General features: G+C 41.2%; 2 protein-coding genes and 1 long non-coding RNA gene across 6 annotated transcripts; 2 read left to right on the top strand and 1 right to left on the bottom strand.

Moving 5' to 3' along the window:
- Positions 1-118,463: 118,463 nt before the first annotated feature.
- LOC132386449 (exocyst complex component 3-like) lies at positions 118,464-197,077 on the top strand. Of its 3 annotated transcripts, XM_059958730.1 has the most exons (16): positions 118,467-119,220; positions 121,480-121,916; positions 129,489-129,890; positions 137,478-137,879; positions 145,516-145,914; positions 148,504-148,905; positions 152,922-153,564; positions 160,462-160,579; positions 161,950-162,078; positions 172,080-172,180; positions 174,297-174,386; positions 184,062-184,185; positions 184,260-184,382; positions 184,483-184,632; positions 194,838-194,956; positions 196,361-197,077. In XM_059958730.1, exons 2-16 carry the CDS (start codon positions 121,538-121,540, stop codon positions 196,545-196,547), a joined length of 3,768 nt encoding a protein of 1,255 aa, XP_059814713.1. In that variant the 5' UTR covers positions 118,467-119,220; positions 121,480-121,537; the 3' UTR covers positions 196,548-197,077. The 3 variants fall into 3 exon arrangements, with proteins under 3 accessions (XP_059814723.1, XP_059814713.1, XP_059814730.1); XM_059958740.1 differs by lacking the exon at positions 184,483-184,632 and having other exon boundaries at positions 118,464-119,220; XM_059958747.1 differs by lacking the exon at positions 121,480-121,916 and having other exon boundaries at positions 118,471-119,220.
- Positions 197,078-219,401: 22,324 nt separating this feature from the next.
- On the bottom strand, positions 219,402-237,824 carry LOC132386434 (uncharacterized). Of its 2 annotated transcripts, none has more exons than XR_009509537.1 (3): positions 236,978-237,823; positions 225,837-225,995; positions 219,402-221,677 (listed from the first exon to the last, which is right to left on the bottom strand). It is a non-coding gene; the product is annotated as an uncharacterized LOC132386434 (long non-coding RNA). The 2 variants fall into 2 exon arrangements; XR_009509535.1 differs by lacking the exon at positions 219,402-221,677 and adding an exon at positions 222,020-224,816 and having other exon boundaries at positions 236,978-237,824.
- Positions 226,626-269,994, top strand: LOC132386384 (tumor necrosis factor alpha-induced protein 2-like). Its single transcript, XM_059958636.1, has 13 exons — positions 226,626-227,161; positions 236,512-236,618; positions 239,621-239,812; positions 243,619-244,264; positions 246,492-246,603; positions 246,787-246,909; positions 252,266-252,366; positions 254,889-254,987; positions 255,888-256,014; positions 256,379-256,501; positions 259,579-259,734; positions 264,522-264,643; positions 266,376-269,994. The coding sequence occupies exons 2-13, from the start codon at positions 236,516-236,518 to the stop codon at positions 266,530-266,532; spliced, it is 2,061 nt and encodes a 686-aa protein (XP_059814619.1). The 5' UTR covers positions 226,626-227,161; positions 236,512-236,515; the 3' UTR covers positions 266,533-269,994.
- Positions 269,995-288,358: the final 18,364 nt, after the last annotated feature.

Raw genomic sequence — 288,358 nt, 5'->3', positions numbered from 1 at the left:
TGATGTCTGTAGCTCATTTTCCGTTATTCAAAACTGGAATTAGTCATACCTGGATTCCAATTAACCACATGTGGCTAGTGGCTAATTCAGCAACCTGACCTGCCAATATTCTTTCCTCATGCCTCTCAGAATATCTTTTAATGGTACTTTCTACCTGAGGCCTGTGTGCTGACAGATGAGTAAGACTGGAATAGCTCTCAAAAGAGCACTAGAAACCCGGTTAAAATAAATTGAAACCAATCAACCAATATTGATTTGCACTGATCTCAGTGCCTTTGGTGTATGTTTCAGTGAGAGCATGTAGGAAAGGTAAAAGCTTGCAGCTATAAAACATTCACCCATAAATAAAAGGGAGGGTAAATGGCAAATGGGAAAAGTTAAATTTGATGTGCTACACAGAGACCAGCTGAAATGCTGAAACAACTGAAGAGGGCAGATTGTGGGGAATACCAACTCCATGGTAACAGCTGAAGAAATACTTTCATCGAGAGTCTGAGCAGCTGCTGAAGACATCATAGCCTTAGAGGTGCAGAGAGAATGAAAGTGTTGTTAATAGTGTCAGCATTAATTCCATACTTCTGAAGAGAAAAACATGTTTTTCATGTTTTATTTAACTATTTCAGGGCGAAGTTTTAGAATGAATTACAGTAAAATCACAGCTTCTGTGCAGCTGACAAGCAATCTGGTGCTTGTGAGAGGGTTTGATGTGGGCTGGAGCCAAAGTCCTCTCACAACAAAGGAATGAGATCTTGAGTGGGACTGGACAGAATACCCTCACTGACCTTAATCCTGATAAACATCTCAGGCATATGTGCTATCCACTCAGAATCAGAATTGATGGTATAGTTAAAAATAGCAGCTACAAAAAGGCTTTGATCTGAAATGCTAGCTTGGTTTTTCCTCCACAGATGTGGCTTAACCAGCAATGTTTTTCCAGTGCTCTGTGTTTTAATTTAAATTGCCAGAATTTGCAGTATATGCTCAAGAAGCAGAATTGAGCATGGGTTTTTGACCTGAAATGTTAACTGTTCTTCTCTCTCTACAGACAGTGCTAGGCTACTGAAGCAACCAAAGCATTTCAGTTTGTAAATCTGGCATTGATAGCTATCACCTTCACCCTGAGCTCCGTTTAACTCTGTGTCAAAAGTTTACTCAGATATTTCTGGGGGCATTTCATCCTAATGCCAATCTTATTATCAAAGTACGTTAAGTAATGGTTAGTAGTCACCGAGCAAAAATATTTCCTAAACACCACGCTGAAAGGACCTCCATACATGGTACATACTTTTAGCTCCACTTAAAATTTGCAACCAGGCATTGCCAGCCACGCTCACCCTGCCTGGACACAATCCCCATCCTCTCCTACATTGACCTCATCCCTACACAAGCTCATTCCGCCTCCTACATACCCCTCTCACCCCACACCAGCCGGCAGCTTAAGTACTCATCACCCGGCTGCAGCCTCGGATCAGGTTGATCCCAACACCCTCACACTGACCTAGATGTTGACATTCCTGGGCCTCCAGTCATTCCAGGAATGTGGCAATCAAGCGGGTAGTGCATTTTTAAGTGTGTGGAACCCAGCCTAAGCCTCCCAACAGGGCCACAGTGAGTCCAGGTTCGCTGAAGTGCTCTTAATGACATTCACCAAGGTCAAGATCAATGCCCTTTGACCCCTCAAATGATCAAGACTTGGACTGTCTGCCCAAACTCACACTTAAAACCCATCACTCGAATGCACCATACTTATTTATAGGGAATTGATATGTGATTAGGCACACTATGAAACCTTTCTGAGAAAAATGCACTATGAGCATTAGTGATAAAGAAAATTGGATGTTATTTTCTTTAAAAAAAATGTTCATTGTAATAGATGGAATACTGTAGAGAGAGTGTTAGTATTGTATCTGGGATAATAGGATTGGTCCCGAACGGGCCAAATTACAGCCCTGTCTACCAATGATTGGTGTCAACTACATGATGGGAAAATCACCAGCACAGTCTTTTGTTCCTATCATGAACTCTGCTCCCTAGATACCAGCTCCTTCTCTCTCCCTAGCAACTGCTTGAAATGGAACCAATCTATGCATAATCTTCCTGTCATATCAGATTTTCATTTAAATTTTAAGACCACAAGACCATAAGATATAGGAGCAGAATTAGGCTATTTAGCCCATCAAATAGTGTCTCAGCAACAACCTTGCACTTAACATCGGTAAGACTAAAGAGCTGATCATGGAGTTCAGGAAGAGTAAGGTGAGGAAACACAAATAAGTCATCACAAAGGGATCATCTCTGAGGATCTAACCTGCTCCAAACATATCGATGCAGCTACAAAGAAGGCAAGACAGTGGATATATTCCATTAGGAGTCTGAGGTGATTTGGTTTGTCTCCAAAAACACTCAAAGACGTCTGCAGATGTACCGTGGAGAGCACTCGGATGGGCTGCATTACTGTCAGGTATGGGAGCTGGTGGGGGCTACTGCACAGGATCAAAAGAAGCTACAGAAAGTTGTAAAATTAATCGCCTTCATCATCGGTACTAGCCTCCATAACATCCAAGACATCTTCAAGGAGCAGTGCCTCATAAAGATGGTGTCGATTATTAAGGAACACCCCCCCCCCCATTACCCAGGACATGCCTTCTTCTTATTGTACCATCATCAAGGAGGTACAGAAGCCTAAAGGAACAGGCTCAGCAATTCAGGAACAGTTGCTTCCCCTCTGCCATCCGTTAGAGTGATCTTTGGGTTTAGCACATTTATCAAATAACTTCAGTCACCAGTCTTTAAATAAGACCGTAAGATCTCGGAGAAGATGTAGGCCATTCAGCCCATCAGGTCTGCTCCACCATTCCATCATGGCCGATCTCGGATCCCACTGACCTCATACACCTGCCTTCTTGTCATATCCCTTGATGCCCTGACCAATCAGGAAACTATCAACTTCTGCCTTAAATATACCCATGGACATGGTCTCCACCACAGTCTGTGGTAGAGTATTCCACAGATTCACCACTCTCTGGCTAAAATAATTCCTCCTTACCTCTGCCTGAAGAGTCATCCCTCAATTTTGAGTCTGTGTCCTCTAGTTCTGGATATCCCCACGACCGGAAACTTCCTCTCCACATCCACCCTATCCAGTCCTTTCAACATTCAGTAGGTGTCAATGAAATCCTTTCCCCAAAGCTGCCCAACACTCCTCATATGTTAACCCCTTCATTCCCAGAATCATCCTTGGGAACCTCCTCTGGACTCTCTCCAATGACAACGCACCCTTTCTGAGATATGGGGCCCAAAACTGTTGACAATACTCCAAGTGCGGTCTAACTAGTGTCTTATAAAGCCTCAGCATTATCTCTTTGCTTTTATATTCTATTTCTCTTGAAATAAATGCCAATATTGTATTTGCCTTCTTTACCACAGACTCAGCCTGAAAATTAACCTTCTGGGAGTCTTGCACAAGGACTCCTAAGACCCTCTGCACCTCTGATGTTTGAACCTTCTCCCCATTTAAATAATAGTCCACACTATTGTTCCTTTTGCCAAAATGCATTATTATACATTTCCCAACATTGTATTCCATCTGCCACTTTTTTGCCTATTCTTCCAATTTGTCTTAAGTCCTGCTGTCGTCCATGATTGGAGTACTGCACAGTACTCCAAACAAAAATCTGAATATAGATTGTAGAGTTAAACTAAAATGCAGCTCTGAACATTAGGTTCCTAATAGCCTGAATCACAGACCAGGCAGATCAGGAAACAGGCACTTAAGTCATTTATAATTTACTATCAAAACATGTGTCCATATACGACTTGAAATTTGGATTCTCCAGATAGTCATGAAAACAAAAAAGAATATGAGTCATTCAGAGAGAAACATTAAACCCACCCCGCCCCCTTACAAAAATGAATGGCATCCCAATCATCAACTCTCCCCCCACACGAAATGGAAAAGGAACATCAACCCCCCAAAACAACCCCTCCCCGCACAAAAAACTAACAGAACACAACAGAGTATTAACCGCCAAGAACCCTCCTACTGCACAACAAAATGGAAAAGGAGCTGATAATAAAAAACACAAAAAATAAGAACCCTAAATCTGAAGAAGTCCATGGTCCATGAATGCGTACCGTCCTCTGATATCACCGACATTCATCGAAAGAACGGAACACCACACGAGGCAGCGAGGCACGCGGTGATAGGCCGCCGACAGACTCCTTCTCTAACAGCGATCAAAAGGCAGCAGGCCACTCTAAAGCACTCGCTTGCTGCCGCATTCACCTCAACACTTTAATTGGTGATTAATGGACACTTTAAATGTCGAAATGGAGTCGAACATCGGCTTTCTTTACATCCGAGTACATGCTCGCTTTCCGGAATCTTCTCCAGACAGCAAAGCGCAGGATCACTCAAACGATCTCCAATCTGTAGATGGCAGGCTCTAACAGTCCCAGAAACACATTTAAGGTGAAAAACAGACATGAAAGAAGAAAAATGGATATATTCGTGAGCTATCTGGAAGCTGTCGACCGAGGGAGCATTTTACACTAGCGACATCTTGACCAGACTACATATTCATAGATCCAATCAACATGCCTTTGCATGGTTATGACATATTTTGGGTGTGATGGTGGGAAGATCCAAACATTTTAAACTGTTGCATGTTCAGTTCAAGAGGACATTATAAACATGGATTTGTTTGAATTGGGCTGAATTTTCTTTGATCTTTAGCATATAACATGTGTGTAGGGCTGGGCACAGGGAGACCTTCTCCCCACCCTCGAAAGAGTCTGCAATTGATGCCTGTATCTTGTTTTGTTGAATAAAGAGGCTGCATCATATCCACCAGTACTTCTCTCTGGTGACTTCATTCATGCAATAACACCATCTGATTTCAAAGTGGAAGCTAAACCATGAACACTACCTCACTTTTTTATTATTTCTGTTTTTGCTCTACCATTTTAAAATTTAACTATTTAATATACATATATATACTTACTGTAATTCATTTATTTATTTGTCCTCTATTTATCAAGTACTGCATTGTACTGCTACTGCTAAGTTATCACATTTCACAACATCTGCTGGTGATATTAAACATAATTCTGATTCTAAGTTTGTTCCGCCTGTCCACCATGGCTGATTCATTATCCCTCTTAAACCCATTCTCCTGCCTTCTCTCGCAACCTTTGATGCCCTGCCTAATCAAGAACCTGTCAACAGTCACTTTAATTGTACCCAATGACTTGGCCTCCACAGCTATCGATGGCAATGAATTCCACAGATTCACCACTCTCTGGCTGAGGACGTCTTTCCTCACCTTTGCTCTAAATGGACCATAGGAAACATCCTCTCCATGTCCACTCCATCTAGACCAGAGGTCGGCAACCTGCGGCTCCAGAGCCACATGCGGCTCTTTGATCTCTGTGATGCGGCTCCCCGTGGTTTGTTAGCTTTTGAAATGTAATTCGAAATTTGAAGATTATGGTGATCTTGTACAATATGAAAACTTTGCTGAGACACCGTTTCCTGGCACATCCGAACCGGCTTACAATTAGCCACCGTTCCGACTAAGGGAGATAGCCTACGGGGGTTTGTGAGTACGTGTCTTTTGGAGCATCCGCGCCCACGGGGACGGGTTGAGGGAGGCTTTAAAGCAAGGCTGTTTAGTTCGAATAAAGTTACCTTTGGCTGCAGTCTTTATTTTAGCGCTGCGTGTAGCGCTACACCGCTACAATGTGTTTTTTATCGCTATTAATATACATCACAACTGCCAATGCCTGACACCCGCCAGTGCGCGCTTTCTTTTAATTCTTCGATCCAAGGTAGGCTACCTATGTAGTAACCTTCAACCCAACGTCTTTTTTTCGGAGTTCAAAATGTTTTTGTTGCATGCAGAAATGTAATTTCGTTTTCTCTGCAGGAGTTCATCAATTTCAAAAATGCAACACATTATAGTTTGTTTATACATAGCATAAAGGCAAAAAAAACCCGTTGTATGCAGTGTTATTTCATTTTGTGGCTCCCAGTGTTTTCTTTTCTGTGGGAAATGGGTCCATATTGGCTCTTTTAGTGGTAAACGTTGCCGACCCCTGATCTAGACCTTTCAATATTCAATAGGTTTCAAATAGATCCCCTCTCATCCTTCTAAACTGCAATGAGTACAGACCCACAGCCATCGAACTCACCTCGTACATTAACCCTTTCATTTCCAGAATCATTCTCGTGAAGTTCTTCTGGACCCTCTCCCATGTCAGGACATCTTTTCTTAGATAAGGGTTCAAAAAACTGCTTACAATACTCCAAGTGTAGTCTTACTAACGCCTTATAAAGCCTCAACATTACATCCTAGCTTTTATATTCTAATCCTCTCGAAATGAATGCTAACATTGCATTTGCCTTCCACTGACTCAACCTGCAAGTTAATCTTTAAGGAATCCTGCACAAGGATTCCAAAGTCCCTTTACACCACTGATTTTTGAAGTTTCTCCCCATTTAGAAAATAGTCTAGGCCTTTATTCCTTCTACATTACCATACACTTCCTGACACAGTATTCAAGGATGTGAATTAGTCTGTATGGATTGGGGTTGGGGGTGGGGGGTAGTATGGAGTGCTATAGTCTAGATGTGGGTTGGTGGGACTAAGCAAAGTAGCTGGCATGGAATCGACGTGCCAAAGAGCCTTTTTCTATACAGCCATGCTCCATGACTCTGTGACTCTATGGGATCCGAGGAATCATAAGGACCTCCTGGGATCTTCATACATACACATAGGCATTGGAACATAGCTATTGGGGACAACAGCAAAATGACATTAAAACCTATCGTGCAATCTGGTCTGCTGTTCCTCCTCCAGGAATCCTTCTTCTTGAATGCCTTGGGAATACCCAAAGGAGCTCCTTGCTCAGTGGCAGTAAATCAGCAGCTGGTGCCAAGACCGTTATGGGAAAAACAACATTAATGCTAGTGTGAAAACTGCAGATATAAATTTTAAAAACACAAAAAAAAATTCAATGCATATTATTAAGAATTAAATTCTCAAACATCAGAGCAGGTATTCCCAACAGGGCCTCTTTTATATGGAAAATAATAAAAAAAAATCACAGGTGAAGTGTAAGAAAATTACCATTTTGGGCTTAAGGAGCTACATTTGGAATCCTGGTCAAACTGTCAAATGACATCAGTGCTGATTTTTGTCAATTACATTATTCTTTAATTTTAATACAAATGTTATACTTTTACACAACAGTAATATATTGATATGGATCAGCAAAGAGGTGTATGTGGCACAACCAATTAATAAAAGCTGCATAGGCTGGTCACCCTAATGTGTGAGGGTGCATATGGCAAACAGGCTGAAGATTCTCTCAGTTCATTAAATATTATGAGGACAAAATAGTGGATTTGTGTTAATAGGTTTTATTACAAATTCAAACTACTTATAAAGCCATAAGACCATAAGATTTAGGAGCATATTTAAGACAATTGGCCCATTGAATCTGCTCTGCCATTTTATCATGTTTGATCCAATTTTACTCTTATCCCCAGTCTCCTGCCTTCTCCCCAGATCCCTTTGTTCTCTGATAAATCAAGAATCTATCAACCTCTGCCTTAAATATACCTAAAGACTTGGCCTCCACAGCTGCCCGTGGCAACATATTCCACAGGGTCATCACTCTTTGGCTAAAGAAGTTCCTCAGAGTCTCTGTTCTAAAAGGATGCCCCTCTATTCTGAGTCTGTGTCCTCTGGTCTTAGACTCTCCCACTTTAGGAAACATCCTCTCCACAGCTACTCTATCAAGGCCTATCACCATTTGATAGGTTTCAATGAGGTCACCCCTCATTCTTCTGAATTCTACTGAACGCAGGCCCTGAGCCATCAAATGCTCTTCGTATGGCAAGCCATTCAACCCTGGAATTATTTTTGTGAAGCTCCTTGCTCTCCAGTTTCAGTACATCCTTTCTAAGATACGGGGCCCAAACCTGCAATCAATAATAGAGGAAATATTTAGTAATCTTCCTGGATGCCACAACTTTAGCATCAGAAGTCTTCAAGATAAATACAGCTGTATCTACCTCAAATAACTTTAATCTTAAACGCACAGTTTCCTCAATTCCCAACATGCAATGTTTCTGCTCTTTCAATATTTATACAGTTGAGCAGTTAATAATGGTAAACTGAGAATTTCACACCTTGTTATGCTTGGAATTGTCGACAAATCACTGCAATGATGGATCAGTAACAATGGGTGAATAAACATTCATTTTAATTAATCCATTGACATACTGAATAGCAGGCACTCTTATGTAATGAGGAATGAAATTATCTTTCCTTATTCAGCAGTAATATAGTTCCATATAATTATTGTAACACTTCAAGAGAGTATGTTTGCACTCAGCCCGAGAGAGCAGAGAAGTAAAGATGGCTTCTCTTTATTGGACCTGGACATTGTTTACAAATGCAGCATTTAATGAGTATTCCTAGTTGACCCCAAAAAGGCCAAGACGAACCACTTTCTTGAATCGTTGCAGTTTCTATGGTGAAGCTAGTGTTGTTATGTAGGGAGTCCCGGGACTCAGTAAAGAAAACAGGTAAAGAAATAATGGTATATTCCCCAACTGGCATGATGTGGAGTTTGGAGAAGAACTTTTCCTGAGTGAATTTCCTATGAATCTATAGTTTTTACTTCTGTAAGTGCTGCGGATGAAAGCTTGGTGAATTATTTTGTATTTTGTAGGTTGTATAAACATTCACTTTGCACCAATGGCAAAAGAAGTTAATGTTCAGGATGGTAGTTGGGGTTTCAGACAACAAGCCCACTTTGTCCTGGGTGATGTTAAGCACCAAGTAGTGACAGATCTGCTCTTTCTGAGCAGTCCATCACAAATAAATCAATACACGTGAGGGAGTACAGAGGAAAATTTCTAGGATGTTTCTGGGACTTGAGGACCTGAGTTTTAGGGAACTGGTTAGGATTTTAATTTCTGGAGTGCAGGAGAATGAGGTGAGGTGTACAAAATTATGAAAGGTATAGATAGGGTGAATGCATGCAGGCATTCTCCCTCAGGTTTAGTTAGACTAGAACTGGAAGTCATAGAGTTAGAAATATTCATGTGGTCCAGGGGAAGGTAGATGGGACCAGACAGATCAGGTCAACATGGACTAGATGATCAGAGTTTCTTGTAGATGGTGAAAACACTTTGAAAATCTTACCTCTGACCTCACAATGATTGTGGGCTGGTCCAGGCTAGATTTTTTTTGTCAGTGTTGAATTTCGTGATATTGATGGAGAGAATTATATTTTTTGTACTTACTTCAGGTCTTATTTAGACTTCTAAAGTTTAAAAACTAAAATCTGTGTCTTATATCATGCTTGTTCTCAGACTGTGTGCTTCTGTAGGATACAATATATGTTTTGTGTACAGAATATTAAAAAAATATAAGAAATGACAGGAGTAATAGGCTATTCAGCCCCTCATACCAGCTCTATCATCCAATATGATCAAGCTGATCTTTTAAATTGGTGCTACCATGTTCCTTAGTTCCCAAATGTTCAAGATCTACCTATTTTTGTCATAAATCTCTATGATTCTGCCTCCACAGCCCTTCTGGGTAGAGAATGCTGATGATTCACAACCCCTGGGTGAAGAAGTTTATTCTCATTCAGTTCTGAAAGAGATGACAGATTAAGATTTATCTCAGCATAGACTCTGTGGGCAAAGTTATCTCCTTCTGCATCGGGTTTCTGTAACTGGATCGTGTACATGCACAGCTCGCCTCTCATCATTTTTAAGTAATAATTTCAGACTCATTTACTCATCACATGTATATCAAAGCATACAGTGAAATGTGTCATTTGCATTAATAACCAAGGATGAGCCGGGGACAGCCTACAAGTGTTGCCTCACATTCTGGCAGCAACGTAACATGCCCACATACCCACAATGACTTCCTTCTATTTACTGTATGCACCAGCCACTTACTGTTTTCATTCACAATGCATTGGACCAAGGAGTTTGTAGTGTAAAGGCATCTTGTGCTTTCTGTTTCTAGGTAACTTGGCTGGATATTTCATGTATTTCTTAAGAGGTATAGTCCACAGTGAAATGTTTGGGTCTTCCTTGGTCTGTTTCATTAGGTAAGGATCCTTTTGACTGTCTGGGCATGTCTCTCGATGAAACCATATCCTCACTAATAGCATGGGGATGAGGTTACAGCAGAGAACCCATATCACCTAGCAACTTCACCAAGACATGTAGAGACAGACGAGAAGCAGCAAAATGTAAATGTTGCAAATCTAAAACCCAAACAGAAATTGCTGGAAGTAGTTAGTGGAGCAGTATTTGAAAGATTAACAATCTAAACTTTAACTCTACTTTCTCAGCAGATTCTGACTGAACAGCTGTCTATTTCCAATGGTTTTTATTTTCTTTAGAGGTGAATTGGGTTCTACATCAGAAAATGTTTCCTCAGGAACACCTTGTTGGACCTGAGAAGTTTTGTGGCCTTTTGATGGATAGGAATGGAGTAGAAGTCCACATCTCTGGTCAAATTTGTATTTCCAGTGCATTTAGCACATCGAGACCACGCTCTCCATATCTTTGTAGATATCAGTCCAGTACATAGCTGAATTGGTTTTCAGCTTGCAACAATCCATGCACACATGGCTTCGTGCATCTTCTGGAGTAAGTTCCCTTGCATTTTTTTGGGTATGATGATGATTCTAGACGTCGCTGTTAGAATGCTATCTTCCTGTCAAATGTCATCTCTGATTGATCAATAACGTCTTATTAATGGTTGTGTTGGTTTCATTTTTTCAGGCATCTCCTGAATCTTTAACTGAAAAAACCATCTATAACTCCTTGCTTTTTTCACAATGTTCTCAGATTAGTTGGTGTCACATTCACACTTCCTCTCTCATCTTGTGTTTCTCCTATGGCGACAGACAAGATAGTGCATCAGCAAGAACCATTTCTTACCCTGGCTTGGTTTTACATTGTGAAATTATGATCTGAACCCTTAAGAGTAATCCTTGCGGTCTTTGTAGAATTTCTGCAATTGATTCAGGTCGGCCACAAGTTGAAGGAAACACTAACAATTGAAAGTAACATGCAAATTAAATCAGTAAGTGCTACTAGTATATATGACAAATAATTCCCTTTTAATTGCTTTCTAACACTTTGGGTACAAATGCCATCAACTTGCCACCTTGCAATGGAGGCATTCAATAGAGGCATCAACCTATAAACTAAACGTTTTTATCAGGCTTACTTTGAACAACATCTTGTTTCACTGGATAGTGTGCACTGGTACTGAGCATCAACTTCTATTAGTTCTTCCTGGTTCATTTCCATTTCTCACACGTGAGAAGTTAGAACCAGAAACTTATTCAGTTCTTTTATATCTTTTGACTATTCCAATTCAGTAACTTTTTCTGGACTTGAGTTCTCTCCACCTGATGTGGTTCAATTTCAAAGAGCTGGCATTCTTTCCTCTTCTACAATCCATTTTTCAGCACATAGCTTCAGCCTAGCTCTGCTGGTTTTGGTCTTTTAGCTCATGTGCTTGGTTACCCACTTCCACAGATCTGGACAGTCTCTGCTCTGTTTATTACAGCTCCATAGGATGTCTTCTGTTCAAAGACATTATGATTTACCAAGATGCCAGGGATGAAGCTAAGTAGTGGACTCTTTTGATCCCTGAATTTTTGGCTGGGGCACAATCCTGCCTATCTATTCGGTTCACCAGGTCAATCAGGTTAGTGATTGGTTTGGTTACTATTCCTGCCTCCTTCGTTTCTTTGGGTTCTTTTTCAATCTTCCTCTTCAATTCATATCATACCTTATGTGGGGGTATGTACTGCTGCTTATGTTTGTGATACTAAAAGTATTGAAATCATCCGGCCATTTCATCAAACCTTTCTGGATAGATTTGGGTTAGGAGGCTTTTCAATCAGTGTTACTTTCAGTTCCAGTGTTCTCTCCAACTCGTGGTCTACTGAGATCAGCTGAGTGGAATAATGTTTGCAGTTTATTATGCACTGTTCTTTGGGTATGCTGTTATATGCTCTTCATCATTAGGCATACTTCTGTGCATACCTGGGTCCACTGAGCCCTAAATGAGATGGCCCAGGAACTTTCATCCATACCCTTGATATGGATACCCTTGATACCAAAACTTTTAAGCTTTGCGCAATTGACACAACAGTGGTTGGCCTCATCAACAATGGTAATAAGTCGGAGTACAGAGAGGAAGTGGAGTGGTTGATGGGCTGGTATGAGAACAACAACTGAAGTCTGAACATGGAGAAGACCAAGGAAGTGATTGTGGACTTCAGGAAGATGCAGATGAACCATCCCCCTTTGCACATACAGGGCTCCTCCGTAGAGAGAGTTAAGTTCCTGAGAGTTCACATCACGGAGGATCTCACCTAGCCCCTCAAAATCATCTCCCTGTGTCAGGACCTTTATTATTTGTCATAGAGTCATAGTCATAGAACACACAGCACAGAGACAGGCCCTTTGACCCATCTAGTCCACACTGAACTATTTATCTGGCTAGTCCCATTAACCTGCACCTTGGCCATTGCTCTCCTTACTCTTCCCATCCATGTACCTATCTAGATTGAAATTGAAGACACATCCGTCACTTCCACTGGAAGCTCGTTGCACACTTTCCTGAGTGAAGAAGTTCATGCTCATGGTCACCTTAAACATTTCACCTTTCACCATTAACCCATGACCTCTAGCTCTAGTCTTACCCAAACTCAGTGGAAAAAGCCCATTTGCAATTACTGTACCGATACCCCTTATAATTTTGTATATCTCTATCAAATCTCCTCTCATACAAGTTCAAGTTTAATTGTTACCCAACCATACATATGAACACAGCCGAACAAAACAACATTCCTCCTGGGCCAAGGTGCAAAACATATTACCAACAGCACACAGCACAAATAGCAGCTATAGTTACAAAGGAGAAAAACGTAATGTCACACAAAATTATATAGCCCAGGTCCCTGAGTGGTCTGGCCTGTAGACTGATGATGTATGGGGATGTCCTGGTCAAGCTTGTTCTCCACCAGGCAAACACTGGAGGGCAGCACCGAGAGGAGTGACCAGCCCCAACCCCGTACATATTCCAGTGTGCCCACAGAAACCTCTGCTCTCTCCCACACAGCATCCGGCGTCTTCTCTCCTGGGCAGCTGCAACAGGCAACACAGCGGTATGAGGGCCTGGTCCGCACATCAACAGAGGCAACACAGCTCCCCTGCTATTGGTCTCGCCAATGAGCCAGTGAACCGGATTTGCAGTATTCTACATTATGAAAGTCCCGCAGGGTCTTTCAATCACAATAACTGCATCCACGACAATCATTTGCACCATTTTTTGGACTGTGCACCAATGGAATGCAACAATTCTGGGAGTCAACACAATACGCAAAAGTTCATCTCCGTTGCCATCGCTGATGGGGTAGACCTTCTGTACTTGATGTTCTAAACATCCAGCAGTGTCTTGTGATCAAAAGAAAGATGAGAAGGTCAAATAATGACACCTTTGATTGAACCCAGAGAGGCTGCTGCGACCGTGTGCACTGCCATCTTACCCCAAGAAGTGGCAACTTCATTCTCCTAATTTAGTGAATAAAGCCCTAACCTATTTAAACTTTCCCCATAACTCAGGTCCTCAAGTGCTGGCAACATCCTCATAAATTTTCTCTGCACTCTTTTAATCTCATTGACATGTTTCCTGTGACCAAAACTGCAGACAATACCCCAAATCATGCGTCACCAACATCTTATACAGCTTCAACATAACACTCCAACTCCTGTGTTCAATACTTTGATTTATGAAGGCCAATGTGCCAATAGCGTTCTTTATGACCTAATCTACCTTGACGACACTCTCAAGGAATTCTTGGTGTCATCCACAAATTTGCTGAACAGGTTTATCATAATATCATCCAGATTGTTGATATAGATGACAAACAACCACCAACCCAGCACTGATCCCTGAGGCACACCACTAGTCACAGGCCTCCAGCCAGAGAGGCAACCATCTACTACAACTCTCTGGCTTCTCCCACAAAGCCAATGTTGAGTCCAATTTACTATGTCATCCGAACTGAAGACTGTTGAACAACCTCCCTTGTGAGACCTTGTCAAAGGCCTTGCTAAAAATAATGTAGACAACATCCCATGTATTGCTTTCATTATCTTCTTTGAAAAACTCTATAAGATTCATTAGATGTTACCTAACATGCATTAAGCTAGGTTGACTATCCCTAATCAGTCCAGGTCTATCCAAATACTTACATATCTGGTCCTTTAGAACACCTTCCAGTAACTTCCTCCCTCCTAATGTCAGGCTCACTGGCCTATAATTTCCTGGTATATTCTTAGAGCCTTTTGTAAACAATGGAATAAAATTAGCTATCCTCCATGGCTAGGAATGTTTTAAATACCTCTGCTCGGGCCCTGTAATTTTTGCACTAGCCTCCCAACAAATTTCATGACATATACCAGAGATATTAAATCTGATCCTGATTCACAGGGTCCGAGGGAAAACTTTGTTAGGTCCTGGGGGTTTATCCACTCTAATTTGGTCAATACAGCAAAAATCTCCTCCTCTGTAATTTGTCCCTGGCTTTGCCTCAGCTCTGTAGACTCTGCATCTGTCTCCCAAGTAAATACAGATGCAAAACAAACATTTAAGACCACCCCCATTTCTTTTGGCTCCATGCGTAGATCTTCCAGATGACCAGTTTTGTTCCTTTCTATCCTTTTTCTCCTAACATATCCGTAATCACAGGGCATTGCAGAGAGTAGTGCAGACAGCCCAGCGAATCCGTGGATGTGAACATTCCTCTGTTCAGGATGTTTACAGCAGCCGGTGCCCAGAGGATCATCAGCGGCTCCAGCCATCCCAGACACAAACTGTTTCAGCTGCTTCCATCTGGCAAACGGTACCACAGCATTGAGGGCAGGACCAACAGGCTACAGGACAGCTTCTTACACCAGGCCATCAGGCTGACCAATACACATTGATCTGATTGCATTTCTGACTGTGCATACACGTACACAAAACAATTATATTTACAATCTTAGAGTTTGGGTAATATCCTCCCACATTTCCCTCCTTAATACTTACAAATTATTTTGGAGATCTAACATAAGGAGTTTTACTCCCTCATGTTATGAGATGGATGTAAGAAATAAAATAAATTCTAAATTCTAATTCGAATATTAAGAATGGATATATATGTTTTGTTCAGTTCTTTCAGAAACATTGACATGATTCAAACCTTCGTCTCCTCAATACAAATGATGCGGCTGACCGTCTTTTCAGCACTTGTCCCTTTCAGAGTGCATTATGAGTCTACATTTTAGCTCAATTTTCTGAACATTTCAGAACATCATCAGCTTTTTGATTCATTGTGGTCGACCATTATTGCAACTATTTTTCATACGCATGATACGTACCAGCAACACAGATTAATGCGACTATTTTTATTTTAAAAATCCACTTTAACATTAACATTGTTCTCAAAGTATGAGATTTTACTAGTTAGGTGGCTGCCATCTTCCATCTTGCTATCCAGAGAATATTGCTGCTTAACTACACCACGGTGTGCATGTCGATTGTTGAGTCCTGATGAAGGTTCTTGACCTGAAATGCCAACTGTTTACTCTTTTCCACAGATGCTGCCCGGCCTGCTGAGTTCCTCTAGCATTTTGTGTGTCACTTGGATTTCCAGCACCTGCCGATTTTCTTGTGTGTGCCGATTATTTACTTCCAACACTTACAAAGTATATTTTCTTTTCTAAAGACAGTGCACTTGTGACTGATTTGGTATAAGAGCAAATTGTATACCTGCATGCATAACAATATAGATCACTGTAAGATCCCTGTACATTCTCGCAATAATGTTAACAGTGGGTGATTAAGCATTTGTTCAGTTCACTGTCAAGGACAGATGGTGATATTGCTTTCACTTTGTTAACACCAGGAGGAGTAGTGTGAAATAGTGGATTGGGTAAACATAGTAAAACAGTACGTATTAAAGAGTTTAGCATCTTTGAAAGTGATTAGGTTGCCAGTTCTGGATGAAAAATAGCCTCGGCTGTTAAAAAGTTAAAGGGCGCACATGGCAGAAGATTAGACCTCAAGTTTTTGATCGCAGGAATGATGACAAAGAACTGGTGGACCAACAGCATTCCACCATTGTGTGAAAAAGAAGGAAGGAGTAGAGAAAATAATCAGAGGCCAGGTACTTCAATCAGGCCCAGCAGCAGGAAGCAAAGGGTAATGGTTAACAATTGTTTTGGTGAATAGAAGGATGTTTTTGATCTGGTTCCAAAAGGCTCATTGTTAGTCCATTGATTTCTGTATTAGGTATGTAATCTTAAATGTAGGGTGCATAAAAAAAACAAGTATTCAGATAATTGAAAAACATGGCTGGGTGGTTAACAGTGAAGAGGTCAGTTGGGCAGGAAGTGGCAAATGGAGCTTAATCCCGAAAAGTGAGATTACAAAACAGCAAGATTTATAAAATCAATGGCAGGTTATTTAATAGTGTGGAAGAGCTAAGAGCCTTTGGAGTATACATCCACAGATCTTTAAAGGGAAGGGTTCAAACTGGATTTATTAAGAATAGATACTCATATCTCAATATTCAGAGATTATTGAACATTATTCATTCCTCTCCATCTAAAGAGTCTGAATGTATTGTTTCCCTTGATGCAGAGAAAGCCTTTGATAGGGTAGAATGGCCCTATTTATTTGAGGTTTTAGAAAGATTTAATTTTGGTCCAGGTTTTATTTCCTGGATTAACCTGATTTATCAAGCCCCTATGGCAGCAGTTACAACTAATAATCAAAAATCTTCTTGTTTTTAGGTTATACAGAGGTACCCAGCAGGGTTGTCCTCTTAGTCCATTGTTATTCAAACTGGCTCTAGAACCTTTTGCTACTGTTCTTCAGGACTCCAATAAGGTTCAAGGTATTAAGAGAGGAGATAAAATGCATAAGGTTGTATGCAGATGACTTGTTAGTTTACATTTCAGATCCTAAGAAATCTATTCTTGCTATGTTACCTATATTCTCTGAATTTTGTAGTTTTTCTGGATATAAATTTAATTTGCACAAAAGTGAATTATTTCCTATTAACATCTATTTGGATCAATATGACCAAATTCTTATTAGTATTGCTAAAAGTAACTTCACTTATCTTGGTATTAAAATTACCAAAAATTTTAAGGATCTGTATAAATATAACTTCCTTCCATTAATTGAGTACAAGCAACAAGTACTTTCTAAATGGTCTCCTATGACATTATCATTAATTGGTCGAATTAATGCTATTAAAATGATAGTGCTACCGAAGTTTCTATATGTATTCCAAGCAATCCTTTATTTTCTTCCTAAACTGTTTTTTGATAGAATAGACTCTAAAATTCTATCTTACATTTGGAATAATAAAAATCCTAGATTGAGTAAACCTTTACTACGGAAATTAAAAAAGTATGGTGGTATGGCTTTGCCAAATTTTAGAATGTAATACTGGGCAATTAATATTCGATATATTTCTTTTTGGATTCATTTCTCAGACATACACGACTGTCCTTTATGGGTGGATTTAGAGCAAAACCTCAGTGAAGGGATATTCTTTGGCCTCTTTACTGGGAGCTCCTCTTCCTTTTTTGCTTTCTAAGATTGATAGTCGAGACTTAATCCTATTATTAACCATACATTAAGAATTTGGTTTCAGTTTCGTAGATTCTTTGATTTTAATAATTTTGTTCTTTCTAGTAAAATCCACCTCAATTATTTTTTTAAACCATCAATTTCCGATCAGACCTTTTCGATTTGAAAAACCAAAGGAATAGTAACTTTTTTAGATTTGTTTATGGGGAATTGTTTAATGTCTTTCACTCAGTTAGTGGATAAATATGACCTATCTAATGTACACTTTTTTAGATATTTACAAATTAGGAATTTTCTACGTAGTTTACTTCCAAACTTTCACTCGGTTTATTCACCCAATATAATAGATACTCTTTTTCAGGTTAAACCATTTCAAAAAGGACTGATAGCTATAATTTATAAATGGTTATTGAAGTTGCGTTGTGTTATCTTATGATAAAACTAAAGCTGCGTGGGAATTGGAATTCCAAGAGTTACTTTCAGATAATCAATGTTATAAAACTTTCCATTTGGTAAATACTTCATCTATTTGTACCCATCATTCCTTGATACAGTTCAAGGTAGTGCATCAGGTGCATATATCAAAGGACAAATTAGCTCGTATCTTTTCCAATATTAATCCTGTTTGCGATAGATGTAATATTGAGGTGGCTACTTTAACACATACATTTTGGTCTTGTATCAAGATAGATAATTTTTGGAAAGAAGTCTTTAAAACTTTATCAAAAGTCTTGAATTTGGATTTGCAACTGAATTTATTTACAGCAATTTTTGGGATCATTCCATCGGAAGCAGGAGATATTCCTGTTTCCGCTCAATGGATGACAACTTTTACAACTTTCCGGGCTAGGAGAGCCATTTTGCTTAAATGGAAGGATTCTATTCCACCTACTGCTCTTCATTGGCTTACTTCCATTATGTCCTGTTTAAGTTTAGAAAAAATACGAAGGACATTTGATACATCCTTTAAATTTGAGGAAATTCGGTGACTTTTTATTCAATATTTTCACATGCTTTGATTTATGGCTCTTCCAGTTACCTTCTTGAAAAGTTGGATTTGATCAGAAAGTTTTTCTTTTTTCTTGCTCTCACTCTCAGTTTGAGCTGCCCAGTTCCCTATTTTGTTGTTTTTTTGTTTAGTGGTTCTTTTTAATGTATATTAAAATTATAAAAGTTTCTTTATCTTTTTTCTTATTTTCATGGATGAGGGGAATCAATTATCTTTTTTTAATTACATACTATTAGGTTAATACTATGTATGATCCTGATCATGTTTATTTTACCTTTTATATGAATTGTTATTGATATAGATATTTGAGATTATTCTCCTCTTGTTTATATATATATATATATATACATACTCTTTTTATTTAATAAATAAAAGGATTGATAAAGAACGAAGAAAGGGAAGGATACAGGTCAATAATAGGATCCACTGCTTTACTACCAGATGTTAGAACATAAGACCAGCAAAGTTATGTGGAACTGTATACAATATCAGCTAGACCACAGCTTGTGTACTGCATATTATTGGATCATAATAGGGAAAGATGTCATCACCCTAGGGGATGGCAACTGGATATTTGTAGCTATGAGAAATGTAACAACCTATCCAGAAAGAAGCTTTATAGAACCCCTTCACACAGAGAGTAGGGGTACCTAGAGTACAGAAGGATTTAGGCATTCTTCTGCATGAGACATAAAAAGTTAGCATGCAAGTGCAACAAGCAGCTAGGAGGGCAAATGGCCCATTGACCTTTATTGTAAGAGATTGGAGTTTGGAAACAGGGATGTTTGTTACAATTCTACCAGATATTGAGATCAAAACGGAGAGTTTTATATAGTTTTGTTTCCCTTACCCTGGTAAAATAATGCCAGCATCAGAAGCAGTCCAAAGGAGATTCAGCAGGCTCATTCCCAGGATGGGAGAGTTATCCTTTTGTGAATGGCTGGAAAAGGTTTCTTCTTGCAAAAGGTGATGAATCCAGAATTGTCTATCCCAGAGGATTGTGGTAGATCATTGTAGACATTAAATAATAGATAATCATTTCAAATATCGGAAAATTAATGTGTGTAATTAGACCATAAGACCATATGATATAGTAGCAGAATTAGACCATTTGCCTATCGAATCTGTTCTGCCATTTCTGGTCCAATTTTCCTCTCTGCCCCAATCTCCTGCCTTTCCCCGGTATCTCTTCATTACCTGACCAATCAAGAATCTATCAACCTCTGCCTTAAATATACATAAGGACTTGGCCTCCATAGCTCCCTTTAGCAAAGAATTTCACATATTTTCCACTCTCTGGCTAAAAGAAATTTCTCCTCATCTCCATTCTAAAAGGACACCTCTCTATTCTGAATGTGTGTCCCCTGGTCTTAACCACTCCCACCATAGGAAACATCCTCTCCACATCCACTCTATCAAGGCCTTTCACCATTTGATAGGCTTCAATGAGGTTATTGTTCTGAAATCCAGTGAATACAAACCCAGAGCCATCAAACACTCTTCATATGACAAGCCATTCAATCCTGTAATTGACACAGAAGAATAGTTGAGGCCTGCGGTGGATCAGCCACTGTCACCTTGAATGGTTGGATGGGCCTTGAGAGGCCAGGAGGCCTATCCCTGCAACTATCTTCTTGCATTCTTGTGCTATTGACCTGCAAGGAGACACAGCCATGGCTTTGGTTAATGTTGAATTGAATTTCGAAGATTTTGTTGTTATGGCATTAATGGCATTTTCTCAATTCTTTGTGGAACCTGCAATAAGTAGTCCAGGTCACAAAAAAACATCCAAGATAAGAAACAAGGAAGATAGGGAAAAGTACAGGGCAACATTGCAGCTCTGCTCTAATTAACTTCCAGTCAGAGTAGAGCAATTCTTCAGCAACAGTGGTTAACTGGCCATTTCAGAACCAAAGTCACCAGAACTTCACTTGTCAAACCATATTTACAGACAACACTTGCACTTGATCAACTCAAAGGCACATTTCTTGCCTCATTTCTCTGAATTATATAAGTTGATGGGCTTTATTCTCCATGTCCAAAAAAGGCTAAGATCTTATTTCAATCTGCACCTATTCTTTCATGCAACATGCTTCATTGCTAGTGTTGTTCTGAGTACATGAATAAAAAAGTCTTGCCCAAAATGTACTGAAGCCATTAAAACCCAACCTTCATACTTTAAAAAGAATTAACTTGTGACAGAAGAGTATGCAGTAAAGATTTGTCAGATGAGGTCAAATGAAACAGGCAAGGTCTGCCTTTTCTTAAGAGTGAGAAGTGGTTCCATTGAAATGCATGAAATCCTTACAATTCCAACTAGTTAACACTTCTTCAATGTGTGCTAGACATGCTTTGATACAATCTAAGGTGGTTCATAGGGCCCATATGTCCAAGGATAAGTTAGCTTGCTTTTATTGCCATATAAATCCTGTCTGTGACAGATGTAAGTTGAGGTAGCTTCCTTGACAGATAAGTTCTAGTCTTGCCCTCTTTTGGAAAAATATTGGAAAGATATTTTTGATATTAATTCAGCAGTTTTGCATATTGATTTACAACCTCATCCTATTACTGCAATTTTTGGATTACCAGTGGACTCTAGTCAATTGTCCCCTTCAGCTTGCCGTTTGATTGCATTTGTTACATTAATAGCCAGAAGATTCATTTTATTTAAATGGAAAGATTATAATCCCCCTACTACATTTCAATGGTTTTCCCAAACTATAACATATTTAAATTTGGAAAAAATTAGGAGTGGCACTAACGACCCTTCGGTTAAATTTGAAGAAACTTGGAGACCATTTATTCAACATTTTTATATTATATAAACTGACCTTTTCCAAATCCTTCTGAATAACTTTGTGTTTGTGTATAGAGGAGTGGAGTTAATGACAAGTAATGAATTTAACCAATGAAACAAGGGAGCCCAGCTTTTGTTTTGTTTTGTTTTTATTTTGGTTCCTTTGTTAGTTTAGGGGGATTTTTTTGCTCGTAAAAATCTTTTTTCTTTGGATCTTTCTCATGTTTAGTTACTAAGAGATTGGGAGGCTTATATTACACATGTTACTCAGAGTCTGTTTCTGTATACGTTAACCGTTATTAATGTAATCGCAATCTCTTTGTATCACTATCATTGTTACGTTCATCTATTTGAAACTCAATAAAAAAGACTGATAAAAAAAATCCTTATGAGCCTGTAGAATGTGTAGAATTGATGTTTCCTCTTCACTGGGAGATCTAGAATCAAGGACACAGTCAGAATGTGAAAGTTTTTTTTTCATTTAGGGCAGAGAGGATTTCTTCATTAAAAGAATCAGGAAATATAATGATAGAATTTTAGTTGTTAAAGGAATCAGGGAATCAAAGATAGAGCAATAAATGACACTGAGGTAAAAGATTAGTCATAATTTTACTGAATGGTGAAGCAGGTACAAAGGGCTGAATGGCCTACTACTACTTCTGTTTCCCATGTTCTCATGCAACCTCCGATGCAGCTATCCTACCAGGAGGAGAGGCCGTGCCGAGTGAAAGTGACTGAGGAGTTTTCACCACTGACAGAAATGTACAAAATTGTGCAAATATTTCAAGTTTAAGTGTAACCGATTGATGGCAAAGTTCTCTCAATGTGTACACAGGTTCCCACATGTTTGTGATGAATGCTTTGCAGAGTTGACAAATCAGCCAGCCCATTTTGCCTGGTATAACTATACTGTCAAGGTCGCCAATGAGATAAATATTCCTATTATATTCATATTAGGTTTTGAATGGTAGATTGATAGAATTGAATGTTTTGCCCAGCCCCAAGACTCTAAGTCTAGAGTCACATGTTGGCTGGACGAGATGAGGACAGCAGATTTCTCTCCCCAAATGATATAGGTGAAGCAGATGTATTTCCATGGTTGATATTACTGATGCCAGTCTTTTATTCCAGACAATTTAGTTTTAATTCCCCAGCTGCAGTGAAAGGATTTGGGCTCAAGTTTCTACATCATCAGGCCAGGTTTCTGCATTACCGGCCCAGTAACATAACCACTACATAACGATCCTCAAACCTCTACAGGAAGAAAATAAATTAAACAACTGTAATCTGATTAGGCACAAAGCCAAGTCATTGTTTCTCACATCGTAATCTCTTATGGAAGATTATTCCTGCTGAAGAAAATTAATTTTGAATCCACTGAGAGTAGAGTCTGGATAATCAATTAATTTTTCCAGAGTAAAGGCAGAGCCAATTGCCAACATTTTCACTTTGTTCCCTTAAACTTTAACTCTTCCCGGTTTAACTTTAATATGATTGTATTTCATTAGGAGTTTGCAGAGGTTTGATATGTCACCAAAGACACTTGCAAATTTCTACAGAAAGAGCATTCTAACTGGTTGTATCACAGTCTGGTATGGAGAGAGGGGAAACTACCGCACAGGGTTGAAATAAGCTGCAGAGAGTTGTCAGCTCCTTCATGGGCACTAGCCTCCATTGCATCCAGGGTATCTTCAAGGAGTAGTGCCTCAAGAATGTGGCATCCATCAGTAAGGACCCCCATCACCCAGGACATGCCCTCTTCTCATTGCTGTCATCAGGAGGGAGGTCCAGAAGCCCAAAGGCACACACTCAGCAATTCAGGAACCGCTTCTTCCCCTCAGCCGTTCAGTTTCCAAATGGACATTGAACACTACCTCATGACTTACAAATGTTTATTTTTGCACTACTTATTTAATTTAGCTATTTTATACATATGTATGTATATGTATATACACACACTTACAGTAGTTCTCAGGCTTTTCTTTCAAATAATATGTATTGCGTTGTACTGCTGCTGCAAATACAACAAATTTCATGACCCATGCTGGAGATCTTAAACCTGATTCTGACTCTGATGTTGCAGCAAAATTGGTTCCAGCCAAGGTCTGACAAGTATGAGCTGAAACCATGGGGGGAAAATATTATATTATATATACCTTCTCTCCCCGGTAATTGGTAACTGGCTGCCTTTACCCTTGCCAAAGTGTTAAATCTTGTGTGATGCCTTATTGGAGTATGAGACAGAGTCCCTGAAGATTATAAGCAATATTTATCATTTAAAACAGTTTAAGCTTCAATCAAGTGGAACAGAAGTAGGTGGCAGGGCAGCGTAGTGGTTAGCACAATGCTTTACAGTACCAGTTCTATTCCTGCCGCTTCCAGTAACAAACGTGTACGTTCTCCCTGTGACTTCATCCGGGTACGTGGGTTTCATCCCACAGTTCAAAGGCAGCTTGGTAGGTTAACCGGTCATTGTAAGTTGGCCTGTGCTTAGAATAGGGTTAAATCAGGACTTGCTGGGCGGCACAGCTTGAAGGGCTGGGGGGACCTATTCCACACTGCAAATAAATAAATAAATAGAATTACAACTTGGGTGAGTTTTGATGGATAAAATTATTGTTTATTTGTTTTCAAAAAATAATCTCTTTGTTAAAACAGAGTCCTTTGGAATTTGGAAACTTAGGGCGAACTAAATTGAGATGTTGAATTGACATGTGGCTTAAATATTTAGAAGGAGGTACTTGAACACTTCTTTCTGAAAACAGAAATAGTTTCATAGAAAGGTGACTGTGGAAGGTTTTGCTCTGTTGTACATGAATCCGCTGAGTAACATCACTAGTTCAGAGAGTAGCTCTGGTTGAGATGCTCATTGCATATATGCTGCCATGGTGGACTTTGTAAAACTGCCAAAGGCTACGTTTGCAAAGTCAGCATGTCAAAGTTAATACAGCTTTATACATGCCTTGCGCTGCTGCACATAATTGTGGGAATACTAATTAGATCTTTTAGAATTATCATTAAATTTAAAAGTTCAGTTTAATAATTTGAACATTAGAACCCTATTGGGACATAGTCTTGATGCTGTCACATGCCTAGTGAGGCCAGTTGTAAGGCTAGGAAATTGGTCCACTGGTATAATTACTGTAATACTGATTCTACAAGGATCATTTGATGCTCCAAGAGCTGACTGGATGTAGAGAAGTATAATGTTCAGCTGGAACTCTAGGCACTCACACTAAGCCTTTAAAACAAGTGCAGTGCCACACAATTTCTTTTCACAGACTGATTTCCAATATGGCTTGCACGTTTTTATATTAATAATACTGCAGAAAATCACCTCTTAACTTCATCTACTCTGGAATGTTCAAGAGGTAAAATGTAATCATGCCATCGAGGACATTTCCAGTCTTTATCTCTACTTGATTACTTTTCACAGCTTAATCGGAAGACCTACATTTATTGCGGCCAGCAAAGCATTTGAACACAGGTTGACAATCCAACACAGCGTTAAGAAAATACTTCTTCGCAAGAGGCGTGATCGTTTAGGTGAGAAGTTCAGTGATTTGGGCGGATGATAAATGATGTTGTGCCACTATTAGCTATGCATCAGATTGACAACTTAGGTCCTTAGTTCCCAAAGGGACAAATTGTGAACCAAATTCTAATATTTTAATTAGCATTGGAAAATTATTATAAGAAGTTCTAGTCAGTTGTTTAAAAAAAAGATTGAAGGCATGGTATCTGTCTTTTCAACCTAATCTGGCCCACGATTGAAATCTGATTCAGTGATGTAGGAACAAATACTACAGCAAGGTCATTGACTTGAAAGTTTTTTTTTCAAATTCTCTACAAATGTTGCCTGATCTGCTAAAAGTTCCCAGCATTAAAGCTTTTAATTTAATAATAAATGCTACCTGACTTGTGTTGCCACATCCCAAGATAAAGAAAGCCTGTCATTTATCCCTCAAGTAACAACATTACATAAAAGATTAATTTGTAATTGATCTCATTGCTATATGCAGTATCTTGTGTGGAAAAAGACTTGTGCTTATATTTTCAGGACCTAAGTCATTTCAATTACTTGCAAAGTGCCAAGTATTTCAGGGAGCTATGATAAGACAATATACTACCATTCTTCCTACCTCATCATAATTAAAGGATTGAAAATCCAACTAAGTGTGCATTGTTCATTAAAAAACAATCAACAACTCAAGGATTACCTCTCCCCAAATAAGCAGCATGATAAACTACGGCTATCCATTTCAGAACAGACATGCTGAAAGCTCCTTTCCACGCAAGAGGCTTGCTGCAATAACATTTCAAACCTTTGGAACACGAGAGATTCTTCCATTACCTTAACCTCATTTAAAATTGATTGTGAAACTGCCTGATTTCCATTGGCACTACAGATAAGATCTTTGTCCTTGCATACACCTTACAGCCTGCTTCTAAGTTTATTAGTAATTCACAAATATTACACTTTTGTTATAACTTGTGTTGCCAGAAAATAATGACATTTCTATGGTAATACAAACCTGACACATGATTTGTATTGGTATTGGTTTATTATTGTCACATGTACCAAGATACAGCTTGTCTTGCATACTGTTCATACAGATCAAATCATTACACAGTGCATTGAGTTAAAATAAGGTAAAACAATAACAACACAGAACAATGTGTAAAAGAAAAAAAAGAGTAGTGCATGTAAATGACAAAGTGCAAGGTCATAATAGATTACAAGATCAAGAGTACATCTTTTCATACAAGAGGTCCATTTATGAGTCTGTTGACAGTGGAATAGAGGCTGTTCATGAGTCTGGAGGTATGTACTTCCAGGCTTTTGTACCTTCTGCTCGATGGGAGGGGGAGAAGAGAGATGTCTGGGGTGTGTAGGGTCATTGGTTATTCTGGCTGCTTTACTGAGACAACAAACAGTATTGACAGAGTCAATAAATGGGAAGTTGGTTCCTATGATGTGCTGAGCTGTGTACACAACTCTCCGCAGTTTCTTGCAGTCACACACAGAGCAGTTGCCATCCAAAACCATGCTGCATCCAGACAGAATGCTTTCTATGATGTATCAATAAAAATTGGTTAGGGTTGATGGGGACGTGGCAATGGCAAATTTCTTTAGCCTTGTGAGGAAATTGAGGTCTTGTTGGATTTCTTTTTCTTGACCATGACATCACTGTGACTGGATGAGATCAGGCTATAGATGATGTTTACACTTGATCAGATGCTGTCTAGCCTACTGAGTATTTCTCACATTTTCTATTTTTTACCTCAGCACCAGTCCTGTTTTTCCTTCAGAATGCAACTATGAATTTTATCTTGCCTTTCACAATGATTTAGAGGATCAATCAGTTTTAATCTTCTACTCTATACAACAATTAATTATTAGGCGTTCATTAATTACAAACATGGTTAAATGCTTGAGTCGCAAAATTTCTCAGCATAAAGGGTTCTTTAACTACCAGGACAAAGTTCAAATGATCAGATAAGTATAGGTCCAAAATAATATGCCAAGATATAAATTACCTGACTCTAACAAGATTCTCCCCTTTCATTGATGAACTCTTAGTAAAGACATTAAATTTATTCACTCTTAATCAGAGAAATGTATATTCTACTTATTTATATAATAGTGCACATTATGATAAAGCTTTGTAGCATTGCAAAGTAAATTATCTTTCCACTTGACATTAATAATTATGCTAAACTCAAACTCAGTCTGTAACTCATCCTAACAGATCATGAAAATCATTCATCAGTAGATTGCTCCCAACCTTCCCCCTCTGAGGTGGAATGTTCTGTTCTCAGTGAGGTCCTTACCATTGCCCCTTTTGCCTGCACGTCAGTGAGTTCCATGCCTGCCACGACACTGAGCTCTTCTTCCATCGGAGCTATCTCGGAGCCCACTTTTCCAGCAAAAGTTCCCCATTCCACCCCAATGACCCCTTCTTTAATCCTCCTCCTCTTCTTGGACAGCCCGCTCTGGTTCTCTGCCTGACTTGGATTTTTTCATCACTAATTGCCAATGAGACATCAACTGGCTCAATTTCAGCACTCCTTACTCCTCCTCATACCTTACTCCCTCTGAATGTACTGCCCTCCATTCTCCCAGCACCAATCCCAACCTGACTATTGAAACCCCGCTGGTTTCCTTGGCAACGTAAGTCTCGGGAAGACACATTCCAGTCCGCCAATCCCGTGAGATTGATTCAGCTCTCCCGCCCCAAACACCGGTCTGTGTGGATGCTGTGTCATTTGTTACAACTCAGTGCCAGAAAACATCAGACAGCACATTGCACACAATTAAAGGAATTATATTTATGAATCTTAATTAAACGCTTAGTAAAGAAAATAAAGAAAAAGCAAAAAGGGCCCATTATAATTAAACAGTCAAATGTGCACTAGTTGGAGCTCAATTCACCGATCCGCAGTCGATCTCACCATCAGGCTCCATCGAATCAGGATCTCCCCATTGGATCGTATCCTCCGACCGGTTCTCTTCAGCATCTTCCATCCTCATCTCACGCTGAACAAAAGGCCCAGCTGACATTCCGAAGTATCCATTACCTCTAACCATAACCCAAAAACCTCCTGCACAGAAAGACCATTACATTAACAGTGAAACCTTTCCCAGGGTGTTTCACCAGAAAACCTGCAGACAAAGTGGGTACTGTTGTAGTGTGGTGGACTGAGGCAAAGTGGCAGCTCCCAGACTCCTCCTCCTACTGACCCCCTGAAGAGAACCCCACTCTGAACCACCAGAAATGTCTCTGACTCCATCACTGACCTCATCATCCCTGAGAACCCCCCACCCATTACCACTAAACTCATTTGTTCCCATACTCCACACAGCTCGTGTCTACCTCCCACCCAAGTTCCATAAACCTGTCTGTCTGGGTAGGCCCATTGTCTCCTGCCCCACTGAACCCATGTCTTCATACCTTGACTCCATTCTATCCTCCCTGGTTCAGTCCCTTCCCACCTACATCCACAACACTTCTCATGCTCTCAATCTCCTCACTAACTTTCAATTCCCTGGCTTTGACCGCCTCAGTTTTCACCATGGATGTCCAGTCCCTATACACTGCTATCCCACTTCAAGAAAGCCTTAAAGTTCTCCTTTTCTTTCTCAATTAAAGAACCAACCAATCCCCCTCTACCACCACCCTCCTTCATCTGGCAGGTCCTCACCCTCAACAACTTCTCCTTTGGCTCCTCCCACTTTCTCCAGACTTGAGGGGAAGCCATGTGACCCAGCTAAGTCTGCCTTTTCATTGGCTGTGGAGAACAGTCCATGTCCTAAGCTTTCCTCGGTAATGCTCCCTAAGTCTTTCTGTGCTACATCGATGACTGCATTGGTGCTGTTTCATGCACCTATGCTGAGCTCATTAATTTCATCAACTTTGCCTCCATCTTCCGCCCTGCCCTTAAATTCATTAAGTCCATTTCTGACACCTTCCCTACATTTCTCGATCTGTCTGTCTCCATCTCTGGAGACAAACTCTCAATCGACATTTTTTACAAGCCTACTGATTCCTGTGGTTATCTTAATTATACATCTTCCGACCTTGTCTCCTGTAAAAATCTTATTCCCTTTTTTCAGTCCCTTTGTCTCTGCCACATCTGTACCCAGGATGAGGTTTTCCTTTCCAGGACATCAGAATTATCCTCCTTCCTCAACGAACGGAGTTTCCCTTCCTCCAACACTGATGCTGCCCTCACCTGCATCTCCTCCATTTCCTGGACATCTCTGATCACCCCAGCTTCCTGCTGTTCTAACAGTGATAGAGTTCCTCACGTCCTTACCAACCACCCCATGAGCCTCTGCAACCAGCACATCACCTTCCATGACTTACGCCATCCCCAAAGGGATCCAAAAACCAAACACATATTTATCTCCCCCCTCCCTCACTCACCACTTTCCATGATTTCCTTGTCCATTCATCCTTCCCAACTAATCTCCCTCCCAGCACTTATTCCTGCAGATGGCTGAAGTGTGACACCTGCCGATTCACCTCCTCCCTCACTTCTATTTAGGGCCACAAACACTCCGCCTGTGAATCTGCTGGGGTCACCTTTTGCTCCCAATGCAGCCTCCTCTACACTGGTGAGACCCATCATAAATTGGGAGACTGCTTCGTAGAGCACCTCTACCAAAAGTGAAACTTGCCGGTGGCCAAACACTTTAATTCCAATTCCCATTGCCATTCTGACTTGTCGGTCCATGGTCTCCTCTTGTACCATGATGCGGTCACCCTCAGGGTGGAGGAGTATCACCTTATATTCCATCTGATTAGCCTCTAAACCAAAGGCATGAATATCGGTTTCTTCTCCAGGTTAAAAAAAATTCCCTCCTCTTCCCCTCTTCTTCTATCCCCCACTCTGGCCGGTTACCTCTTCTCACCAGCCTATCACTTCCCCCAGTGCCCCTCCTTCCTTCCCTTTTTCCTATGGGCCACTCTCCTCTCCTATCAGATTCCTTCATCGCCAGCCTTTCCCATGAGCCTGGCTTCACCTATTATCTCTAACTATCCTCCTTCCCCTCCCCTCCCCTTCTTATTCTGGCATATCTCTCTTCCTTTCCAGTCCTGAAGAAGGGTCTCGGACCGAAACATCGACTCTTGTTCATTTCCACGGATGCTGCCTGGTCTTCTGAGTTCCTGCAGCATTTTGTATGTGTTGCCTTGGGTTTCTGGCATCTGCAGTATAATCAGTGAAGCCCAGTTGTGTCAGTGGAATTGTATTTCTTGCAATTATTGGAAATTACAGCACAGAAACAAGCCATTTGGCACGTTAAGTATCTACTAATGTTTCTTTATCTGCTCCTACTCCTCCCAGCCATACTCTGGGATTCATCTCCTTCAAACCACTACTTAAATTCCATCATAAAAAATTTATGGATTCTGTTTCCATGCCAGTTTGAGTCAGAGAACGTTCCAATGGCATCAACTTTGTAATATTTTTGTCTTTTCATTTCATTTATTTATGACCTCTTAATCTTAATTTGTTAATGTCCAACAGAAACAATTTCTGCCATCATAATTATTCACCTTCATAATTCTCCATTCATAAGTACATCCCAGTCAATTTACATTAGCTTGTATGTTTTTCCTGTAATAATTTAAGTTTCAAACAATTTCAACAAGGTTTTGTTTTTGTACAGTTTATGAATAGAAACAAAGCTTTTAATAAACTTAGCTCATAGTTAGAAACCAAGCTATTTATACCTGTAAATTTCAATTTTGCTTCAAATACAGTAACTTAAGCTGCATTTCATTCACAGTGTAACTTATAGCTGAATTGTTGTTTCAATATTCTCCTATGAAAAACTAGTATGGTTCACCACATTAATGGCACTTAATTAATACATGGAATAGGATATTGCCCAAAGCTTTTTATTTTGAGTAGTATTGAGGAACTCTTTATAGAAGATGGAACTTCAATTGACATTGTCACTTTCATCATTGTTGAACTGCAAATTCAAGACTTAAAAGCTGCTACTTTTTCTCAAAATAGTTGGATGTTGAGAGGCAAAAGTGTTTTACAAAGAACTGGAGCAAGTACAAAATTTGTTACATGTTACTGGCTACGTACTAATATTAGAATTTGTGGACATCATCCTTCAGAGAGACTACCATAAAGTTCCTAAGGCAGGTGTCAAAACAAAGAAAGGTTTGATACAAAAGTTCATTAAGCTCTAGAAATTAAAGTGCTTAGATGGAGTTTCTCAGGTAAGGCTGGCTTGTCAGAGTTTGAGAGCAAAGGGAGAAATTTTCACAGTGATGTGTTCAGTTCAAAACTTCTGCATGTGGACAAGACCAGAGGCAGTAAGCTTACAGATTGCTGACAAGCCTGTTAACTGGCAAGTGTTTCTGTGAGGTTTGGCTCCATAATGGTTTTCTGTCTTACGCATAGGTTCTATGGCAGCTCTAACAAAGTGCTTACTGAGTCAAAGGATTGTAGTATGTGGGGCCTGGAAGCCAGTAGATTCCTCAAGAATTTCTCATACTATCGTTTCAAACATAAGAAGGCTATTCAGCCCATCAAGTCTAACCCAACTCTCATTGCTTTTGCATGCTCCACTTGTTTCCCTGTAATCTCTTCTCTTTTCACATATTGCAAGAGGAAACCCACATGGTCATAGGGAGGGTGTTGAAATGTCACCATCAGCAGCAGAAACAGGATTGAACCTGGGTCACTGGAACTGAAAGACAGGAGCACAACATTCTATGTCAGTCTGATGCCTTCTTTTATATTCCTTCTTTTAACAGGAGGTCTCACTTGATCCATGCCTGATACTCGCAGAGCAATCCCTTTGGTCATCTTCTCCCTCCTTCTGTCCCTACATTCCTACCACTTGCCATCTAGAACACCAACGGAAGCAGATACCTTTGCCATTGATCTGTCCACAGGCTCTATGATCCTCCTTCTATTAAGGCTAGATCTGCATTTCCACTTTCTCCGAGAGAGAAATATCAGTGAACTCTTGTGATGCTTTTGGGTGATATGGAGATCAGGATTGAATAGGTGCAAGTTGATAGTGTGTGTGTGTGTGTGTGTGTGTGTGTGTGTGTGTGTGTGTGTGTGTGTGTGTGTGTGTGTGTGTGTGTGTGTGTGTGTGTGTGTGTGTGTGTGTGTGTGTGTGTGTGTGTGTGTGTGTAAGGTTAGCCTTAAGGTAAGCTCAGGAGTTACAACTGAGGAGACACCATCTAATAATTAAATTCATTCACTCTGAAATCTTGTCAGATTCTTGGATTTTATCTGCGTTGCTTCCATGTTCTTGGAGCCAGCCTCTCCATGCCTCCACCTCTCAGTTTCTCCATGGCTTGTACCCAGGCCAGCAGTGAGATAGCAGAAAATTTCATTGCAATTATTCCTGCCATGTTCAGCTGTTCTTCAGTATCTTGCAGCACAGTTTCTGATCACAAATGAGCTAGATTCCTTCTTGTTGAAATACACTTCCCTTTTGGACTCTGCAGGCTAACCCTAGATAGCATGAACTGTCGTGGTACGGGCTCATTGTGCAGGTGCCCACGACAACCATTTAAAACAGCGTCCTACCTGAATTGAATGAGCGGACAGCACTGCAATGAAGGGGGATTAGTTTAGTGCATCATAACCCCAAACTCATCTCTGCACATTTTCAAATTTAATCTCTGCTACATTTAGCTGCATATATTTTCTATAAAAATGACTGGGCAAAGCATCAAAAATTACAATTTATTTTGCACATTTCTCTTTCAAATAACACAGGACAAGCTTCTATTTTTTTAAAAAATATTGGCATGGGAGTCATCTGCACTGATCTCTACACAGTACAGACAGGCACATTTATTTAGAAAGCACTCTCAAATACATGAGTGCTCAGAATAACTTTTCTTTAAACATGCTGTCTATTAGTATTGCCATCTGCCAAGAAGCCCATTTATAAACCCTTAAGCAATTCTTGCAAAACATTTCTAGTCTAATGTTTGTTTCCCAAATTAGATAAAAAGGACTCCATCAACTGGTGCTTTTTTACTTTTGATTTCCAATTTCTTTGCAAAGGCAAAAAATAACCAAGCCCACTGGCAACGGATGGAATGAAGTTTCTGATGAGATCTGTTTCCACATCAGTGACCACTATAGAAAATTATAATGTGAATCAGCAGCATCCACACAGTGGTAACCTTACCAGCAACATTATTTATGGCATCTTCCTCCTTTGATCAGACAGAATTATGAGTCAATTATTTCTAAAGTGTTCTAAAAATGGCATTGCAAAGAATATGCCACGCTTCCAGCTGATAATCATAACATTTCAGACCATTCTGAAGTTTAGCTACAATTGTTCTTGTTCTAAACGGTTGGATGGTGCATATCCTTTACATATTTGGCCATCTGAAAATGTTAACGTTTCTGGTCAACAATTGTAGACCCTAAAAACTTGTATGCTTGGAATTTAGTGAAAGCGTCAGATTTAAATTTGAAAATAATTTATTTATACAGAAATGGTTATTACTGACAATAATGAAAAATAGGCCAATTTGATATGGCCCTTGTGGCTAAAGGGATCAGGGGGTATGGAGAGAAAGCAGGTACAGGGTTCTGAGTTGGATGATCAGCCATGATCATACTGAATGGCGGTGCAGGCTCAAAGGGCCGAATGGCCTACTCCTGCACCTATTTTCTACGTTTCTATGTTTCTGGAAAACAAACTTGACACACTTAAAACAATGTCGAGCAATATTTTCCTCAAGGCACAAACTAGAGCAAATTATAGACCACATTTACAAATTTATTACACCCAGTGCCAAGATTAAAGCATCTTCCATTTGTCCTAAACTTAACCAACCTCTTTGGAAAATGTAGAATTCTAAATCTAGCAAATCAATGCTTCTAAAATTTGACAAAGCCATACGAAATTATTTATGTATAAAATTCTTTGAGTTATCTCAGTTCATCTGAATGTGTGCAAAGAACTTTAATTAGTTATGTAGTATAATTGGCATATAGGACTTTATGAATAGGGGCATAAAATACAAACAACTAAATAAAGCAGTCATGTGCCCCATTTCTGGCCCCCACATTTTAAGAAAGACATGAATGCTTAGAAAAGGGTACAAAGAAATTAGGGAGAATTGAACCAGAGTTAAAGGGCTATAATTGCTTGGTCAGAATCCAGTAACTGGAATTTATCACCTTTAGAGCAGAGCAAAGAAGGGTGAAAGATTTAACCAATGTCCTAACATAATCTCAAGAAGCATTTTCCATTCAGCTCCTTTGCAGCCTTCAGAGCTCATAAAATTCAACAATTTAAGATTACTCAGTTTTTCTGTTTACATTGGAACCGGCCAGTCCTGCTGCAAGGTATAATTAACCCTGTTTTTCCACCCTCTCATAGACGCTACCTAATTGGCCGAGCACTGTCTATATTCTCCATTTGGTTTCAGGTTTCAGCGACAACTCTGACCTGTATTTCATTTTTAACAAATCCTTTTTATTGTTCTTGTCCCCTCACTCTCCCCACAAAACTTCCCTCATGAATCTAGCGACCAGGTATTTCCAGAAGCACCAGAACCACATTGTCACCTTATCAGAGATATGCTTTTTCCTGTCTACTCCAGCTAAGGGCCTGCTTTTCACCGCTATACTTCTTTGAAAGGCATTACTTAAGCATTTTCCAAGCAATTTATGCATTATGCTGTAAATAAAAAGCTGGAGGAGTCGGCACAGCAGACAGCACCTACAAACAATCGATGTTTTGGGATAAGAATTGAAAGGGGGGCAGAAACCAGAATAAGAAGGCAGGAGGTGGGGTGGGTGATGGGGGGAGTAGGAGCAGAGGAAAGTAGATGGCTGCGAGAGGGGGATGAAGTAAAAAGCTGGGAGGGGTTAGGTGCAAAAGGTGAAGGGCTGAAAATTAATGAATCTAATAAAGAGGGCAGTAGACCATGGAAGAAAGGGAATTGTATAGGAAATAACATATGCATGGACTTTTGTTTTGCATAATTTAAAATAAAATGAATTCCTTCTCAATGCAGTTAGTAATGAATATACAGAAATACCCTCAACAAAATCCATCTTGGAAGACCACATTGTGTACAATTTTGGTGACCTTCTTTAGAAAGGTATATATAGTATTTACTGTGCAGTGAATGAAGCAAAGATTCAGATGCGGATTCTTAAAATGTCAGATTGATCATGAGAAGAGTGATTAGTCAGATTAAGAATTTAGATTTTAGAAGAATGAGAGGTTTCTTCATTGAAATGCCTCAAATTTTTGGCTGGTTCAGTGAAGTCGGTGTTTCCCCAGTCAAAAAGTCTAGTACTAAAGGGTACAGTGCCAAAGTAAGGAACAGACATGTTTAGATTTAAATGGGCAACATAGAACAGTACAGCACAGTACAGGACCTTTGGCCCACAATGTTGGGCTGACGTTATAATCTACACCATGATTAATCTAATCCTTTCCTCCCTGACAGCCCTACATTATTCTTCCATTCACATGTCTATCTAAGGGTCTCTTATGTCCCTAATATACCTGGATCTACCACCACTCTTGATAGAGCATTCAACTTCTGTGTAAAAAAAACTACCTCCAATAAACACCGCCCCCATACTTTCCTCCCGTCACCTTAAAATGATGCCCTCTTGTATTAGTCATTACTACCCTGGGAAAAAAAAGCAATGGCTATCAATTCTATCTTGTATCTTATCACCTTGTACACATCTATCAGGTCACCTGTCACTCCCCCTTCATTCCAAAGAGAAAAGCCATAGCTTGCTCAACCTTACCTCACTAAGACATGCTCTATAATCCAGGCAAAATCCTGATAAATGTCCTCTGAACACAATTCTCCAAGTGTTGTCTAACCAGAGTTTTGTAGAGCAGCAACATTACACTGCAGCTCTTGAATTCAATGCGCTGACCATATGCCTTCTTAAAAACACTATGAATTTGCATGGTAATTTTGAATCAGGTCGAATCCAGTGACATGGGAATAGTTAAGGAAAATAGTGCTGAGCTGATGATTGGCCATGATCTTGCTGAATAGCAGAAAAGGCACAAGGGCCCGAATAGCCTACTTTTCTTATTTATTCCTATATTGTTCAAATGTGTTAAAAATGCACAAAGATCTGGAAGGTCAGGCAGATTCTGCAGAGAGAGAAACAAGGTCACTGACTTTAAACAAATCATGAGGAAGGCAACAAATTTAATCTTGACGTGTTCCACAACCACAGGGGTTTCATTCCCTGAATGTACAGCTGGCCTGAAACTCCACCCAGATGATCATGATGGTCACTTCCAATATCTGGGTAGCAGTCAGGACAGTTTTGTTTTGTGATAATGTGCTTTTCTCTCAATACTTTGCCACGTTTTGATCTGCCATGATGGCTCAAGGCTGCCTTTTCACACCAGAGTCTGAAACACTCACCAAGTGTGCCTGCAACAAGAGCCACACTGCCTTCTGCAAACTCAATGAGCAGTCATGATTCTCAAGCAATTGTTCTACAGCTCAGGCTGCTCAGATAGAACGTGTATGACACGGTACAGCAAATCCCCAGCTTCATGGACGATCAGTCATGTGTGCATCCTGACCCTAGAAATAATGTGAGCCCAAACCTCATCTCTGCTGGGGAGTCAGTGGCAAAGTTGGGAGCTCCTTCACAGTTGTGATTCCAACTTCTGTAATCCCTCATCCTGGATGGTGAGCCAATGGCCCTTTGATAGTTCATGAGATCGCCTTTTTGCTGGAGATGGAGACAGAGCCTGTGTGGTCGATCGCTGTGCCCAAAGTCTGTCTCTTTCAATAATGCGGAGGAATGTTACCGAGGTTTCTACATATGGATTTTGGACTATGGACTTTTTTCAGTCTATAGTTTTTATATTCTGTGTTTCCTCCGATATTATTCTTTGCTTTTGTGCGGAAGGAGAAGGTTTGGGGGTTGATGTTCTTGTTGTGATTTGTGCGGGTGTGGTGTGGTGATGATGGTGTTGGTGGGTTTGCTGTTTCTCTCTGAACTGACTTCCATGGATTTTCTTTGTTTCGTGGTTATCTGGAAAAGAAGAATCTCAGAGTTTGTATACTACATACATACTTTGATAATAAATGGACCTTTGAACCTTTGAATCTTCTCTCTGTTCAGATTATCGCAGTACCTGTTTGATCATAATTATCAAATAAAAGACAAAACGAAAACATTATTGTAGAATGTATTTATAAATACTCCTATCAATAAATCAGACAAACAGGATTCCAACTTCTTTGAGTGTGCAACACAACAAAATGCTGGAGGAACTCAGCAGTCAGGCAGCATCTGTGGAAAAAGTATAGCCGATATTTTGGGCCAAAGTCGACTGTACTTTTTTCCATAGTTGCTGCCTGGCCTGCTGAGTTCCTCCAGCATTTTGTGTGTTGCTCAGATTTCCAGCATCTGCAGATTTTCTCTTGTTTGTTCTTTGTGTCTGTCATCAGTGCATTTCATCCATATGCTTTTCTTCCCACAAGTTGTCCCAGTGGCTATAGCACTGATGGCAAAAGAATGTCCAATAGGGTCCAGAACAGGCTCGCCCGCTGTACCATGGCTGGGCTAACTGGCCAAGTGGCATGATGAAGGGGACTTTAGTATCACAGAATCACTCCCCTGGGTCAGAACTTCTGCTGCCCTTGCAAGTCATTGAAAAACAGACTGGAAGAATGCATTCTCGAAAGTTCCTGGAACTTTACTCTGCACCACAGCTCTTGGACATTGGGCACTGTTGCTCATGTTGCATTGGAATCTGAGACTGTTCAGAAGGAATATCTTGTGCTTGGATCTCCAAATGTTGAAATGATGCTGGCCACAATTTCTACACCGCAAAGGATGGGCTCTAGGACCTGCTCTTTAAGACTGAGGTCCTTCTCAATGAATTTGCATGAATTCTTTCTGGCAAGCAAGTCAACATTGATGTCATCATGCACATGAATTTCCTCAGGATGACCCATACTACTGCAGAGCTCACGGGTAACTACAACCTCTAAGGAGCTGGCACAATCTACACTTTCCCCTCACCTTGACTGAAGTCCTATAACTTCCCACGTCTAGATTCAATCTCTAACCCAGCATCCAGGCTCACAAAGGATTAGTCTTGAAGTGAAAGTGGCAGATTGATCATAAGACATAGGAGCAGAATTAGGCTGTTCAGCCCATCGAGTCTGCACCATCATTCCCACTCAACCCCATACACCAATCTTCTTGTCATATCCTTTGATGCCCTGACCTATCAGGAAACAATCACCTTCTGCCTTAAATATACGCTTAACTTGGCCTCTACCACAATCTGCGGCAGAGCATTCCACAGATTCACTACTCTCTGGCTAAAAAAATTCCTCCTTACCTCTGTTCTAAAAGGTTGCTCCTCAATTTTGAGGCTGTGCTCTCTAGTTCTGGAAATCCCTACCTTATGAAACATCCTTTCCACATCTACACTATCTAATCCTTTCAACATTCAGTAGGTTTCAATGAATTCCGCCCCACAACCCCCACCCCCTGCATTCTTCTAGATTCCTGTGAGAACAGGCCCAAAACTGTCAAACACTCCTCATATGTTAACCTGTTTATTCTCGGAATCATCCTCATGAACCTCCTCTGGATTCTCTCCAATGACAACACATCCTTTCTGAGATATGGAGCCCAGAACTGTTGGCAATATTTCAATTGTGGCCTGACTAGTGTCTTTTAAAAGCTCAGCATTATCTCCTTGCTTTTATATTCTATTCCCTTTGAAATAAATTCCAATATTGCATTTGCCTTCTTTACCTCAGATTCAACCTGTAAATTAACCTTCTGGGAGTCTTGCATGAGGATTCTTAAGTCCCTCTGCACCTCTGATGTTTGAATTTTCTCCCCTTTTAGTTAATAGTCTGCACTTTGGTTACCTCCACCAAAATGCATTATCATACATTTCCCAACACCGTATTCCATTTACCACTTTTTTGCCTATTCTTCCAATTTGTCTAAGTCCTGCTGCAATTGCATTGCTTCTTCAGCACTACCTACCCCTCCACCATATACAGAACCATCAATTCCATTATCCAAATCATTGACAAACAATGGGAAAAGTAGTATTCCCAATACTGACCCCTGAGGAACACCACTAGTCACTGGCAGCCAACCAGAAAAGGCCCCCTTTATTCCCACTCACCGTCTCCTGCCTGTCAGTCATTCCTCTATCCATGTCACTATCTCTCCTGTAACACCATGGGATTTTATCTTGATGAGCAGACCAACAGGTTGATTTCATCATGACTCTGTTGCATCGTTGACAGAGCCTGATCAGAGAAAATTCTTGACTACCTGAAAGAGTAAAACTCATGGAGGAGTGGGTTGAAGGAAGAAGTGCATTCTTATACTTTCTGATGTCTGTAATCAACAGAGATTGTGTGATAAAATTCAAGCAAATGTAGAAGGTTAACCTTGAGATTCATCTCTCTGAACTGCTGCTGTCCATGGGCTCTGTGAAGGCCATTTCCACTAATAGCAATGTCGTCTCCCAGTTGTCAGCAGTTATGTATAATTATTTCCAATACGGGAAGGAAGTGTGTCAGAAAGCATTGTACAACCAGTTTTGGTTCCATGGTTGATCAGTTGACAGTGTCTACAAACTCTGGAATGTGAGGCTTTGAGCGGCAATAAATTTGAGAGTGTGCAGTCAGAGTCACATTTAGTACCTCTGAATTAAATGACATGAAATGTGTTGTCCTTTGGCAACAGTTCAGTACAAAACACATAGCATTGCTATAAATGATTAAAAAATAAACAAAATGCAAAAATGAATATCAAGGTGTTGATGATTAGAATTTGGTGATAGTTGGATGCAGAACAGTAATTAGTAATACAGTTGGTGGAAGATGATATTTGAAGATATTCACAGTCCTTGACCACATGACATCTTTGAATTTTTTTCTGCACTGTACCCATGTCACAGGGACTTGGCTCCTGCATTGACTTGTGTGGCTATCTCCTCTCCGTGCCATTCCAGCCTGTCTGGAGGGACACCCTCATGCTCAGAAGGGTGAAAGAACCTCTTTCTCATCTCCTGTGCTGTTGATTAATCCATGCAAATATCTTTCATTAATGATTAGTAACAGCTTCCATGAATGATCGTTGCTAGTAGCTCCAGCCATAAAGCACTATTGCTTTGAAGACAGCAAACTAGTTTTAGTAAGAACTATTTGAAGCCAGTTTCAAACAAAATTGATAAATGGTTTATGGGAACATTTATTTTGCTACTGTTTAAAATGAAAAATTTAATTAAGAGTGCTTGAGGATATTAATAGCAGTATTATTCAACTGCCAGAAAAATTAAAGACCCAGAGGATGGCAGATTATATGATTCCTGGAGCATTTTAAGGTTAGGCAAATAGTTTCAGAAACAGGAAGATCAATTTTTGAATTAACATTGCAATGCCCCGTTGTTACTCCCAGGGTTGTCACATGAATAGGAAGGATGTGGTTGCTCCAGAGAAGGTGCAGAGGAGGTTCACCAGGAAGTTGGCTAGTATGGAGCCTTTCAGCCAGGAGGAAAGAATAGACAGTAGCCCTGAAAAAGGGGCTCAGTCCGAAACGTCGACTGTACTCTTTTCCATAGATGCTGCCTGGCCTGCAAGTTTCTCCAGCATTTTGTGTGTGTTGCTATGGAAAGGCTGGATAGGTTAGGCTTCTATATCTAGCAGCATTCAACTTCCCATTGTTACGTATCCCGTAACTGGATAACTCACCAGCAAAGATAGAGAGGTCTGTTGAAGTCTGTTGTCACTATTTTCAAACGTTTTTATTTATAAAGGGACACAAAAGTAGGGTTAATACATACATTCAGATAGTGCATATCGTCAACACTCAATCTAAAGCGTGGGTATAGTAATACTCATCATTAAGAAGTGAGCTCTGCTGGTGTCTAGGGGTTAATAGATTGTCCGTTGGAAATATAAAAGTCACTCTGAAAGTCTGCAGGCCTCAGCCCTTTTGAAAATCGCTGGGTTTTGCGTGGGGCGACCGAGAGAGAGAGATTGGGGGGAGAAGAGAAAGAACTTGCCAAGTCTTGATGAATCTTCCGTGAAATCGGGGGAGCGTTGGTTCCCTCTCCCCGATGTTAGTTAAAAGCGGTTTTCTGTGATTCCAGCCACAAATTCCAACCCCGGAATCTAACGCACGTGGCTTCCTTCAGAATGGCTTCCCGCTGCTGCGGGATCACTCTCTCGTGTCTTCTGGGTGCGTCTCAGGGGCTGTCCCACTGAGACTCTCCTTTATACTTCCTCACGGGGTCGCAGGTGTCAATCAGGTTGGGATGATGCAATCTCTCTCTCAACCAGCCCACCTTGCCCAAGGGCTTTTCACGTGGTCTCCATGAGACAATAGTCGCTGTTGTCTTTATTCTGTATCCCTGGTGGTACCTGCAATTTGACACGTCTCTCTCGCTCTCTCCGACTGGGTCTACTGACCCCCCCCCCCCACTTTCGACGGGTGCTCTTGCGATTCTCACAAAGGAGGGGGCTGGGATCATAACACCTCCCCTCTTAAAAAACGTTTTTACCAGCGGTTAAAACGGAGTGGTCCATAGTCTTACAGGAGTTTTGAATCTAACACAATACACAAGTTCTTCTTTTCACAAAATACTACCGTTATACATTCAAGTCAGTATCTAAATAGTTAACGATTACAGTGTCCCTTTCTTTAATATCTTAACATTGTGAACTGTACATCAGACTTCAATTCAATAACCACCTATTTATTTTTTTTCTAAACTAAGGAGGTGTGACCTTAGCTTAGGTGCATTTACAAAAGTTTACACGAATACTAATCATTTCAGTCATTTAACTTAACCGGCAGGTCTCCAAAGGGCTGTCTTTATTATTCACAGGCTTTGGCGCAAACCCGTTCAACCTGCCTGGCTGTCGAACAATGGCAAATCCATTAACCGTCGCCTCTTTTCCAGCGAGCCCCCCCGTGGGGAACTTGAGTCGTTTTTCGTGGTGAACTCCCGCCAGCCTCATTCATCGGGGTTATTTTTGCAACACCATGCCCCAAACTTAGACCCTTTTCACCCAATTCTTCGATTTTACCCAGATGGCTGGCCCTTTTATCAGTCCCCTTCAGGCTATTGGTGTTTGATTCGAACTCTTTGCTCAAGTAGCCTGTCGAAGGCAGCCTTTTCACACCCCATCCTGGCATAACAATAGAGTGGGGGGCCCCGCTATACCCCGGCTCACTCTGTGAGCGATCTGCCAGGTTTAAGATTTCTTCCTTCGATTTGGAAACTACAGGCTTTTCGTTTCCTTCGCCAACAATCCTCACCACCCCATTCTTAAATTCTGCATTAACTTTGAACCCACCTTCGAGTACAGGCGCCGGGGAACTCACACTTTCCCCGGTTACCAAGGTTAACCCTTTTCCCACTGAACTGAGTCCATCTGACCCACAAGGACGGCCGCCCCGTTCCACTGGGTCAGATACCTCAGACTTCTTCTGAGCTCCGTTACTAGGTTCAGCACCTCGGGCATCCCCATCTCGGACACACTCAAACGGGACATTGGCCTCTTCCAGGCTTTCAACACCCGTACCTTTTTCAAATTCTAACTTCCCCCGATCCTCCCAGTTACTCTCTGGGCAGCTCCCACCCGGGGAAGGCGCAACCCTGCGAGCTGAAACAACCTCCTCGGTCTTTTCAGCAGACTCCTTCGAGGCAAGGGTATCCTTTCCATCTAGGACTGCCCTCCTCTCATTATCGGGAACACCTTTAGAACTCTCAAGTTCTTCAAACAATTCTGCCAAACCAGACAGATCATCCATGTCCAACTCTGGACCTTTCAACAGCTCTATCTGTTTCTCATCTTTATCTCCTACCTTTAGGACCTTTCTCTTCGCTAAAGGCAGATCTATCTCCTCTCCCTTACCCCCTTTCACTTTACTACTCTTCGTCTTACCACCCTCGAAACCCTCATGGCACAGGGTCGGCAAAGACGTCTCGGCCAAATCAAAACTGGCCAGATTTAAACTGCTCTCGTTCACAGCTCTCTCTCTCGACAGGCTGCGAGTGACCGCGCTGGCGAGATGGTCCTTGGGCGCTAGGGACGGAGCCACCACACTCGCCGGTCGCCAGGTCGGCAGCATGGCTGACCAAACCTTACCCCCTGCTAAGTCGTTTCCCAGCAGCATGTCCACGTCAGCTCTCGGGAACTCTGAGGGCACCCCCACTTCAACTGATCCATACACCAGCTCACAATCCAGAATGACCTTATATAAGGGCACCATTTCTATCCGTTTATTTATTCCTTCCACCTTTACCATGCCCGTTTCCCGACCAAATTCTAGCACCTTACGGCTAACCAGGGATAATTCAGAGCCCGTATCCCTCCAGATTCGTACGGAAACTGGGGTGTCTCCCTCCGTCACAGACACGGTTCAGTGTGACAGACAACTCCCAGAGCCCTCTCGTACTCTGTCTACCCTCGGCTCTCTGGTCGATTTGCTGATTACCACGGCACACCCGATAGGGACAGTGGTTTTCCCTCTTCCTATCTCCTTCCTCGGAGCAAAGCATCAAGATGCAATGTGCCCCTCCTTTCCACAATTAAAACAGGTCAAACCCGGAGCCCTCTGGCCATCTTGCCTTTCCCCCTCAACCTTACCACTAGCTCCCGGTGGGACCTCTGCCTCACTCGTCGGACTTTCTCGATCGTTCCCATGGTCTCTCTGGGGACCTTTATTCGAGGGAGTCTTTGTCTTGTGGGTTAGGGCATATTTGTCCGCCAACCTGGCAAATTCTGAAATGGACTTATCCGGCTTCTCATTCAAATACATCCGGATCTCCTCCGGAACACAACTTTTAAATTCCTCAATCAAAAATAACTCCCTGAGACGCCCATAATCCTCGCCCACTCTTTCCGCGGTGCACCAACGGTCCAAGAGCACCCCCTTCTCATGGGCTAGCTCGGTATACGTTTGATTCCACCCTTTCCTTAAATTTCTAAACTTTTGTCTATAGGCCTCAGGTACCAATTCGTAAGTCCGGAGAATTATTTTTTTTACCTCATCATAATTCTCCACTCCTCCCTCCTCCAGGGACAAGGCCGCATATGCTCGTTGGGCCTTCCCCTTTAACACACTTTGTAACAACGCCACCCACTGCTCTTTTGGCCACTTCTGATTTACTGCCACCTTTTCAAAAAGCAGGAAATAACTATCGACATCTGTCTCCTCGAACGGGGGCACCAATCTCAACTCCCTACGAACATTAAACCGCTCTGCTTGGTCTAACCCTTGATCTCTTCGCTCGTTCTTCATCTTCTCAATTTTCCAGTCATGTTGCCTCTGTTTCTCTTTCTCAGCCTGTTCCCTCTCTTTCTCGACCCGTTCCTTCTCTTTCTCGGCCTGTTCCTTCTCTTTCTCTTCTGCTTCTAGCTTCTTTAGGTGAATTTCATGCTGTCTTTGCCTTTCCCTCTCTCTCTCTCTTGCCTTTCCCTCTCTCTCTCTCTCTCTCTCAGCCACTTCCAGCTCTTTTAACTTAAGTTCACGTTCCAACTTTAATTCCTCCACCTCTAACTGAACCGTTCCACTTGATGGTACTTTGTCAGGGATATCTTCCAATACCTCATCTTCAAACACATTCTTCCCAACGTAATACTGAGTTATGACACTTCGTACCTCCCACTTTTTCATGGACGACCTCACTTCTGTGAGGTTCAACCCTTTCGCCAAATTTAACAAGTCTGATTTGGTGGTCACCTCTAGCGCCCCCACCGTCAGGTTTTCCATAAATTCCCCCACGTCCATCTTTGCTGGTTTCCTGTCTGGCTACCCGCGTAACCAGATTCAAGTTTTTTGATTTACAAGCCCGATTCACTGGCCTCCCAATTTGGTGTCAAATCCCGGACAAGAAACCCAATTGTTACGTATCCCGTAACTGGATAACTTACCAGCAAAGATAGAGAGGTCTGTTGAAGTCTGTTGTCACTATTTTCAAACGTTTTTATTTATAAGGGGACACAAAAGTAGGGTTAATACATACATTCAGATAGTGCACATCGTCAACATTCAATCTAAAGCGTGGGTATAGTAATAATCATCATTAAGAAGTGAGCTCTGCTGGTGTCTAGGGGTTAATAGATTGTCCGTTGGAAATATACAAGTCACTCTGAAGGTCTGCAGGCTTCAGCCCTTTTGAAAATCGCTGGGTTTTGCATGGGGCGACCGAGAGAGAGAGAGATTGGGGGGAGAAGAGAAAGAACTTGCTGAGTCTTGATGAATCTTCCGTGAAATTGGGGGAGCGTTGGTTCCCTCTCCCCGATGTTAGTTAAAAGCGGTTTTCTGTGATTCCAGCCACAAGTTCCAATCCCGGAATCTAACGCACGTGGCTTCCTTCAGAATGGCATCCCGCTACTGCGGGATCACTCTCTCGTGTCTTCTGGGTGCGTCTGAGGGGGCTGTCCCCCTGAGACTCTCCTTTATACTTCCTCACGGGGCGCAGGTGTCAATCAGGTTGGGATGATGCAATCTCTCTCTCAACCAGCCCACCTTGCCCAAGGGCTTTTCACGTGGTCTCCATGAGACAATAGTCTTTGTTGTCTTTATTCTGTATCCCTGGTGGTACCTGCAATTTGGCACATCTCTCTCTCTCTCTCTCTCTCTTCGACTGGGTCTACTGACCCCCCCCCCCCACTTTCGACGGGTGCTCTTGCGATTCTCACAAAGGAGGGGGCTGGGATCATAACACCATCAATACTGATCAGATTTCCAATCCCTGCTGCTGGAAAGCATCCCCATAGCATGATGCTACCTCAACCATATTTTACAGTTGGGATAGTGTTACCTGGCAAATGCACTATTTTCGATTTATGCCATGTCCTTGCCCATAAAGACTTTGCAAAGCGTCACTGAGAAGATACTGTAAAGTGTGGAAGAATGTCTTGTGGTTGGTTGAGACCAAAGTGGAACTTTTTGGTCTGAACACCAAGCTTAAATCTAATACTGCGCACAAGCCAAGTAATACCGTCCCTTCTGTAAAGTATACTAGAGTTAACATCTTGCTATGAGGATGCTTTTCAGCAGCAGGAACTGGAAATCTGATCAAGACTGTTGGGAAGATGAATGCTGCTAAATACAGAGAGATCCTGGATAAAACCCTGCTAGCCTCTGCCAGAAAGCTTAAATTAGAGAGGAAGTTCGTCTTTCAGCAGGACAATAACCCAAATCTCACTGCCAGAGCAACCATGAAGTAGCTTCAAATGAAGAAAACTGATGTCCTTGAGTGGCCCAGTCAGAGTCCTAAAAATCCAATCGAATGTCTCCGGCAAGACCTCAAGATTCCTGTCCACCACTGCTCACCAGCTAATCAAACAATTTTTGCAAGGAAGAATGAATAAATCTTGCTCCATCACATTGTGCAAAGCTAATAGAGACTTATCCAAAAAGACTACTGGCTGTAATAGCTGCGAAAGGGTGTTCAACTATAAACTGGGCAAAGGGGGATGAATACTCCTGAACCGATGATATTACAGTGTCTGAACTTTTAACTTCCCATGTTTTACAATTTTCCATTTTCTGAAGGGTCTCGGCCCAAAACATGAACTGTATTTTTTTCCATAGATGTTGCCTGGCCTGATGAATTCCTCCAACATTTTGTGCGTGTTGCTTATGTGAGCAAAGGGTTGGGGGCTGAATACTTTTTCAAGACACTGTAATGATGGAGATGATACAAAGTGGACTAGCAGCCAAAAACCACCTCTTCTTGTGTGTAAAAATAGTAAATGCTACAGGAGCTTGGATTATAGTACTGTGCAAAAGTCTTAGGCACACATACACTGTATATAGCTAGGGTGCCTAAGACTTTTGCACAGAACTGTATGTCTGTTTAAATATTAAGTTAATGAATAGGTTTTACTTATTTATTTTTTCTGAAGCAGAATCACCTGCAATAAACATTTATCAGTAAGAAGATAATAAAACTAATTGGGCACATAATCACAGACAAGAATCTCCAGGCAAATACCCTCAACATTCACTTAATTAGAACAACAGATCTGCTACGTCAGAATCAATAGGGATCCCAAAGCAGCAGGGCTAGGAGCTTTGATGGCAGGGGAGGTTGGAGAATCATGTCAAGCAGGAACAAAACCAGCAGGGAATCTGGGGAGAATCTGATGTCTAGAGGCATTAAGGAGGCTGTTTACCTTCTTTGGACTGTCACTCATTATTCTAAGAAAGTTCTAGTGCATAAATTACTTTCTGCTTTAATACTCTTGTCCTCTGGTGTCTAAAACACAATAAATGAATCAGGGAAGCAAAATGAAAATTATTTTAAACTCAGCTCATTGAAAAAGATGGCTCCAGATGTGTTTTTGAATTAGTAGTGACTCCAACACAAAAAATTAATTGAAAGAAAAACATGGAGCCGAGAGAAGAGCACTTATGACATGGTAGCATAACAAGACCATAAGACCATAAGATACAGGAGAAGAATTAGGCCATTTGGCCCATCGAGTCTGCTCCACCATTCCATCATGGATGATCGAATTTTCATTTCATCCTTATCGCCTGCCTTCTCCCCATATTCTTTCATGCCCTGGCCAATCAGGAATCTATCAACTTCTGCCTTAAGTATACATAAAGACTTGGGCTCCACAGCTGCATGTGGCAACAAATTCTACAGATTCACCACACTCTGGCTAAAGAAGTTCCTCCGAATCTCCGTTAGAAAAAGATGCCCCTCTATTTTGAGGCTGTGTTCTTCGGTCTTAGACACTCCCATCATAAGAAATATCAGAATCAGAATCAGGTTTATTATCACCAGCATGTGACATGAGATTTGTTAACTTAGCAGCAGCAGTTCAATGCAATACATAATCTAGCAGAGAAAATATAATAATAAATAAAACAAAACATAATAAACAAGTAAATCAATTACATATATTGAATAGATTATTTAAAAATGTGCAAAAACAGAAATACTGTATATTAAAAAAGTGAGGTATTGTTCAAAGCTTCAAAGTCCATTTAGGAATCAGTTGGCAGAGGGGAAGAGACTGTTCCTGAAATGCTGAGTGTGTGCCTTCAGACTTCTGTGTCTCCTAACTGATGGTAACAGTGAGAAAAGGGCATGCCCTGGGTGCTGGAGGTCTGCTTCCTAAAGATGTCCTGGGTACTTTGTAGATTAGCACCCAGGATGGAGATGACTAGATTTACAACCTTCTGCAGCTTCTTTCAGCCTTATGCAGTAGTTCCTCCATACCAGATGGTGATGCAGCCTGTCAGAATGCTCTCCACATCTCCTCTATCAAGGCCTTTCACCATTTGATAGGTTTCAATTAGGTCACCCCTCATTCTTCTAAATTCTAGTGAATATAGGCCCAGAGCCATCAAATGCTCTTCATATAACAATCCCATTTCATGAACCTCCTTTGAACCCTCTCCAGTTTCAGCACATCCTTCCCAAGTTATGGGTCCCAAAATTGCTCACAATACTCTATGTGAGACTATAAGACATAGGAGCAGAATTAGGCCATCTGGCCCATCGAGTCTGCTCTGCCATTCAATCATGGCTGATCCTTTTGTTTCTCCTCCTCAACCCCAGTTCCCAGCCTTCTCCCCGTAACCTTTGATGCCATGTTCAATCGAGAACCTATCAATCTGTGTCTTAAATACACCCATCAACCTAGCCTCCACAGCAACAAATTCCGCAAATTCACCACCCTTTGGCTAAAGAAATTTCTCTGTAACTCTATTTTGAAAGAACACCCTTCTATCCTGAGGCTGTCCAAGACTCTCCCACCATGGGAAATGTCCTTTCCACATCTACTCTGTCTAGGTCTTTCAACGTTCAAAAGGTTTCAATGAGATCCCTCCTCATCCTTCTGAATTCCAGCGAGAACAGACCCAGAGCCATCAAATATTCCTCATATGGTAACCCTTTCAATCATGGAATCAGCCTTGTGACCCTTCTCCAATGCCAGTACATCTTTTCTAAGATGGGGGGCCAAAACTGTTCACAATACTCAAGGTGAGGCCTCACCAGTGCCTTATAAAGCCTCAGCATCACATCTTTGCTCTTGTAATCTAGACCCCTTGAAATGAATGCAAACATGGCATTTGCCTTTCTCACCCCTGAATCAACCTGCAAGTTAACATTTAGGGTGCTCTGTACAAGGATTTCCAAGTCACTTTGCATCTCAAATTTTTGGGTTTTCTCCACGTTTAGAAAATAGACCGCACATTTATTTCTACTACCAACGTGTATGACCTTGAATTTTCCAATATTGTATTTCATTTGCCACTTTCTTGAGCATTCTAGGTTCTTCTGCATCCTACCTGTTTCCTCAACACTACCTGCCCCTCCACCAATCCTCATATCATATGCAAACTTGACAATAAAGCCATCTATTCCATCATCTAAATTACTTATATACAGCATATAAATAAGTGGTCTCAACACCGACCCCTGTGGAACACCACTAGTCACTGGCAGCTGACCAGAAAAGGATCCTTTTATTCCCACTTGCTGCCTCTTCCCAATCAGCCAATGGTAGAACCATGTTAGTAACTTTCCTGTAAAGCTATGGGCTCTTAACTTGGTAAGCAGCCTCATGTTTGGCACCTTGTCAAAGGCCTTCTGAAACTCCAAATATACAACATCCACTACATCCCCTTTATCTATCCTACTTGTAATCTCCTCAAAGAATTCCAACAGGTTCGTCAGGCAGGACTTTCCCTGAAGGAAACCATACTGACTTTGTACTATCTTGTCCTACGTCACCAAGTACTCCATCACCTCATCCTTAACAATTGACTCTAACACCTTCCCAACCACTGAGGTCAGGCTAATTGGTCTATGTTTTCCTTTCTGCCGCCTTCCTCCCTTCTTAAAGAGTGGAGTAACATTTGCAACTTTACAGTCCTCTGACACTATGCCAGAGTCCAATGATTTTTGAAAGATCATTTCTAATGTCACCACAATATCTAAAGCTACCTCTTTCAGACCCCTAGGGTGCAGTTCCTCTGGTCCAGGTGACTTATTTACCTTTAGGTCTTTCAGCTTTTTGAGCACCTTCTCTCTTGTAACAATAACTGCACCCACTTCTCTTCCTTCACACACTACAACATCAGGCATACTGTTAGTGTCTTCCACAGTGATGACTGACGCTAAATATTCATTTAGCTCATCAGACATCTCCTTGAACCCATTATTATTTCTCCTGCCTCATTTTTTAGTGGTCCTATATTCACTCTCATTTCTCTTTTATTTTTAACATACTTGAAAAAACTTTTACTATCCACTTTGATATTATTTGCTAGCTTGCTTTCATATTTCATCTTTTCCCTTCTAATGATTTTTTTAGTTGCTATCTGTAGTTTTTAAAAACTTCCCAATCCTCTATCTCCCCACTAATTTTTGCTTTGTTGCATGCCTTTTCTTTTGCTTTTATAATAGCTTTGACATCCCATGTCAGCCAAGGCCTCACCAGTCCTTTATAAAGTCTTAGCATTACATCCTATCTTTTATATTCTAGTGCACTTGAAATGAGTGCTAACATTTCATCTCCCTTCCTCACCGCAGACGTAACTTGCAAGGTAACTTTTAGGGAACCCTGCACAAAGACTCCCAAGTCCCTCTGTGCCTCAGTTTTTCTGTATTTTCTTTCCATTTAGAAATAGTCAATCCTTTCATTTCTTCTACCAAAGTGCATGACCATACACTTCCAGACATGGTATTTCATCTACCATTTCTTTGCCAATTTGCCTAATCAGCCCAAGTCCTTCTGTAGCCTCTCTATTTCCTCAAAATTACTTGCCCCTCCACCTACCTTCATATCATCTGGCTCTTTGACTTTTATGTCGACTTTGACTTCCTTTGTTAGCCACGGTTGAGTCATCTTTCCTTTAGAATATTTCTTCCTATTTGGGATGTATATATCCTATGCCTTGTGAATTGCTTCCAGAAACTCCAGCTATTGCTCCTCTGCTGTCATCCCTGCCAGTGTTCTTTTCCAGTCAATTCTGGCCAACTCTTCTCTCATGCCTCTGTACAGGTGGCCCTGCGTTTTTCGAACGTTCGCTTTATGACAGCTCGCTGTTACGAAAGACCCGCATTAGTATCTGTTTTCACTAACCAAAGAGGATTTTCGTTTTTACGAAAAAAAGACGCCCGCTTTATACGTGTGTTTACCCCAAGAAAGATTACCATGACCGTGAAGCCTTGTGCAGGCAGTTGTGTGTGCATGTGTGACATGCGCTGTCTTCCCAATTTTGATAAGTGAAACTACACTGTACGTACAATATTTTTACTTTATATAGGCTGTATATTTATCATATCATTCCTGCTTTTACTAAATGTTTGTGTTATTTTATATTTTATTTGTTATTTGGTATGATTTGGTAGTTATCTTTTGGGTCTGGGATTGCTCAAAAATTTTTCCCGTATAAATTAGTGGTAATTGCTTCTTCACTTTACGACGTTTCAGTTTACAAACAGTTTCATAGGAATGCTCTATCTTCGAATAGCAGGGGAAACCTGTAATTCCACTTTGCTCCACTGAAATACTGATACATCGAACTTTCGCCTCTGCTTCTCAAATATCAGGGAGAATTCAATCATATTACGGTCACTTGCCGTGCACAGCCCCCAGTCCAGAATAGTTGATCCCCTCATGTGTTCAACCATGACCTGCTCTAAGAAGCCATCTTTAGTAGGCACACAAGAAATTCCCCCTCCTGGAATCCAGCACCAAACTGATTTTCCCAATCTATCTACACATTGAACTCCCCTATAACTATTGTAACATTGCCCCTTTGGCAAGCATTTTATATCTCCCATTTTAGTATGTAGACCAGACCCTTACTGCAGTTTGGGGGTCTGTATACAACTCCCATCAGCATCCTTTGACCCCTGCAGTCCCTTAGTTCCATCCGCAATGATTCAACACCTTCTGTCCCTATTGCGCATCTTTCTAATGATCTGATTTCACATTTTACCAACAAAGCAGTGCTGCCCCCTCTGTCCTTTTGATACAATGTGTATCCTTGGACATTCAGCTCCCAGCTATAATCTTCTTCAGTCATGATTCAGTGATACCTACAACATCATACTCGCCTATCTGCAACCGTGCTGTAATCATGTACACCATTCACGTACGTATAACCTGTAATGAACTACGAAAACAATAAAGAATGCTTAATCTAACAATATGTTTACAATATTACTCAAATATTAAGGGTGAAGTGAGGGCCTCCATTAGACAGAGTTGACCATTGATATTGCGTCCTAGCTGTCTAGATACACAAGTCTGGGCAGTACGATATGGAGAGCAAGCTCCCCTCTCCACGCATCTGATGAACCCAAAGGAATGGCAGAAGCCAATGCAGTTTGGTACCAGCAGCATCACAGGAGTTACCAGTCAGCATTGGACTCAATGTGGGACTGCCTTAGGAACTCCAGCACCAGATTTTCCTTCAGGGTTTACTCCCAAAGCCTTCCCCGTGAGTGGGTATAGCTGCAAGGCAGTGGTGGTTTCAGATCAGAGTTCTCCTGATGAGCTGGCAACCATGACTGACAAGCCCCATCTGCCTGAAGCAACTGTTCTTAAGATGTCAGTAAGCCACTTTTGCCCCTTCTCCTGTCAGTTTAACACGTTGTAAGATTTCACAGCTAATGCAATGGTTTCTCTGTAGCAGCAATGTCTGGGTTATGACTAGAAATAACGGGGCTTTGGAATGTGGGTCTATCCAATGAGAGGGATGTTGTTCTTTCTTGTGGGTCTGGGAGCAGGGATTTCACAGTCTTTTGCCAGGGAAAATAAGGAGAGAAGATGTGAATGGAAAGGGTTGGTAGAGCACCGGAAGGAGTGGACTTGGAGTGAGGGTCCAAAGGTCAGCGATGCTCAGAAGAGGTTGATGGTGGAAGAACGGCCTTATCAATGAGCTCCAATGTTGCACATTAGACCATTTCATGAGAATGGGCCCTTTTCTTTTTTTTCGCTTCTTTACTAACCATATAGTCAAATTAAGAATTATAAAACACAATCATTTCATCACATATTGTGTACTGTTTGTTATTTTGTGGTACTGATTTGTAACAGGGGACACATTGTGTAGAATCCATCCAAACGAGATTTCTTAAGTTTGGCCGGGCCAATGGCTGTCTTCCCCTAGATTAAGCGGATAGCCGAACCGAGAGTTACAGTAGAAATGGTTCTGCAGGGCTGAGTAGCTATGCCACATGTGAAGGCCAGTAGCTGGACTTGGTTGTCAAAGGCCATTTGATGCTCATGCCATTGCGGGCATTTAACAGTTAGTGGGAGCTTGTCCCCATTATCACTTCCTGGGCTATACACGATACTCCTATCTCAAACAAGAGAAAATCTGCAGATGCTGGAAATAGCATTCCTCCCGCATTTTGTGTACATTACATAACACTTCTCCCTGCTTAGCTATAAGCTCCAACTCAATATAGAATGCATCTCAACTCATATAGATATATACACTGTACGTACACAGTATACTATATAATGCGAGTGCTGTACCAACATCCACAGCATAGTAAATTTTTAATTGTCCCTTTGAGGCCTAAAGGTCCAATCACTGTGGAGGATTCCTTACTCTTGTGGGATAACATCCTTTCTGACAGGGAGGGGGATAGGGGGGTCACTCTGCTTGAGGCTGTGACGCAATCTGAGGTTCTGGGGCCTCCTCTGTGGTGGTTGTAGGAGTTGACTCTGAGACTTCATGAAGTGGTTCTGACAGCCCTGGACACCTCTAACAACTGACTCTGCTCTCCTCAACTCAGCAAAGTGTTGTCTGAAGTTTTAGAATCTGGCCAAACCTTACCACCAAGCCGTTTGCAACTGGGTGGTACGGTGCAGATGTAATAAGCCTTATTCAATTCATCTGCAAGAGGGGACCAAACGTAATGTATCTAAGTTTGCTGATGATACAAAATTGAATGGAAAAGCAAATAAATATGGAGAAGATACAGAGAGTCTGCAGAGAAATATAGATAGGTTAAGTGAGTGGGCAAGGGTCTGGCAGATGGAGTACAATGTTGATAAAGGTGAGGTCATCCACTTTGGAAGGAAAAATGAAAGAGCAGATTATTATTTAAATGGTAAAAAAATTGCAGCATGCTGCTATACAGAGGGATTTGGGAGTGCTTGTGCATAAATCACAAAAGGTTGGTTTGCAGGTGCAGCAGGCTATCAAAAAGGCATATGTTGGCCTTCATTACTAGAGGGATTGAATTTAAGAGCAGGGAGGTTATGCTGCAACTGTACAGGGTACTAGTGAGGCTGCACCTGGAGTACCGCATGCTGTTCTGGTCTCCTAACTTGAAGAACTATATACTGACTTTGGAGGCAGTGCAGAGGAGGTTCACTAGGTTGATTCCAGAGATGAGGAGTTAGACTATGAGGAGGGATTGAGTCGCCTGGGACTGTACTCACTGGAATTCAGAAGAATGATCTTATAGGAGATCTTATAGAAACATATAAAATTATGAAAGGGATAGATAAAGTAGAGGCAGAAAAGTTGTTTCCACTTGTAGGTGAGACTAGAACCAAGGGACATAGCCTCAAAATTCAGGGGAATAGATTTAGGACAGAGATGAAGAGGAACTGCTTTTCCATAGAGTGGTGAATGTGTGGAATTCTCTGCCTAATGACAAGGTTGGATAGATTTTTGCATAGTAGGGGAGTTATGGGTTATGGGGAAAAGGTAGGTAGGTTGAGATGAGTTTGTGGCCAGATCAGCCATGATCTTATTGAATGGTGGAGCAGGCTCAGTTGGGCCAGATGCCTACTCCTGCTCCTATTTCTTATGTTCTTATGTAGACCTGAGACAGTGTGGGGTCTTTTCTAGTTTCCTTTGGATCATCTCTGGCATAATTGGGAGACTTCCAATTTGCATTAGGGAGATCACGTCAAGAGGAGTGTTCTCTTTTGTAAAGTTTTAAAGTTTTTCCTTTTCCATGTATAAATGGAACAATCCATCAGCATTCCTATAATTAGTTGTCCTCTTGAATTTGATCTCGTAATTGTGTCCTCCCAGAAACAGAGCCCATCTCTGTATTCATGTCGCTGCTGTTAGTGGAACACCCGTCTGTGGATTGACAATGGACACTATTGGTTGATGAGCAGTAACGAGGGTAAAATCTCTTCCATGCAAGTACTGGTTGAAATGTTTTACACCCCAAACCAGGCTCAAGGTCTCACTGTCAATCTGTGCATAATTTTTTCTCTGCAGCAGTCAGGAACATGATTCAATGTCTATGTGCCGTTCACTTTCATCACTCATAACATGTGACGTGACTTGCACCTAAAGTGAGGTGTTACAGGCAAAGTTCACTGAACGACGTGGACCATAATGCGTGAGGACAGTATCTGACATCACCTTTTCCTTTAGTTTTTTTGAAAGTCACCTTAGAGTGCTTTGTCCATTACCATTTCTTCCAGATCTGTAGTAATGAGTTCAAGGGGTAAAGCACAGTAGCCAGGTTTGGCAGGAACCGATTGTAGTAACTGACAAATCCTAAAAAGGACTGCAACTGTGACACGTCTTTACGCCACCACTGCTTGAATTTTCTCAGCACACTTGTGTAACACTTGTGAGTCAGTGGTGTGACCAAAGTAAGTGATACTTGCTTTAAAGAATTCACACTTACTGTGTCATGCTCTGCACCCATATTATTTTAACACAGATTTCAGAGCTGTTCCTTGTCATCCATTACAGTACAAATTACCAGTAACAATTAAGCAAAGAAGCCCTTTGTGAGTGTTTATGGTGAGAAATACTTTGGACTCTTCTTCCATCTCCATCTGTAGGCAGGTCCACTTCGTAGGTCTCAGCTGAGTCCACTTTGCTGAAGTGTTTTCCTCCAGAAAGGTTTGCAAAGCTATCCTCCATCCTGAGCAGAGACTATTGATCTACTTTCAGCTCTGGGTTGATGGACACCTTAAAATCACCACAGGTCCTGACAGGCCCATCATTCCTGGCTACTGGGACCACTGGCATTATCCATGAGCTCCACTCAAACTTCAAAAGAATTCATTCAGCCTCCATGCGACCTAGCTCACTGGCTATTTTATCACAGATAGCCAGACTTTGTAAACAAATATTGTGGCACTTTCATCTAATGCTCAAGCATACCTTTGATATGGTTGAGTTTTCCAATGCCATCCTTGAACACTGCTGTGACATCATCCAGTATCTTTCTTAACCTTTTTTCTGACTACTGCAGGGATAGATCTCAGACAATCAAGACCCGACAATGGTAGTCCTCCAATTTTTACCCAACGTGGCTTGTTGGTTGTTATATTTCACTGTTACAGATATCATTCCTGTCGGAATTATCTTTTAACCAGTATGTTTTTAGTTGGATATCTCAAAGGTTCAAATGATTCAAACCACATTTATTATCAAAGGATGTATAAATTATACTTTAACATTTGACTGTTCAACAAGCAGCCACAAAGCAAAAGACCCGAATAACCCAGTAAAAAAAGATCAAAAACCACTGCGCAAAGAAAGAAAGGGAAAAAACGCACACATCATGCAAACGACAGAACCAAGCCAACAGCATCCCGAACCAGCTGAGTCCCAGATCTGCTCCTGGAGTGTCTGGAGTGGGCCCAAAGCCTCGGTCCCCAGCTCATCACAGCAGGAACTCAGCACCGGATCAGTTCACGGCCTCGGCAGCACGGAGAAAGGAATAAACATTCGCAGGAGAGCAAGCAAAGTCAGCACGACTCGAGGGCTTCCAGACTACCCGGACTAATGCCTATACTGTCCAAGCACTGAGTAGTGCCACGTTCTAGGACATGGATCCCGGTGCCCTGAAACACTTGGGACACCCAGCCTGAAGCCATTCACCATCTCACCCAATCAGCTGGGAGCTTGCAGCAATCCAGCGGCACACCTGGTTTGGCGGATCAGCATTGAAACTCTTGCTGCCATCAACTCCTCTCCAAATCGATAACTCCATCTCCCACAGTGATGTGACCCCAACAGTGGAACTTTGAACAAAATACATACTTTTACATACAACACATAATTAATATATCTATACAACAAAGAATGCTTGATCAAACAATATATGTACAATATTTTCAAATACTACTGAACTATTAAACACACCATTTAGTGCTGCTCATCATTTTCAGGAGAGGGGTAAATGAGATGAAGAACTCAAATAGCTAAATATTGCCATCAGATGTGCACCACTTCTATTTTCCTAGAAGACACAAAATAAACTCTTGCAAACTCCTCTAGGAATATGCTTTTTTCCTGTCTCTGTGATGAGTTCAACTGATATCACGGGTCATGGATAACCTGTGCTCCTCTGTCTTCGGATTGCAATTCACTCATTAACTGCATTGGTCCACCACTGGTGCCCATGGGTTCAGTTGTCAAGGCCTCAAGAAAGTGAATTCCTTCTCTAGAGTTCTCCATTTTTATTTTTCTTCCCTTCATACTCAATTTAAAACTTCTCTAATTGCTCCATTCCCAGAGTTTGTACTATGGCAGTCCTGTGAAGTCCCCAGAGATGTTTTTTCTACGTTAGAAGATACACGAAAATAATGTGTTGTGATGGAGCAATTAATAGTGTAGCACAAGCATTCAAGTTCATGACAGCCAAGGGGAAAAGTATGTAAAACTCAAGCACTGTAGGTAAAACATAGAAAACCTACAGCACAATACATGCCCTTCAGCCCACAAAGTTGTGCTGAACATGTTCTTACCTTAGAAATTACCTAGCGTTACCCACAGCCCTCTATTTTTCTAAGCTCTATGTGCCTGTCCAGGAGTCCCTTAAAGGACCCTATCGTTTCCGCCACACCACCGTCGCTGGCAGCCCATTCCACGCACTCACCACACTCTGTGTAAAAAACTTACCCCTGACATCTCCTGTGTACCTAAGGTACTAAACAAATAATTGTTTAATTGTACATACAATCTGTCATTCTTCAGAAAAGAAATGGCTGTTCAAAAGGCAAATAAGTTAGTTAATTTTCTGATATAAGTGAAACTTGAACTGCTTGCCACTTCCCCATGTTGGTAGGTAGTTGAGCGACTGTGCAACCTTTCGGCAAACTTACAGATCAAACAGTTACCAACATGTTGGGAGAGTTGGTTCTGACCAGAAATTGGAATAGAGGGTAAAACTGGATTCTATATACCTTCCCTAGAAGAACATAACCTTGTATTATGCCTCGTTCCTCAAAACCTCTGTACCATTTTTTGGAGAAACATTCAAATGTAATGGAATTTTTACTACTTGACTGAATGGCAGCAACAACACTCATTCAGTGTCGAACATTTTGGATGAATTATAGCAAGAAACAGGTTTTTGAAAATATTTCTAACCTACTGACTTTGGGTCCAAACAGAGATTTCAAACAACTTCTCTCTCATTTTGGGGAGTGGCTAAGATCTCTTCTCTCTACATTACTCATTTCCATTGTTGATACACTGTCAGACTCTGGTTTCCTGCAGAAACTGCAGTGATGTTCCAAAACATTCTCAAGTATCAAATAATATTTAGTTTTTGGGTGAGTTACCACAAAGATCTCCTTTCTTGCACCAATTTACCACAACACATTACAAAATGTTTTGCAGGAAAAGAGCAAAAATGCTCAAGACTATGAAGGGATATGTAGGATATAATTCTAGCCAATTATCACTTAACATACCAGATTATTAACTACAGGAGAAAACTGACAGGAACTGAGTTGAGGTCAATCTGACAGATAAATATCCTGATGATGTGAAGGTGAGGTTGATATTCTTGAGGAATGAAAATAGCGATCTCAAGGGTCTTCTTCATCTGGCTCTTGTGTCTTGTCATGTTAGTATGCATTACTATGATGTAACACTTTTGATTCGTCAGTTCTTTCTAATGTAGTTTCTGGGATTTTAATACTGCGTTGAGAAATGACTATTTTGCTCACATTTTGCACAACCTTGCCACTAAGTAGAAAGACAGTCTTTTAATTATCAAAAGCAAAAATTCATGTTCAGTTCATTTTAAAGTGCCATAAGAACCTGCGGTAACAACGAATTAAAAAGGAAGACCATAAACTTTTCTAGTTCCCAGACTCAAGTACCAACAAATCAGGAAATTTCAAAAGGCAATTATAGCAAGATCAGTCAATGTTTATTTTTTTTAATCTACATGAGCAGTATATTTGAAACACATGCTTTTTGGAATTTTTTTGACATTAAGACCAGCTTGAGCAATTATTTTATCTAACTGACGCCACCATTAAACTGCTAGGAAGAAGAATTTCATGAGTATGAAACATGCATTAACAGATTCCACACATCACTGACAAAAAGCAGTCCATTGTGTACTTGTAATCTTCCAGAAAAGTGCAATACAAATCGATCTGCTGTGTCTGTAGATCTTTGAGTCTGCTTTAACCATTCGTTCAAACATTATTAGTATTGGTAATGGTTTAGTATTGTCACATGTAGCAAGATACAGTGAAAAGCTTGCCTTGCATAATGATCATTCAGATCAAATCAATCTGAATTGAGATCTGAATGATCGCATCGAGATATAATATAAAGGCTACAAAGTGCTATACAGATAATTAATAAAGTATATCATAATGAGGAAGATTGCGAGATCAAGAATCAGTCATTGTAAGAGATCAAATCAAGAGCGTGATAACAATGAGACAGAAGCTGTCCTTCAGCCTGATGGTACGTGTTTTCAGGCTTTTGTATCTTCTGCCCAATGAGAGAGGGAAGAGAGAGCATCTAAGGTGTTTGATTACGCTGGCTGCTTTACTGAGGCAGCAAGAAATACCGATAGAATCCACAGAGAGGTGGCTAGATTCTGTGATGCGCTGAACTGTGTTCACAACTCTCTGCAGTTTCTTGCAGTCACGTGCCAAGCCATTATGTACGCATCCAGACAGAATGCTTCCTCGATAATAAGATCTAATACATCTTTCAAAAAGTCTCATTAACCCTATCAGACAAAGTCAGAAGCAGAACACAACAAGAGAAAGTAAATTTAATTAATTCTTTCTAATATCTGATTAAGAATTTTAAACTTCTATTCCTACAGGTTTGCAAGATTCACGTAGATACATTAAAGATAAATTATAATTATTTGATTAAAAGTTTAATTTTACGCATTATTGTTGACTAAATAATTAGAGCCGATACTAAAAGGTCACTAAAATATTTGTAAGATTAAAAAACATTTGCTGAAAAATATTTTAGTCAGCCTTGCATAAGGAATAAACATAACTACTAGTGACTCATCATCAAATCTCTGTGATGTTGCCATGGAAGCAAACATTGGGATAACAATGCCGATTACACTGATGTTTGTACTGTGCCTGAAGATTGCATGGTCATTAGTAATAAACCATGGATTTCATGCCAGGGTCACTGGAAGTGGGTGTGAGTGGGGAGAGGGGGGAAGAACCTCAATGCTTAGGACCTGCTTGATGCAATTTTCAGGTTATTTGTTAAGTGAGTGTGTAGCTGCCCACCTGAAACAGGAACAGTCTACATTGCATGCAAATTGAATTTTACCCCGATTTAGGTAAAATTGGTACAGTGATCAATTTGAGGGATTCACTTAGACTCACAATGCCACACTGTTCACCAAATCAGAAGATTGCTATAGTTTTCATACCAAAAACCAGAAGCTGTCAGGATTACATAAAGCCCTTTATGAATTATCCAGACCCACACACCATGGATATGGAGCAAGTCAAGCCCTTCTACATGGAATTAATATAGATAGGAATTTTAGGGTCAGCATGGGCATGATGGCTGAAAGGCCTGTTGCTGTGCCGTAGGACAAAGACGCTTCTATGATCTCCACTTAACAATTAATCTTCTCGCTGGTTTGCTGTACTTTAGCCTGTGACTACTCAGACTTCCAGTCCTACCCGAGCACCAGCTGCTGATTCAGTCCTTTCTAGGCAGACAGTTTGAGGCTGGCTGGTAGCTGAGGCCTAAGGATCACAATACAACCCCTTTCCTAGAAAAGCCTAAAGATGTTATGCACTGTCTCCCAAAGATCAAAGTGAAACTTATTATCAGAGTACGTATTGTACCTGTCACTTTGTACAACCCTGAGATTCTTTTTCTGTGGGCATGCTCAGCAAATCTATAGAACAGTAACTGAAAACAGGATCAATGAAAGAGCAAGAGCATAGAAGATTACGAACTGTGCAAATGCAAATGATAAATAAATTGCAATAAATATCGAGAACACGAAATAACAAGATAAAGAGTCCTTAAAGTGTGATCATTGGTTGTGGGGGTAGTTAGGTAAATGTGTGTAGTTATCCTCTACAAGAGCCTGTTGGCTCAGGGATAGTAATGGTTCTTGAACTTGGTGGTGCAAGTCCTGAGTTCTGAGGCATTTGTACCTTCTACCTGATGGCAGCATTGAGAAAACAGCATGGCCTGGGTGGTGAGCATCTTTGATTATAGATGCTCCCTTCTATGACAGTGTTTCATGTAGATGTGCTGAATGGTTGGGAGGGCTTTACCTGTAAGATGCTAGGCCATGTCCACTACCTTTTGTAGGATTTTCCACTCAAAGGCATTGGTGGAAATGCATTACCAGGCTGTATTGCAGCCAGTCAACATACTTCCCACCACATATCTATAGAAGTTTATCAAGGTTTTTGAGATCACACCGAATCTCCACAGACTCTTAAGAAGGCAGAGGCACCGTCATGCTTACTTTCCAATTATATTTATATAATGGATTCAGGACAGGTCCTCTGGACTTGTGACCCCCAGGAATTTAAAGTTACTGATCCTCTCCACCTCTAATCCTCTAATGAGTACTGGCTCATGGACCTCTCCTGAAGTCTACAATCAGCTACAAATAGCTCAGAGGGATTACAAATTTACACCTGCTCCCTGCCTCTGCTCTTCTGACAAATGCCTGATTCCATTCATAATCCTGCCCCAATTCCATCCTCCTTGTACCTTCTAAAAATCCATATCTATCCATCTAAAAGATCCCAAATATCTATTTCATTTCTTCCAGCCACTCAATCTATCAGTTCGTCTATCAAGATTGATAAGCCACGGCTTCCTTTGTAAAGAAATTGAGGTTGGTTTTAATTACTTTTGCTTCATCCGGATGCTTGGGAGATTGCAATCACTTAAATACACTCAGATCTAATGATGCTGCTAATACAATTCAAAGTATTCACCCAGTACCTGGAGTTCCTCCAAAATCCTGCATGTGTAAAGGCTTTTGATGCTTGGAAATAGGACATCATGGTTTGTATAAAATTAACTTCACACTTTCAAATCTGATAAATTTTCCTTTGCTCCTTTGTTATCCTCCTCATTAACACACAGCAATGTTGTTTTCATTATAATTGTTCCATATGAACTATTATTCCACGCCCATTTATACAACAATGCACAACTCCCATATAGGCATGGGATAAATCATGAATACTTCCATTAGAGAATTAAAACATAATATTGTATGATACTGTTTTATAAGATCAATGTGGGATAGCTGCTGCATCAGAACATTGGAAACACACAACTTTGACAACAATGTTGAAAACTGCTTAATGTTCTGATATGCAGGTGTGAAAACTGAATGTCTAAAATTGGATTCTCTTTTTTGTTGCTGTACTAACACATAGAATGAGCGCTATTGCCGAAATAGTTCTCCCAAAAAGACTGTGAAATTAGTTGCAAACAAGTGGGCAAAAGTGTAGGCATGCTCTGTCCAAGATACGTCAAATCATGGCATGTGAGGAGCGCTCTCAACTTAAAGCAGCTATTACCCTTTGCATTGCAATGTTAAAAGGTAATTTAGCCGTAAATATGCATTCCCTGTGGAGCCATACAACGGCAACATACATCTAGTTGCGATGAAGGTTAGTAAAAATGATAGGCTATGCAGAGACCACCAAGGTTCACCGAGAGGGAAGCCAGACTGCAGGTGAATGAGATCTATCCCAAGAGGAATGGCTGAAAATAATATCACACCCTCACGAGGTACATCAAGGTGATTTAAATTGTGTTGTTTATGCTGATAACCGCTCAAATACACCATCGCCCCACCACACAACACCCACACAAACACAGATCAAGCTAATAAATATAGAATAGAAAGATTTCCACTGAGGCAAAAGCTACCAAGAAGAGGAAAGTGTAGAGTTTCAACTGGCTGAAGAGAGATCTCCTATTCGTGGCCCGAGGCAATGAGGCAGATCATTTTAATTTTGTTCCTGTTATGAAAAGATTATGTAATACAGAACATTAAAGTTCAAGTGAACTTTTCAAAATAATTCATGTTTATTCATTGGTGATGTAATTCTAATCCTAAAACAATTAATTCATGTGGTTTTAAACCATAGATTTCAACCCGAACTTATGCTCAAGTCAGGAGACACATAAACTCAGGACAAATACATTCTGTTAGTTTAAACATTCTTGGTACAGGTTGGGAAATGTGTGAGCAGTCTGTCATGATTTTTGAATCTGCTCCATTAAGTACCTCATGGTGCCCCCTTAAAATGGCATTAAATATTGGGTTATTCTTTTCTATGCATGACTGCCAAACAATAGACATTTAATACACCTAGAGCTCCAATTTATACACAGAGAACTTCAAACAAACCAGATGTTGCATACTGATCTCATGATGTGTGCATCAAAAGCTGGGAAACCTTGGACTTAACACAAATCTCAATCAGAGGCTCCGATCCAATTTCACCCTGAAGGGGTTTTTGACTCCTGTTGTTCTATGTGATCTTAGATCACATAGCTCCAGAACAGATGTATGCTGCACGATCCAGTTTCTAGGCAACTGGCTCTTTGATGCATCGGGATTGGTAAGCATATATAAAAAAAGATAAATTCGGGAGGTCAGAAAATGAATGAAATCGAGTTACCCTTTCTTTCTGCTTGGTGAACTTTCAGAGCTGAAACATGTTTGAAATGATACATAGTGAGGCGTGGAAAGTAAGGAGAGAAGGAAAGACGAAAGAGCAAGGTCAGTGATGGGCGGAAAGCCGGAGTGGTTAGATGACAAGTAGGATGGATGCAATGGAAACAGAGATGGTAACAGGACAACAAATAAAAGATGAGAGTGGAAGCACAAATGAGAATAGAATATTTATAAATTCCTATCCTTGTTTATATCTCATCTAGACTTACGACTTGCTTCTTTACATTTTCTTTCAGTTGTATTGAAAATATATTTGCCACCAGCTGGCCCAGGCATAAGCATTATCTCAGCATTCTTGATAAATTCTTGATTATATACACACCATGTGTATAATAATTGCCCATCAAGACAACTTTTAGTTTGCCATGTTCTTCATTTGTTCTCTTAATTGATCTGTTTTCCAACACCCTACGTCCTTTTTATTTTCTGTTTCAGCTTGCCTTCCACTGCCCTCAATTTCTTCTGCAGCTACAACAGCCATTCTGAACAGCTAAGATAGAAACCTGTGCCACGAGAAGTTCAAAAGATTGGATGCAAGCACCTTGACAAATCAATAAGAGGAATAGCCTTATTCTGGTCACTTTTTTCATTTATTACAATTGTCATGAAATTTTAAAGACATTGTTTGCTTCATTCACTCCAATGTTTAAACAAACACTTACGCTCTTGCTAGATCTGCAAACATTTTGATCTTTTTCACTTTTACTTTGTTGCCTCAGTCATGGGAAATAGATTAGAAGTCATTCCATTATTATCTTTATTCTTCAAAAATCCTTTAACGAAATAAGCTCTACAGCTTACCAGCAACATAAGACCATGTAAACAATTCTTACAAATTGATGACTAAAATTCAAATAAAGCAGCCATATAATACAGTGACCGAGAGCAGAAATTTTATTGTCCATTACAGAAGAGGTGAGCCCCTCAATGCATAATGGAATCTTGTTAATAACAGAAAATTGCTTAATTACATCAAACCTTTTGAGAAAAAAGTTTTCTGAATTTATCTTGTGTAGGTTGTGATGTTGATTAATATCAGGCTCGTGTTAGAGCATGCTGCACTGAGGTGACGTTTTGTGCATGGTTTTACAAGTGATGGTAGAAAATTGGGAAGGTTGAAAACAAGAATGAGGATGATGAAGGCTCCATTTTAACCAGCAAAAATAATAAACTGCTATCAAATATTTTGGCACGCAAATACAAATATTTTCTTTTGGAAGAAGTTATTGTAACCTACAATAAAATATTTTTAAAATATCAACATAAATTTTGCAAGCAGCAAGCTTTTAACTCAGTTCTCTTTGACTACTTCATTTTCCAAGAGGTTTTCGGTCTGCTGTATTAATTGTATAAATGACTGAATAAATCAAATGCAGACCTATATGAACAAAATAAATAAACCGTAGGTGACATCATCTCAATTTTAATACATTTTCTGTTTCATTTAGTTTCTGCGAACATCTGCTGTATATGAACCTTCCTTGTTAGAAATTTAAATCTCTTTTTTTTTGGTTTAACAAAAGCTTTGGCAGAGGCAGGGAAAAAAATTTAAAGTCACAAGAAACACATGCAGAACTGAGCTTAATGCACAGGCTCAGATTTTTAAAAATAGAAAGACAATCTTTACATTTAAGGTAAATTTAAGTAGTGAGGTGTGGTGTGATATAATGCAAATGTGGATGTTTCATGGATTTTACTCTTGCTTCAGGGTTTTGGACGTAAGGAAAAATATCAAGAGATCAGCTGCAAGAGGTCCGCAGGCCATGTAGGGTTTTATGGAAAATCTTGCAGAGTCTATTGACTTCTGTACCCTAATGCCACAAATGTACTTCAAGCACACAAACACTGTGCCAGGAATGCAAATTCAAACATGGAGGAGCGTTTCCAGCAGTTTTTGCTTTTATTACAGTTGTTGGCAATAGCAGCAACCAGAGCCAAAGTATTTCCACACAAATATACCGCTCACACATATGGAGACTGTAGCTTGAATAGAGCACAGCAGTCTAACAACAAACATTCTTAAAAATCACAGAGATTTAACCGACAGAGTATTAACTGCTTTAGCTGAAAACCTATTACAGAAATACAGTAGTTTACTGAAAGGGATGATTAAATCTCTTGTCTTGCTTGTGGCTGCTTTTGACTATATTGCTATTTTGCTTCTACTGGAAACCAAAGAGAGCTAAATGTTAGAAAATTCCAAGTGTAAAGGAGCAGTGGATATTAATTTATAATATTTAATCTTGTGGCTTTCTAATTGTTACTCAAATGTTTTTGTAGTCACTAGCTTTCTCAACCTCGAAGATGACCACAAACTTGTCGTAAGGTTTGGAGGCTTGCGTGCCTCGATGAGCCGGATAACTATGCTGGCTGGAGTCAGGGCTTTATGCTTTGGCTCTTGGTCGGGTCGCCCATGCCAAACAGGTCAAAGGGTAGAGGCCAGATTAATAGTGGTCCACTGGTCCTCCAGGTTCAGGAGGTCAGCTCAGGGCTAACAACTGGTAAAAAACTGGTAAAACAAGATTGTTATGGAAACAGCAATGAAGACTCCTTCTACATCTGAGTGTGATGGTACTCCTGAGGCTCCACCCGAGACTTGCTTGACTGACAGTAGTGAAAACTGAGAGGAAGCTTCTGACATGATGAGGGAACTCCTGAACACCACCAAAGATAGAGGACTTTCATTGCTGCCCTAAATGCCAGTGGCATAACGGGCAGTAAATTGGTAGCTTTCTCAGATTATTTGGAGATGTGCATGTGTCTCCAGCAAGTTTTTATAGTTAATTAACTTGTGGAGTAAAAATTCTATAGCATTAAATATGCACCATACGAAGTTGCTAGCAATCAGAATTAAAAATGCTTAGCAGGGCAGACAGCGTTTACAGAGGGAGAAATGGATCTTCTTCTGCATCCATGGATGCTTCTTCTGATCAGAGATTAGTCTAATGTTTTATCTAAATGCTGTCTACCCCATTAATGTTTCTAGAATTAGTTCTGATGAATCATCACTGGTACATTAACCCTGTTTCTCTCTCCACAGATGCAGGGAGATCTCTTGAGCATTTCCAGCAATTATGCATTTATTTTTGAAATTATAGCTTTCGCTTTCTTCCCTTTCAATGGGTGACACTACCAGTGGAGACTATTACTCTGCCTTTTAGTATGCTTATACAGATTGCAAGCGCCATCGTGGGAAATTATATCACAAGATCAAATCAATTGAAAATTCAAAACAAAGTTCGGGTAATGGACATCGGAAGTAAAAACAAGTCCCAACGAAGGATGAATTGCAAATATAGCATTCTAAACTGAACACTGGATCACATCAAGGAGATTTAGTAGAAATTATCTTCATAGCACTGCAAAACGTTATCAGACAGATGCTAGCAATCAAATTACACATGTATTGACCATAAAAAACAACTTGGACTCGATTCTATTGCAAAGAATAAATAATAACTCCAATTCTGAAATCAGCCTCTTGATTTATATGAGGGCTGTAGCATGAAATAGAACTGTGACCCTACACACAGTGTTTTTCCTTCTCAGGAACCAGCATCTACTTGAAGACATTGTGAGATCATTTTTACAAAAACTTTATGAGCCCTTTTAAATTTAGAATTACAATCCATTTACATTCTATAACGAGCTCTTATGCTACTGATTTTGCTTTCCCTTTATTCTGAGGAAAATTACGCTCAAAGTCAAGGCATCGCTCTGCTGCTCTGGGGGTGGGTGTAGCAGGGCAGGCTCTCTGCCTGTCTATTTGTCCTTTGCCTCAGTTCTAAACTGAGGAGAGACAGAGCCAGGACCCTGCTGGATTACACGCCAGCCACTGGATCATCGAGGCAGCCGATCACCTTATCACTGAGAACAGGAAGGCCATATCTGACACTATGTCTGTAAATCATGCAAATTATTTGACTGTGAGTACACAGCAGATACCTCTCAATGTGATACCAGCACAGCGCTGAAAACTATTCAACTGCCTCCCTTTCCTATTCCTGCTCCCACCTCCGGTCTCCAACACATAATTTTTACTACGACTCTTCGTACATAACATGTTGCCTGGACAGCTAAATTGTTAAGTAAGCACAACAGTAATCATGGGGAAGGTGACATAGCAGTTATCATGCTATACTGTAGTAAGTGGCTTTCTACGCTGAATGCAATTCCAAGTAATATGGTTCAACTAAAGTTTCATGCCTTTGTCACTGTCTCAAATGAACCTAAAACTATTTAGTTTAGGCCAGATCTCAAACACCATACTCATCACACTATCATGGAAATGCCTTTTGTGCTTAACCAGAGCATCCCATTACAATTTATTTCTAACACCAGTCCCTTAGCTTCCAAAAATCAATCAGACTCCTAGAAAATAATGAGCGCCAGACTCTCCAGAGCCCTTGAGTATTCCTAAGATTATCATCTGGGTAAGGAAATTTCTTCTCATCTCAGTCCCGAATGGCTAACCTGCTACCTGGTGATAGTCCCAGATACCCCAGCCAGGTAGAGTATCATCCCTGCACTTGTATTGCAAAGCCACGTAAGAATTCTGTATTTTTCAACGGAAATCACCTGCCTTTCATCTAAATTTGCTTAATGTCTATTCATACTGCAAATCTGCCATTCCAGCAAACCGCAGGCAAACTTTCAATAAAGTCGTATCATAAGCATCATCTTTCTTAGGGAAATGAACCTGTCCATGGGTGTCTGTATCACTCAAGTAATCACATAATGACTTCATACAACTGCAGTAAGATACACCTTTATCAAAAAAATGATTTCTTCTTTAAATTAGTTAAACAAGCCCTGACAATATTAAAGCACGATTGGGAATAACTATTAAAGAAGAACCTAAAAATTATGAAAATGAATAGGAAATAAAACAGTATATATTGTACTTGGAATTGCAAGGAAACATATTATTCAAAGAGAGATCAAAAGATCATAAGGAGAACATCAAGCTCTTATTCCTCAGCCGAAATAAACGAGGCGCTGAATTTTAGTAGTCAGGTTGAACTGTGTCTTGGAGTTTTAATGTAACTGCCCTAGCATTTTAATGACATCCAACAATATATCATTGGAAATCAACTGCCAAATAAAGCAATAGCTTGCATTTCTTCCTGACTCCTGACACAATCTGTGTAACAACATTAAAGATGGAAAAGGAAGAAGGAAGTGAGAGAGGAGAAAAGAATGAAAGCTCAGAGAAAGGAGGAAACTTTTAAGGAGATTACTAAAGTACTGGGATAAAAGAGGGAGGGAAGGAGCTTCCAAACCCTGATAAAAAAAAACCATGGGAACCAGCGAAACATGTCTACTTTGTTTAAATCGTAAATTCTCCCATTCAGGTCTGAAGATTTAATCGCCAGGGAGGATTTCTTACTCTTGTGGGATAACGTCTTTCCTGATGGAGTCACTCTGCTTGAAAGGTGAGACTCAGACTTATGGTTGTGAAACGATCTCAGGTTCTGGAGCCTTCTCCATGGTGGCTGTAGGAGTTGACTCTGGGACTGTAGGAAGTGGTTCTGACAGCTCTGGCCACCTCATCGCTAAAAATTAACTCTGCTGTCCTCAAATGTGTCATCTCCAGATGACATCAGATACAATTTCCGCTGCATAGCCGAGCAATCCAGTTCTGTTCATAATCTTTCCGAGGACCTAGTTTTGATAATCTCTTTCGACCCTCGCCAGGGCTGCTGGTCCAAGAGTGAAACATTGAGCCTCCTTGTTTGAGGAGCGCCCTGTTTGTCCTGCACCCTCCTTCTGAGATTGCATTTAAGGAGATCCAAGCGTGAGGGCCAGGGATAACCCAGGGGCACCATAGCTGGTGAGTTGTTAGTTGTGGAGTGTGCTGCATTGTAATCTGCAAGGAGGAAATTGGACAGCTTCTGATCCAGTGTTAGTGCAGTGTGTTCTGCTGACAGTGTATTCTTCAGACTCTCAGCAAACCTTTCATCAAGGTGGGTTGTGGGTGGGCGGTACAGTGCAGATGACATATTCTTATTGCATCCATTTTCAGGGATGATTGAAACTGCTTTGCAATAAATTTTGGTCCACTGTCAGTGACTAGGCGTTCTGGAACCCCAGTCCTTGAGAAGCTTCTCAACATATCAACCATGCATGAAACTGTAGTGGAGGCTATTGGGAACACTTCCAGCCACTTTGTAGCTGCGTCCACAACCATCAAGATATTTGTGCCCATGAATTGTTCAGAAAATTCCACATGAATTCCCTGTCAGGGCAATGCAGGCCATTCCCAGTGATGGAGAGATGCTGCTCCTGGTATCTTCTGGATATGTTGGCATCCCGAACAGTGCATGGAAAGCTGCTCGATCCACTAATTTATTCTAAGCCATCAGACAAAGCTTCAACGCTTTCACTTTGACCACATCTGGATGACCGACATGTAGCTCCTCCAACATTTTAGCTCTCAACTTGGATGGTACAACATCTCTCAATCTTCACATAAGGCAATTCCTGTCAAGGACAAATTCACCCTGGTGATGGTAAAATGGGGAACTGGAATTTCTGCTGCACATTCCAGCCATTTTGGGTGGCCAGGTAGACCTGAGACACTGTGAGATCCTTCCAGGTTTCCCTTTGGAACATCTAAAAGTTCAAAGATTCAAAGGTTCCTTTTATTATCAAAGTATGTACTTAGAGTACAACTCTGAGATCCATCTTCTCTAAATAGCCATGAAACACAGAAACAACAATGAAAGTCATCGCAAAAAAGACATCCCGTATGAAAAAGCAAATGAAGCAAAACTCACCAACCCCAAACCCCTTCTCTCACACAAAAACCAACAAATTGCCCACCCAGACACAGTGGCTAAAACATCAAACCCCTGAATCTCAAACCCCCTCCCCCGCACAAAAACTAACAAATTGCCCACCCAGAAACGTATACTGTAATAGGGAGATTTTTGATTTGTTTTAGGGAGAATATGTCGGTCGGGGGGGTGGTTCCGCTTCGGTAAATTTTTCACGTATTTCCTTTTCCAAGGGTAAACAGGACAATCCATGATTCGTTGTTCTCTGGAAATCGATCCTCTAACTGTGTCTCCAAGAAACAGAGCCCATCTCTGATTAATGCTGTTGATGTTAGTGGAACATCCTTCTGTGGACGGAAAATGGGCACTCCCGTACAAATACCAGTTGATACATTGTACACCCCAAACCAGACTCAAGGCCTCTCTGTCAACTTGTGTGTAATTTTTCTCTGTAGCAGTAAGGGAACGTGATTGAAATGCAATGGGGTGTTCACTTCCATCAATTACAACATGTGACAAGACTGCACTTACACCGTAAGAAAAGGCATCACAGGCAAGCTTCACTGAATGATGTGGATCATAATGTGCGTGTTGTTACCATTTCCTTTCCCGTTTGGAAAGCCACCTCACACTACTTTGTCCATTGTCATTTCTTGCAATCTGTAGTGATGAGTTCAACGAATGGAGCACAATAGCCTAGTTTGGCAGGAACCTGTTACAGTAATTGACAAAAAGAACAGCAACACATCCTTTGGCCTTGGAGAATCCACCACTGCTTGAATTTTCCCAGCACACTTGTGTAAATGATGTGCATCAATGGTGTGACCACAGTAAGTGGTGCTTGGCTTAAGGAAGGCACAGTTGTTGCATTGTGCTCTAAGCCCATAATCTTCTAATCTTTTTAACACTGTCTTGAGCTTTTGGAGATGTCCCTCACTGGTAACAATGACATCCTCCATGTCTCACTGTGACTGGCCAGCTTTGCTGCTGCTGATCGATAGCTTCTTGCAGAGTGCAGATGCTGATGCTACTTAAAAAAAACACTATTATAGTGATAAAACAGTTTTTGAGGGTTAATGGTGAGAATTACTTCAGACTCTTCTTCCATCTCTATCTGTAGGTAGGCCTCAGCTAAGTCAACTTTGCTGAAGTGTTTTCCTCCAGAAAGGTTTGCAAAGATATCCTCTATCCTGGGCAGAGAGCATTGATCTGCTTTTAGTACTGGATTGATGGTGACCTTAAAATCACCTCAAATCCCCTCAGGCCTATCCTTCTTGACTACTGCAACCACTGGTGTTATCTATGGGCTCCATGCAACCTTGGATTGAATTCCTTCAACCTCCGTGCGATTTTGCTCACAGATAGTACAAGGAACCAGACAGGCTTTGTAAAACTTGGTCATGGCATTTTCATTTAACTCTATTTGACTCTTGATATGTTTGAGTTTTCCAATTACATCCTTGAACTCTGCTGTGGGGCCATCCTTAGTTCACTCTCAGCTGACTCTTGCAGGGGATGCGGCATGCAAATGGTGGCTGGATCTCAAATCATGCTGTAGTTGACTCAGTTAATCATGGCCCCCCAATACCAACCCTCCTGTTTTAAACACATACTGTCCAAATCCATTCTGGCTTGTTGGTTGTTGTATTTCACTGTTATAATTGTCATTCCCACAGGAGTGATCTGTTCTCCAGTATAGGTTCTTAGGTGGATATCTGCAGGTTTCAGTTCAGTATCCTTGAAATGACATTCAAACTATAATAGCTCAGTCAGCCTCCAATTCTACTTTAATTAATTTGCTGCTTACTTATGGCAGAAGCCATATTGCTTGTCCATTGTTAGTTTTCATATGGTAATCCTCAAGGCTTCTCAGTCCTGTTTCGCTCTCCTTATTATCAGATTTTTCATCAACAACATGCAACTCAGTGCTCTTTTTGAAACTGCAACTTGACTTCTTTTAAAATATTTTTCTCTTCCCTGTGCAGTCCACTTATTTTGTCTGCCCAACATGCTCTTTGTCTGTGTTCTACTTTGTTGCATTTTCTGCAAGTTTCACATTTAACCCCACATTAGTATGGAATATGTGAGACCCTGCCTCAACAGTAACACAAATTGTTTGGCCAGGCAGGTTTCTGTTTAGGCATTGCAATGTTGTTCACGCTCACCTTCATTGCTGACTGCAACTCAGTTGCATCCCCGGCTGCTGGTTCTATTGATACAGCAATTTCAACTGCTCTTTTAAATGTGAGTTGTGATTCATTTAGGAGCTGTTTCTGAACACTTTCTTGCAAGGTTCCACAAACTAACTAATCTCTCAGTGTATCAGTAAACCCATCATTGAACTGACAATGTTTGGACAATCTCTTCAGTTCAGCCACATTTACTGAAATCAACTTCCCTTCCACTTGATTCCACTTATGAAACCTAAAGTGTTCGGCACAGACTAGAAGGGCCGAGATGGCCTGTTTCCGTGCTGTAATTGTTATATAGTTATATGTTCCACAATTAACAATAGTCTTGGTACTGAATGTTCCTGCATTACTTTCACAATATCTGCAAAACTCAAGTCAGGCGGTTTTGTTGGAGCTGTTAAACTTCTAAGCAAACAATATGCTCTCTCACCTATTGCACTCAGCAAAACTGGCACTTTTCTCTTTGGTTATTCCACTTTCTTACAAATACATTCAGTATACACAACTCAGTTATCCGTTGCACAATTGAACACATCTATTTTTCCATTTCTCTTCTTTTTTTAATTTATGATTATTATCACCTCGTACTCATTGTTTATGAACCAGTGAATATTGCTTGTTTTCTGCCTTTTCTTTTAACTCAACCATCCGTCTGGCCTTCTGAAGAAAAATATCTGTTGCACTTTATTTTAACTCAAACGTCTCTCTCTCTCCCCTTCCAGTGAAAGAATGTGCTGTGCTTGAACAAGTCAGTAGTTGTCTTGGGTTCATTTTAAAACTGCCTCATCACCACTGTTATGTTTTGTAACTCCAGAAATTAGTTGAACAAAAAACATAGGAACTGGGAAAAGGTATCCATTTCATTTTACAGTAGTGAGGTATGTACTTATGACAGGGTGGTGTAATGCTGTATGCAATTCACACACTACTTATATATAACCTGTAATGAATTCTGTAAACAATCAAAGAATGCTTAATTCAACAATATACTTACAGTATTACTACCAGTAAATAATATTATTAGTTATATTACTGAAATTATTACTAGTCAATTATTACTGAAGTTACGAATGATAAACCTGTAACCCTGATTCTATGTGAGTTGCAAAGATACCATGACAGCTATGACCATATCCATGTCAAGAAAAGCTGAGTGGCATGGATTCAAGCTCTTTTACTCTGGACATCCTCGTTTCCTGGAGGTCAAAGTTCAAAAGTTCATCCATACAAGGGACAAGACGATGGCTGTGGAAAGAGAAGCATTTCAGCTTTAGAACTCTTTAGCTGAATGGTTTTGATGAGAGACCCTAGACCCAAAATGCTAGAAATTTATTTTCTCACAGAAGCTACCTGACCTGTTGAGTTACTTTCTACTAGGGAATGATATTATCCTTGTAAATTTTACACTTTAATGCCAACATCTCATTTGAGTGGAATTCACAGAGTGAAAGGAACAGTCGATGTTTCAAGACAAAATATCAGTGGCTCATTTCCACCATAGATGCTGCCTGACCTGCAGAGCACCTCCAGCATTTTGGGTGTGTTGCTTCAAAATTCCAACATCTGCAGCCTCTCTTGCCTCAATTTAGTGGAAGCTACCTTCTGTAGCTGGTTACCTTTTAGAAACAAAATTGATATATTATCACATAGAAAGTTTCTTCACAATTGTTGTATTCACAATTGTCAGGTATGTTTTGCAGCAATTTTCAACTGCCTATCTTAGGGAAAAAAATCCCATAAACAGCAATTAAGAGAGTCTAAAATGTATCTTTTTGTGGTTGAATGAGGATTGCTAACAGTGACAGGAGTTGACCCTGCTCCTTTTTCAGCAGTTTTATATTGCCTTGATGTTGGACTGATGGGATCTTGACTCAGTTGTAGATTCAGGTTACCTGACTATTTAATTGTCCTTATGGTAGACACCCAGGAAATGTAGAACAGTCAACATAAGGATTTTTTAAGGATTATGTGGGTCGGCACAACATTGAGGGCTGTAGGGCCTGTACTGTGCTGTAGTGTTCTATGGTTCTATGGTTTATAAAACAATGAAAATGAACATTTACAAAGTAAAGGGATATCACAATTGTTTCCCATGAGTGAACTTTTAGTGTTGATTCTTTCAGTGACCGTAGAATCTTACTGGCATTGCAACTTCCCTCATGCAATATTACATAAACTTGGGGTAGTAGTGTCCCTATTCTGAGCATGACAGCCCAATATGTTCCTAGTCCATACAGAATGGCTTAAGATTTTGCAAGCAGTTCATTGGCCAGTCACAGAAATAATATATATAAATATTTTAATTTTCTTTGGACAAACTTTAACTTCAGTATTATGTTGTTTTAATGGAAGCACCAATCTATGTATAACATAATTTCATTTACCATCCCTCTCCAAAGCCCCTGTGACCAGCAGCAGTTTTTATTAAATTTAGTTTTATTTTGTTTAGAGGTACAGTACAGTAACAGGCCCATCCAGCCCACCAAGCCTGGGCTGCCCAATTATACCCATGTGACCAATTAAGCTACTAATCCGTAAGCGTTTCGAATGTGGAGCAAACTGGAGCACCTGAAGTAAACCTATACCGGGGGTCGGCAACCCGCGGCTCCGGGGCCACATGTGGCTCTTTTACGTCTGTGCTGCGGCTCCCTGTTGCTTTGGGAAATAATTGGTCAGTATTTAATTAAAATGTATTTTATGCTAGTTTGTTAGTTTTTGAAATGTAAATCTAAATTTGAAGATTATGGTGATCTTGTACAATCTAAATAAGACGTTGTGGTGACCCATTTTCTGACACATCCGAACCAGCTCACAATTAGCCACCGTTCCGGCTAAGGGAGATAGCCTACGGGGGGTTTGTGAGTACGTGTCTTTTGCAGCATCTGCGCCCATGGGGGGCGGGTTGAGGGAGGCTTAAAAGCAAGGCTGTTTAGTTCGAATAAAGCTATCTTTGACTGCAGTTTACTGACTGCGTGTAGCACACCGCTACAACGTGTTTTTATCGCTGGCTGTCCAAAGGGGAGGTGCTGAAACGCTTTGTCGCGTGTCTGGAAGAAATGAAAACTTTCCTGGGCAGCAAAGGGCTCACCTTTCCTGAGCTGGAACAGCCAGAGTGGCTGGAAAAGCTACACTTCATGGTGGACATGACAGCGCACCTGAACACGCTGAACACAGCTCTTCAACGGGGTAAGGACGCACAGGCCTGCACATGTTGGAGGATGTTTTGGCATTCGAGTGCAAGTTGACAGTGCTTGCCAGAGATTTACAGAAAGGCACATTGTCTCACTTCCCCAATTTGAGAGAGTTCAAACAAGGTCACGACATGATAAATTCGGAGTATTTACATTCTGCAATCATCGCAATGCAAACATCGTTTGGGAAACGCTTCTGTGAGTTCAGAGAGGAAAAAAACACATTATCCTTCCCGGTCACTCCCGTAAGCATCGATCCATCCCTACTGAATACGACTGCATTGTCAGGTGTGAGTCAACCTGAACAAGTATGATAAATATTTTAATTGCCTATTATTTTACGTATATTCATATGTTTTCATTGTTCAGTGAAATAGTCCTTTTATTTTTCAGGTTGACAGCTGGCTGACGTTATTTTTGGTTTGCTGCTGGCGGCAAATTTAAGTTTGGCGTTTTTCATAAATACAAGAAGGACTCAAATAGACGTTGAGTATTTTACTTAAAAGTAACCTTCAACCCAACGTCTTTTTTTTGGAGTTCAAAATGTTTTTGTTGCATGCAGAAATGTAATCTCGTTTTCTCTGCAGGAGTTCATCAATTTCATAAATGCAACACATTATAGTTTGTTTATACATAGCATAAAGGCAAAACAAAATGTTGTATGTAGTGTTATTTCATTTTAAATGTCAAACGGGTTTTGCGGCTCCCAGTGTTTTCTTTTCTGTGGGAAACGGATCCAAGTGGCTCTTTCAGTGGTAAAGGTTGCTGACCCCTGGCCTATACCAATGTGATCACAAGGTGGATGTACAAATTCCTCACAGATAGCGGAGGGAATTGAATACAGTCTGTGAAATGTTACTTGTATTGCTACACTAGCGTGCCAAGCCACCATAATCTTGGTCACTATTTTCTTTTTTTACGTCAAAAAATCAAATGGCCAATCTTTCTCGAAATTATTGTTTTCAATTTGTAATTATTTTAGCTGTTATGCTCTCAGATCCACTCATAAAATCTAATCTAATAAAGTGATTCAGAGAAGCCATTGATCTTCTTTCACTAGTTTTCATTCTCTGTATGAAAGAATAATAATCAAACTACAACATTTATTTTTAAAGCAAAAGTAGCCTCGAGCTCAGTCATAACAATTTTAGGAGGTGCAAAACTTTTGAGCTATTGAACCTAATGAATTTTAACACAGTGTGGTGATATATTGCTTCGAGCTGCTGTATTGCCAGCCAAGATTAGAAAGCAACCAATAACATTGTTTGAGCTAAAAGCACAACCTTCAACACAGACACTTTCACCAAATGACTAATTTTGCAGCATACTTTGTATTATGCATCTGTCAAAACTGCAGCAAAAACTGTAGCCTAACTTGAAAAAGGCAACTCTGAAAATCATTAAGTAATTGCATTATCAATGTGTTAATAGTGCAAGGTTAACACTATTTTATTTTACCATGTACAAAGTCAAAACCAATCATTACACAAATGAAAGTTACATTTGGTCATATTTAATTCCCAGTTGCAGTGTATTGTATTTGTCTTTGTGGTTTGTTGTTCAAATTAATACTATTAAGGTGAATTGCAGGTTAAGTTTTCGATTAAAACAATTGCCTCAGATAGAGGCTATTTTTTGCTTTCAAATCAGAAACATGATTGAAACAGAATAATAGCTTTTCATAACACTGAAAGGTTTTAACCAGGTTATGTCAGCTAATAATCAATACAGATAAAATGAATATAAATAAAGAAACCTCGATGTAAAGATTTCACAAGACACACAAAACAATCCTGAGCTTCAATTAATATAGAATTAAAACAGTTCCCGAGATTATGCAACATGATCTTCGTCTTGCTTTAAAGTAACTGGCTGGGTGTGCAGCCTCTTTATAAACCGACAAGTGCGCCACCCTGTGGCCTATTCTAAAGGTACACTTGATAAAACCATTGTGTCGTGCTACAGTTTCGGTATATCATGTGACTTTACAAAAAATGTAGTGAAAAGAAAATAGCGTGCAAGATTCAGGTTCTACAAGTTGCATAGTTTTTCCTTCAGTTCCACCTGATGGGTGATCCTTTAAATCAACAGTGGTGTCTTACGTGTCAATGATTGTGGATGTTTCTCAGCATATTCTTGCTACATACCACTCAGGCTTAACTGAGCCTCTGAGGCCCACCTCTGTCATAACTTATAGCTGACCTGCATGAGCACGTTTCAGCCAGGTTAGGATGTCTTCCTTCCACCTCCCCACCACTCCTGATCTCATCAACCTTCTGTCCCCAACCCAAGCAGCTAAGTCAGACTTTCCCCGCCCCATTTTTGCCCACTCCCTGATAACTGTAAGCCCCTCCAGACCCAATTCCCACCATTGGAAGGTCCAAACTCTTCCCATCCTGGGGTCTCTGTTCATCATCCCCAACTTCTCACTGTGCCCATTCTCCTTATGATTAAGATACAGGCATAACTTGACTTCTTCACATTAATATACTTAGTACTAACTTTAACAATTTCAGGTACCCATAGTTCTCCCCTGACAAATATGAAGCTATTCATTTTGTTTCAATTTGCTCGTTTTTCTGCATTCAGCAGGTTGATTTTTAAGGTGACTGTTATCTTGCCAACTTTACTTCTGCACCCTCATGTATAGTTGCCAAGCTTTCACTATCCCTCCTGTCTGCAAACCCAGAACACGCTCATCTTCTCACTTTCCACTTCCTTACCTTGGCCCGAAACATCAGATGATTCCCTTCCAATGAGGCTGCCTGACCCGCTGAATGGTGCCAGTTTTGTTTCTAATTTCCAGCATCTGCAACTTTTGTTTCAATTATTTGTTCATACTTCCATAAGATGACAACAAAGCAAATCAAAGACTTTTACAAAATATAACCCCCTTCACTGATGCACAATGACTTTAGCCTCATCTACTATTAAAGTTCAGCAGCAGTTATGGAGTCACAGAGACTTAAAATATTATAGCACAGAAAGAGGCTCTTTAGCCCATTTAGTCCATGCTGAACTATTAATCTGCCTAATCCTATCAACCTGCACTTAGACCATAGCCTCCATGCCTCTCCCATCCACATATCTATCCACATCTCTCTTAAATGTCGAAATCAAACCCACGTCCACCACTTTCTCTGTCAATTCATTCCACAATCTCACCACTCTCTGAGTGAAGGTATGCACCCTCATGCCCCCCTTATCTCTTTCACCATTCACCCTTAACCCAAGACCTCTAATTCCAGTCTCACACAACGTCAATGGAAAAGCCTGCTTGCATCTACCCTATCTCTAACCCTCATAATTTTGTATACCTCTATCAAATCTCCTCTCATTCTTCGACACACAAGGTGCTAAAGTCTAGGGAATAATCCCCATTGCCCAGGGCAAGCCCTGTCCTCATTGCTACCGTCAGGGAGGAGGCACACACTCAACGATTCAGGACCAGCTTCTTCCCCTCTACCATCCTATTTCCGAATGGACAATGACCCATGAGCACTACCTCACTACTTCTGTAAATGTTATTTTATTTTAGCACTATTTATTTAATTTAACTATATACATAGATATATTACTGTAATTCACATTTTTATTGTGTCACAGTGTACTACTGCTACAAAGAAAACAAATTTCACAACATTCACTGGTGATATTCAACCTGATTCTGATGTAGTCCTAACCTATTCAACCTTTCCCTATTATCTCAAGACCTACCAACATCCTTGTAATGTTTTTCTGCACTCTTTCATTCTTATTGACTTCTTTCCTTTAGGTAGGTGACCAAAACTGTACACAATACTCCAAATTAGGCCTCACCAGCATATTATACAACTTCAACATAACATACCAACACCTGTACTCAATACTTTGATTTATGAAGGCCAATGTGCCAAAAGCTTCCTTTACGACCCTATCTGCCTATGCCACCATTTTCAATGAATTATGGACCTGTATTCTCAGATCCCTCTGCTCTACCGCTCTCCTTCAGTGCCCTTATGATCACCTGGTCTGTCATCCCTTGAACAACCTTTGATTGGCTCAGTATCCATGACACCAATACGAGATTCAAGATTGTTTAATGTCACTTCCAGTACACAAATGTAAAGGAGAACTAAATTATTGTTACTCCGGATCCAATGCAGCACCAAAAAAACACAATAAGATAAAGAACACAATAATTTAAAAAATACAATAAATACTGTATAAGGACACAAGATAATTTATGTACATTACCTTTATGTACGTAAAGTGATGCTAGGCATAAGAGTATCTGTAGATAAGTTGACTGGCAGGAAATTATAAATTAGTGGTGGGGGGGTATTGTAGGGTGGATTAGTGGGTGCAGGTGCTGATTAGCCTTACTGTTGTGGAAAGTATCCGTTTTTGAGTTTGATGGTCGTGACATGGATGATACATAGCCTCCTTCCTGAGGAGAAGGGGACGGAAGCAGGAATGGGTGGGATCCTTCATAATCTTGCTGGCCTTTCTCTGGCCCTTATATGCATATATTGTGGTGTGTTTAATATTTCAGCAATATTTGAGTAATATAGTAAATATATTGTTTGATTAAGCATTCTGTTGTTTATAATAATTCATTGCGGGTTAAATGTAAAAGTATGTGAATGGCATACGTCGTTACACCACAATGTCATAAGTCTGTGCCTCACTAAAGTAAGATGAAGTAGACATGTTTTACCAGGCTCCTATTTTTTTTCTTTTGATTAATTTCTGGAGATCCACAACTTAACAGTGGCAACAAGTAAGTTTTAAAACGAACCTGACATGACCTCGACAAAGGTGCAGCACCTTTATTTTTCTTCACAAGAGGAGAGAGGGAGCCATTTGAGTCTTTTTTTAAAGAGCAGAACGTGTTTCTTCTGGAAGTCGTCAGAGCTGGTCAAGTTAAAAAAAGCAGTCAGAAAATAAACAAAATTCACAGGTTCATAAACGGTGATTACCAGATGATAATATTAAATAAATAAATAGAAATGGCTGGTTACATCAGACAGATGGACACATTCAATTGCATCACAGATAACTGGCTGATGTATATTGAACAAACTGAACTGTGTTCTGAAGCAAATGAGGTAGCCAAAGCCATTATGATCGCAGAATAGTTTAGGAATCAAAAGCAAGGGGATTCCATTTCAGCATACAATGCTGAATTGAAGAAATAGTCTGAGCATCATGATGAACATAATGATGCAGTGAGAAATCATTTAGTTTGTGGAATCTTACAAGACAGTATTCAAACAACTAACTGAAGCACAACTTCCTTGACTTCCGGGGTGCCTTTAAAGCAATCTAGTGCCGCACAGCTCAATGGTTATGATTAAATATTCCTAATTCAGCCGAGAATCACAATTGCTTCCACGGTCTGTACAGTTAATAAAAATGTCTGATTGCAAGTGAGTAATCCATCACTGCTTAAAACTGATAGAAACAACGCCAATTATGGTCGTACTTCTTGCCAGACTCCTCATACGAAACATGGCTGCAGGTCGGGGACACAAGTGCGTTTAAGAAAACAGGGTTTTCGACTCCCAATACCAACTATCCTGCTGGCAAAAGTAGTCTCTAGTAAGCAAAATCGAAGATCTCAGATCTAGGGTGATGTATTGCATGGGTCTTTTCTTTCACAGTACCCTGGTTAACCCCTTCTGTACCAGACACATCAACTCAAATTGACGGATTCATTATGCACCATCAGGGTAGGTCTGTCGAGTCTCTCAAATGCAGGAGTGGAGATGTTTGCCTCATGATCAACTCTTGGTGCACAAGTCAGTGTTATCCCAATTCTGCTCACCAGACCTGGAATATCTCACAATGAAGTGCTGTCCATTTTTCTTGCCGTGAGAAATTTGTGCGATCATTTTGGTAACAGTGTACATTCCACCTCAGGCCCATATCAAACAGGCTCTAGATGATCTGAGCAATGGGATCAACATGCTTTGAAACAGCTGTAATGTGCTGTAAGGTTTCACTGCTATTGTAGTGGCTTCTCTGTTATGTTTCATTGCTAAGGTAATGGTTTCCCTGTAGCAGCAATGTTTGGGTTAGAACTAGAGATAACAGAGGCTGTGGAATATATGCTAACAAATGAGTGGGATGTTGTTCGTTCTTGTGGGTCTGGGAGTAGGGATTTTCATGGTCTTTTGCCGGGGAGAGATGAGGAGAGATGAGTGAATGGAGAGAGTTGGTAGACCACCGGACAGAGTGCACTTGGAGCAAGAGTCCAAGGGTCGGCTATGCTCGGAGGTCAACGGGGAACAGAACTGTGAGCTCCAACAGTTTCATGAGAATGGGCCTTTTCTTTTTTTTTGTTTCTTTACTAACCATATAGTCAAATTAAGAATTATGAAGCTCAATCATTTAATTGCATATTGTGTCCTGTTTATTATTTTGTGTTTCTGATTTGTAACAGGGGACACATCGCGCAGCATCCATCCAAACAAGATATCTGAAGTTTGGCCTTCCCTTAGATTAAACTGCTCGCCAAACTGTGAGTTACACAGCACACCATCACTATGGGGGATTTCAACCAGGCCAAATAATTACCATCAACAAATCACCTGAATACAAGTGTAAACAACACACTGGATCACTGCTACACCACCATCAAGAATGCGTACCGTGCTATTTCACGCTCTCACTCTGGGAAGTCTGATCACCTGACTGTATTTCTACTCCCTGAGTCTAGGCAGAGACTGAAGACTGCCACACCCGTAGTGAGGACCAAGCGAAGCACAGGAACACTTATAAGACTGCTTTGAATTAGTGGACTGGACTGTATTCAGGGATTCATCTTCGAATCTGGATGAGTATGCTGCAGTTGTTACCAACTTCATTAAAACCTGTGTGGATGAGTGTGTGCCTACGAAAGCTTGCTGCACATTCCCAAACCAAAAGTCATGGATGAACCAGGAGGTCCATTGTCCGCTGAAGACTAGACCTGTGGTATTTAAGTCTTGTGAACCAGGTCTGTACAGGAAAACCCAGTATGACTTGCAGAGGGCTATTTCAAGAGTGAAGAGATGATTCCGAGCAAGGTTGGAGGCGACGTTGTATGCATTTTAACTGTAGTAGGGTTTCCAAGATATTACTTCCTATAAAGCGAAACCCAATAGCATGAATGGCAGCGATGCTTCACTACCAGATAAGCTCAATGTCTTCTGTGCCCACTTTGAAAAGGAGAACATAACTACAGCTGTGAAGATCCCTGCTGCACCTGATGACCCTGTGATCTCCGTCTCAGAGGCCGATGTTAGGCTGTCTTTAAAGAGGGTGAACCCTCACAAAGCAGAAAGCCCTGATGGAGTACCTGGTCAGGCTCTGAAAACTTGTGCCTACCAACTGGCAGAAGTATTCAACCTGACGTTCTCAACCTCACACTTCTATGGTCGGAAGTTCCCATCTGCTTCAAAAAGCCAACAATTATACCAATGCCTACGATCATAAGATATAGGAGCAGAATTAGGCCATCTGGCCTATTGAGTCTGCTCCACCATTCAATCATGGCTGTTCCTCTTTTCCCCCTCCTCAACCTCATCCCGTGGCCTTCTTCCCCGTTACCTTTGATGCCATGTCCAATCAAGAACCTATCAATCTCTGCCTTAAGTACACCCGACAACCTATGCTCCACAGCCGCACGTGGTAACATATTCCGCAAATTCACTAACCTCTGGCTAAAGAAATTTCTCTGTATCTCTGTTTTAAATGGACACCCCTCTATCTTGAGGCTGTGCCCTCTTGTCTTAGACTCCCCAACCATGGGGAACACCCTGTCCAATCTATTCTGTCTAAGCCTTTCAACATTTGAAAGGTTTCAATGAGATCCCTCCTCATCCTTCTGTATTCCAGCGAGAATCAGATGCCATCAGATGTTCCTCACATGATAACTCTTTCATTCCCAGAATCATCCTTGTGAACTGCCTCTGGACCCTCTCCAATGCCAGCGCATCTTTTCTCGGATGAGGAGCCCAAAACTGTTCACAATACTCGAGGTGAGGCCTCACCAGTGCCTTATAAACCCTCAGCATCACATCCCTGCTCTTGTATTCTAGACCTCTTGAAATGAATGCTGACATGGTATGTGCCTTCCTCAGCACCAACTCAACACACAAGTTAACCTTTAGGATGTTCTGCACAAGGACTCCCAAGTCCCTTTGCATCTCAGATTTCTGATTTTCTCCTAGTTTATAAAATAGTCTGCACATTTATTTCTTCTACCAAAGTGCACGACCATGCATTTTCCAACATTGTATTTCATTTGCCACTTCCTTGCCCATTCTTCCAATCTAAATCTTTCTGCTGCCTTTCAACACTACCCGTTCCTCCACCAATCTTTGTATCATTTGCAAACTTAACAAATGCATCTATTCCATTATCTAAATCATTAATGTACAGCATAAAAAGAAACGATCCCAACACAGACCTCTGCAGAACAAAACTAGTCACTGGCAGCCAACCAGACAAGGATCCTTTTATTCCCACTCACTGCCTCCTACCAATCAGCCAATGCTCTAACTATGCCAGTAACTTTCCTTTAATACCATAGGCTCTTAACTTGGACATTTCATAGCTTGTCACACCAGACAGTCAGCCATTCTTGTCTGGCGTGTAGTGTCAGTATTAGTCTCCTTTTGGGTTAACCGGGTCACAGTATGAACATTCCAGAGTCAACCCTTATTTTTTACGAGGCCAAGTGGCTAGCTTGACACTCAACCTGGCATGGATGGAAAGTGTGCCCGGGGGTGGGCGTGACCAACTGGGTTCAAACTTGGGAGCCTTCGCTTCCAAAGTCCAGCGTTGATGCCACTATGCCACCAGATGGCTTCTTAACATGATAAGCAGCCTCATGTGTGGTACCTTGTCAAAGGCCTTCTGAAAGTCCAAATATACAACATCCACTACAGCCCCTTTATCTATCCTACTTGAAATCTCCTCAAAGAATTCCAACAGGTTTGTTAGGAAACATCTTCCCTTAAGGAAACCATATTGACTTCATCCTATCTTGTCCTGTGTCACCAAGTACTCCATAACTTCATCCCTAACAATTGACTCCAACATCTTCCCAGCCACTGAGGTCAGGCTAACTGGTCTATAATTTCCTTTCTGCTCCTTCCTAAGGACCCCCATCACCCAGGGCATGCCCTCTTCTCATTGTTACCATCAGGTAGGAGGTACAGAAGCCTGAAGGCACACACTCAGTGATTCAGGAACGGCTTCTTCCCCTCTGCCATCAGATTCCTAAATGGACATTGAACTCATAAACATTACCCTTTTTTTAATATATAGTATTTCTATTTTTGCACTATTTTAATCTACTTAATAAACATATATATACTTACTGTAATTGATTTACTTATCTATTTTTTCTCCCTATATTATCATGTATTGCATTGTACTGCTGCTACTAAGCTCACAAATTTCATGACACATGCCGGTGAAAATAAACCTGATTCTGACTCACGTTTAAAGAGCAGTTGAAATTGCTGTATCATTAGAAACAACAGCCAGAGGCACAATTAAATTGCAGTCATTCCACAAATGCACTTGCATGGCATTTCAAAGGTACTGAGTCTAAAACTGAGAACTCGTGTGGGATTGGCATTTGTAACAGTGAAATACAAAATCCAACAAGCCACATTGGGCTTCTATATGCGAGAAACAAGGCGGCCAGCATTGTGGAGCTGTGATTGGCTAGACAACTGCAACTTGATTGAAGATCCATCCACCATTTACATGTCACGTCCCTGGCAATAAAGTCAAAAGAAAGCAAATTAAGAAAGGTACTGGATGATGCCACAGCAGTGTTCAAGGATGGCATTGGACAACTCAAACATATCAAGGGTAAAATTGTTTTAAATGAAACTCCCACACTCAAGTCTTGCAAAGCCCATCCTGTTCCTTATATCACCTAAGATCAAGTAGCCAGTGAGCTAGATCACATGCAGGCTGAAGGAATTCAGCCCATGGTCCTAGTACCCAAAAAGAATGGGCCTGTTAGGATCTGTGGTGATTTTAAAGTCACTATCAACCCAGTACTGAAAGTAGATCAACACACTCTGCCCAGGATAGAGAATATCTTTGCAAACATTTCGAGAGAGAAACTTAGCTGAGGCCAAAGTGGTTCTCACCACAAACTCTCACAGAGGACTTTATCACTGTAACAGGCTTATTTTTGGAGCAGCAACAGCACCTGCACTCTGGCAGAAAGCCATAGACCCGGTGCCACAGGGGTGCCCAGGCATTCAGTGTTACCTGGATGACATCATTGTTACCAGTGAGGATGACAAGGAGCATCTCCGAAGTCTCAAAACACTGTTAAAAAGATTAGAAGATTGTAACCTCAGATCACGATGCAACAGGTGTGAAAATTTTAAACCATTACATACCCCATAACTGGGTGTCTTAACAGCAAAGATAGAAGTATCCGTTGGAGTCTGGTACTATTTTCAAAACAGTGTTTATTAGTAAAATATGCAAATCAATATCAACAATGCAAATATACAGATAATACACGTTAGCAATACTAAACCTAAAAGTGTGGGTATAATAATAATCAATAATAAACAAGCTCTATCGATGTCTAGGGGATAATGAATTGTCATATCTGAATATAAAGTTCAGTTCAGTTCATATGTGCTGAGGTAGATGTTGGTTCTTGTGTTTTGATCGTTGGAGAGAGAGAGAGAGGGCGAGCAAACAGTGGCAGCTACAGTCAGCCAAACCTTCCTTTATGTTCTTGATCCGTCGTTTTGTTGTGGCCATTCAGGTATGACCCCTCTGTCCTTCAGCTAGACCAGGGGTCGGCAACGTTTACCACTGAAAGAGCCAATATGGACCCATTTCCCACAGAAAAGAAAACACTGGGAGCCACAAAATGAAATAACACTGCATACAACGGGTTTTTTTTTTGCCTTTATGCTATGTATAAACAAACTATAATGTGTTGCATTTATGAAATTGATGAACTCCTGCAGAGAAAACGAAATTACATTTCTGCATGCAACAAAAACATTTTGAACTCCGAAAAAAAAGACGTTGGGTTGAAGGTTACTCCATAGTTAGCCTACCTTGGATCGAAGAATTAAAAGAATGCGCGCACTGGCGGGTGTCAGGCATTGGCAGTTGTGATGTATATTAATAGCGGTAAAAAAACACGTTGTAGCGGTGTGCTACACGCAGCGCTAAAATAAAGACTGCAGTCAAAGGTAACTTTATTCGAACTAAACAGCCTTGCTTTAAAGCCTCCCTCAACCCACCCCCCGTGGGCGCGGATGCTCCAAAAGACACGTACTCACAAACCCCCGTAGGCTATCTCCCTTAGCCTGAACGCTGGCTAATTGTGAGCCGGTTCGGATGTGCCAGGAAACGGTGTCTCCGCAAAGTTTTCAGATTGTACAAGATCACCATAATCTTCAAATTTCGAATTACATTTCAAAAGCTAACAAACCACGGGGAGCCGCATCACAGAGATCAAAGAGCCGCATGTGGCTCTGGAGCCGCAGGTTGCCGACCTCTGAGCTAGACCGTTCTTCTGTGGTGGACTCGTCACCCAGGCAGGGGTGAACACACACACAAACCCCCACCGGCCCTGCTATAAACACTGCGTTAAACTGACCGATCCTTTGTTCGGTCTCCGATGCCCCACACCTTCACATGGGTTCCAACACTTAAGCAGTGCTCACTAGTGTTGCTCCCGGTGTGTCTGAGGGGTGTCTCCCCAGACCTCACTTTTATCCCTACTCACGGGGTCTCAGGTGTCAATCAGTTTTGAATGGCTTAGTCCATCAAACCAGCCCACTCCGGCTGTCCACTGAGGAATTTTAATGAACAGAATGGTACCAAGTAAACAGCCCTCTCCGGAGCCATAAGTCTTACAGGAGTCATAATACGGTGGAACAACAAGTCTCTCTTTCCCGGTGTTATCTCTCCCTTATCTGAAACAAATGTTCCAGTCCCAGTATGTTTTTGTTCCATCTCTTTCTCTCTCATTAGCAGCCTGGCAACAGTAACGGTTTGTGATTCTCCCAGGGGAGGGGAACATGGGCAACCCTGCACCCTTCTGCCCATCAGAGCTGTTCATCCTTCGTAACAAAACCAAGCATCACTTACAGCGTGTCATAACCACGGACTGGGCTGTATAGTGGATTCAGCAATTGCGCTCGTGAGTATGCACTTGTCAGCTAATTATTATTTCATTAAGGTGGTGTTTAACTCCCTTCTTTTCGTCGTAGCACTGGTCAAGACTGGAACAAAGCACAGCAGCGTTACGCTGCCTGTTTGAGAAAGTGGAGTCTGCTGACATTGAAAACTAGTGGTGTTCATTTACATTTAGATATCACTTTCAGCCGCAATGTTGGCATCCAGTTTTTCATTTGGGAGTTTTAGTTAACAGCCTTGTTTGGCCTAGTGTTTATTGTTTCTTTCCCCTTAAAATGCTGTTCACATTGAAGTCTGTGAACTCGCAATCCACTTCATTGTCTCTCTCTCTGCAATTGGGCCATGTCTGAATGTACTGACAGAAAGTACGTTCCAGATATGAGGGGCTTAGACTATGCGGAGAGATTGAGTTGCCTGGGACTGTACTCAGAATGAGAATGAGAGGAGATCTTATAGAAACATATAAAATTATAAAAGGGATAGATAAGATAGATACAAGAAAGTTGCTTCCACTGGTAGATGAGACAAGAACCAGGGGACACAGCCTCAACATTCAGGAAAGCAGATTCAGGACGGAGATGAGGAGGAACTGCTTTTCCCAGAGGGTGGTGAATCTGTGGAATTCTCTGCCCAATGAAGCAGTGCAGGCTACCTCAGTAAATATATTTAATACAAGGTTGGATAGATTTTTGCATAGTAGGGGAATTAAGGGTGATGGGGAAAAGACAGGTAGGTGGAGATGAGTCCATGTCCAGATCAGCCTTGATCATATTGACTGTTGGAGCAGGCTCGACAGGTCAGATGGCCGACTCCTGCTCCTATTTCTTACATTCTAAGTTCTTATGTAAGTCTCAAGCACACAAAGATGGACCCAGCAGAGAGAGAGAGAGAGCAGCTGACCTTGGTCCTTGCGTTCATTGGACAGGGAATGAACAAACCACAGGCAATTGAATCTTTTCAACAGGTACATTTACTGTCAGAGAAGTGTATACAATATACATCCTGAATCTTTTCTGGGTGAAGTTACTGAAGCATTGAGGCAGATAATCTTGAGCCAACAAGCCCTGTCTCATCGAGAGGAACAGGTACCATCCCTCCCAACAACTGTTCAGCAGACAATTGGAGTCAGGTGTCTGCAATTTCTGCTCCGATGGCTGCCATCCGTGAATTCACTGTGGACAGCCAGCGTCAGCAGACAGCAATTAACGTTCTTGCCAACACAATTCAGCAGCCTCTCAGTCTCACTCCCAGCATCTCGCAGGTGCTCCTTTTTTGCTGCTCTGACAACCTCTGCTACTACTGCTCCCACTCCTATGCGCGGTCCAGAACTGCCTCCCGCTTTTGGACTCTCACGTCTGTATAAGAACTGAGAATTCCACAACCGGGCAGATACTCTGGCGATCCCAATGACTCAGAAATTTTATTACCCAATGGCAGCTGACATTCCAAGCCCAGCCTGGTCATTTGGTGATAATGCGTGAAAACTGGCATACGTGGTCAATCTCCAGGGTGGACCTCCACTCAACTTGTTCAATGCCTTATGGGAGCAAGGATACCCCGCTGCCCAGCCGTTCCAGCATTTCATTGCAGAGTTAAGGAATGTTTTTGACCTGCCAGTATGGGGTAAGGAGGCTGCCAACTGACTCTTGGACCTGCGCCAAGGCTGAGGGGCAGTGAGGGCCGTCAAATTTCACACACTTACAGTAGAGACAGGATGGAATGAGAGATCTCTCATCACTGCCTACAAGCATCGACTGAACACATGGGTCTAGCACAAGATCGCTGTCCATGTATGTGCATGTTGTGTGCGTGTGCATGTTGTCCATGTATACGCAGGCTGTGCATGTATGATCTGGTTAATCTGGGTATTTGAGCTGACATCGTGGTAACTGAGTGACACGGGGATAGAACGCCTCAAGCTCCCTACCTACTGTCTAACCACCGTCTTCCTTTGCCTTGCCCCTTTCCTCATCACCCAGCACACGGCCCATGAAGGAGTCAGTGGAAGTGGGGCACGTGCGCCTGTCTCAGGAGGAACGAGAACATATTCCTGCCTCTATTGCGGTGATCCAGGACATTTCCAGGCGGCACGTCCCAAGTGTCTGGTTAAAGGATACCCATCAGCAGGGAGGTGGGTCCTGACAGGTCAGTTCTCTCTGCGGTCAGCTTCCCCTAAGTGTGTTATCTTCGCAGCTTCCTTGTCGTGGGGTCTCGAACTCATAAACATAAAGCATTTATCAACTCTGGTGCAGTCGGGATCTCATGGACATCTCACTAGCTCAAAGGTGGGTCATTCCAGCTCAGGAATTGGGAGGAAGGATCAACAGCAAAGCCCTGGATGGTCGACCTCTGAGCACCGGCCAAATCCAACTTTCCATTTCATTTTCATTTTTAGAATCTTTTTATTGGTACATAATCTCCAACAGCTATAAAATGCCACTTCAACAGATTAATATGTATACAATTAATAAAGCTGAAGAAAAAAAACTGATCTAAAATATAAAAATGGAAAAAAATTATATATATAGGAAAAAGAAGGAAAAAAAAGAACCCCATCTAACTAGGAGAAAAAACCCCACTAACTACAAAAAAACCCCCGTTAGGAATCAACCCCCCCCCCCCCCGGAGCAATACATTTGATCATCATCTAAATATATTTTAAAAAGTGTCATCAACCGCCATTTCATATTTATAAAAAAAATTGGAAGGAAACCATATAACTTAATTCAAATTAAATGATAATATTTGGCAAAAGAATCCCATCTTCTCTCAAAATCAAATCAAGGATCAAAAGTTCTACTTCTAATTTTTTCCAGATTAAGACATAACATCATTTGAGAAAACTATTCAATTAATGTAGGGGAAGAAATATCTTTCCATTTTAATAAAATAGCCCTTCTTGCCAGTAGTGTAACAAATGCAATTACATGTTGATCTGAGATGAGATACCCTGAATATGATGAGGAACTATTCCAAATAGAACTGTCAATCTATTAGGTTGTAAATTAATTTTCAAAGCTTTAGAAATTGTAGAAAATAAAGATTTCCAAAATGATTTTAATGAAGAACATGACCAGAACATATGTGACAAAGTAGCTACTTCAGTTTTATATCTATTGCAATAGTTGTCTATACTAGGAAGTATTTTAGATAGTCTCTCCCTTGTTAAATAATAACGGTGAACAATTTGAAATTTAATTTAACAATGGTTGGCACATACAGAAGAAGAATTTACATTTTTCAAAATTCGAAGCCAATCTTCATTAACAAAGGTCATATTAAGTTCTCTCTCCCAATCTTGTTTAATCTTTAGTGATAGGTTCTCTTTTTGTAACAAAAATAAATTATAAATTCTGCTAATGGCACCTTTCACTAAGGCATTCAATTTCAAAATGGTATCCAACAAATCAGATTCTTGTAAATATGGAAACTTAGGTAAATATTGTTGTAAAAAATGTCTAACCTGAAAATATTGCAAAAGATGTGTATGACCGAGAGAAAATTTATTAATTAACTCCTCAAAAGTCATCAATCGACCATCACAAAATAAATCTGTAAAAGAATGGATTCATTTATTTTTCCATAGAAGAAAAATGGGGTCAGTTGTTGAAGGTTTAAATGAAAAGTTTCGATATAAAAAAACTAGACAACTTAAATTATTTAAAATTTAAAAAATTATGAAACTGAGCCCAAATCTGTAGGGATTGTTTAATAACCAGATAGAGAATTAAATTTGGAATTTTAGAGAGCTGTAAAGGTAATGGAGCTCCTAAAATTGAAGTTAAATGAAATTGTTTAACAGCTTTTAATTCCAAATCAACCCGTAATGGGTTTTGGTTCTTATCAAGCCAATATAACCAAAAACATAAATGTCTAATATTCACAGCCCAATAATAGTCTTAATTTAGGAAGTGCAAGTCTACAATCTTTTTAAAATTTTTGTAAATGATACTTATTAATTCTTGTTGTTCTTATTGTTCCAAATAAAAGGGTCAATTTGATCGAAATTTTTTTTTAGTTAAAAAGATAGGTATATTTTGGAAAATATATATAAATCTAGGTTAAATCATCATTTTCACAGCATGAATGTGACCTATTAAAGAAAAAGTAAGTGGATTCCATCTAGAAAATAGTTGTTTCACAGAGTCTATTAAAGGAACTATATAGAAATCTTTATATTTTTTAGTAATTATACCTAAATATTTAAATGTATTAACAATTCTAAAAGGAATATCATTATATATATTAACATGGACATTTAATGGAAACAATTCACTTTTATTCAAGTTAAGTTTATATCTTGAAAATGTACCAAAATCTTTTAATTGTTTCCAAAAGATTAGGAATTGATTCCTCAAGATTTGAAATAAAAAAACAAAAGTTCATCTGCATAAAGAGAAATCTTGTGTATAGTTCTATTCATAGAGATACCATGAATATTTTTAGCTTTACGTAGTGTTATAGCTAAAGGCTCCAATACAAGATTAAATAATAAAGGACTTAATGGACATCCCTGTCTAGTGTCATGAGAAAGTGAGAAAAAAGACCTGCAAGTTATTATTAATGACCATGGCAATAGGATTCTTATAAATCATTTGAAACCATCTATTGAAATTATTACCAAAACCAAATTTTTCTAATACTTTAAACAAATATGGCCACTCAACTCTATCAAATGCCTTTTCTGCGTCGAGAGAGATAACACATTGAGGTTGCTTAGATAATGATGAATGTATAATGTTCATCAATCTCTGAACATTAGAGAAAGAATAACGGCCTTTAATAAAGCCTGTTTGATCCGTAGAAATGATATCTGTAGAAAATATTTTCCAAGTGATTAACCATTATTTTAGAGAGAATTTTTGCATCCACATTTAATAGCGAAATAGGTCTATATGATGAACATTCAACAGGATCTTTATCTTTTTTAAGAATTAAGGAAATAGATGTTTCATAGAAAGAAGGTAAATTACCCTTCTCAAAGGATTCATGAAATATTTCCAAAAGATACGGAGAAAGTAATCTTTCAATTTTTTGTAAAATCCCACTGAATAACCATCAAGTCCAAGAGTTTTACCTGATTGCATTGATAAAATAGCTTTCTGAATTTCATGCTCAGTAATTGGAGCATCAAGCATCTGTTGATCTTCAAGAGAAATTTGTGGAAATTTAATCTAATGTAAAAAAGCCTTCATTTTGGAGGAATCTGCAGGAAATTGAGATCTATAAAGATCAGAGTAAAAATCTTGAAAAGTATTATTAATGTCCTCATGATTACTTACTATATCTCCATTATTTTTATGAATCTTTAAGATTTGTCTTTTAGCTCTAGCTGCTCTTAATTGAGAAGCTAAGAGCTTATTATTTTTATCCCCAAAGATATAAAATTGACTTTTCAATTTAAGCAAATATCCATCAATAGAATATGTTAGTAATAAATTATACTGCAATTGTAATTCTACTCTTCTTTTAAATGAAACAACATTTGGAGAGATTGCATTGATGTCATCTAATTCTTTAATTTGTTTAGAGATTGAATCTAATTACATTCTTGTTTGTTTCTTCAGTTTAGCTATATATGAAATAATTTGACCACGTAGATAAGCTTTTAATGTATCCCAAATTACTAACTTAGAGACGTTTCCTATATTATTAAAGAAAAAAAACTCTTTTATCTGAGCTTCAATAAACTCAACAAATTCTGAACTTTTTAATAAATGTTCTGGAAAATGCCAAAATGGTCTGGTAGGGACAATATCTTTCAGTTCAAATATTGTTTAAAGGAGCATGATCAGAAATAGCGATCACATCATATTCACATTTCTGAACATTGAATAAAAGTTGAGGGTCAACTGTAAAATAGTCGATTCTCGAATACTTATTATGAACATGTGAGAAAAAAAAGAGTATTCTCTATCACTAGGGTACATATGCCTCCAGATCTCAATTAAACCGTAATCAATTGAAAAGGAATTAATAAGTGATGCAGAATGATTAGGGAGTTGATATTTGGATGATGATTTAGACAAGTATTAAGATCACCACCTATTAATAACATATATTCATTTAAATCAGGTAATAGAGCAAAAACAGTTTTAAAAAATGAGAGATTATCAACATTTGGTCCATAAATATTAACCAAAACCATTTTCCTATTACAAATTATTCCTTTAACAATCAAAATTCTACCATTAATATCAGCTATAATATCCTCCTGATTAAAAGGAATATTGGAATCAATAAAAATAGAGACACCTCCAGTTTTACTCTGGGAGTTTGCGTGAAACTGAGGATCCTTCCAAACTTTAAAAAATTGATTTTTATCACATAACCTGATATGTGTCTCTTGAGCAAAGATTATATCAGGCTGGAATTGGTTAATAACTTGAAATGTTTTCTTACGCTTAATAGGATGATTCCAACCGCAAACATTCCAAGTTAAAACATTCAGCTGTTTAGATATCATCATGGAACTTTATATCTAAAAACAATAGTTAGACGCATGTCAGGGTAGCGTAGTCAAAAATGGTGGAGATGAACAACAGTAAAAATAATTGGCGTATGCTTCAGGATTCCATAATGGGGAAAAAAAGAAAAAAAATCCCACCCGATCTACAAAGCTCAGAAACAAGTTGATATCAATCGATGCAAGCCCCAAGAAAAGCATAGATGCAGATACAAACTCCTCCTACCCAAGTAAAATAAGAGAGAAAAAGATAATCTCTGTCTCCCTCTACCGAACATAAAACTCATTACAGTTGACATATATCTCAATACAATTAACTTGGAAAGGAAGTGTTTTTCTTGTAAAACAAAACGACCTTCGATTGGAAGTAACTTTCATAACATTAGATAAGGGAAGAAAAACACACCCAAAACAATTCTTGAAATATTTGCACTGAAGAAAAACAATCGCCATCTTTAAATTGTCCGGTCTATCTTTAAAACATAAAGAAATCCAAATAATTACTTTAAAACATCTTTACAAAAGAGTACGAAACAAAAAAAAACTATTAATTCATTTAAATGTTGCAGAAAAAAATTCTAAGTAGTTCAAACTTATTACAGTCTATCAACAATTCTCCCTCTATGTCTTCTGAAATTGAAGCCATCCAAACCAGTCTTTTTCAGAGATAAAAATGTATTTTAAGGTAAAAACTTCTGTAACCATCAGATCTTCCAATCTCATCACTCTTTACACCGCCAGACAATCAGGCCATTATAAATCACTCGGACTTCAGATTCGTCATCAGATGTGTCGGATAAAGAATTAATAAAATTCAATGCTTCGACTGGATCATCAAAAATATGAAAGCCAGACTTTTTGACAAAGCCTTAATTTCGCTGGATAATGAAGCAATGGAAAGAGCTTTTTTTCATACACAGATTTCATAACAGATGCAAATCCAGCACACTTCTTAACAATTTCGCATGCAAAATCTTCAAAAAAGCGAATGTCTGAATTCTGATACTGAAAAAGTCTTTTTTTTTCTCACAAGCTTAAAAATACGGTCTTTGCCTCTGAAATGGAGAAAACGCACAACAATGTCTGTTTTTTACCTTGATCAAAAACTTTTAAAGTGCTGATTCTGTGAGCCATTTCGATATCTGAAGGCTGTAAACAAACCTCCGGAAATAAAGAAAAACATTTTTGCGAAATAATCCAGTGTGTCGGCCGATTCTGATTTATCTTTTAATCCAACAATTCGAATATTATTCTGATGTAATCAAGCCTCAAGATTAATGATCCGTCGTTGGACTTTTTCCAAATGAGAAGAAAGGTCCGCAGAATTTCTACTAACTTCTTTAAGATCAAGGCTCAAAGAGTTGACTTTTCCTTCGAATTTCTCCTTTAGTTGAGTTATCTCAATGCTGATATTGCTGACTTGAGATTCCAGTCTCTTTACCCGGGGGGGGGGGGGGTTCCTCCAAGAATTTGTCAGTTTTCTTGGGCTTCCCATTGCCCGGGTCCGGATTTCTTTTGGCGCTTCTGAGAGTAGCCATAATTATAACTGTTATTTTACAGATCCGACTGAATAAAGTTAAAATTTCAAAGTTTAAATTGGAAAAGGGAGAGATGCATGTCCAAAGCCGGGAGGCGGAGTGCCTCCAACTTTCCACTGAACCCCTCAAACTTGTGTTCAAAGGCAACCATAGTGAAGAACTCTCCTTCTGTCTGGTTGATTCACCTGAACTCCCACTGGTGCATGGTCTCCCCTGGTTATCCCGACATAACCCACAGATCGATTGGTCTCTTAAAGCACTCCAAGAGCAGGGACTGGCATGCCTGTCTACCTGTCTAGGTCCAGTTCAAGCTCCATTCCATGAATCCCCTCTTGTGTCAGCTAAGAATGAGGACCTGTCTGAGATTCCAGCTGAATATGCAGCTCTCCTTGAGGAGCTCAGTAAAAGTGAGGCCACATCCCTGCTCCCACTGGCCATACGACTGTACATTGACCTCCTACCTGTCACTAGTCCTCCCCAGGGCTGGCTCTTTCCCCTCTCTCATCCTGAAGTGGTAGCAATGGATGAATACATCAAGGAGGCTTTGGCCATGGGGTTTATCCGTCCGTCAACCTCACCGACAGGAGCAGGCTTTTTTTTGTGAGCAAGAAAGATGACAATTTCCATCCTTGCATCGATTATTGGACTCTGAACAACATCACTGTGAAGAACCGCTACGCTCTTCCCTTGCTGGCGTCTGCGCTTGAACACCTCCATTTTTTCCGCAGATGATCTGCGCAATGCTTACAATCTGATTCTTATGAGACAAGAGGATGAGTGGAAAATGGCTTTCAGCCCCTCTAATGGCCACTAAGAGTACCTTGTGATGCCCTTTGGTCTTGCCAACACACCCACTGTTTTCCACACCCTGGTTAACAAAGTGCTCAGAGACGCGTTGAACCAGTGTGTTTTCTTGTATTTAGACGACATCCTTATCTATTCTCAGGAACACACCCAGTATATTCGCAGTGTTTTCAGACAGCTTCTTGAAAATAACCTGCATGCCAAACCCAAGAAATGCAAGTTCCATAAAGACTAGGTGACATTTTTGGGCTGTATATTTATCCCATCCAGTGTTCAAATGGACCCGAGTATAAAGTTCAGGCAGTCACAGAGTGGCCCAAGCCATCTGCAGTCAAACAGGTGAGGCCCCTCATGGGGTTTGCAAACTTTTATCGCCTCTTCATCCGGAATTTTGGCTTTATTACGGCTCCCATAAATGCCCTCACCAGGAGGTCCTCGGGAGGATTCTATTAGCTGGACTGTGTCGACCAAGCATTTTTGGAGTTAAAGTGATACCACTGCCCCAGTCTGCAACACCCAGACCCATCACAGCCATTCACAGTCAAGGTGGATGCATCCGAGGTCAGCATTGGAGCTGTCCTCTCTCAGAGCTCTTTTGCAGATAGCCGGCTGAACCCTTGTGCCTTTCCTTTCCCATCGTTTGACTCCTGACAACAGTAGTTTTGATGTTGGGAACCAGGAACTTCTGGCTATCAAGAAGGCTCTGGAGGAATGGCCAAATTCTGGAGGGGACAGGGCATCTTTTCTTGGTTTGAACAGATCACAAGAACTTCTCCTACATTCAGGAGCAAAGAGACTCAATTCCCACCAAGCCGGGTGGGCTAGCTTCTTCACCTGATCTAATTTAATCCTCACCTATCATCCCAGCAGCAAGAATACCAAGGCTGACCCTGTCTCCTGGCAGTTCAACGGATCTAAGGACAATGCCAATCCAGAGCCCATCCTTCCTCACTCATGTATTGTTGCTCCAGTGATCTGGGGAAGAGAGGCAGAGGTGAGGGTCGCCCAAAAGTCAGACCCAGGCCCAGGTGGATTTCATCATTGGGCTGCCTCCATCCAAGGAAAACACCACCATTTTGGTCTGTGGATCGATTTTCCAAGGCTGCCCACTCCATTGACCCCGTCACACTCATAGCACAACATGTGTTCAAGCTCCACAGCTTCCCTCAAAACATAGTGTCTGATCATGGACCACAGTTTACTTTGCGATTTTGGAAGGCTCTCTGCTCAATTGTAGGAGCCATGGCCTGCCTCTCTCATCTGGGTTCCACCCCCAATCCAACGGCCAGCCTGAGAGACTGAATCAGCAGTTGGAGATGACCCCGCACTGCCTTGCATCTTTCTACCCCACGTCCTGGAGATCCCAACTGGTTTGGGCAGAGATGGCCCACAATAACCTCCCATCGTCCTCCACTGGTATGTCCCCCTTTGAATGCAAGAAGGGGTTCCAGCCACTGCCCTTCTCTTCCCAGCCACCAGATCATTGATGTAGCAGATCCTGCTGCTGAACAGCTGATCCAATGCTACAAGCACACCTGGAGACGAGAAGTCAGGGTTTCTCTGCTGCGGGCCCAGGAACAACATGCGCAGCCGGCTGATCAGTTGGCATTGAGGGATCTTCCCCTGAAAGCTGAGAGTCGCAAATTGGCACCGCGCTACGTGGGACCATTCGTAGTGGAAAAGGCTGTCAACAAGGTGTCATATAGATTGTGTTTACCAGCATCACTGAAGATGCACCCAGAGTCCCATGTTTCCCAAACTCAATCCAGTTACTACCTGTCCCCTGGCCCCAGTCACCCCACCTCCCCCTCCTCCTCGCCTGGTAGATGGTTTCCTGGTCCATACTGTGCAGCGCCTCCAGGCATCTGGCCAGGCACGTGGTTGAGTCCAGTACCTTGTGGATTAGGAGTGGTATGGTCCTGAAGAACGTTCTTGGATCCTGGCAAAGGGCATCTTGGATAAGTTGCTCAAGCGGAGGTCTGTGGCCTCTCAGGAGCTGCACCTAGGGAAAGAGGCCCTGTCACAACCATGGATTCAGCTGTACAGCAGTTTTGACAATTGTGCTCCTGAATACGCACATGTCAGCTAATTATTATTTCATTATGGCGGTATTTGACTCACTTCTTTTCATTGTAACGCTTGTCAAGTTTGAGCAAAGCACAGCAACCTTACACTGCCCGCTTGCATTCGGCCTCGTTTACGAAAGTGGACTATTGAGTCAACTGATGATGAAGATGAGTTGTATTCGTGTAACGTCTTTGCCAATTTGCTCCCGTTCGCCTAGGGTAAACTGGCATTGACCCTGGCAACACTGGAATCGCGTTGGTGTGGATACTGTGTGATGCTCCACTAGTACAAGCCCACAACATAAAATATCAGACAGTACACAATATACAATTAAATGATTACACTTTATAATTATTTCTTGGTGATGAGTTAGTAGAAACAAATACATTAAAGGTGCCAAACCAGTAAATTTATCAGTTCTGTGCACAAAAGAATTCGTTGGAGCTCATAAAATCAGGTATCCTTTCCACCCATCAATCCCCTCTGGACTCCGTCGACCCTTGGCTGGGATCACTCCTGGTGATCTACCAGAGCGCTCGACTCACGTCCGACCTCTCCTCTCCTCCTTGATGAAAAGCCCGCACATTCCCTTCAGTTCTCACACATACAGATAGAATAGCGTGACTTCCATTGGCTAACAAATGAACACATCCCATTATCACTAATTATAACCCAACCACGCTGCAATAGTGAACCCCTCACCCCAGCAGTTAACATTACAGAGCAACCAAGTTGTCAGCCTTAACAACTAACATTACAATTAATATTATTGACAACCCTACATTCGTTTTATATTACTTTCAGCCACAGTGTTGGCATTTAGTTTTCCATTTGAGAGTTTTAGTTAACAACCCTGTTTGGCCTAACATTTAATGTTTTTTTCCCCTTAAAATACTATTTTGACAGTAGAGGAGGCCATGGATAGACATATCAGAATGGGAATGGGACGTGGAATTAAAATGTGTGGCCACTGGGAGATCCTGCTTTCTCTGGTGGACCGAGCGTAGGTGTTCAGCGAAACGGTCTCCCAGTCTGCGTCCAACCTGATGGCATGAACATTGACTTCTCTAACTTCCGTTAGTGCCCCTCCTCCCCTTCTTACCCTGACATATTTAGTTGTTTTTTTTTCTCTCTCTCTCTCTGCCCATCACTCTGCCTGTTCTCCATCTCCCTCTGGTGCTCCTCCCCACTTTCTTTCTCCCGAGGCCTCCCGTCCCATGATCCTTTCCCTTCTCCAGCTCTGTATCACTTTCGCCAATCACCTTTCCAGCTCTTAGCTTCATCCCCCCCCCCCGGTCTTCTCCTATCATTTCGCATTTCCCCCTTCCCCTCCCTTCTTTCAAATCTCTTAGAATCTCTCCTTTCAGTTAGTCCTGACGAAGGGTCTCAGCCCGAAACGTCGACAGTGCTTCTCCTTATAGATGCTGCCTGGCCTGCTGTGTTCCACCAGCATTTTGTGTGTGTTGTTTGAATTTCCAGCATCTGCATATTTCTTCGTGAAAGCACTGTAAGGTGACTTTCAAAAAACTAAAGGAAAAGGTGATGTCAGATGCTGTCCTCACACATTATGGTCCACGTCGTTCAGTGAACTTTGCCTGTAACACGTCACTTTAGGTGCAGTCATGTCACATGTTATGTGATGAAAGTGAAAGTCCCATAGATACTGAATCATGTTCCCTGACTACTGCAGAGAAAAAAATTATGCACAGGTTGACATAAGGAGACCTTGAGTCTGGTTTGGGGTGTAAAACATTTCAGCCAATACTTGAACGGAAGAGCTTTTACTCTCGTTACTGCTCTAAACCAATAGTGTCCATTTTCAGTCCTGGAAAGCTGTTCCACTAACAGCAGCAGCTCGAATGCAGAGATGGGCTCTGTTCTTTGGAGGATGTAATTACAAGATCAAACTCAAGAGGACAACTAAACATGGAAATGCTGATGGACTTTCCTGTTTATACTTGGAAAAGGTAACACTTGAAAACTTTACAAAAGAGAACCTTCCTCTTGACATGTTCTTCCTAGTGCAAATCACGGCAGAGATGATCCAAAGGGAAACCAGAAAAGACCCCATATAGACTCAGGTCTACATGGCAACGAAAATAGCTGGAATGTGCAGCAGAATCTCCAGTTCCCCTATTTTTACCAGCGCCGGGATGATCTTGTCCTTGACAGGGGTTGCCTTATGTGGGGATTGAGAGTTGTTGTACCACCCCAGCTGAGAGCTAAAGTGTTGGAGGGGCTACATGCCGGTCATCTAGGTATGGTCAAGATGAAGGCACTGGCTCAAAGCCTTGTCTGGTGGCCTGGGACAGGTCAATAGATTGAGCAGCTCGCCGTGCATTGTTTGGGATTCCAACACATCCAGAAGATGTAGGAGCATCGCCTCTCCATCCCATGGAATGGTCTGCATTGCCCTGGTGGAGGATTCATGTGGATTTTGCTGGACCATTCATGGGCACAATTTTCTTGGTAGTAGTGGATGCGGCTACAGATTTGCCAGAAGTGTTTCCAACCACCTCCACTATAGCCTCGCACACTGTTGACGTGCTGAGAAGTCACTTTGCAAGGACTGGTGTTCCAGAACACCTAGTCAGTGACAAAGGATCACAGTTTGCGGTGGAACAATTTCAGTCATCCCTAAAAATGAATGAAGTAAGACTTATTACATCTGCACCATACTTTATCTGCATCCTAACCACGACACTGCAGTTTCCATACCATGTAATGGTGCAGAATGTTAGGATACTCCCTTCCAAGCATCTGTCGAAGCTCACGAGTATTGATCTGCATAGTCCAACTCTTTTCAGCCTCCTCAGAAAGTAGAGGCATTGGTGAGCTTTCCTGATTGTGTAGAACGTGCTCTGGGACAATGAGAGGTTGAGCAAGATGTGCACTCCCAGGAATTTGAAACCGCTCGCAGTTTTCACTGCTATTCTGCCGATGTAAAGAGGGTTGTGAATGATGCAGGTTCTCCTGAAGTCAATAACCATTTCCTTGATCTTGTTCACATTGAGGAAGAGGTTACTTGCCTGGAAACAGTCCTTGAGCTCCGCAGGCCTTCTAGGTGTTAAAATCTAAATGGGCACATTTCTCAGTGTGGACATAGATTCAAAGCAAGCACAAAATGCTTCCACTGTTTCCAATATGCAATCAGCTCAATAATAAATTCAATTCCTCAAGCAGGGCCTCAGGACACTAGGCTGTGGGATAATGTAGAATTTTTCTGAGAAGTGATAATCATAATAAGGAATAGTCTTCGATAACAGTTGATTCGCATCAGTGCAACCCATCATGAGTGGAGCAATTTAACCCCCTTGTATCAAATGCCGTAATCTTTTGAGCTGAACCGATCACCTTGTTAAGTTTGCTTACTTTAATTAATCCACCCTGAAAAACCCAAACTTTCTTCCTATTTCCCCCAAATAAAGTTTCTGAATTTTGTTCAGATCAGCCTGCTTTTATGAGTGATTACTGTATGTGGACAGGGAAGATCCTAAAAGGAAACATTGCTTTAAATAGAAAAGCAGGTAACAAGGTGATGTATCCTAAATTAGATGCTCAATATAACACACACATTCCTGTTTAGATACTTGGCAGGATGCTTTCTGAAGGAAAGTTCGTAAGAGATTCTCCATGGCACTTCATCAGGGTGAACTGTAAAATAAGTTGAACTGAAAGGTGGGCACCCTGACATTACAGTAAAATACTAGCACGGACAGAAGACTGAGAGACTGGCAAAGGGCAAAGAGTGTGAATTTTTTAAAAAGTGTTTTCTGATTGGTTTCTAGTGACTAGTGGAGTTCCACAGGAGTCAGTGCTCTTTTTTGTTATATGTTAATAATCTGGCTGATGGAATTGATGGCTTTATGGTTAAGTCTGGTGGAGGGGCATGTAGTGTTGAGGAAGTAGGAAGTCTGCAGGAGGACTTGGACCAATTGAGAAAATATACAAAGAAAGAGATGGAATATAGTGTAGGGAAGTATATGGTCATGCATCTTGGTCAAAGGAAAAAAGGGTAGACTGTTTTCTAAATGGGGATTGAATTCAGAAATTAGAGGTGCAAAGGGGCTTGGGAGTCCTTGTGCAGGATTCCCTCAAGGTTAACTTGCAACTTGAATCAGTAGTAGGAATGGTCCTCATTTCAAGAGGACTAGGATATAAATGCAAGGATATAATACTGAGGCTTTATAAGGCATTTATCAGACTACATTGTGAGCAGCTTTATGCCCAATATCAAAGAAAGTTTGTGCTGGCATTGGAGAGGGTCCAGAGGAGGTTTACGAAAATCATCCCAGCAATGAAAGAGCTAATGGATGAGGCAGGTTTGATGGCTCTGGGCCGATACTCAATGGAGTTTAGAAGAATGAGGGGGGGATTCTCAATGAAACCTACCAATATTGAAAGGTCTAGATAGAGTGAATGTGCAGTGGATGTTTCTAATACTGGGGGAGTCCAGGACCAGAATAAAAGAGAAGGATGTTCCTTTGGAACAGAAGTGGAAAGGAATTTCTTTAGCCAGAAGATGGTGAATCTGTGAATTCATTGCCCCAGATACCTGTGGAGGCCCAGTCACTGGGTATATTTATAGTGGAGGTTGATAGTTGATTGATTAGAAAGTGCAGGAGAATGAGGTTGAGAGGGAAAATAAATCAGCTATGATCAAATGATGGAGCAGAGGAGATGGGCTGAATGGCCTAATACTATTTCTATGTCTTATATTCAATGCTATAACCTGCTTTCTGATTTATGCCATCCTTGCAAAGATAATCAGGTGGCAGAGAAACACAGTGTTTCCTGCTGTAGCATCACAGATCCAAGGTTTGAGCTAGACGATGGCCACTGTCTGTGTGGGATTTGTATGTTCTTACTGTCACCAGGTGAGTTTCTGTCAGATGATATGATATCCTCGCAAGGATATGCCAGGGGTACAACAAGCAATCCCTTAGCAGATTAAGAGGCATCTGTGGGAGGAAAACAGCTGTTGATGTTTCAGATCAAAATCCCACATCATGACAATTCCTTTCCTCGCATAGGTGCCTGTGGGAGGCATCAGATAGAGTTGATGGGATTGTTTTGCTTTGGATCAGCAAAGATCCTGTGGATTAGATGGCCTTGTAATTCAATACTAGCTTAATTTATTATAATAACATGGAACCTTATTTAACAGAATACTATACTTTTGTAACCAAAGTAAAAACGGAAAACACTAGCAATACCCAACAGGTCAGACCAAACCTGCGGGACGATAAACGGAGTTAGCATTTCAGGATCTGACGGAAGATCTTTGACCTGAAACACTGACCCTCTCTCTCTCCCCTCATGTAGCCTGACCTGCTGAATATTTCCAGACATATCTTCTTGTATTTTAAGGAATCAGATTTACTATCACCAACATATACGAGTGAAATGTGGCAGCGACATAAAAATCTCAAAGTTACAAAAATAAATAAATTTTTAGAAAAAGGGAGTAATGTTCATGGATCATTCAGAAATCTAACAGTGAGGAACATTCCCAAATCATTGCACCTCTTCCCTGACAGTAGTAACAAGAAGTAGGCATGTCCTGGATGGTGAGGGTCCTTAATAATGGATGCTGCCTTCTTGCGGCATCACTGCTTTGAGATTTCCTCGACGGTGGGGAAGGTTGTGCCCATGGCTGAGTTCTACAACTCTCTGCAGCCTCTTGCAATCCTGTGCACTGGAACCTTCATACCATAAGACATGGGAGCAAAATTGGGCCATTCAACCCATCCAGTCTGCTTCCCATTCCATCATGGCAGATCAGTTATGCCCCTCAACCCTATTTTCCTGCCATCTGACTGTAACCTTTGACATCCTTACTAAACAAGAACCTATTAAGCACTGCTTTCAATATGCACAGTGACTTGGCCACCACAGCTGTCTTTGGCTCTGAATTCCACAGATACACCAGCCTCTGGTGATAGATATTCCTCCACCTCTCTGTTCTAAGGGGGCAACTTTGTATTCCAAGGCTGTGCCCTCTGGTCTTAGAAACATCCTCTCTACACCCACTCAATCGAAGCCTATCAATATTCAATGACACTCCTGCCCCCAACTCATTCTTCTAAACTCCAGCAAGCACAGGCCCAGTCTCACCAAATGCTCCTCATACATTAACTCTTTCATTAATGGGATCATTCCCATGAAACTCTGCTGGGCCCTCTCCAATGCCTGCATATAGGAGGCCCAAACCTGCTCGCCATATTCTAATTGCAATCTGAACAATGGGTCACAAAGCCTCAGCATTACATGCTTGCTTTTACACTCAAGCCCTCTCAAAATGGTAATTGAGTTCTGACCAGCCACCAATTTGGTCATCAGAAGTTTGAGACCAGGTGATTTCACTCAGATCCACTAACAGAGCAGGGAAAAAAACAGCAGCAGATTGCAACAATGTAATTAAACTCTGACTGGCAACCAGTGGACATTTGGGATAGATTAGCAAAAGCAAATTAAAGGAAGGCAGGGGCAAGCACTGCGGATATAGTTAGAGTGACAATCTTAAGGCTTTAGCTCTTTGAGGCTTCACTCAGAGAAAGCTTTAAAAAAAAAGCTTGAGGTAAAGCTTTTTTCCCCCCCTTCCTTTCATTATATCTGCTCAGTTAGACTGTAGAGATACCAGGCAGGATAGTTGAATACTCCTCCTGCAGGAGGTGGGAAGGCAGGGAAACCTCCAGTGTCCCTGATGACTACAACTTTGAGAAGTGCAATCAGCTGCAAAATATAACTACCTACTTTAAGGAGTTGGAGCTGGAACTGGATAAGCTCCAGATCTTTCAGGAGCTGAAGGGGTGAGAGAGTCCAGAATCAGGAAACAGGCAGAGTCAATAGTCAGACAGACAGTGCACAGATACAAATGCTGGAAAGACTCAGGAAAACTCACTGGCACAATCTGGCAACAAACGGGAGGACTGAAATACACTGAGCAGTAAACAGAGAGGCAGATGACAGGTGGAGCACAATGAGACACAGATGCAGCAATACAGGTAATAATGAGAAACAGGTGAGATACGGTGTACTCAGTGATACAGGTGCCAGAGTAGAGCAGGAGCACATGGCAATACAAAAATCACTGTCTGACAGCTAGTGGGAAAGACAAAAAGATGGAGTTCAACTGGAGGTACTGACACTAATATCCTAGTGGGAAGGTACTGCATGGGGGTGGGAAGTCAAACTAAAGTTGAAGGGGATGGGATCCAGAGTGCCAGAACATTTAGTGGAAAGGTTGTGAAGACAAATGTTGCTAAGACCTCAGACAAAGTTAGAAATTAAAAGGTTGTGCACGGTGGGACTAGTGTCCAGTGCTGTGTATATTTCAATGCAAGATTTATCCTGGGAAAGGTGGATGAGGTCAGGACATGGATAAACACTAGGAATTATGACATTGTAGTCATTCATGAGACTTGGTTGCAGGAGCGGCAGTTCGTTATTCCAGGATTCCGTTTGCGATGTGACAGAGTGAAAGGGATTAAAAGAGAAGGGGTGGTGTTACTAGTCAGGGAAAATGTTACTGCAGTACTCCATCAGGATAGACTGGAGAGCTCATCTAGTAAAGCATTATGGGTGTAACTGAAAATTGAAAAAGATATAACCATGTTAATGGGGCTATATTACAGACCACCCATCAGTCCTAGGAATTCAGAGGACCAACCAAGAGATCACAGACTGTTGCAAGAAACATAAGGTTGTTATGGTAGGTGATTTTAATTCTTCACATGTTGACTGGGAATCCCATACTGTAAAAGGACTAGATGGGATAGAGCTTGTTAAATGTGTTCAGGAAAGTTTCTTCATCGGTACGTAGAAGTCCAAATGAGAGAACATGCAACACTGTTTCTGCTGTTAGGAACTGAGACAGGGCAGGAGACAAGAGTTTGTGTTGGAGAACACTTTGCATCCAGTGACCATGATGCCATTAGTTTCAAAGTAAATTTGCAAGAAATTAGGTCAGGTCTGCATATTGAGGTTATAAGTTGGATAAAAGCCAATTTTGATGGCCTCAGAAATGATCGAGCAAGTGTGGATTGGAACCTGCTGTTTTCTTGGAAAGTGGGAGGCCTCCTAAAATGAAATTTTGAGAGTTCAAAGCTTGTATGTGCCTTTCAGAATAAAAGGCAAATGTAACGTGTAGGGAACCTTGGTTTTCAAGAGATATTGAGGCCCTAGTTAAGAGAAAAAAGGAGGTGCATCTTTGGTATAGGCAAGTGGCAATGAATAAGGTGCTTATGGAGTACAAGAAATGCAAGAAAACACTTAAGAAATAAATGAAGAAAGCATTAATTTGCGCTTATGGGCAAGATGAAGGAGAATCCTAAGGGATTCTATTGTTACGCCTATGCCCAACTCTGAGGGGCCGAGGGGTACAAAGTAGCCCCCTCCTTTTTGAGAATCGCAAGATCGCTATTAATTCAGGTCAGGAGACCCAGGAAATGAGAGAGACGTTTGGAATGTGTCCTGGCCTCCGCAATACAAAGCAACGGACAACGGCCATTGTCTCTTGGAGACGGAATTGTGTATTGAGTACTGTACTATTCATTGAAGCCCTCAGGGAATGATCAGAGTGGGCTGGTTGAGGGATTGCATCATCCCAACCTGATTGACATCTGAGACCCCGTGAGTCAGGATAAAAGAGGGTCTGGGGAACAATCCCTTTAGACGCACCAGAAGAAACACTAGAAATCCTGTAATAGCTCAGCCGGTGGAAAGCCCACGTGCGTCATTTTCCATTTGCCTTGGAATTGGTGGGTCTTGCCACGGAAGAACGGCTTTAGCTAAAACAAAGGAGAAATCAGCCCCAATGACTCTCGAAGGATTGACATCATAAAAGGAATGGGCAAGTTTTAAACTCTCTCTCTCTCTTGACTCCAACCAAAGGCTGCAGCCTGCATGAACTTGAGTGACTTTTATATTTCCATCGGACAATACATTAACCCTTGACACCGACAGAGCTATTTCTTTGTGATTATTATTATACCCGCTCTTTTAGACTTAGTAGTGATGACGTATATTATCTGTATATTTGCATTGATATTACTTCTGAGTATTTTTATCAATAAATACTGTTAAAAATAGTACCATCAGACTTCAATGGACCTCTCTATCTTTGCTGGTAGGTGACCCAGTTACGGGGTTTATAACACTATGTTAAGAGCAAGTGGATGGTAAGGGACAAAATTGGTCCTCTGGAAGACCAGAATGGTAATCCATTTGTGGAGCCAAAACAGATGGGGGAGATTTTAAATCAATTCTTTGCATCTGTATTTAGTCAGGACACAGTCTATAGAAGTGAGGCAAAGTGGCAACAACTTCATGGACCTTGTACAGAGGAGGAGATGTTTGCTACCATGAGGTAAATCAGAGTGGATAAATTCCCAGGACCTGACAAGGTGTTCTCTCGGACCCTACAGGAGACAAGCGCAGAAATTGCTGAGGTACTAAGTGACAGGAGAGGTACCAGAGTGTTGGAGGACAGCCAATGTTGTTCCATGTTTTAAAAAGGCTGTAAACAGAAACCAGGAAATTATAGCCCAGTGAGTGGGTGGGGAATGTTATTGGAAGGTACTCTAAGGGACAAAGATAAATAAGTATTCAGATAGACATGACCTGATTATGGATAGTCAGCATGGGTTGGTCATGTCTAACCAATTTTATAGTTTTTCGAGGAAGTTACCAGGAAAGTTGATGAAGGCAATGCAGTGGATATTGTCTACATGGACTTTAGCAAGGCATTTGACAAGGTCCTGCATTGGGAGTCTGGTCAAAAAGGTTCAGTCACTTGGCATTCAGGATGAGGTAGTAATTTGGATTAGACAATGGCTTTGTGGGAGAAGCCAGAGAGTGGTAGTAGATGGTTGCCTCTCTGAATGGAGGCCTGTGACTAGTGGTGTGCCGCAGGAATCAGTGCTAGGTCCTTTGTTGTTTGTCATCTATATCAATGATCTGGATGATAATGTAGTTAATTGAGTGCTACCTGGCAGTGATGCACAAGCACATAAGAAATAGGAGTCGGACTAGATCTACTGGGCCAGTGAGCCTTCTCTGCCATTCATTAAGACCAAAGCTGATCAAGCCATGGACAGCGTTCCACCTACCTGTCTTTTCCCTTTTGTCTTTAATTCCCCTACAGTGCAAAAATCTATTGGAATCTTAAATATATTGAAACATCTCTGGGAAGAGTATTCTACAAATTCACACACTCTAGGAAAAGTAATTACCCCTCATTTGTCAAACCTATTCCTCCAAATCTGAGGTTATGTACCCTAGTTCTAGTCTCATCTACTAGTAGAAACATTTTTCCTGTCTCCACCTTATTGATCCTTTTCATCATTTTATTTTTCATTAATGTCCCCTCATTTTTCTGAATTCCAGAAAGTGTTGTGCCTCAACTCCTCATCGGCTAATCCCTCCATTTCCGCAATCAACCGAGTGAACTTCCTCTCCAGCCCCTCTCAAGCCAGGGTAACTTTTCTCAGGTAAGAAGGCGGGAACTTCAGGAGTGACCTCACCAGTATTCTGTACATTTATAGCATAGCCTCACTACTCTGAAATCCATCCCTCCAGCAGTGAAGGCCAACATTCAATTTGCCTATTTGAGATGAGATGACCTCCTTCTTCAAAGAAAGGAGATTTCCTTCCTCCACCATCAACACTGCCCTCACCCGCATCTCTACCATGTCACTCAGCTCAACTCCTCACCACCCCACCAGAGACAGGGTTCCTCTTGTCCTCACTTACCACCCCACTAGCCCCTGAGTCCAACACATAATTCTCCATAGCTTTCGCCATCTCCAACGGGATCCCACCACCAAGCACATCTTTCCCTCCACCTCCACTTTCTGCTTTCCGCAGGGCTTGCTCCCATTCCTCCCTCCCCACTGACCTCCCTCCCAGTACGAACCCTCGAAGGTGGAACAAGTGACATACCTGCCCCTGCACCTCCTCCTTCACCATCAGTCAGGGCCACAATCAGTCCTTCACCTGTGAGCCCTGGGGTCATCGGCTGTATCCGGTGCTCCTGGTGTGGCCTCCTGTATATCAATGAGACCCAACGTAGATTGGGAAACCGCTTCACTGAGCACCTACGCTCCATCCGCCAGAAACAGCAGAATCTCCCTGTGGCCACCCTTTCCAATTCCAATTCCCATTTCCATTCCAACATGTCAGTCCATGAGCTCCTCTACCAGCATGATGAGGCCGCACTCAGGTTAGAGGAGCAACACCTCATATTCAGTCTGGGTAGCTTCTAACCTGGTGACATGAACAAACTTCCGATAATTATCCCCCCTTCATCAATCCCCCATTCCCATCTGCCTCTCTCACCTTATCTCCTTGCCTGCCCATCACCTCCCCTCCCCTCCCTTCACTTTCTTTCATGGTCTTCTACCCTCTCCTATCAGAGTCCCCCTTCTCCAGCCTTTATTCTCTTTCACTAATCAACTTCCAACCTCTTTACTTCACTCCTCCATCTCCTGATTTCACCCATCACCTACCACCTTGTACTTCTTCCTCCCCTCCCCCCCCACCTTCTTGCTCTGACTTCTCATTTTTTCCCAGTCCTGATGAAGGGTCTCAGCTCAAAACATCAACTGCGTTCTCTTTTCCAAAGACGTTGCCTGGCTTGCTGAGCTCCTCCAGCACTTTGTGTGTGTGTTGCTTGGATTTCCAGCATCTGCAGATTTTTTATGTGTTTGATCTCCAAGGACCCTCTGCACAGCAGCATGCTGCAGTATTCCACCATTCAAATAATAATCTGATCTTCTATTTTTCCTTCCAAAGTGGATGACCTCACATTTACCAACATCGTCCTTCATCTGCCAGACCCTTGCCCACTCGCTTAACCTATCTATATCTTCCTCTGCACAATTTGCTTTTCCACTCAATTTAGTGTTGTCAGCAAACACAGATATGCCAAACTTGTTCTTTTCTTCTGAAATTTGTTAATGTACATCATAAACAGTTGTGGGCCTGGTGATCAACCCTACAGCATTGCATTCACCACTGACTGCCAACTAGAGAAACACTCATTTATCTCAACTCTCTGCCTTCTATTGGTTAACCAGTCCTCTGTGCATGCAAATACATTACCTCCAGCTCCATACATCCTTATCTTATGGATAAGTCATTTATGTGCCATTGAACACCTTTTGGAAAATCAACTGAAACACCCACCTATCTACTGCACTCATTATATCCTCAAAGATCTCCTGTAAGTTTGTCAAACAGGCTCTGCTCTTCTTGAATCCATGCTGCATCTGCCTAATGAAACCATTTTATCTGGTTGTCTCACTATTTCTTTCTTAATGATAGCTTCACACATTTTCCCAACTACAGACATTACGCTAACCAGCCTATGGTTACTTGCCTTCTGTCTGCATCTTTTTTTAATTGAGAAAGAAGTGGTGGCATGACATTCTAATCCCCCTGTGACCTGCCCAGAGTCCAGAGAATTTTGGAAAATAATCACAAAAGCCTCTACTTCTGTGGTTCATGACTCTGATTACAGTGGGGATGAAGCTGTCCTTGAGCCTGGTGGTACATGCTTCCAGGTTTTTTGTATCTTCTGCCTAATGGGAAAGGGGAGAAAAGAGATTGCCCAGGGTGAGCGGGATCTATGGTTATTCTGTCCGCTTTACTGAGGCAGCAAAAAGTATAGACCGAGCACATAGAGGGAAATCCATTTCCCGTCATGTGCTGAACTGTGTCGACAACTCTCTGCAGTTCCTTGTGGTCATATGCAGGTCATTTGCCATACCAAGCCATTATACATCCAGACAGAATGCTTTCTATGCTTTAACAGTAAAGATTGGTAAGAGTCAACAAGGACATAGCATATTTCTTCAGCACCCTTAGGAAGTAGAGGCCTTTGTGAGCTTTCTTAGCTGTGATATCAACATATCAACCAGGATAGGCTACTGGTGATGCTCACACCTATGACATCTCAACCTCAACACCATTGATGTAACCAGGAGCATGTGCACCACCCCTGTTTCTTAAATCAATGACTAGCTCTTTTGTTTTGATGACATCGAGGGAAAGGCTGTTACCATGACACCGTGCCACTGAGTTCTCTATCTTCTTCCTGTATTCTGACTTATTGTTATTTGAGATGTGGCCACTACAGTGACATCGCCTGCAAACTTGTAGATGGAGTTAGCGCAGAGTCTGGCCACTCAGTCATGAGTGCACAGGCAGTGGGGTAGGGGGCTGTGGATGCAACCTTGTGGAGCACCAATGTTTAGAATAATCGGAGGTGTTCCTGTCTATCCTTACTGGTTGCAGACTGTTGATCGGGAAGTCAAGGACCCAGTTACAGAGGGGGGCATTAGCTCCCAGGGTCCAGAATTTGGTGACGAGTTTATTTGGAATAATAGTATTGAAGGCAGAACTGTAGTCAATAAAAAAATAGTCTGAGGTGTATGTCTTTATTGTCCAGATGCTCCAGAGGTGTGGATAGGCCAGTGGGGTATGGTCCACCGTAGACCTAGTTCAACAGTAAGCAACTTGCAGTGGGCTGAGGTTGTCTAACAAGCTGGAGTTGATCCATGCAATGAGCAGCCTCTCAAAGAACGTCATGATGGTAGATGTTAGAGCCACTGTCAGAAGTCATTAAGGCATGATACCTTGTTTTTCTCGGGTACTGAGATGATAGTGGTCTTCTTAACGCAAGAGGGAACTGCAGCCTGAAGCAGGGAGAAGTTAAAAATGTTTACAAATATCCCTGCCAGCTGATCAGTACAGGATCTGAGGACACAGCCAGGATGCTATCCAGGCCTGATGCTTTCTGTGGGTTCACCCACGGAAGACTGATCTTACATCCGTGATGATGACTGTAGATTCAGGTGGACTGGAGACTGTCATGTTGGGTGGTGAAATATGCATTCCCTTCTATTCAAAACATGCACAAGATGTGGTAAGTTCACCGGGAAGGGCTTTTCTATTATTGGAGATGCTGCCCAACTTTGTAACCCATTATATTATGTAAACCCTGCCATAGCTGATGGCTGGACTGACACTTAACCTTTGTCTCGGCCTTGTCTCTTAGCTTTATGGAGGTCATATCTTGATTTCTCGTGATGGTCAGGATCACCTGATCAGAATGCTGCAGAATTAGACTTCTAAAAAGAATGGATCTCCTGGTTCATTGCTAGTTTCTGGTTTGGAAACACCTGGATTGTCCTCTTTGCTACACAGTCGCCAGCAGACTTGCTGATAAAATCTGTTATTGCTGAGACATAACTTGGGAAGATTATCCATCTTCCTTTTCTTTATTTCTTGTTCAATAGTTCTAAAGTGATTTTTTTTCAAATTTTCCCGATCTTCCAATTTCCCACAACTCTTGGTGACTTTGTATGCATGAGCTTTTAGTTTGATACCTTCCTTTATTCCTTTAGTTATTTAAGGCTGGTTCTCACATCTTTACTGTCCTTTGAACTGGAATATACTTTTCTTGAACTCTACGAAAATTTTCTTTGAATCTCTTCCACTGTTCCACATTTGTCCTACAATATTGCCTCTTCATGGAATGGGCATTTTTGTCTGTTATTACATAACAGACAGAATCAACATGGATTTATGAAAGTGAAATCATGTTTCAAACCAAGGGAATAAATAGGAGGAAATCAGGTGATGTGGTGTTTTGGAACATAAGAAGTCTTTGCAAAAGTGCCACACAATGTATTATTAGGCAAAATTAGGGAATACATTACTATGTATACTAAACTGGTTTGAAGTGAAATGATTGATTAAAAAAGGCTAAGTATAGTTAATTTTTTGTTTTGTGGCTGTGAATTGAGGACTGCTGCAGCCCCAATTGTTCACAACTTGTACATCCACTCTTGTTGGTGATGCTAAGCTAGAGGACAGTTTGGTTGATGAAGAGAGTTCTGATGGTGGTTTAGCTTTGCCTAATTTTAGATTTTATTATTGGGCGAATAATATTCGTAATCTAACGTATTGGAAATTGGATTTGGACTCATTATTGTGTCCGCAGTGGGTAAATTTGGAATGCAATGAAGTAAAGGGATATTCTTTATTCTCTGTTCTTGGTTCTTCTCTTCCTGCTAATTTAGTTAAATTTAATAAACAGATATCTAATCCAGTTATTAAACACACATTACGAATTTGGTTTCAATTTCGGAAATTCTTTACTTTGAAAAACTTTGTGCTTGATAGCCCTATTTTGTTTAATTTTTTCTTTAAACCTTCCTTGACAGATCAAGCCTTTAGCATATGGAAAAGGAAAGGTATAAAATGTTTTCGTGACCTTTTTTTTGAAGGTACTTTGATGTCTTTTGACCAACTTTCCAATAAATTTAAATTACCTAAATCTAATTTCTTCAGATATTTACAAATCAGAAATTTTTTACATAAAGTTTTACCATCTTTTCCCAACTCAACTTCAACGGATTTCTCAGATTTGATTTTTACCTTAAATCCTTGTCAGAAGGGATTAGTTGCTTTTATTTACAACATGATTATGAAGATACAACCAGAGATGTCTGATAGAATTAAACAACAATGGGAAAAAGAACTTCGATACAATATATCAACAGATAAATGGGAAAAAATTTTACAAATGGTTAATTCTTCTTCTATATGTGCTAAACATGCTTTAATAGAATTTAAAATTGTACATAGAGCTTATATGTCTAAAGATAAACTTGCTCGATTTTATTCTCATATTAACCCTCAATGTGATAGATGTCATTCAGAAGTGGCTTCACTGACCCATATGTTTTGGTCATGTCCTACTTTACATAATTATTGGAAGGACATATTCGTTACCATTTCCTCAATTTGGAACATTGATTTACAACCTAACTTTATTACTGCAATCTTTGGTATACCAAATGAGGATGGTAATCAGTTTTCTCCTTCAATAAGACGAATGATTGCTTTTGTAACATTAATGGCCAGAAGGTCTATATTACAAAATTGGAAAGAAGTAAATCCTCCTACCACGTCTCAGTGGCTTTTTCAAACTATTTCTCATCTGAGTTTGGAAAAAATTAGAAGCACTATTTTTGACTCGTCAATTAAATTTGAAGAAACATGGGGACCGTTCATCCGACATTTTCATATGAATTAATTTGGCCTTTCCCAGACCTTCTCTTTGTTTATTCTTGTTCAGGTATGGAGTTCCGGAGTTCTTTGACACTATCATATACTTATAAACTGTTATTATTGCCCATGTTATTTTTAGTTTAGTGTTTGTTTTATATATATATTTTCTTTCACACATTTTTAATTTTTTTTTCTTTTTCTTTTGATGATTAGTTTTGTTTCTTTTCATATATAATTATATAGACTTGATTGATTAATGTACTTTTTTGTTGTTGATGTTTAATAGGATATTATTATCCTATTAATGTAATCTTAAGTCTATTGTATCCATAACCTATTCATTATTATGTTATGTTTTTTTATATTTATATGAAACTCAATAAAAAGATTGAAAAAGAAAGAAAGAAAGAGAGTTCAGAGAGGCAATAGAGGTGGATGGAACGTATGGACAAGGACGTGGTAGATAGAATATCACACACACACACTTCAGTGAAAAGTAGTGAGAGGTTGCAAGACATTGGTGATCAGAAGGCCTAGTTGCTTTTGGGAATGAATCACTGAAACCTTCTGCTGGTTGGTCTTTTCACAACATGTTTTGGGCACAAGGGATGCTTTCACCATATAGTAGGCCAGTGTCTGGAATTTTGTATGGAGGTCATCTCCAAACACTTGGAGGATCTATTTGTTAAGTGGGGAGTGCAGTGCAGGTATATCAGGTTGATTCCTCGGCTGGGCAGTTTATGATATGAGGAGAGATTAAGTAGGCCAGGCCCATGCTCTATTGAGTTTAGAAGGATGAAAGAAGATCTAATTGAAAGGTATATTCATTACAATGCTTAATAATAAATAGAAGGTGACATTTGCTCTGGTTGCAAATACATGGTAGAAAATTAAGATAAGGATAAGGAGAATGTTCTTTGTGCAAAGTGTAACTAATCTTTGGAATTCTTGAGAGGGTTGTAGAAACTCAGGTTCTGAATATATTGAAGACAGAGATTAGCAGCTTTTTTTAGACATTAAAATGCTCAAGGGTTATACAATAAGTGCAGGAATGTGGTACTGAGGTAAAAGGTCAGCCATGAACAAGTAGTGGAGAAATGCAAGTATTCTAATCTTAATTTTATTATGTTTTAATGAGCTGATTATAAGAAAGCATTATTACATGGTAGTGCTTCCTGTGAGACCATTTGGCAAACTGAGGCAAATACTGATCATTAATATAAGCACACTTTGATCACATTTAACCTAACAAATATCACCTAGTACCTCTCCCTGACTAGGTGCAAACCAGCTACCCCACAAGTACCCATAAAGCTGAAATCCTCAACCTATTTCATTCCTAGCTTTGTCTAATCTCTACACCTCCACATTGTTCCTAATGCCTTAAATCTAACCTCTACCAGCTGTCAGCTCTACTAAGTGGCACAGTGGGTTGCTAAGAGAGTAGATCCTCACTGCGACCATGTGAATTGCCTGCCAAGGTAGTGTTTGTTGTTGGGTTAATTGCCGTCATTGTAAATTGTCACCAGTATGTAGGCAAGGGATACAAGCGGACAGATGATGAGGATGGGGGGAGAATAAAAACATGGGATTAATGTTTGTGGGTGCTGATGGCTGACTCTGACTCAGTGGGGTCTATGACTCCTGTGCCCATGTCCTACCAAATTCTTTTCATTCATCACTGTCATGCTTTCCTTGTTTTTAAAATGCATAAATTAGTTCTCCCTCTCCCTCTCCCTCTCCCTCTCCCTCCCCCCCTCCCCCTCCCCCCCTCCCCCTCTCCCCCTCTCCCCCTCTCCCCCTCTCCCCCTCTCCCCCTCTCCCCCTCTCCCCCTCTCCCCCTCTCCCCCTCTCCCCCTCTCCCCCTCTCCCCCTCTCCCCCTCTCCCCCTCTCCCCCTCTCCCCCCTTTGGTGAAGATAGTGCTGAGTAGCAGTCTCCACTGAGGTCATGGTTTGGATTTTGCTGTTTTTTTAAAGTTTGTATGCATGGCTTTCGGGACAGAGAAGGAGTTAGGCATCAGGTTGGTGTTTAGAGACAGGGATGTGGAAGGGTTAAAGGTTAGACTAGAGTCTAGTGTTCACCTCCATGCTCAGAAGCCAGTGATGTGGATGTGTGATGAAGGACGTTGTGAATGTCGGACTGGGTCAGGTCAGTGGATCCTGGAACTGCCAATGCAAGCAGGATGCACGGGGACTGGTGAGTGAGCAGGCTAGGAGATTGGGGTCCCATCATCAGCTAGTCCAGAGGTTGACAGTGAAGGCTAAAGTCTTGTTTTGCAGCTGTTGCTTTATTGCTTGTTGTGTGTGCTGTCCTGCTGAATACTGGGGCCATGCTATGTTGTCACTGGAATGTGTGGAAACACTTGTGGACTGCCCCATAGTATGCAAGACACTTTCAAGGAGCAGAGCCTCAGAAAGATGCTGTCCGTTATCAAGGACCCCCATCACCCAGGACGTGCCCTCTTCTCATTGTTACCATCAAACTGTTACCTAAAGTACCTCAGTATCAAACTCAGCGATTCAAGAACAGCTTCTTTCCCTCTGCCATCCAGTGCCCTAGTGGATATTGAACCCACGAACACAACCTCACTTTATTATATATATTAATTGTTTTGCACTTTTTAAAATCTAATGTATAATTACAGACACACTTACTGTAATTGATTTACTTATTTTTCTATATTATCATGTATTTCATAAGTTAGCAAATTTCACGAAATATGTTGGTGATAATAAACCTGATTCTGATTCTGCCCCCAGAACAAACAACGCATTTCACTGTATGTTTCGATGTACATGTGCTAAGTAAATGAATCTGAATCTTTCTGCTTTCATGGCCCGAAGCTTTGGATCTTCAGTCATTCATCAGATTTCCCCACAACCTCATCTTTGGCCTCTTGGGCATCCTTAGCTCCTGCCAGGCTTATGTTTGAGTTACCATCCCTTCTGAAATATGGTATAGATTTTGTCTCTATGGACCAAGCTGTAGATTCAGAAACTTAACAACTTGCTGTATTTAACGTTAATATCTTCTTTCTGCTTGACGCACCAATTCAAGAGCATCTCATCAATCAACCAACTCTCTTGTCTGAATACATTTTAAATAAAGGAAGGGTTTCCAGTGTAAGTACACACTGTACAAAAATTCTCTTTACTATAACTCGGAGATTCATATTAAACGGAAGTGCGCAAAAAGTGAAGACAAAGTGACTTCAATAATCTTCCATTTAAACATTATAGAATATAATCGGTGGTTAGCAACTCTCACAGACGTAAACTCTATGGTTATATTAATCAGCAACATCACTTAACACCTCTGTATTCACGGGTTAATTGGGTCCCATGTCACTTCATACACGCTGGCACCTGTGCACCCACATCCAGTTTAAATTGAGATTCTTGGGTATTCTCTGCGACATCGGTGGTGGGCGGGTTTGTTAGTGTTATACGATCGTCACGTTATGTTAGGTACAGTAAAAGTGAAAGTGAAAGGTTTACCTCTTCTTTTCCTAAAGGAAGTTTGTTTTAAGTGCGGATTGCGCTTGAAAAACAAGGCAAGTGTAATTGCAAGTCTAATTCACGGACTCGTCTGACACCTAGGCTCTCCGGATGGACGGTGGACAACAACCGGTACCCCAAGCAAAGTCTGAGTACACCTGGACCCTGACCGGACTGCCTTTTAAACTTGGACTCCCAAGACTGGACTCTCTTTTATGCCTGGACTCTGGAACGAAGTCTAATTAACAGCCGGACTTCCAGAACTTTTGGTTGACGTCTGCGCTGTGGAACTGGTTGTGACCATTTGGGTCTTTGAGGTGGTCGCTCACGGTTATCTGGGTATTCCCAAGGATGGGTGTGGGCCGAGGTCGTAGCCACTTCACGGCCTGACGTTTTCCAAAGTTAGCAGCCGTGCTCGATTCGGCATAACGTAGTAAGTATGTGACAATTATAGTCAAATCCAAACCAGCACCACAGAAGTAGTTTGTATTTTCTTTCCCTTTCTTTAATGTCTTTGTTTAAAGTATTAAAAGTCGTGGAGCAATAAGCCTTCAATGTTTAATTATTGGACTCGCATCGGGTATCAACAGGTTCAGATATTAATATAAGTGCGCTTCCTTATTTGTTTTTAAACGAAATTAATAGCATTTTCTTTTTTTTAATGGATTCGTTTTGCATTTTCTGCCATGTTCTTTGGTGTTTTTTCTCTTGGAACGCGATCTTATCGAACAAGTTTTGCATGCTCAAGTTCTGGTATCAGAAAGTCAGGGGACTTCTGGGAAGATAGGCAAACGAAACTGACCTTGGGTGCTTCTCAGGTGCCTTTGAACAGTGGACAGCTGTTAGCTATTAGCCGACGCCTACGCCTACGCCTATTAGCTATTCGTGTTTCTGATCCTGAGCAACTCCAGCCTTCTTCTTCTTTATTTCATGGATCAGAATATTACACTCTTCATTTCCTCAAGGACTAAAGGCAATTCCCAAATTTCTGTCACTGTCTCTTCCAGCTCTGCTTATCATTTACATTAACTTATTATTTTCCCTTTTGCTCCTTTTCCCCTATTCCCTCTCTTTATTCCTTTCTGATTTGCCTCTAATTCATCCACTTTTCTTTCATTTGTGGCGCTTCTCTCTTCTCTTCCATTGAACACAATGGTCATGAGAATAAAGATGCCACAAAGACCATGCTGATTGATTAATGTCTGTCAATTACCAATCTTAATCTTTCTTTATAAGAGCCTTCAAACGTGCATCAGCATGTGCATATCTACAAACTCCAGATACATATTTTTAAAGCTTCTGCAAGTAACTAAGAAGAGCAACTAAATGTTGTCCCTTAGAGGAATTTGCAATGGAAATTGAGGGAAGGACAGAGACTTTGAATAAACATTAAACTGAAAGCATTACAACAATAGTAGAAAATCAAAGCCAAAGAAAGGGAGGAAATTTTTAAAAACTCTCATTAGGGATTAAAGACGGATAAATTCAAGGATCATTAGAGATGCTGGTTCATTGGTTGAGAGGTTCATTGCGCTAAAAGCAAAAATGATAGGCCAGTGAGCTTGACATCTTTGAGGAAATGCTAGAAACCACTGTCGAGTAGTTGCTGGACAGTTTGAAAATCGTAAGACAATCAAATTGTTATTGATGTTTGCATTGGTCAATTATTTTCCCAGTTCTTGCTGACTAACAGGATTGATGAGGATGCAGGTACACTCGCTCTCACTGGGGGTTGCATTTCTAGAAAATGGGCCACGTCATAATGTTCTGTAATGCAAAGCTATACCACCTGAATATGGGCCCAGAAATAAAAATTGAGTATAATGGTTTATTTTTTCAGAAACTCCTTAAGTATCCAGTTCATTCTGTATTAAAAAAAAATTGAGACATGGAATGAACATTACCCACCCACCTTCCACATTCCCGTTTCCCATTGACCTGGTCTCACCTTCCCTCTGCCAGTTTGTGTTCCTTACCCACAACCCACACCTTATTCTGGCTTCTCCCCCTTCCTTTTCAGTCCTGGTGGAAGGTCTCGGCACAATATGTCAACTGTTTGTTCCCTTCCATGGGTGCGTCCTGACTTGTTGAATTCCTCCAGCTTTTTGAGTGTGTGTGTTACTGGAGCCCTTCTAACTTTTTCTTGAAAACTGCTTTCTGCTTTGATATAAATTTATCTATAGTAACGGTGTGTAGTCAACTTTTCCTGAATTGTATCTAAAGTCAGAAAATTTGGATTTCAGTAGGAATTCTAATGGGCAATCTTTAGAATTATATTGACATCCTCTTGTTGTCTTGATTCCTACTTTTCCTTTATTTGAACCTGTAATATTTGCACCTAATTTGGAGAAATAACTCAACATTGATATAAAATAAGTTAACAGACAAACGTACAGTCCTGATGAAGGGTCTTGGGCCGAAACGTTGAATGTTTACTCTTTTCCATAGATGCTGCCTGGCCTGCTGAGTTCCTCCAGCATTTTGAGTGTTTTTCTTTGAGATGTACAGTTTGCGTTCTAGCTTTGCCAAAGTAATCTCAATGAGCTTGCTCTACACTGAACCAGAGTTATGTAGGATTTCAATGTAACCATTGTCCACTTAAAATATTTTTGACTGAATGGCTTAAAGATATCACTAGAAATAAATAATCAAGTACATTTTAATAACATTTTCATTTTATTTTCCTAACTAGAGAAAAGGCACTGATTTTTTAAAAGTTGTATTAAGAAGTACTTCTGAAAAGCTAGACAATGTCAAATACAGAAATGGTGCTAAATGACAAATTACCCAGTGACAAGGATTCACCAGGTCAAGGCCAGGCTGCTGGTAGTACTTCAGATATTGAAGATGGAAGAAATACAATAAGTCAAAGATCCTTCAGAACCAGCAAGAACAGCAGCAGCAGCAATGCAAAGGCCAAAGTGCCTGATGAAAGTCCAAAAGAACAGAGTGGATTGTTAAGAAGCTTTGCCCGATTAAGTAAGAGGAGACTTAGTTTCACACCTCAAAAATCTTCAGACAAAAATGTAACAGAAGTTATGTCAAATGAAAACACAGCTAATAACCTGAGAGAAGAAGAAGAGTGCGTGGAAAATAAGACAGTTGAGAACACAAAGTCTCCATTGTCAGGTAAAAATACAGACTTTAATTGGGGGTAAAACACAGTGAAGTGTTTTGTTTTATGGTCATTGATCTAATTTAAACTCTTCTGTTAGCATGGTAGCATAACAGTTAGTGTATATGCTTCCAAATAATAAGAAATTTTTGAATGGAAGAAGAATATTACCGTGGCTGACAAGTGCAGTCAGAGCCAAAGTAAAAGAGAGGGCATGCAAGGAAGCCAAAGCTAGTGGGAAGTTAGAGCACTGGAAAGCTTTTAAAAACCTGCAGAAGGAATCTAAGAAGGTCATTCAGAAAGAAAAAGATGAAAGAAAGCTGGTGACTAATATCAAAGAAGAATCTAAAAGATTTTTAAGTATATACAGGGTAAAAGAGAGTTGAGGGTAGATATAGGACCAATAGAAAATGACGCTGGACATATTGCAATGAGAGACACAGAGATGGCAGAGGAACTGAATGTGTATATTGCATCAGTTTTCACAGTGGAGGTCATCTGCCGTATACCAAACATTCAAGAATGTTAGGGAAGTGAAGTATGTGCAGTGAAAATTACAACTGAGAAGGTGCTCAGAAAGTTAATGGTCTGAGAGTCAATAAATCTGCTGGACCTGATGGAATGCACCTTGGGTACAAAAGGAAGTAGCTAGCGAGAAGTGAAGGCATCTCGGAGAGAAGCTGTTTTTTTTTAACTGTTTGGGGAAAAGATACGTAGCGCACCAGAGGTTTAAAAAGAAGACCACCATATGCAACTGCCATCGTCGAAGTGGACTGAGGCAGAGTCCAATCAGGCAGAGGTGAGGTTTGAACGGGGCACGACTGCGCAAGCGGGTGGAAGTCGGCCTCTGAGATCAGCAGGAGAATTTTTAAAAAGGGAGCAGAGGCTGAGGACAAGCTTGCTCCAAGTGAGGTAAGGCCGGGTAAGCTCCTTTAATTAATCTAATTAGCTTAGAAGTAGGTAATGGAGGCAGCAGTTAGGGCAGTTGAGTGCTCCATATGCAGTACGTGGGAAGTCAGGGTGAGCACAGCTGTCCCTGATGACTACACCTGCAAAAGGTGCATCCAACTGCAGCTCCTGACAATCCGTGTTAGGGAACTGGAGCTGGATGAACGTCGGATCATTCGGGAGGCAGAGGCAGAAATAAGCAGGAGTTTCAGGGAGATAGTCACCCCTAAGTGTCAGGAGACAGGTAGCTGAGTGACTGTCAGGAGAGGGAAGGGGAATAGACAGGAAGAGCAGAGCACCCCTGTGGCCGTTCCCATCAACAATAAGTATACCATTTTGGATACTATTGGTGGGGATGACCTACCAGGGACAAGTCGCAGTGGTTGCGTCTCTGGCACCAAGACTGGACCCTCAGCTCAGAAGGGAAGGAGAGCAGTAGTGATAGGGGATTTGATAGTTAGGGGGACGGATAGGAGGTTCTGTGGAAAAGATCGGGAATCCCAGATGGTCTATTGCCTCCCTAGTGCCAGGGTCCGCGATATCTCAGATGGAGTTCTCAGTATTCTCAAGAGGGAGGATGAGCAGCTGGATGTCATGGTCCATGTAGGGACCAATGACGTGGGTAGGAAGAGTGAGGAGGCCCTGAAAGGTGAGTTTAGGGAGTTAGGCGCCAAGTTAAAGGACAGGACCTTCAGGATTGCCATCTCAGGATTGCTACCAGTGCCACATGCAGGTGGGTTTAAAAATAGTAAGATAGCGCAGATCAACACATGGCTGAAGACATGGTGCAGGAGGGAGGGCTTCAGATTTATAGGTAATTGGGCAGTTTTCCAGGGAAGGTGGAACCTGTTCTGGCGGGACGGTTTACATCTGAACTGGAGGGGGAGGGGGACAAATATTCTTGCAGGCAGGTTTTCTAGAGAGGCTCCAGTTGATTTAAACTAGATACGGGGGGAGGGGAACCAGAGTGGAGGAACAGGTGTATGGGAGAAGGAAGAAAAAGAAGATAGTAAAGTTGTTTGCACCGTTAAAGATAAACAGAGATGAAGAGGTGGAGAATTTCTTAAATGCATTTATTTTAATGTTAGGAACATTGTAAGAAAGGTTGATGAGCTTGAGCATAGATTGATACCTGGAAATATGATGTTGTAGCTATTACTGAAACATGGTTACAGGCAGAGTGTAATTGGCAACTAAATATTCTTGGATTTTGTTGCTTCAGGTGTGAGAATTGGAGGGACAAGAAGGGGAGGTGTTGCTTTGCTTGTCAGAGAAAATATTACAATAGTTCTCTGGCATGATAGATTAGAGGGCTCATCTAGGGAGACTATTTGGGTGGAATTGGGGAATGGGAAAGGTGTAGTAAACTTATAGGGGTGTATTATAGACCACCAAATGGGGAGCGAGAATTGGAGGAGTAAATTTGTAAGGAGATAGCAGATATTTGTAGTAAGCACAGGGTTGTGAATGTGGGAGATTTTAATTTTCCACACATAGACTGGGAAGCCCACTCTGTAAAAGGGCACGATGGTTTGGAGTTTGTAAAATTTGTGCAGGATAGTTTTTTGCAGCAACACATAGAGGTACCAACTAGAGAAGGGGCAGTGTTGGATCTCCTGTTAGGGAATGAGATAGGTCAGGTGGCAGAGGTATGTGTTGGGGAGAACTTCGGGTCCCGTGATCACAATGCCATATAATTATGGAGAAGGATAGGTCTGGACCCGGGGTTGAGATTTTTGACTGGAGAAAGGTTAACTTTGAGGAGATGTGAAAGGATTTAGAAAGAGTGGATTGAGACAATTTGTTTTATGGGAAGGATGTAATAGAGAAATGGAGGTCATTTAAAGGTGAAATTTTGAGGGTACAGAATCTTTATGTTCCTGTTAGGTTGAAAGGAAAGGTTAAAAGTTTGAGAGAGCCATGGTTTTCAAGGGATATTGGAAACTTGGTTCGGAAAAAGAGAGAGATCTACAATAAATATAGGCAGCTTGGAGTAAATGAGGTGCTCGAGGAATATAAAGAATGTAAAAAAGAATCTTAAGAAAGAAATTAGAAAAGCTAAAAGAAGATACGAGATTGCTTTGGCAAGTAAGGTGAAAATAAATCCAAAGGGTTTCTACAGTTATATTGATAGCAAAAGGACAGTGAGGGATAAAATTGGTCCCTTAGAGAATCAGAGTGGACAGCTATGTGTGGAGCCAAAAGAGATGGGGGAGATTTTGAACAATTTCTTTCCTTTGGTATTCACTAAGGAGAAGGATATTGAATTGTGCAAAGTCAGGGAAACAAGGAGGGAAGTTGTGGAAACTATGACGATTAAAGAGGAGGAAGTAGTGGCGCTTTTTAGGAATATAAAAGTGGATAAATCTCTGGGTCCTGACAGGATATTCCCAAAAATGTTGAGGGAAGTTAGTGTAGAAATAGCAGGGGCTCTGACAGAAATATTTAAAATGTCATTAGAAACGGGGATGGTGCCAGAGGATTGGCATATTGCTCATGTTGTTCCATTGTTTAAAAAGGGTTCTAAGAGTAAACCTAGCAATTACAGACCTGCAAGTTTGATGTCAGTGGTGGGTAAATTAATGGAAAGTATTCTTAGAGATGGTATATATAATTATCTGGATAGACAGGGTCTGATTAGGAACAGTCAACATGGATTTGTGCGTGGAAGGTCATGTTTCACAAATCTTATTGAATTTTTTGAAGAGGTTACGAGGAAAGTTGACAATGGTAAAGCAGTGGATGTTGTCTATATGGACTTCAGTAAGGCCTTTGACAAGGTTCTGTAAGGAAGGTTAGTTAGGACGGTTCAATCATTAGATATTAATATTGAAGTAGTACAATGGATTCAACAGTGACAGGATGGGAGTACTGGTGGATAACTGTTTGTCAGGTTGGAGGCTAGTGACTAATGGTGTGCCTCGGGGATCTGTACTGGGTCCACTGTTGTTTGTCATATACATTAATGATCTGGATGATGGGGTGATAAATTGGATTAGAGAGTATGCAGATGATACTAAGATAGGTGGTGTTCGGGATAATGAAGTAGGATTTCAAAGTTTGCAGAGAGATTTAGGCTAGTTAGAAGAGTGGGCTGAAAGGTGGCAGATGGAGATTAATGCTCATAAGGAATAATCAAAATAGGATATACATGGTAAATGGTAGGGCACTGAAGAATGCAGTAGAACAGAGTGACCTAGGAATAATGGTACATTGTTCCCTGAAGGTGGAATCTCATGTGGATAGGGTGGTGAAGAAAGCTTTTGGTATGCTGGCCTTCATAAATCAGAGCATTGAGTATAGGAGTTGGGATGTAATGTTAAAATTGTACAAGGCATTGGTAAGGCTGAGTTTGGAGTATTATGTACAGTTCTGGTCACCGAATTACAGGAAAGATGTCAACAAAATACAGAGAGTACAGAGAAGATTTACTAGAACGTTACCTGGTTTTCAGCACCTAAGTTACAGAGGAAGGTTAAACAAGTCAGGTCTTTATTCTTTGGAGTGTAGAAGGTTGAGGGGGGACGATAGAGATATTTAAAATTATGAGGGGGATAGATAGAGTTGACGTGGATAGGCTTTTTCCATTGAGAGTGGGGGGGGGGATTCAAACAAGAGGGCATGAGTTGACAGTTAGGGGGCAAAAGTTTAGGGGTAACACAAGGGGGAATTTCTTTACTCAGGGAGTGGTAGGTGTGTGGAACAAGCTTCCAGTAGAAGTGGTAGAGGCAGGTTCGGTATTGTCATTTAAAGTAAAATTGGATAGGTATATGGACAGGAAAGGAATGGAGGGTTATGGGCTGCGTGCAGGTCGGTGAGACTAGGTGAGAGTAAGTGTTGCGCACAGACCCGAAGGGCTGAGATGGCCTGTTTCCCTGCTGTAATTGTTATATGGTTATATGGACTGCGGAGGCATTGAGAATGATCATTCAAGTATCAATAGATCCTGGTATTGTACTGGATGACTGGAGAATTGTAAATGTTACTCTGCTATTTAAGAAGGATGGGAGGCAGCAGAAAGGAAATTATAGACGTGTTAGCCTGACATCAGTGGCTGGGAAGTTGTTGGAATCGATTGTTAGGGATGAGATTATGGATAACCTGGAGGCACATGACAGGATAGGCGAAAGCCAGCAAGGTTTCCTGAAATGAAAATCCTGCCTGACCAACCTACTGCAATTTCTTGAGGAAATTTCAAGCAAAGTAGACAAAGGAGATGCAGTAGATGTGGTGTACTTGGATTTTCAGAAGGCCTTTGACAAGGTGCCACACATGAGGCTGTTTAGCAAGATGAGAGTCCATGGAATTACAGGGAAGTTACTAGCGTGGATGGAGCATTGACTGATCAGCAGAAAACAGAGTGGGAATAAGGGTTATTCTGGCTGGCTGCCAGTTACCAGTGGAGGTCCACAGGGATCGGTTTTCGGGATTTCTGCTTCTTATATATGTCAATGATTTGGACTATGGGATTTGTGGCTAAATTTGCCAATGATACAAACATAGCTGGATGAGAGGGTAGTGTTGAGGGAACAGAGAGCCTTAGGAGAGACTTAGATAATTTAGGGGAATAGGCAAAGAAATGGCAAATGAAAATCAATTTTGGAAAGTTTATGGCCGTGCACATTGGTGGAAGAAATAAACGGGTAAACTATTATTTAGATGGGGAGAGAATTCAAAATGCAGAGATGCAAAGGGACTTGGGAGTCCTTGTGCAAGATACGCTAAAGGTTAATCTACAGGTTGAACTGGTGGCGAAGAATGCAATGTTGGCATTCATTTCTAGAGGTATAGAATATAAGAGCAGGGATGTGTTGTTGGGGCTCTATAAGACACTCGTGAGACCGCACTTGGAGTATTGTGTGCAGTTTTGGGCTCCTTATTTTAGAAAGGATATACTGACATTGGAAAGTGTTCAGAGAAGCTTCACGAGAATGGTTCCAGGAATGAAAGGGTTACTATATGAAGAATGTCCGGCAGCTCTTGGGCAGTATTCCCTGGAGTTCAAGCGAATGAGGGGGGGATCTCACGGAAATGTTCTGAATGTTAAAAGGCCTGAACAGATTAGATATGGCAAAGCTATTTTCCATGGTGGGGGAGTCAACTTCAGGATTGAAAGACACGCATTTAGAGCAGAGGTGCGGAAAAATTACTTTAGTCAGAGGGTGGTAAATCTGTGGAATTTGTTTCAACGTGCGGCTGTGGAGACCAAGCCATTGGGTATATTTAATGCAGAGATAGATAGGTTCTTGATGGTATGGGGAGAAGGCAGGGGAATGGGGATGACTGGAAGGATTAGATCAGCCCATGATTGAATGGCAGAGCAGACTCGATGGGCCAAATTGCTGACTTCTCCTCCTATATCTTATGGTCTTGTGGTCTTTGCTGTGCTGTCTATATGATCAGGGTTCTATTCACCCCATGATGCATGAGTTGCCTCCAACATTCCAGTGGAACAAATTAGGGTTAATAAGTTGTACACATAAGCCATCAGAGTAGGAATTAGGCTGTTCAGCCAATTGAATATGCTCAGATATTCAATCATAGCTGACTTATTCTCCCTCTCAACCCATTCGCCGACCTTCTCCCCATAACCTTTGACACCTTACTAATCAAGAACCAATCAACCTATACAGAGATTGGTTCCAGAACGAAGCATTTTTCAAGGAGTGACTTAATAGATATTCTGTAATTAAATTTTTCTAATATGCGTTGTCTGTCTATTTCAGTTTTCTATTGACTTCAATGCCAGAATTATTTGCAAATACAGTTAATAGTTCAGTGTTGCGTATAAATTATTGTTTATCACATAAAAACTTGTTCCACCAATAAGTGTAAATAACCAAGTGTAGCAATGTCATAAAACCTGTTCTCCTTCCCAAGACCCATGGACTTGTGGTTCTGTTTAACATTCCAGCAACAATTGTGCCTGTAGTTAACTAATTGCTGGGAGGTGAAAGATTTAAAAGGGACTTGAGGGACAACTTTCTTGTGCAGAGGATGTTGCCCTTATGGAATAGGTTCTCAGAGAATGCAGTTAAAGCAGATACAATAATGACATAACAAAGTTATTTGTTTATTGTGTAAGCCTCATTATTTAAACTGATCAAGACCCAGATTCTGCCAGCCTACAGCTCCAACAAGTTCAGTACAACTGCCCTGTTACCTGTGATTTTCCTGTTTCCTGCATTCAGTTCTTCCAGTTCTTGTTCATTTGGAGAGGTCTGCTGTGCAGTTTGTAGACAGGTACTGAATCCTTATGTTGCTTTGAATCTTGTGGTAAAGACCTGGACAATGTCCTGAAGAAGAGTCTCGGCCCAAAAAGTCGACTGTTCAGTCATTTCCATGGAAGCTGCTGATCTGCTGAGCTCCCCCAGCATTTTGTGAGTTTTTCTTTGAAATGTACAGCCTGCTTTCTAGCTTTGCCTCCAAAACAATCACATTGAGCTTCCTCTACACTGAACCAGACTACTGACGGATTTTCAAATCCATCTCAATGTAACCATTTTCCATTTAAAGTATGTTTGACTGAATGACTTAAAGATATTACTATAAATAAACTATCAGGTATATTTTAATAAAATTTTTGTTTTATTTTCTTAAGTAGAGAAAAGGCACTGATTGTTTTAAATTGTATTTAGAAGTACTTCTGAAAAGCAAGACAATGTCAAATACGGAAAAGGAGTTAAATGACAATCTACCCAGTGCCAAGGATTCACCAGATGAAGGCCAGGCTGCTGGTAGTACTTCAGATATTGAAGATGGAAGAAATACAATAAGTCAAAGATCCTTCAGAACCAGCAAGAACAGCAGCAGCAGCAATGCAGAGGCCAAAGTGCCTGATGAAAGTCCAAAAGAACAGAGTGGATTGTTAAGAAGCTTTGCCCGATTAAGTAAGAGGAGACTTAGTTTCAAACCTCAAAAATCTTCAGTCAAAGATGTAACAGAAGTTATGTCAAATGAAAACACAGCTAATAACCTGAGAGAAGAAGAAGAGTGCGTGGAAAATAAGACAGTTGAGAACACAAAGTCTCCATTGTCAGGTAAAAATACAGACTTTAATTGGGGGTAAAACACAGTGAAGTGTTTTGTTTTATGGTCATTGATCTAATTTAAACTCTTCTGTTAGCATGGTAGCATAATAGTTAGTGTATATGCTTCCAAATAATAAGAAATTTTTGAATGGAAGAAGGATATTACCGTGGCTGACAAGTGCAGTCAGAGCCAAAGTAAAAGAGAGGGCATGCAAGGAAGCCAAAGCTAGTGGGAAGTTAGAGCACTGGAAAGCTTTTAAAAACCTGCAGAAGGAATCTAAGAAGGTCATTCAGAAAGAAAAAGATGAAAGGAAACTGGTGACTAATATCAAAGAAGAATCTAAAAGATTTTTAAGTATATACAGGGTAAAAGAGAGTTGAGGGTAGATACAGGACCAATAGAAAATGACGCTGGACATATTGCAATGAGAGACACAGAGATGGCAGAGGAACTGAATGTGTATTTTGCAACAGTTTTCACAGTGGAGTTCATCTGCCCTATACCAAACATTCAAGAATGTTAGGGAAGTGAAGTATGTGCAGTGAAAATTACAACTGAGAAGGTGCTCAGAAAGTTAATGGTCTGAGGGTCAATAAATCCGCTGGACCTGATGGAATGCACCTTGGGTACAAAAGGAAGTAGCTAGCGAGAAGTGAAGGCATCTTGGAGAGAAGCTGTTTTTTTTTTAACTGATTCGGGAAAAGAGACGTAGTGCGCCAGAGGTTTAAAAAGAAGACCACCATATGCAACTGCCATCATCGAAGTGGACTGAGACAGAGTGGGACGGCTTTGGCTCAATCAGGCAGAGGCGAGGTTTGAACGGGGCACGACTGCGCAAGCGGGTGGAAGTCGGCCTCTGAGATCAGCAGGAGAATTTTTAAAAAGGGAGCAGAGGCTGAGGACAAGCTTGCTCCAAGTGAGGTAAGGCCGGGTAAGCTCCTTTAATTAATCTAATTAGCTTAGAAGTAGGTAATAGAGGCAGCAGTTAGGGCAGTTGAGTGCTCCATATGCAGTACGTGGGAAGTCAGGGTGAGCACAGCTGTCCCTGATGACTACACCTGCAAAAGGTGCATCCAACTGCAGCTCCTGACAATCTGTGTTAGGGAACTGGAGCTGGATGAACGTCGGATCATTCGGGAGGCAGAGGCAGAAATAAGCAGGAGTTTCAGGGAGATAGTCACCCCTAAGTGTCAGGAGACAGGTAGCTGAGTGACTGTCAGGAGAGGGAAGGGGAATAGACAGGAAGAGCAGAGCACCCCTGTGGCCGTTCCCATCAACAATAAGTATACCATTTTGGATACTATTGGTGGGGATGACCTACCAGGGACAAGTCGCAGTGGTTGCGTCTCTGGCACCAAGACTGGACCCTCAGCTCAGAAGGGAAGGAGAGCAGTAGTGATAGGGGATTTGATAGTTAGGGGGACGGATAGGAGGTTCTGTGGAAAAGATCGGGAATCCCAGATGGTCTATTGCCTCCCTAGTGCCAGGGTCCGCGATATCTCAGATGGAGTTCTCAGTATTCTCAAGAGGGAGGATGAGCAGCTGGATGTCATGGTCCATGTAGGGACCAATGACGTGGGTAGGAAGAGTGAGGAGGCCCTGAAAGGTGAGTTTAGGGAGTTAGGCGCCAAGTTAAAGGACAGGACCTTCAGGATTGCCATCTCAGGATTGCTACCAGTGCCACATGCAGGTGGGTTTAAAAATAGTAAGATAGCGCAGATCAACACATGGCTGAAGACATGGTGCAGGAGGGAGGGCTTCAGATTTATAGGTAATTGGGCAGTTTTCCAGGGAAGGTGGAACCTGTTCTGGCGGGACGGTTTACATCTGAACTGGAGGGGGAGGGGGACAAATATTCTTGCAGGCAGGTTTTCTAGAGAGGCTCCAGTTGATTTAAACTAGATACGGGGGGAGGGGAACCAGAGTGGAGGAACAGGTGTATGGGAGAAGGAAGAAAAAGAAGATAGTAAAGTTGTTTGCACCGTTAAAGATAAACAGAGATGAAGAGGTGGAGAATTTCTTAAATGCATTTATTTTAATGTTAGGAACATTGTAAGAAAGGTTGATGAGCTTGAGCATAGATTGATACCTGGAAATATGATGTTGTAGCTATTACTGAAACATGGTTACAGGCAGAGTGTAATTGGCAACTAAATATTCTTGGATTTTGTTGCTTCAGGTGTGAGAATTGGAGGGACAAGAAGGGGAGGTGTTGCTTTGCTTGTCAGAGAAAATATTACAATAGTTCTCTGGCATGATAGATTAGAGGGCTCATCTAGGGAGACTATTTGGGTGGAATTGGGGAATGGGAAAGGTGTAGTAAACTTATAGGGGTGTATTATAGACCACCAAATGGGGAGCGAGAATTGGAGGAGTAAATTTGTAAGGAGATAGCAGATATTTGTAGTAAGCACAGGGTTGTGAATGTGGGAGATTTTAATTTTCCACACATAGACTGGGAAGCCCACTCTGTAAAAGGGCACGATGGTTTGGAGTTTGTAAAATTTGTGCAGGATAGTTTTTTGCAGCAACACATAGAGGTACCAACTAGAGAAGGGGCAGTGTTGGATCTCCTGTTAGGGAATGAGATAGGTCAGGTGGCAGAGGTATGTGTTGGGGAGAACTTCGGGTCCCGTGATCACAATGCCATATAATTATGGAGAAGGATAGGTCTGGACCCGGGGTTGAGATTTTTGACTGGAGAAAGGTTAACTTTGAGGAGATGTGAAAGGATTTAGAAAGAGTGGATTGAGACAATTTGTTTTATGGGAAGGATGTAATAGAGAAATGGAGGTCATTTAAAGGTGAAATTTTGAGGGTACAGAATCTTTATGTTCCTGTTAGGTTGAAAGGAAAGGTTAAAAGTTTGAGAGAGCCATGGTTTTCAAGGGATATTGGAAACTTGGTTCGGAAAAAGAGAGAGATCTACAATAAATATAGGCAGCTTGGAGTAAATGAGGTGCTCGAGGAATATAAAGAATGTAAAAAAGAATCTTAAGAAAGAAATTAGAAAAGCTAAAAGAAGATACGAGATTGCTTTGGCAAGTAAGGTGAAAATAAATCCAAAGGGTTTCTACAGTTATATTGATAGCAAAAGGACAGTGAGGGATAAAATTGGTCCCTTAGAGAATCAGAGTGGACAGCTATGTGTGGAGCCAAAAGAGATGGGGGAGATTTTGAACAATTTCTTTCCTTTGGTATTCACTAAGGAGAAGGATATTGAATTGTGCAAAGTCAGGGAAACAAGGAGGGAAGTTGTGGAAACTATGACGATTAAAGAGGAGGAAGTAGTGGCGCTTTTTAGGAATATAAAAGTGGATAAATCTCTGGGTCCTGACAGGATATTCCCAAAAATGTTGAGGGAAGTTAGTGTAGAAATAGCAGGGGCTCTGACAGAAATATTTAAAATGTCATTAGAAACGGGGATGGTGCCAGAGGATTGGCATATTGCTCATGTTGTTCCATTGTTTAAAAAGGGTTCTAAGAGTAAACCTAGCAATTACAGACCTGCAAGTTTGATGTCAGTGGTGGGTAAATTAATGGAAAGTATTCTTAGAGATGGTATATATAATTATCTGGATAGACAGGGTCTGATTAGGAACAGTCAACATGGATTTGTGCGTGGAAGGTCATGTTTCACAAATCTTATTGAATTTTTTGAAGAGGTTACGAGGAAAGTTGACAATGGTAAAGCAGTGGATGTTGTCTATATGGACTTCAGTAAGGCCTTTGACAAGGTTCTGTAAGGAAGGTTAGTTAGGACGGTTCAATCATTAGATATTAATATTGAAGTAGTACAATGGATTCAACAGTGACAGGATGGGAGTACTGGTGGATAACTGTTTGTCAGGTTGGAGGCTAGTGACTAATGGTGTGCCTCGGGGATCTGTACTGGGTCCACTGTTGTTTGTCATATACATTAATGATCTGGATGATGGGGTGATAAATTGGATTAGAGAGTATGCAGATGATACTAAGATAGGTGGTGTTCGGGATAATGAAGTAGGATTTCAAAGTTTGCAGAGAGATTTAGGCTAGTTAGAAGAGTGGGCTGAAAGGTGGCAGATGGAGATTAATGCTCATAAGGAATAATCAAAATAGGATATACATGGTAAATGGTAGGGCACTGAAGAATGCAGTAGAACAGAGTGACCTAGGAATAATGGTACATTGTTCCCTGAAGGTGGAATCTCATGTGGATAGGGTGGTGAAGAAAGCTTTTGGTATGCTGGCCTTCATAAATCAGAGCATTGAGTATAGGAGTTGGGATGTAATGTTAAAATTGTACAAGGCATTGGTAAGGCTGAGTTTGGAGTATTATGTACAGTTCTGGTCACCGAATTACAGGAAAGATGTCAACAAAATACAGAGAGTACAGAGAAGATTTACTAGAACGTTACCTGGTTTTCAGCACCTAAGTTACAGAGGAAGGTTAAACAAGTCAGGTCTTTATTCTTTGGAGTGTAGAAGGTTGAGGGGGGACGATAGAGATATTTAAAATTATGAGGGGGATAGATAGAGTTGACGTGGATAGGCTTTTTCCATTGAGAGTGGGGGGGGGGATTCAAACAAGAGGGCATGAGTTGACAGTTAGGGGGCAAAAGTTTAGGGGTAACACAAGGGGGAATTTCTTTACTCAGGGAGTGGTAGGTGTGTGGAACAAGCTTCCAGTAGAAGTGGTAGAGGCAGGTTCGGTATTGTCATTTAAAGTAAAATTGGATAGGTATATGGACAGGAAAGGAATGGAGGGTTATGGGCTGCGTGCAGGTCGGTGAGACTAGGTGAGAGTAAGTGTTGCGCACAGACCCGAAGGGCTGAGATGGCCTGTTTCCCTGCTGTAATTGTTATATGGTTATATGGACTGCGGAGGCATTGAGAATGATCATTCAAGTATCAATAGATCCTGGTATTGTACTGGATGACTGGAGAATTGTAAATGTTACTCTGCTATTTAAGAAGGATGGGAGGCAGCAGAAAGGAAATTATAGACGTGTTAGCCTGACATCAGTGGCTGGGAAGTTGTTGGAATCGATTGTTAGGGATGAGATTATGGATAACCTGGAGGCACATGACAGGATAGGCGAAAGCCAGCAAGGTTTCCTGAAATGAAAATCCTGCCTGACCAACCTACTGCAATTTCTTGAGGAAATTTCAAGCAAAGTAGACAAAGGAGATGCAGTAGATGTGGTGTACTTGGATTTTCAGAAGGCCTTTGACAAGGTGCCACACATGAGGCTGTTTAGCAAGATGAGAGTCCATGGAATTACAGGGAAGTTACTAGCGTGGATGGAGCATTGACTGATCAGCAGAAAACAGAGTGGGAATAAGGGTTATTCTGGCTGGCTGCCAGTTACCAGTGGAGGTCCACAGGGATCGGTTTTCGGGATTTCTGCTTCTTATATATGTCAATGATTTGGACTATGGGATTTGTGGCTAAATTTGCCAATGATACAAACATAGCTGGATGAGAGGGTAGTGTTGAGGGAACAGAGAGCCTTAGGAGAGACTTAGATAATTTAGGGGAATAGGCAAAGAAATGGCAAATGAAAATCAATTTTGGAAAGTTTATGGCCGTGCACATTGGTGGAAGAAATAAACGGGTAAACTATTATTTAGATGGGGAGAGAATTCAAAATGCAGAGATGCAAAGGGACTTGGGAGTCCTTGTGCAAGATACGCTAAAGGTTAATCTACAGGTTGAACTGGTGGCGAAGAATGCAATGTTGGCATTCATTTCTAGAGGTATAGAATATAAGAGCAGGGATGTGTTGTTGGGGCTCTATAAGACACTCGTGAGACCGCACTTGGAGTATTGTGTGCAGTTTTGGGCTCCTTATTTTAGAAAGGATATACTGACATTGGAAAGTGTTCAGAGAAGCTTCACGAGAATGGTTCCAGGAATGAAAGGGTTACTATATGAAGAATGTCCGGCAGCTCTTGGGCAGTATTCCCTGGAGTTCAAGCGAATGAGGGGGGGATCTCACGGAAATGTTCTGAATGTTAAAAGGCCTGAACAGATTAGATATGGCAAAGCTATTTTCCATGGTGGGGGAGTCAACTTCAGGATTGAAAGACACGCATTTAGAGCAGAGGTGCGGAAAAATTACTTTAGTCAGAGGGTGGTAAATCTGTGGAATTTGTTTCAACGTGCGGCTGTGGAGACCAAGCCATTGGGTATATTTAATGCAGAGATAGATAGGTTCTTGATGGTATGGGGAGAAGGCAGGGGAATGGGGATGACTGGAAGGATTAGATCAGCCCATGATTGAATGGCAGAGCAGACTCGATGGGCCAAATTGCTGACTTCTCCTCCTATATCTTATGGTCTTGTGGTCTTTGCTGTGCTGTCTATATGATCAGGGTTCTATTCACCCCATGATGCATGAGTTGCCTCCAACATTCCAGTGGAACAAATTAGGGTTAATAAGTTGTACACATAAGCCATCAGAGTAGGAATTAGGCTGTTCAGCCAATTGAATATGCTCAGATATTCAATCATAGCTGACTTATTCTCCCTCTCAACCCATTCGCCGACCTTCTCCCCATAACCTTTGACACCTTACTAATCAAGAACCAATCAACCTATACAGAGATTGGTTCCAGAACGAAGCATTTTTCAAGGAGTGACTTAATAGATATTCTGTAATTAAATTTTTCTAATATGCGTTGTCTGTCTATTTCAGTTTTCTATTGACTTCAATGCCAGAATTATTTGCAAATACAGTTAATAGTTCAGTGTTGCGTATAAATTATTGTTTATCACATAAAAACTTGTTCCACCAATAAGTGTAAATAACCAAGTGTAGCAATGTCATAAAACCTGTTCTCCTTCCCAAGACCCATGGACTTGTGGTTCTGTTTAACATTCCAGCAACAATTGTGCCTGTAGTTAACTAATTGCTGGGAGGTGAAAGATTTAAAAGGGACTTGAGGGACAACTTTCTTGTGCAGAGGATGTTGCCCTTATGGAATAGGTTCTCAGAGAATGCAGTTAAAGCAGATACAATAATGACATAACAAAGTTATTTGTTTATTGTGTAAGCCTCATTATTTAAACTGATCAAGACCCAGATTCTGCCAGCCTACAGCTCCAACAAGTTCAGTACAACTGCCCTGTTACCTGTGATTTTCCTGTTTCCTGCATTCAGTTCTTCCAGTTCTTGTTCATTTGGAGAGGTCTGCTGTGCAGTTTGTAGACAGGTACTGAATCCTTATGTTGCTTTGAATCTTGTGGTAAAGACCTGGACAATGTCCTGAAGAAGAGTCTCGGCCCAAAAAGTCGACTGTTCAGTCATTTCCATGGAAGCTGCTGATCTGCTGAGCTCCCCCAGCATTTTGTGAGTTTTTCTTTGAAATGTACAGCCTGCTTTCTAGCTTTGCCTCCAAAACAATCACATTGAGCTTCCTCTACACTGAACCAGACTACTGACGGATTTTCAAATCCATCTCAATGTAACCATTTTCCATTTAAAGTATGTTTGACTGAATGACTTAAAGATATTACTATAAATAAACTATCAGGTATATTTTAATAAAATTTTTGTTTTATTTTCTTAAGTAGAGAAAAGGCACTGATTGTTTTAAATTGTATTTAGAAGTACTTCTGAAAAGCAAGACAATGTCAAATACGGAAAAGGAGTTAAATGACAATCTACCCAGTGCCAAGGATTCACCAGATGAAGGCCAGGCTGCTGGTAGTACTTCAGATATTGAAGATGGAAGAAATACAATAAGTCAAAGATCCTTCAGAACCAGCAAGAACAGCAGCAGCAGCAATGCAGAGGCCAAAGTGCCTGATGAAAGTCCAAAAGAACAGAGTGGATTGTTAAGAAGCTTTGCCCGATTAAGTAAGAGGAGACTTAGTTTCAAACCTCAAAAATCTTCAGTCAAAGATGTAACAGAAGTTATGTCAAATGAAAACACAGCTAATAACCTGAGAGAAGAAGAAGAGTGCGTGGAAAATAAGACAGTTGAGAACACAAAGTCTCCATTGTCAGGTAAAAATACAGACTTTAATTGGGGGTAAAACACAGTGAAGTGTTTTGTTTTATGGTCATTGATCTAATTTAAACTCTTCTGTTAGCATGGTAGCATAATAGTTAGTGTATATGCTTCCAAATAATAAGAAATTTTTGAATGGAAGAAGGATATTACCGTGGCTGACAAGTGCAGTCAGAGCCAAAGTAAAAGAGAGGGCATGCAAGGAAGCCAAAGCTAGTGGGAAGTTAGAGCACTGGAAAGCTTTTAAAAACCTGCAGAAGGAATCTAAGAAGGTCATTCAGAAAGAAAAAGATGAAAGGAAACTGGTGACTAATATCAAAGAAGAATCTAAAAGATTTTTAAGTATATACAGGGTAAAAGAGAGTTGAGGGTAGATACAGGACCAATAGAAAATGACGCTGGACATATTGCAATGAGAGACACAGAGATGGCAGAGGAACTGAATGTGTATTTTGCAACAGTTTTCACAGTGGAGTTCATCTGCCCTATACCAAACATTCAAGAATGTTAGGGAAGTGAAGTATGTGCAGTGAAAATTACAACTGAGAAGGTGCTCAGAAAGTTAATGGTCTGAGGGTCAATAAATCCGCTGGACCTGATGGAATGCACCTTGGGTACAAAAGGAAGTAGCTAGCGAGAAGTGAAGGCATCTTGGAGAGAAGCTGTTTTTTTTTTAACTGATTCGGGAAAAGAGACGTAGTGCGCCAGAGGTTTAAAAAGAAGACCACCATATGCAACTGCCATCATCGAAGTGGACTGAGACAGAGTGGGACGGCTTTGGCTCAATCAGGCAGAGGCGAGGTTTGAACGGGGCACGACTGCGCAAGCGGGTGGAAGTCGGCCTCTGAGATCAGCAGGAGAATTTTTAAAAAGGGAGCAGAGGCTGAGGACAAGCTTGCTCCAAGTGAGGTAAGGCCGGGTAAGCTCCTTTAATTAATCTAATTAGCTTAGAAGTAGGTAATAGAGGCAGCAGTTAGGGCAGTTGAGTGCTCCATATGCAGTACGTGGGAAGTCAGGGTGAGCACAGCTGTCCCTGATGACTACACCTGCAAAAGGTGCATCCAACTGCAGCTCCTGACAATCTGTGTTAGGGAACTGGAGCTGGAGCTGGATGAACTTTGGATCATTCGGGAGGCAGAGGCAGAAATAAACAAGAGTTTCAGGGAAATAGTCACCCCTAGGAGTCAGGAGACAGGTAGCTGAGTGACTGTCAGGAGAGGGAAGGGGAATAGACAGGAAGAGCAGAGCACCCCTGTGGCCGTTCCCATCAACAATAAGTATACCATTTTGGATACTATTGGTGGGGACAACCTGCCAGGGACAAGTCGCAGTGGTTGCGTCTCTGGCACCAAGACTGGACCCTCAGCTCAGAATGGAAGGAGAGCAGTAGTGATAGGGGATTTGATAGTTAGGGGGACAGGAGGTTCTGTGGAAGAGATCGGGAATCCCAGATGGTCTGTTGCCTCCTTCGTGCCAAGGTCCACGATATCTCAGATGGAGTTCTCAGTATTCTCAAGAGGGAGGATGAGCAGCTGGATGTCATGGTCCATGTAGGGACCAATGACGTGGGTAGGAAGAGTGAGGAGGTCCTGAAAGGTGAGTTTAGGGAGTTAGGCGCCAAGTTAAAGGACAAGGACCTCCAGGATAGCAATCTCAGGATTGCTACCAGTGCCACGTGCAGGTGGGTTTAGAAATAGTAAGATAGCGCTGATCAACACATGGCTGAAGACATGGTGCAGGAGGGAGGGCTTCAGATTTATAGATAATTGGGCAGTTTTCCAGGGAAGGTGGAACCTGTTCCGGCGGGACGGTTTACATCTGAACTGGAGGGGGAGGGGGACAAATATTCTTGCAGGCAGGTTTGCTAGAGAGACTCCAGTGGATTTAAACTAGATACGGAGTGGGGGGGGGGAGGGGAACCAGAGTGTAGGAACAGATGTATGGGAGAAGGAAGAAAAAGAAGATAGTAAAGTTGTTTGCACCGTTAAAGATAAACAGAGTCGAAGAGGTGGAGAATTTCTTAAATGCATTTATTTTAATGTTAGGAACATTGTAAGAAAGGTTGATGAGCTTCCAGCATGGATTGATACCTGGAAATATGATGTTGTAGCTATTACTGAAACATGGTTACAGGCAGAGTGTGATTGGCAACTAAATATTCTTGGATTTTGTTGCTTCAGGTGTGAGAATTGGAGGGACAAGAAGGGGAGGTGTTGCTTTGCTTGTCAGAGAAAATATTACAATAGTTCTCTGGCGTGATAGATTAGAGGGCTCATCTAGGGAGACTATTTGGGTGGAATTGAGGAATGGGAAAGGTGTAGTAAACTTATAGGGGTGTATTATAGACCACCAAATGGGGAGCGAGAATTGGAGGAGTAAATTTGTAAGGAGATAGCAGATATTTGTAGTAAGCACAGGGTTGTGATTGTGGGAGATTTTAATTTTCCACACACAGACTGGGAAGCCCACTCTGTAAAAGGGCACAATGGTTTGGAGTTTGTAAAATGTGTGCAGGATAGTTTTTTGCAGCAATACATAGAGGTACCAACTAGAGAAGGGGCAATGTTGGATCTCCTGTTAGGGAATGAGATAGGTCAGGTGGCAGAGGTATGTGTTGGGGAGAACTTCGGGTCCCCTGATCACAATGCCATATAATTATGGAGAAGGGTAGGTCTGGACCCAGGGTTGAGATTTTTGACTGAAGAAAGGTTAACTTTGAGGAGATGTGAAAGGATTTAGAAAGAGTGGATTGAGACAATTTGTTTTATGGGAAGGATGTAATAGAGAAATGGAGGTCATTTAAAGGTGAAATTTTGAGGGTACAGAATCTTTATGTTCCTGTTAGGTTGAAAGGAAAGGTTAAAAGTTTGAGAGAGCCATGGTTTTCAAGGGATATTGGAAACTTGGTTCGGAAAAAGAGAGAGATCTACAATAAATATAGGCAGCATGGAATACATGAGGAGCTCGAGGAATATAAAGAATGTAAAAAGAATCTTAAGAAAGAAATTAGAAAAGCTAAAAGAAGATACGAGATTGCTTTGGCAAGTAAGGTGAAAATAAATCCAAAGGGTTTCTACAGTTATATTGATAGCAAAAGGACAGTGAGGGATAAAATTGGTCCCTTAGAGAATCAGAGTGGACAGCTGTATGTGGAGCCAAAAGAGATGGGGGAGATTTTGAACAATTTCTTTCCTTCGGTATTCACCAAGGAGAAGGATATTGAATTGTGCAAAGTCAGGGAAACAAGGAGGGAAGTTGTGGAAACTATGACGATTAAAGAGGAGGAAGTAGTGGCGCTTTTTAGGAATATAAAAGTGGATAAATCTCTGGGTCCTGACAGGATATTCCCAAAAATGTTGAGGGAAGTTAGTGTAGAAATAGCAGGGGCTCTGACAGAAATATTTAAAATGTCATTAGAAACGGGGATGGTGCCAGAGGATTGGCATATTGCTCATGTTGTTCCATTTGTTTAAAAAGTGTTCTCAGAGTAAACCGAGCAATTACAAACCTGTAAGTTTGATGTCAGTGGTGGGTAAATTAATGGAAAGTATTCTGAGAGATGGTATATATAATTATCTGGATAGACAGGGTCTGATTAGGAACAGTCAACATGGATTTGTGCATGGAAGGTCATGTTTGACAAATCTTATTGAATTTTTTGAAGAGGTTACGAGGGAAGTTGACAATGGTAAAGCAGTGGATGTTGTCTATATGGACTTCAGTAAGGCCTTTGACAAGGTTATGTAAGGAAGGTTAGTTAGGAAGGTTCAATCATTAGATATTAATATTTAAGTAGTACAATGGATTCAACAGTGGCTGGATGGGAGATGCCAGAGAGTAGTGGTGGATAACTGTTTGTCAGGTTGGAGGCTAGTGACTAATGGTGTGCCTCAGGGATCTGTACTGGGTCCACTGTTGTTTGTCATATACATTAATGATCTGGATGATGGGGTGGTAAATTGGATTAGTGAGAATGCAGATGATACTAAGATAGGTGGCATTCTGGATAGTGAAGAAGGATTTCAAAGTTTGCAGAGAGATTTAGGCCAGTTAGAAGAGTGGGCTGAAAGATGGCCGATGGAGTTTAATGCTCATAAGTGTGAGATGCTACATTTTGGTAGGAAGAATCAAAATAGGATATATATGGTAAATAGTAGGGCATTGAGGAATGCAGTAGAACAGAGTGATCTAGGAATAATGGTGTGTAGTTCCCTGAAGGTGGAAACTCATGTGGATAGGGTGGTGAAGAAAGCTTTTGGTATGCTGGCCTTCATAAATCAGAGCATTGAGTATAGGAGTTGGGATGTAATGTTAAAATTGTACAAGGCATTGGTAAGGCTGAATTTGGACTATTATGTACAGTTCTGGTCAGCGAATTACAGGAAAGATGTCAACAAAATACAGAGAGTACAGAGAAGATTTACTAGAATGTTACCTGGGTTTCAGCACCTAAGTTACAGAGGAAGGTTAAACAAGTTAGGTCTTTATTCTTTGGAGTGTAGAAGGTTGAGGGGGGACGATAGAGATATTTAAAATTATGAGGGGGATAGATAGAGTTGACGTGGATAGGCTTTTTCCATTGAGAGTGGGGGGGGGATTCAAACAAGAGGACATGAGTTGAGAGTTGGGGGGCAAAAGATTAGGGGTAACACAAGGGGGAATTTCTTTACTCAGGGAGTGGTAGGTGTGTGGAACAAGCTTCCAGTAGAAGTGGTAGAGGCAGGTTCGGTATTGTCATTTAAAGTAAAATTGGATAGGCATATGGACAGGAAAGGAATGGAGAGTTATGGGCTGGGTGCAGGTCGGTGAGACTAGGTGAGAGTAAGTGTTGCGCACAGACCCGAAGGGCTGAGATGGCCTGTTTCCCTGCTGTAATTGTTATATGGTTATATGGACTGCGGAGGCATTGAGAATGATCATTCAAGGATCAATAGATCCTGGTATTGTACTGGATGACTGGAAAATTGTAAATGTTACTCTGCTATTTAAGAAGGATGGGAGGCAGCAGAAAGGAAATTATAGACCTGTTAGCCTGACATCAGTGGTTGGGAAGTTGTTGGAATCGATTGTTAGGGATGAGATTATGGATAACCTGGAGGCACATGACAGGATAGGCGAAAGCCAGCAAGGTTTCCTGAAATGAAAATCCTGCCTGACCAACCTACTGCAATTTCTTGAGGAAATTACAAGCAAAGTAGACAAAGGAGATGCAGTAGATGTGGTGTACTTGGATTTTCAGAAGGCCTTTGACAAGGTGCCACACATGAGGCTGTTTAGCAAGATGAGAGTCCATGGAATTACAGGGAAGTTACTAGCGTGGGTGGAGCATTGACTGATCAGCAGAAAACAGAGTGGGAATAAGGGTTATTCTGGCTGGCTGCCAGTTACCAGTGGAGGTCCACAGGGGTCGGTTTTCGGGATTTCTGCTTCTTATATATGTCAATGATTTGGACTATGGGATTTGTGGCTAAATTTGCCAATGATACAAACATAGCTGGATGAGAGGGTAGTGTTGAGGGAACAGAGAGCCTTAGGAGAGACTTAGATAATTTAGGGGAATAGGCAAAGAAATGGCAAATGAAAATCAATTTTGGAAAGTTTATGGCCGTGCACATTGGTGGAAGAAATAAACGGGTAAACTATTATTTAGATGGGGAGAGAATTCAAAATGCAGAGATGCAAAGGGACTTGGGAGTCCTTGTGCAAGATACGCTAAAGGTTAATCTACAGGTTGAACTGGTGGCGAAGAATGCAATGTTGGCATTCATTTCTAGAGGTATAGAATATAAGAGCAGGGATGTGTTGTTGGGGCTCTATAAGACACTCGTGAGACCGCACTTGGAGTATTGTGTGCAGTTTTGGGCTCCTTATTTTAGAAAGGATATACTGACATTGGAAAGTGTTCAGAGAAGCTTCACGAGAATGGTTCCAGGAATGAAAGGGTTACTATATGAAGAATGTCTGGCAGCTCTTGGGCAGTATTCCCTGAAGTTCGAGCGAATGAGGGGGGGATCTCACGGAAATGTTCTGAATGTTCAAAAGGCCTGAACAGATTAGATATGGCAAAGCTATTTTCCATGGTAGGGGAGTCTAGGACAAGAGGACACAACTTCAGGATTGAAAGACACGCATTTAGAGCAGAGGTGCGGAAAAATTACTTTAGTCAGAGGGTGGTAAATCTGTGGAATTTGTTTCCACGTGCGGCTGTGGGTATATTTAATGCAGAGATAGATAGGTTCTTGATGGTATGGGGAGAAGGCAGGGGAATGGGGATGACTGGAATGATTAGAGCAGCCCATGATTGAATGGCAGAGCAGACTCGATGGGCCAAATTGCTGACTTCTCCTCCTATATCTTATGGTCTTGTGGTCTTTGCTGTGCTGTCTATATGATCAGGGTTCTATTCACCCCATGATGCATGAGTTGCCTCCAACATTCCAGTGGAACAAATTAGGGTTAATAAGTTGTACACATAAGCCATCAGAGTAGGAATTAGGCTGTTCAGCCAATTGAATATGCTCAGATATTCAATCATAGCTGACTTATTCTCCCTCTCAACCCATTCGCCGACCTTCTCCCCATAACCTTTGACACCTTACTAATCAAGAACCAATCAACCTATACAGAGATTGGTTCCAGAACGAAGCATTTTTCAAGGAGTGACTTAATAGATATTCTGTAATTAAATTTTTCTAATATGCGTTGTCTGTCTATTTCAGTTTTCTATTGACTTCAATGCCAGAATTATTTGCAAATACAGTTAATAGTTCAGTGTTGCGTATAAATTATTGTTTATCACATAAAAACTTGTTCCACCAATAAGTGTAAATAACCAAGTGTAGCAATGTCATAAAACCTGTTCTCCTTCCCAAGACCCATGGACTTGTGGTTCTGTTTAACATTCCAGCAACAATTGTGCCTGTAGTTAACTAATTGCTGGGAGGTGAAAGATTTAAAAGGGACTTGAGGGACAACTTTCTTGAGCAGAGGATGTTGCCCTTATGGAATAGGTTGTCAGAGAATGCGGTTAATGCAGATACAATAATGACATATAAAAGTTATTTGTTTATTGTGTAAGCCTCATTATTTAAACTGATCAGGACTCAGAGTCTGCCAGCCTACAGCTCCAACAGCAAGTTCAGTACAACTGCTGTTACCTGTGATTTTCCTGTTTCCTGCATTCAGTTCTTCCAGTTCTTGTTCATTTGGAGAGGTCTGCTGTGCAGTTTGTAGACAGGTACTGAATCCTTATGTTGCTTTGAATCTTGTGGTAAAGACCTGGACAATGTCCTGAAGAAGAGTCTCGGCCCAAAAAGTCGACTGTTCAGTCATTTCCATGGAAGCTGCTGATCTGCTGAGCTCCCCCAGCATTTTGTGAGTTTTTCTTTGAAATGTACAGCCTGCTTTCTAGCTTTGCCTCCAAAACAATCACATTGAGCTTCCTCTACACTGAACCAGACTACTGACGGATTTTCAAATCCATCTCAATGTAACCATTTTCCATTTAAAGTATGTTTGACTGAATGACTTAAAGATATTACTATAAATAAACTATCAGGTATATTTTAATAAAATTTTCGTTTTATTTTCCTAAGTAGAGAAAAGGCACTGATTGTTTTAAATTGTATTTAGAAGTACTTCTGAAAAGCAAGACAATGTCAAATACGGAAAAGGAGTTAAATGACAATCTACCCAGTGCCAAGGATTCACCAGATGAAGGCCAGGCTGCTGGTAATGCTTCAGATACTGAAGATGGAAGAATTAAAATGAGTCAAAGATCCTTTAGAACCAGCGAGAACAGCAGCAGCAATGCAGAGGCCAAAGTACCTGATGAAAGTCCAAAAGAACAGAGTGGATTGTTAAGAAGCTTTGCCCGATTAAGTAAGAGGAGACTTAGTTTCAAACCTCAAAAATCTTCAGTCAAAGATGTAACAGAAGTTATGTCAAATGAAAACACAGCTAATAACCTGAGAGAAGAAGAAGAGTGCGTGGAAAATAAGACAGTTGAGAACACAAAGTCTCCATTGTCAGGTAAAAATACAGACTTTAATTGGGGGTAAAACACAGTGAAGTGTTTTGTTTTATGGTCATTGATCTAATTTAAACTCTTCTGTTAGCATGGTAGCATAACAGTTAGTGTATATGCTTCCAAATAATAAGAAATTTTTGAATGGAAGAAGGATATTACCGTGGCTGACAAGTGCAGTCAGAGCCAAAGTAAAAGAGAGGGCATGCAAGGAAGCCAAAGCTAGTGGGAAGTTAGAGCACTGGAAAGCTTTTAAAAACCTGCAGAAGGAATCTAAGAAGGTCATTCAGAAAGAAAAAGATGAAAGGAAGCTGGTGACTAATATCAAAGAAGAATCTAAAAGATTTTTAAGTATATACAGGGTAAAAGAGAGTTGAGGGTAGATATAGGACCAATAGAAAATGATGCTGGACATATTGCAATGAGAGACACAGAGATGGCAGAGGAACTAAATGCATATTTTGCATCAGTTTTCACAGTGGAGGTCATCTGCCGTATACCAAACATTCAAGAATGTTAGGGAAGTGAAGTATGTGCAGTGAAAATTACAACTGAGAAGGTGCTCAGAAAGTTAATGGTCTGAGAGTCAATAAATCCGCTGGACCTGATGGAATGCACCTTGGGTTCAAAAGGAAGTAGCTAGCGAGAAGTGAAGGCATCTCGGAGAGAAGCTGTTTTTTTTAACTGGTTGGGGAAAAGAGACGTAGCGCGCCAGAGGTTTAAAAAGAAGACCACCATATGCAACTGCCATCGTCGAAGTGGACTGAGGCAGAGTGGGACGGCTTTGGCTCAATCAGGCAGAGGCGAGGTCTGACTCCACTTGTTTTTTTTGCTGATCTCCAAGGTTCTGAGCATGTCTAGCAAGATTGGATTAAATCTGTCTGTCTGGGGATCACCCTGTGGGTGATCAGACGTAGTCCTCAACTTCTCGACTCCAAGCATGTTCGGTAACTCATGTATGAACCTGCTCTCGAAATCTCATGTATCCACCTGGGGAGGCCATAGTAAATAAAATACTTCTCCCATAACGCTTTGGTCAGTGTGGACACCCTCTGATTCTTGGTAGGGAAGGTTTGCCCATAACTGGTGTAGTGGTCCATGATGACTAAGACATTCGCCATGTTGCTGGCATCTGGATCTATTGACAGGACATCCTTACACACCAGGTCACGGGGCCCTGCACTCTGAACGTGGGACAGTGGAGCTGCCCTCTAGGTAGTGTTTTACTCCATATACATCACAAACATGACTTGCGGCACCGTGCGACTTCCGGCTTCATTTGAGGCAAGTTAAACTGATCCCTGAGCAATCCATGGGTCTTGTCAACTCCTAAATGGCCGCAGTCATCATGAAGTGACTTCAACACATAGGATACTTCTCAGGCAGAACCAGCTGGGAACTCCGAGGTTGGTCTCGGGGTGACGTGACCCAGTATAGGATCTTATTCTTCAACTCCAGTCTGGGCCACTCCCTCAGTAATGGAGGCACCACAGCATATTTCATCGTCTTCGCTTGGGCCATGCCTCTTTTTTCGACTGCTGATGAAATGGTAGTGATGCCTGAGTAATCTCGCTGTGCAGCTGCCACTTCCCCAGGACTCATTTCCAGTAACTGGTTTGTCTGCAAAGCAGTGAGGTTACAGTGAACTTGTGGAATGGCACCATCAGGAGCTCCCAATTGATCTACCACTCAGACCTGCCCTTGCCTTCCGTCTGCCTTCGCTGTGATGGCAAATTGGCACATGGCTTTCACTCCCGGGGCAGGAGATGCTCTCTCACTCTTCGTCCCTGTCCAGCCCTTCATGCGCATGCCGGGACAAGGCACCGGCATCAATGTTCCTACTTCCCGGCCGGTACTTCAGGTTGAAATCATAGGCAGAAAACGCCACCAATTGGGGTTCTGCAAAAGCCAGCACAGGCCCTTGTATCAGCACCTGCTTCAAAGACAGAAAGGCCTCTTCACATTTTGTATCCCATCTTGCTCCAAAGGACTAAGCTAATCTTTACCCTCCTCTCCATTTGTCCTCCTCCCTTTCTTCCCCAAGGGAGGGTAACCACACAGAAGCTGATTTAAAGGGTGACTGGCTTCCACGTAGTCCTTCACGGACCTCTGATAGTACCCGCAGAACCCAAGGAACTAGCACAAAGCGCTCACAGCCTCTATCTTGGGTAGATCCTTAGCTACTCTATCCCATAAGACTATGTACCCAACATGGCTGACAGATGTCTTGCAGAACTGGCACTTGTCCAAGGTGAAGTTTTAACCCTTCACCTTTCAGGTGTTCCAGCACCTTCAGTAGCCTCGCTTCATGTTCCTCCAAGGTGGACCCGAACACTGAGGTTATATAGATACACCAGTACCTCAAGCAAGTTCATATCCCATACCATTTTCTCCATGACAAGCTGGAAAGTTCCAGGAGCTGGGAGGTGAAAGGTTGAAAAGAGACCTGAGGGACAACTTGTGCAGAGGATGTTGCCCGTATGGAATTCCTTAAAGATATTACTATAAATAAATTATCAGATATATTTTAATAACATTTTCATTTTATTTTCCTAAATAGAGAAAAGGCACTGATTTTTTTTAATTGTATTTAGAAGTACTTCCGAAAAACAAGACAATGTCAAATACGGAAATGGTGTTAAATGACAATCTACCCAGTGCCAAGGATTCACCAGGTCAAGGCCAGGCTGCTGGTAATGCTTCAGATATTGAAGATGGAAGAAATAAAATGAGTCAAAGATCCTTCAGAACCAGTGAGAACAGCAGCAGCAATGCAGAGGCCAAAGTGCCTGATGAAAGTCCAAAAGAACAGAGTGGATTGTTAAGAAGCTTTGCCCGATTAAGTAAGAGGAGACTTAGTTTCACACCTCAAAAATCTTCAGACAAAGATGTAACAAAAGTTATGTCAAATGAAAGCACAGCTAATAACCTGAGAGAAGAAGAAGAAGAGTGCGTGGAAGTTAAGTCAATTGAGAACACAAAGTCTCCATTGTCAGGTAAAAATACAGACTTTAATTAGGGGTAACACACATTGAAGTGTTTTGTGTTCCTTGTGGGTAAAAAAACAGAGCTGCATTAATGGATCCACGGACTTGTGGTTTGGTTTAACATCCCAGCTACAATTGTGCTTGCAGTTAACTAACTGTTGGGAGGTGAAAGTTTTAAGACACCTGAGAGACAACCTCTTTGTGCAGAGGGTGGTGCCTTTAAGGAACAGGTTGTCAGAGCATATGGTTGAAGCAGATACAATTATGCCATTTCAAAGTAACCTAGCTAATGTAGGCCATTTCCTTTAAGACCCATCAGGATGTAGAGGCTGCCAGCCTACAGCTCCAGCAACCTGTTCAGTACAACTGCCCTGAGAACCGTAATTTTCTTTATTTTCTGTCCTCCAGCTCGTGTTCATTTGGAGAGATCTGCTGAGCAGCATGTAGACGTGTACTGAATCACTGAGAATTCTTTTGAGACTAGTGGTAAAGGGCATATGCTCGCACATCATGTCCTGATGAAGGGTCTCAGCCAAACGATCGACTCTTTATTCATTTCCATAGATGCTGCATTTTGTGCGTGTTGCAAATGCTTGCAAAGTCATTTCCACCGAATAACAATGGTGATCACCAATAGTTTTGTTAACAATGCAGCCTGCATAATTTGGGCCAATATTTAAAATAAATTATAAACTTTTCCATAATTGAAAGGCCCCAAAAATAAACTTGTTGAAGATGAACAAGTAGTTTTAAACTGAGGTGGATGAAGTTCGAAAGTGATGGCGTGCGAGTACATGGTAAATACATTAACTAGAATCAGGTACAGTGCTTAGTGAATTAGAATCATAGAGCGATACAACATGGACAGAGAACCTTCATACTAATTAGTGCAGGTTGACTATGGTACTCACCAGGCTAGTCAGATTTGCTCACGTTTTACCATAACACCATAAGATATAGGAGCAGAATTAGGCCTTTTGGCCCATCGAGTCTGTCCTGCCATTTCATCATGGCTGATCCACTTTTCTTCTCTGCCCCAATTTCCTGCCTTCTCCCTATATCCCTCCATGACTGATCAATCAAAAATCTATCAACCTTGGCTTTAATATACGTGCAAGCTTGGGCCTCCACAGCTGCCTGCGGCAAAGAATTCCACAGATTCACCACAGTCTGGCTAAAGAAATTCCTCCTCATCTCCCCTCCACTCCGAGGCGGTGTCCTCTGGTCTTAGACTCGCTCATCATAGGAAACGTCATTTCCACATCCACTCCATCAAGACCTTTCACAATTCAATAGGTTTCAATGAGGTTATTCCTCATTCTTCTAAATTCTAATGAATACAGGCTCAGAGCCATGAAACACTATTCATATGACAAGCTATTCAATCCTGGAATCATTTTTATGATCCTCTTTTGAACCCTCTCCAGTTTCAGTACACACTTTCAAAGATAAGGAGCCCAAAACTGCTCACAATACTCCAAGTGAGGCACACCAGTATTTTATAAAAATCTCTTTATAAAGTTTGGCCCATATGCCGTTGGTAGAAGGGAAAGGGAGGCAGAAACCTCATATGCAGAATAGTTAAGATTAACATTTGATTTAAGGAAATTTTTAGAAGGTATCATCAAATATATTACAGCAAGGTCCTTCTTAAAAATACAAGTTAATCTAGCAGAGTGTCCAGTTAACTGGAATTTTGTGCTGTGGATGAAGAGGAACTGGTAGATGTACCATATTTGAGTTTTCAAAGTCATTTTATAAGTTTTCACATCAAAGATTATTGCAGAGTATTAAAGCACATTGTGTAGGAAGCACAATATCGGTGTGGATAGGAGATGGACTGACTCACAGGAAACTGGAATATAGGCAAAAATGCATCTTTTCTGTTTGAGAAGCCTGATGTGCTAACCAATTTAAAAATTTCATTCTAAGTTTCCTCAGAAATTGAAGTCTGTAAATCTTGTTCCCAAAGATTTTTAATTTTGACTAAAGGAGTATTTCTCATTCCCAGCAACATGCCATAAATATTGGATATTGAACCATTATGAAAATGTTTCAAATTAGAAATTACATCTAATAAGTTCTTATTGGGATGTTTAGGAAATATATATAATTGAGATCACAGGAAGTCTCTAATTTGTAGATATTGAAAAAAGTGGGTTTTTGGTAAGCTATATTTAGCTGACAATTGCTCAAACGAAAAGACCCTTCCTCCAACAAACAGATCCTGGAAGTATTTAATTCCCAATCTATCCAATTCTTTAAAAACTAGATTGGTCATAGGTTTTAAAAAATAATTAGGATAAATGGGACTTGAAAGAAAAAATCTCAATAAACCAAAGTATTTTCTAAATGAAAAAAATTGGAATGAAATGTTTAAATTGGTTAACACCTCAAAGTTATGTGCCTGCCACTACCTCCTACAATTTAAAGTACTCCATAGGGCCCACATGACCAAGGATAAGCTATCTCATTTTTATTCGGATATATCTCCCTATTGTGATAGATGTCACAATGGAGAAGCTTCACTAATTCATAAGTTTTGGACATGTCCGAGTCTTGAAAAATACTGGAAAGAAGCATTCCAAGCTTTCTCTGTACGTTTCAAAGTAAATTTTAAGCCTAACCCTTTGACTGCCTTATTTGGTATTATTGGAGGAAAAGATATTATTTTGGAGACATCTGATTTGCACAATTTGGCTTTTATTTCTCTTATAGCTAGGAGGGCATCTTGCTTAAATGGAAGGATGTCATTCCACCTACTCACGCTCAATGGTTACGTGATGTTATGTCATGCTTAAATTTAGAGAAGATCCGTTGTTCGATTTCTGAATCTGGTCAAGGCTTTCAAACATTGTGGGGACTGTTTCTGAACTAATATCAAAACCTTTGATTTGCTCTTAAAGTACAGATGTTGGCTAATAACATATTTCTCTATATGATAAGGATGTTTTCCTTTTTTTCTTTATTTACCAAACAGCTTCGATCTTGGTAGTGGGCTTAGATTTTTTTTTCATATAATAAAATTATCACATTTCAATATTATGATTTAATTTAACTTACATGAATATTGAGTACTGAGATTGCAAGTGTGATTCAAATATAATGTATTTGGTATTATTTTATCCTTATTTTGACATAATATATATCTTGTACTCAGTATTCTTCTATGTAGAAATTGATAAAAATATTGAAAGAGAAATATTGAGAAAGAAAAGCCTGGTGTGCTCGAGAGATCAGTGTTGAAGCTTCAACATTTTACTATCATTATAAATGGCTTGGCTCTGAGATGCCAGTCTATATGTGTCAAAGTATATGATTTGCAGAAAGCAAGTATGCCTCTGTAGCAAGTAATTAAGAAAGTTCACAGGATGTTATTATTTGCTGTTGGGAAAATGAATAGAGAAGTAAAGTACTGTGCAAAATATTAGTCTCAGTATTTAAGGAAGGAAGTTAATGCAGTTCTGAAAAGGAGTATTAGACTAGTACCTGGTTGTCTTGAGGAAAGGACTAGAGTTATGCTTGTGTCTATGAAGAATCAGAGGGGATTAGATTGAATCATCAAATTCCTGAGGATTGTTGACAGGCCGGTTGTATAAAGGCTTTTGCTTCTTCTGGGAAAGTCTCAGCTATGATCTTTTTAAAAGGCGGGGTGGGCTTATAGGGCCTAATGGTCTTTTCATGGTTCTAATTCATAGATTTGCATGACTCAAATTAGGTTAATTCAACTGACACATACTATCCCTAGCTTAAAGTACCCGAGAAATCTTCAAGTTTGAAAGCTTCTCTAGTTGGTCCAAGCTCTCTCTCACTAAAACATTAATTTTGTGTATCTATGTTGTAATCTTTCACGTGCATATTTGAAAACATAAGCGACTAGAAATTGTTTTGCCCTTAAAGTTGTTTAATTCTAGGTCAAAACACTCTGAAACCCACTGGAATGAATAAATAAAAGTTATGTTAATCATTTTAAATGTAATGCTTTCAAACAACTTAACAATTAATCCTGTTGAATTATTTTGCAGTAATGGAAATAAACCAGTTAATAACAAAAAAGATGTTACTGGATGCAAATGAAAACATAAATAAAATGGAAAAAGAATTGCTAAATGAGAGAAAGCCAACAAAAGATCAGCAATATATGGTTAAAGTTCGAGATCTCAATCTGCTCTGTGACGCACTTGTTGGACAAATGATGTACATAGTTGCCAATTCACTAACTATTGCTAAAGAAAATGGTAACTATTTGTGCTGGACAATGAAAGTTGTTGAAATGGAAGAAGCAGCTGACAAAGATTGGCAAGAACAAAAGAATCTTTCTGATACTGAGTGTTTCAGAAGGCCTCGAAAGTGGCGAGAACTGTGGCGAGAAACAGTTACCAGAAGTGTAAAAGACAGGATAGATAATGTGCCTTTACGTGCAAAGGAGAAGGGTTCCTGCATGATGGCACAGCATTTATCAGACGTGCAAGAAATTATTGTTGAAGACTTGAAAACTGTCAAGAACTTTATACAAAAAAGTTATCCAGAAAGTTACAATATTTTTAGCATGTATGTGAAATGCTATCACCAAACTGTAGCTTCTCATTTGGAAAGCATTCTACAGAAACAGCTTGAACCAAGTGATCTTTATTCACTACTCAACTGGATTATTCACACCTACAAAAGGTAGAGTACCTTCTAATTTGCTTTCTTTAGATGTTATAGGTGTAACCCCCTGGGTCGCCTCAGGCTCGCTCAGCTCGTTCTCATCTAGGGGGAGCAGCCTTCTGGGTAATCAGCTGGTGTGGATGCTGTGTGATGTCCCCACCTCACCCAAAAACAGACAGTACACCATAAGCGATTAAATGAGTACAATTTATAAAGGTTACTATAAACTAAGTGATTAATAATGATACAGTATATATGAAGGAAAAAAAAATAAAGAAAAGGCGCCAAACTTATCAAAGTCCAAACCACTTCATGCACAACTGTTGGAGCTCAATTACTGAAGTCTTCTGGCCACCATTTGATCCCCTCCGAACTCCTCGACTCGCAGCTCAGGACCCTCCGAGTGGTCAACCAAGCACATCTAGCTTCATCCCCACTCCTCGGAGTACCTCCTGGCCTCGGACCCCCGCTTGGGGTCCGTTCCTCGCCCAGCTTACAGCATTGCATTCTCTCTCTCGACCCCCTCGTGCCGATCTGCCCAAAAGCCCGTCAACAACAGCTTACAGACTCAGAAGAAAGAACATTAATCCCCATTTGGTTTACAAAGGAATACAATTCTCGTTATCAGTAAATTTTAACCCAAACAAGCTTCCAGCACTCTCTCGCAACAAAGAAGTATTCCTGCTAGTTAACAAAAGAAGCCCTTTTGATTACATACACAGTAACAAAGAAAAAAGAAGAAACCCCCTTTATACTCTCCCCCCACCAAATAAAAGTCATGTCCTCATGACTATTAAATAACTCGCCACCTTTCCTGCCAACACACCATAACCCAAGCACAAACAGTGACATCTCCTCCCCACACAGTAAACCTCACGCCCTGTTCCTCAGGCGCTACTTAGGCCAACTATCTGGGAGTTCCCTAACCCTTCTGAGACCTCCGTACCCCCTCACCTAAACCCTTCAGGCTCGGACACAACTGGGGATACCTTGGGCCCACTACCAACTCCTCTCTCAACCTCTCACTCTTGCCCCACACTGCACACAGCTAACCCTCCCCACTACACCTGACTCAATGGGAGAAGGGCCAAAGGTCTCTTCCTCAATCGAGGGAAAGTCAGCAAAAGGCAGCATGTACCACACATCCAGCACGTTATCCATTGAATCTGTATCCTTCCTCATTTCTGCGATCGGTAGCTGCTGTTTGATCTTCTCCAAACGGAAACACGTGGCCTGCACTGCTCCTGCAGTCTCTTCAGCCTCCTGTTCAGTATTCACTGCACTTCTCTCCAGCTTTTTCTTCCTCATGACTTCTTCCAGATCAACTTTCAGGTTTTGCACTTCATTTGAACTGTCGATGGTCATGTTCAGGTTCCCTTCAAGCTTCCGCTTCTCTCTTCTGAGATTTGTCTGTAATTTCTTCACCTCCGCAACCTCCCCTCTCCGGGTTCTCAGTTTGCTATTGCCCTCAGACAACTTTCTTCATTCTCTCCAACTTGTAAGTCTTCCGAATGGTTCCAGATCACTTTCTCCAGTCTCTCCGTCTTCATTTCAAACTTGATCCTGTAGAGACAGTCACTCACGAGCTGCGACCTTCGCCAGCCCTGGCACGTGTCCAGAAAACACTTTAACTCGGTAATTCTCAGCTGCTCCTGCAACGACCTCACTTCATATTCTCCTGAGGCAAATCCAAATACCAAGAGATCATCCACATACACCAAAACTCCAAACGCCTCCACATCCCCTATGGTCTTCCACCTGCCCAGCAGGAAGGTTGCAAGGGCTCCAGATATGCCCTGTGGCATCTTTTCAGACCCGAAGACTCCTAGGGAATTTATAACGGCCGTCTTCTCCTTGTTGGCCCCACTCATCGGGATCTGGCAACATCCACTCCTCAGATCCAGCACCTTAAACCACATCGCACCACTCAGATAGGCCATCGCCTCTTCGGCCCTCAGGGCCATATTCTGGTCACTGACAGTGCGCCTCTTCAGCGCAATATAATCCACACACACGCTGCCTACGTCTTCCACGGCTTCAGGGGCCAGTCGCCGCAACCTCTCTCTCTCTCCGAGGTGTCTTCAGCAATCAACTCCCCTCCTTCGTGATATTTCGCAGCGTCCACTAAGAGGGTCTCACCCTCAGATACTTCCCCCAGGCTGTACCACCACTGGCTCTTGTTTGAATTCGGTATCGGCCCAATGCTGCTACACACGTCCGCACAAGCAGCTCAAAACTCTGGGTGCATCGACAATGCCTCCAAACAGCACTCACCCGCCTCTTCCGGGCAGGCCCCCAAGCGCACCAGCAGAATATTGGTTCTCTCTAAAACAGAAACACTGCCCGTCTCAACAGTGTCCGGACACATCAGCATTAACGATTCATGAACCTCAGTCACCTCCACTTTTGCCTCCAAGAACTCCATTTTCACTGACCAACAACCATCGTCTGGATAATCAACGGCACTGGTACCCCGAATCTCCAGTGTCCTCAATGTTGTCAAGGGTAAATGCTTCCAATAACGGTTATAAAACAAACTGTACAGCAACTTAACCGGCGCCCCGGTGTCGAGGATGGCTTTAACTTGACTTCCATCCATCCGTAACAACACCTGTGCGCGTGGCCCCTCTAAGCCTTCAGGAAAGGGTCTGTTCCTTTCGGGAGTTCCTTGGTACATTGCTGGGAACGTGCTCCCCCAGAGACCCCAAGCTGTTCCCCCACTGGGCCTCCTCTAAGTTTCCTGACACCTCTCGAATCAACGGAACAACTGATCCCCTTGGCACCACAAGCAATTTAACTGCCCCCCCTAGGCAAAAGGGATACCCTTAAAAACTTTCCACCAATCTCCTGCCACGGATATGATAAGCCCCCCAGCTGTGGCATTTGACTTCCAGTCGAACCACACGCATTTTCCCACACATTCCCAGAACTGGCAGCAGTCACTTCGAGGTAATTGCACCTGACAGTTCTAACAACGTCACCAGTCCACCTACTCAAACTTTCAACCCGTCCCTGTCACTTTTCCTCAGCCAAGCACTGCCACTCACCCAACAACTGAGGGGTCCGCTCCGCCCACGCCTCCGCCCCTTTAGGGCTGGACATTATTCCAACAACCGGGCGGAGCCCACCACTGCTGAAACATCCCAACCTGTCACTCCTCACTCTCCAAACAGTACGGACAACCCATGGTCCCACCACCATTTCGTCAGCACTAGTCGGAACTCGAACAACGACCTCCAGGCTACCAACAGCAGCCACCCCACCCAACACACACGCAGTGATAACCAGCAATCGCACACCCACAAAGGCACACCAGCTCTTCGCCGCAGACACAATTTAAAGAGGGTGATCACACAGCTTCCACAGAAATCAACCCCGGACGAGCACCCCACAATGTAACCCCCTGGGTCGCCTCAGGCTCGCTCAGCTCATTCTCGTCTAGGGGGAGCAGCCTTCGGCCCCGCCAAACTGGGTAATCAGCTGGTGTGGATGCTGTGTGATGTCCCCACCTCGCCCAAAAACAGACAGTACACCATATGCGATTAAATGAGTACAATTTATAAAGGTTACTATAAACTAAGTGATTAATAATGATACAGTATATATGAAGAAAAAAAATAAAGAAAAGGCACCAAACTTATCAAAGTCCAAACCACTTCGTGCACAACTGTTGGAGCTCAATTACTGAAATCTTCTGGCCACCATTCGATCCCCTCCGAACTCCTCGACTCGCAGCTCAGGACCCTCCGAGTGGTCAACCAAGCACATCTAGCTTCATCCCCACTCCTCGGAGTACCTCCTGGCCTCGGACCCCCGCTTGGGGTCCGATCCTCGCCCAGCTTACAGCATTGCGTCCTCTCTCTCAACCTCCTCGCGCCGATCTGCCCAAAAGCCCGTCAACAAAAGCTTACAGACTCAGAAGTAAGAACATTAATCCCCATTTGGTTTACAAAGGAATACAATTCTCGTTATCAGTAAATTTTAACCCAAACAAGCTTCCAGCACTCTCTCGCAACAAAGAAGCATTCCTGCTAGTTAACAAAAGAAGCCCTTTTGATTACATACACAGTAACAAAGAAAAAAGAAGAAACCCCCTTTACATAGGAAATTTCCAATCAGTAGGAAAGGGACACTTATCACTCCTGACCCTGAAAAAGGCTCCACTGACTGGGAAGGGAAACCCACACCAAAATCTTCCAATCAACATGGTGAGAACTTCCCCACTTCTGACATCCAATTGCATAAGTCATCAATTTCAGGAGAAATTGGTGGCTTTGTTGCCACCAAACTGACTAATTAGCCAATCAATTAAATAATCCTCACTGCCAAGAATCCAGGTGATATCTTACCTAACTTTTAAATCATGATAGAGGTTGCCAAATAATTATTTTCAAATAAGTGTGATTATTAAGATATTATAAATAAGGTTTTTATTATAATCATCCATGTATTTTAAATACACATGTAAGGAAATTGCAATGCGCATATGTTATTTGTTTATTGGGCTTGATGATTAGTGAAGAAGTAGTTGTGGTTTAGTGTGCCATTAAAATCTCACCCTAAAATTTCTCTTGGATTAATAGCTTGTAATAAGCTTAAATTCATATCATTCCAAATGATTTCAGTGTAATGGCTGCAAAAAATGCAAACCCCATTGCTTCACTCAGAGCATCTTCAGGATTTGCAATGTTAAGTGACATGTATGCTAAATCCCAAAGTTACTGCCCATTGCCCAAAGTATATTGGGAGAACAAAAGTTCTTTATTACTATAAATTCCAAGCCCTGGTATCTGTGAAAACATTGCTTTCATCTTTCCTCTAACATTTGTTGCCAGACAGTATCAATTCAAAGGATCCCCAACTTCCTTCAAACTGCCTTCACAGCCAGATACATCGAATAATTGTCACAAATTGAAATATGTCTCTAAGGGAATTATATTCTACATAAAATACTTCAGGTTATAAAATTAGCAAAATAAGCAATCGTGGCTTAGAATTTTTTAAAAATTAATCTCACTAGAGAATAATATTTTCAGAAGCTTTATAGTGAGAGTGGTTCAAATATCTATGAAAAGTGTCATTTCTTTGCTTGCTGGTGGAGGGCTTCTGTACTTCCTATCTGATGATAGCAAGGAGAAGACATGCCCTCTTCTCATTGATATCATCAGGAAGAAGGTGCAGAAGCCTGAGGGCACACGCTCAAAGATTCAGGACTAGCTTCTTTCCCTCTACCATCCGATTTCTGAATGAACATTGAACTCATCAGCACTACCTTGCTACATTTTATTTCTGTTTTTGGCACTACTTATTTAATTTAATCTAATTCAGTTTTTTTCTCTCTATTATTATGTATTGCATTGTACTGCTGCGGCAAAGTTAACAAATTTCACAACATATGCTGATGATATTAAACCTGATTCTGATCAGTGAAGGAATAGGGATTTAGCTTCCGGATGTCAGTATTTAACATTGCTTAATAAGCTCCACAGTCTACTGACAGTGAAAGGAAAGAACTTTATAGGGCCACATGAGATATTATAATATTTCACAATAATAATTTACCTTTGAGATATTACTGTTAAGGGGAACCCGACAACCAGCATGCACACAGCACACTCTAGTGAACATTTTCTGAACAAGCTGCATGGGTCAAGGACAATGTATATTAATTCCTGAGCTGTTCTACTTAATGTTGTAATAGGATAATTTGCATAAGAGTATATGGGGTGTAGGTTTAATGCTTCACCTAATAGATAATCTTTGCCAGTGCTATACTGAAGTAACAGTCTTGAGCTTTTTTGTGCTTGAGCTCCAGGGGGCAACATAATCCTATAACATTTGGGCTTTGACAAGTACAGAGCACTTCTGCTAACATGTCGCCCAATAAGCTGGAAGTGTGTTGAGGCATTTGATTATGTTCTCAGCAAATAATCAATTACACAAGGAAGTGAAATAACTCAAAGGAATCAAATTCCTGAATGAAAACACAGCAATATTTCCCAACAAAAATGTGTTACTTTTACCAAGAAAGTGTGATTAGAGAAGATAGTTATCGAAGTATTTTGTCCTAATACAGCACTAAGCTTGATGAAATAATTCTACTGTCAACCATCCTCTCTTTGGTTGGAAATACAATTGCAGCCTGCTGTGGCTCAGGTTATTTATTATAACAAAATTACAACTGTTAGTTTACAAAATCAAAATACTACAGATGCTGGAAACTTGAAATAAAAACTTAAAAATCTGTGAATACTCTAGTCAGATAATATTTGTAGAGAGCATCAGCGTTAGTATTTACAGTTGATGTTCTTTCATCATAACAGGTATCAGGCGGAAAACCATAGGGGAAGTAAAGAACAACTTGAATCATCTAAATTTTAGGTGATTTGTCCTTTGGGTCTCATTGCAAAAAAATAAACTTGGATGCTTGCAGGTTCAATAAATAAACTTCAGGATAAAATTTCTATTGGTTTATCTTCCAAGTAGCTGTTAAGTGAACAAAAATATTTTTTTTTCAATTTTTGTTCTTCTGAGATGATCACATCTTTCCTTTTTACTTTGCCAAACTCAACTCTATGTCATCAAATCTAATTTCAGACTCAGTACTCCTAATGCATAAGTAGGCATTATTCACATAAAGCACAGCTAGTATCTTGTCTGGTATATGCAAAAGAATACTTTTCTTTACAATAATTCCATCCCAAAATTGCACTTTTCCAAATTTATTATTTGTTGTGGTTTTTATGTAACAAGTCTACAGTTTAGTTTACAAAATCAAAATACTGCAATGCTGGAAACCTAAACTAATTCCAAAAATAGTCAGGTCAGATAATGTGAAGAAACTGAGCAAGATTGGTAATTATGCCAAGTTAATTGTGAGAACTAAATGTCTAAAGTATCCCACTTTACTTGCAGTGATGCTGTTATGAACCATCCTGAGCTTTCACCAGAAGTGAACATTGAGGGACTTGGTCCATTGTTAGATGAAAAAATTATAAAGAATATCATGGACAAATACATTGAAGCTTTGAAGGTATGAATGAAATTATAAGTGCCTTATAAGTGCCTTCCAAGTGATCTTATCAGACAACAGACTAAGAAAATAAATCAATGTATAGAAAAAGACTTCAATACAAATATAGATGAGATCCTGTCTTGTTCAGTGTAACAATGTCTGCTTCTTAGCTGCAATTTTTTTTCACAGCTAGATTATTTGTTCAAAGACTTGCTTCTTCATTGACGAGTCATTAAAATTTCCTGTCAGAAGAGCTATTCTGGAACTGGAGCAGAGCTTGCTAGATCCGTCAATAACTAGGAGAAAAATAGTTTGGTCTCACTGTCCTGATTTGAATGATACCATTTCTTTTTTAAAATAAGGCTTTTAAAAGGATTGAAAAATCTTTTAGTGTTTTGAGAGGCAATCTATCATCAGCACAGTCCCATTTTGTCTCCATTGGGTGTAAACTAATCCAAGAATCAGTTGCTCTATGCTCTCTGAAGAGATTGCCTCATGGCAGTTTATGAAATTAGCAAGACACATAATTAGATTCTCGAGCTCCTTAATGGAGCAAATAATATATTTAAATTACAATAGTGAGCACAAATAGCCTTAATATGTTCTAACATTCTTTCAAACAATTGAGAATATTTATAAGTTGTAACTTCTGGCACCAGAATATCAGCCAATTGACCAAAATGAATATAATAACAAGTAATGAATACTTCTAATATTTGCACATAAACTGCATTGGCTGTTTCAAGTGTTCTGAACATACCATAATGAATCATATTAATGCCGAAAAGCTTTTTCAGCCACTGGCAAAGAAGAGAAAGAGACATGAGCATAATGTCAGAGCCAGACTGTTCTACAAAGAAGTGAAGAGATATTAATATTGAATTCAGGAATTGCTGGCTTAATTCGTATTGTCAAAATCAAAGTTCAACAAATACTTTGTTATCCAAAGAAAGAGGTGACAAGTATGATGGTTGGGATTCTGGAATTAATGAATTATAATGTTATAAAAAAATGCATTGCAGAGGCTACCACAAATTCACATTTGCCAACCACCTCAACCCCTTGTCTGGATTTAATCTAACATGTGTCCTTATCATTAAAAACTTGAGTCTCCTTCTTCAGGATAAAAGCTTTCTCTTCTGAAAAATGGATTCAGTTTCTTTAATTCTCAAGTGCTCTGATCCTGGGATAGTCCAGAGAAAGCCATGAAATATGCATATGTGAAAACAGTGAGATGAAATGCAGGCTCTGGTAATGTAATTAGTATCTCATTCATTTCAACATCTATTTTATTCAAATAACTATGAAAATAAATCTGACATTCCTGAAAGTTTAGCATAAAATAAGTCCAAGATTTTCAAAATAACTTCTATCCCATTTAATTCCAGTTAACAGTTCCAGTCTGGATGAAGAATGCAGTGAAAGAAGATGAAGCAAAATGGTCTGAATCTGAGGCATATGTACCAGAAATAATGATGGATTGTTATCATTCGCATATTGCCTCTGATTTAAGTCAGGTAAATGTCTCAATATTCTGACTGTTTCAGAATACTGGAACACAAAATAGACTCACCTAACATATTCAGCTATTCACTGACCTGTGAATCGACCTGTTTCTGTCCTTGTGCTTTAAATTTTGCAAGCAAAAAAAAAGTATCTCCAATTTTAAACTGAACATTAACTGAGCATAAGATTATTACTATTTATGAGAGAGAGTGGTAGGGAAGTGATATTTCAGCTGACGGATTAAACTGGAATTCTTTTTGTTGAAGCAAAGATAAATGGTGAGAGGATTTGACTGTAGTATGCCAAATGCTGACTATTTTAGATGTAATGAACAGAGAAAGTATGATTTAATTCCTTCAAAACATTTTCCTCACCATCTTCCTTAAATAGTTATCATTCCAGTATAAATGAGGGTAGAAGCTACTGAAAGGTATTCTGGCTATTAATAACACATTGAGAGGTAATTTTTCCCTGTTGCTAATCTGTCAAATTTCAATTTCTGTGGAACTTTGAAGACTTTTTTAATGTTGATTAATTTTGAGGAGAATGTATAGGCAAGGCAAGACATCAGGAGAGGCACAGCAGATTCACACCTATCCTCTTTCACGCTTTCACAAAATTCCTACATTGTATAAAAATTTCCTCAGCCTTGAAAGGATAAAGAAGTATTGAAAATATTTGTAAACCTTAGAATCTCAAAGCTATTCTGACATTGCACCGTATCTAAATATTCAATCAGTAATAGACAATAGACAGTAGGTGCAGGAGTAGGCCATTCGGCCCTTCTAACTAGCACCACCATTCACTGTGATCATGGCTGATCATACACAATCAGTACCCCGTTCCTGCCTTCTCCCCATATCCCTTGACCCCGCTATCTATAAGAGCTCTATCTAGCGCTCTCTTGAATGCATCCAGAGACTTGCCTCCACTGTCTTCTGGGGCAGAGCATTCCACATATCCACCACACATTGGGTGAAAAAGTTTTTCCGCATCTCTGTTCTAAATGGCCTGCCCCTTATTCTTAAACTGTGGCCTCTAGTTCTGGACTCACCCATCAGCAGGAACATGCTTCCTGCCTCCTGTGTGTCCAATCCCTTAATAATCTTATATGTTTCAATCAGATCCCCTCTCATCCTTCTAAATTCCAGTGTATACAAGCCCAGTCACTCCAATCTTTCAACATATGACAGTCCCGCCATTCCGGGAATTAACCTTGTGAACCTACGCTGCACTCCCTCAATAGCAAGAATGTCCTTCCTCAAATTTGGAGACCAAAACTGCACACAGTACTCCAGGTGGGGTCTCACCAGGGCCCTGTACAGCTGCAGAGGGACCTCTTTACTCCTGTCCTCAATTCCTCTTGTTATAAAAGCCAGCATGCCATTAGCTTTCTTCACTGCCTGCTGTACCTGCATGCTTGCTTTCATTGACTGATGTACAAGAACACCTAAATCTCATTGTACTTCCCCTTTTCCTAACTTGACTCCATTTAGATAGTAATCTGCCTTCCTGTTCTTGCCACCAAAGTGGATAACCTCACAGTTATCTACATTAAACTGCATCTGCCATACATTTGCCCACTCACCCAACCAGTCCAAGTCACCCTGCATTCTCATAACATCCTCCTGACATTTCACACTGCCACCCAGCTTTGTGTCATCAGCAAATTCACTAATGTTACTTTTAATCCCTTCATCTAAATCATTAATTCCTTGCAGAATTCTGTCCTTAGAATCCAAGACTACAGTTTTGCCTGGAGAGCAACAACAGATGAAGGTTATTCCTGAAAAACGTGAGATGATGCACTTTCGGAGAACTAATAAGGCTATACACAGTGAATGAAGGACACACAGAAGTTCTGAGGAACAGAGAGATTATAATGCCATAACATAGAAGAGTGGAATTAGGCCAGTTGGCCCATCGAATCTACTTGTCCATTTCATAATGGCTGATCCGTTTTTCTTCTCGGCTCCAATCTTCTGCCTCCCCACACCTCACATCCCTTCCTGCCCTGACAAATCAAGAATCTATCAACCTCTGCCTTAAGTATACATACAGGCTTGGCCTCCACAGCTGCCTGTGGCAAAGCATTCCAGAGATTCACCACATCTCTGGCTAAAGAAATTTTTCCTCATCACTCTAAAAGGATGTCCCTCTATCCTGATGAAGGGTTTCGACCCGAAGCAACATCACTACCTCCTCCCATAGATGCTGTCTGGCTTGCTGAGTTCTGCCAGCATTTTGTGTTTTTATTTATTTCCAGCATCTGCAGATTCACTCATGTTCCCTCTGTTTTGAGTCTGTGTCAACTGGTCTTAGACTCATTCAGCAAAGGAAACATCCTCTCCACATCCACTCTATCAAGGCCAGTCACCATTTGATAGGTTTCAATGAAGTCACCCCCTCATTCTTCTGAATTCCAGTGAGTACTGGCCTAGTGCCATCAAATGCTCTTCATATGAAAAGCCATACAATCCTGGAATCATTATCGTGCATCTTCTTTGAACCCTTTCCAATTTCAACACATTCTTCCTAAGAAAAGGGGACCAAAGCTGCTCTTAATACTCCAAGTGAGACCTGATCAATGCTTTATAGAGTATCGACATTACATCCTTGCTTTTATATTCTAGTCTTCTTGAAATGAATGTTAACATTGTATTTCCTTCCTCACCACAGACTCAACCTGCAAACTAACTTTTAGGGAATCCTACACAAGGGCTCATAAGTTCCTTAGATCTTCAGCTTTTTGTATTTTCTCTCCATTTAGAAAATAGTCAACATTTTCATTTTTTCTACCAAAATACATGACCGTACACCTCCTGACACTATTCCATCTGCCACTTCTTTGCCCATTCTTCTAATCTGTCTAAGTCCTTCTGTAGCCTCCCTGTTTCCTCAAAACTACCTGCCCTTCCACCTATCTTCATATTGTCTGCAAACTTTGCAACAAAACCATCAATTCCATCACCCAAATCACTGATATATAATGTAAAAAGAATTGGTCCCAACACAGACCCCTGTGGAACATCACTAGTCACTGGCAGCCAACCAGAATAAGCTCTCTTTATTCCCACTCTTTGCCTCCTGCTAATCATCCACTGATTTATCCATGCTAGAATATTTTTTCGAATTGCATGGGCTTGTAGCTTGTTAAGCAGCCTCATGTGTGGCACTTTGTCAGAGGCATTGTGAAAATCCAAGTATACAACATCAACCAATTCTCCTTTGTCCATGCTGCTTGTTAATTCTTCAAAGAATTCCAACAGATTTGTCAGGCAAAATTTTCCCTTGAGGGAACCATGCTGACTGTGGCCAAATTTTATCATGTACCTCCATATACACTGAGGCCTCTTCCTTAATACTCGACACTAACATTTTCTCAACCACTGACGTCAGACTAACTGTCTTATAATTTCCTTTCTTCTGCCTCTTTCCCTTCTCAAAGAGTAGAGTGACCGTTGCAATTTTCCAGTCTTCCAGAAACATTCCAAAATCAAGTAATTCTTGAAAGATCATTACCAATGCCTCCACATTCACTTTAGCCACCTCTTTCGGAACCCTGGAGTAATTACCACGTGGTCAAGGTGACTCATCTAGCTTCAGACTTTTCAATTTCCATAAGACCATAAGATATAAGAGCAGAAGTAGGCCGGTCGGCTCATCGAGTCTGCTCCACCATCCAATCATGGGTTGATCCAATTCTTCCAGTCATCCCCATTCCCCAGCTTTCTCCCCATACCCTTTGATGCCCTGGCTAATCAAGAACCTATCTATCACTGCCTTAAATGCACGCAATGACTTGGCCTCCACAGCCACTTGTGGCAACAAATTCAACAGGTATACCACCCTCTGACTGAATTAATTTCTCCGCATCTCTGTTCTAAATGGATATCCTTCAATCCTGACGTTGTGCCCTCTTGTCCTAGACTCCCCTACCACGGGAAATAACTTTGCCATATCTAATCTGTTCAGGCTTTTTAACATTCACAATGTTTCTATGAGATTCCCCCTCATTCTACTGAACTCCAGGGAATACAGCCCAAAAGCTGCCAAAAGTTCTTTGTATGGTAACCCTTTCATTTGTGGAACCATTCTCGTGAAGCTTTTCTGAACCCTCTCCAATGTCAGTATATTCTTTCTAAAATAAGGAGCCCAAAACTGCTCACAATACTCCAAGTGTGGTTTCATGAATGTCTTATAGAGCCTCAACAACACATCTCTGGTCTTATATTCTGTACCTCTAGAAATGAATGCTAACATTGCATTAGCCTTCTTCACCATTGACTAAACCTGGAGGTTAACCTTTAGGGTACCTTGCACAAGAACTCCCAAATCCCTTTGCATCTCTGCATTTTAAATTCTCTCCCCATCTAAATAATAGTCTGCCCGTTTATTTCTTCCACCAAAGTACATAAACATACACTTTCCCACATTGTATTTTATTTGCCACTTTTTTGCCCATTCCCCTAATTATCTAAGTCTCTCTGTAGGCTCTCTGTTTCTTCGACAATACCCACTCCTCCACCTATCTTTGTATCATTGGCAAATTTAGCCACAAATCCATTAATCCTATAGTCCAAGTTATTGACATACATTGGAAAAAGCAGCAGTCCCAACACTGACCCCTGTGGAACTCCACTGGTAACCAGCAGCCAGCCAGAATAGGATCCCTTTATTCCCACACTCTGCTTTCTGCTGATCAGCCAATGCTCCAAACATGCTTGTAACACCCCTGTAATTCCATGGGCTGTTACCTTGCTAAGCAGCCTCATGTGTGGTACCTTGTCAAAGGCTTTCTGAAAATCTAAGTACACCACATCTACTGCATCAATGATAGTGTCCTATCATTTGAAAATTTCTTCTTATTTGGAATATTTCTGTCTTGCACTTCCCTCATTTTTTGCAGAAACTCCAGCCATTGCTGCTCTGCTGTCCTTCCTTCCTGCCAGTGTTCCTTTCCAGTCAACTTTGGCCAGTTCCCCCTCATGCTATTGTAATCTCCTTTATTCCACTGAAATACTGACACATTGGAATTTAGTTTCTCCTTCTCAAATCTCAAAGTGAACTCGATCATATTGTGATCACTGTTCTCTAAGGGTTCCTTAACCTCAAGCTCTCTTATCACCACCAGATCATTGCACAACATTTAGTCCAGCACAGTTGATTCCCTAGTTCTAAAAAGCCATCCCTGAGGCATTCTACAAATCCTCTCTCTTGAAGTCCAGTACTGGCCTGGTGTTCTTAATCCATTTTCATGTTAAAATCCCCAAAGATTATCATGACATTGCCCTTCTGACACACCTTTTCTATCTCCTGCTGTAATTTGTACTCTACATCCAGGCTGATGTTTGGAAGCCTGTATACAACTGCCATTAGGGTCCTTTTACTCTTGGCATTTCTTAATTCAGCCCATAGAGTCTCTACACCTTTCAATCCTATGTCATCCTTTTCTAATGATTTAATATTTCTTATACACAGGGCCACACCACCCCCTCTGCCTAGTAACCCATCTTTTGGATACACCGTATATCCTTGGACGTTCAGCTTCCAATGGCAGCCATCCTTTAGCCAAGTTTCGGAGATGGGCACAAAGTCATTTTTGCCAGTCTGTAGCTGAATTTCAAGGTTGTCCATTTTATTTCTTATGCTGCGTGCATTCAAATATAACACTTTCAGTCCAGTATTTGTTGCTTTCTGTTTTAACTGCAGCACGCTTCTACTCATCCTCCTGCCTGTTCTTTCTACAATCTCTGTTGCACGCTATCTTTGATTTATTTCTGTTTTCCCCTTCCTCAGCCCTATCACTCCGGTTCCCATCCTCCTGCCAAATTCATTTAAACCCTCCCTAACAGTTCTATTAAACTTGCCTGCTACGATATCGGACCCCTTTGGGTTCAGGTGTAACCTGTCCTTTTTGTACAGGTTGTACCTCCCCCAGAAGATGCCCCAATGATCCAGGAACCCGAAGCCCTGCCCCCTACACCAGTCTCTCATGCTATTCTTGTGCTCGTTAGCACGTGGCACAGGCAGCAATCCCGAGATTACTACCCTGGAGGTCTTGCTTTTCAGCTTCCTACCCAACTCTCTGAATTCTCTGTTCAGGACCTCCTCTCTTTTTCTATCTATGTCATTGGTACCAAACTATACCAAGACTTCTGGCTGTTCACCCTCTCCTTTCAGAATACTTTGCACCTGATCCGAGACGTGTCATACCCTGGCACCTGGGAAGCAACACACAATGCGGGTATCTCTATCAGGCTGACATAACTTCCTGTCTGTTCCCCTCACTATGGAATCCCCTATGACTACAGCATTCCTCATCATCTTCTCTTCCTTCTGCACCACAGAACTCGGCAGAGTGCCTGAGACCTGATTGCTGTAATCATCCTCTGTCAAGTCACCCCTCTCAATAGCATCCAAAATGAGATAATGATTACTGAGGGGGATGGCCACAGGGGTGCTCTCTATATCTAAGCTATTCCCATTCCTTCCTTGACAGTCACCCACTTATCTAACTCCTGCAACCTCGGGATGACTAACTCCCTGTAGCAAATATCTATCTCCTGCTCATTTTCCCTAATAAAATGTAGGTCATCAAGCCACAGCTCCAGATCCCTAACACGGTCTCTCAGGAGCTGCATCTCAGTGCACCTGGTGCAGGTGTGGCCATCTGGGAGACTGGAAGATTCCCAGGATTCCCACATCTGACACCCAGAGCAAAGTATTAACCCTACCGACATGCTCTTTATTCCTCTTAAAGAAAATGGAAAGAAAAAAAATGAAGTCCACTTACCTCACAAGCCAAAGCCCTACCACACTGCTTCAGATCACTCCATCAATGACTGTTCTGCTAGGCAGTGTCTCCCTTTTTATGCCTGAGCCTTTCCTGCCATCTAACTCATGATTGGTACTCTGGTTATAGCTGCTGATAAGCCACATAACAATGGACAAACACACTCAAAGCTCCCTTTTTAAATAACTGCCACCGACCTGCGAGAAATCCCTCTTGGTAAAGCTCTGTTGACGCTGCTGATAGGCCACGTACAATGGACAAACACTCTCAAAGCCTTTTTAAATAATCACCATCGACCTGTGAAAAATCCCTCTTGGTTTCTCAAGAAACTTCTCCCTAACAATGGTAATTTCACGCACTTCATGACCCCTGACACTTGGAACTTCCACCATACTGCTAGTGTGATTTATTCAGTTCATCTGCCATTTCCTTGTTTCCTCAGTACTAGCTCTCCAGCCACTGGTGCTCTGCTGTCATTCCCGTTCTTTACCAATCAATTATGGCAACTCCTTTCTCATGCCTCTGTAATTCCCTTTACTCCTCTGTAATACAGATACATCTGACTTTAGCATCTCCTTCTCAAATTTCAGGGTGAATTTGATCATATTATGATCACTTTCCCTGAAGGGATCTTTTACTTTAAACTCTCTTATCAATTCTAGTTCATTGCACATCACCCAATGCAGAAGAGTGAGCTCAACCATGAGCTGCGCTATAAAGTCATTTGTGGGTATTCTAGAAACTTCCCCTCTTGAAATCCCCTGTTGACTGCAATTTTGCCCTATCATCGGCCTCTCCTTGCTAAAACTCCCACTACATGTTGCCTCTGTTTGTAAACCAACTACCTCATCCTCAGCACTGTCACTCCAGTTTCCATCCCGTTGCCAAATTAGTTCAAACCCACCCGAACAACTCAAGCCAACCTGCCCTCAAGGATATTGAATCCCTCAGGTTCATGTGTAGCCCGTCCCTTTTGTACAGATCATACCTTCCCCAGTAGAGATCCCAATGATCCATAAATCTGAACCCCTGCCTGCTCCACCAGTTCCTCAGTTCACCTGCCACATCATCCTATTCTTACCCTCACTGGCATGTGGCACAGGAAGAAATCCAGATATTACTACCCTGGAGGTCCTGTTTCTCAGTTTTCTACCTACCTTCCTAAAATCTCTCTTCAGCACCTCCTCACCTTGTCTACAATGTTATTGGTGCCAATATATACAAAGATTTCTGGCTGCTCACCCTAACCCTTGAGAATGCCATAGACATGATCCGAGACATCCCTGATCCTGGTAGCAGGGAAGTAACGTACCATCCGGATGTCTCTATCACACCCAAAGAGCCTCATCTCTATTCCTCTGACTATGGAATCTCCTATCAACACTGCAGTCCTCTTCACCTCTCTATTCTTCTGAGCCACAGCACCAGACTCAGTGCCAGAGGCCTGGTCGCTGTGGCTCCCCCAGTAGGTCATCCCACTCAATAGTACCTAACGTTGAGGGGAACAGCCACAGGTGTACTCTGCACTGGCTCTGCATTTCCCCTCTTCCTCCTGATGGTCACCCTTTTTCCTGTCTCCTGCAACCTATAGGTGACTACCTCCCTGTAGCTCCTGTCTATCGCCTCCTCATTGTCCTGTATGAGTCGAAGGCCATCAAGCTGCAGATCCATTTGCTTGATACGATCTCTCAGGAGCTGCAGCTCAGTGCACCTGGTGTGGATGTGTTTATCTGGGAGACTGGAGTTTTCCCAGACTTCCCACATCCCACTCCTGCTGTACATCTACAAGGACATTTGGAGGCAGTAGTAGATAATGTAGTTCAATATCAGACAGAATACTTGCCTGTATTAGCTGAGGCACAGGGGCCTATGGTAAAGTTATATGAAACATCAATTAATTCTTACCTGGAGTACTGCATGCAGTTCTGGTCATCACAGTATAGAAAGGATGTGATTGTACTGGAAAGGATATTGCTCAGCAGTGAGATACAACAACCATGAGGAAAGAAAGATTGGATGGGCTTTGTGCTGAGAAGACTAAGGCAAGACCAGACTCAGTTGCACAAAATCCTGACGGGCGCATTGAAGGCACTTTAGGAGAGCTGCCCACAACAGGAAAGCAAATGTTTAAGGAGTAAGTGAGCTAAGTGGAATCTTTCCCTTCTCCAGCTCTGTATCCCTTTCGCCAATCACCTTTCCAGCTCTTAGCTTCATCCCACCCCCTCCGGTCTTCTCCTATCATTTCACATTTCCCCCTCCCCCTCCTACTTTCAAATCTCTTACTATCTCTCCTCTCAGTTAGTCCTGACGAAAGGTCTCAGCCCGAAACATCGACAGCGCTTCTCCCTGTAGATGCTGCCTGGCCTGCTGTGTTCCACCAGCATTTTGTGTGTGTTGTTTGAATGTCCAGCATCTGCAGTTTTCTTCGTGTTTGGAATTGGGGAAGATTTTTTTCACCTGGAGTTTAGTTAAATCTGGAATGCATTGTCTGAAGAAGTTTGGAGATATTTGCTGATCTGAAAGGAAATTTAAAACTGTTGCACTAAGAATGCATTCATTTTTGGATAAACTAGCACCATGGTGCCATTTAGGATTAGGGTGTAAGTAACATACAGGCAGCACTCCCAACTCAATATTCAGGTCTTTTGGGTAACAAATATTCACCTTCACAGAATTTCCAAATCACTACCCAAAAAGTTTGAGATGCAGCAAAAAAAATTTTCTCAAAGAATTTATGTGGAAGATAAAGTAAATGGATGAATACAGTATATTTATTATTTTCAACTCTTGTTTCTTGAAGATTGAAAAGATAATGTAGTTTTGTAATATAGAAAATTGCGATACGGACAATTTTCTAGGAATGCAACCATTCCTGTAATGTGGGGTTCATCTGTAACTGAGTGAAAGGAGAAATTTAAGCATACAGTTCCAGATGTTCTGGCAAAAGCTTTAAAATCTTTCAGTGATTATTCTGTCTTTGCTATCGCTCTATGATTCATGGGATATGACATGGATTCCTCACATACCAATGTAATGCAAAACAGGATATGGTTAATGACTGGAATTCGCTTCAAGTATAATGAACATCAACATTAAATCTGATATTCCAAAAATTATCAACAATATACAAATATAGTTTGTATTTTTTCAGCCAGCTTCATTGAGAAAATTAAATATGGTTATCAAATAATAACCTCAGTTGTTTTAACTTTTCAGATCATTAGTGCATACCTGAATGAATCTGGCAAGATCAGCAAAGATTTAAAGGAGAAAGTTTTGTGTTACTGCCTGAAAGAATTAACAAATTTAATTCACTGGTAATTTTTTATTATTGCTTTAATTGTGTAAATGGCAACCCTGTTTACAGACATTTCTCTCCAGCCTCAGTTACCCGGGTGATTTTTGTCGCAGTGGAACTGCAGTAAGTTACTGCAAATCAGAACGATTAGTGACAGCTTCTTCTGAAACAGTTTACTCAGAGATTCAGATTTTTGTGTCTATTGTATGATAAAGGATAGAAAGATAAAATGTAATCCAATATAGGAATAGAGAGTCGGGTTTAATGTTGCAGCATTTATTCTACATTATTTGAGAGTGCTTCCCTGGTGGAAAAAGAAAAAAATATTAATTATCCTATTAGGACTGTTTAAATCTGGAATATGTTTCCAGTCTTGCTATAGTTGTGTAGCTTCTGAATTTCCCTTTTGGTTTTAGAGAATGCCTTCTCTTCATAAAATAACTGGATCATGCAGGAGTGCCTTGACATAGAAATATGACATTCAGTGGAAGTCACCTCATATAACCCTAGTTCTCATTTTTAGAATCTTTTCATTGGTACGTAATCACCAACAGCTATGAAATGATACAAAACTTTAACAGATTATTATGCATACAATTAATAAAGCTGAAGAAAAGAAAAAAACTGATCTTGTAATATAAAAATGGAAAAAAAATTATAGATAGAAAAAAGAAGGGGAAAAAATCCCCATCTAAGAAAAAAACCCCCACTAACAATAAAAAAACCCGTTAAGTATCAACCCCCTGAGTAATACGTTTGACCATCATCTAAATATATTAAACAAAGAGTCATCAACCATCATTTCATATTTATATAAAAAATAAAATTGGAAGGAAACCATATAACTTAATTCAAATTAAATGATAATATTTGGCAAAAGAACGCCATCTTCTCTCAAAATCAAATCAGGGATCAAAAGTTCTACTTCTGATTTTTTTCAAACTTGAGAAATAACACCACTTGAGAAATATAACCCTAGTTCTCATTTCTTCTCTTCCTTTTATTAGTAACTTCACCACAAAGGCATCAGAGAAATTTGCATCAGGTTCCACCTTCTAACCAGAGTTGCAGAGAGAGAACCGTAACATGGAAATGGACTCTTCGGCCCACTAAGTGTGTTCTGACCCTCAGCCATCCATTTTACTGATTGAAAATTAATTCCTTTTTTTTACACTTTCTCTGTTTTCTCATAAACTGCCCCTAGATTCTATCATTTACTTACACACGAAGGGCAATTTACAGTGGCCAATTAACTTGCCAACCACTTGTTTTTAAGGTATGGGTGGAAACAAAAGCACCAAGAGGAAATCAGATGGGCACAAGAAATTATGCAAACTTCACACAGTCAGCCCTCAATGTCATGTCTGGACCTGGGTATCCAGCATTGTGAGGCAGTGTCTCTTTTGGCTGCATCAGTGGGCCACTCTCCATGTAGAGAGTTCTTCCAAACTTTCTAGTGGAATTATTAATGTGTTAGTTTATGGCAGTTTGTATATAGCATTTCTACAAATAGAAACATCTCCCCGATTCTTATAATTTTAAGGTCCTCACTATTGTGGTTTTCTAAATAGAAATGCAGACTCTCCTGACATGTACAAACTTTGACCATCAGCTTCGTGAATTGTTTTCCTTTCGCTGGGTTTCCTATATTAGTTACATTGCCACAAGCTATGCACAGCAGCCTAGCTGTCATCAACAAAGGCTCCAAAAAGATATCAGTTAACTTTCTTATTTTCCAATTCTGCTGGCCTACGTTTGAATGCCAGAGTTTGTTTGCATTTTTATTGTTGCTGTCATGTTATCACAAAAAGTTGCAGTTAACCCCAGCAATTGAGCATAGTAAAAATAATAAAGGGCTATACATGAACATTATCATTCAAAGTTGGACACTAACATTTTTTTTTATAATTAAAGAACACGTTTGGCTGTGAAATACTGTATATTTTTATTTCTCTTTATAGTTTTACCCAGGAACTAAACATCCTGAATCCATTTATAAAAATGTTAAAAGTACTCTGTTGAATAATTGAAATATTATCAAAATAAGGAGTAAGTTTCTTTATCCATTCGACTTCTGTTGCAGCAGGAGTTAACAGACTAATCTTTTTTTTTGTTTCTGTGTGATTCGAATCCAGCTACCAAGAAGACCTGAAGGTCAGAAAACGGAGTGTCCAAGACCCACTGCCACTCCTGATTGTAAGCATCAACAGCTACATTGATCTTGGGTAAGTTTTATTGATGATGAGTGTAAATAATTTGAACACTAAAATAGTATAATGATGGTTGCAGTTTGAACATCACTTTCACAAACAAATAAGGAGGGCCAATAAATGTTCATGTCCTTATCTGATAATTTTTTTTAATGACCAAATACGTTGTTTGGAAATGCAGTTACTAGCAACTGTCTAAATCTCATTTTAAGACGATAAGACATAAGCAGCAGAATGAGGCCATTCGGGCCATCACATCTACTCTGCCATTTCATCCTGGCTGATCCATTTTCCCTCTCAACTCTGTTCTCCTGCCCCCTTTCTGTAATATTTCATGCCCTGACTAATCAAGAGCCTATCAACCTCCACCTTAAATACGCCCAATGACCTGGCCTCCACAGCCACCTGTGGCAATGAATTCCACAGATTTGCCACCCACCGGCTAAAGAAATTCCTCCTCTTCTCCATTCTAAATGGAGGTCCTTCTATTCTGAAGCTGTGGCCTCTGGTCCTAGACTCTCCCACCAAACAAAACATCTTCTCCATATACACTCTTATCTACACTTTTCAGCGTTCGATAGGTTTCAATGAGATTCCTCCCCTTTCGCCCCCCCCCCCCATTGTTCTAAATTCCCATGAGTTCAGGCACAGAGTCATCAACACTCCTCATATGATACCCTTTTCATTCCAGGAATTGTTCACATCAACACCCTCTTTACCTTTTTCAATGACAGTACACCCTTTCTAAGATAAAGGACCCAAAACTGCTCACAATATTTCAGGTGAGGTTTCCACAGTGCCTTATAAAGCCTCAACATTATATCCTTGTTTTTTTTCATAGTCGAAATGAATACTAACATTGCATTTGCCTTCCTTACCACAGGCTCAACCTGCAAATTAACCTTCTGGGAATCCTGCACAAGGCCTCCCAAATCCCTTTGCACCTCAGATTTTTGTATTTTCTCTCCATTTAGAAAATAGTCAACCCTTTATTTTTTTCTCGTAAGTGCATGACCATATGCCTCCAGACACTGTATTAAATCTGTCACTTCTCTGCCTATTCTCCTAATTTGTCTAAATCTTTCTGGGGCCTCTCTAATTCCTGATAGCCTCCTGCACCTCCACCCATCTTCATATCATCTGAAAACTTTGCAACAAAGCCGTCAATTCCATCATCCAAATCATTGATGTATAAAGCAAAAAGAACCATGCAAGTCATTGATATAAAATCAAAGAGCAGAGGTCCTCAAACAAATCCCTGCGCAACACCATTGATCACATACCTATTAGCAGAATATGCTCCAACTAATACCACCCTTCTGTGGGGAAGCCAATTCTGAATCCACTCAACCAGGTTTCCCTGGATCTGATCCCTCCTGATTTCCTTAATGAACATTATCAAATGCCTTACTAAACTCCATTTTCATCACATCTACTGCACTACATAAATCAATTTGTTTTTCTTTTTTGAAGAATTCAATCGGCTTGTGAGGCACGACATGCCCCTCACCAAGCCACGCAAACTAGTCCTAATCAAACTTCCATGCTCACCTCCAAGATGTGACTTCAAGTCATTTTTATTGTCATTTCGACCATAACTGCTGGTACAGTACATAGTAAAAATGAGACAACATTTTAAAACAAAAACAGAAAAAAAAACACACAACTACACTAGACTACAGACCTACCCAGGACTGCATAAAGTGCACAAAACAGTGCAGACATTACAGTGAATAATAAACAAGACAATAGGGCAAGGTGTCAGTCCAGGCTCTGGGTATTGAGGAGTATGATGACTTGGGGGGAAGAAACTGTTCCATAGTCTGGTCGTGAGAGCCTGAATGCTTAGGTGCCTTTTCCCAGACGGCAGGAGGGAGAAGAGTTGGTATGAAGGGTGCATGGGGTCCTTCATAATGCTGTTTGCTTTGCGGGTGCAGCATGTAGTGTAAATGTCCGTAATGGCGGGAAGAGAGACCCCGATGATCTTCTCAGCTGACCTCACTATCCATTGCATGGTCTTGCGATCCGAGATGGTGCAATTTCCAAACCTGTTCTGTGCAGGGTTCTGTTCTGTGACCCTTACTCTTCGTGATTTTTATAAATGACCTGGATGAGAAAGTGGAGGGATGGGTTTGCTGATGACACAGAGGTTGGAGGTGTTCTGGATAGTGTCAGAGGTTACAGCGGGACATTGATAGGATGCAAAACTGGTCTGAGAAGTGGCAGATGGTGCTCAACCCAGATAAGTGTGAGGTGGTTCATTTTGGTAGGTCAGATATGATGATAGTATATAGTATTACAGTAATGGTAAGATTCTTGACAGTGTGGAGGATCAGAGGGATCTTGGGGTGTAAGTCCATAGGACATTCAAAGCTGCTGCACAGGTTGACTCTGTGGTTAAGAATGCATACAGTGCATTGGCCTTCATCAATCGTGGGATTGAGTTTAGGAGCCAAGAGGTATTGTTACAGCTATATAGGACCCTGTTCAGACCCCACTTGGAGTACTGTGCTCAGTTCTGATTGCCTCACTATAGGAAGGATGTGGAAACCATAGAAAGGGTGCAGAGATTTACAAGGATGTTGCCTAGATTGGGGAGCATGCCTTATGTTGAGTGAACTCGGCCTTTTTTCCTTGAAGCAACAAAGGATGAGAGGTGACCTGATAGAGGTATATAAGATCCACACACAAAATGCTGGTGGAATGCAGCAGGCCAGGCAGCATCTATAGGGAGAAGCACTGTTGACGTTTTGGGCTGAGACCCTTCGTAAGATGATGAGAGACATTGATCGTGTGGATAGTCAGAGGCTTTTTCCCAGGGCTGAAATGGCTAGCACGAGAGGGCACAGTTTTAAGGTGCTTGGAAGTAGGTACAGAGAAGATATCAGGGGTAATTTTTTTAGGCAGAGAGTGGTGAGTGCGTGGAATGGACTGCCAACGACAGTGGTGGAGGTGGATATGACAGGGTCTTTTAAGAGACTCCTGGACAGGTACATGGAGCTCAGAAAAATAGAGGGCTGTGGGTAACCCTAGGTAATTTCTAAGGTAAGGACATGTTGGGCACAGCTTTGTGGACCAAAGGGCCTGTATTGTGCTGTAAGTTTTCTATGTTTTCTATGCTAGTATCTTTTCTGTAATACCATAGGCTCCTGCCTTGTTAAGAAACTTTATGTTTGGCACCTTGTCAAAGGCCTTCTGAAAGTTCTAGTAAACAACATCCACTGACACTCCTTAGTGCATCATGCTTCTTATTTCCTCATCAAAGAATTCCAATAGATTTGACAGGCAAGATTTCTCCTTAGGGAAACCATTTTATCATGTGTCTCCAAGTATCCTGAGACCTCAACCTTAATGATTGACTCCAACATCTTCTCAACCACTGAGGTCAGGCTAACTGGTCTATAATTTCCTTTCTTTTGCCTCCTTCCCTTCATAAAGAGTGCAGTGACACTTGTCATTTTCCATGCCAGAATCCAGTTATTCTTGAAAGATCATTACTAATGCCTCCACAATCTCTTCTGCCACCTCTCTGAGAAATCTGGGGTGTTGTCCATCTGGTACAGGTGACCTTCAGACTTTTCAGTTCCCTAAGCACCTTCTCCAGAGTAATAGCAACTGCCCTCACATCTATCCCCTGACACTCTCAAACTTCTGGCATGTTATTACTGTCTTCCACGGTGAAAACAGATGTAAAATACTTATTCAGTTCGCCCACTTCCTTGTCCCTATTACTTCCTCTTCAATGTCACTTCTCAATGTTCTTGCTTCTTCTTTACTCTTTACACTGTAAATCTGAAAAAACCTTTGGTATCCTTTTTGAAATTATTAGCTAGCTTACTTTAATATTACAGCTTTTTAGTTACCTTTTGTTGGTTTTTAAAAGCTTCCCAGTTTTCTTAACTTCCCACTAATTTTTGCTCTATTATATGCCCTCTCTTTTGCTTTTATGTTACCTTTGACTCCCCTTATGATCCATGGTTGTGTCATCCTGCCTTTAGAATACTATCTCTTCTTTCAGATGAATTTATCATCCCCGTTCCGAATTGCTCCACGAAACTCCAGCCATTGCTGTTCTGCTGTCATTCTGCCAGTGTCTCCTTCCAGTCAACTTTGGCCAGTTCCTCTGTCATGCCCCTATAATTCCCTTTACTCCACTGTAATACTGATACATCTGATTTTAGCTTTTCTCTCTCTATTGCACTTTTAAATTCTATCGTATTATGATCACTGCTTCCAAAGGCTTCATTTACCTTAAGCCCCCTACTCAAACCTGCTTCCTTATGCAACACCCAATTCAGAATAACCTTTCCTCTAGTGGGCTCAAACACAATTTGCTCTGAAAAGCCATCTTGTAGGCACTCTACGAATTCTATCTCTTGGGATCTAGCATCAACCCAATTTTCCCAGCCTACCTGCATATTGAAATCCCCTATGACTATCAGAACACTGCCCTTTTGACATGTGTTTCCTATCTCCCAATGTAATTTGTAGCCCACATCCTGGCTACTGCTTAGCCTGTATATAATTCCCATCAGAGTCTTAACTCTACTGACAAGGATTCTACATCTTCCAATCCTATGCCACCTCTTTCTAAGAATTTGATATTATTTTTTACCAAAAGAACCATGGCAACCTCTGCCTACCTGCCTTATCTTTCAATACAATGTGTATCCTTAGCGTTAAGCTCCCAACTATAATCTTCTTTCAGTCATGACTCAGTGATGCTAACAGACAGACATACTTTATTGATCTCGAGGGAAATTGGGTTTCGTTACAGTCGCACCAACCAAGAATAGTGTAGAAATATAGCAATGTAAAACCATAAATAATAATAAGTAAATTATGCCAAGTGGAAATAAGTCCAGGACCAGCCTATTGGCTCAGGCTGTCTGACACTCCAAGGGAAGAGTTGTAAAGTTTGATGGCCACAGGCAGGAATGACTTCCTATGACGCTCAGTGTTGCATCTCGATGGAATGAGTCTCTGTCTGAATGTACTCCTGTGCCTAACCAGTACATTATGGAGTGGATGGGAGACATTGTCCAAGATGGCATGCAACTTGGACTGCATCCTCTTTTCAGACACCACCGTCAGAGAGTCCAGTTCCACCCCCACAACATCACTGGCCTTACGAATGAGTTTGTTGATTCTGTTGGTGTCTGCTACCCTCAGCCTGCTGCCCCAGCACACAACAGCAAACATGATAGCACCGGCCACCACAGCCTCGTAGAACATCCTCAGCATTTTCTGGCAGATGTTAAAGGACCTCAGTCTCCTCAGGAAGTAGAGACATCATAGCTGCCCACCTCTAACTGTGCTACCTTATTCCGTATACCGTGTGTTTTGAAATATAACATCTTCTGTGCCCTTCACCCTTACTGATTTTATCCCCATGTTACACTGCAACTAATCCCACCGACTGCAATTTTGCCCTGTCATCTGCCTGTCCTTCCTGACAGTCTCACTATATACTGCATCTGTTGGTATACCAACTGCCCCACCCCTTTAGCCCTATCATTCCTGTTACCACCCCCTTGCCAAATTAGTTTAAATCCTCCCCAACAGCCCTAGCAAACCTGCCCACAAGGACATTGGTCTCCCTCCAGATCAGGCGTAATCCATCCATTTGTACAGGTCATGTATTACCCCAGAAGAGATCCGATTGATCCAGAAACCTAAAGCACTGCCCTCTGTTCCAGTTCTTCAGCCACATTCATCTGCCAACTAGTTCTAATCTCTCTTTCTTCTGCTTTATTTTAACAATCTATTCCTAAATGTCAACATGGTGTTTTGCCTTCTCCCATTAATTCTAGTTACATATTCCACATGTTTTGTGTGAGTGAATGGCAAGATTTTAAAAAAAAGATAAGTGATCAGGTGATATGGTTACTATGTTATTGATTGAAGAATAATGTCAGCTTGGGTGCTGGTTGAACTCCCATACTCTTCCTCAAAATCAGCCAGCAAATCTTTTATGTCCAACAGAGTGAGCATACAGGGTCCTCTGAGTAGTATTCTAATAATTCTGCAGTGAATTGTCAGCTGAGATTATGTTTTGAAATCTCTGGAGTAAAATTCTCGATTACCAGTGTAGAAATGTCCCACAATTCAGCCCATCAAACCCATTCTTCAAAAGAAACCTACGGCAGATTCTGATTTTTTTTTATCGCCTCAAAGATTAGCACACTGGGAAAGCATTCCCAGCTGTTAATCATTTTCAATACAAGTTTTAAAAATTTCTGGTATTTACCTACTAACAGTTTGCATGAAAGCTTACTTAACACATTCCATTTCAAAAATTTAATCTATTCCTTGTTGCGTTTTCAGATAAGCTTGTAAATTTCTTCATTTTTCAAACATTTTGTTAATTTCTAAAATTTCTGTATGGAGTAATCAAGTTTTTTTCAGCATTAAGCATTTTCATAATGATGTGGTGTTTCACTGTGTCACAGGCTTTTGTATGTCTTAAATATAGGTCTTGTGCTTCTATTGACCTTTCAATAATATTTCTGAGAATATAAGTAGCATTTGATGTTCCCTTGCCTTCAACAAAGCCACACTGTCCTTCACTGATCTCTGGTTTAATTTTGTTTCTTATTCTGAGCATGATGATTCTAAGTAGAATTTTTGTGAGCTTTCTCATTAAGCTAATTGTTCTGTGTTGTCCACATTCTGTTGCACCTGTTTTCTTTGGCAATGCAATGAACACTGCCGTTAAAAGATCTTCTGGTACTTTGCCACTGTTGTATATTCTATTCAATAAGATTGTTAATTTCTCTACACCAAAATCTTCTAGCGCTTCATGCAGTTCAACCTGAATGTTATCTGATCCTAATGATTTCCCCTTTCACATTTTCTTCAGAGCACGTTCCACTTCTTCTTTCAGTATTGCTGAGCCCTTATTGTTGTTGCCAATATCAAAGTTGTCCTCTCGGTCTTTGTCATCGTATAGGTCTTTGATGTAGGCTAACCAACTTTGCATTATTTTTCCTTTTTCCATAACTGAAGATCCGTCTTTTGATTTTATACATCCTGTTGTGGCCCTGCTTTTCTTCCAATTTGTGATCTCTTTGATCTCGTTGTGCATATGTTTGCTGTTTGTTGTTGCTCTTCTGCAATTGTTCTATTAACTCACATTTGTCCTTAAGCCACTTTTCTTTTGCTTCCCTGCACTTGGTTGTTATCTGTGCATGCAAGGATACATAGGCTGAACTACTAATCAAGTTTCACACACAAAATGCTGGTGGAACACAGCAGGCCAGGCAGCATCTATAGGAAGAAGCGCTGTCAACGTTTTGGGCCGAGACCCTTCATCAGGACTAACTGAAAGGAAAGATTGTAAGAGATATGAAAGTAGGAGGGGGAGGGGGAAGTGCGAAATGATAGGAGAAGACCGGAGGAGGTGGGGTGAAGCTGAGAGCCAGAAAGGTGATTGGCAAAAGTGATACAGAGCTGGAGAAGGGAAAGGATCATGGGAGGGGAGGCCTCAGGAGAAAGAAAGAGGGAGGGGAACACCAGAGGGAGATGGAGAACAGGCAGAGTAATGGGCAGAAAGAGGAACAAAAAGGGGAGGGGGAAAAACTAAATATATCAGGGATGGGGTAAGAAGGGGAGGAGGGGCATTAACGGAAGTTAGAGAAGTCAATGTTCATGCCATCAGGTTGGAGGCTACCCAGCCGGTATATAAGGTGTTGTTCCTCCAACCTGAGTGTGGATTCATCTTGACAGTAGGAGGCCATGGATAGACATATCAGAATGGGAATGGGATGTGGAATTAAAATGTGTGGCCACTGGGAGATCCTGCTTTTTCTGGCGGACCGAGCGTAGGTGTTCAGCAAAACAGTCTCCCAGTCTGCATCGGGTCTCACCAATATATAAAAGGCCGCACCTAGAGCACCAGACGCACCTATGTTCTGTCTGCCAGAGAAAGCAGGATCTCCCAGTGGCCACACATTTTAATTCCACATCCAATTCCCATTCTGATATGTCTATCCATGGCCTCCTACTGTCAAGATGAATCCACACTCAGATTGGAGGAAGAACACTTTATATACCGGCTGGGTAGCCTCCAACCTGATGGCACGAACATTGATTTCTCTAACTTCTGTTAATGCCCCTCCTCCCCTTCTTACCCCATCCCTGATAGACTTAGTTTCCCCCCCCCCTTTTTTTCCTCTCTCTGCCCATCACTCTGCCTGTTCTCCATTTCCCTCTGGTGCTCCCCTCCCATTTTCTTTCTCCCGAGGCCTCCTGTCCCATGATCCTTTCCCTTCTCCAGCTCTGTATCCCTTTTGCCAATCACCTTTCCAGCTCTTAGCTTCACCCCTCCCCCCCCCCCCCCCCCCGGTCTTCTCCTATCATTTCACACTTCCCTCTCCCCCTCCTACTTTCATATCTCTTACTATCTTTCCTTTCAGTTAGTCCTGACGAAGGGTCTCAGCCCAAAACGTTGACAGTGCTTCTTCCTATAGATGCTACCTGCCCTGCTGCATTCCACCAGCATTTTATGTGTGTTGCTTGAATTTCCAGCATCTGCAGATTTCCTCGTGTTTACTAATCAAGTTTAGCACTTGATTATATCCATGATATTTGTGTTTGCTGTCTCCATGGGGTAGGGGGGAGCTAAAAGCTCAGCAAGTAATTGGCCCACCACTTGCATTGTTGTTTTTCTTCTGTAAAAATACTTGTCAGAATCTCTTTTATTGACTTTGTTCCATAGAATAGACTTTGTTTCCCCTTTCTTGGGTGGCCTTTTGTACCATACACCCCAACCCCCACTGGTTTGAATAGCAACTTCCACCATCTTATTTTTATTAAAAAAGTCCCGTATTTAATCTGAACACTATCACATGTACTATAACAACCATAAAATGTTGTTGTAAAATTGACGAGTACAAACTGGTTAAAGGGAAATTCAACTTTTATTCATACTTCTCCATTTAAATAAAATCACAGCAGCTAGAAATTACAATCGATTCCATAAGCCATCCCTTTATAATTTTAAATACTTCTATCAAAGCGCAACCTATGTCTTTTAGAATTAAGTTTAAAGGTCTCTTATTTGTTTTTAAAGCTCTTAATAGTCTAGAACTGGAGTATATCACAAAATAGTTATCTTTTTGTAATTCTGCTTGAGCTCTCATATGTTCTTTCACTGGTCTCTTAAATTTAAACAATCTCCCTCAAAAGGTAATTGGCAGGTCATCTTTTTTTGATCTAATGCTCCTAAACTGTGGAATTCAATGCTTAAAACCACAAGGATGCAGTCTCAATTGATACCGTTAAAAAGCAGATTAAGAAAACCATTTATTTAACTTTGCTTTTAACTGACATCGTTTAGTCATTTATTTTCATGTTTATTTTTATTTTTTATTTTATTTTCATGTTTGCACTTTATCCCATTGTAAAGCACGTCCAATTACATCACCTGTATGAAAGGCACACTATAAATAAAGTTATTGTTATAATCATTACCTGATTACAAAATAAAACAAACTATAATGGATGCTGAAAAATCAGCCAGGGAATATCTTCCCCACTGCAGTACAGTTCCAACGTGATATGTACACAAGCTGGCACTCCTAAACCTGGGCCCATAACAACTAAAGCTCCATATCTACCCTTTCATTCATGGCTATTACTTGATACACACAATATTATTACCTATATCTTCTTTCCTATCCAACACAGGGAATTTATTAAGATCCATAAAGAAGATAATTCTGCATCTTTTGATGAGGTAGAAAAGGCATTAAATGAAGCACTACATGAACTCAACAAAATCCTTTCTGATGATCTTCTTTTTAAAGTTTTGGTAGGTTGTCAATAGTTCTCTCAAATGTTTAAATATCGAGGACTTGGTATTATACTGCTAATTGTATTTTCTAGTGTTGTTTTAAGAAGATCATGACTAATAAGCAGTTGTCCAGCAGTGAAGATTTTGATCAGTTGATGAGCATGACTGGAAAATATTGTATTGAATTAAGGAAAATGAAAGAGGCCAATTACCAGGTACATCGCTTATTGCTCTTAAATAAAAAGCTTCAGTTATTTTTTTTAAAGAGGTGCTTATTATAAATAACCAAAGGTTACATATCTATTTAAATAAAAGGTGGTGATTTCTGATCTTCACTATCAATTTGTTAGAGAGTACATTACCGCATTAATGAAAAAGAAAATTAAAAAAACATCTTCAAAGCATCTTACAGCAACTAAGATAAGAGAAGAATTGGGAGCAATAAATAAAATATATGAAGAATTTGTAAGTATATACCATTTTTTTTTGTTTCCTCCTGGGTTTTTTTACAAGTATTTTGTGTATACTAATTGATACATTCCAGTACTAATTTCCTCTCTGAGCCAAAGCAACCACCACGGCTCCACCATTCATTGAATTGTGTAAATATTCAGAATTAATTATGTAGCCTATATCTAGTTAAGGAAGCAAGTGTTCCTTTTAATCTTCAGCATTATTAGATGATTTTTGCATTCCCTTTTAATTCCTGATATAAAATTTAGCTAAATCTGGTATGTTACTAAGAGTTATGATTAGTAGACTTAACAGCTAAAAAATGGACTACTGATATAAAGACAACACACACAAAATGCTGGAAGAACTCAGCAGGCCAGGCAGCATCTATGGAAAGGAGTAACAGTGAATCTTGCTGACGGGTCTCAGCCCAAAACATCAACTGTTACTCCTTTCCACAGATGCTGCCCAGCCTGCTGAGTTCTTCCAGCATTTTGTGTGTGTTGCCTTGGTTTTCCAGCATCTGCAGATTTTCTCATGTATTGACATAGCAGCATAGCCTTAACTCACACTGTGGCACTTTGGCATTTGAAGATCATGTACTGAACTATGTGGCTGCTTATGGTAACCATGAAATTAATGGGTTGTTAAAGAAACCAGCGTACATCCATAATGACCTTATTGAAGGAAATCTGTCATTTGAATCTGATATGGCCTATGTATGATTCCAGATTCACCTCTGTGCTTATTTCTTAATTGGCTTCTTAATTTAGGAGAACATGGTTAATCATCAAATGCCTGATACCCCACTGGTGTTTAGGGCAGTGATGAAGGTCTTCCATCTATGTCTGTCCTTAGCCGTCTTCTCTATTGTGCTCCAGGTGTAGTTAAGGGTCCTCATTTCGGCCTTTATGGTACAGTGCCAAGTTGTCTTTGGCCCTTCATGGGTCCAATGAAGTTATGTCTTGATAATGGAGTCGGTCTTATTCTCATCATATACCCAATCCATCTCCAATGTTTCCTCATGATGATTGTGGCCATGTCCTCTTAATGACACTGAAGAAGTAGGGTGTCATTGGAGATCTTCCTTGGCCAGAAAATATGGAGGATCTTCCAGAGGTTTGTGGTGTGGAATGACAACAGCTTGGTGAGGTCGCTCGCTATCATGCACCAGCATTCTGATCTGTACAAGAGTGTGGACGGAACACAGCTCCGGTACAGTTTCAACTTGGTGTGGATGCTGTACCTAGTTGACCACTTTATGGTGATCTGAAGATGTTTTAGTTCTGCTAAGTCTGCACTGAATGTTGTCCTTGGTCCCACCATCCTGCCGAATGATGCTGCCCAGGTAGGTGAATCTGCTGGTGCTGGGTAAGTGTGGTGAACTACATATACCTGTCTGGACACGCCCCCTGCTGACTGCTCCTGTGGCTCCTCCCACAGACCCCGGTATAAAGGCGATTGAGGCCTGACCCCGGCCTCTCAGTCTCCAGGATGTAGTATGGTGGTCACTCACTGCTTGTTCCTTCTTCCAGTCAATAAAAGCCGATATCTCGCCTTTACGTCTCAGAGAGTTATTGATGGTTCATCAATTTTATTGACTGGAAGTTTTAAAACATGGAAAGTGTTTTACGTCCAGAAAGATTGGATTTGGACACCCAAGACCCTGAAGCAGCTCTTGCCTTTGAAATCTGGCTTGCATGCTTCCAATCATACTCGGAGGAGGTTAGTGCAACTGAACCCGCTGTTATGCACCGAATTCTCCTCTCAAGGGTCACCCCGAAAGTTTACTCACTTATCAGGGACCTGTCGACCTATGAAGGGGCACTGGACGCCCTCAAAAGACAGTACCTGTGGCCGGTGAACACCGTCTACGCAAGACATCGCTTAGCTATGCGATGACAGTGGCCTGGAGAATTGAGCGCCCAGTTTCTCCAAGCCCTACAGACACTCGTCCGAACTTGTGATTGCAAAACTCTCACAGCAGAACAGCATGCGGAACTCTTGGTATGAGACGCCTTTGTTACAGGAATCAGGTTAGTGTATGTGCATCAGCGGCTGCTGGAAAATGCCGATTTTACCTTGTGCTCGGCGATCAAGACAGCCGACACAATGGAGGCTGCGCTGCACAACGCCGACGCTGCCCAGCCACGCGATCCCCCACCGGTCCCGTGGATGCCTCAGACCCCACCGCCGCCAGTTCCTGCGAGTGAATTCGCCAATGCCACTGCCAGTCGAACTCCCCAAACCCTACCACAGCTGCGGCCAGTCAAAAGCCTGCGCAGTGTTACTTCTGCGGACTCGAAAAGCACCCCCGAAAACGCTGCCCGGCCCGAGAAGCGACCTGCTCCAGTTGTGGGAAGAAGGGCCATTTCGCCAAGGTCTGTAAGTCTAAACCACGAGCGGGGTCGGGCAGCGCTGCGTGTGAGGCATGGGGGCCGCCATCTTGCATGTCCGGATGTGGGCGGCCATCTTTGTTGGCATCAACATGCCCCACCCCCGACCCACCGGTGCTTACCGGGCACCAAGATGGCAGTTCAACTCTGGCCACCATAACTCTCAACCAAAGCGCCTGACACCAGCTTGCAAGGTCAATGATGGACATCCTGGTGGAGGGGCACAGGACTAGCTGCCTGTTTGACACAGGCAGCACTAAGAGTTTTATTGACCCGGACACAGTGTAATGCTGCGGACTCATGACACGGCCGGTAAGTCAGAGGGTCACCAGGGCTTCTGGGTCGTATTCCACAGACATCCGGGTGGGTTGTGCAGCGACATTGGTGGTGCAGGGCACAGAATATCGGAACTTTGCGCTACTGGTCATGCCTCAACTGTGCGCACCTGTGCTATTGGGGCTGGACTTCCAGAGCCATCTTGAAAGTGTGACTATGGCATATGACGGGCCCCTCCCACCACTCACTGTCAGGAATCCTCAGTTTTGTGGGACTTCGCCATATACCCTGCTACTGACCACACACACACACACCGAACCACACGTCCCACCCAGCACCATGCAGACAGCTGCGCTACCGACACCACTTGCAGCCTCTCCACCCTCAAGATCCCTCCCCCACCGCTGTTCGCAAACCTGACCCCCAACTGTAAACCTGTGGCAACTAAAAGCAGGAGGTACAGCGCGGGGGACAGGGCCTTCATTCAGTCAGAGGTGTAGTGGCTGCTCGGGGAGGGGATCATTGAGCCGAGCACAAGCCCTTGGAGGTCCCAGGTGGTTGTTGTTCGGACTGAGCAGAAAAATAGGATGGTCGTGGACTATAGTCAAACCATCAATAGGTTCACACAGCTTGACGCGTACCCCCTACCCCACATCGTGGATATGGTCAACCAGATAGCTCAGTACAAGGTGTACTCGACAATAGATCTGAAATCCGCTTATCACCAGCTCCCCATCCGCCCAGAGGACCGCCCCTACACTGCCTTCGAGGCGGGCAGCTGGCTCTATCACTTCCTGCACATCCCCTTCGGTGTCACGAATGGTGTCTCGGTCTTCCAGAGGGAAATGGACCGGATGGTGGACCAGTACCAACTGAAGGCCACATTTCCCTATCTGGATAACATCACCACCTGTGGTCACAACTGGCCAGATCACAATACCAACCTCCAACGATTTTTCCAAGTGGCCGAAGCCCTGAACCTTACTTATAATAGGGACAAATGTGTGTTCGGAACCACCCGACTCGCTATCCTTGGATATGTCATGGAAAACGGGGTCATTGGCCCTGATCCCGACCGTATGCACCCCCTGTTAGAACTCCCTCTTCCCACCACCCTCAGAGCCCTCAGACGGTGCCTGGGCTTCTTTTCCTATTACGCCCAATGGGTCCCCCATTACGCAGACAAGGCCCGCCCCCTGGTCAAGTCCACTGCATTTCCCTTCTCTGCCGAGGCCTGCGCGGCCTTCAACTGTATTAAAGGGGACATTGCCAAAGCAACGATGCATGCGGTGGACAAGACCATTCCCTTCCAAGTAGAGAGTAACGCCTCTGACTTCGTACTGGCTGCTACCCTCAATCAGGCAGGCAGGCCAGTAGCATTCTTTTCTTGTACCCTTCAAGGCCCTGAAATTCGGCACTCAGCGGTGGAGAAAGAAGCCCAGGCCATAGTGGAGGCTATTAGGCACTGGAGGCACTATCTCACCGGCAAAAGGTTCACCTTGCTGACCGACCAGCACTCGGTTGCGTTCATGTTCAGCAACCAATAGCAGGGCAAAATCAAAAATGATAAAATTTTGCGGTGGAGAATAGAACTCTCCACCTACAACTATGACATCCTGTACCGGCCTGGAAGGCTCAATGAGCCCCCTGATGCCCTATCCCGGGGAGCGTGTGCCAGTGCACAGCTCGACCAGCTATACAACCTCCATGCAGATCTTTGCCACCTGGGGGTCACCCGATATTACCATTTCGTGAAAGCCCGGAACCTGCCTTACTCCCTTGAGGACATCAGGACGATGACCAGGGACTGCCAAGTCTGCGCTGACTGCAAACCGCACTTCTACCATCCTGAAACGGCACAACTTATCAAGGCCACCCGCCCCTTTGAGTGACTGAGTGTTGACTTTAAGGGCCCCCTTCCCTCCACCGACCGCAATGTCTACTTTCTCAACATTATCGACGAGTACTCACGGTTCCCCTTTGCCATTGTCGTGGTTACTTGAAATGACCTGGAGACACAGACAACTCTTCAAGAAAATTAAACCTTTATTTGCAAACAAAGGCTGAGGCAATCAATGAACTTGTCACCGAAAGCCCACCGAGCTCCGGTGTACAGCATTCTTTATAGTAATTCCCTATCTCAGTTACACTTCGGTTTCATCAGCAAACCCAATCAAGTTTTAATTGCATATCATCTCTTTATTAACTAATCAATCGCTCTTGCCTAGCTCTCGGTGCGCCGCCATTATGTTTCACCCGTTCGCACTGGGGCCTTATTCCTGGCCAAGGTTATGTTTTCCAGACAACCTCCCACACATTACATTCCTGCTCGTACCATCCTGTCCACCACCGTTATCTCTTACTAAACAAAGGCTAAGTGTAATACATGGAGTACATCTCAGCTAATAGTGCTGCTAAACAAACAGGTGTTCTGTAAGAGCCACAGTATGCAGCTAAGAGAGTACAAAGTATCTAGAGGGTCATGGTCTCCATCTTTCTCTGGCTGACTGAGTCCAACCTGTGCACCAAAGGTCCACAGATGATGAGTTTTCTCTTGCATATGCTGGTGTGTATGTGACAGTAATGTGAGGCTCTCCACAAAGTCACAGTCTTCTGAACTAGAGAGTGAAGTCTGTCTAATGACTCTCTCTTCTTTCGTTGTTTGCCTCGTAACCCAATCAAACACCAGGTTAAATAATATTGCCGACATTACACTGCCTTAGCCTTGAATTTGAGTCCTGTCTTGAGTTCAAAGCTCAAACTGCAGTCCCCAACTGTGCAAGTGAAGTTCATATAGAAACTCTGGATAAGCAGGACAATTTTGGAAGGGATCCCATATGATCTAAGAATTCACCAGAGCTCTCCCTGTGGAAGCTATCAAAAGCCTTTTCAAAGTCCACAAAACTTACATGCAGTTGTCTCTGCCACTCTGTTTACTGTTTTGTGATGTTACATTGCGTGAAGAGCTGGTTGACACGGCCTCTGTTCTTCCTGAAGCCAGCTTGCTCTTTTCTCAAGCACACATCGACAGCATCTGTAATCCATGGATAATGTCTTTGGCGTGAATCCTGCTGGAAACTGACAAAAGTGTGATGCCACACCAGTTGTTGCAATCACTTAGCACTCCTTTCAGTTCAGTTCAGTTTATTGTCACTTAGAAACCACAAATGCAATGCAGTTTAAAAAAATGAGACAACGTTCCTCCAGAATGTTATCACAAAAGCACACAACAAAACAGACTACACCAGAAAATCCACATAACGCTTGGTAATCCCCAAATCCAGCATCCGGAGAGGCTGCTGCATATTAATATCATGCTACTGTAGCGGTGTGCTACACGCAGTGCTGAAGTAACGACACGTAGTCGATGAGCTGCAGTTGCAAAAGAGGTTTATTTGAACTTTGCGGCCTCATTTTAAAGCCTTCCTGATCCCGCCCTCCCCGGGCGGGAATGCTGTAGGGGGCGCGTATTCACAGTCCCATCCTGTGCGCGGGCTTTTCCCCTTGCTGGTGAAGCAGACTTGGTGCCCTTTTTGGGACCGGCCTCAATGCCGGCCTGCACCAATTTGTGAGCCGGTTCGAGTGCGCTGAGAAATGGGTCACCACACTACCATCTTAGTGCATTCCCCAGAAAGGAGCTCCAAAGCCACCTGACAAAACAAGACTACCCAGACACACCGAGTCAGGAGCCCAACTCTACCACCCAACAAACCAAAAACTAAAGCTACAAGACCTACACAAAGCCATATAGTTATAGTTAACATATAGTTACAACAGTGCAGACAATACCATAATTGATTAAAAAAACAGACCATGGGCACAGTAAAAATAGTCCAAAGATGTTAAAAGACTGTAAGTTTGAAAGAAACCACCACACAGTTTCCACAACCCCTCAGGGTCCTGATAGACTCATCATCCCACGCAGGTGGCAGAAGGGAATACCCCCGCTATGGACTTCCAAGGCATTATCGGACCCAGCCTCACAGACACAGCACACAGTGAAAGCACTCCAACCACAGCGGACTCCAAGTCCGTCGAACCTCTGAGCCTCTGACCATCCCCTCCGGCACAGCCTCTCTGAGCACCATCCTCTGCTGAGCATATTAAGACGGCCCCGCCAACGGCCACCGGCAACGCAACCCCAAGGACTGGGGGCCCGTTCTTCTCAGCAGAGACCTGGACCTCACAATGGCAGCAGCAACGAAGAAGGCCTTCCTGGAGACTTCCAGATGTTCCTCCGTGCTCCCACGTCTGTTTTTCATCAGATTAGGATTGTGCACGGCACCCTGCTTAACAAATAACATATCAACTCTGGTGAGGCCGCTGCAAACTGCGTCATGCCGCCATCTTGCTTCATGGGGATCCTAACAATAACTCCCTTTGTCCGGTTCTTGGCCTCTTGTCCCATTCCCAGATTATAGGAAACAGCGGTTGCAGGATGGCTGCTGCAACTTCTGGTTCAGCTGTGAACAGTTCGGTGTTCAAATTGTCATGTGCTGGAGAATTGCTGTTCTGTAATGAATTAATCGCAGCAACGATCTTCTTTCTTGGGTGGATCTGTGTTGATGTTGAGGTCCTCTGCTCCCTCTTGTATGTCAGGTTCTTCAGCTGGTGGTGGTCTATTCAGGAATTCTCTGAAATACTCTGTCCATCATGCTTCCTGATCTTTCTCAGTTGTCGAAAGCAGACCGTTCTTATCTCTCACGGGACCGCTGGATCTGGCCTGGAACTTTTCATATAACAATTTTGAAATCTTGTACATGGTTACCAAGTGGCTGCTGCTTCAGCCTCCTCTGCAAAGTCTTTCTTGTAGACTCTCTTGTCCTTTCTTACAAATCTCTTCATTTACTTGTTAGCTTCAGTGGATGCTAGTTGAAGTTTCTCCTTAATTCATGTTGACTTTGCATCTAACAATTTCTTCTTAAATTTTTGTCTTTCTTCTAAGGTTGCTCATGCTTCCTGCTGTATCCTAGACAAGCCTTGCTGCTCTCCTTAAATAGTGAGGCAATCTCTTTCCATATTGAGTTGATCCTGTCTATTGCCACATCCTTGTCTTGCAAGGCCTGGAAGCTGTTCTTGTGCTGAATGGTGAAAGCAGATTTCACAATGGTGATAAGAGGAGAAGGCAGGAGATTGGGACTGGGAGGAAAATTGCATCAGCCATGATGAAATGGCAGAGCAGAATCGATGGGCCAAATGACCTAATTTTGCTCCTATATATTATGGTCTACACCCTCCTACAGAAAGCCCAGGCCAGATGGGCTGGCCATGTCGTCAGGATGTCTGACAGTCGACTATCAAAACATCTGCTATATGGAGAGCTGAGCCAGGGCAAGTGCTCAGTTGAAGGGCAGAAGAAACGTTTCAAAGACTGCCTCAAAGTGTCCCTCAAAGACCTCAACATCAATCCCAGTAGCTGGGAATCACTTGCTCTGGACTGCCCAACCTGGTGAAGCAGGACCACTAAAGGAGTGTATGCAGCAGAAATCAGATGCACCGCAGAGGCTCAGAGGAAACACGCCGCGCGCAAGGCTCGAGCTACCTCCACTTCCACTGCAGCACCTACCCTCATGTGTCCCACATGTGGGCGAGCTTTCAGGGCCCAGATTGGCCTCACCAGTCACCTCCATAGTCTCAAACCCTCCACCTGACAGAAGTCATGGTCATCTTCAACTCTGAAGGACGAACAACATTATGGTCTTATAAAATGTCTTTGTACATGTTCTCTGGTCCCAGTACTTCTCAGCTTGAGTTTCATCACTGCTCCAGCAGGGTGATGATCACTTCCTGTATCCACTCCTCTCTTCACCTTTACATCCTGAAAGATCATCTCAGAGTCAGAGAAGTACAGCACAGAAACAGGCCCTTTCCATGTACTGTTCATCATTAAGTGGTCACATCTCTTTAAAGAGTAACATATCAGTTTGTGGATTTCACGGTGTGGAAAGAGAGTCCTTCCTATGACCAGATTGTTCATGGTACAGAATTCCACCAGTCTTTCACCACTGTTATTCATCGTTCCATATCCATGAGTGCCCGTGGTCCTGGTAATATGTCATAGCATGGTGTTAATTCTATCTCTGATTACAGCTGTTCGTAGAAAACATCCGTTTCTTCAATGTCACCATTGCTAGACGTTGCGCTGGATCACAGTCATGTTCACTTGCTTCCCTTTCAGCCTGACTCTCATCAGCCCGCTCACTGTTGATTGGTTTGCACTCCAGCGAGCACTTCTCATTGCCTTTCTTCAGCTACAGCGTCATGATGCTGACCGTCTTCCCTTCCTGATTATAAGGCTGTTTCACCAGTTGCTGCCTTTAGTCTGCCAGACCCTGTCCATCTGCTTTTGCTGACACCCTGTCGTGACAATGCATTTCTGCAGTTATTTGTGCTAGCTTGCCAGTGTTGTACATGGTTCGTACATTCCAAAACCCAACGTTGGTCTTGGTCTTGGCAGCGTTCAGGGCTTCCTTCGTCATGCCAGTAGCTTGCTCTCGTTTTTCACTACTATCGGTCATGCAAATCCCAGGTGGAGACTCAGGAATAGTGTCGCTCACAGATGTAGAAGGAATCTTCATTGCTTTTCCCATAACAATTTTTTTGACTAGCCAGGGTTGTTAGCTCTGAGCAGAACACCAGAACCTGGAGGACCTGTAGATCACTTTTTGTTTGGCTTCCACCCTTTGACCTTTTGGCATGGGTGACCCTACCAAGACTCAAAACACAAGGCCCTGACTCCAACCAACATAACTCTCTGAGTTATTAAGGCACACAAGCCTCCAAACTCTCCAACAAGTTTGTGGTCCTCTTGGGGGAGCAGAACAGGGGGGTGGACAATAGGTGCTGCTTGGCAATCCCAGTTATGTCCATATCCTATGATAGTATGTAATGTCTAAGGAAAAATTCTACTCATTTCACAGTATTGAAGAGTTTTTTTAGTTAACAGGAACTGAAAAATGTGACCATGATCTGAAGGTAAAAGAGCATGTTTTGAATTTTTTTTCCAACTGAATTGACTTTATCTCTTACATCCTTCACATACAAGAGGAGTAAAAATCTTCAAGTTACATCTCCATCTGAATGTGCAATGTGCAAATGTTTACATAGTTTTATAAAGTATTGTAATCAACATGCGGTCACTGGTAAGAATCCAATCAGATACGAGAAGTTGCAGTTCTGCAGTTGCCGGAAATCCAAGCAACACACACAAAATGCTGGAGGAGCTCAGCAGGCCAAGCAACATGTATGAAAAAGAGTACAGTTGACGCTTTGGCCAGAAACATCAACTGTTTACTCATTTCCATAGAGTAAATGCTATGGCCTGCTGAGTTCCTCCAGCATTTTGTATGAGTCACTGGTAAAATTTAGTTCTAAAATACAGTTGGTCATCATGTTCATTCAAAAGTGTGTAAGTTACTGCATTCATTATAATTATTAATCTGAACAGTGGCTGCACAACAGAGAAACACAAAAACTTGTCTTAATGTGCTAGCAAGTAATTTATTTTAATTACTAAATCTATTAACTATATCTTTTATTTCCCAGGGTAGCAATGCTTTGTGGCTTTTTCCAATAACTCAACACTTGTTCGATTTTATTGATGGAGATGAAAATGAACTTGAATCAAAACTCCATGCATTACTTGAGGGCTGTCCGGAAATTGGGTAAATTGCATACAAGTGCTTTAAGCTCTAGTTTAAGAGATTTTCATATTGAGCTTATGGAGCTGGAAATTACATTGCACCTGAAGAGGTACAGTAAGCCAGTGCTGATTTTGGGAGTGGGGGAGGACTATGCCAATTTAGTGCACCAGTCTTTAGCAGTGGCATTCTCATATGCCTGAGGCCGAGGGCTCAATGACATTGCTCGCCATTGTAGACCATGACAAGGAAATCACAGCAAGCCAAGCAGTGGTGAGGATATGGAATGAGAGGCCTGGATAAAAAGAAGGGGAAAATGGAGGGGCAGGTCCACAGAGGGATAGCAGGATATGGAGGGTCACAGAGGGTTTTGGGTTGAGATAGTGGTCTTTACTTGAAGAGGAAAGGTGGTGCTAGCAGAGCATCAGAGCACTGAAGAATGGGCTGGCTGAAAAGGTTAATAGAGGGTCTCAGCCCAAAATGTCAACTGTACACTTTTCCATGGATGCTGGCCTGCTGAATTCCTGCAGCATGTTGTGTGTTGCTTGGATTCCCAGCATCTGCAGATTTTCTCTTGTTTGAGGTTAATGGTGGGGTTGGGATGATGATATGTAATAACCACTAATGAGATTTCTTAAGGGAGAAGTGGATGTGACCAGATTGGACCCCTTTGAGTAACTTGGAAGCAGACCACCTGGTCTCCAGTTAAAGCCTATATCAGAATGTGAGATCTGTATTGCTTCCAAGTTTTGTATATGCAGAATGCCCTTGTTCTCTATCTGTGATCTGATTTCACTGCATGTGCTTGGGTGCTTTTGGCTTTTAGTGATCACGCTTTTAGTAAAATTCCACCAAATAATGTAGAAAACACTGCAGTTTCAAAAACACAAGGACCTGAGAACTAGAAATGTAAAATGGAGCTTCAGCCTTTGCCTTTGTTTAAATTGTTTATTAGTAAATTGCTATCATGGATCCAAAATTGCATGTTAAGAAATAATATTTCAAACATGCACTTGGCAAGTGCTTTATTGTTTACTTAACAATGCAAGTTATTATTTTATGTTAATTTACTTTGGCCAAGTTTTAGCTTCTCTAATCTTAGCCATGCATTTTACATCTGTTGGTGAACTTGTGTATTTTGGCTGAAGTTCTGTGCCTGAGCCCTGTAATTCTGCTTATTTTTCCATTTCTAAGCTTCCTTTTTGACTTTTTCTCCCCTTGAGATTTAATTGCACTTTTCTTCAGCAACTTAATGCTTTCCTCCTGAAGTTCAGGCTGCACCGAATTCCCAACTCAACTATTCGCTAACTATAGTTGTACCTATCTGCTTTCACTGTGCCTGTCTTGAATCCTCTTAAATAGTTGCAGTTCACATCGCAGCAAATGTACATCTTAAATAAATTCTCATTATTGACGCTTATTTTGCAGTGAAGAACATATTTCAGCCCTTCTGCATATACGTGGAATTTCAAAAGGACAAAAGAAAAACAATTTAATGAAATATTTCAACCAACTGAAGAAGAATTCAAAAGATCCAAGAGAAACTACACACCCATTTCTTTTTGAAAAAATAATCACTGGATCAGGGACCTGGCTGCCATCTCATCCATTTTAAAAGTCAAAGTGATCATCCACAAACAGAATACTTTTGCAGAATAGCAGTACAAGAAGGATAACTTCATTGTCTGATGCCTATCCCAATTACATCAGTTACTTTTAACGTAAATCTGAATTGCATTCATGAAATTTAATGTTTGTAATGAGACTATATATAAAACCAAATTACTGCATGTCATTATTGGGATTAATGAGATCCCTATTAATATGGAATAACGGCTTCTGTTTGTGAGGGGAGACTCTACAAAGCACCCTTGTGAAATGTAGATTCTTTACTGTGTCTGCAGACAAAAGTAAACTTATACCCATACAGGGGCCCTAGGTTCGCGAGACATCTGCCAAATTCGGTTGCTTTGGATCTTTATTCAGATGCTTTTGATGTGAAATAAGCACAAATCTCCAGTTTAAATCAAACAGATAAGACACTGGAAATGAAGCAATGGTAGAGAGAGAAAAACAAAGGCATGTCAAAACAGACGTGTAATTTCTTCCACTTTCAATAAAATAACACTATCAGATTCTCCTTCACTTTCAGCATTCTGAAGGGACTGTTCCTCCCCAACTCTCTGTCTCATCTTTTCATCTTCACTAATCCCCTTCTCACATCCTGATGCACCATCAATAACTCACTCTGAGACATAAAAGCGAGGTATTGGCTTTTATTGACTGGAAGAAGGAACAAGCAGTGGTTGACCACCATACTACATCCTGGAGACTGAGGCCGGGCTCAGACCTCAATCGCCTTTATACAGGGGTCTGTGGGAGGAGCCACAGGAGCAGTCAGCAGGGGCGTGTCCAGACAGGTATATGTAGTACACCACATTCACCCCCCCTTTCTTTTAAAAAGAGTCCCCATGTGGTGAAGTTTCTTACAGGTTAAGTCTGTCAGGTGGTCGAATCTGTCGTTGTGATCTACATAGCACCGGCTGTGATTGCACAGATGCTGGTGGTGGTGATTGCACCAGAGACAGAGGTTGTGCTGGTTCCGGCCTAACTGGAGGTGTCAGCCCACAAGGCGTCAGTGATCCCTCACGCGTGTGTGAGGCGCCTGGAATATACACGTATGAGACTCCCGGTATACAAGTGTCATGAGGAGTCTGTGTAGGGCTTGGTGTGCGCGGTGTCACCTCGGATGCAGGGTTCATAGTTACTGTGGAGTGTTCGGGGTAATGGTCTGCTGCTCCTGCGGGCGCCAGATCGCGGACGGAGACCGTGTCCTCCCGCCCATCAGGTAAGACCACGTAGACATACTGGGGTTCGCATGTAGAAGGTGAACCCTCTCGACCAGCGGGGAGTATTTATTGCTCCTCACATGTTTCCGGAGCAGCACTGGCCCTGGGGACGTCAGCCAAACTGGTAGGGTGGTCCCAGTGACAGACTTCCTGGGAAAAGAGAATAGGCGTTCATGAGGGGTGGCATTGGTGGACGTACATAACAGGGAGCGGATAGAGTGGAGTGCCTCAGGGAGGACCTCCTGCCATCGAGAGACTGGCAACCCTTTTGACTTAAGGGCTAAAAGTGTGGCCTTCCACACTGTGGCATTCTCCCTCTCCACCTGTCCATTTCCCCGGGGATTATAACTCGTGGTCCGACTAGTAGCAATGCCCCTAGCTAGCAGGTACCAGTGCAGCTCGTCACTCATAAAGGAGGACCCTCTATCACTGTGGATATAGTTGGGATATCCGAACAGAGTGAAGAGCTGGCGCAGGGCTTTTATGACGGATGTGGTAGTGGTGTCGGGGCAGGGGATGGCAAAGGGGAACCATGAGTACTCGTCGATAATATTGAGAAAATAGACATTGCGGTTGGTGGAGGGAAGGGGGCCCTTAAAGTCAACACTCAGTCACTCAAAGGGGCGGGTGGCCTTGATAAGTTGTGCCGTTTCAGGACGGTAGAAGTGCGGTTTGCACTCAGCGCAGATTTGGCAGTCCCTGGTCATCGTCCTGATGTCCTCCAGGGAGTACGGCAGGTTCCGGGCTTTCACGAAATGGTAAGATTGGGTGAATCCCAGATGGCAAAGATGTGCATGAAGGGCGTATAGCTGGTCGAGCTGTGCGCTAGCACACAGTCCCCGGGATAGGGCATCAGGGGGCTCACTGAGTCTGCCAGGCCGGTACAGGATATCATAGTTGTAGGTGGAAAGTCTTATTCTCCACCGCAAAATTTTATCATTTTTTATTTTGCCCCGCTGTTGGTTGCTGAACATGAACGCAACTGAGCGCTGGTCGGTCAGCAAGGTGAACCTTTTGCCGGCGAGATAGTGCCCCCAGTGCCTAATAGCTTCCGCTATGGCCTGGGCTTCTTTCTCCACTGCGGAGTGCCGAATTTCAGGACCTTGAAGGGTACGAGAAAAGAATGCTACCGGCCTGCCTGCCTGATTGAGGGTAGCAGCAAGCGCGAAATCAGAGGCATCACTCTCTACTTGGAAGGGAATGGTCTTGTCCACCGCATGCATCGTTGCTTTGACAATGTCCCCTTTAATGCAGCTGAAGGCCGCGCAGGCCTCAGCAGAGAGGGGAAATGTGGTAGACTTGACCGGGGGCGGGCCTTGTTTGCGTAATGAGGGACCCATTGGGCGTAATAGGAAAAGAAGCCCAGATACCGTCTGAGGGCTCTGAGGGTGATGGGAAAAGGGCGTTCTAACAGGGGCCGCATACAGTCTGGATTAGGGCCAATGACCCCGTTTTCCACAACATACCCAAGGATAGCAAGTCGGCTGGTTCCGAACACACATTTGTCCCTGTTATAAGTAAGGTTCTGGGCTTCGGCCACTTGGAAAAATCGTTGGAGGTTGGCATTGTGATCCGGCCAGACGTGACCACAGTTGGTGATATTATCCAGATAGGGAAATGTGGCCTTCAGCTGGCACTGGTCCACCATCCAGTCTATTTCCCTCTGGAAGACCGAGACACCATTTGTGACACCAAATGGGACGCGCAGGAAGTGATAGAGCCAGCTGCCTGCCTCGAAAGCAGTGTAGGGGCTGTCCTCTGGGCGGATGGGGAGCTGGTGATAAGCGGATTTCAGATCTATTGTCGAGTACACCTTGTACTGAGCTATCTGGTTGACCATATCCGCGATGCAGGGTAGGGGGTACGCGTCAAGCTGCGTGAACCTATTGATGGTTTGACTATAGTCCACGACCATCCTATTTTTCTGCCCAGTCCGAACAACAACCACCTGGGACCTTCAAGGGCTTGTGCTCGGCTCAATGATCCCCTCCCTGAGCAGCCGCTGCACCTCTGACTGAATGAAGGCTCTGTCCCCTGCGCTGTACCTCCTGCTTTTAGTTGCCACAGGTTTACAGTCGGGGGTCAGGTTGGCGAACAGCGGTGGGGGAGGGATCTTGAGGGTGGAGAGGCTGCAAGTGGTGTCGGTAGCGCAGCTGTCAGCACGGTGCTGGGTGGGATGTGCGGGTCGGTGTTTGTGTGTGGTCAGTAGCGGGGTATATGACAAAGTCCCACAAAACTGAGAATTCCTGACAGTGAGTGGTGGGAGGGGCCCGTCATATGCCATAGTCACACTTTCAAGGTGGCTCTGGAAGTCCAGCCCCAATAGCACAGGTGCGCACAGATTAGGCATGACCAGTAGCGCAAAGTTCCGATATTCTGTGCCTTGCACCACCAATGTTGCTACACAACCCACCCGGATGTCTGTGGAATGCGACCCAGAAGCCCTGGTGACCCTCTGACTTACCGGCCGTGTCACGAGTCCACAGCGTTGCACTGTGTCCAGGTGAATAAAACTCTCAGTGCTGCCTGTGTCAAACAGGCAGCTCGTCCTGTGCCCCTCCAGCAGGATGTCCATCATTGACCTTGCAAGCTGGTGTGGGGCGCTTTGGTCGAGAGTTACGGTGGCCAGAGTTGAGCCGTCTTGGTGCCCGGTAAACACTGGTGGTTCGGGGGCAGGGCATGCTGATGCCGACAAAGGTGGCCGCCCACATCCGGGCATGCAAGATGGCGGCCCCCATGTGTCACACGCAGCGCTGCCCGACCCCGCTTGTAGTTTAGACTTACAGACCTTGGCGAAATGGCCCTTCTTCCCGCAGCTGGAGCAGGTCGCTTCTCGGGCAGGGCAGCATTTTCGGGGGTGCTTTTTGTGTCCGCAGAAATAACACAGCTCAGGCTTTTGCCTGGCCGCAGCTGTGGTCAGGTTCGGGGAGTTCGTGGAATCGCGACTGGCAGCGGCGTTGGCGAATTCGCTCGTGGGATCCGGCGGCGGCGGGGTCTGAGGTGTCCATGGATCTGGCGGGGAATCACACAGCTGGACAACGTCAGCGTTGTGCAGAGCAGCCTCCAGCATGTCAGCCGTCTCGATCGCTGAGCGTAAGGTAAGCGGCATTTTCCAGCAGCCGCTGATGCACGTACACTGACCTCATTCCTGTAACAAAGGCGTCTCATACAAGTAGCTCCGCGTGTTGTTCCGCCGTGAGAGTTTTGCAGTCACAAGTTCGGACGAGTGTCTGTAGGGCTCAGAGAAATTGGGCGCTCAATTCTCCCGGCCGCTGTCATCGCGTAGCTAAGCGATGTCTTGCATAGATGGTGTTCACCGGCCGCAGGTACTGTCTTTTGAGGACGTCCAGTGCCCCTTCATAGGTCGACAGGTCCCTGTTAAGTGAATAAACTTTTGGGGTGACCCTTGAGAGGAGAATTAGATGCATAACAGCGGGTTCAGTTGCACGAACCTCCTCCAAGTATGATTGGAAGCATGCAAGCCAGAGTTCAAAGGCAAGAGCTGCTTCAGGGTCTTGGGGGTCCAAATCCAATCTTTCCAGACGTAAAACGGTTTCCATGTTTTAAAACTTCCAGTCAATAAAATTGATGCACCATCAATAACTCACTCTGAGACGTAAGGCGAGATATCGGCTTTTATTGACTGGAAGAAGGAACAAGCAGTGAGTGACCACCACACTACATCCTGGAGACTGAGAGGCCGGGCTCAGGCCTCAATCGCCTTTATACCAGGGTCTGTGGGAGGAGCCACAGGAGCAGTCATCAGGGACGTGTCCAGACAGGTATATGTAGTTCACCACACATCCCTTCTTATCATCCCAGTCCCAGGGAGTTCTTCTAGGTGAAATGCTGATGCGCTTGCAATTTAAACTTTGGTCTTCATGCTGTTATCCCAACTGTATGCCTCTTTTCCAAATTTTCCCAATTCCAAAGTACACTATTGACCTGAAACATTGTCCCCGTTCCTCTCTATACAAATGCTGCCAAATCTACTGAGTAATCTGGCATTTTTTGTTTTTTATCTGAGATTTTCAGTATCTGGAGATTCTTGCTTCTATGCTCCAGAGAGAGTAATTCCCTGTCCCTTTTGTAAGAATCATCTAATATTGTGGAATATCAATAGACAATAGGTGTATGAGTAGGCCATTCGGCCCTTCGAGTAAGCACCACCATTCACTGTGATCATGGCTAATCATACACAATCAGTACCCCGTTCCTGCCTTCTCCCCATATCCCTTGACTCTGCTATCTTTAAAAGCTCTATCTAACTCTTTCTTGAAAGAATCCAGAGAATTGGCCTCCACTGCTTTCTGAGGCAGAGCATTCCATAGATCCACAACTCTTTGGGTGAAAAAGTTTTTCCTCAACTCTTTTCTAAATGGCCTACCCCTTATTCTTAAACTGTGGCCTCTGGTTCTGGAATCCCCCAACATCAGGAACATTTTTCTTGCCTCTAGTGTGTCCAATCCCTTAATAATCTTATATGTTTCAATCAGATCCCCTCTCATCCATCTAAATCCCAGTGTATACAAGCCCAGTCGCTTCAATCTTTCAACATATGACAGTCCTGCCATCCCAGGAATTAACCTTGTGAAGCTACGCTGCGCTCCCTCAATAGCAAGAATGTCCTTCCTCAAATTTGGAGACCAAAACTGAACATAATACTCCAGTTGTAGTCTCACCAGGGCCCTGCACAACTACAGAAGGACCTCTTTGCTCCTATACTCAACTCCCCTTGTTATGAAGGCCAGCATGCCATTAGCTTTCTTCACTGCCTGCTGTACCTGCATCTTGCTTTCATTGACTGATGTACAAGCTGGTTAACTGAGTGGTGGTTGGCATCAGATGAGAAACTGGTAGTTCCTTTACAAACAGAAACCAAGCAAAATGCGGTTGATTAATTAACCATAGGTAATTCATCTTGAGAAGAATTTTGCATTTATGATTGGGACACAAACCTGATTACACTGCTCAAACTCCAAAATTATATCAAGAATGAGTGAGTGAACCACCACCACCTGCATCCTCCTCTCTAAGATTTACATTACCCAGACTCATTGGCTCTGCTCACCTTTGCAAGGACACTTAGGGAAGCCAATAAATGCTGACCTAGTCAAAAATGCTGGTGATTAAAGAGAAATAGCATACTGTGGGAATGACCAGCAGAACAGTTTCTCCTTCAGATTGCTATTTCCTTTAACTTTCTGGTGTGGTGTGGAGATTCAGCTACTGGACTTGCAAATCCAGATGCCTAGTCCTGCAATCCAAACAGCTAACTTCCATTGCTTGCTAGCCGTGGAATTTAAAATCAGTTGATTTGAGCAAACACCAACTACTGGACTATTATAAAAGTGTACTGCACTTCAGGGGAAGAAATCTCCCTCAGCGAGTTCTGTACCCGCCATAACACCCAGCTCTTTTTCTGTCACCTCCAAGCCCATTTATTTGGCAAGGATTCCCCACCTTGCACCTATGAACCTTTCTGCTATCCTCAACCCTCCTCGTCTTCTTGTACACCCTGCTTTGGTCTTCTGCCTGCTCTGGTTCTTTGCATCTCTGATTCCCAACAAGACATCAACCATCTCGACTTCAGCACTCCTCTCTCCTATTCAAACCTTACTGCCTGTGAATGCACTGCTCTCTATTCTCTCTGCACCAATCCCAACCTCAATGTCAAACCCACAGACAAAGGGAGTGCTATTGTAGGCGGGCGCACTGACCTCTATTTGCTAAGGCCTGGCAGCAAATTTGACACTTCCTCTTGCTTGCCCATTGAAAAGGACCCAACTGAGGGCCATCAGGCCATTGAGCTGGCATAACTTGACTCTATATTATCCCTGACGAAGGTTCTCGGCCCGAAACGTCAACAGTGTTTCTCCTTATAGATGCTGCCTGGCCTGCTGTGTTCCACCAGCATTTTGTGTGTGTTGTTTGAATTTCCAGCATCTGCAGATTTCCTCGTGTTTGCTCTATATTATCCCCTTTGGTTCAGATGCTTCTCACCTACATCCATGACACTTCCAATGCTCTTCATCTACTCAACAACTCTCAATTCCCTGACCCTGACCACTTCATTTTCACCATGGATATCTAGTCCCTATACTCGTCTTTCCTCCATCAAGAAAGCCTTAAAGCTTTTCACTTCTTTCTCAACAAAAACCCAACCAGTTCCCCTCCACCATCTTCCTCTGTCTGGTTGGATGGTCCTCACTCTCAACAATTTCTCCTTCGGCTCTTCCCACGTTCTGCAAACTCATGGGTCCCAGCAATGTGTTCCCTTTCATTGCCAACATGGCGTGTCCATGTTCCATGCCATCCCTGCTAATGGTCCCCAATTCTTTCTGCGATGCATTGATGACTGCATTGGTGTTGCTTCCTGCACCCATGCTAAGCTCGTCAAATTCAGCAGTTTTGCCTCCAACTTCCATCCTGCCTTTAAATTCACTTGGTACATTTCTGACACCTCTGTCTCCTTTCTCAATCTCTCTGTCCCCATATCTAGAGACAAACTGTTTTAAAAAGACAATATATTTTATAAACCTTCCGATTCCCGTAAGTATTTTGACTATACCTCTTCCTGCACTGTCCCCTGTAAAAATGCACTTCCCTTTTTTCAGTTCCTTCATTTCTACCACAACTGTTCCCAATATTAGACTTTCCTTATCAACATCAGATGTTCTACAATGAATGGAGTTTCCCTTCCTTCACCACTGATGCTGCCCTCACCTGCATCTCCTTTATTTTTTGGACATCCATGCTTGCCCTATCTTCTTTCCACCTTAACAAGAATAAAGTTCCTCTTGTCCTCACCTACCACCCCACCTCTGCATCCAGCATATTATTCTCCGCAACTTCTGCCATCTTCAATGGGATCCTACCGCCAAATACGTCTTTACCTACCCCTCCCCAACACTCCACTTTCCACAGTGTCACTCGCTCCATGACTCCCTTCCCATTCATCTCCTTCTTGGCACTTGCACCTGCAAGTGGAAAAAGTGCTACACCTGTCCATTCACCTCCTCACGCACCACCATTCAGGACTCCAACCAGATCTTCCAGGTGAGACAATGCTTCACCTGCGAATCTAATGGGGTTGTCTACTGCATCCGGTGCTCCTGATGTGGCCTCCTCTACACTGGTGAGACCCAATGTAGATTGGGAGACCTCTTTGTCGAGCACATTTGCTCCAGCCGCAAAATGAAGGATTTACCAATGGCCAACCATTCAAATCCCCATTCCCATTCCAACATGTCGGTCCATGGCCTCCTCTATTGCTACGATGAGGCCACTTTCAGGTTGGAGGAGCACACCTCATATACCATTAGCCTCCAACCTAATGAGATCAACGTTGATTTCTCTATCTTCTGGTAATTTTCCCCCTCCCCTTTCCCTCTTCTTCCATCCTTCACTCTGAATCCCCTCTCGCCTCTTCTCCTCACCTGCCTATCACTCCCCTGATGACCTTCCTCCTTTCTTTTCTCCCATGGTCCATGCTCCTTTCCTATTAGATTCCTTCTTCTCCAGCCCTTTACCTGTCCCACCTATCACTTCTCTGTTTCTTACTGCCTCTCCCATGCACCTGGATTCACCCATTACTTTCTAGCTTATCCTTCTTCCCCTTTTCCCCCACCCCCCCACACTTTCTTATTCTGGCTTCTTCACCCTTCCTTTCCAGTCCTAATGAAGGGTCTCGGCTTGAAACATCAAATGTTTATTCCTTTCCATAGATGCTGCCTGACCTGGTGAGTTTCTCCAGCATTTTGTATGTGTTGCTTTGGATTTCCAGCTTCTGCTCAATCTCCCATCCAGGACTGGTTTATGCAAGGCATCTGTCCCATCCCACGTAGTTGCTTTCTGAACTGGCCTAGCAAGTCATTAATTTGCAGTACTTCACCATCAGGAAATACATAACAAGATAAATAAATACTTGTATTTCCTTTGCATGTGAGAAAACTTCTTTCACTGCATCATTCCTGGATGCCAACTGCCAAGTTTTCAGACATGAAGCAATCCGGTTTACCCACAACTCTGGTCAGGATTGACACAGGAGTGGCAAAACAAAGATAAAGTGAGCAATGACATTGTTGGGGCAGTGGAAATGCTTGTTCTCTACATATGATGATTTTACTCAATGTTTGTAATTATCAATAGGAGTGGCACGGTTGCATAGCGGTTAGCATAATGTTTTTGTAGCACAAGCGGCCGGGGTCAATTCCGGCTCTGTGTGTAAGAAGTTTGTACATTCTCCCCGTGACTGTGTGGGTTTCCTTTATTGCTCTGGGTTCTTCCAACGTTCCAGAGATAGAAGATTAATTGGTCACATGGTGACCAAATGGGTGGTGCTTGATGGGCCTGTTACTGTGCTAGATCGTTGAGTAAATAAAAAATGAATGAACTCTATGGACAATGTAGCTGATTTGTTTAATTATAAGCAAATTTCCCTAGCAATTAAAATCTGAATTCTCTGTGCTACTGAAGAAAAGGAGAGTTAAATGATTTTTCCAGTCCAGGGTATTGCCTGTATTTCCAAAAATTTAGGCGGATGGAATATTGTTAAAGGGGACTTCTGGGCCATTTCTAGAAGAGACAGGAGTTTAAACCATAAGAACCTGCCATTCAGGATTCTTAAAGAATCACAGCTGTTTCATGTGATAAATATTTAGATAGCCGTGATCCAATTCAGCACCATGGAATGTTTTTTTTTAATTTCACTATTTGTGTACTCAACCCTTGCCAAATATATTGCTCTCAGAAACAGGAACTAACCCAACAATTTTCCCTTTGAAAGTAGAGTGCACTAGCTCCCTCCCAAATTTCAACCATAGCTCTAAGCTCAGGCAGGAATCCTTGCCCTCCAGTGCACTTCTGAGTCATGGACGACCCACAGCAGGTACCTCAAATCTTGGCAATGTAACTCCAATTCTCCATGTCCAAAAGGAGAAAGGCTAAAACAACCACAGTGCCTTCTACCAGGCAAATATAGGATATAATCACACTCAACTGGCTCAAGTGAGAAGGTTGCATCATTTGCACATTGAACACCAGATGCCTGAAACAAGTATCTAGTCCATCACAATATTATCAGGACAAGAAGTAACTTCGAGAAAACATTATTATCCGTGCTAACTTCAGAAAATCCCAGAGCTGTGATTAATCGAGAGAGGATTATCTTCCCTTGCCAGAGGTACTTTGGAGTCCAGAGTAGTTGTGAAATACCTCCTGAATGACCAGCAGCTCATTCTGCCTCATTTCTGGCAGTTTGCAAGTTACCTGGAAGCTTTATTTGTCTCTTCAGAAGTGAAGTGGAACAACTAATCCTTAACTCAAAGAAGATGCCTAAGAAGAAAAAAAATGATCAGGTTAACTAAAGCTAATTTCTCAGAGAGTTAGTACGGAGTGAGATATGCCAACTAGTGGAGTGGTGTCGCAGCAACAACCTGGCCCTCAACGTCAGTAAGACGAAAGAGCTGATTATGGACTTCAGGAAGGGTAAGACAAAGGAACACATCCCAATCCTCATAGAGGGATCAGAAGAGGAGAGGCTGAGCAGCTTCCAGTTCCTGGGTGTCAAGATCTCTGAGGATCTAACCTGGTCCCAACATATTGATGTAGTCATAAAGAAGGCAAGACAGTAGCTATACTTTATTAAGAGTTTGAAGAGATTTGGCGTGTGTGTACGCTCAAAAACTTCTATAGTTGCACCATGGAGAGCATTCTGACAGACTGCATCGCTGTCTGGTATGGAGGGGCTACTGCACAGGACCAAAAGAAGCTGCAGAAGGTTATAAATCTAGTCAGCTCCATCTTGGGCACTAGCCTACAAAGTACCCAGGACATCTTTAGGGATCCGTGACTCAGAAAGGCAGCGTCCATTATTAAAGACCTCCAGCACCCAGGGCATGTCCTTTTCCCTCTGTTACCATCAGGTAGGAGATGCAGAAGCCTGAGGGCACACACTCAGCGATTCAGGATCAGCTTCTTCCCCTCTGCCATCTGATTCCTAAATGGACTTTGAAGCTTTGGACACTACCTCACTTCTTTAATATACAGTATTTCTGTTTTTGCACTTTTTAAATAATCTGTTCAATACACAAAATTGATTTACTTGTTTATTTATTATGTTTGTTTTCTCCCTCTCTCTGCTAGATTACATATTGCATTGAACTGCTGCTGCTAAGTTAACAAATTTCACGTCACGTGCCGATGATAATAAACCTGATTCTGATATATTTTGCTAAAGGAGTTAAAACCATTGTTAGCAACATTAAGTAGCTGTGGGCCATGTTGCACCTTATTTTGTTGCCCAGCACTGTAACCCCCCCCCCCCCACACACACACACACACCACCATCAATGGAAACTCGTTCCACGTACCCACACTCTCTGTGTAAGAAACTTGCTTCTGGCATCCACCTCCCCCACCCCCCCCATACTTTCCTCCAATCACCTTAAAATTACACGTATTTTGGTCGTAAAATGGTATTTTACCATTTACACTGTGGGAAACTGTCTCTGGCACTTGAGCTATGCCTCTTATCATCCTGTACACCTCTATCATGCCACCTCCCGCCCTCCTCCATACCACCGCCCTAGACCACCGCCTCCATTCCTCTCCCACGGTCCGGATCTGAATTACTGTTTCTGCAGGTTTGGTTTATGCTTGATTATGAGATGAGCTAAGAGTTATGAATTGTGCCATGACTTAGTTCACTTATTTTTATCTCTGTACTGCTGTGCAAAATCTTCAGTGACAGTTCATCTGTTGAAAGATATGTTCGTGCTTTTATTATCACTGGTTTCACTGGATGCCCTTCAAAATAATCACGCTCCTCAAACTTCACCTCATGTGATCACTTAATTCTGATTGTTCCACTGTTGGCAGCCTTTAACTGCTAGGGTTCCAAGCTATAAAACTTAACAAAAGGTTATTTTGCTGTAAGTGCCAGATGGAAATTTGGAACCACACAATAATTCCCTCAGCGCGGGCAAGGAGCCAATGATGGAGCTAAGGCTTAAAAGTTGTGAAGTGTACTCTCTCAGTTATGATGTCCATTTATTGAGGAATGTGATTATAATACATATTTTCTCTGAAGAATCTCACTGTCTCGAGAAATTGTCTACAGTTGAGTTTTACTGGGCGTGAAAAGCATCCTCAATTTGAGCTACAGGTGATAAGAGTTGTACTTCGATTATTAGAGGTAATCGTATAGCAAATGTGTCTGATAAAGGAAAGTACACCTACAAAGATAAATGGAAGGCCTTAAACTCATAAATCTGCATCTTTATATTGAATGAATTCCATGACCCAGATTCCATAGCCCTCTGTGGTGGAAATTTCCTCTCAGCAAAGAAATTTTTCCTCATTCAATCCTAACCAGCCAACCCAAAGTCTGCCAATATTTTCTCAGATTTTCTTCTAGATTTCCGCAATGTGACAATGTCACTAAAAATAACAAGTAATTGCATGAATAATTCTCGTGTGTATAACTCTGTCCTCAACTAGCATTTATGAGTGTAAATATCAAGGGGAATGCTTGCTAACACAGTTTTAGGCTGCGAAGAAACTCAAAACACTTCACCACCAAATTATTTTTAGCTTGTAACAGGTTGGATATGATACATTCCAACATCCACCTGCCAGAATAGAGGTGGTGTAATTAAAAAGGAAGGTTACATCAAGCACGTTCAAACAGGTGCAAACTTTATCGGTTATGGAGGGGTTAGCAAAAAAGAGGGCAGTTTGCAAGAAGTCATAAACAAAACAATCTGAGTAGTCACCATGTGAGTCTTGTCAAAAATCAGCTGGAGTTAAAGAATAAATAATGTTAAAGGGTGGTTTGCAAGGAATGACAAACAGAATTAACAAGCTGTAGGGAAAGAAGGACAGTTAAAAGGAGCTGCAAGTAAGGTTGAGCTGCTAAAAGTACAGAAAACCATTACAGCATGAAACTTTGTGATATTTCGTAACACACTTTCAGTATTTTTATGTAATTTGTTTCATCATGTTACATGAAATATTTGTTATTTTACAGATGGTGTTTGCTTGGGCTTGTGCTCTGTGACCCCCAACTGTTTTCCCCACAGCGATGCATTCAGGCTGAACTCGGAGGATAGCTGTTAGGTGGAACTATCTGCAAACTTCCCTCAAAGCTTTCAAGATTTGCAAGGGTGTACATGGAATGTAGAACAACACAGCACAGGCCTTTCTGTCCACAATATTGTGTCGACTATTTCAGCTATTCCAAGATCAATCCAGCACATAGCCCTTCATTTTTCTTTAGTCCATGTGTCTCTTTAAGAGTCTCTTAAATGCCTCCAAAGTATCTGTTTCCACACCCCCCCCCCAACAGCGTGTTCCAGACACTCATACTTCCTGTGTTTTTAAACAAAAAAACTACCTCTGCCACCTCCTTTATATTTTCCTCCAATCACCTTAAAATTATGCCCTCTCTTATTAGCCATTTTCTTTCTTTCTTTTTCAATCTTTTTATTGAGTTTCATATAAATATAAAAAAACATAACATAATAATGAATAGGTTATGAATACAATAGACTTAAGATTACACTAATAATAGGATAATAATATCCTATTAAACATCAACAACAAAAAAGTACATTAATCAATCAAGTCTATATAATTATATATGAAAAGAAACAAAACTAATCATCAAAAGAAAAAGAAAAAAAAAATTAAAAATGTGTGAAAGAAAATATATATATGAAACAAACACTAAACTAAAACTAACATGGGCAATAATAACAGTTTATAAGTATATGATAGTGTCAAAGAACTCCGGAACTCCATACCGGAACAAGAATAAACAAAGAGAAGGTCTGGGAAAGGCCAAATTAATTCACATGAAAATGTCGGATGAACGGTCCACAAGTTTCTTCAAATTTAATTGACGAGTCAAAAATAGTGCTCCTAATTTTTTCCAAACTCAGATAAGAAATAGTTTGAAAAAGCCACTGAGACGTGGTAGGAGGGTTTACTTCTTTCCAATTAGCCATTTTCATTCAGGGAAAAGGGCATTGACTAGCCACACTTCAATGCCTTTATCATCATACACACCTCTCTAAAGTCATCTCCCAATTCTTTTCACTCCGAAGAGAAAAGCAGTAGTTTGCTCAACCTTTCTTCATAAGACATGCTCTCTAATCCAGGCACCATCCTGGTAAGTCTCCTGTGCCCTCCCTAAAGCTTCCACATCCTTCCTATAATGAGGCGACCTGAACTGAACACAATATTGCAAGTGTGTACTAACCAGATCCACAGCTTTACCGCGTGGCTCTTGAACTCAATCTTCTGACTAATGAAAGGCAACACACCATATGCATTCTTAACCACCCTATCAAATTGCACAGCAATTTTGAGGGATCCTTGGATGTGAACCCAAGATCCCTCTGTTCCTCCACACTGCTAAAAACTGCCGTTAACTCTGTATTCTGCCTTCGAGTTCAATCTTCCACAATGCCTCATGTCACGTTTCCAAATTGAACTCCATCTGCCACTTCTCAGCACAACTATGCATCCCATCAATGTCCTGGTGAAACCTACAAACATCTACACTACCTGCAACACCACCAACCTTCATGTCAGTTGAAGAGCGTTTAGCAGCTTTGGACCTGTACTCACTGGAATTTAGAAGAGTGCATGGGGATCTCATTGAAACTTCCCGAATGTCGAAAGGACTAGAGAGGGTGGATGTGGAGAGGATGTTTTCTTTGGTGGGCATATCCGGAACTAGAGGGCACAGCCTCAAAATTGAGGTGTGACCTTTTCAAACAGAGTTAAGGAGGATTTTTTTTTTTACCAGAGAGTAGTGAATCTGTGGGACGCTCTGCCACAGACTGTGGTGAAGACCAACTCTGTGGGTGTACTTAAGGCGGAAGTTCATCGTTTTTTGATTGGTCAGGGCATCAAAGGACATGGTGAGAAGGCAGGTGTATGGGATTGGCCATTATGGAATGATGGAGAAGACTTGATGGGCTGAATGGCTAAATTCTGCTCCAATGTCTTGTGGTCAACTACAAACTTACTAACCCACCCTTCCACTTCCTTATCTAAGTCACTTATAAAAATCACAAAGGCCAGGGTCCAAAAATAGATCTTTCTGGTACACAACTGGTCACCGATCTCGAAGCAGAAATGGCTCCATCTATTGCTACCCTCTGCCTTCTGTGGACAAGCCAATTCTGAATCCACAGAGCCAAGTTTTCTTGGATTCCATGCCTTATTACATTCTGAATGAAGCTACATGGTGAACCTTGTCAAACTCCTTACTAAAATCTATACACACCACATCTGCTGCTCCACCTTCATCAATTTGTTTTGTCACATCCTTGAATAATTCAATCAGACTCAAGAAGCTCAGCCTGCCCCACATGAAGCCTAACTAGCCTATGGTTCTCCAAATGCTTGTAAATCCTTTTTTTTTTCTTTTTTTTGTAATTTATTTTTTTATTCAAGTTCATCATCAAACAAACATTTCCATAAGATGTATTTCAGACATTGTACATATATATCATATAATCATATATATCACAAATCTCCACAAAGTATTTATCTGGGGTATACACTTATAGAAAAGAGTGGAAAGAAAAAACAAGCAAAAGGAAAGAACTATGTACAAGTAGGGAGTGATCTTTTTTTACAACAGATTCATTGATTTGTGAGAATAAAATCAGGCCTATGAGGCATCATATAGTTAAACCATTTTTCTCAGTATGAATCAAATTGTTCCAGCTTATGATTACCAGATGCTGTTTTCTTCTCCATTTTGTAAATGTCCATTGTAATTTCCATCCATGTATTTAAAGTTGGGCTCTCCTGTGATAACCATTTCCTAGTAAGAGTCTTTTTACCAGCCACCAACAGTATATTCATTAAATATTTATCTCTTTTCAACCATTCTTTAGGTATATATCCAAAATATATGGTCTTACTCTCCAAGGGTATTTCACATTTAAAGTTGTCTTGTAGGGCATTGGGTATCCCCCTCCAATAGTTTTTGATAACAGAGCAGTCCCAAAAAATATGATAATGATTTGGATTTTCATTTCCACAATTTCTCCAGCAAATAGGGAGGTTACTATCGTAATGGGATTTCTGAGAGGGTGTAATAAAATATCTTATCAAGTTTTTCCATCCAAACTCCCTCCATTTCTGTGAATTGGTACACTTCCATTGATATCTCCATATTGTTGTCCATTCTTCCTCAGATATAATTATCCCTCCTTCCTTCTCCCATTTTGTTTTAATGTATGAAGTCGAATGTGTTTTAAGATTTGACAACCCCTAATACATGCTTGAAATGATTCTACTACCATTATCTGAATTATATGCTTTTCTAAAGAGCTCTATCAAGCATATATTTGCCTTGGTTACATTTTTAAGCATCTTATTAACATATTGTTGCATCTGTAAATACCAATAAAAATCTTGTTTTTCTATTAAGAGTTTCTCTTTAAGCATTTCAAATCTGAACAGTGTTCCTTCTTTCATTATGTTGCAAATAACTGTTATTGCTTTAGCTGTCTGGTCCTGAAATCTAGCATCCAATTTATTTGGTGTAAAATCAGAGTAATATGCACACCATTTAAGAATTGCAATTTCTCCCTCTAGATTATATTCTTTTATAGTAGTTTTCCATATTTTAAGAGTCAATTTCACCCATGGGTTATCAATAGTATTTATGTACCTTTGCAGGCTGTTATCAGCCAAAATTGCTTGTATGGGAACAGGAGTACCCGCTCCTCAATGTTTTTCCATTGAGCATCATATGATGGGTTGCACCAACCTATCACAGCTCTCAACTGTGCTGCAAAATAATAATCTCTAAGAGAAGGTAGGCCCCATCCCCCCTTTTCCTTTGCTAATTGCAAAGTTTTGAGATGAACTCTAGGTCTTTTACCCAGCCAAATATACCTTGATAGCATCTTGTTCCATTCATTGAATTGATTTTGATTAATCTCTATTGGTAGGGTCTGAAAGAGATATAACAGTCTGGGCAGTATATTCATTTTAATAGACTCAATCCTTGAACTGAGACTGAAAAAAGGAATCAGGCTCCATCTTGCCACATCTTCCTTAATTTTTTTATATAAAGGCTGATAATTACATTCTGATAATTTTGCCAAATCTTTTGGCATAATGATGCCCAAATATTTGAAAGACTCTGTGTGCCATGCCCAGGAGTATCGACTTTCAACTTCTCTTGGTGGGCTATAGTAATATGAAAGTAATTGGGTTTTATCTATGTTGATCTTGTATCCTGATAATTGACCATATTGTTCAAAGGATTGCATCAACTTAGGTAAAGAGTATGTTGGTTGCCCTAGATGGATCAAAATGTCATCCGCATAACAAGTCCATTTATGCTCTGTCCCTTTAATAGTAATTCCCTTGATATCTTCATTTTGTCTGATGTATTGAGCTAATGGTTCCAGATATAACGCAAAGAGTAGTGGTGACCATGCACAACCCTGTCTTGTGCCCCTTTCTAGGGTAAGACTATTTGATAAATATCCATTGATTTTAATCCTAGCAGTAGGATTGTCACTATAGTTCTGTATAGTTCTGTATAGTGTCTGTATAGTTTTAATAATTGTGTCTTGGAAACCAAACCTATGTAAAACTCTGTAAAGAAAATTTCAATTAACTGAATCAAATGCTTTTTCAGCATCCATGCTTATCACTATTGCTTCGATTTTATTTTTTTGTATATGATCCATAATGTGAAGTGTCCTTCGTATATTGTCTTGTGTCTGACGTTGTCATATAAAACCTGTCCTATTGTTATGTATCAGTATGGGTGGAAACTCCTCTAATCGTTTGGCCATGATGGTAATTAACCTATAATCTACATTAAGAACGGATGTTGGTCTATATGACCCGCATTCCATTTTATCCTTGCCTTCTTTCGATATAGCTGAGATTATCGCTTCCTTCCAACTGGCTGGCATTTGTGCCTTTTTTAGAGCCCAGTTCAGTGTGGGGAGTAAAACAGGAATTCTCATTTTTAAATTCTTTGTATCACTCTGCCGTATACCCATCTGATCCTGGCGACTTGCTTAATTTAAGCCTAGTAATTGCAGCTTTTAATTCAACTTCAGTTATGTCAGTAGTCATCATTCTATTTTTGTTCTTCGCTTAAAGTGGGTAACTCTAGAGAATTCAAGAAGGTGTCAATTTGGGTTATGCTTCCCCCTGGAACTTTGGAATATAGAGTTTTGTAAAACACTTCAAAAGCTTCTTGAATTTCACTTAGCTTATTTTTTATCACTTTCGTTCTTGGGTCCCTAATTCTATGAATTGTATTTTCTGCTATCTTTTTTTTCAATTTCCACGCCAATATTTTCATAGACTTTGATCCTCTTTCATAATGTCTCTGTTTCAGAAACATTAATTTTTTCCTGATTTCTTGCGTAGCCAAATTATTTATTTCATTCCTAATTCTTTTAATTTCCCCTATATTTTTGAATTTTCCTGTGCCAAATTCAATTTGTGTTTTTCTCTAGTTCCTTCAGCCGATTTTGTAATTCCTGTAATGTTTTATTCCTTATTTTTTTCTTATATGATATTATTATAATTTTCCCTCAAGACCGCCTTCAGAGTATCCCATAAAATGGGAGATGAAACCTCTCCATTATCATTAAATTCTAAGTAGAGACCAATTTCTTTTTTAGTTTGTTCCTTAAAGTATGGATCATTGAGTAGACTTTGAATTTAGTTTCCAAATAGTATTCTTTGATTGTGGGTCAAAATCAACAGGTAAATATATAGGTGCATGGTCACTTACATCTATTGTCCCAATTCAACAGGTGTTTATTTTGTCTTTGTCTTTTCCAAATGTTATGAAATAGTCTATTCTTGTATATACAGAATGGGGAGCAGAATAATGAGTGTAATCCCTTTTGTCATGGAAAAGGTCCCTCCATATATCAATTAAACCAACATCCTCAAAAAGTCTATTAACTTTCTTATGTAAAGATTTTGTTTCATAGGTTTTTCTATTGGAAGAGTCGAAGTTTGGTTGTAATTGTAAATTTAAGTCTCCCCCACATATCAGGAGACCTTCTGTTTCCGTTACCATAATATTAGTAATTTTCTAAAAGAAACCAATATCACTTCCCGGGGGTGCATATATATTCAATAGGGTAACTGAATTGCTGTCTATATTCCCCCTTACCAGAATATATATGCCCTCTTTATCTCCCATTTCAAATACTTTTTCAAAATTTAGCTTACTTGAGATAAGAATAGCAACTCCTCTCCTATGTCCTGATTTATATGAGGAGAAAAACAGATTAGTGAAGCCCATTCTCTTTAGTTTTTTATGCTCATTATCACTTAAATGAGTTTCCTGTAAATATACTACATGGGCTTGTTCTTTTTTCATTTTGGATAAAATTCTCTTACGTTTGATTGGATTTAATAGCCCATTGACATTAAAAGAAATGAATTTTACCTTGTCCTTAGCCATCTGTATTTATCTGTCAGTGTATCATTGAAATTAAATCCTATCTTCAAGAATGCTTTCCAATAGTTTGACCACTACCTACATAAGACTAACTGTTCTATAATTCGAAGGATTATCCCCATTTCATTTCTTGAACAGAGAAATAACATTGGCTACATTCCAATTGTCTGTTGCTACTCCTATGGCCAGTAAGGACACAAAGATCATTGCCAAAGCTGTGGCAATCTCTTTCTTCGTAACTTGGGGTATATCCTGAGCAGCCCCCTGATTTGTATGTTTTTCAGAAGTGTACAATAACCTTGAGGTTCCTTAAACACAAGCACGAGTTTATCTTGTGTTGAAATCAACATGAATTAGTCATTGACTGAATAGCTCCTGCGGAAGTTTAACTTTCTATATTAGGTTTTCTTGGCACTTTTCAAAATATTTTAAACTAATATGACTATATGCTAACATTAAAAAAGTATTATGAAATTCATATTTGGTTCTGATATCTCTACCCAGTTCCCCTTTTTCTGGTTTCCAGTAGATGAATTGTACAACCCTCTCACCGGGGTTCATACACCAAATCGGTTCACTGGTCAACTCTACTAACAACCAAGTAACTCAGCAGTGAGAAGGGCCCCTTTCATAAGCAACATACTTCTAGGGCCAGTATGATTTGTGAACCATACAGGAACATCAGAATGTTCCAATTAAAGGAACTTCGATTTGAATGAATGCTGTGTAAATACTGCCTGTATAAATTATCGGTAACCCAGAAATGACAGATCGTACACCTGCACAATGTTATAAAGAAAGGATATCTACCAATTTTTAACTTAACCAACAGTTAACAGAGAAGGAAAAACAAAGATAAAAGGGCCAATTACAGTTCAACTAGTCTAAAAGTGCACATAAATGTTGGAGCTCATTTCTGTGGTAGCTGGGTGTATTGCTTTATTCACAGTGTTGAATCCACAGGTAGAACTTCCCTTCCTGGAATCCTCCCTCTCACAAAGCACTCCTTGCAAAAGGGTCTCCCCTTTGGAGGGGATCCTCCAGGAATCTTCCCACACCTCCCATCAAAGCACCCAAAACCAGACTGTCCTTCAGAAATCTCCTCCCACCCAGCTTTCTAGAACCTTCTCTCACATCCCACAATCCTGATTGGCTGACATGACATTCCTAAGTTAGACAACATGGTTCCTTATCTTTAGTCAGAGCCAAAACACTCTTATCAGCAGCACATACTACTTTTACAGAAAACTGCTAAAATAAAATACCTCACAGCATACCAGTAGAAATCTTAACCGGGCATTACAACTGCTTTTACAAAATAACATTAAATCACTTTCACGTCAACAGTCTGTCATTTTTTTCACTTGATTTATCGACAAAACATTTCAAACTGATATTTCCATTCCAAATATTTATAACGGCCATTTTAGAGTAATAGTCATACTTTATTTTTCTCTTACACATGCATCGAACTCTTCCTATTTATAATCATGTCACACTTCAAGTTTGATTTGAACAAGGTTTTTGACATCTTCAAATGATTTAGTGAGAAAAAACAAGTATTACTGTTAGAAGCATCAATGACATTTCTATTTTTGATTAATTTCTGTTATTATCCACTCTGCAAAATTTTCAAAACTTAATTTTTTCCTCCTAAAATCACATTATAGAACATGGAACATTACAGTACAGAAACAGGCCTTTTGGCCCACAATGTTGTGCCCTCCAGGAAAGAAACTGTGATGAGTAGACTGGTAGGACTTTAGGAAAGAAACTGTGATGAGTAGACTGGTAGGACTGAAGGCTAATAAATCCCCAGGTCCAGATGGTCTGCATCCAAGGGTTCTAAAAGAGGTGGCTCAGGAAATTGCGGATGCATTGGTAATCATTTTCCAATGTTCCTTAGATTCAGGATCAGTTCCTGAAGATTGGAGAGTGGCTAATGTTGTCCCACTTTTCAAGAAGGGAGGGAAGGAGAAAACGGAGAACTAACGTCAGTCGTGGGGAAGATGCTTGAGTCCATTATTAAGGACGAAATAGTGGCACATCTAGATGGCAGAAATAGGATTAGGCCGAGCCAACATGGATTTACCAAGGGCAAATCATGCTTGACTAATCTGTTGGAGTTTTTTGAGGGTGTAACAAGGATGTTAGATGAGGGTAAGCCAGTGGATGTTGTGTACCTAGATTTTCAGAAGGCATTCGATAAGGTGCCACATAGGAGATTGGTGAGTAAAATCAGAGCTCATGGCATTGGGGGCAGGGTTTCAACATGGATAGAAAACTGGTTGGCAGATAGAAAGCAAAGGGTAGCAGTGAATGGGTGTTTCTCAGACTGGCTGGAGGTGACTAGTGGGGTACCACAGGGCTCTGTATTGGGACCACAGCTCTTTACGATTTATGTCAATGATTTAGATGAGGGCATTGAAAACTATATCAGCAAGTTTGCTGACGATACTAAACTGGGTGGCAGTGTGACATGCGAAGAGGACGTTAGGAGAATACAGGGAGACTTGGATAGGCTGAGTGAGTGGGCAGATACTTGGCAGATGTCATTCAATGTGAATAAATGTGAAGTTATCCACTTTGGAAGCAGGAACAAGAGGGCAGGGTATTGTCTGAACGGTGTCGAGTTAGGTAAGGGAGAAATGCAAAGAGACCTAGGAGTCCTAGTTCACCAGTCAATGAAGGTGAATGAGCAAGTGCAACAGGCAGTGAAGAGGGCAAATGGAATGTTGGCCTTTGTTACAAGGGGAATTGAATACAAGAGCAAGGATGTTTTTTTGCATTTGTACAGGGCCCTGGTGAGACCACACCTGGAATATTGTGTACAGTTTTGGTCTCCAGGTTTAAGGAAGGACATTCTGGCAATTGAGGAAGTGCAGCGTAGATTCACTAGGTTGATTCCTGGGATGGCAGGGCTGTCTTACGCAGAGAGATTGGGCTTGTACATGCTGGAATTGAGGAGATTGAGAGGGGATCTGATTGAAACGTTTAAGATAATTAAAGGATTTGATAGGATTGAGGCAGGAAATATGTTCCAGATGTTGGGAGAGTCCAGTACCAGAGGGCATGGATTGAGAATAAGAGGTCAGTTAAAGAGTTGAGGAAGAGCTTCTTCTCCCAGAGAGTTGTGGAGGTGTGGAATGCACTGCCTCGGAAGACGGTGGAGGCCAATTCTCTGGATGCTTTCAAGAAGGAGCTGGATAGATATCTGATGGATAGGGGAATCAAGGGATATGGGGACAAGGCAGGGACTGGGTATTGATAGTGTATGATCAGCCATGATCTCAGAATGGCGGTGCAGACTCGAGGGGCCGAATGGTCTACTTCTGCACCTATTGTCTATTGTCTCCCAATTAAATTAACAAACAAATGGGCAACCTAATGAGTCCCCTCCATACCCTTCTATTTTCTTCACATTCATGTGCCTATCTAAATGTCTCTAATGTATTTGCCTCTACCATCATTTCAGGCAACCACTACTCTGTGTAAAAACAAAACTTACCACTGATATTTCCTTTCAAATTACCCCCTCTCACCTTAAATGCATGCCCTCTGGTATTAGTCATTCAAACCCTGGGGAAAAGATACTGTTTGTCTACACTATCTATGCTTGTCATAATCTTATAAACCTCTATCAGGTCTCTCATCAGCCTCCACCACTCCAGAGAAAGCAGACCAAGTTTCTCCAACCTCTCATTATAGCACGTGCCCTCGAATCCAGGTAGCATCCTTGGAAACCTCTTCTGCACCCTCTCCAAAGCCTCAATATCTTTCCTATAATGGACAGTCGATGTTTCAAGTTGAGACTTTTCATTGAGACTGGGAAAAGAGATGAGATAGCCAGTATAAAAAGTTGAGTGGAAAGGGGGAGCTAGAGTTTTAGGTAATTCCAGGTGAGGGGGTGACTGATGGGCAGGTGAGGTAAGAAAGAGACTGAGAATAATACAAGGAGCTGGGAAGTAAGGGCTGAGGAAGATGGAGTCTGATAGAAGACAGTGCACCAAGGAATAAAAGTAAGGAGATGGGAGGGGAACTAAGGAAAGGAGACAAAGAAGCATGTGATTCAGGATCTCTACACACAATCCTGATTTGACAAATACTTCAGAGTAAGCTACACAGTGAGTTTTCTTCATAACATTGAAATTAACACAGAGAATGTATAGCTGGACTTGTATAGTGTTATGTTCAGTAACTTCAGAAATTAATTGAAAGAAAAACAAAGGAGTCAGGGGTACTTGTGTACTTTGATTTTTTTCTGTAGTGAGGCAAGAACATACAACATTACTAAAATATTACTGAAATATTGAATACACTGCATATAAGATTAATTTCATGAGTGGAAATGCTGTGCAGCAGCAACCCATCAAGGCAGACGTATAAATACACTCAGGAAGTTAATCTGAGTTCAAAACTTGATGCTAACGGCCATTATCCCAAATAATCAATCTTGTTCCATTTAATGGTGGATGTGACTTGCTAGTTTTGGGTCAACAACATGAATTGTAATTGGGTTGAACATTATAATTTGTAGAATTAAATTGATAGTGTGGAATGCATATAAAAAACTAATACTTCAGATTAACTTTCGATTATTCTGAGAAAATAATTTTCTCTTCTGTAGAGTGTGTGTGTGCATGTGTGTTGGGTGTGTGTTTTCCCCAAAATAAATTAAACATATCTGGTCATATTTACCAAAAAAAGTAGAAGTGAGACTATAACATCTTCCATCTCTAAATATAGTAGTGGTCATATTACTGGAAAATGAAATTAAAAAGTAGAAGAAATATTTCCTTAAATGTTCGTCAAACTTTCTGCATAATCACTCAAAGAGTTGACCTGCATGTGCATGTAACAAGAGCTGTATAACTGATCTCCTTCTACATTAGGCCACGAATTTATCAATCAACCACGCTGTGGACACTTTCTGGAGGTCCAAGATTCGTATGCTCCACGACCGCTGGACTAAGTGTGTAAATGTAGGAGGGGAGTATGTTGAAAAATAAATTGCTAGGTTTTCTAAAATAGACTCCTTCTACACAAAGTCACGAACCTATCAATTACCCCTCATAAGTAATCCTAGTCAACAATTTTTTTCAAAAGTTTTGCTTCCTCATTGATTTTTTTGGTTTATGAAAGGCCACTTAAAGTTGAACACAAATATAATTTCAGACTACTTGTATCACGTAGGAATTTGGAGAAACAAGAAATTGACTTTTATTGAATATAACATGCTTAATTGCATAAAGGATACAACTGTTGATGCTTTGCAATAGTTCATCTAAGCTAAAAATATTTTGTTGATGATTTTCATTTGTACTCAGTTCTGAGGCTTCTTGCTTAAATGTCCAACAGACTTTATGTTTTGAGTTCACCTCTGAAACAGTTTGCTTTGCATCCTGATAGATTTAGCTGAAATTGAAATATTTTGAAAACCAGTCTGTGAGATCATACTCATACTTTACATGGAAATACATGGCAATGAGATATTGGTACATTAGAGCACCAGTAATACACAGTTACAGATTCAGGAGAGGGTTAGGTGGACAATCAGACATCCCACTTTTTCCAGGAATTGAGTTATGGGCACCCAGTGGCTCTCTTTGTTAGGGAAACACATTAAAACCTCTTTTAAACAATTGGCCAGATTTCTAGTGGTCCAATTCGCTGTACACTTTAGTGATTTGATAAGCCTGGTGTGCTTCAACTGACAGCGACCCTTCAGTGAGTGGTATCAGTGATCAGGGTATCAGGGTATCAGGGTATCAGGGTCCTATAAAGATGATGTTGCTCTGCTACTCATCTGCTTGCAATAAAGCTTATCATACTATTTTATTCTCCATAAATCTCCTTTGAATCTGTATATTAACTTTAAGTGAATCTTGCAGGACATCCAGGCCCCTCTGAATTTTACCACTTTTTAAAAATTACTCCATTTTTTTCTATTGAAGTCACAGACCTCACATTCTTCTCATTATGTTCCAACAACACTTCACCTGTGTGGCTACTGGGGTCATCCATTGTGTCCAGGGCTCCTCTACTTTGGTGACAGCCATTCTAAATTGGGTTTCTAGTTCATTGAGCCCCTCTGCTCCAACCACCAGAAGCAGAACTTCCCAGTGACCAAACATTTTAATTCCTATTCCTGTTACGACATGATGATCTATGGCCACCTCTTGTGACAAGAAGCAGCAACCCTCGGGGTGGAGGAGAAACATCTTATATTCCATCTCAAACTTGATGGCAAAAACATTGATTTCTCCTTCCAGTAAAAAAAATTCCCTCCCTCTCCACTTTCTTCTATTCCCCACACTGGCCTCTTGCCTCTTCACACCTATCACCTCCCTGTGTCCCCTCCTCCTCCCCTACTATCAGATTCCTTTCTCTTCAGCCCTTTATCTTCACTACTCACCTAGCTTCACCTATCACCTTCTATCTATCCTCCTTCCCCTCCCCTTACCATTTTATTTTGGCATCTTCCCCTTTCCTTTCCAGTCCTGAAGCAGGTTCTCCGTCTGAAACATCAACTGTTTATTTATTTCTATGCTGCCTGACATGCTGAGTTCCTCCAGCATTTTGTGTGTGTTGCTTTAGATTTCCAGCATCTGCAGAATTTCCAGTTTACTACACACTTCCCTATTCACTTAGAATGTTTTTATCTACCAGAGCCTCGTCAGTTCTGCTTCAGAGACCATAATCAGCCAAGCAGAGACATGTTGCTCTGACTGATGTTCAACTTGTTCAGCCATTGATGTTGATCATGAATAGCTCAGGTCCCAGCACCAATTCATTCAGCACTCTGCTGGTCAGCCTGAATACCTGAATACAATATATTTTTTCTCTATTTTTGACCAATCTTTAATCCATACCAGTATATCATCCCCAGTACAATGACTCTAATTTTGTTTAGTAATCTTTTGGGAGGCATCTTATTAAGGATCTTTTAAAAGTCCTACGTCCTAGACAATAGATACCCAAATTGACAGGTCTCCCAAATATCTGTTTGTTACAGCCATGGATTTGGCAGCGCAGAAGATATATCAATTGTGCTTACGAATGTGCACCTGTCAGCTAGTTATTCCTTCATTGTGATAGAATTTAACTCCATTCATTCCATTGTAGTTTTGTCGAGACTTGGACACAGAACACAGCAACACTTCGCTGTCTGTTTGCATTCGACCTTGCCTGGGAAATTGGACTGTCGAGTCAACTGACCCTGGAGACGAGTGGTATTTGTTTTATATTTAGTTGTTCTTTTCAGCTGCAGTATAAGCTTCATTTTCCATTTGAGAGTTTTAGTTAATGGCCCCGTTTGGCCTAGTGTGTATTGTTTTCTTTTCCCTTTAACACTGTTCACATTAAAGTCTGTGAACTATCAACCCACGTCAGTGTCTCTCACTCCACACTTGGGCCACATCTGCACCGTCGTGACACTGTTTTGGAGATAAAACTGTTCACAGTTTTCAAAAACAACTCAGAAGGGTTAGAAAGCAAATCCACCAATGACACAAAAGTATTGTCATAAAAGCACCAGAGGGAAACACAAAAATAACAAAGCTATGAGGCAAGATTCTTTAACTCATGTACTGCCATACCTGCCCCTATTAACCATCTCTTCATGCCAGTAGATGGGGCAGACAGATCTACTGCCATGCCATTGAGAGATGGATCAGTCCAATGGGGAATCTCTCCATTAAATGATGCAGGATTCACTGTGAATCTTTTTGCAATTGCTGGACCCTAAGTGATAGCGGGTCTCAAAGAGGAGGTATGGGTTTCCACCCAGTGGAACATCAGTGCTGCATAATTCAGGAGGCTGGTTCCAAAAACTATACTTCAGAAAGTATATTTTAAACACTAAGGTTTTAAAGCAAGATAGAATTTTACAGATTTTTTTGTGGTTTCATACACAGACCCAGTTGTGAATTCAACATTGGGTCTTTAGTATTTTTTTGGAATAAAGACTATTTCAAGACTTGGTTCTCAAGAATATGGTTAACATTAATGACAATTAACAAGCCTCCTAGGTCCCAAGAAAGGAGGATGGTAGACAGGAATCAGTATTATTCATATTGCAGTTAATTTTAGAATCAGTAAGCCTTCTGGAACTCATCCAACCCAGTTAAAATTGTAAGAGATCACCGTGTAGAGGAGACTATTACAGGAATTACTTAAGATTCCGGGAAAGCACTGTCAGTGTTTTGTGGAATATTTTGCATATGTTATTCTGAAGACCTTAATCTTTTAATGTATTTTTGGAGATGGTTTGGAAGGTCAGATTACTTGTGTTCTTCATCATGAAACAAGTGGTCATTCTCAAATCATATATCTGCTTATATGAGGGGTGATTGATAAGTTTGTGGCCAAAGGTAGAAGGAGTCAAATTTTAGAAAACCTAGCAGATTTATTTTTCACCCTCCCCTAGTGTTGCCACCATGTCCTCATGGATCTCCTTGGGTGATAAGCCCTTGAGACTGAGGTAGCAGATGACTACACAAAGGCCGATGTTGTCCATTTTCTCAGACAGTGCTTACTTACAATTTTCAATTATCTGAAACAGAAATACCACAAAAGTTATTAACTTCAAACTTTCTGTATAATCACTTAAAGAGTTGAACTGCATGTGCATGTAACAAGAGCTATATAACTCATCCCGTTCTGCTTTTGGCCATGAACTTATCAATCACCCCTGCTGTGGACCACTTCCTGTCAGTCCAAGACGCTGACTTCTACAAAGAAGGGATCCATATGCTCCACGAACGCTGGACTAAGTGTGTAAATGTAGGAGGAGACTATGTTGAAAAATAGATGTGCTAGGTTCTCTAAAATTGACTCCTTCTACCTCAGGCCACTGACTTATCAATCAGCCCTCATAACACAAGACACTGGACAAATTCATTCCCTCTACAAGGGGAAATGAATAGTTGATGATTTGCATTGAGATTCTTCATTGGGTCTGGAAAGGAAGAGAGCAGAAGCTCGAATAAAAGATTAGGGGAATGGAGAATCAATAACTGAGATTGTGCCAGTTTATATTCTGCGTTTACTAGTCAGAATATTATCAAAAGCAGGATTAGGAGGATGTTGAGAGGACATATGATTTAGGATGGGATTTACAGCTGACAATAAAGTTATGGAGGATCCAGTGTGCAGGATTAAAAGAGGCTGCAGAGGGTTGTTGACTCAGCCAGCTCCATTATGGGCACAACCCTCCCCACTATTGAGGACATCTTCAAGAAGGCAGCATCTATCTTTAAGTAACCTCATCACCCAGGTCATGTGTCTTCTCTATACTACCATGAGGGATGAGGTACAGGAGCCTGAAGACCCACACTCAGCATTTTAGGAATACCTTCTTCCCCTCTGCCATCAGATTTCTGAATGGTTCGTGAATATGCACCTCACTATTTCTCTTTTGTATTATTTGTTTATTTTTGTAGCTTATAGTAATTTTTATGTTTTTGCACAGCACTGCAGCCACAAAACAACAAATTTCATCACACATGTCAGTAATAATAAACCTGATTCTTAATCTGAAAAGCAACTTTCAACCACCCCCTCTGCTTCTTACCTTTGGGCCAATTGTGAATCCAACTGACTGGCTTTCACTAAATTCCATGGGATGTAATCTTCCAGAATTCATTCTGAATAATCCCACATCACAGCCACAAGTAAAACGTCCCATGGGTGTTCTCTCCATTAACTGCACTGTGGACAGTCCCAAGCCTGGCTGCAAAAAGAGGAGAGTTAGGCATGGGGTTAGCAACCACATCCCGTAAAATCCAAGAGCTACTGAACTCCAACAGAAGATCCAAAGACCTCATCCCTGGGAGAGGAAGGATCTTTGAAGATGGGTGACAACTTGAAACATTGGGCCAGGACAGAGGATTCTAGCAATCTGCTTTTAGCAGCCTATGCCCTAGTAGGGGTGATGGGTTTAAGACGAAGATTCTATCAGTTATTAAACTGCATACCTTCTCCTTACTCTGCTTGTTAATTGTTGTATATTAGTGAATTTTAGTAATTTATTTTAACATTAAAACTCCTTCCTTTACAGGAAAGACCTTTGATCTTGACGTTTTCTACATCTGGATTCCTTTACATATACCCTTCAGTGGTTGGCGAAAGAGCCATACAGATGGGAAAAATTTATTTGTACAGAATATTTTCTCATGAGCAGTTATTAGAACCAGACCCAACAATAACTGAATGGGAATTTAACTATAACTATGGGGCAATGGCATTGAGTACAAACTTGCTCGTTTTTGTGCTTTATAATTCCAGACTCAATGTATTTCTTATCCCGTCCAAGTGAAGGATCATTGTGTATAACAAACATTGAAATCCAGTACTTCCATTGCCAGGTTTTGGAGGCACTATAGCTGTTAGTGGCATTTTTCATTGTCGTTACTGCCTCAGATCATTGCAACATACGGTTTCAATTATTCATTGACTTCTGAATACGTCTGTTTAAATAAAGAAGTAAAGCCGTTTTCTCGGCGGCTGGCTTTGTGAAACCGATCAGGATCCTGAGCGTCGTTGCTCAGGATGAAAAATGCTACCAAACTTGTAGGATGACTTCATTTGCCACAAAAAAGTCACGATTCACAGATTATCGCAAGATATTCTTCCACTGCCTCAAGGTTTCCTTTCCCCGACCAACAGCGACGGTCGGGCGTTTCCCACGTAAATCCCCCATGCGGTTGAAGAGTCGTTTTCAGGTCCCATCCCTCCGGGTATAAATACAGAACTGAAAAGGATCCCGACGCGAAAGCTGCTTGTGATTGCGACAGACCGCTGCTTTATGGAATCAGATATTTCTGTCATATTTGTCCTATCTCAACATTTAGCAAGTGTTTAACCAGTAGACGGTGGGAATTATAATAAGAACATTCGGTAAGTAAAAAGATTAGCAAAGCTGCGCTTTAACCTTGATCGTTCGTTCTTACGGCAACCGGCAGAGGATTAAAGTGAGGGAATGCTGGAAGCCCGAGTGGAAAAAAAAGCCAAACTTGGGTAACAGTTTCAAATGATCACTCTTCGCCCTCAAAGGGTTAGGGGAAAAAACAAAATTAACGTTTTAGTTGATGTTTCGCGACGGTTAGTCAGAAATCCTGAGAGATCTCCCAAAAAGATGACGATGAAAGAAAATTTTGAGCTTGGTGGATGGTCGGATAGCAATTATGAAGGAGAAATAGCTACGGTCCTTCGTTTGAAATACTGTGTTTTCTCTGCATCGACAGTGTCCAGAGTGCTAAAATGTCCTATCTTTTATTTAAGTGTGCGTGTGTGTGTAAAATATATATGACTAACAGCAATCGCTGCTGTCTTTCGTTTTTGTTGAAATAATGACGGTAGTTAATGAACAAATTTCGTTTGCACCAAATTGAAGCTAAACACAGATTATCGAAAGCAGCCCCTTAAATTCTGCCTTGATTACGTCCAACCTGATGGCATTAACATCAAATTTTCTAATTCATGGTAAATAACCGCGCCCCACACTTCCCCTCCCCCCCTTTGTTTTTCCTTATCTCATCCCTTCTCTTTTCCCACTCTCCCTGCCCATCACTTTCACCTTCCTCTGGTTCCAGGTCTCTATTCCATGACCCACTGTCCTCTCCTATCAGATTCCTTCATCTTCAACTTTTGCCTCTTCCATCACCTCCCAGCTGCTTACATCATCCCCACTTACCCCTCCCCACTTTCTTACCTACACCCCTCACTGGATTTGTCCATCACTCATCAGCTGCTGCTCCTCCCCCTTCCTCCCAGGTTTCCACTCTTTTCCTTTCCAGTCCTGATGCAGGGTCTCAGCCCAAAATGTGAACTGTTCATTTCCCCCTACAGATGCTGCCCGGCCTGATGAGTTCCGCCAGCACTTTGTGTGTGTGTGTTGCTCCAGCTTTCCAGCATCCACATTCTAATAATTCTCAATAATTGTTCTAATTCTCTTTCAATGAAACATTTTTTTCACGAAGTAGATAGAATCTGAAATGGATGGAAATCCCACTTCCTCTGTGTGTCCGAGCCAAATTCAAAACCTCCTCTCCAGGACAGTGTGCCGTTGCAGCAATTCTGGGGATCTAGTTCGATCCTAGCCTCAACTGCTGCTCATGTTTTCCCCTTGAAAATGTGCATCTCCCCAAGTTGCTCCTGTTTCCTCCCACATCCCAAAATTTTACCGGTAAGATCAACGGTGCTGCAAATTGTCCTTTAATGATAGAAACAATCAAAGGGAAGTTGATGAGCATGTGTGTGAGAGAGCAAATTGTTAGAGCACGGAGGAGTAAAGTGAGGGGCGTGGGGACATCAGAGCAGGAGCAATAGGGCTGCTTACTGAGAGCTGGCATGGACTGAAGGACCTTGTGTGTTGTTATAAGGTGAGAGTAAAGGATACTGTTTTGTCTGTGTGTCTGTATGGGAGTGGGGAGGTGGGAACTATTGATGTAAAGGGAGAAAAGGAATTGGTTAGAGCAGTCATGACTGAAGGAGATAAAAGGACTGAATCAGAATCAGGTTTATTATCACCAGAATACATCAAAATTTGAATTGGAAATTAGAAGGGCAAAAAGAGGGAATGAGATAACTTTAACAGAGCAGATTAAAGAGGATCCAAAGGCATAAGTATTTAAGGGGAAAAGACTAACCAGGGAAAATGGGCCCCTTAAAGACCAATGTGAACAACTACATGTGAAACCACAGGAAATGGATACTGTTGCTCAATCAGTATTTCTATCCTGCTTATACTGTGGACAAAATACATGAAGAATACTGAACTTGAGATAGTTAACAGGGATGCTTTGGGGATAACCCACATTACATCTTAAAACACAAAAAAGGTGGACTAATCTCCAGGGCCTGATCAAATACATCCAAACATTGTGGTAAGTTAGAGAAGAAATTGTGTGGCCCCAGGGGGAGATATGTATATACTACAGCATATGCATCATCATTAGTCACTGGACTAGAGAGTGGTGTGTTTTGATTTTATCTCAGAAGGGCTGCAAAGTAAATTCTAAGAACTATAGACCATAAGCTTAACATCTGTGCTAGGTAAATTACTGGAAGGGATACTGGGGGATAAGATATACATGCACTTGGAAATACTGGGATTGATTAGGGATAATCAGCATGGCTTTGTGCATGTTAGATCATGCATTATGAATATGATTTTTTTAAAGAAGTAACCAAGAAGGTTAATGAGTGCAGGGCAGTAGATGTGGTCTTTATGACTTCTGAAAAAGTCTTTGATAGGATTCTGCATGGTAGGTTGTTCTGGAAAGTTAGACTGCATGGAATCCAAAGAGAACTAACTAAATGGATACAAAATTGCCTTGATAGCAGGAAACAGATGGTGAAGATTGTTTTTCGGACTGGAGACCTGTGAATAGTGGTGGGTCTCAGGGAACAGTGCTCAACCCATTGTTATTTGTCATTTATATCAGTGATTTGGAAAAGAATGTACAAGAAATGGTTAGTAAACTTGGAGAAGTCACTAACATCAATGATGTCATAGATGGTTATCAAGAATTAGATATGTAGATGGAGCAAGTAAAGGTAAATGAATTTAAATTCTGATAAGTGTTAAGTGTTCCATTTGAGAAGACAAATTGGGTAGGATTTTCAAAGTGAATGGTGGGGTCCTGGGCCGTGTTGTAGAACAGAGTCCTAGGAGTACAAGCACCTAGTTCTCTGAAAGCAGTATAACAGGTAGACAGAGTGGTGAAGAATGCTGTTGGCACACTAGCCTTCATCTGTGTGGAAGCTGAGCATGGAAGACGCAATGTTATTTTGCATTTGTACAAGATGTTGGTGAGGCCACATTTGGAATATTGTGTTGCATTCTGCTATAATCCTGCTGCAATGAAGATGTCATTAAGCAGAAAAGACTTACAAAGAGGTTACCTGGAGTTATAGAGAGATTGAACAGGATAGGTCTATACTAACTGCAGCATAGGAGAATGGTGGGTGATTTTTCTGGAGGTGTATAAAATCATAAGGGGCATAAATAGGGTGACTGCAAACAGCTTGACTAATCTATTGGAGTTTTTCGATGATGTAACCAAGAAGTTAGACAAGGGAGATCCAGTGGATGTAGTGTACCTTGATTTTCAGAAGGCAGTTGATAAGGTCCCACATAGGAGATTGGTGGGTAAAATCAGAGCTCATGGCATTGGGGGGAAGATATTGACATGGATAGAAAACTGGTTGGCAGATAGAAAGCAAAGGGCAGCGGTGAATGGGTGTTTCTCGGAATGGCAGGTGGTGACTAGTGGGGTGCCACAGGGCTCGGTATTGGAACCACAGCTGTTTACGATTTACATCAACAATTTAGATGAAGGCATTGAGAATAACATCAGCAAGTTTGCTGATGACACTAAGCTGGGTGGCAGTGTGACATGTGATGAGGATGTTAGGAGAATTCAGGGTGACTTGGATAGGCTGGGTGAGTGGGCAGATACTTGGTAGATGACGTTTAATGTGAATAAGTGTGAGGTTATCCACTTTGGGAGTAAGAACAGGAAGGCAGATTATTATCTGAACGGTGTAGAGTTAGGTAAGGGAGAAATACAAAGAGATCTAGGAGTCCTTGTTCATCAGTCACTGAAGGTGAATGAGCAAGTGCAGCAGGCAGTGAAGAAGGCTAATGGAATGTTGGCTTTTATTACAAAGGTAATTGAGTACAAGAGCAAGGAAATCCTTTTGCATTTGTACAGGGTCCTGGTGAGACCACATCTGGAGTATTGTGTACAGTTTTGGTTTTCAGGGTTAAGGAAGGACATCCTGGCTATAGAGGAAGTGCAGCGTAGATTCACGAGGTTAATTCCTGGGATGTCCAGACTGTCTTACGCAGAAAGGTTAGAGAGACTGGGCTTGTACACGCTGGAATTAAGGAGATTGAGACAGGATCTTATTGTAACTTATAAGATTATTAAGGGATTGGACAAGATAGAGGCAGGAAATATGTTCCAGATGCTGGGAGAGTCCAGTACCAGAGGGCATGGTTTGAGAATAAGGGGTAGGTAATTTAGGACAGAGTTAAGGAAAAACTTCTTCTCCCAGAGAGTTGTGGGGGTCTGGAATGCACTGCCTCGGAAGGCAGTGGAGGCCAATTCTCTGGATGCTTTCAAGAAGGAGCTAGATAGGTATCTTATGGATAGGGGAATCAAGGGATATAGGAACAAGGCAGGAACCGGGTATTGATAGTAGATGATCAGCCATGATCTCAGAATGGCGGTGCAGGCTCAAAGGGCTGAATGGTCTACTTCTGCACCTATTGTCTACAGTTTTTCCACTCCAGGGTTTAGGATTCAAGAGACAGAGGACATAGGATTTTGGTCAGAGGAGAGAGGTTAATAGTGACTTGAGGGCAACTCTTTCACAGAAAGGGTAGTCCATATATAGAATGATTTGCCAGAGGAAGTTGTTGAGGCAGGTGCATTAACAACATTTTAAAGATGGATAGGAAAGGCTTGGAGGGAATAAGACAAATGCAAGGAGAGGGGACATTTAGATGAGCATTTTGATCAGCATGGATCTGGTGGGCCAAAGGGCTTTCTTCCATGCTGTATGACTCTGAGGAGTAAATGATCCTGTGTAAAATGGCTTAAGCAGAATAAATGAGAATAACTGAATGACAGCCTGAATGAGCAAATGAGAAGGGAATGTTTCAATGGATGAATGTATTGAATGATTATAGTTGCTTTTATCCAAGGGACACATGGTACTTGCCCTCCATTTTTTTCCACAGCCTGCATTAACCATGCATGAGTTGCAAGAGCTAAATTGAATTCCTATTCTTTTGAACAATAAATGTCATGTTGGCCTAGCTACACCAGTAGTGAAAAATGCTACATATTAATAGAAAAAATAACAAGGACTCGTGAACAGATTTCCCTATTGATATTGTGAAACTTGGAAGAAAGGATTAAAGGACACAATTTTTTAACTTTAACACCCACATTTGGAGTGAGGAGGACATATCATGGGACCTCAGAGATGCCGCAGTAGTATCCAGCTTCAAGAAAAGAGACAAGTCCAAATGCAGTAAATATAGAGGGCTCACCCTACTGTTGGTTACAGGCAAAGACAATGCAAGAGAGCTCCTCAAACATATCCCCAAATCCTAAAAGATACTCCCAAAATTGTAGTATGGATCCTGTCCACTTAAGGATACAGTGGACATATTCTGTACCACATAATCACTCCAAATGAAATACAGGAAACAGTCAATCATGAAACATAACCTATTTTGAACTCACAAAAGCCTTTGACTCCATCAGTCAAGAAGGTATGTGGAGTGTCCTCAAATAAAATATGTTTGTCCACAAAATTTTGTTTCCACTTTACATGATTATATCTGCAGCATGGTGAGATTGCAGGCCATAATCTTGATTAGTGTGTCTACAACAAAGCCAATCTCAGTGGAAACTGATGGCATCACCACAATAGCTTTCCTAATCGTTCCCAATTTTATTGATGCCGTAAATCTGTGACAAATTCCTGCTGGAATGGAACTAATCTACAGAGACAGCTTGACCTGTGCTGTTCCAGTCCTGAACCACAGTTACTCCAATTTCAGGCTGCAGTAAATAAACAGCAGCTTGTGTACCCATAAGTTCAAAATCCAAGTTCCAATGTTGTCGATGCATTCAGAGAATTTAAGAGATTGGGCCTTACAGCAAACAATCACTAAACAAAGAAAATCCACTGGCCTGCTCTCTTGTCCAATAGCTTGCTCTGGAAAAACAATCAATGCAAGACCTTAGAAAATATAGAGCACTCTGTTCATACCTTGGGAGCCACCAGAGGCAGACATTAATGACAAAATTCAGCAGTGCATTATGTAGACCAGTGCAGCCACTTCAATCACTTAAAGTTCCCTGGCCCCAATCACCTGGACGGCTAGCCCCTATACACTTCTACTCCCCATCAGAAAAGCCTTAAAGCTCCATGTTTCTTTCTGGATAACAGACCAAACCCATTCCCCTCCATCACCACCCTCCTGCGTCTGGCAGAACTGGATTTCCCTTTCAACAATTTCTCTTTGGGCTCCCCCCACTTTCTCCAATCCCAAGGTGTAGCCATGGGCACCTGCATAGGCCCCAGCTATGCCTCCCTTTTCATCAGCTGCATGGAACAGTTAATGTTCCAAGCCTACGCTGATAAACACTCCACAACTTTCTATAGTATGTCAACAATGGCATTGGTACAGCTTCCTGCATCCATACTGAGCTTGTCAGTTTCATCAACTTGCCTCCAATTTCCGACCTCCCCTCAAATTTACTTGGTCCATCTCTGATACCTTTCTCACCTTTCTTGATCTCTCTGTCTCTATCTATGGAGACACACTGTCTATTGATATCTTTTACAAACCAACGGACTCTCACTGTAATCTTAACTTTTGGTCTTCCCATTTTGTCTCTTGTAAAAATGCCATTTCCTTTTCTCAGTTCCTCCATCTCTACTGCATCTGTTCCCAGGATGAGGCTTTCCATTCAAGAACATCTGAGATGTCCTCTTTTTTCAAAGTAAGCAGTTTCCCTTCCACCACCATAATGCTGCACTCATTAGCATCTCCTCCATTCCCAAACATCTGTTCTCACTCTAACCTCTCACCATCATAACAGGGATGGGGTTCCCCTTGTCCTTACCGCCATGAGTCTCCATATCCAGCACATCATTCACTGTAATTTCCTCCATCTTTAACGGGATCCTACTACTAAGTACCCCTTTTCCTCCTCTGCACTCTCCTCTTTCCACAGGGATTGCTCTCTACATGACCTCATCATTCATCCCTCCCCACTAATCTCCCTCCTGTCCCTACAAGCAGATTAAGTGCCACATCTGCCTCTACACATCCTCCCTCACCACCATTCAGGGTCCCGAACAGTCCTTACAGGATGGGAAACACTTCACCTGTGAGTTTGTCAAGGTCATCTATTTTATCTGGTGTCCCTGGTGCGGCCTCCTTTACGTTGGTGAGACCCAACGTAGATTAGTGAACAGCTTTGTTGAGCACCTTCACTCCGTCCACCGCAAAAGGCAGAACTTACCGACGGCAACCCATTCCAGCAGACTTCCCCTTGCCTTATGTTGGTCCTTAGCCTCCTCTACTGCCACGATGAGGCCACAGCCAGATTGGAGTTGACTTCCCCTTTCTCTCTTTTTCCATTGTCCTTTTTGGTTCCCTCTTATAATTTTTCTTGTCCTCGCCTCCCTCTGGTGCCCCTCCTCCTTCTTTTTCTTCCATAGTCTATTGTCATCTCGTGTCAAATTTCTTCTTTTAGCCTTTTACCTCTTCCACCTATTACTCCTCAGCTTCTCAGTTCATCTCATGTCCCTTCATCTGGAGAAATCTGTCAGAAGAGCCAACATTGGCCTCGTCAACACTTCATTATTTACATGAAAAAGAGTATGATGAAGATATCCTTGACCTCAAGGAACTGGCTAATAAGGAATTTAGCACATTGAATCCTCTTGCACAGTCTTTCGTCCCCATCAGTTGTGCTCCTACGTTAAAAGACCTTAAGTTAAAAGTTTAGTTATATTTTCCACATGTACATCAAAATGTACTATGAAACACATCACTTGTGTCAAATCAAATCAGTGAGGATTGTGCTGGGCAGCCCACAAGAAGCACCACACTTCCTACGCCAATGTAGCATCCCTACAACTCACTAACCTTAATCAAATGTTTTTGGAATGTGGGAGGAAGCCAGACCACCCAGACCACGCAGCCATGAGAAGAATGTACAAACTCATTCCAAACAGGGCTGGGAATTGATGATTGCCCATGAGGAAAATGTGGTAAGGCAATATCCAGGCAGGGATAGAGTGCAGACAGCAAGGCAAGGAAGGTCTTTGAAGTGCATAGCTTCCAGGGGTATGGAGACAATGAGGCACACACAACAACAAAGGAACAATTGCTTTTCTAACTTCAAAGTATCATCAGTTGTCACATTATAGTCTGTATTGACTACACCTCCATTGTGAATGGTGATTACTTCTTGCAAGTAAGGCATTTGTCTGTTCAGAATTCAGAGCAGTGTGGTGACAGGGGCCATGCTGTTCTCCTTGCACACAAGTAAGATAAAGTGTGACTGAGCAGTAACTGTGCTTGGGTTCTGAATCCAGCACTGCAGTGTGATTGTGCTAACTGCTATGTTACCATGCTGTTACTTCAGGAATATTTGCATGTCTGAGCAACAAATTAAAAGCAAGCCACAAATACAATATGGTGTCAATGATTTGCCTTCATTTTGCTGAACTTGTTGCTGTCAGTATTCATACCTCTAGAGATGTTTAATGGAATTTACAAGCTGGTAAAATTAGTTATTATTTATTTGGGGATACAGTGTGGAACAGGTCTTCCAGCCCAACAACATGCACTATCCTACAACCTAACTATTTAACCCTAGCCTAATTGTCAGAAACACACTGAGTCTCAGCAATTTGCAGAACGGTAAACTTTATTTTTCGAGTCTGCAGAGTCGGACCCAACCAGCTCCTGCTAGATTGAGTGCCGAATTACACTTTGCACAGTTTTTTATACCCTACTTGTTTACGACTTTGTGAGTTGCACCCATGTGAGGTGCAGACATTCTTCCTTAATCTCATTACAAAATTACAAATGTGATTACCCTTTGGCCCACTTATAAGCCTCAGCGCATTAACACCGTTATTGTTCAACCGTTAAGCATGTCTTCCCGTTACCCGTATCGCTTCTTTAATCAGCAAGCTATTGTTTCATCCTGATTTTGCAAATTGGTTTATACGTTGCCCTGCAAGTTGCTTTGCACGTTCTTTCTGTGTCAGCACATTCTAAATGGACTCCTTAAGAACCGTCTTTAATTTAATCATTTCTCTCACTAATCAAAGAACAATTTACAATGACCAATTAACCTACTAAATGGTACTACTTTAGATTGTGGCCAATACCAAAGCACACGGAGCAAACCCACATGCTTACAGGATGGACATACAAACTTCTTACAGAAGGCACTGGAATTGAACTCTGAACTCCAGAATACCCTGAGCTGTAACTGCTACCTTACCAAGGCCCCCAACTGCCTCATCCTTCCCTGTGTTATCATGTTACCCTGTGTAATATCCTTAACATGTTTTTATCTGTTAGCGTACCTTTGCTTCCTCTTCAGAGCCAAAATCAACCAAAGGTTTCTTTATAACAATAAGCACTGGAATTTATTTTCGAAAAATAACATCATTCTGTCTTTGGTGTTTAGACTCATGGTGACATTGGAAACTAATTTTCAGCCTGAATCAAGACAGAATTTGACACCAACTGGCTTTACACTGATTTCAAAGATGAAAAAGTTTAAGAATCACATAGGTAAGCCTTCAGACTAATCACTGACTTTTGAAGTTCATTTTACACACACACAATTATCATTGTTTTAAGACTCAGATAAACCAATTACAAACAAGCATTAAAAGAGATAAAATATGCAGTGACTTGCTTTAACCCATTTTATAGTTAATTGTAAATGGTGATTTTTTAAAATATATTTTGTACTTTCTGTATTGCAAATGCAGTATCTGCTTTAATCTAAAAATATTTTATAAAACAGTGCCCAAAAGAGAGTCTAATGTAAATTTTCCCAATTAAAAATCAGTAAGATTTTTTTTTCAAAATCTATTTTTAATGTACTAAATATTTGGATAAACTTGATTCAAATACCTTTGGCTCACCTGAATCATAAAGGGAAACTGAAAATTTGTTCACCAAGCTTCTGTGGGAGAAGAGCTGCAATTTAAAGCCGTCTTACAAATATATCCAAGAGAAAGAACCCAGTTCAGTGCGATTGTAAAGATATTATTACAGAGGCTTTTCAGAGTGTTGTAGCAGCTTCAGGCAGAATGGGAATATCTTTCTTTCTTAATCTAAAGATGGCTAAGGTTTGAAACCAAATCTGGACATGGCATCATCAAGCATTGCTTCAGTTTTTTTCACTCAGAGGAATATTGCACATTTGACTTTTAAACTTTTAAACTCTCTTTAAATTTCAAGGCAGCTTGTATAATATAAATCTATTGACAGTGCAACAATTATTAATAAGGCTGTACTTCTTCCTGTTTAACTTTTAAACTCTCTGTCAATAAATGCCACAAGTAATATTGAACTAAAAGAAGAAATACCAATAAAGCTGCTCAGAAATTACGATACAGAAACATTATGCAAAGACACAAGATTATTAGTTGAAAAGTTATGATCACATATATTTGAGGCTACAATGACTGGCAATGCTGTAAAGAAAATGTCCTTACCTCTTAAATACTTATTAACCATCTGATCTACCTTTTCAATTTAAACAACTTTAGTTTCCTGTTCAACCTAGTTAAGCATTAACAAGGTGAAAGGACAATCACTGAAACTTGTTGTCCTTGATTTCAAAACTCAGAACTTCTCCCATGGACCCCTAATGTTGATTGCTCCAAAGTTGGAGATAAAAATAACCACTATGTTTTTTTTTACAAAAATATTGTGTTTTCTAAAGCACTTCAGCATTCTTTAACTTCTTGCTCTGGTAGTGTATGGTACCCGTCTGCTTCAAGCAGGCTTCAATTATACCAGTGCCCAAGAAGAGCGTGGTGACCTGTCTCAATGACTATCATCCAGTTGCACTTCCATCCACAGTGATGAAGTGCTTTGAGAAGTTGGTGATTATATATATTAGCTCCACTCTGAGAGGCTGCTTGGATCTACTCAATTTGCCTACCAGAGCATCAGGTCCACAGCATTGACTCTTCATTCAACCCTGGAACATCTGGACAGCTGAGATACATACATTAAGATGCTCTTTATCGACTATAGCTCAGCATTCAATACCAACATCCCCTCAGAACTAATCAATAAGCTCCAAGACCTTGGCCTCAGTACCTCCTTGTGCAATTAGATCCTGGATTTCCTCAATTGCAGACCCCAGTTAGTCCAGATTGGCAACAGCATCTCCTCTACAATCTCCATCAGCAGAGGTGCACCACAGGGGTGTGTGCTTAGACCCCTGCTGTATTCGCTTTACACCTATGATTGTTCGGCTAAGCATAGCACCAATGCCATATTCAAGTTTGCTGATGACACCACTGTAGTGGGCTGAATCAAGGCGGTGATGAATCAGCATACAGGAGGGAGGTTAAAAATTTGGCTGAGTGGTCTCGTAATAAGAACCTCTCACTCAATGTCAGCAAGACCAGGGAACTGATCATAGACTTCAGGTGAGGGAAATCAGAGGTCCATGGGCCAGTCCTCATTGGAGCAGCAGAGGTGGAGAAGGCGAGCAACTTTAAATTCCTGGCTGTTACTATTTCAGAGGATTTGTCCAGGACCCACCATGTAAGTTCAATTGCAAAGAAAGCACAGCACCACCTCTGCTTCCTCAGGAGTCTGCAGAGGTTCGCAGAGAAACTTTGACAAACTTCTATAGATTGCAGTGGAGAGTATATTGACTGCCTGTGTCACATTCTGGTATGGAAACACCAATGCTCTTGAGTGGAAAATCCTACAAAAGGTGGTAGATTCGGCCCAGCACATCATGGGTAAAGCCCTCCCAACCACTGAGCACATCTACATGAAACACTGTCGTAGGAAAGCAGCATCCATCATCAGAGATCCCTGCCACCCAGGGACCCTGCCACTCTCTTATCACTGTTGCTATTAGGTAGAAGGTATAGGTGCCTCAGGATTCATACCACCAGGTTTAAGAACAGTTACTACCACTTATCCATCAGGCTCTTGAATAAAAGGGAATGCCTACAGTCAGTTTCCCATCATTGAAAAGTCCCCACAACCAATGACCTCACTTTAAGACCTCATTATCTCATGTTCTCGTTATTTATTGCTATTTATTTATATTTGCATTTGCACAGTTTATTGTCTTCTGTACTCTGGTTGATCTTTCATTGATCCTGTTATGGTTACTATTCTATAGATTTGCTGAGTATGCCCACAGGGAAATGAATCTCAGAGTCGTATATAATGATTTTTATGTACTTTGATAATAAATTTTACTTTGAACTTAGAACACTAAAATTGAGTAAAATCATATTGTGCATAGGCAAAATTAAAAATAATTATATTAGATGTAATTTTTGCATGCATACCTGATTTTAGTGTGTATGTTTTTATCGGTTACTTTAGTTTACCTACATAATTTTAATCCTTATATTATTAATGGAATAAATATATATTTAAGTTAGACTTTGCTTCATTTACAAAGAGTGTTGTAGCACCTGAATACATGGAAATAAATGCAAACAAAATGATTGCAAGCAATGAAAATACAATCAATGTCAATTATATTAGCTGGTTTTTATATAAAACTTACTCTTTTCCAGTGGGAAACAAAATAGCCTGTATCGAGGAGGCTGACTGTTCAGGAATAGGCTCTAAATCTAAAGTGAAGAAACGCAATAGGTTAAGGGCCATTTTCTCAGTATTTTCGCATAAGAAGGAAAAAACACTTAATTCAACAGAGGACGTTGTTGATATCAATGGCAAAACCTGGGATTCTGTAGAAGTATTATCAGGTAAGCTTTTCATAATTAACATAGAAAGAAAGGCCTAATGGTGTATGTTAAATTACAAATTTTCAGGTACAGTTTTCCCCCACAATCCGAAGGTAGAGCGTTCCTATGAAACTGTTTGTAATCCAAAATGCCGTAAAGCGAAGAAGAAATTACCATTAATTTGTATGGGAAAATTTTTTGAGCGTTCCCAGACCCAAAAAAGTAACCTACCAAATCACAGCAAATAACACATAAAACCTAAAATAACACTAACACATAGTAAAAGCAGGAATGATATAATAAATTTACACCCTATATAAAGTAGAAATATTGTAGGTACGGTGTAGTTTCACTTATCAAACTCAGGAAAGCAGCAAATCAAAATCAATTTGGAGAAGAAAAATCAGCATGTACACGCACACGTACGCACACGACTGCACAAACAACTGCCCGCGTAAGGCTTCATGGTCATTGTAGTCTTTCTCGAGGTAAACACAAGTATAAAGCGGGCATCTTCTTTTCATAAAAGCGAAAATCCTCTTTGGTTAGCGAAAACAGGTACTAATGTAAGTCTTACGTAACAGTGAGTTGTCGTAAACTGAACGTTCGAAAAGCGGGAGCCACCTATATTAAGTTAGTGATTGTTCAGGATAGCAAGGTGAGGGTATTATCTTGAGGGCATTATCAATACAGGCAGAATTTGGAAACCTTAAATATTTATATTGATCTTCAAATGTTGGAACATTTTACACTGTTCAAATGAAATATCCCTGAACATTTTATATAGGGTCATCTGACAATTTATTTGCCTTATAGCAGATTTATCTGTTGGTAAATGAAATTGTAATTCAATTGCAACTGAAAGTCAAGAGATGACTAAGATACAGATGTGGTATATATACATGGTCTAAAATTCAATTTGGTCAAATACAATACTGAAGTTATAGAAACGTAGGAAAACGACAGCACAATACAGACCCTCCGGCCCACAATGATGTGCTGAACATGTACTTATTTTAGAAACAGTTTAGTTCAGTTTCCCAGAGTCCATGCAAGGAGATCAACGTTGATAGTTAAGAAACCTATCCATGCAATATCAAAAAAGAAAGAAATGTGCAGAGGAAGATCATGGTAATACAGTTCTAACCAATTTTGTGAATGCTTCTGAATACATTAACAGCATTTGTGAACAAGATGTAGACTTCTGACATGAGGATTCTATATTTATTAGCATTGATTTTCTGATATCCAGCTCATCCAAATGTCACATCACCACAAGGCTTGAAGTTTATTTCTGGTAATTTTTGCAATCATAGCATTACTGCCATTGTTCACGCAAAGAAGAATCAGTCTTTAATAATGCAGAAGATCACATGCATCCTGCCCACACATACATTGGGTGTTACCCAATTTTCTACCAAAAACCTTTCTGTAGACGAAACCAGTCATCACATCCTCAAAGTTTTTATATCTGGATTCTCCTAAAAGTGAAATGGTCAGAGTTGCCATTACTTCAAAATATGAAGTGGTTTCATGTTCGGAAATGACGGAAAACTTGGTGACAGTTATTTGACTTAAAATGTGCGACTCATAAATGGAAGATCTCTATGCATGTATGACAGTTTCTTTAGGCACATTGCAAATCAATAAAAGTGTTTCATTCAGCTGTGATTGTAAAGGTCATGACCAAAATTGAACATTTTCCCTCTGTGCCAGTAGATGTCACAACTCAGTGGAGGCAGTTTGCAAGATTCCAGAGGCAAGGTTTCCGAGACCGAGGGTGACCTGCCTTCGTCTTTGAGACCAGCACAGGCATTTGTGTTTGCTACACGTTTGAAATAACAACCAAACACAAGTGCCAGTTTGTCTCTCATATTCAGAGCTACCCTCATTCTGACAGCTTTCACTTGCTGTATACTGCAGAAGCCACGAAAAGAACTACCAACTGAGTGGTATACCTTCAGTTTTCTGAATTATCTTTAAGAGGCATTCCACTGCAAAAGTCCAGGTATTTATAAAGATCATTCATACCCTTACAGAAACCTCCCCAGAAACATCCTTCCTTGTATGCTCTTTGCACAGGCAGGCCAATTTCTGCAGCCTCTTTTCAATGTTCTGTGCACATTCCTCCATTCCACTGGAAGGATTTTACCTGTAGACCCTTTCCCTCCAACCCCCTTCCCAGGCACTCCATTCAATGCAACATGTACTCATGAATAGCTACAAGAATGCTGGCATTGTTGTGGGAAATCAGCTGCAGCTTTTTAAAGCATTGGACAGACCCCACTTGTATTGTGAACAGTTTTGGGCCCCATCAAAGGAGGAATGTGGTGGCATTAGAGGGGGCCCAGAGGAGGTTGATGAAAATGATCCCAAGAATGAAATGGTTAATGTATGAGGAGCGCTTGATGGCTCTGGGCCTGTACTTGCTGGAGTTTAGAAGAATGGGGGGGGGGGGGGATCTTATTGAAACCTATTGAATATTCGAAGACCTAGATAGAGTGGATTTAGAGAGGATGTTTATGATAGTTGGGGGTTCTAGGACCAGAGGGCACCCGCTCAGAATAGAAGGATATCCCTTTAGAACAGAGGTGAGGAGGAAACTCTTTAGTCAGAGGGTGGTGAATCTGTGGAATTCATTGCCACATATTGCTGTGGAGGCAAAGTCACTGGGTATATTGAAAGCGGAGGTTGATAGGTTCTTAGATTAGTAAAGGCGTCAAGGGCTATGGCAAGCAGGTAGCAGAATGGGGTTTAGAGGAATAATAAATCAGCCATGATGGAATGGCCGAGCACACTTGAGGGGCCAAATGGTCTCAGTCTAATTCTACATCTTATGGTCTGATGGAAATTCGATACCTATATCCACCATTCCTGAAGCAGATTGACTTGAAAAAAGGGAACCTGCTCATGCGATATTGGAACTGTGTTTCGTCACCATTTTTGAGTGAGCCTTTTGGAACAGCACCAGGGAGACTAATACCATCATTTTAGCTTTCAGCGGCTGATGACCTCAGTGTTCCTGGTATTTAATTGAAGGAACATTAGGTTCTATGCTGGAGGAAGGAAGCATGGAGGAGTGGGATGGGAAATAAGTCATTACGGGTGAAAGTCTCACTAATATTGGGCAGATAAGAACAAAATACAGTTCTGTAGTGATGGACTTAGAAACATTAGCTATGTAATGAGCACTTTGGATGCTATTTATGGCAATGATCAGAGCCACTTTGGTATTGTATTACAGATGGACACCAACTTGGCAGTGCCATTTCCAGGTCTTTTGACAGGAGGCTATAAATGGATTGGAGATATTCCACTTGTAACAGTATTACATTATACTTTCATTGACTTAGTAAGAAATAAAGATATATTTTCTAAACTGCCTGTAATTAAAATATTGTTTCTAATAATTGGTTCTGAGTGTGTTCCCAATTAAATAAGAAACACTTCTTGCTTTGCTAATTACCAATTATGATGAATGATTTTGATGGCAAATGGTTTATTTTTAAATACAAAGAGCAATATATATGCTCACAATATTTATTGAAAGCAACAAAAGTATCTGCAAATGCTGGAAATCAGAAATAGAAACAGATATTTATCCCTACATGCAGGTCAGGCAACATCTGTAGCTCATAGTTAACATTTTAGATTCTGTTAGCACTTTATCCTTTTTACTAGTGCTGCCCCAACTGCTGATTGATTCTGACATTTTCTGTTGATTGAAAGAAAATCTCAGATTTTTTTGAAAACTTTGACCGTTTGTAATTGCCTAGAAATGTTTGTGTATTTTAATGGAATTATAACAGTAACTTCTTTTTGCCTAGAATCGGACATCAAAGAACTTATTGAAAAAAAGCAGTATTTTAAGGCTGACTGCCACCTCATCAAATTGGAACATGAACAATATACTGATGATACAACCAAGGCTGATGAAGAACTTGTCAAAGAGCAAAAGAAAGGAATAGAATCGCTGTACGAGATACTTAGTGCTGAAATTTTCACAGTGGCAAAAAACTCAATGAGCATTTCCAAGGAAAACCCGGATCTGTTGAAGATGGCAGTAAGAGTGATCTTACAAGAAGAAAAAGCAGATCAAGTATATCTGGAGGAAAAGGAGAAACCTGGAGCTGTTGCAGAAGTTAGGCCAAGAAGATGGGAAACTAAATGGTTAAATACTATAGAGCAATCTGTCAATGAAAGATTAGGTGAGCTACCCAGTATTCCTGATGCTGCCAAAGTCAAAATGCTTTCTGAGTGTTTAGTGCAGCATCATAAAAAACTGAAAGAGGATTTTGACACCATTGTGAACTGTATCAAGCCATGTTATCCTCAAGAGTACAACATATGCAAAAAGTATGTGGAATATTATCATAAAAAAAGTTCATCTCTCATGGAACTAATCATAGAAAGTAAACCAAAAGGAAAAGATGTTTATCCTTTTTTGCACTGGATTTACTCCTGTTATCCAAAGTAAGTTGGATAAATATCCACGTACATTTAATTTATTTACTGTATTATTGTCAAGTATTGTATTCTAAGATCAAGATTTTCTTACCTGCTTACCTTATTGTACATCATTAAATGACAATATGGTTCTGGCATAGAAGGAGACCATTTACATCACCATATATAAGCCGACTCAATGACCAGGGCAACTGACTAGTTCCATCCCCAGCCCCTTCTCTGTGGCATTTCAAATTTTCCTCACAATTGATTCAATTCCTCTTAACAGCTGGAGGTGGAGGTGGAATCTACCTCCACCTACATCTGCAGGCAGTAGATGTCACATTCCAACCAAATGCTGCTTTAAAAATGTTTTCTTCTTGTCACTCTTAATTTTCCGCACCTGTATTTTGTATCTGTAATGTTTAGTCCTTAACCTCACTGCCAATAGGAACAAACTCCAACTATCCACTCTGTCTAGAACCCCTCTTCATTTTAACTCTCTCAGCCTTCTTTTCTCCAGCAATCTTCCATCATTGAAAATGGTCTCTCAGCCCAAGAACCATTCTCTTCTGGTTCTCTTCTGGACTCTTTCTAATATTTTTACATCCTTCCTATAATAATGTGACTACAAATAGAATAAAGTACTCCAGCCATGATCGGACCAACTTTTTTTACAAATGGATAGCATGTCCTTCCTGCCTTCCGTTGATAAATCCCAGACTGTCTGACTTATTAACCACTTTGTCAATGTGGCGTGCCACTTTTTGTGATCCATACATATATTTAGCCACATTCTTCTACTCTTATGATTTAAAAATGTCTTCTCCCCATTCTTCCCCAAAACCTTAAGGGTGCATCTCCACATCTAGCTGATTCATATAAAGCAATAGTCATTGGGAACCACTGGAATTTCACACAGAATATATTTACAGAAAATTGGATGAATTCAATCCCATCACTACACCAGAAATTACACTCTACATTGCCCTTCTGTTCTACTATTTCATAGTCCAAGTTCTGCTTTTAGCAATGTCATTCAGAAAAGCAGTCTGCTTTCATAGATGTACTGTTAATGCCCAGCCCAAGTACACCACCAGCTCCTATGATTTGCCCTCTCTTCCCACCTGTATCCAAACTCACAGACTGCTTGACAGTCATCCATATTGAATGAGCAGAAATCTCTTCTGAATAAAAGACAGGGAAGGGCAAATCAATTGCTTTCAGACACCTTCATAAGCTCTGTTTCCTAGCCATTCTTTCAATTTCCTTGCCATAGAAACTGTCTAAAATAACTGGATCACTCTCATTGATAGATTTAGACCTGAGATAAGTTTCCAACTATCACTAAGATACAAGTAAGACTAAGTTTACTTCGTTTATTTTTTGCATCATTACAAGGTTTCTGCTCATCTGATGCTGAAATTACTTTACAGTTCACCACTCCCTCACACTCCAAGTTCAGCTTCCTTTTTCTGTCTTCTGTAAACTCAAAATCATACTGTTGTCCATATCTTACTTAACACCAAGTCTAATTAAACCATTTATGCTGTGCTTATCAGCTAACATTAACTCTTGATCAGGAATATCTCAATTTGAAAAATCTTAACAGATGTAAAATTGGCCACCTATGTCCACTCATCTCCTGAGCCTGTATTCCAATGTATCACTACTCTTCCAGTTTTGAACTATTAATCAATCCTCATTTCAGTCATTTTCTCTTTGGCAGTCATGTCTTCATTTGGAAAGGCTCCAAAGTCTTACATTCTGTGGTGATCTACATATACCTGTCTGGACACACCCCCTGCTGACTGCTGCTGTGGCTCCTCCCACAGACCCCAGTATAAAGGCGATTGAGGTCTGAGCCCGGCCTCTCAGTCTCCAGGATGTAGTATGGTGGTCAACCACTGCGTGTTCCTTCTTCCAGTCAATAAAAGCCGATATCTCGCCTTTACGTCTCAGAGAGAGTTATTGATGGTGCATCACATTCCCTCCTCAAATCTCTCTGCTCTGCTCCAGTTTTTTCTCTCCATTATCTTGCCTCTTTGACCCAGTTTCAGTCAACTTCAGACCTCATTATGTGGTTGTGTGTCAAATTTTTCATGTGAAAGAAAAGTGGCTATTGGTTTTTGATAGTAGTGTAACTGTCCATTGAGTGTATAGTGTATTGATGATTGACATATTTTAGTTTTCAAAATGCTGTTAGGAAACACATCAAATTAGTCGATGTGAAAACTTATGATTCCTTGTTCAGTCTTCTCAGTACCGTCACACAATCTGAAGAAACAAGTCAGGAAATGTCAAAGACCTTGCTCCCAGAGAGGATGATCAGTCATTTGAAAAGTGAATACTTTACTGCCTTACAGGTAAAACATTTATCACTTCCTTGCATTTAAAATGTACAAATAAACTTAAAATTGTAATTGTGACTTATGTGGTCGAGCAATCACAGAAGTCATTTGTTGCAATACTTTTTAGCTGGCCTTTTGGAAGCATTAATGATTGCACAGTATATGCTTCTCTAAATTCATTTGCTTCCTTTATTTCAGTCAGATACCAGAACACATATGTATAAGAGTCTCTGTATTGAAGAGGACAAATGGAAAAGTGAAGAAGAACCAATTGTGCTGAATGGGTATTACCACAGTGAGCTACCTATTGACATAATCCAGGTACACAGAACAGCACTAAATAAAATAAAAAGATCTGTGCACCCGTATTTCCAAAAGAATACTTTATTCTAGTTAAAGGGAGAACAAAGCAAATCCCAATGAAATGGCATAATTCAATCCAGGGGATTGCCACAGAGACCAGGTTACTGGCACTGAGCATGGGTCTGTGCTGAAGAAGGTAAAGAGGGAGAAGAGGGGAACAGTAGTGATAGGGGACTCAGGGAAACAAACATGATATTCTGTGAATGTGAATGGGACAACCCGGATGGTATGTTGCCTCCCAGGTGCCAGGGTCAGGGGTGTCTCAGATTGTGTCCACAGCATTTTAGAGAAGGAGGAAGGGCAACCAGATGTCTTAGAACATATTGGTATCAACGACATAGGAAGGAAAAGTAACAAGGTCTCTAGGAAGAAAGCTGAGAGGCAGGACTTCCAGGGTAGTAATGTCTGGATTGCTACCTGTCCCATGTGCCAGTGAGGGTAGAAACAGGATAATTTGGCAGATAAATGTGTGGCTGAGAAGCTGGTGTAGGGGGCAGTGCTTCAGGGTCTTGGATCATTGGGATCTCTTCTGGGGGAGGTATGACCCATACAAAAGGTTGACCTGTTGCACCTGAACCCGAGGGAGACCAATATTCTCACGGGCAAGTTTGTTAGAGCTGTTGGGGAGGGTTTAAACTAATTTGGCAGAGGGGTGGGAACCAGAGTGGAGGGACTCAGAATAGGACAGATGGTAACAAAAGAAAGATGACATGCAGTCAGACTGTCAGGAAGGGCAGGCAGATGACAGGACTTAATTGCAGTCAGCAGGGTGAGTGTCAGTGCATTAGGGATGCAGAATCAAAAAGGGTAGTAAATACAGCACTCAAAGTGTTATATCTCAATGTACGGAGTATGAGAAATAAGGTGGATAATCTTGTTGCACTGTTACAGATAGTCAGGAATGATGTTGTGGCCATCACTGAATTATGGCTGAATAACAGTTGTAATTGGGGTTGAATGGCCAAGGTTACATGTTGTATCAGAGGGATAGGAAGGTAGGCAGGTGGGGTGGCATGGCTCTGCTGGTGAAGAATGGCATCAAATCAGTAGAAAGATGTGACATACGATTGGAAGATGTTGAATCCTTGTGGGTTGAGTTAAAAAACCTCAAGGGTAAAAGGATTCTGATGGCAGTTATATACAGGCCTACCAACAGTAGCAGCGATGTGGACCACAGATTGCAACAAGAAATAGAAAGGGCATGTCAAAGGGGCAATGTTATGGTAGTCACGGGAGATTTTAACATGCAGGTCGATTGGGAAAATCAGTTTGGTAATGGGCCTCAGGAAAGTGAGTTTGTTGAAAACCTATGAGGTGGCTTTTCAGAGCAGTTCGTCATTGACTGGGGGATCTGCTATACTGGATTGGGTAAGGAACCGGAGGTGATTATGGAGCTTAAGGTAAAAGAGCCCTTAGGAGGCAGTGATCACAATATGATTGAGTTCAGCTTGAAATTTGATGGGGAGAAATTTGACATAGCAGTATTTCAGTGGAGTAAAGGAAAGTACAGTGTTATGAGAGAGAAGATGGCCAAAGTAAATTGGAAGGAGCTGCTGGCAAGTATGACAGCAGAGCAGCAATGGTTTCAGTTTCTGGGGAAAAAAGAGAAAGGTGCAAAATCAAAGAAATACTCAAATGACAAAATAGTACAGACTAAATGGGCTGAATGGCCTAATTCTGCTCCTATGTCTTGTGGTCTTCCGGTCTTACAACTGTGGCTGACAAGGGAAGTCAAAGCTAAAGTTAAAAACAAAAGAGAGGGCATACAATAAAGCAAAAATTAGCGGGAAGGTAGAGGATTGGGAAGTTTTTAAAAACCTGCAGAGAGCAACTAAACGAATCATTAGAAGGAAAAAGATGAAATATGAAAGCAAGCTAGGAAACAATATCAAGGTGGATAGTAAAAGCTTTTTTAATTATGTAAAAAAAAAAATAAGAGAGATGAGAGCAGATACAGGACCACTAGAAAATGAGGCCGGAAAAATAGCAACAGTCGACAAGGAAATGGCTGATGAACTAAATGAGTATTTTGCATCAGTCTTCACTGTGGAAGACACTAACATTGTGTCAGGTGTTGTAGTGTGTGAAGGAAGAGAAGTGAGTGCAGTTACTATGACAAGGGAGAAGGTGTTCCAAAAGCTGAATGATCCAAAGGTACATAAGTCACATAGACCAGATGAACTACACCCTAGGATTGTGAACAAGATAGCGTTAGAGATTGTGGTGGTATTATCAATGTTCTTTCAAAAATCATTGGACTCTGGCATTATACCAGAGGTCTGGAAAATTTCAAATGTCACTCTACTCTTTAAGAAAGGAGGAAGGCAGCAGAAAGGAAATTATAGACCAGTTAGCCTGACCTCAGTGGTTGGGAAGATGGGGAATCTATTGTTAAGGATGAGGTGTTGGAGTACTTGGTGACACAGGACAAGGTAGGACAAAGCCAGCATGGTTTCTTAAGGGAAAATCCTGCCTGATGGACCTGTTGGAATTCTTTGAGGAGATTACAAGTAATATAGTTAAAAGGAGTTCAGTGATGTTGTATATTTGGACTTTCAGAAGGCAACGTGCCACACATGAGGCTGCTTACCAAGTTAAGACCCCATGGTATTACAGGAAAGTTACTAACATGGTTAGAACATTGGTTGATTGGTAGGAGGCAGTGAGTGGGAATAAAAGGATCCTTTTCTGGTTGGCTGCCAGTGACTAGTTTTGTTCTGCAGGGATCAGTGTTTGGGATCGCTTCTTTTTATGCTGTATATCAATAATTTATATTATGGCTTTGTTGCCAAGTTTTCAGATGATACAAACATTGATGGAGGGGCAGGTAGTATTGAGGAAACAGGAAGACTGCAGAAGGACTTAGACAGATTAGGAGAAGGGGCAAGAAAGTGGCAAATGAAATCCAATGTTAGAAAATGCATGGCTGTGCACTTTGGTATTGGAAAGGAATGTGCAGACTATTTTCTAAACAGAAAAATTCCAAAAATCTCAGATGTGAAAGACTTGGGAGTCCTTGTGCAGAACACCCTAAAGGTTAACTTGCAGGTTGAGTTGGTGGTGTGGAAGGCAAATGCATTGTTAGCATTCATTTCAAGAGGTCTTGATTACAAGAGCAAGGATGTGATGCTGAGGCTTTATAAGGCACTGGTGAGGCTTCACCTAGAGAAATGTGTACAGTTTTGGGCTCCTCATTTTAGAGATGTGCTGGCATTGGAGAGGGTCCAGAGGCAGTTCACAAGGATGATTCCAGGAACTAAAGGGTTTGGGTTCTGGGTCAGTACTGACTGGAATTTAGAAGGATAAGGGGGATCTCATTGAAACCTTTCGAATGTTAAAAGGCCTCGACAGAATTGATGTTTCCCATGGTGTGGGAGCCTAGGACAAGAGGGCACAGCCTCAGGATAGGTCATCCATTTAAAATAGAGATGCAGAGACATTTTTTTAGCCAGAGGGTGGTGAGTTTGTGGAATTATTACCACAGATGGCTGTGAAGGCCAGATCATTGGGTATATTTAAGGCAGAGAGTGACAGATTCTTGATTGGACATAGCGTCAAAAGTTACAGGGAAAAGGCCAGGGAATTGAGTTAAGGAGGGAAAATGAGATCAGCCAGAATTCCAGGATTGAAAGTTGGAGCAGACTCAATTGACCAAATGCCCTAACTCTGCTCCTTTGTCTTATGTTCATATAATTGGCAATCTTTAGCAATCTAAGTCATTTTTCAACAAACACTTTAACATTTCACTACCCGAATTAATGTTCCACAAAACAGCAGCAGATTCAGAATCTCCAGGCGTTTGTTTGTAAGTTGGTTCATCAAAATGATTTTTATTTGCCAGTTTGTTGATCCACCCAGCACAACAATTTGACCGTCCAGCAGAATAACCAAAGCAGTGAATGATGCCACTTCTGCCTTCCTGCCTGTCCTTTCGATATAAAGTATATCCTTTGATGTTCAGCTTCCAACTATGTCCTTCTTTCAGCCACAACTCAGTGATGTCCACAATGTCATACCGACCAATCTCTATTTGTGCCACCAGTTTGTCCACCTTATTCCGAATGGTACATGCAATTAAATACAGCACCTTCAGCCCTGCATTCTTCACCCTTATGAATTTTGCCTCTGTGGTACAACTTTACTCTTTGCTCTGTCTGCAGTTGTACCCAATAATTGGCTTGCCCTTCTGTACATATTACACCATTTACTTGCAAATTGCTGGCTCGTCCTCAGCTCTATCTATCATACTGGTTCCCATCTCCCTGCCATATTAGTTTAAACCACTCCCAAAAGCTCTAGCTAACCTGCCCACAAGGATATTGGTCCTACCTGCCCCAGAAGAGGTCCTAATGATCCAGAAATCTGAATAGGCTGGGTTTGGTTTCTCTGGAGTGCAAGAGGCTGAGAGGTGAACTGATATATCTATATAAAGTTATATAAGAGACGTAGATAGTATAGGTCGTCCTAATGAACACTAACTCTCTACTTCTTTATTTCTGTTTTATTTCATGACTTATTTTTACTTAATTATTTAATAGACATATATACTTACCGCTTTTTTCTCTATATTTATTTATCATGTATTTTTTTGTACTGCTGCCGTAATGTTAACAATGCTGATGAGTTTAAAACTGATTCTGATTCTGATAGAAGCATCAAAGTAAGAGCTTATTGCTTTAAGGTGCGAGGAAGTAGTTTTAAAGTAGACTCAAAGGGATCTTTTTTACACAGTATCAGGAACTCTTTGCGAGAGGAGGTGGTGGAATTAAATACAAATCACTATCGTTAAGAGATATTTAGAAAGGCACTGAAAAAGGCAAAATGTAGATGAGCCTAGTATGAGCAAATGGATCAGTGTAGATAGGAAAAAAGTTTTGCATGAACTTTGTCGGCCAAAAGTTCTGTGTTGAAGCCTTAAATTTAAATCATAACATCAAGCATATCAGAATCTAAGTTGAACTGAAAATAATAGTAATGAAAATATACCAATAACATTGATTTTTACTGTATCCAACCTTCTTCCAAGTATGAAAACAAAGAATTTTAGTCCACTCACTCTGAAAATCTGCAGTAACAGTTCAATTACAAAAAATCTTACAATCACTAGAAAAAATGCAGAACTGGTAGACATTACTTTCAATTTAGCGTTCTGCATAAATCACTTTATTTCTTCTCTATTTACTTAGTGCCAGTCTGTACTGACATTCTGTTTAAAACAAGAAATTACTATTATGTTTTCATGCTGTTGTACATTGGTCAACTGCTGATCTTTACCCTCTAATAACTAAATGTGTTTTTATCCTTTATCCCTCAGATAATTGTAGGGGCAATCCAGGAAACTGGAACTCTTACTAACGAGATGGTTGACAAAACAGTTGTCATCATGCTGGAGGAAGCACATTCCTTCCTGGGAAGGTACAACAGATCTGTAATATATAGAAACGTTTGTCTCCTTTTAAAATCATGACTTCAAACCAGTACAAAATTATATAATAAAAGATGCACTTTATTTTTCCTGATTTCTGAACAAATGTGTGGTTCTCGCTTGAAAGTGAGATGCATAGTTTTCGGCCGGGCATAAGAAGTTATCATCTTTGATACTATTTCATTTCCTCCCTGTCTGAGGAAAAAAACATTCAAAAGTTAAAACTCAAACTTACCATCTTAAATAAGAATATTACATTCTTCATGCACAATGCAACATTTTTGACACCCGGTGATCACAGAGGGTCTCACAGAGATCAGTGGGCTCCTTCTCCAGAATCACCTGGATACAGATAAAACCATGGAAGAGAGCAGCAGTCAGAGGAAGAACCAAGATGGCCACATCTTACTTGGACTTATTAACTGTCCAGGAGATCTCCAACTTGCTTTCCCCATTCTATATAAGATAACCTACAATGAGGACCTGAGGAGTACACAGTCAGAAATACAATCTCCTATACTCCTTGCAAATGTGGAACGTAGACTAATCCTGGCTATAGGGACCTCTAAGTTCATGAACCAGCTTAAAAATATGTTTGACTGAACAACTCAAGTCATGCTTTTCATTGTTTTCTTCAAGTTTCTGATGAAATAAAGTGAAAGCATTTTACAAGATACATACTTGTCCCATCCTTGGTTTTTCAAATCAGTACTTAGTCCCATAAAAAATCCAGCTTTGGGTTCTGAGTCAGACACTACTTAAATAAGGACTCATTTCCCAGCTTCATATAAAAGGAAACATGTGTTGTTTAGAGAAATATGCACTGGTAAAGATCAGCTTTAATTTTACATGGAAAATTGCAACATCCTGAGGACTGCCAAGTCACGACATTCTCATATTCAGGACTTTCCATTATATTAAATGGCAACTATGGAAATGCCCAGAGATTGTAATAAACTAGAAACAAACATATATATCTATGAAAAAGATCTGTACAAAGTTGTAATCAACCAAAAATTAATTTTAAACTAGACTGCAAGAACCTCATCCCATCTACTGGAGTTCTTGTCATTAAATTTAAAGGATTAGTAATAAAATTTGATTAAAATATAATTATAAAATGAATCTCCACTTATCTAAGACATGACAAATGAAGAAGAAAGTCCTTTAAACAAATCAGGAACACTTAACAGTGTAAAAAAATTGACACCTGAGTCATTAACTGATTACTGGAATGGTGGGTTTGTAATTGGGTGATGAAACAGATTATGCTTTATCTGTTTTAATTTAGAAGAATAAGTGGTGATCTCACTGAAAATTACAAAACTCTTAAGGAATTGACAGACTAGATGTAAGGATGATGTAAGGATCTGTTGGTGTAACTGGAAACAAGAGTTGTAGTTTCAAAATGTGGGTTTAGCTATCTAATCCACCACAATTCTAAGAGATTCTTTTACATAGAATGACAAATCTCTGAATTGTTTCCTGTAGATGCCTGCTGATGCTCAATTATAGAGTATACACAGGACTGAAATGAATGTAAATTTTCAATTATTAACAAAATCAAGGGATAAAATGTTAGATCAGTAAAGTAGCACTGAGAATAAAAGATCAGCCATGATGTTAGCAAACATGCGGAGGAGTGTATGATATACTAATCCCTGCGTTCCTATGTATAAACAAAGTGTATCTTGCAGCTGAGCTGCATGTCTTTGACCTGACAGTTTTTGAATTTGAAGTCCTTTGTCAAAATGACAATGAACATGGTTTTGGTTTGTTTTGCAGATCAAGAATGTGAGGCTTGTTAGGTAAAGGTTCCAAGGGAAAGTTTTAGAAGGGTGCAGTGGAGAGTGAGAAGGATTGTAAATGGAGATCTGACAAATGTGAAAGTAGATTTGGGTAGATGTTATACACATCCATGTACATTTTTAATGTGGTTTATATTCAGTAGGCATATCTTTGTTCACACTGCTTGAGGTCCAAACTCGAAAACATTGCACATATTTTCATGTTAAAAAGTCCTGAATAGAATAACTTAGCAGTCCTCAGAAAGTTGCAATTTTCTACATTAATTTAAATTTTCACCACCTTTTTTAAAAATGTGCTTTCAAGTTTTCAATAATTTCAAGATTATGTTTAATTTATTAGAGCATAATTAGAGTATAAATTATAACCATATAACAATATATGTTATATGGCTATATGGTTCTAATTTATGCTCTAATTTTAAAATTATGTTCACTTGTTCTTGATACTCCAATCAAAGGAAATTTATTGTTATCTCCCCCCTGTTAAATCCATTAAATATTTTAACATCTCGATTCAATCACCCTTTAAATTTTAATACTTAATGAATATGATAAAAAAGAGAAGTCCAATAAGTTGATCTTGAATAGTTAGGATTAAACCCCAAAATGTCTTTGAACCTGTGAGGCGATATAAATGTGTTTATATTTTGGTGATAATTTTATGTGATGCACAAAATAAGAAATGAAATGTTAATGTTTTACAGCTTCCAGCAATCTGCAGAGAACTTTGAGAAATCCAATACGAACCAAACAAACTTCATTTCCATTATTATTTTAATCACCAACTGTTGTGAAGTTTTCAGGTAAATTTGTTAAGCAGTTAACGTCATGTGTAAATTATATGAGTAAGTGTAAAACTTCTGCTCATTGATTGACATGTAGGCTAAGAAAATCCTAGTCAAATACGACTACTTCTGTGATTATCTCAAGGAGTGGTGCTGACATAAACTGGTTAATTAAAACTGAAATTGGTAAATTGATTTATTGCTGTGACGTGTACTGATGTGCTTGTCTTGCATACCATCCATACAAATCAATTCATTACAATGGTGCATTGAGGTAGTACAATGTAAAACAATAACAAATCAGAATAAAATGTTACATTTACATTGTGAATTCAGAGAGGGGATAGAATAAGGTAGATATCAGTCTGCATTGAATTTATAATTGCAGTGAAGTGGAGGGAGAATCCTCAGATTACAGGACTACACCTAACATCCGAAGGACACTGAAATATCTCTGATGTTAAAATGCTATCTTGCCATGGAAGCAGACTCGCACAAATTGCTGGATAAACTCGACAGGTCAGGCATCATCCATGGAAAGGAATAAAAAGCTGACATTTCGAGCTGAGACCCTTCCGGACCCAGATTTCACCCCTGAATTTGTAGAAGCTGCCTGTGAGATGACAGGTGTCAACATCTTGCATCCATTCAATTTTGAGCTTTTGAATTCAAAGTTATATCAAAATAAATTTCTACCAGCAGCTGTTGGAAGTTGGAGATACACTTTCATATGAAAATAATGCTACAGTGGAAATTAAAATCAGCAGAGATATACAATGGATCGATAATCTGGCAATCCTCTTTCCATTATTACCCAAAATCAAAATGATATTCAATAAGATTACCTTTGCAAATCAGTCAAAGCACAGTTTTGTTTATACATAAGAAAACTACTGCTCTTTTTAATTATATTTTTAGGAATTACATTGACACAAGTGAGAAAATCACAAATACAGAATTGACGGAGAAAGTTCGATCACTTTTGAATGAAATGGAAAAAAAGACAAAAGACATTTTGTTAAAGACTTTGTTTTGTAAATTAAAGGTAAGATGAGTACGAATCAAACAGATATGTACATAAAAAACGACTTTTAAGAACTTTATCAGTGTCAAGCTTCTTACCAAGCTTAGAAGAGTTAAATATGATTTTTCATATTGTTTAGTATATAATATACAAACACTTCACTGTGGTCAATTGATGTAATAGTCAGCAGTTGTAATTGTGATTTCATTGAAAGAACTACTTAATATTTATTGTTTTCATAAGTGTAAAAACTGTTTGATTCAGTAAAAATTATATTAAAAGATTAATTGACTTTTTCAGGGTTCCATTTTGTTAGAAGTTGAAATTTGCACTTAAGTAATTTGATTAATCCCAAGCTTACTTACTCCTTTATATTATTCTGTAGCCTTATTGTAAAAAGCTGGTGACAGGAAAATGGCTTGAGTCTTCAGAACACATGACCAAAATGCTTGGAATATTGGAGGAACATCTTACAAAACTAGAGAAATTGAAAGCACCCTTATATCAGGTGTGTAACAATAAGCAGAACCAGTAATATGACTTGAAATATTGTGACGATAATGTTTATCAAATCTACAGTAAAGATGACAATCAAGATGTGCTTCAGCTTTCTATGATCTGTCTGTAACAGAATGCTGCAGGACTACTAAAAGGTCAATATATAAATAGCTGAACTGATTTGGCAAAGAACCTCAAGTAGTACCAGAATAGTTCCACTCTAACTTGACTAGCTTCACCTAACATAGCAAATTTCTTCTCTTCTCTCAGATGGTAGTGAATTTCTGCCACCCCCCCCCCCCCAAGTGTGATCATATATTTAAGACAGAGATAGATAACTATTTGAAGGATCAACGAATTAAGGGTTATGGGAAACACGCATAGGAGTTGAGACCAGCATGGATCAGCCACGATCATGTTGAATGATGGGGCAGAATTGAGGAGCCTGGAGGCCTATCCTGCTCCTATTTTCTTGTGTTGATCTTTACCCAGGGAAGGATCAACAGCCATTTTGATTTCCTATAATGATTCCTGACCAATGACACGTACAGTCAGAGTTATAGAACACTACGTCACAGAAACAGCACTTCTGGCCCATCTAGTGCATGCCAAACCGTTAATCTGCCGAGTCCACAGTCGACATTTCAGGCAGGGCACCGAAGGGTCTCAGCCTGAAATGTTGATTGTACTCTTTTTCATAGATGCCGTAAGCCTGCTGAGTTCCTCCAACATTTTGTGTGTGTCAGCATCTGCAGTTTTTCTCTTGTTTGTAATCTGTCTAGTCCCATCGACTTGCACCCAGGCCATAGCCCTCCATACCCCTACCATCCATGTACCTATCCATATTTCACTTAAATATTAAAATCAAACTCATATCCACCCCTTGTGCTGGCAACTCTCACCACCCTCTAAGTGAAGAAGTTCCCCCTTATATTCTCCTTAAACATTTCATCTTTCACCCTTAACCCATGACCTCTAGTTCTAGTCTCACCCACCCTCAGTGGAGAAAGCCTGCTTGCATTTACCCTATCTATGCCTTTCATAATTTTGTATATCACTATCAAATCTCACCTCAATCTTCTATGTTCCACGGAATAAAGTCCTAACCTATTCAACCTTTCCCTATAATTCAGGTGCTCACATCTTGACAACATCCTTGTAAATTTTCTCTGCACTTTTTCAAAGTTATTTACATTTTTCCTGTAGGTAGGTGACTAAAACTGGACACAAGACTCCAAATTAGGCTCCATCAATGTCTTATAAAATTTCAACATAACATCCTATCTCCTGTACACGATACGTTAATTTATGAAGACCAATGTGTCAAAAGCTTTCTTTACAAGCCCACCTGCCAGTGATGCTATTTTCAACAAATTATAGACCTGTATTCCCAGATCCCTCTGCTCAACGTACTCCTCAGTGCCCTATTGCTCATTGTGTAAAACCTACCCTGGTTGGTCCACCCAAAGTTCAACACCTCACGCTTCTCTGTATTAAATTCCATCTGCCATTTTTCAACCCATTTTTTGATTCGATCCAGATCCCACTACAAAGTTTGATAGTATTCCTCACTGTCCATGACATCCCCAATCTTGGTGTCATCCGCAAATTTTATGCTGATCCAGTTTACATATTAGCATCCAAATCGTTGACATAGATGAAAAACAACAACAGACCCAGCACCAATCCCTATGACAAGCCAACAGTCACAGGCCTCCAGTCAGAGAGGTAACCATCCGTATCCATTCTCTGGCTTCTCCCACAAAACCAGTGTCTAATTGAATTTACTACTTCATCTTGAATGACGAATGACTGAACCTTCTTGACCAACCTCCCATGCCAGACCTTGTCAAATGCTTTGGAGACAGCTTCCACTAAATTACCTTAATTAGCTTTCAAGGTAATTGTCTCAAAACCCTCTATAAGATTAGTTACACACAATCTACTATGCACAAAACCATGTTGACTATCCCCAATCAGTCCATATCTATCCAAATGTTTATATATCTGATCCCTTAGAATACCTTCCAAAAACTTCCCCACTACTGATGGCAGGCTCACCAGCCTAAAATTTTGTGGCTTATTTGTAGAGCCTTTCATAAATAACTGAACAACATTAGCTATCTTCCAATACTCTGGCAGCTCAACCGTGGCTAAAGATATTTTATATATCTCTGCTGGAGCCCCTGTAATTTCTGCACTAGCCTCCCACAGGATCCATCTTGAACACCTTGTCAGACCCTGGGGATCTATCCATCCTAGCAAACACCTCCTCCTCTCTAATCTGTACAGGGTCCATGACCTTGCTGCTGCTTTGCCTCACTTCTATAGACTCTGTGTCCATCTCCTGAGTAAATATATAGATGCAAAAAATCCATGTACATCTCCTCCCATCTCTTTCAGATCCCCTTATAGATGACCATTCCGATCTTCCAGAGGACCAATTTTGTACCTTGCTCTCTTTTTGGCTTAATATATCTGTAGAAACTCTGAGGATTCTCCTTCACCTTTTCTGCTAAAGCAACCTCATGCCTTCATTTAGTCGTCCTAATTTCCTACGGCTTACGCCTCTTCTCACTGAAATTTCAATGTGCCAAAGCCTCAACTCCCCACTCTAACACTGGCCCACTCAAATAATGCCCACTCCTACAATCGCCATTCTGCTTAAACCTAACTTCTTTTTTTCACCAAGTACCTAATTATGCATAATCCAATATCTCCTCGAGAACTGTGTCTTGTTGGCTACCTCCATTTACTTCTTACTTCTCCCCCTCAGCACAATCCAATGTCTCCTCAGGAACCGTGATGCTCAAACTGCTGGATCCATCTATGTATGTGTGTGTTGTGTGAGGACAGAATTGATTGTTATTTGTACTCTCAAAGTAATTACTAAAGTACAGACATTAGTACTAAAAAGTCTGTGAAATGTATGAGTATTCATGGTATTCAAGGCAGCCTTTAGAAGGGAGATACTGTAATAGTACAAAACAACAAATTCAAAACTCTGTCTTAAATGTAACTGCTTTTATCTTCGACTGGTGTCCACAATTTATGGTGATTTTGATTTGTGTTTGTGCCTTTCAATAGGATATATTGAGGGAAATCCATAAGCAGCTCATTATAGAATACATTATAAGAATTATGAAGAAAAAGCTAAATTGCAAAACAGTAAATGAGCAGCAGAAAGTAGCAAACCAAATAAAGAATGAAGCCGAGCAGATACAGAAACTCTTCTCCTTTTATGTAAGTCTCCTTTTATTTATATAAACTTTTTTTATCCAGGTAGTTTCTGTATTTTGGTATGATAGTGGCATGTGTATCAAATACCCTCTGACAGCCAAGTCCAGCTAAGGCAGTACAATGTTGAGTTCAGCTCTGACGGGCAACTCCCGAGATGCCACAGGTGCCAAACTGTATCAGACTCTGCCACTTCTTTGGATTCATCAACTGTGTGGAGGAGTTGGAGGAGCCTACTGCATGGGCAGCAGATTGCTCTAAATATCGTACTGCCCTTGCTCGCATACTGGCTTGCGTATTGTAGACAGCTGGGACACAACATCCATGGTCGACCTAACGATGGGCCTCTCTCTCCTTGATAATCATCCTAACACTACCATAATTTTACTAATGGAATATGAATGATATTTAGTCATTAATAATTACCATGGAAATGCTGGGGAAATGCATTAAAATTGTGGAAGAATTTGTATGAAGTTGAATTTAAAGGCAGGTCCATTCATAACTCAGGGAGCCCTTATATATGATATAATCTCTCTGGTCCTCTCTGGATACCATTTGCATTGTTGCTATTTCTAGTCTTTGCATTATTTCTTCCCAGTTTTCCTCTGGATCAATTACTGGAATACACTAGCAATCACAAATTTTTTCAATATATTTCTATTTCTATTACCTTTCCCCACATGATATCTCCATGCCAGACACTTCAACCGTCATTCCACTATCCCATGTTTGAAAGTCAAATCTGCTTGATAGTGTTCACAGAGTGTCAAATTCTATTGCATTGTTTGGATTGGTTCTCTGAATGCTTTGAATAAGGATTCTTTTCTTGTTTCTCTCTTCTAATTTTCCCTTAACATTTTTCTGAACTAAGCTCAACTCTTCTGCAGCTCAACAGAAGTTAATGGTTTAGCAAAAAATTTCAACTTTCAGAAAGGAATGCAAATGAGGACCATCATACTGGACTAACTCCTCTGATAAATCATAACAATCAAAAAATGGATCTCTGATCTTGAGTACTTGCTTTTCCACAGTACATGCTCAACATAACACTTCGATGCATTTTTGAGTGATTTTGATTATGAAGTTATAAATTCTCTTACTACAGTAAGAAAATGTTGTAGTTTGTATAGTTTTTCTTGGCTATGCTCAGCTCTTTAAAGGAGTCATCACTGGCTTTGACTCTGCCATCTTGACAATACATTCATCCACTAGATTTTCAAGATTCTTCTCTAACTCAATAAACAGAATTCCAAGAATTCACCTGTATGCCTGTGACACCATAATTTTAATAGTCTGTGACTAAGAGACCATGTTCTTTGAGAGGGATAAGAATAGATGTGGTTTCCTTTGAGGGGGTTCTACAAAGATTGATTCCAGGACCCTCACAGGTTACCCAGAGACCATATAATTGTCAAAATTTGTAAATACAGGAAGAGAGTAAAGGCAAATCTTGATTTCCTCACACTTGCAATTTTCAAATCTTGCTCCTTTGCTGAGACTAGCTTATTTCACTGTCCATTAATAATGGAAGGCCTGTACATTTTCTCCTAATTTCCACCTGTACTACTCTAGGGAACATTCTGTCAAGCTGCGTGCACTATTGTTTTGCAATGTTTAATTTCCTGCTGCACCTCATATTCACAGCCAATTTCAATTTACTTTTCTATTGTATTGCAAACACGTGATACAGGATATCAGAACCAACAGTAATCAAGCAATGAATTAAATGACAAACTTCCAGGGTGATTTCATATCAGTGATCAGATGATAATCAATACTTATTTAAACTTGCTGTTAAATTTAATATATTTATCAGACTACAATGATTACTTTGTTGAACATAGAACAATGCAGCACAGTACAGGCCCTTTGGCCCACAATGTTGTGCCGACCCTTAAACCCTGCCTTCCATATAACCCTCCACCTTAAATTCCTCCATATACCTGTCTAGTAGTTTCTTAAATTTCACTAGTGTATCTGCCTCCACCACTGACTCAGGCAGTGCATTCCACGCACCAACCGCTCTCTGAGTGAAAAACCTTCCTCTCATATCCCCCGTGAACTTCCCTCCCCTTACCTTAAAGCCATGTCCTCTTGTACTGAGCAGTGGTGCCCTGGGGAATAGGCACTGGCTGTCCACTCTATTTATTCCTCTTAATATCTTGTATACCTCTATCATGTCTCCTCTCATCCTCCTTTTCTCCAAAGAGTAAAGTCACAGCTCCCTTAATCTGTGATCATAATGCACACTCTCTAAACCAGGCAGCATCCTGGTAAATCTCCTCTGTATCCTTTCCAAAGCTTCCACATTCTTCCTATAGTGAGGCGACCAGAAATGGCCGCAGTACTCCAAGTGTGGCCTAACCAGAGTTTTATAGAGCTGCATCATTACGTCGCATCTCTTAAACTGTATCCCCCGACTTATGAAAGCTAACACCCCATAAGCTTTCTTAACTACCCTATCTACCTGTGAGGCAACTTTCAGAGATCTGTGGACATGTACCCCCAGATCCCTCTGCCCCTCCACACTACCAAGTATCCTGCCATTTACATTGTACTCTGCCTTGGAATTTGTCCTTCCAAAGTGTACCACCTCACACTTCTCCGGGTTGAACTCCATTTGCCACTTCTCAGCCCACTTCTGCATCCTATCAATGTCTCTCTGCAATCTTAGACAATCTTCTACACTATCCACAACACCACCAACCTTTGTGTCATCTGCCAACTTGCCAACCCACCCTTCCACCCCCATGTTCAGGTTATTAATAAAAATCACAAAAAGTAGAGGTCCCAGAACCGATCCCTGTGGGACACCACTAGTTACAACTCTCCAACCCACCACAACCCTCTGCTTTCTGCAGGCAAGCCAATTCTGAATCCACCTGGCCAAAGTTCCCTGGATCCCATGCCTTCTGACTTTCTGAATAAGTCTACTGTGTGGAACCTTGTCAAATGCCTTACTAAAATCCATGTAGATCACATCAACTGCACTACCCTCATCTATATGCCTGGTCACCACCTCAAAGAACTCTTATCAGGCTTGTTAGACACGAACTGGCCTTCACAAAGCCATGCTGACTATCCCTGATCAGACCATAATTCTCTAAATGCCCATAAATTCTGTCTCTAAGAATCTTTTCCAACAGCTTTCCCACCACAGACATAAGGCTCACTGGTCTATAATTACCCAGACTATCCCTACTACCTTTTCTGAACAAGGGGACAACATTCACCTCCCTCCAATCCTCCAGTACCATTCCCATGGACAATGAGGACATAAAGATCCTAGCCAGAGGTTCAGCAATCTTTTCCCTCGCCTTGTGGAGCAGCCTGGGGACTTATCCATCCTAATGTATTTTAACAACTCCAATACCTCTTCTCCCTTAGTAATAACATGCTCCAGAACATCAACCTCACTCATATTGTCCTCACCGTCATCAAGTTCCCTCTCATTGGTGAATACCAAAGAGAAGTATTCATTGAGGACCTCACTCACTTCCACAGCCTCCAGGTACATCTTCCCACCTTTATCTATAATCTGTCCCATCTTCACTCCTACCAACCTTTTGTTCTTCTCATAATTAAAGAATGCCTTGGGGTTTTCCTTTACCCTACTTGCCAAGGCCTTCTCGTGTCCCCTTCTTGCTCTCCTCAGCCCCTTCTTAAGCTCCTTTCTTGCTACCCTATATTCCTCATTAGACTCATCTGATCCTTGCTTCCTAAACCTCACGTATGCTGCCTTCTTCCATCTGACTAGATTCTCCACCTCACTTGTCACCCATGGTTCCTTCACCCTACCATTCTTTATCTTCCTCACCAGGTTAAATTTATCCCTAACATCCTGCAAGAGATCCCTAAACATTGACCACATGTCCATAGTACATTTCCCTGCAAAAACGTCATCCCAATTCACACCTGCAAGCTCTAGCCTTATAGCCTCATAGTTTGCCCTTCCCCAATTAAAAATTTTCCTGTACTCTCTGATTCTGTCCTTTTCCATGATAATGCTAAAGGTCAGGGAGCGGTGATCACTGTCCCCCAGATGCTCACCCACTGACAGATCTGTGACCTGACCCAGTTCGTTACCTAATACTAGATCTAGCATGGCATTCCCCCAGTCGGCCTGTCAATATACTGTGATAGGAATCTGTCCTGGATGCACTTAACAAACTCTGCCCCATCTAAACCATTGGGACCAATCAGGTGCCAATCAATATTAAGGAAGTTAGTCACCCATGATAACAACCTTGTTATTTTTGCACCTTTCCAAAATCTGCCTCCCAATCTGCTCCTCGGTATCTCTGCTGCTACCAGGGGGCCTATAGAATACCCCCAGTAGAGTAACTGCTCCCTTCCTGTTCCTGACTTCTACCCATACTGACTCAAAAGTGGATCCTGCTACACTACCCACCCTTTATGTAGCTGTAATAGTATCTCTGACCAGTAATGCCACCCCTCCTCCCCTTTCTCCCCCCCCCCCCCCAATCCCTTTTAAAGCACTGAAATCCAGGAATATTGAGAATCCATTCCTGCCCTAGTGCCAGCCAAGTCTCTGTAATGGCCACTACGTCATAATTCCATGTATGTATCCAAGCTCTCAGTTCATCACCTTTGTTCCTGATGCTTCTTGCATTGAAGTACACACACTTTAGCCCTTCTACCTTACTACCTTTATTACCTTATTACCCTTTATTCTGCTTCTCTTTCCTCAAAGCCTCTCTATATGTTAGATCTGCAATAAATATTAAGTTATTATACCTAACAGATTGCTTTTCTTTTAATTTAACTAGACATCTGAAACTACGCATCTAGAGTCTGCACTTCTTAAAATTGCTGAAATCATCAGGCTTAAAGACGTTGAAGCTATTACAATGGAAGTTGCTGCACTTTCCCGAGACTTCCCAGACGTTCAGTAAGTCCAATCGCAAAATTACAATCACAAAACTTGAAAATGTTTCAACTGAAGTTGTTTCTTGAAGAGTGAATAGGTGGTCCCAATAAGCTCATCCTAAATAAAATATTTTGAGGGATTATTATTTAATAAAAGAAAGAGTTCATTGTTTATTAAATTAATTATATGCAAAAGACCAATTCCTGTGATGTGGTTTGAGAACATAGTCTCCGATGCCAAGGAGAGCAAAGGATGAAATATTTTTTGTTTGGCAAGTTAGACACTGAGAATCTGTTTTCTCGACTGGATGGCCTCGGACTAAGATACATTTTATCAGGCTAAGGAATTAGCCGTAGAAGACAAATTTCTTCACTCAAAATTATGAATTTTTAGAATTGTAATCCTTGAATATAAGTTATTGGACACGAGGGGGATTAAAGGATCACAGGATCAGGAGCAGAAGAGGAGTTGAGGAAGGTCTGTCAATGTCTTATTGAAGGTACTATTACATGGATGAATGTGGCAGTGTAATGCAGCAAGCAGAAATACTGCCTCTCAGATGCAGTAACCCAGGTTCAATCCTGACAGCCTTTATAGTCAGTGTAGAGTTCTCATGTCCTCGCAGTGATCAGTAAGTTGTACCTAGTGCATAGGTGAGGAGTGGGGGGTGGGTGGGAGATGGTGGTTTAAACAGTTGGGGAGAATAAAATGGTGCTTACTGATCAGAATAGAACAGGGGGTCAAAAGATTTTATTTCTGTGTTCTCTGTGCGGCTGTGAGCTCTACTCTGAGTATTCTTCTAAAAAAAAGTTGTATTTATGTATAACTCATTTTATATCCTAAGAACATTCAAAATGCTTAATAGCCAATGAATTACTTTCAAGATTAGCAGTTTAACTGGTAGATCCCACTGATGGAAAATGAGATAAAAGACAATTTATTATTACTTAAAAATGAGATGACATCATGTGACTGCTCTGATCTTCACATAATCACATGGGGTCTTCACATCCACCCAACCTAATACATTGTGAAGACACCACATTATTACAGTACTCCCTTTATTCAGCACCACAATGTCAGCCCAAATTACATATACATACAGTTTGCATGCCGAAAGAATCTTTACTTTCATAATACTCATCACAACTGAATGGTACAGTTGAAGGCATTTTTCAAGAGATTGAACAGCTATATTCATTCACATGAAAGCAGCTAAAACTGTTAAATTTGAGTCATCTAAAATTTCTATTTCAGATACAGCACTCTATGATCTAAAGAAATATTGTGACTCCATTGAAATGTGATGTCAGACTTACCACATATCAAGGTCAAAACAACAAAGAAATCAAATTACAATGATGGAAATTCTGATTCATGTCATTGCACAAAACAAGCATGACAAATTAAACATTTCTTAATTGAACAACAGAAAATGTTGTTATAGCAGGCGAAGTGAAAAAGTTGAAAACAGCCGATGGAAGTTCACTAAGTCTGAACATTTCTTTGAACACAAACATTGCCTGACCTGATGAGCATTTTCTGTTTTTATTTCAAATATCCAGCATTTGTTTACCTTTTCTTAAAAATTTCATTGTTGTTATACTGACCAATCATTCAGCACTTTAACTATCATTATTGACCAACACAATTTGATTTTTTCACTTATACTCCATATGCTGCAATTGTGATGGTTATTACAGTAAAATTATGTGCAATATTTCACTCTGATCAAATGTTCCATTCTGGACAGAAAACATCACATTGGAGCCATCTTATACCTTAAAGGGAACATGAAAAAATCAAATGAAAAGGAGATTCTGAACATTCTTAACACCCCTATGAACAATACAACCTCTTCTGTGGACTTGAAACTCTTCACCAGTTCGACAGTTCTAAAGGATCTTTGAAAGTCAAGACATCACTGGGAACCACTATAGCGGTTTTCAAACTGCAGATATTTTTTAGTCTTGTCATGATAAAGGATTCAATTGCAAGAGAATGCCTTTTCAAGTGCACATTGTCAGCTTGTCACACTTCTGATGTAGCACATTCAGACAGTATTTGTCCACCTAGATTACATCGCTGTGAAATCTTTCCTTAAATAAGCAATCTTATGGCTGAACGTCTGCGGAAAAGGAAAGGACTTGCATTTTCTACGATAACCCATCATCTCCCTGGGATGTCTAAAAGTACACTGTAAGTTCCAAGTTGTCACTGATTAACCTTAGGAAAATGCATGATAAAATTTATGATTTATCTGAATTTGATTCTAGAATGAATACATCCATTAGAGAACAGGGCTTGGAATTAGAGACAATAGAAAATCTGCAGATGCTGGAAATCCGAGCAACACACACAAAATACTGGAGGAACTCAGCAGGCCAGGCAGCATCTAGGAAAAGAGTAGAGTCGATGTTTCGGGCCGAAACCCTTTGCCAGAATTAGAGGTCAGGTTTCAGGTGGTGAGCAGTAGACAATTCACATTTAATCGCTGCTGTGACAACCCAATTCATTTAAACTTAGAGAGTAGGCAAGGAGTGACAAGTTATATTGCCAGATTTTGTTCCTGATTTGCAGGAGGAATAGTCACTTTGACTGAAAACTGGAAGACAAGCAGGCTTGAAAGAAGACAGGTGCTACAGTAATAACAGAAAATGTTAGAAACACTGGGTCGTCAGGAAGCATCTGTGGAAAAGAAGCGGGTAATATTTCAGTTAATGGCCATTCATAAGAAACAGAAAGCAAGAAAACAATTTAGCTTAGGCATTACAGATCATGTGGTTCCATGTTGGACCAAAAGGCAAAGTTCCAAGATTGAACTGCTTGCAGTCAGCTGATGTTCAGAAGATGATTTTAAAAGCATCATTAAGCTTGTCTAATGAAAGTATAGGAAATTGCTATTTCCTCTAGAAAAACTGAATGTGATGATTATTTATGATAACATCAGGAGCTCTTTGGTCAACTGCTCTATAAAAAACCAGTTTAATGATTCATATTTGGTCTGATCTTATCAAAAGTCCACTTGGATTTCCTTTGAAAAGATTTAAACAATACATATTCAAGGAGATTTTAAAAATATGCTTCATTTGAAAGATGCCATTGTTATTGTGACCCTACTGAATGAGAGAATGATTAACTGTAGATTAGACTATGCAGCAACAGTTGATTCTCTTTGAAGTGGGATCATTTCTTGTTGTGTGGGAAAAAGGTAAGTGCTCCAGGTAGGTGGAACTCTCACAGAGAAAACTTTTATCCCATTCATTTCTAAAACCTGAAGATCAGCATTCCTCCATTTATACAATGCACTTTGCAACAAAGAACAGTATCAAATTCTGTTGATGCGTATTGTCAGTTTATTATAGAATTCACAATGCTAATAACAAGGAATTCTGTAACCTATGCTATTTTTAAGCACTTACTCCACACATTGTAGGGCAGAAAAACATCTAATTATCTGTCAGTAAAAATACTAATTTATTGGCATTTACTGTCCTGCTGTTTTAAAAAAAAGTCTTGGGCAATCCTACTTCAAATTAAAGCTCTTAAATAATAGTTTCCTTTTTCTTTTCCAAAACATACTTACTTTCATTAACATATTGGAATATTTTGGAGCAGGAATTTCCATATTTTAAAAGCTGCTTCTGATGAAGTTTATTTCTCAGATCATCAGTTTAACTCAATTGAATAAAAATTTGTTTAGGTACAGATTTATTTTCATAATTTGGATTATAGAGTTAAAGGCCTTCATATTGTGTTTAATGGCAAATTTCACAGTGTGTCATATACCGTGACAAACATCATTATCAAGTGCACAAAGAACAATAGCTACAAACACTCAGCAGATCAAGCAGCAAGTGTTTCAGAACTAGACACTTTGTCAGAATTGATACTGCTTTTATTTCAGATTTCCAGTAATTGCAGTATTATTATAAATTTTCAGTGTTGAGCTGCTTCTTGAGTGAACTGATCTGTGACTACAGTATTATGGAGAAAAGATTTTTTTTAAGGAACAAAATGTACACTCGTTATTTCATTCTGAACCAATGTGCTTTTTAGTGCTTAAGTAACTTCTGGCACTTACAGAGGACATTCCATTGTCCAATATTGTAGCATGAGCTGAATGATTGTACTAAAATAATAGGCAGAGGAATATAAAATGAGCACGCTACAGATATGCATATTTCACTATCAGTCTTATCTACGCACTGTATTTTAAACATTGTTGTTAGCTCCTATAATTAACTGCACAAGAATTACATTTCAATATGGTCAACAAATGTGAACTATCTGATGCTGAGTTTCATGTAAGTCTGAAGAATTTTCTTCATATTCAGCTTAAACACCATTCAAGTTCCTCATACAGTAATTTCTTTAAAATATTTATGTTTAGTATGTACTAAATGAAAATCTTTGCATCATTTTATAATGTATGAAGAATGACACAGGCACTGAAACAGTCGTATATGTACTCTATATTCATAATAGTTTGTGCCTTAAGCAAAATGTCTTCATTTAATCTTCAAGAATATTACAAAAATAAAGCTTTTTTTAAAAAACACAATATTTATTGGAAGTAATGATGTAATAAGGGTTAACTCCAAATCACGGGATGTATTCTCATGCTTCACTACTCAAAATCACAAATGCTATAGTACTTACTTGTTCCTTGGGCTTCCCAATGTTATCATCTACTTCAAAGTTCAAAGTAAATTTATTATCAAAGCACATGTATGTCACCAAATACAACCTTGAGATTCATTTTCTTGCAGGTATACTCAATAAATCCATAACAGAATAATAACTGTAATAGAATCAATGAAAGACCGCACCAACTTGTGTATTCAACCAGTGTGTAAAAGACACAAACTGTGCTAATCCAAAAAGAAAGAAATAATAATAATAAATAAACAATAAGTATTGAGAATATGAGGTGAAGAGTCCTTGAAAGTGAGTCCATAGGTTCTGGGAACATTTCACTAGTGGGACAAATGAAGTTGAGTGAAGTTATCCCCTTTAGTTCAAGAGTCTAATGGCTGAGGGGTAATAACTGTTCCTGAACCTGAAAGTGTTGGTCCTAAGGCACCTGTACCTTCTTCCTGATGGCAGCAGTGAGAAGTGAGCAGGACCTGGGTAGTAGAGGTCCCTGATGATGGATGCTGCTGTCCTGCAAGAACATTTTATGTAGGTGTACTCAATGGTGGGGAGAGCTTTATCTGTGATAGACACGGCCATATCCACTACTTTTTGTAGGGTTTTCTGTTCAAGGGCATTGGTGCCTCCTTGCTAGTCTGTGATGCAACCAGTCCAACAAGGCACTCACTACATCCATAGTGTCTGACTGGATAACTTTGATTTACACACAGTACTTACTCTGTATCTTTAATATCAAAATCTATTAATTTTTTTAATTTCTAGGAAATTATACATTGTAGTAAAATGTTTGTTGGGCATTATTTGAGTAGCATAACTTCATCAGAATATAAGTGAAGTTAATACAGATATACCTGGTCAGATAAAATGTCAACAATGCCTCATCACTTCCTTGCTAGACTGATAAAATGCACAATGAACCAAAATCTGTAAAATGTTGCAATTTTGCTGCTCTCTGCAAATGTTTATTATGCATTTAATTTGAATTTGTGGGTTTGTGATTAAGAAATATTACATGATACCTTTTTGTATCAGTTTTTCTCAGTTCACTCAGAAAGTTATATATATTTGCACAGTAAGAAGAATGCAAGCTCAAGCTAATCTTTGTATTGAAACTACTTCAAGTCAAAATAGATGGTTCACAACCATGGTTTTAAATTTGACAAGGTGGGCTCCTTAATGCATCTGACACCTAGAGTATTATTCATGTCAGATTGCAATGTGATCTTTCTTTGTACAGAAAGAGACCAATATCTTTTGTTCTCTTTACAAATCCATAAGTGTGCTACACTTACACTATGCAGTAGAGTGCAAAGTGACCCCACTATGCCCATCCGGTGGCACTGAAAGATTTTCATGCCGCTTTGCAGTGAGTAGGGGCAGCACGGTAGCACAGGGACTAACGTGACAATTTATGATGCCAGTGATCTGGGTTCAATTCCCGCCATTATCTGTACAGAGTTTGTATGTTCACTGCATGATTGCCTGGGTTTCCCAGAGGTGTTCCGATATTCTCCCGCATTCCAACTAGATGTCTGGTGAAAAATACTAAGTAAATTGTAGGCATGCTATGTTGGCACCAGAAGCATGGTGACACTTTCAGCTGCTCGAGCACCTCCTCAGACAGTGTTGGTCATTGATGCAAGTGACGCTTTTCACTGGATGTTTCAATATATATTTGATAAATAAAGCTAATCTTTATCTTTAGTGAATAACAATGCCATGCAAAGATAAATAATTGAACTAATTTTGCAGGTTTGTAGAAATATAGTTATTTACAACACTCGAAGAAACAATGGTGTCATACCAGCAGGAAGAGCTATTCATTCTTGGAGCTTAAAGTAAGATGTGGAAATTTTTCCATATGTATATTGAAAGGATAGAAATATTTGCTTGGGCAAATAACATTGATAAAATAGACAGTGAAGTTACATACAAAATAAAACTAAATATCTATATGTTGAAATCAAACTTACTTGCGCTCCTAGCATCCATTTAAGAAAACAAGAGAGAAATGACCAAATAATTTTGCCCCGGCACTACCAGAGAATTTAAGTTCTGGGTTTGGAGATCAGAGCTGATAACCTACAATGCGCTGAAAGATTGCTGCAACATTGCAACTTCAGAACATTTCTGCAGTTCCATTCCATGTTAAGTTTCTGATGTATCTGATGTGCAATTCCACGAATGAGTGAACTATAGTGGGAAGTCTAAAATCAAATCCAAGTCATATGCAAAATGCAAGTCCGGTGGGAAACAGTTATCCATTGTTATGGGAATCATATGGATGTGCATGTCTGTCCAAAGTGTTTCAGCTGCTGTGTAAAGGTGAACAGACACAGCAAACAATGGCAGACAAGCAATGGAGTAGAATATAAGAGAGGTTTACACCACATTGGGATGAGCAAACAAGGGAAGGAGAATTTAGAGCAATTTCAGAATTAAAGTAAAAATTAAAAACTAATACATTGACGTAGATATTGACATAGCTTGCCTTTATTAGTTGAGGAATTGAGCTCAGGATTCAGGAAGTTATGCTGCAGCTTTGTAAAACTCTAGTTAGGCCACTTCTGGAGTACTGAATTCAATTCTGGCTACTCGTTAAAGGAAGAGTGCCAAAGCTGGAGAGAGGGTGCAGATGAGGTTATAATGATGCTATCTTAGATTAGAAGATGTGCAATAAGGAGATGCTGAGCATGTTTGGGTTGTTTTCTCTGGAGTGGCAGAGGTGGAGAGGAGATCTGATAGAGATTTATAAGATTATGAGAGACATAGATAGACAGCCAATAGCTTTTCCCCAGGGTTGAAATTTCTAATATCAGAGGGCATGCATTTAAAATGAGAGGGAGTAAATTTCGAGGAGATGTGTAGGGGAGTGTTTTTACACAGAGAGTAGTGGGTGCTTGTACTGCCTGTGTGGAGGTAGAATTCAAATGATTGAGGCATTCAAGAGGTTCTTAGGTAGGCACATGACTGTGCAGGAAATGGAAGGATATGGATATTGTGAAAAGGTGTTCCCAATCAAGGCTTTTAGTTCCTGCCTAATTGCCCTCATGACTTGCCCTACTCCAATTTAAGACTCTCCCACCGGACTGTCCTTATCTATAGTTATCCCGAAAGTTAAGGAGTTGTGTCACTGTTCCCTAATTTCACCTACTGAAAGATCAGTCACGTGGCCAGGCTCATTACCCAACACCAGGTGCAATATGGCCCCTCCTCTTCTTGGACCGTCCACATATTGATTTAAGAAACCTTGCTGAATCCACTTAACAAATTCTGCCTCATCTAAACCCCTTACACTAAGTAGGTCCCAGTTTATATTAGTGATTGAAATTCCCCCAAGACAACAACACTATTATTTTATGTATTTCCGTAATCTGAATACATACCTGTTCCTCAATGTCCCGGTTCCTACAGTACATTCTCATCAGTGTGATTGCAATATTCCTCTTCCTGAGTTCCACCAAATGGACTCAGTGTCCAACTCCACCGTTATGTTTCCCCTGAGTGCAGCTGTGCTATTGTCCTTGATTAATATTAAGACATAAAGTAGCAATCAAAATTTCCAACAATCTATTGTATTAATTGTATCAATTTTTAATCAAAAAATATAAAATGAAACAGAAATGCTGGAAACACCCAGTATATCTGGCAGACTAGCCTAACTTCAACTATCGCTTCACTTACACCAATTTCAGACCTGAAATGATCAGCATTTTCAGAGCAAAAGCTTCAGGTTTAAGGTTATTAAGACATAGAAGCAGAATTAGACCATATGGCCTATGGAGTCTTCTCTGCCATTTAATCATGGCTGATTCTTTTTCCCCTCCTCAGCCCTAATCCCCAGCCTTCTCCCTGTAACCTTTGATGCTGTGGCCAATCAAAAACCAATCAATGTTTGCCTTAAAAACACCTAATGACCTAACCTCCACAACAGCCTGTAGTAATAAATTCACAATTTCACCATCCTCTGCAAATTTCTCTGCATCTCTGTTTTAACTGGACACCCCTCTATCCTGAGGTTGTGCCCTCTTGTCCTAGACTCCCCCACCATGGGACACATCCTTTCCATATCTACTCTGTCTAGACCTTACAACATTCAAAAGGTTCAATGAGCTCCCCCCACCATCTTTCTAAATTCCAGCGAGTACAGACCCAGAGCCATCAAATGTTCCTCATATGATAACCCTTCAATTCCTGATATCATCCTTGTGAACCTTCTCCAATGCCAGCACATCTTTTCTTAGATAAGGAGCCTCAACAGTGCCTAATAAAGCCTCAGCATCACACCCCTGCACTTATATCTAGACCTCTTGAAATGAATGCTAACATTACATTTGCCTTCCTCACCACTGACTCAACCTGCAAGTTAACCCTTTGCATCTCAGACTTTTGGATTTTCTCCCAGTTTAAAAAATAGTCTGCACATTTATTTCTACCAAAGTGCATGACCATACATTTTCCAACATTGTATTTCAATAGGCACCTCTTTGCCCATTCTCCTAATTTGTCTAAGTCCTTCTGCAGCCTTCCTATTTCCTTAACACCGCCCACTCCTCCACCAATCTTCTTATCATCTGCAAACTTGGCAATAAAGCCATCTATTTTATCTAAATCATTGATAAACAGCATAAAAAGAAGTGTCCCAACACTGACTCCTACATAACATCACTAGTCAGTGGCGACCAACCAGAAAAGGATCCTTTTAGTTTCACTCACTGCCTCCTACCAATCAGCCTATGCTCTAACCATGCTAGTAACTTTCCTGTAATATTATGGGCTCATAACTTGACAATCTTACACTCTGTGCATTGAGTTATAACATTTTGAGTGCTGTATTTGCTATCCTTTTTGATTCTGCATCCATAATGCACTAACACTCACCCTACTGGCTGCAATTTTGTCCTATCATCTACGTGCCCTTCCTGACAGTCAGACTGCATGCTATCTTTGCTTTTTCACTAACTGTCCTATCTTGAGACCCTTCACTCCGGTTCCCATCCCCCTGCCAAATTAGTTTAAACCCCCTCCAACTGCTCTGATAAACCTGTCCGTGAGAATATTGGTCCACCTCAGATTCAGGTGCAACCCGTCACTTTTGTACAGATCATACCTCCCCCAGAAGAGATCCCAATGATCCAAGACCCTGAGGCCCTGTCCCCTACACCAGCTTCTCAATCACACATTTATCTGCCAAATTATCCTGTTTCTTCCCTCACTGGTGCGTGGCAAAGGTAGCAAACCAGAAGTTACTACCCTGGAGGTCCTGCTTCTCAGTGTACTGCCTAGCTCTCCTAATTCTCTTTCCAGGACCTCATTTCTTTTCCTTCGTAAGTCATTGGTACCAATATATCTGGCTGCTCTCCCTCTCTCTAAAATGCTGTGGACACAATCCAAAACATCCCTGGCCCTGGCACCTGGGAGATAACATACCGTCCAGGAGTCCCAATCATGTCCACAGAATCTCCAGTCTATTCTTCTGATTTATTGAGTCCCTTATCACTGCCACTCCCCTCTTCTCCCTCTTTCCCTTCTGCATCCAGAATTGATCCTTGGACTTTGTCAAGCTAAGGCAGTTTAGTGCACTTGCTTTGAATTTAGCAGCCATTCATTAGAATTCTTATTTTGCAGATTTTATTATTTTTGTTGTGTTACAGGATGTTATTGAATAGGTGAAGTAAAATATGTTTAGGCTGATGCAGTTAATTGTATTTCGGCTCAATCTGATAAGAATGACTTTTCCTGTGGGAAAAGTTAGTGGGAACAAAAGGGAAAACAGACTTCCAAGAAATTAGACTAAGTGGTCATGAAAAGGTCTAATATTTATTGATGTTATCTTTGGAGAATAAGGGAATTTCAAACAAACTGGGGCAGTTTTCTTGGCAACACACACAAAATGCTTTGAGGAGCTCAGCAAGTCAAGTAGTATCTTTGAATTACTGCAAGAAAGTTTGCCCAGGATGGTGCAAAAAAAGAATGAAAAAAAAACAGATGAATAAAACTTCAGGAATTCAAAAATGACAGTGAGTCATCAACAACCATCTCAACACTTTGGAAAACCAAATAACTCCCACATGTGTAATTCCTCAGATACTGACAGATCCAATTGAAACCAGACTCCATGTCCTGGAACAGAGATAATACTTATGTAGGGCCATGCTTTTGTTTACTGGGACTTTCCAATAAACAAAACTAATTTGCACAGAATTCCAGTAATTTATGGCAAGGGAAAACTCTTGATTTAGAAATTAACTATTTTCATGTCTTATGTCAACTCGGCATATGCCAGAAAGAGGGCCATGCTAATTTTACTTTTATTCAGAGGATGTGGATGTAGTTGCTATTGTTAACAGTTATATTACGGCTTTTATTCCTTCTGCCATCCTCATGACAGAGTCTTTCAAGAGTTAAATTCATTGGACAATCTGGAGTCAAATCTTGGATTTCTTAACCTGAAGAACCATAATCAAAAAGGGGACATTACACAATAATCCAGTTGATTCACGGTTATCATTATTGATACCAAATTTTTAAATTCCAAATTTAATTACTTGAATTTAAATCCTCCAGATTAATAAACAGAACAAGTCTCAGGATGCCATTTCACAGCATAACTGCTCGTTCCTGTGCAAATGGTTCTATCCATTCAGAGATCATGAAGGGAGCAGTGGGTGAAGATCATATTTAAAGTGGAGGTGAGTTATGGGGCGAGGTTCACAGAGATGCAAATGGCTGGGTGAGATCTTGCACAAGAGGAGGCCATGGACTAAGATGTCAGAACAGGTCTGGGAATGTGAATTAAAATGTTTGGCTACTGGGAAGTTCTGCTTTTGCTGTATGTAGTGGAAGTGCTTAATGAAGTAGCTCCCCCAAACACATTATGGTCTAGTATGGTAACTTGAATGTGCAGGAATGGAAGAAGCTGCAGAGAATAGTGGACTCAGTTCAATTTATCATGAGCACATCTATCCCCACCATTGGTAGTATTTACCTAAGGTGCTGACATCTTCACACAGATATCATCAAGCAGGAGGTACTGAAGACTGAGGTCCCACATCATCATGTTCAAGAACAGCCACTTCCTTTCAATCCTTAGGCTTTAAAACCAACCTGCACAATCCTAATCACTGCCTCAGTTCAATGCAACTATGGCCACTTTGTCCACTTTGCATTACAGTGTACATTGTTTTGTGTTTGTTCTAACCATGTTCTTTCTAAAAAAGATTGTGTATAATTTATATTTTTTCTTGTGAGTGCTACCTATCTGATGCCATGTAACTGTGATGCTGGTGCTAGTTTACTACTTTAAACATCTAATTGAATTCATATGCACAATTTTGTGCTGTGCACACTTGACTAGAAAATAGTGTGAAGAGTGAAGCAGGTGTGGTGTACTACATATACCTGTCTGGACACGCCCCCTGCTGACTGCTCCTGTGGCTCCTCCCACAGACCCCGGTATAAAGGCAATTGAGATCTGAGCCCGGCCTCTCAGTCTCCAGGATGTAGTATGGTGGTCAACCACTGCTTGTTCCTTCTTCCAGTCAATAAAAGCCGATATCTCGCCTTTACATCTCAGAGTGAGTTATTGATGGTGCATCAATTTTATTGACTGGAAGTTTTAAAACATGGAAACCATTTTACGTCTGGAAAGATTGGATTTGGACCCCCAAGACCCTGAAGCAGCTCTTGCCTTTGAAATCTGGCTTGCATGCTTCCAATCATACTTGGAGGAGGTTCGTGCAACTGAAGCCGCTGTTATTCACAGAATTCTCCTCTCGAGGGTCACCCCAAAAGTTTATTCATTTATCAGGGACCTGTCGACCTATGAAGGGGCACTGGACATCCTCAAAAGACAGTACCTGCGGCCGGTGAACACTGTCTATGCAAGACATTGCTTAGCTACACGACGACAGCGGCCTGGAGAGTCAAGCGCCAAGTTTCTACGAGCCCTACAGACACTTGTCCAAACTTGTGACTGCAAAACGCTCATGGCGGAACAGCATGCAGAGCTGCTAGTACGAGACGCCTTTGTTACAGGAATGAGGTCAGTGTACGTGCGTCAGCGGGTGCAAGAAAATGCCGATCTTACCTTACGCTCGGCAATCAAGACGGCCAACATGCTGGAGGCTGCTCTGCACAACGCTGACGCTGTCCAGTCGCGCAATCCCCCGCCGGTTCCCACGAGCGAATTCGCCAACGATGCTGCCAGTCGCAATTCCACGAACTTCCCGAACCCGACCATGGCTGCGGCCAGGCGAAAGCCTAAGCTGTGTTATTTCTGTGGACTCGAAAAGCACCCCTGAAAATGTTGCCCGGCCCCAGAAGCGACCTGCTCCAGCCGCGGGAAGAAGGGCCATTTCACCAAGGTCTGTAAGTCTAAACTACAAGTGGAGTTGGGCAGCGCTGTGTGTGAGACATGGGGGCCGCCATCTTGCATGCCCGGATGTGGGCGGCCATCTTTGTCGCCATCAACATGCCCCGCCCCCGACCCGCCGGTGTTTACCGGGCACCAAGATGGCTCAACTCTGGCCACCGTAACCCTTGATCAAAGCACCTGACACCAGCTTGCAAGGTCAATGATGGACATCCTGGTGGAGGGGCACAGGACTAACTGCCAGTTTGACACAGGCAGCACTGAGAGTTTTATTGACCCGGACACAGTGCAACGCTGCGGACTCATGACACGGCCGGTAAGCCAGAGGGTCACCATGGCTTCTGGGTCGTATTCCACAGACATCCGGGTGGGTTGTGTAGTGACATTGGTGGTGCAGGGCACAGAATATCAGAACTTTGCGCTACTGGTCATGCCTCAACTGTGCGCACCTGTGCTATTGGGGCTGGACTTCCAGAGCCACCTTGAAAGTGTGACTATGGCATATGATGGGCCCCTCCCACCACTCACTGTCAGGAATCCTCAGTTTTGTGGGACTTTGCCATATACCCCGCTACTGACCACACACACACACCGAACCACACGTCCCACCCAGCACCATGCCGACAGCTGCGCTACTGACACCACTTGCAGCCTCTCCACCCTCAAGATCCCTCCCCCATCGCTGTTCGCCAACCTGACCCCCGACTGTAAACCTGTGGCAACTAAAAGCAGGAGGTACAGCGCAGGGGACAGGGCCTTCATTCAGTCAGAGGTGCAGCGACTGCTCAGGGAGGGGATCATTGAGCCAAGCACAAGCCCTTGGAGGGCCCAGGTGGTTGTTGTTCGGACTGGGCAGAAAAATAGGATGGTCATGGACTATAGCCAGACCATCAATAGGTTCACGCAGCTTGACGCGTACCCCCTACCCTGCATCGTGGATATGGTCAACCAGATAGCTCAGTACAAGGTGTACTCGACAATAGATCTGAAATCCGCTTATCACCAGCTCCCCATCTGCCCAGAGGACATCTGCCTTCGAGGCAGGCGGCAGGCTCTATCACTTCCTGCGCATCCCCTTCGGTGTCACGAATGGTGTCTCGGTCTTCCAGAGGGAAATGGACCGGTTGGTGGACCAGTACCAACTGAAGGCCACATTTCCCTATCTGGATAACATCACCATCTGTGGTCGCGACTGGCCGGATCACAATACCAACCTCCAACGATTTTTCCAAGTGGCCGAAGCTCTGAACCTTACTTATAACAGGGATAAGTGTGTGCTCGGAACCACCCGACTTGCTATCCTTGGGTATGTCGTGGAAAATGGGGTCATTGGCCCTGATCCCGACCATATGCTCCCCCTGTTAGAACTGCCTATTCCCATCACTCTCAAAGCCCTCAGACGGTGCCTGGGTTTTTTTCCTATTACGCCCAATGGGTCCCCGATTACGCAGACAAGGCCCTCCCCCTGGTCAAATCTACCACTTTTCCCCTCTCTGCTGAGGCCTGCATTAAAGGGGACATAGCCAAAGTAACGATGCATGTGGTGGATGAGACCATTCCCTTCCAAGTAGAGAGTGACGCCTCCGATTTCGCGCTTGCTGCTACCCTCAATCAGGAAGGCAGGCCAGTAGCATTCTTTTCTCGTACCCTTCAAGGCTCTGAAATTCGGCACTCCATGGTGGAGAAAGAAGCTCAGGCCATAGTGGAAGCTATTAGGCACTGGAGGCACTATCTCGCCGGCAAAAGGTTCACCTTGCTGACCGACCAGCGCTCAGTTGCGTTCATGTTCAGCAACCAACAGTGGGGCAAAATCAAAAATGATAAAATTTTGCAGTGGAGAATAGAACTCTCCACCTACAACTTTGACATCCTGTACTGGCCTGGCAGACTCAGTGAGTCCCCTGATGCCCTATCCCGGGGAGTGTGTGCTAGCGCACAGCTCAACCAGCTATACGTTCTTCATGCACATCTTTGCCATCTGGGGTTCACCCGATTTTACCATTTCATGGAAGCCTGGAACCTGCCGTACTCCCTGGAGGACATCAGGACAATGACCAGGGACTGCCAAATCTGCGCTGAGTGCAAACCGCACTTCTACCGTCCTGAAACGGCGCAACTTGTCAAGGCCACCCGCCATTTTGAGCGACTGAGTGTTGACTTTAAGGGCCCCTTCCCTCCACCGACCGCAATGTCTATTTTCTCAATACTATCGACGAGTACTCGCGGTTCCCCTTTGCCATTCCCTGCCCCGACACCACTACCACGTCCGTCATAAAAGCCCTGCGCCAGCTCTTCACTCTGCTCGGATATCCCAGCTATATCCACAGTGATAGAGGGTCCTCCTTTATGAGTGACAAGCTGCGCCGGTACCTGCTAGCTAGGGGCATTGGTACTAGTCGGACCACGAGTTATAATCCCCGGGGAAATGGACAGGTGGAGAGGGAGAATGCCACAGTGTGGAAGGCCACACTTTTAGCCCTTAAGTCAAAAGGGTTGCCGGTCTCTCGATGGCAGGAGGTCCTCCCTGAGGCACTCTACTCTATCCGCTCCCTGTTGTGTACGTCCACCAATGCCACCCCTCACGAACGCCTATTCTCTTTTCCCAGGAAGTCTGTCACTGGGACCACCCTACCAGTTTGGCTGACGTCCCCGGGGCCAGTGCTGCTCCGGAAACATGTGAGGAGTAATAAATACTCCCCGCTAGTTGAGAGGGTTCACCTTCTACGTGTGAACCCCCAGTATGCCTGCGAGGTCTTACCTGATGGACAGGAGGACACGGTCTCCATCCGCGATCTGGCGCCCGCAGGAGCAGCAGACCACTACCCCGAACACTCCCCGGTAACTATGAACCCTGTACCCGAGGTGACACCGCGCACACCAGGCCCTACACAGACTCCTCATGACACTCATATACCGGGCGTTTCGTACGCGTATATACCAGGCGCCTCGCACATGCGTGAGGGATCACTGACGCCTAGTGGGCTGACACCTCCAGTTAGGCCGGAACCAGCACAACCTCCGTCTCCGGTGCAATCACCACTGGCACCTGTGCAATCACCACCACCGGCTCCTGTGCAATCACAGCCGGTGCTACGTAGATCGCAGCGACAGATTCAACCACCTGATTGACTTAACCTGTAAGAAACTTTGCCACATGGGGACTCTTTTTAAAACAAACAGGGGGTGAATGTGGTGAACTACATATACCTATCTGGACATCCCCCCCCCCCCCCCCCCGCTGACTGCTCCTGTGGCTCCTCCCACAGACCCCGTTATAAAGGCGATTGAGGCCTGAGCCCGGCCTCTCAGTCTCCAGGATGTAGTATGGTGGTCACTCACTGCTTGTTCCTTCTTCCAGTCAATAAAAGCCGATGTCTCGCCTTTACGTCTCAGAGTGAGTTATTGATGGTGCATCAGCAGGTCTTGAGTACAGGATCAAAGCCATTTCCTGTGTTAGATATGGGGCCCTACTCCTAACTAGACTGCTGTCATAAGATCTTGCAGAGTAAGTTATCCAAGCATACGTTAACCTTTTAGGGAAGGCTCCCTTTAATTTCTCAACCTGTACCTGGACATTCCATCCCATTTCAATTGGCCTCCACGGTGCCTTAGAACTTTTTATGATGCTTTCTTCTCCCTGGCAAGGTGAGTAGGTAAGTTCATTCGTTATTTCTTATTTCTTAATTAACTCTTGAGAGAATAGGGAGTATGTCTACAGAGCCAGTGTTCTATTCTGGGTGTCAGACATGGGATTTTCGAGAGACTCCCAGCCTCCCCAATTGCCACATCTGCACCAGGTGCATTGAGATGCAGCTCCTTAGAGATCATGTTAAGGATCTGGAGCTGCAGCTCGATGACATTTGACTTATCAGGGAAAGTGAAGAGGTGATAAACAGAAGCTACAGGAGACAGGAGACAGATAAATGGTTAACTGTCAAGAGAGGAATGGGAGAATGTCAGATAGTGGAGAGCATCTCCATAGCCGTCACCAGCAACAAAACGAACTTTTTTAGGTACTGTTCTGGGAGTGGGGGGAGGGGGAGAACTACCTGGGGGAAGCAACAGAAATCATTTGATAAGGTACCCCATACAAGGCTTATTGAGAAAGTAAGGAGGCGTGGGATCCAAGGGGACATTGCTTTGTGGATCCAGAACTGACTTGCCCACTTAAGGTAAAGAGTGGTTGTAGACAGGTCATATTCTGCATGGAGGTCAGTGACCAGTGGTGTGTCTCAGGGACCCTGACTCTTCATGATATTTATAAATGACCTGGATGAGGAAGTGGAGGGATGGGTTAGTAAATTTGTTGATGACACAAAGGTTGGAGGTGTTGTGGATAGTGTGGAGGGCTGTCAGAGGTTACAGTGGGACATTGATAGGATGCAAAACTGGGCTGAGAAGTGGCAGATAGAGTTCAACCCAGATAAGTGTGAAGTGGTTCATTTTGGTAGGTCAAATATGATGGCAGAATATAGTATTAATTGTAAGACTCTTGGCAGTGCGGAGGATCAGAGGCATCTTGGGGTCCAAGTCCATAGGACACTCAAAGCAGCTATGCAGGTTGACTCTGTGGTTATGAAGGCATACAGGCCTTCATCAATTGTGGGATTGAGTTTAGGAGCCAAGAGGTAATGTTACAGCTATATAGGACCCTGGTCAGACCCCACTTGGAGTACTGTGCTCGGTTCTGGTTGCCTCACTATGGGAAGGATGTGAAAACTATAGAAAGGGTGCAGAGGAGATTGACAAGGATGTTGCCTGGATTGGGGAGTGTGCCTTATGAGAATAGGTTAAGTGAACTTGGCTTTTTCTCCTTGGAGCGATGGAGGATAAGTGGTGAACTGATAGAGGTGTACAAGATGATGAGAGGCACTGATAGTGTAGATAGTCAGAAGCTCTTTCCCAGTCTGAAACAGTTGCCACAAGAAGATGCAGGTTTAAGGTTCTGGGAAGAAGGTGCAGAGGAGATGTCAGGGGTAAGTCTTTTTTGTAATTTTTTTAATTGAAGTTCATCATCAAACAAACATTTCCATAAGATGTATTTCAGACATTGTACATATTTATCATATAATCATATATATCATAAATCTCCACATTGTATTTATCTGAGGTATACACTTATAGAAAAGAGTGGAAAAAAAAACAAGCAAAAGGAAAAAGCTATGTATAAGTGGGGAGTGATCTTTTTTTTACAACAGATTCATTGATTTGTGAGAATAAAATCAGGCCTATGAGGCATTATGCAGTTAAACCATTTTTCCCAGTATGAATCAAATTGTTCCAGCTTATGATTACCAGATGCTGTTATCTTCTCCATTTTGTAAATGTCCATTGTAATTTCCATCCATATATTTAAAGTTGGGCTCTCCTGTGATAACCATTTCCTAGTAAGAGTCTTTTTACCAGCCACCAACAGTATATTCATTAAATATTTATCTCTTTTCAACTATTCTTGAGGTATATATCCAAAATATACTCTTGGTCTTACTCTCCAAGGGTATTTCACATTTAAAGATGTCTTGTAGGGCATTGGGTATCCCCCTCCAATAGTTTTTGATAACAGGGCAGTCCCAAAAAATATGATAATGATTTGCATTTTGATTTCCACAATTTCTCCAGCAAACAGGGAGGTTACTATCATAATGGGATTTCTGAGAGGGTGTAATAAAATATCTTATCAAGTTTTTCCATCCAAACTCCCTCCATTTCTGTGAACTAGTATACTTCCATTGATATCTCCATATTGTTGTCCATTCTTCCTCAGATCTAATTATCCCTCCTTCCTTCCCCCATTTTGTTTTAATGTATGAAGTCGAATGTGTTTTAAGATTTGACAACCCCTTATACGTGCTTGAAATGATTCTACTACCATTATCTGAATTATATGCTTTTCTAAAGAGCTCTATCAAGCATGGATTTGCCTTGGTTACATTTTTAAACGTCTTATTAACATACAGTCACATCTGTAAATACCAATAAAAATCTTGTTTTTCTAATGTGTTTCTCTTTAAGCATTTCAAAACTGAACAGTGTTCCTTCTTTCATTATGTTGCAAAGAACTGTTATTCCTTTAGCTGTCCAGTCCTTAAATCTAGCATCCAATTTATTTGGTGTAAAATCCGAGTCATATGCACACCACTTAAGAATTGCAATATCTCCTTTTAGATTATATTCTTTTATAGTAGTTTTCCATATTTTAAGAGTCAGTTTCACCCATGGGTTATCAATAGTATTTATGTACCTTTGCAGGTTGTTATCAGCCAAAATTGCTTGTATGGGGATGGGAAGTACCTGCTTGTATCCAGAGATACCGGCAACGTGACAGGCTCACTGCCACCTGGCTGGTCGGAGGACACACCACATGCCAATCAACATTTGGTCCCTCCCAACTAATCAATGCACACCTAAATTATTGGTCACCTTAATTGGATTATCCCACCCAGCCCTATGCTATAAAAGGTGAGATGTGTGCCTGGCTCGGTCTCTCTTACAGACCACCTCATTGAAGGTAAGTGCATTGATTTATGTTTGGGAAGGTCTATTGTTTGTCCTGGTAAGGGAGCCGCAGCTATCCAAGGTCAAGGGGGATAGCTGTCGTAGTGCTTTTCCCTTGTTCTTTGTATGTGTAACCATACCCTGTCCCCACACCGCTTTCTGTGTATTGTACAGCCGACCCGACCTTCCCCACACGTGTTAACTCTAAGCGTTTTTTGTTAGAATATTGTAGTTGCTTGTGTTGACCTGACTTCCCCTTGTAAATAAATTCCTTATTATTAAAACTGTGTGTGTCCAGGCCTCTACTGTTGGGACTCAAAGAACCAGTTATTTTCTATCACAACACTACTCCTCAATGTTTTTCCATTGAGCATCATATGATGGGTTACACCAACATATCACAGCTCTCAACTGTGCTGCAAAATAATAATCTCTAAGAGAAGGTAGGCCCCATTCCCCCCCCCCCTTTTCCTTTGCTAATTGTAAAGTTTTAAGATGAACTCTAGGACTTTTACGCAGCCAAATATACCTTGATAACATCTTGTTCCATTCATTGAATTGATTTTGATTAATCTCTATTGGTAGGGTCTGAAAGAGATATAACAGTCTGGGCAATATATTCATTTTAATAGACTCAATCCTTGAACTGAGACTGAAAAAAAGAATCAAGTTCCATCTTGCCACATCTTCCTTAAATTTTTTTAAATAAAGACTGATAATTACATTCTGATAATTTTGCCAGATCTTTTGGCATAATGATGCCCAAATATTTGAAAGACTCTGTGTGCCATGCCCAGGGGTATCGACTTTCAGTTTCTCCTGGTGGGCTATAGTAATATGAAAGTAATTGGGTTTTATCTATGTTGATCTTGTATCCTGATAATTGACCATATTGTTCAAAGGATTGCATCAATTTAGGTAGAGTATGTTGGTTGCCCGAGATGGATCAAAATGTCATCCAAATAACAATCCCATTTATGCTCTGTCCCTTTAATAGTAATTCCCCTGATATCTTCATTTTGTCTGATGTATTGAGCTAATGGTTCCAGATATAATGCAAACAGTAGTGGTGATCATGCACAACCCTGTCTCGTGCCCCTTTCTAGGGTAAGACTATTTGATAAATATCCATTGATTTTAATCCTAGCAGTAGGATTGTTGTATAGTGTCTGTATAGTTTTAATAATTGTGTCTTGGAAACCAAATCTATGTAAAACTCTGTAAAGAAAATTTCAATTAACTGAATCAAATGCTTTTTCAGCATCCACGCTTATCACTATTGCTTCGATTTTATTTTTTTGTATACGATCCATAATATGAAGTGTCCTTCGTATATTGTCTTGTGTCTGGGGTTGTATAAAACCTGTCTGATCGTTACGTATCAGTATGGGTAGAAACTCCTCTAATCGTTTGGCCATGATGGAAGTAAATAACCTATAATCTACATTAAGAACAGATGTTGGTCTAAATGACCCACATTCCATTTTATTCTTGCCTTCTTTCGGTATAGCTGAGATTATCGCTTCCTTCCAATTGGGTGGCATTTGTGCCTTTTTTAGAGCCCAGTTCAGTATTGTGAATAAAACAGGAATTATCTCATTTTTAAATTCTTTGTACCACTCTGCCGTATACCCATCTGATCTTGGTGACTTGCTTAATTTAAGCCTACTAATTGTAGCTTTTAATTCAACTTCAGTTATGACAGCAGTCATCGTTCTATTTTTGTTCTTCGCTTAAAGTGGGTAACTCTAGAGAATTCAAGAAGGTGTCAATTTGGGTTATGCTTCCCCCGGAACTTTGGAATATAGAGTTTTGTAAAACACTTCAAAAGCTTATTGAATTTCACTTAGCTTATTTTTTTATTATTTTCTTTCTTGGGAACCTAATTCTATGAATTGTATTTTCTGCTATCCTTTTTTTTTCAGTTTCCACGCCAGTATTTTCATAGATTTCGATCCACTTTCATAATGTCTCTGTTTCAGAAACATTAATTTTTTCCTGATTCCTTGCGTAGCCAAATTATTTATTTCATTCCTAATTCTTTTAATTTCCCCTAATGTATCCTGTGCCAAATTCAATTTGTTTTTTCTCTCATTCCTTCAGCCCATTTTGTAATTCCTCTAATGTTTTATTCCTTATTTTTTTCTTATATGAAGATATTGCTATAATTTTCCCTCTTCAGACCGCCTTCAGAGTATCCCATAAAATGGGAGGTGAAACCTCTTCATTATCATTAAATTCTAAGTAGAGACCAATTTCTTTTTTAATTTGTTCCTTAAAGTACGGATCATTGAATAGACTTGAATTTAGTTTCCAAATAGTATTCTTTGGTTGTAGGTCAAAATAAACAGATAAATATATAGGTGCATGGTCACTTACATCTATTGTACCAATTCCACAGCTGTTTATTTTGTCTTTGTCTTTTCCAAATGTTACGAAATAGTCTATTCTTGTATATACAGAATGAGGAGCAGAATAATGAGTGTAATCCCTTCTGTCAGGGAAAAGGTCCCTCCATATATCAATTAAACCAACATCCTCAAAAAGTGTATTGACATTCTTATGTAAAGATTTTGTTTCATAGGTTTTTCTACTGGAAGAGTCTAAGTCTGGTTGTAATTGTAAATTTAAGTCTCCCCCACATATCAGGAGACCTTCTGTTTCTGTTACCATAATAATTTTCTGAAAGAAACCAACATCACTTCCCAGGGGTGCGTATATATTCAAAAGAGTAACTGAATTGCCATCTATATTCCCCCTTACCAGTATATATCTGCTCTCTTTATCTCCTATTTCGAATACTTTTTTAAAATTTAGCCTACTCGAGATAAGAATAGCAACTCTCCTCTCCTATGTCCTGATTTATATGAGGAGAAAAACAGATTAGTGAAGCCCATTCTCTTTAGTTTTTTATGCTCATTATCACTTAAATGAGTTTCCTGTAAATATACTACATGGGCTTGTTCTTTTTTCATTTTGGATAAAATTCTCTTATGTTTGATTGGATTTAATAGCCCATTGACATTAAAAGAAATGAATTTTACCTTGTCCTTAGCCATCTGTATTTATCTGTCAGTGTATCATTGAAATTAGAATAAAACTTAATTGATCTACTCCCTAAACCAATAAGAACCAAGAAACACAAATAATAACAAAAATGGCAACGAACGTGTGATTCCAAGGCTGAGGTCTCTTGTAGGTGACCCTGCGTTGAGCCAGAGGAAATGTCTAGCTGTGGGGGATAACCCCTCCTACTTGTGAGTTAAGGGCCGTCATTTCATAAAAGTCAGTGAACAAATCCATTACACAGAAAAGATTTCCCTGTGTACTCCTATATATACACACACACACGCACGGTGCACATGCATATATATTCTCATTTTGGTGGGGAAAAGGAGTAAGTGAGTGAATAAAGAATAACAACTAAGTAATATAAAATCCACATTATAATAAGTATTTCTCGAGATAGGTATATCACCGTCTACTTTTGCTTCCGTTTAGCTTCTCAACATTTTTAAAGTTAGCCAAACCTTATGGCTCTTCTGAAGGGGGTGAGGACTGTCCTTGGGGAAACTCCCGGTCTCTTCCTGATATATTTCTCTCGGCCTCCTCCCGTCACCTGCCTTCTCGATTCTCACATTATTTCCTAAGCAGAGTGGGATAATTCTTCAGTCAGGTTTTCCCTCGTTTTGGTCATGCTGACGGGCAACCCTCTGGCCTTCATGTCTGTAGACACCTCTTCCACTGTCTGGCACAACCGTGTCCCGTTGTCATAAAACACTCGAAGTTTAGCAGGGTACATAGTTTGATATCTAATCTTATTTTGCTTTAATACCCGCTTTACTTCAGAGTATTCTTTGCGTTTCTGGAGAACTGCGGGGGGGGGGGGTAATCTTGGTTGAAATATATTAATTTATCCTCTAAAAACACTCTTCTTACCCCAGGCCCTTTGTAGAATCTCCGCCTTGTGCTGTACCGAAGGAATTTAATTATTATTGAGCGTGGCTTTCTATCCCGGGTAGGTTTTGGGACTAACGTGCGGTGGGCTCTTTCGACTTCCAGCTTCATAGCGGGGGGAAGATCCAGCGCATCCTGCAGTAACTTTCTGACAAACTCCATCACAGATGAGCCCTCTACTCCTTCGGGAATGTTGTGGATTCTGATATTTTTCCACCGTGATCTTCCCTCTAGGTCAAGCAGTTTACCTTCTT

The sequence above is a fragment of the Hypanus sabinus genome, chromosome 2, assembly GCF_030144855.1.
Source record: "Hypanus sabinus isolate sHypSab1 chromosome 2, sHypSab1.hap1, whole genome shotgun sequence".
NCBI classification, from domain to species: Eukaryota; Metazoa; Chordata; class Chondrichthyes; order Myliobatiformes; family Dasyatidae; genus Hypanus; species Hypanus sabinus.
The sequence above is the reverse complement of the archived record's forward strand: the minus strand, read 5'-3'. Positions and strand labels throughout refer to the sequence as shown.

Coding starts and splice junctions, on each gene's coding strand:
- LOC132386384 (XM_059958636.1), top strand. CDS start 236,516: ATGGTGACATTGGAAACTAATTTTCAGCCTGAATCAAGACAGAATTTG. Junction 236,619..239,620: donor AAAGTTTAAGAATCACATAG/GTAAGCCTTCAG, acceptor ACTCTTTTCCAG/TGGGAAACAAAATAGCCTGT. Junction 254,988..255,887: donor AACTGTTGTGAAGTTTTCAG/GTAAATTTGTTA, acceptor TTATATTTTTAG/GAATTACATTGACACAAGTG.
- LOC132386449 (XM_059958730.1), top strand. CDS start 121,538: ATGTCAAATACAGAAATGGTGCTAAATGACAAATTACCCAGTGACAAG. Junction 174,387..184,061: donor AACAGCTACATTGATCTTGG/GTAAGTTTTATT, acceptor TATCCAACACAG/GGAATTTATTAAGATCCATA. Junction 184,186..184,259: donor ATCTTCTTTTTAAAGTTTTG/GTAGGTTGTCAA, acceptor TGTATTTTCTAG/TGTTGTTTTAAGAAGATCAT.